The 236,912-nt window shown below is 40.9% G+C and overlaps 1 protein-coding gene and 3 long non-coding RNA genes across 14 annotated transcripts; 1 reads left to right on the top strand and 3 right to left on the bottom strand.

Annotated features, from left to right (window-relative positions):
• Window positions 1-31,913: 31,913 nt before the first annotated feature.
• Window positions 31,914-51,480, bottom strand: LOC135301039 (uncharacterized). The gene is made up of 4 exons (XR_010362795.1): window positions 51,390-51,480; window positions 40,276-40,368; window positions 37,169-37,292; window positions 31,914-36,457 (listed from the first exon to the last, which is right to left on the bottom strand). It is a non-coding gene; the product is annotated as an uncharacterized LOC135301039 (long non-coding RNA).
• Window positions 51,481-56,676: 5,196 nt separating this feature from the next.
• Window positions 56,677-209,207, bottom strand: PHF21B (PHD finger protein 21B). Of its 11 annotated transcripts, none has more exons than XM_064421175.1 (15): window positions 208,632-209,207; window positions 208,036-208,068; window positions 207,678-207,743; window positions 185,576-185,632; window positions 98,228-98,320; window positions 84,117-84,467; window positions 82,279-82,401; window positions 77,265-77,316; window positions 71,308-71,384; window positions 68,577-68,631; window positions 64,583-64,605; window positions 63,102-63,260; window positions 62,348-62,423; window positions 61,142-61,245; window positions 56,677-58,947 (listed from the first exon to the last, which is right to left on the bottom strand). In XM_064421175.1, exons 2-15 carry the CDS (start codon window positions 208,051-208,053, stop codon window positions 58,723-58,725), a joined length of 1,479 nt encoding a protein of 492 aa, XP_064277245.1. In that variant the 5' UTR covers window positions 208,054-208,068; window positions 208,632-209,207; the 3' UTR covers window positions 56,677-58,722. The 11 variants fall into 11 exon arrangements, with proteins under 11 accessions (XP_064277245.1, XP_064277251.1, XP_064277243.1 ...); XM_064421181.1 differs by lacking the exons at window positions 185,576-185,632; window positions 208,036-208,068 and adding exons at window positions 194,341-194,446; window positions 207,931-207,992; XM_064421173.1 differs by having other exon boundaries at window positions 208,678-209,207.
• LOC135301040 (uncharacterized) lies at window positions 71,844-73,915 on the top strand. Its single transcript, XR_010362796.1, has 3 exons — window positions 71,844-72,055; window positions 72,381-72,584; window positions 72,982-73,915. It is a non-coding gene; the product is annotated as an uncharacterized LOC135301040 (long non-coding RNA).
• Window positions 178,786-179,668, bottom strand: LOC135301041 (uncharacterized). Its single transcript, XR_010362797.1, has 2 exons — window positions 179,547-179,668; window positions 178,786-179,466 (listed from the first exon to the last, which is right to left on the bottom strand). It is a non-coding gene; the product is annotated as an uncharacterized LOC135301041 (long non-coding RNA).
• Window positions 209,208-236,912: the final 27,705 nt, after the last annotated feature.

The raw sequence follows: 236,912 nt of genomic DNA, 5'->3' as shown, positions 1-236,912 counted from the left end.
GATTTCCTTTACACTGCTAAGTGGCACAAACAGAGCTGAGTGAAATATAGGCTGTGTCTATCTATTGAAGGAAGTCCTTAGAAAGAAGACCTCAAAATTACAGGTTCTCCATTGTCCTGGGACCTGTTATCTTTCCCAATGCCAAAGGCAGGTCATGCATGGGAAGTGTGCAAGCCCTGGAACAGTCCTTAGCCGGTGGGATCCCTAACAGAGCATACACTCTCCCGGCTCATTCTCTTCTCCCTGGAAGGTGTCCAAAGCTGGCGGATCCCTGCCTGAGGCACCACGGCTTGTGCCCCAATCCAGCTGCCTGGACAATGACAGCTCCCAGGGCAATAGCAGCTCCACCAGCTCCAGCAGCGGGGGCACTTCCAGCAGCATTTGCTTGCTATGGCACGCGTTCGGGTGCCAGATTTGGCAGCCACGAGCAGATCGCTGGAGATTTCCCACTCGGATAGCTCCGGCCAGGCCTTGCACGGTGCCGCGTCCCTGGACCATCGTCCCGCCGCTCCCGCACAGCCCCGCCTCAGCTCTGCTCCCCCGGCTTGCCCGGCGGCGCTCCCAGCCCCTGAGCTCGCCCGAAGCCGCCCCGCTTTTGCTCCGGGGAAGCCGCGTCCCCGGGGACTCACCGGCAGCGGGGCCGAGGGGCGGCGGGGCCGCGGGGCGCTGCGCTCCTTCGCTCCGGTTCAGCCGCCTCCGCCCGAGCGTGCGCCGGGCGCGACCCCAGCAGCACCGCCGGTGGGGATGGGGATGGGGATGGGGATGGGGATGGAGATGGGGATGTGGGGATGGCGATGGGGTGGGGATGGGGATGGGGATGGGGATAGGGATGTGGGGATGGCGATGGGGATGTGAGGATGGCGATGGGGATGTGGGGATGGAGATGGGGATGTGGGATGGGGATGGAGATGGGGATGGGGATGGAGATGGCGATGGGGATGTGGGGATGGCGATGGGGTGGGGATGGGGATGGGCGCGGCGGCGGCGCTGCCCCGGGCGCTGTGCGGAGCCGCCCCGGGAGGGCGGGGCCGCTCGGCCGGGGGGCAGCGGGGATCCAGCCCCGGGTCGCTGCCACCCCGCTGGTCCGGCCAGGAGGCGGCTGTTTTGGGTACTGGCGCTCTCCAGAGATGGGAGCATCGTCAGTTCCCGAGTCGTAGCTCATACCTGCACAGACCACCCAGCTGGGCTTCCAGCGGTGCTTTCCGCCGATTCCCAGCCCTGCCTGGGTTTTACCGAGCCTGCGGGCACTGGCAGGGAGGGAAGCATCGCTGCTTAAGCCTATAGCAGTTTGTATTGAATCTAGTCCTTTTCTCATTGGTTGCACCCTACTTACACTTTAGGTTTGCCTTTCATTTTTTTTTTTTTTTAGCAGACCCATGAAGTCGCAGGGGCTTTTACTGTATCTCAAAAATATGGAAGCTGGATGCTTATTCTCCACAAATGGTTTGGATGCTCAGTGGACAAAAAGGAGCAGTTCAGAGCCCGGGTGTAACTTCAGTGGTGAATCCTGTATCTTATTTGTAACTGCACAGGGAATCTCACAAGCCGACCACGGTCTTGTGTTGTGCCTATTGCCCTTGTTACTTCATTGCAAAAAAAAATTATTTTGCATGAATGACATTGAAATGCCTTAAACTTTTGGCCTCATCTGTGTCCTGGGAAAATGCAGCTCTTGACAGAGCAGGATGCTGGCTGAGAGGAATGGGAGAAGATTACTGGTGTCCTACACTTAGGATCCAGTCATATCTTGTATCAGACCTTGTTGAAAATGAGCAACAGTGGTGACAGGGAAAGACAAGGGATGAACTTAACTGCAAACTTTTCATTAAATCTGTCTTACGTGGCATAAAAAGTGAAACTGCTAAGATAACATTCAGTAAACAAAGAGACATACAATTTAAAAAATAGTAGCTGTACACAGTCTCAATTTTGTAATATATGAGAAAAAAAGTCAAGAAGCAAAATAATTTAATTGGAGAGAACAGCTTGCCACAACAGTCAGATGGATTTAGTTCCTTCTTGACTGAGAGAGGAAGAAGGAAGGCCAAGCATTGGGATGGGGCTGCCCAGGGAAGTGGTGGACTCACTGACTCTTGAGGTGCTCAAGAAACAGCTCCACATGGCCCTCTGTGCTCTGGTCTATTTGGCAAAGTGGTGTGTGGTCAAACGTTGGATTCAATTACCTTGGAGGTCTTTTCCCACCTTAATGATTCATTGCTTCTAAGCCAGTGGGATGTCTTCAGTAGTTTGAATGCAGCCTTTCCCATCTAAAGAATGGAAGTGACAGAAGCTTCAGACTGCTTTCTGTGTGCCCTCATAGATGAATCAGTCAGTATTACATGTTTAGTATCTCCAAGCCTGATGGCTTCAGTAACCCTTTTTAACATTTTGGGTGCTGGTGTTTCCTCCACCCCCATTACTATCAAAATTCCTAGGGTTTCACTAGAAGCCTGCATGCTGGAAACATCCCCCGATGCTCAGAACAGAGAGCATTTCACATTTTCTCCATTTGAATTCCTATCCAGAGAAGAAGAATAGGGCAGCTATTACCCAAATTATAACTAGTTCAACATGGTACAAGGGATCTGTATTTCCTTCCTACTGACAGTAGCTGTTGACTGTCATTCTTCTGGTACAAATTACAGTCTTCTAGAACTGGATTGATGCAAAAGAGATTGTATTAAATCTGTTTTAATTATCCTGTTGATATTGCACTGTTCCCTTACATAGCCCATTAGTCAAAGCTCTTGGATGCTACAGCTGACTTGACTTCTAGAGGTGAGGCAGGTGACTTTTGCTTATGGAAATAAATTCATTTACCATTGTGTCCAACTGTGTTCAGAATTTTGGTGGGCAATCTGTGCCCTTAGTAATCTCTCTGTCTCATGAAAGGAAATGGGTAAACCCTGTAAATTGAAAGAGATGTGCTAAAATATCTGTGCTGAGTTTATGGGAAGCACAAAGATAAATACAAACTTTGCAATATATTTCACTGCAGTATTGGCACCTGACTGCAGACAGGAAAGCTAAAAATGCAACAGCAAAAAAATGTGAAGAAAACTGAGACAGAAGGACCCGGGGTCTCACATTTATGAATTAGATAGGTATTATTAGTTTAATTTAAATGGTTTCTTACCAGTTGAGAGAATTTCCTATATGTTCTTGTCTTGCAACTAAATGATGCTTTCTTCCCACTCTCACAAGTTTTCTTCCTCCTCCACAGCCACACTGACCTTGCATTGAGGAAATACCAGCTGAGCCTTTTTTAGCCCAGTGTATATAGCTGAATTCAGTGCTCTTAATTTTTTTTCACCTTTGTTTTACAAGGTTTACAGACATCAAAATGTTATGGCATATTTAAACACTGAGATCAGTTCAATTGCCCTTATCTTTTTGTTTAACACAGTGTGAATTCTGCTTTGTCAGGTTAGGGTATGTGAATGCACGTGCATGAGAGGAAATTCAATGAGCTTCAGTGCTGAGAGCAGCAGATTATTTTTTGCTCTTCTCAAAGCAAGCAGATATGATTACAGATCACCCACACATGAAAAAAAACCCAAAACAGTACAGGTCCTTAATATGTGTCAGCCTCTGGATTTCCAGATTGCTGCTTTGACATATCACATGGACAGAATTGTGTGGTGTTTTAAAGTTTGTATCTTGGTATCTTGGATTTTTGTGTGACATTTCCAGTCACAGAGGTGGTCTCTGTGTGGTATTGGTTGCCAGCAGAAAAAAAAAAACCAAAAAAACAAAAAAAAACCAAAAAAAAAACCACAAAAAAACAACTTTCTCAAAATGCTATAGCAAAATTTTGTGTATTGAAACCTTGAAACCATCCCAGACCAAATATAATTTGATACATATGAATTCACAAAAATAATCTTCAATTAATGTACCTGCTATCATGCAAAAAAATGCAGGAATGCATACAGGATAAGGAATATTAATGGCACACTGATGAGCCTTCCTTTAAGCCAAAAAGCTTTTTTTAATTTACTTGATCATAACTGTATTGAATTGGAGATTTTTGGTAGGATTACCTAGAAAATAGTATTTGACCTGTGCTCTTTGGAAGAGCCTTTAGTAAGAGAACCTAACTCATTGCTGCCCCTGCCATGCTGCTTTATTTCTGCATATTTCTTGGACTGTGCCTTCTTGGGCTTTATTTCTGCATTTTCTTATGCTTTATTTCTGCATATTTCTTGGACTGTGCTTTCTTGGGCTCCTGTTTTCCTCCTCTGCTACATTTGTGAAGATCCCAGCAGAGAAAATCTGAATGCTTGAGTTCCTCCAATGCATATAAAGAAATAAAAGGCTACAGCCCAGAGATTGAGTAATACCATCTAAAAAATATGTAGAATTTCCCTTGTAGTTTTGGGGCTTTCTGAATAACATTTCTGCATAAGTACAGAGATTTTCTAAGAATTTCTAAGCACTATGCACCTTTCTTTTAATTCTTCCAGCTTTATTTTCAGTGGCTTTTGGCTTTTTTATGTGCTATGATTGCTCATAGTAATAAGCCCTAAAAGAAAAGGCAGCATAAAGCTTCTGAAAGTGTAACAGATGCTTGTAATATCATTGCCCTCTCTTCAGGGACTTCTGTAAACTGATTCCTTGCTACATTCAGCATGTTAACATCCAGGAGCAGAACGCTGTTTGTGGAATTTATAATAGAACCAGGGACTCCAAAAATTGATCCACAGGGTCTTATAACTACAGGAGCTCCAAACTATATGTTATCCATCTGCCTTGAGTTTGCTGGTTTTCAAACACAACTCTGTTTGCATTTACAGTCTATTTGGAATAATTTTCACTTGGTACATCCTTACGAAGAGACTGTGGAGAAGAATGATTATCTGCCAAGCACTGATGTGCTTGGGAATATTCAGCACAAGCTTTTATGCCTTATTTAAATGAATGACTTATTTTGTCACCCTTGAAATATGCATCATCGCTTTGGCAACCTCTGTGTGGTGGAAGGTGTGTGGTGCATCGAGATGCACAAACGAACAAGAGGCAGGCAGCAGGGCATACATGATGAATGGGAAAAGTAAGTCGTTTAGGAAAGCCTGGAGTAAAATCAGGAGGGGCAAAAAAAAAAATCTCTCTTACATGGCTGAGGTGGGAAAATGGGATTGGTTTCATTTTCTTCTGTCTTGGCAGATGTCTGGGACTGCTTGCAAAGGCTTAGAGGGAAAATGTGCATGTAAAATGCAAAAGTTCGTGAAAAAACCTAAACTCATCATTTCCAGTGTTCAGTTCTTTTATGGCATTATTTCATCTTCTCTGACTCCCTGTTATTTTCCACTGATTTCTCAATCCTTTCTATGAATAAAATGTACCAACCCCATACTCACATCACCCCTCTGACACGCTCTGTAACTGCAATTATTTTGCTGCCCCAAAAGCTCCTTTTTCCCCATGAGCTCTTTGGTTATAAAAGATGATTTTCAGTCATAGAATCTCTATCCCTGTATTCCTGCCATCTCTGTTCCCCACCTGCAGACATCAATGATCCCTTGCTATCAGCAGACTTATTTCCAGAACATTGGCTCCACACTCAGCTCTGCTCTAAGCCCCAACATTTTCTTTGCCTATGAAAATGGACAGAACTTATTCCTATTTCTGCCAGCATCCCTTTTTATAAGTAGCTGTCCTGCAATCAGTATATAAATACAGGTAAAGCAGTTCAATTTTTTACTGTTATAAAGATGTTACTTGTCATTTTCTTGGAATAAATTACATATATATATATATATATATATATAAAGCATCCAACCCCAAAATCCTTTGAAGCTGGGACATGTACTGTGTATTTGCTCCTGTTAATATAAAGAGCAGTAGGGGTGCCACCATCTTCTATATTAATTTGTTAGTTGGCTGCTTATCTCATCCCCATGAGAAGTCCTAACTCATCATCATGAATTCTCTAACCACTCTGAACACATTAAATCAACCTGCAAATTCCTATACTGTACCTCCTCATCCTACAGAAGCACAGAAGCCAGCATAGCTTTTTTTTTGGTCCTTTTTTCCTTTCCTGATGGATTTTGGATATTCTTCATGCTAGTTTAGCTGCTTATCAGGCACACTCTAAGGTTCTCCACTACCTCAGTTGCACAGTTACAAGATCACTGGGCTGTCCCATATTGCTTTAGCCAACTCCTGTTATTTAGCTTTAAGCACATATATTCCACTATTCCACTGGTTTAGGAATGTTTCTTGCCTTCTGAATCCCATCTTTTTTTTTTAATAAAAAAATGAGTATGTTTTGGGCCACTATAGGTGAGATCCATATTTGAGAACCTGTATGACAGCATCACTAGTTTTGTGAATACTGCATTATTTTTCACACATACCAGAAAAACAGAATTGCTATGCTACCTCAATTATTCCCACATCCAAAATCTTCTCCAAATTATATTTGCAGAAAGATGTTCCAAGGCCCAAACATGTGAAAGGATAAGGGCACAATACACACGTAGCACAAGTGTATTAGGGAAGATAGATTACTATCCCTTTCAGGATCATAAAGTCTCTGTTTAGGGATTGGTCTTGTGCTCAGCATGCCAAGTGTTTGTCTGTGCTATTTGTCTTCCACAGTAATGGTCTGACTGTCCTCTTTGTGGGGTGCTGGAAATTCCTCTAGAACAGAGATGTGTTTGAAAGCCCATGTGTCTGAGCTTTGGCCTTTTCCATGATCTCTGCTACCAAGGCATGCTACTTAGAGATTTGGGCAATTGACCTTTTCGAAATGTCTGACAACCTGTTTACGTTTTCTCAACAGCAACCTCTCAAATCTCTTTCTAAATGATGGTTTTCCCCTCTGCAATTCACTATAGCACTAAAGTGTTTACCTTTCTGTGCTTCAAAGTGTTCCTTTTCCAGGTGAGACTGAGTAGGTAGGGAAAATAATACCACATGTGTAAGCATATTCAGCAAAAAATGCTAACAATCCCACATTGCTGGATGATGATTTGTCATTTTGGTTTGTGTTTGGTGAGGCCCTGAGGAATTTGCACAAATCCAGAGACAGGTTGGCATAAAACAGTGATGAATGGCTCCCTTGGCTTGACCACTAAGCAGTAGACCCAGTTTGAGTGATGAACCAAAGGTATTAAAATGATACTTACACAACAGGAAGAGATGTCTTCTCAGGGTGCTTCATCAACACTGACAATTACCTGTGTTAATTAAGCATTTGCAGAGGAGCTTGCTGGACTTGCTGGATCCACCTCAGGCCACCCCCAGCACCACCAGTATCAGCTGAACTCTTCCCACCTCAATGAAGGCAGAGTTTTTTGCACTGTGATTTATCAACACATGCTGCTTGAATTAAATGCAATTGTGTTTGTACACTGGTTTTTAAAAATATTTTCACTCTTGATAAAAGCCTGATTGACACAGAATATGAGCCATTGAATTATAACACATTTTGCTAAGAACATATAGATATGCAAATTTATAGGAGGGCAAGCAATATTCTTACTCCTGATTAGGATGGGTTGGATTGAAATGATTCTCTTGTTGTCACTTGTTATAGAGAAGAAGTAATAATTTTGCTTTGTCTTTAGAAAGGCAAAAGCCAGTCATTGTGTTACAAAGTAGATTGCATACATTGGTTCACTTTCAATGCCTCTTTCCCCAGAACATCTTAGGAGATAAGAACATTTCTAGTGTCACACCATGGTTTAATTGACTGAGACCACCTCTTAGGCAAGCTCCCTGACCATTCAATTACCATATGAATAAGAATGTATGTATCTTCCCTCATATCACTGTCTTGCTTTTTTGTTGTTAACAAAAATATGTTAATGGATAAGAGCAGCTTTTCATTTGGATAATGTCTTAATGCTTGTGTGAATTTCAGATGGTGGAATAAGCCCTTTCTTTAAAAGTTTGCAATTTCCCTGGAGCTCACCAACTACCTCTACTCAACAAAGAAAAAAAGGCAAATGGGAGACTTCAAACCTCAGCACCTGATGGGATACTGCTGTATTTGTATTAGAAATCTGTTTAGGGAGATGAAACATTCAAGTCCTCTGCTGTCTCTTGTTCAGAAGGCTGTGATTGATGGGAGAGAGGAAAAAGCCCAGTGGTGTTTGATTTAGTGTCCATCAGGCTTGTTTCCCTGCCTGATGATCCTTGGTGGAGATGATCCTTGGCAGCTACTCAATTCAGGTGTACAAGATCACTGAGGAAAGAAGCACCCCTACTTTATTTTGAAATGAAACAAGAGAGGCAACAGATGTGAGTGAAAATGAATTCTGTGAAGGGCACCGGTGTTAATTGTTCAAGTTGGAAATTATTTATGGAATTCGGTGCTAGCTGTCATGCCTCCTTCATTCTCTATTGCAGGCCATTCCTCCTACAACAGGTTTTGTTGTCTTCATTTTTCAGTGGTAGGAGGGTGTAAAACCCATTTGCTAGATAGTTAGTAAATCCCAAAATATCCTCCTGCCCTATTTTCTATTGCTTTCCCAAACTTTGCACACTGGACATCAAAATGGCTTTGATCCAGCTAAAAAATCAGTAACGCTCCAGTCAAAATGAGAAAAATAGTGGGCAACAGCATGAAACCAATCATGAGAGGTCTCAGGGTATGAATGTGTGGTTCAATGGCCAGCCCTTAGGCTCTTGTCATGCTCTTAAGGGAAGCTCCCACTTCAAACAGGCATTGTAGTTTGAATCACTTTCCTATTTTGCGATGAAATACAAAGGCAATACCATGCTCCCCACACCTAATTTCTGAAATAATTTAGACTTGAACACTGACTACTTAGCAGAAGTTTTAAGCATGTCAGGGGAGGTGAGAAAGTGGTTTGAGGCTGGAGCGTGTCTCAGGGCAGCATCCCAGTCTGTCCTTCTACACCGAGCTGCTCAGAAGGGCTCTGTCCGTGGTGCTTACGGGACAGAGCTTGCACTTGAAACTGCAGACTGAATCAGCTGTTAAAAAATCAATTTCCACTAGGTGGAAGGCTCTTTGTTCTGTTTGCTCCTCATCTCTTCCCCCACCTCACTGAGTCTGGGACCCGAAAGCCACTGTGCTTTGATTGCACCCCCATGTCACTGGGAAAAGCACTTGCATTGCATCAACCATCCCCTCTGCAAGGACCATTTGATTTTCTAAAGGTGTACCTAGACATCTGTCTGAAAAATCCAAACCATTAATTATTGGCTCCAAATGATATATATGTTGAAGCTGAAAGCAAGAAAAGTATCAGGCTTTTCTCAATAATGATTTGTTCCTCCCAAGTGAATTCCTCAAAGTATCTATGCCTTTCTATCCCTTTCACTGTAGAACAAGAATCTAATACCACTTGTCTTGCTAGAGAGGACAATAATATCTGTTGTATATACAACAGCCTTTGTGCAATAAAACATGCAATACTGCAATAGTTGTGCTGTAATGAAAGAGCTTCTTTCATTAGAGTGAAAGGGTTTTCCTGTCAATGGAAACTTTAAGTGGTTTAGCTTAACCATCTTTATAAAATTGAAAAAAATTTAGTCAAGTAAGCATGACACTGATATAAAAATAAAAAGCACATGATGAAAATCCAGTTTGACTTCTCTTTATATACCTTCTGGGACATTGGAGTAAACTTGGACTCCTAATTAAATACATCATTTTGGAAAGCAAAACACATTATTCCTTAATAGTGTACTGAGAAGTTTCAGTGTAATAGATAGAAGTCAACAGAAGCCATATGGAAAATGAATGAGATTGTTCTCAATTTGTTGCCCATTACCATCTTGTTCAAGTTCCATATGGTGACTGAGCTCTATTTACATAACTCTTGTGTGTAGGCAACTATGTTATTGGAGCTGTTAACCAATTAATAAAAATCTACAGCCATATGTGCTGATTCTGCTGTTCGCTGTTGTATTTGCATTGGCAATTGATCTGGAAAATTTTGTTCTCTGTTCTGTTCTGATACTAATAATGTCCTTTCTGTCTTGGGGTGATTTTATAATGATAATTTATTACCTGATCATCTGCTTTAGGCCCAGAAGCATTGCTGTAGCTTTAAGATGGACCCCAGGGATAAGGTGAGGAGCCTTGGGCTCCTGTACAGTTTGGTTAAAACTTCTCTCTCTGGGTGGACCAGGATGCTTTACAATGTTCCTTTTCTTGGATTAGTTTTTTGCTACTTTGAATCAAGGAGTTGGGGTTTTTTTTCCCTTTCCCTAATCTTGAGGTACCTGAAATCCTCTTGGCAGGCTATTCTGGTATTTTTTTTTTCTTTAACTTTTTTGGCTTTGTTTATTTTTCAGACTGACTGGGGACTCAGTGGGGGGCTGCCCCAAACCTGAGACCTCAGAGAAGCTAATCCAGCATGAGAATGGACACTAAAACCCTCCAGCTCCTCCCCTGCCTTAGACAAAGAGGGAAGCCATCATCATTGCCTCCTGGCCATGCACTCTGGTGAGGGTTAAGATTTTGAAATTTCAATATTTAACATTTATTCAATCCTTTTCTGTGCCTTGTGGGCACACTTCACTTTTCTTTTCTTTTCTTTTCTTTTCTTTTCTTTTCTTTTCTTTTCTTTTCTTTTCTTTTCTTTTCTTTTCTTTTCTTTTCTTTTCTTTTCTTTTCTTTTCTCATAAACAATCTGTTTTTTTTTTCACTTTAGAGCACTGGTATTAATTTCTGATTGGCAAAAGGGATTACTGGAGTCCACTTGACTGGAGCTACTGGAGTCCACATAAAGCCACCTTTAAACAAACTGTTTACTTGGATATACAAATAGGGGATGAGATGCAAAGGGGAGGGTTTCATGCTGCCTGAAGATTATAGAAGTACATTGGTCCAGCAAAAATCTGGGCTTGCTTCCCTACCTGCCTCCCATTTGTGCTATTGTTCTGAGCAATTAAATGTCACTCTCAGCAAGGATCTCACCATGGTCTTTTCCATCTGAAAGTATGCAGCCTGGAGTCTTGGATCATTTGGGAGCTAATTTAGGAAGTGGCAAAATCTGTGGAAAAAAAATCTCTTTAAAGACCAAACTAATGCTTGAGAAAAAATCAAACTCTAGGTTCTGTAGGATGAACTTTAACAATTTATTTAGCAATGAAATTCACATGTACATTTCATTTTGAGGTGGCAGTTGGCTGCAACTGAAGCTGAGCAAAATGGTTTTGTTTTAAATCAGTGAGATTTATTCTAAGTCCATTCACTGGACATATTCATGAGGAAGAAAGAAAAAGGAGCTTCTTCAGTTGCTCTTTTTAAGTTACAAAATGTTAATACAATAAAAATGAAAGCATAAAGAAATGCATTTAAAATGGAAAAGGTCTATGCAAAGCAATGCCAGAGCATTCAGGTTGCATACATAACATCTCAAAGGTGTGGTTGTAAGGGAATCTGGAAACCATGCAATGTGTGGTTTTGCAGAAGAAACCTGTGAGGTAGTCTTTGAAATAAAAAACCACACATTTGGCTTTTTGGGCCTGAGGGGTTGATCTAAAATAAACCCCAGGCATTCTGGGCTTTAATTTTAGGTCAGACCTAGTGGCCATAGTGGCCCAAGAAACTGAAAAATATAGAGATTTTGTGTGGGACTTGTGTAGCGAGAAAATGGACTGATCCAAACAGCTACAGGCTCTTTATCTGACCTCATTAGTACACAAAGCTTTGGAACAAACGCTGAAGGAAAACTAATTAAAGATGTGGAAATACATGAAAACCTAGTTAAAATGCAGCAGTACTTCCACAAAGATAGAATAGACCAGACTAAGCCAATATGATAAAGTCTGATAAAACACTCTCTTAGACAATGTAAATACAGTGGATGAAATCTATCTGGACTTCAATAAAACACTTGAGAGGTTGCCATGCGAGAAAATATTAATTAAGATGGAGAGATGTGGATGAATGTAAGAAATGAAAAGTGAGGACAACAGCATGTGCTGAAAGGAAGAGTCTTGGTGGAAGGAGGTTACTAATGTGGTTCCATAGGGACCAGTCTCAGAACTAATCTTGGTTAAAATTTTATTAGTGACCTTGGCAAAAAAAAGTGTGAGCTAATGAAATTTGCTGACGACGTAAACCTAAGACCTGCTGTTTCAACAGAAAAGGATTGGAATACCTCATGGAAAGAACTGGGTGAGTCTGCAGAAGGAGAAACTACATGCAATTTAATAGAAGAAATGCAAAGTAAGGTCTATAAATGCACGATTGTTATGGTGGGGGTTGTTTGTTGCAGACTTACAAATGACACAAACTCTCAGAGATCAATGTGACAGCAATGGTTTAGTGTGGAGGTCTTGCTTATACAGGGGGTTTGAAACACCTCAGTCTAAACTACTGGTTGATCTGGCTTTAACACCACCCAGCTCTTGGACCAGTGACATATCTGCAGTTCAGGATGGAACGTGATTGGGTGAAGTTCCTGTTTAGGTTTGAATGAATCCTATCATTGTTCACCCAGGGGCCTGTTTATGGAACCAGGCTGGGTTTCTTATTTATAGCCAAATTAACTGCCCAGCCACAGACCAGCTGTGACACAGGATAATGTGCATGCTGAGAATCCAGTGGATTGGATGCTCCATCTTGAAATGCTCTGTGTATCTTTTAACACATCACTTGGAAGATTGTACTTCTAACACATTGCTGAGAAGAACTAGAGAAGGTTCAGAATATAAATTTAATGAGTCTGTTCTTAATTTTAAGAAGGCATTGAATTATTATGAAAAAATGTATTACATGCTGTACGAGAAATAAGCAAGACTAAAGTGTTTTTGTTCACACTCTGCATGTCTTTCCTATTACTGTTCAGTGTTTAAATCTGTCAGAGGAAGCAGAAGAAAAGAACAAAATCATTATGTTTGCTATATCCATAATCTTTCATGTGTTTACACGTGCCAAATATATAGAATAATTAAAGCAATTAGAAATGTCAGGAGTTTAATGGGATTCTTTATCTTAATCTTGCTCTCTGTTTTGGTCAATGTTACTAATGAAAGTCTGTAATGTCAGGTGAACTTTCACTTTTAGAAACTGTCCCAAACTGTGAAAGCCACTTGCTTGTGAAGTCCCACCTGCAGAGTGGCCTCCAGGTCTGGGCTCCCAGCACAGGAAGGACATGAGACTGCTGTGTGAGTCCAGAGGAGGCACCAAGTTGATCCAAGGGGTGGAGCACCTCTCCCATGAGGAAAGACTGAGGGAATTAGGTTTGTTCAGCCTAGAGAAGTTTCAGGATGACCTAATTGTGGCCTTCCAGTACCTGAAGGAGGCAGTAAGAAAGAGAGAGACTAGAAGGGCTTGGAGAGACAGGACAAAGGGAGAATGTGTTCAACCTGACAGAGAGTAGGTTTAGATTGGACGTTAAGAAGTTCTTTCCTGTGAGGGTGGTGAGGCCCTGGCACAGGTTGCCAGAGAAGCTGTGTCTGTCCCACCACTGGAAGTGTTCAAGTGTTCAAGTGTTGGATAGGGTTTGGAGCAACCTGGTCCAGTGGAAGGGGGTAGGACGAGTTGAGCTTTGATGTCCTTCCCAACCCAAGCCATTCTGTATTTCTGTGAAATGAAAATTGGTTTTGAATTTTTCTTTGGTTATAATTTCAAAGCATCCATAAAATCTAGTGGGGGATGTGGTTTGAAATATCAAGATTCTGAGGATGGGATGTACTGATGTAAATAGAGGGGAAAATTGAGGTGGACTGCATTATGGAAGGATTTGCTTTCAGGGTTGCAGTTAATGCAGCTGCTGCATTATATGGCTCATATTGAAGACACAAACTTGTTTGGGCCCTCCTGAGCTCCTTGACACCAGCAGAACAATCATTGAGTTATCTGAAACACTCACTGACTGCCTTGTCAGCTTAATGGGCACTGTGCATTGAACTCTTGTAGTGAAACACTTCTGTGCTTTACAGCATGACATTTCCTGCACAGTAAGTTATCACAACATAACTAACTATAAATCTTGAAAATATTTAATCTTAATACTTGTGAGTTAATGGAGAAATAATTGGTTTGGTCAAATCCACAGCTAGCTGGGTCTTCAGTGCATTGGTTAAGAAACAGTCTAGTGCAAATGCAGAAACAGAGGGATAACAGGTGTTGTTATCATCATTGAAGTTGATTTTGAATTGAGATTTGTGGCTAAACATGGGCTATATAATCACCATATAAAATGGCTTTGGGACTCTGGTACATTACAAAACTGTTTTGTTTTGTGTAGCTCAGAGGTGAAAGGGATGATGGTAAGCCTGGGTGTTTTGGCAAGAACTAGAGAACTTGACCTGTGTTGCATAAATATAAAAAGAACAGGAATTTATTTAAAAAGCCCTAATTTATTCCACCCAGAGGAATCCCCAGTGAATAATTATGCAATTAAAATAACCCTTTTTATCACAATACACCAACCCTTTGTCCAGTAACTTGTCAGAGGAATTTAATTAAAACCCATAATCTTAAAAATATACTTGTCTGCAACTGAAAGTATGTAATCCCTTGAGATGGAAGCTGCTTAAACAGGAGTTCAGCCCAATGTAATTCTGCCACATTAGTGTGCACTACAGTGTATTAATTTGGAGAGCAAGTTCCATAGATGACGGATCATTAGTGTTTATTATGATTACATTATAGTAATTTTTGTTTAGTCAGTAACCAGCTATGCTGAATCCAAAAAATGGTGTAGTGCATTTATTGCAACCACTTATCCGTGTTCAGGTAATTTTGTCCTAATGATAGAGCAAGCTTACATAAAGCTTTCTGTCAACTGGTTATACATTAGGCACCTTTTTTTTACCCCATGTGCCAGATGAACAAGTGTATGTGATAAGAAAATATCTGTACTGTTTCAGACAACAAAAAAAGTATTTCTAAAACCTCTTTGCTAGCAATGGCTGGAAGAAATAGTTCCTTTACTTTTGTGCTTTCAGAACTGGCAATGGCTGATACATGCAGGTATTTATTTATATGGAGTAGGGAAACACACTTTATTTCACTGTGACATGCTTAATTTTTTCTCATGAATAGAATTTTGACTCCTTCCAGCAGAAAAGGCATGGCAGGGCATAAGGGGAAGAGATTATGCTCACATATCTTGTTGTCAGTGAAATGAAGTGTGTCACGGGTTTTCCAGTAGAGGAAAACTGGCGATGGGGAGTTGAGGTTTAGGGTTTCCTTACCTGCTCACAGTTCTGCAGCTGTGACCACAAGCCTTATAAAGGTGCAGTGTATTTTGAAGTTGGATGTATGGTACAACTGTAAAAATATTTCCTCAGGTAAGTGTCATCGTGGCAACCTGCAAACTGGCAGAAGGCAGATGTAGATGGGATATGAGGAAGAAATTAGGTGCAGTGCAGTGATGTAGATTTCAAGAATCAAAAATAGGATATTTATGGGAAAATATTGATGAATATGTGTTAGCATACAGTTGTGTTTGGATTCCTGTGCTTTTTTTACAGGAGGCAGGGTGAGAAACACCCCCCAGTCAGTTTTGCTTATGCTATATCCAAACCATTGCCAAATTTCTTTTTGTATCTGCTTGATTATTATTTTATATAAAATTGCTGCTCAGTTACAATTGCTGCTAAATTCAACTTTGTTGTTTATTGAATTAGACATATAGGACCTCATTCATATCAGTAGGGTGTTAATAAGGTCCCAGTAATTATTCTTTAATTTTAAACATTAACTTACCAAGCTGTGTGGCATCAGCATTCAAATTCTTTGGGGTTTTGTTGTTTGTTTTTTTTTTTTCAAGTTGTCATATTATTTCAGCAAAGAGAGGCCCAAAGAACCAGAACCCTGTGTGTGCTCTCACTGTCAGTCTCAGTATATATTTGCTGATTTTCACAAATTTATTGCCAGCAAAGAATGGCAGATCAGTAAGGAATATGAAAAGAAACTACTAAATAGCTGAAACCAACTCATAATGAGAAATTCAGACTTGGGGCTTGGTAGACATTGTGTAGGAAATACACTGAGGAAAAATACTATTTAAAGCAGACAACCTAGGGGAAGACAAGGAGAATATTTTCAAAACATTTTTCACAAGTACATTGTGCACTCAGCTCATGTATTGCTGTGTTTATAGATTCTGTGGCAAATTTCTTGCAGTATTATAAATAATAAAATAATCTCCTGAAAGCCATTTGCCTGGTTTTGTATCTGATACCCCTTAGCAGATACTGGCTTTACACAAAATTCTTGTCCTATCAAAATGTAAATTGCAGACTGATGTTACACTGGTGAGCTGTGTCAAGCCGTTTACAAGTAACAAAGAATATCAGTGAAAGGCGAGAACATCGGGGGGGAAAATGAAGAGAAACCACACTATTTACAGTTGATGAAGAGCATATCTGACAGCTGAGTGAACAAAAAGAATAGGCATTAACAACGCCTGTGCCTTGACAAATGCTGGGGGAATCTCTTGCCTTTGGAGTCTGTGTAGCTGGGAGTTCATTAGCAGGCAGATCTGTGTGCCTGCCTTCATTTCTGCTGAAGTAATAATCCTTTAGGGGTGTCTGTAAGTAAGAACCTTGCCTCAGGAGGAATACAGCCTGTGATACTTTGTAAAATACTTCCTAATTTCTATTATTAATAAAAGGCTTGCAGTTTGGGTCTTTTCTGGACTTTCCTTTTTTTTTTTTTCCTTCCCTTCAGTTACCTTTCTGGTAGGGTGGGGTTGGGGAAGGCACTAAATCACTTTACTAGAAACAGTGATATGTGGCATGGAATGCTTAGGAGATTATGTTTGTCTCAGGGACAGAGAATGCTGCAGTCAACAGGAAATCAGTTTCTGAGGGTGCTACACTAAGTTTGCCTCCTAACTGGAAAATTTCTAATTGTTGCTCCAAGGGAGCAATAAGCTGAAAACCAGGCAGATGGCTTCTTCCCCACTTGCCTTATTCTTTGATTCCATGTAAATAATTTCTAGCTTCATAGCTTCATAGTAACCTTTTGTGTTAAACATTTGTAAATGTTTTAACACTGTCGTAGTTGCTCTCTCTTGTACAGTAACTTGGCTGTTCAAAAGCCAGATGGTTTTCTGCAGGTTTCAAGGGAAACCTGATTTCAGATTTTTAAATCTAGTCTCTAGACTGAGACACTACTTCTAGCTAAGCATTAGCAATTATGAAGGATAAACTGTATTTTGTCCCATGCTGTGTGTTGAAGGGTTTTTTTTTCCTTCAAGTAGGGGCTGAAGGAGATGGCTTTTTTCCTTCTATTATAAATTTGTTGTGTATAGGTAAAGCCTTACAAAATAAGGGTCTTGTTACCAGAGTAAAATCATGGCTCAGGCCTGTCACTGTTTCTCTTAACTTTGATAAGCTTTCTTTTCTCTTGGTAAAGGTGCATACCAGAGGAATGACTACAACCATGTGTGAATGTTTTTTTCTTTATTTCCCAGAAATGGGAAGTGGCATGTTTTGTTCCTTTGGCCTGTCAGGGCCAAAAGATGTGTGTGTGTCCAGATTATTGGTTGACAGTCACGAGACAGTCACAAGATGAGTGCAGTTCTGTGCAGTTGGGTGCAGAGATGAGTGCTTGGCAGAATCAGTTTAGCTGTAATGTATATAGTATAGAATAATATAGTATAATAAAGTGATTTATTAGCCTTCTGATAAGATGGAGTCAGATGCATCATTCTCTCCCCTTCATTGGGGGTTGCCTTTGGTTCAATATTCCTTTTACTCTGCTTTCATCACTTCATGATTTCCAGGAGCAGCTAGCTGACATTTGTACTTCTAGGGACTGATACAGAATCCATGGAAAGCCATTTTCATCCTCAAACTTGCCAAGCTCTGGCTCAGGCTCCTCCATTGTCTCCTAGGCTGGATTAAACAGCACTGATGGTGTGAGTAGTAACAGAGAGTCCTCTGCTGCAATGAACTCCTCTGTCATTTGCAGGAGAAAAATAGAGCTGAGGTGTCCCTCACTCTGAAACACTGAATCTTCTTTCTTATTGATGTTTATTATGAATAATCTTTTGAGCTCCACTCCCATTGTTCAAACAGAAGAAAAAAAAAGAAAGAAAAATAATATGAAAAGAATTGTCTCACTGAGTTAGGGTTATCTAGCTTTTCAGCAGGTGTGGTTAATATTGGGATTTCTGTAAACCATGGAAATAAGTGGAGTACAAATACGTGTACATATTTATTTTGCTTCTCTGGGTCTGTGGAACATCTCAAAGTCAGATTGGTTATTTCTTTTGTATTTTTGAACATAAACTCCACTTTTAATAACACAGCTTCCCCTTCATACCCCCACAGAGGAGCAGCTACTATTTCTTTTTCTCTTTTCTCTTTGAAACTTTCTTGCCTTAGGTGGTTACAGTGTCCAGACATGAAGAGGGGAAAAAATAAAAAAGCAAACCTCCTAATAAACAAAATGGTGCTTTACTTATTCTAACCTTTAACAAGAGTTAAATATCTTTGTGAAGAAAAAATTGTGGAATTTATCTACTGCATTATGTTTGTATTATTATTCTACCCACCTCTTGGGAAAAAAAACATTCAGTAAAGTGAAAGAATACTTTCCCAGTTAGGGTTAGTGTAGCTTTTTAAAAATGATAAGCTTTTAAAAGGTAGAAAAATACACATTTTGGAGATAATAAAGGTTTAAACATTTTTGTGTATCTGAAGAGGACTGTAATGGTGTCTGTCTAAAGGCAATTCTTTTTTTTTTTCCTGCAGGACTGCTGATTTATTTTCTGAGAAGGCTTTTATGTGAATTCAGACATAAGGAAATTTAAAACTAGTACACGTGTTGCTGTCTCCTTTGTGTTTTGAGGAAGCCCAGCCCCTAGTGGCATTTATTATCCTTGTGAGATGCTTTATTGGTACAAATCATGTTTAAAATGAGACAATAAAGCCTTCATATGGCTGTTTTCAGGACAGAAAGATACTGAGAAATCGTGAGTGGAAAGCATTCCAAAAAATTTAATACCAGTTTTTCTCTAACACTTACTAGCTGCTGGCACATAAATCTGGCTGAAACAATTGTTTATTTTCTCTGCCCTAGTGTGCTTTGTGTGTTGGTCAAGGAACATGAAATATGCAGATGATGAGAAGACAAATGTTCTAGTAGTATTTAACGTGACACTAATGATGTTATTGATCACAGAATAATGGAATACCAGGTTGAAAGGGGATGTTAAGGATAAGGATGTGGTCCAACCCTTCTTAGCAAAGGCACAGTTCAGACAAAATGGCCCAGCACCATGCCCAGCTGGCTCTTCCAAGTGCTCAAAATGATAGATAAAAATGTTAATTCTACCTTATTAAAACCTGCAGGAGAAAAAGAGGATGACATACAGCACCATAAAACATTAGTTTTTCTCTTTACCTATGTCTTCTCTTAAGCCACTCAGACACTTGTGTATTAGCTATTATTAATTATCCCAGATTCTGTTGAAAATGTGTTATTTCCAAGACTACCAGGGAAAGCATGGCTGTTTTCTTCCACAGCTGAATGCTCCAGGAGGACCTGAGTGTTCCCTGTCTGGAGCTGAGCAGCACCACCACCATGTGCATATGACTTTCTGAGCTTTGCCTTATCATTTGCCCAGCAGGTAATGTGTGACTGGACAGTGATGTTTCACAGAGTGTTCTGGGTATTAATAGGAGGTAGAGACAGCCCCAAATATCAGAAGATCCACACCATTCTTTCAGATACCTGAGGTCCCATAATTAACTGAGTATTGTCTTTACTAATTGATTTGTTTACAGGTGATGACAATTCTGGAAGGAAGGTGATTACCTTCAGTTGCTGCCACATCCACCATGCCACCAGCTCAATCACACAAGGCTGCTTGAGTAAGTTGTTTTCAATCTCCTTCATGGACTACTTTACTTTATATAAGAACTTCTGTTATGTTGCTTTCAGGGAGGAGAATGAATAGGCAAGGAGTGAAATGAAAAAATAATGTAAGACCTACTAGTGTTAATATTAAGTGAATGAGATGTGTATTAAACTGCCAGTTAACTTGCCTGCAGTCTCTACAGGAAGAAGCAATTCATTGTCTACTTGCTGTCTTGATTTTGTTGACAAATGCTTTTTGTAATTTTAAAAAAATTCACTATGTGGACCAATGAAAGAGAAATTCTAGTAATTTAGTGCTGTGTACTGTGGAGTCCTTCCCTATCAGGGAAACTTTGAGGGTATTTCCCTGGAAGAATCAGGCTTTTCCAGAGGCTTGGAGAACATCTCACTCCTAAGGGTGAGTGGAAAGGGGCTTCTCCTCTGATGGCCTGAGGCATTATGTTCATCTGCCCTTTCTCATCAGTCTCTCCCCTTTGCCCTGCCCTTGTACCACTCCTGGCTCCTGGCCCCGTACTTAACCCAGGGCCCTGCACTGTTTGCTTGTCATATTGTCCCTGGAATCTTTGGTGTGACTCTACAAGAAACCCCTCTGGAGCCCTGTACAGACACCCTTTCTGTCTTTCTTCACTGATTCTTCTGTGGTGTGAGTGTGGATTGAGTGACTGTGCTTGTCTGAGTGGCTTTCTCAGAATTTGCTTTTGGGAAGGTAGCAGCTAACACCATCCATATTACCACGTGTTACAGTGTACATATGTTCTCATGAATAGCTATACTTTAATTTTCTATGCTTTACCTAAATCACTCAGGAAGAGTGTTGTTTAGTTATTTGCATCTTAGTGGGTTTTCTGTTTTATAAAATTACCTGCATTAGGTTCATACATTATGCTTAACATTTTTATGCATGTATATATACTTTTGGGGTTTTTGAGTTAAAAGGAGTTGTGAATATGTAAATTAACAACATTCTTCCTTATAAATCTGCTGCAGCAAGGTACCAGGACATGTGTCTGCCTTGTAGTTTGTCACTGCAAGGCGATCTGTTATATCCTGAGAGTCCTGTCCTTATTAAGCCTTATTTTAACCTATTTGGGGTTGTTGTACAGCCTCCATTGCTGAAATGTTTGAGTACCTTTCAAGCACCACCATTGGAAAGGACAAAAATTCTGTTGCTTCAACTTCTCAGAAATGGAGAGGAATTAAAAAACAGGTAACTTAAGAAATTATTTTGAGAGTGTGTTGCTTCATTTTTTATGCTCTTCACAGCACATTTTCCTGTATCTGAGCCCACATCAAGTTCACTTGAAAAATCTGTCCTAAGAGAGAACTACAGGCAAGAGTTGAATGTGAAGGTAGCAATATAGCTATCAAGTGATCTGGTTTTAGTTAATTAGATTCAGATATTGAATTCTGAGAAAAAGCTGTAGGAAAAGAGTAGGCCCTGATTGCTAGGTATTTTGTGATGAAGTCACTTAAAGAATTGATTTGGTAAAGCTTTTGTAGCTGCAATTCTGTTATAGTCTTGGAACAGGTAATTGACTGTAGAAAAATACTGGTTATTATATGACTCCAAAACACTCTGTTATTTTTAAAAATACATGTTTTCTGGATGCAGTGTAACAAGGAATTTACATGCTGTAAATAAACCACAAGGCACTCTGTTTGTAACAATATCTGTTTAGGTATATTTTAATTTCAAACTCTTAAAAAAGTCTTGATTGACTGTCACTACTACTTTTTTTCCATTAAAATGCCACTAATACTTAAATAAGGGATCAAAACAGTATTATATTAATTGCAGTGTCAATCCTTTTCACAAGATATTTGCAGTCTAAGATTTACAGTATGCTGAGGAAATAAGATAAATGAGACTGGAAATACAGGTGAGAATTGAAGGGCTTTTCTATGCAAAGGGAAATAGTCAAAGTGTTCTTCATGCTTGCAGATAGTCACAGCCCAGTAAATGGCACATGGAACTATCTGCTTTATTGAATGAAAATCACTTACATACAATTAAGAGCAATACTTGGGGCTGTTGCAGAATGAGAAGATAGCATTGAGAAAAACATGAGAAATTTGAAATCTGACACAGCAAGAAATGCAGCTGGATTGCACTGCTCCATCATTGCTTTATTTGAGTCATTGAGCTGTGTAATAGGCCATCCTGTGTTCTCAACTGTAGAAAAAAGGGAATGAAAATCATCCTAAACTATACTGTAAAAGAATGAACACACAGCAATCTGCTTATAAAACATGCAGTATTATTTCAAGATGGGATACATAGTGTAGTTCTTTAAATTAATTTTAAGGGATTTAAATTAAATTTAAGGCAAATGATTCACAAACTCACTTCCTCACAATGCAAACAAGGGAAAGACAAATATATTCAAGAAGAGCAGTTTAATTAGGTGTAATGGATTTTTCAAGGATTTAGAAACTTTTAAATTGAGAGGAAAGCCCAAAACATATTCTTTATTGTTTGAAAATGCAAAATGATATCATTTGCTTGTCTAAAAGGAAGGACTTTACAAAGACTGAGAAAAGCAGAAAAAAAATTGTTTTTAGTTAAAATGTATCTCTTAAAAATTTCTTGGCAAGCACAGTCCCATATTGTATTCATTTTTAAGTGATTCATGAGCACTGTAGTTTTTGTAACTAAATACTTTCTTTAAAGTTTCAGGTATTGCAACGATGTGGAATTATTTGCCACTAGAGCTAGATGAACTTAGTTAAATATTTTGAAGCAAACATAAATTTGCAGTCAGTAGCATTCCGTGCAAAAATAGCACATTTTCTTTCTCAGTTAGTGCTTCAAAAATCTCCAGTAAATTGTCTTAAAACCAAAATGTTATCTTTCTCCTCAGGTACTTAAAGTAGACTCTGGACCAGTATGTGGAGAGTGATTATATGGTTGTCTACTTTCACTATGGCTTGAAGACTCTGAGTGAACCATCTCTGAAGTGGTTACAAACAGCCTCCGAGGAATTTGACTAAATTTATAGTTGTGTTATGGGGAGAAGCAGTACAAGGTTGGTGGTTTTTTTGTTGGCTTTTTTGTTGCCATACAAGTGCATGATGAGACTCTCACTTATTCCAAAAATCTGTCTCTATTCCCCCACCCTGACCCAGAAATCTCACAACAAAGGGGACACAGAGGCTCAGGTCACCAGACAGAACCTCTCATTTTTATTAACAGTTGGAACTTCTTGGCATACTGTCATTGGCAACTCAAAGCAGAATTACCAGCTCAGCATATATGGGGTACTGTACTAGCCAGAGGGGAAAAAAATACAAAAATAGCCCTTTTTGGACTTCTGGGGTGAAAGGAAGGGGAGGACAGATGAGAGTACAAAGGATGAGAGTAATTAGCCCAGCATCATGAAAGCAAATGTTGAATAGGAGAAGTTTCAAAAGAATAGACCTTGCTTTGAAGGTTCACAGCAGAGGCTCAGTAAAATCTTTGGACACTGTAATTTATGAAACTGAAGAACATAAACTTGAAGGTGCCTCAAGGTGCAAAACAAACTTGAAAATAGAAACATTAGTAAAGCAACTCAGGTGTTTTGTTTGTTAGTTTTTGTTGTGGATTTTGGGCTCTTAGGCACAGTAGGGCCAGGGATGGTTTTTTGCTTGTGTGTGGCAGTGGCTTTATTTATACACACAGTGCCCGTTTCATTCACAAGTGTATGAGCACAATTAAAACCCAAAAGTAAAAACTCACGTAATTCCTGAGTTTCCTGATTCCCTTTTCCCCTTCTTAGCATAACCTGTTACAAGAAGATTTTTTTTAGAAGTTCACGGTCATGTTCTTCCCTGATCATTGTCCCTACTGGAAAGCAAACTTGGTAAAATAATAAGAAAAAAATCTATATATATAAGCAGGATATTCCAATATGCATATCTCAATTTCATTTTTCAATACTGTTGAATAAGATATGAGTCTTTTTGTGCCACCGGGTTGCCATTAGTTTCAGCCAACTAGAATCTATTGTTTAGGTACCATGAAATGACACTGCAGAATCAAGCAAAGCAATAATGAAGGAAAGTTTTGTTTCACACAAAAAGGACAATGCAATATCAAACAACTAGCAGTTGGCTTCATCTTTACTAATTATTAGGAAAGCAGGACAAAATTAGTGGTAAAATTAAAGAATTAGGTATAAATTCTGTATCTGAAAATTTTAAAATTCTTTCAAACATGGAAGTTCTGCAAGCAGAAAATAAAGGGATATAAAAAAAGTAATGTTTTTAATCAAAGATTTCTTTACAGATCCTTCATTCTCCTATTAGTATTTTTTTCAAATAGCCTAATTTCTGTTCTGTCTCCCTGATAGTAAATCTGTGAGTAAGCAGACACTGGTTAGGAGCATAACAGTAGATTTCACCTATTGTCAAAATTGACCACTTTTTAAAATGGGCTTTTTTTTTTTTGCTTTTTAAAAAATTTCATTTTACGTTCAATTTCTTCTGAATTAGGTATTTTTAATATATTTGAAAATAATACTGTGTAATGTGCCTGTAATAATAACTTTCCATTCAACTGTAGCTATTCAGTTCTACCATCTCTGGCATTTAACATTTTTCTAACAATTTTGTTTTCTTTTCCTAGGTATAAGAAAAACCTTAAAGCACTCTATGTTCTCCATTCAACCAATTTCATAAAAATTCTGTGGAATATCTTTAAACCTCTTATAAGGTACATGGTACTTCACTGAATACATTATTCCCATTCAGTTCAAGGATGGTTTATTCTCTAGTAAGTTGCTTTTAAAAAGGCTTGAAGTAAAATATGTCAGGTAACAACGCCCATTTAAACTGTCTTGAACTAACAAGTAAGGAGAGCTTAAGCTTGGAAATGAATAGGGTAGAGTTCTTTGTAAGAAAAGGGTAGTTTTTCTGTATGTTAATGTAAATATCACTTTTAAAACATGGTTGTCTGGGGACTGTGAATGACTTCTTTGTTGTGTTTGACAGCACTTAGGGAAAAGGAACTGTGTGCATGACTGGAGTTACTGGGTGGTGCAGTAAAGTGGATGATGAATGATCAGCCTTTGGGCTGGTCAGAAGTGTTGGCATGAATGGGACTGACACTACTTATTTCTCAAAGTTAATGGATAATCCCTGAAGTGCCCATAGGAACTTGAAAAGGAGGATATGATGGTAAAGATGGTGTATTTTACTGGGTGTTCTTTTCATTTACATGCTAAAAAATTGGTGCTACCTCCAAGGAACCACCAGCAATGGGCAGACACTGCTATGTGCAAGAATGGTGGGGCTTGCTCAACTTCTGCTTCTCAACTTTTGTCACTTTCAAAGAAATTCTGACATTTTTCAAATCATATTATGAATATTCTTGGGGCTGCAGGGTAGAAACAGCTAATCTTGAGAAACCATAATGAACCAGCCAAGTATTTCCACTACAGTAACTTGCAGTCGATTCCGTTTCTGAGGGCTAGAAAGCTAATTAAATAGAAAAGGGAAATTTAACTTCTACAGAGATAGGACAACTAAGGTGCGTGTGAAATTTTTTCAAAAAGTAATTATAGCTAAAATTCATTCCAGAATATGCTGTTCTTGAAAGAAGAAGACTAACTCTAGATCTTTATTTTAACTGGCAGTAAAATAAGAAAAATAAGTAAAATAAGTAAAAGAAGATTGAGAACACGCAGAACTGGTGGGAAAAGTGTGACAAAACAAGATGTCCAGTACCTGCTGATGTCTCAGGAATGGAGATGGATTTGCTTTTGTTGTTGGTTTGTTTATTCCTGATTTGCTTTATGATGGGTATGGAAACCTTCTAGGAAAAGAAACCCAAACAAAACAATTAACAAAACCCAACAATGAACCCAGAAAAATTTATGACGGATATTACAATACTTTGATGAAACCTTTTTTCTCAGAGTTAGCTGAGAGCTCCTCGGGAACAGCTCCAAGCAGATGCTTTTGGGACACCAGTGATTTTCAGCCTGTGCATATTAATTCCCTCAGTGGAACTACAGGTGGACAGCAGTGGTACTATTTGACAAACAGCAATAATTGCCTGCTAATTCTTAAAAAGTATGACTTTACAGGTACACATTGCAAATACTTATTTTCCCTAGATCTTACTATGTCTAAGTGGGGTTTTTTTGTCTTGGAAAGGAGGACACTCTGGCAGTTGAAAAGTGAATTATCTTGATGCACTTAAACATTCATATCTAGCATAAATAATTCAAACCAATGCCTGTCATCTTAGATGTATCCTCATCTTGACCCTCTGATCACCCTGTGTTCATCACAATTGGTTGTTTCTGTTTGGACTCAACTGCTACCACTGTGTACCTGGATACTGGTTCTGAGTGTAATTTAGTAACAGTTTACTCTGTTTTATAAATCTGTGACCAACAGCAGCAAAGCTGTTTGTACATTGGGACTGACAAAATAATTGAAGGTATGAGTAAACTGTGAAAAGATCCTCAAGCCAGAAAGCTGGAACAGCTGAAGCTAGGGAAAAACCCTCTTTACTACTTAAAATGGTTTAGTAGCCAACCATGCCTTTTCTTTTCAGGTTTACTGTAGTTTGGGTTTGTCAAAAAAGTTTGGGTTACTAAGTGTGAGATGGCCCATGTACAGTTTGGCTAAATTATACTTTTAATCGAAGACTACAACTTAATAATATTGTTAATTTACTAGAGTAGTACAATTTCAATTTTTTTCATAGTACCTTTTAATTCCAGTTTAGACTAATCTTATCTTGGCAAATCATGCTGTTAAGTGTCAATATTAATCCAGTTCACAAAAATAAGAGAGAAAAAGCCTCTAGACTTTTTCCCAGCTTTGCTGAATTATAGCCCAGACTCATTTGTAGATGCTGTTGCAAATAAAAATAGCAGATGTAACATAGATTTCATTATTAAGAGTCATGTATTTATTTTTCAGTAGTCTGTTAGTGCATTTGGTACCTGTTAGCACATGGCCTCAGTACTTTTACATGACAATGTATTTGCTAACAACTGGACAAATGACAGAGTTATTAGAACGAAGTATTTTGGCACACTTTCATTTGGTAGTATTAAGAAAATGTAAAAACTTGAAAATTTTCAAGTTCCTGAAGTTGACTGATCTCCTTTCCAGTCCCAAAAGAAACAAGCAAGGAAGTAATGTGTTAAGAGTATTTTCTCCAAGGTGCAAGATAACTGTAGGAAGACCATATTTCTATGAGCTAGCAGAATCTGTTATAAAAATAATATACATTTAGGTGACAGTAGTGATGTAGCATTTTTAAGGAGCAGCACTTAGGAATAAGTGCCCATGACTTTTTTTACACATTTTGGTTCTGTGACACACCCTCTATTGCCAGAGGTGATTAGTCACAGAGTTGTGTGCTCAACTGTGGCTTAGAAAAGATGTTGGAAGTTCGGGCTCTTTCGGATAAAAGACACTCTGGAGAGCTCTGAAATTGTGTATGCACATTCCTCATGTGTCCCAAAATTCCTGTTAGCTAAATTCAGGGAAGTGACTGTTTGTTCCATGCGCCGCTAGAGGGAGGATGTGCATGCGGATTGGACAATCCAGGGATAAACTCATCCTTGCCAGAGTTTTCCCCCAGTTTTACTATGAAGGTAAGTTGCAGCAAAGTACACTTTTTGCCATCAGCACCAACTATTTTTCTTGACACGCCATTACAGTCCAGATATTTTGTGCTGTGGAAAAATAAGACTTTATTTCAGATCATGTGTACAAACATGCACCCAACCCTTGTTTGAGCACCTCAGCTCATATAGTCTGGCTGACACTCAAGACCTAACCAATGATACATGCAGCTTCAAATCTGGAAGTCTGTTTTGTACAACTTGTAGAAAAAAATAGTATTCCTGGTGTTTCCTAGAAGTATCCAGCCCTTTTCAAAAGGGGTAAAGCTGATGGCCCAGTACTTCAAGGCTATACACTATCAATGCTTGGAAAATTTTACCTGTTGCTTAACTACTCTGTAGTTTATTCCTACATCCCCATTATTTTGTCTTTTTGCAGAATGGAATACCTACATAAAACAAACATGTGATTCTGTTGCCTGGATAACATTCTCTTGAAGGTTCTTTTAGTGAGCTTTCTAATGCTGTATGAAACCTAGTTTCCAGTGCCTTTTAAAGTGATGTTTTTCATAGCTGTGCAAATCACAAAACATTCAGATGGAAGTCAGTTATTTCTATTCAAATCAGACTCTCAGGCATGCACTGTATGTGTTTGATCATATGAAATGAAATATATCTCATGCCTCCTGCTGCTTCAATTACAGTCTAATTTTGAGTTGCATCAGCACTTGCATTTTTGTAGATTTAGAAGAGAAACCCTTTATAAATGTTCCTCCCATGCTATTTTTTATACTAGTTCATGATTTTTTTTAAAATTATTTTTAACCACAAATTTGGGAAAAAGATCACCTACATGAACTATTTGGATGAGCTGGGACAACATCTCAAATATGACCAGTTAAATATCCCTCAAGAAGCCATCCAGGATGGGTATATTGCCCCACTTTTTTCTCAGGTGGAGTTGCATCCTAATTACTGTATTCCAAGAAGAATCTATTTCTTGGAAATATCTAATTTACTTGTTTGTACTGGGTTGGATTAATTCTGAAAGCTGCATTGCCATCAGAGATATACTGAAATGCATCAGGTGTTTAGTTTTCGACAGATTTGGAAAAAATCCATCTCTGCCATGAAGCATTTTCTTAATTGCTGCTTCTGTGTGAGTGTTAGCAAAGCCAATCCAGATGTCATTGCTGCTTATGAGTATCATACAATTGTCTTGGGAAAAACTGTAATCCTGACCTCTTTCCTTGCATATTGTAACAGATTGGCAATGCTCTTCATAAAATGAAGTCAATCAGCAAAATGTTGATTAATTTTAAATGTTATGGATGTATCTATTATTAGTAGGTCCATTATGTTTATGTGGTGTTTATTTGTGTGTGTTAGGGGGAAGTGTTTGAGAGTGGATGGGAGGTGAAAAGAACTGCACAGGGCTAGGTTAGTCAAGCATCAGCATTAGTATCAGTAAGCCTTTCTAACATGATGCTTTACATGGAAATGCTTTGATGTACTGACAGAAAGTGATTTGATGTCACTGCTGAATGAAAGTAACTGGAAGCTTTGATTATGACTTTACAGATGCCTGGTGGCTTTTTACACACCTTTTATGGGATAACAGAAAATACCTTAGAGCTTTGAGGTTATAATTTGGATTGCATGGTGGCCAAAGAAAAGGGAGTTGTAATTTGAGGAGCAAAAATGTTTGAATTTTGCAGTTAAATTATAGTGTGATTCTATTTTTTGGACACATTTATTACTATGCTCCACTGGCTGAAGAAAAAAGGGTCTTCTATGTCTTGCTTAAGTATTCCACCACAAATTCTACTTAAAAATTCCTCCTGCTGAAATTCTGTAAGACAAGGTTCTGTAAGACTTGCAGCATATGCACAACTGTCAGGAGATCAACATCATGAGCAATACTTGTAGCTGTTCATATATATAGTCTGTCATCTGCAGTGCACTGAGCAGCACTGAAATCTTGATTTTTTTACAGACATGATGAAAATCTTTGGAGAAAACAGAAGGGAAAACTTCCTCCTGTGGTTAAGGTTCCTCCACCATGGCCAACTCTGCCTACCCAGCAATTTGGAGTCAGCCTGCAATAGTAAGCCATAAGATTCCTAAAATATGACATTTGAGTACCCTGCAGCTTTCTGTAATGTACATGTTCACCAGACAGACTGCCTGCAAATAATTTTTTGTTATATGATATTAATTTTTTATTCCTTCCCTTTAAAAGCCACTAAACTATGAGGCCAGACAATAGGTTTTATGAATTCAGGACAGGACTCACAGTCCCAGTGACCTGCCTGATTTTCATGTTACAGTATCTTTAGGATAGCCAATGCACAACTTCTACTGGTGGATAGCAGTTTGCCTGTGCCAGAGCTCCAAGGTGATATGTTGCTTGTGGATGCTGGCAGTCTGAAAGTGTTTTGGGGGTGTTTAAATTATGGGTAGCCTTACCAAAGCAGAGCTTCAGGCTCCACAGTGGCTGCAGAAAGCTACGATGGATGCTTGAGAATTTAGACTCTGTTGTTTTGTTGCTCACACATCATTCTGATGTTTCATGAAATGAATAAAATCATGCCCTTCCAGAAATGCCCTGATAGCAGTTTGCATAGATTGCAGCACTGTATGTAGTATAAAAAATTGCCTGCTTTACATGAGGAATGGGGTGGCAATAGGACTTGAAAGATTCAATTTAATAAAAAACAACATCAAAAAAGACCACAAAACCTAGTTTCCTACCCACAGTCATTTCTGTAATCTTTTTGTTCTTCTCAAAAACAGCTGAAGAATATTGTTCACATTCAGCAAAGGCAATTTAGGGTATCTGGTACATGCATTTTTTTCCAAACCTCCTTCTACCCCCAGTCTACTTTTCTGGTTCTAATGACTCAGCTGGAAATGAGATACAAAATATTTTTTTTCCCTCTAATTTAATGTTAAACATTAGTCCTTTCTAGAAGGCATGAAATTAGTACAATCAATACCTATTGGGTAAGAGCTACTATAAGATTAACTTTTATGTTTTTGAACTCTTTAGAGTTCAGTCTAATACTTGAAACATGGCTAACTAGTTCAGAGAATATCTTTCAGATGGGCTCTACTGGTCTGATAAGAAGGACAGTGTTTTATGCCAAGTTTTATTCACTCTTGCAGAAGAGATGGTGTGACATAGCCACTTAAAATTACAAATAAACAAATCCCCTGTAACTTCTAAACCAGAAACAAATAAATTAACACTATGTTTGTAAAGAAAGGTAGAAGTGGAGAAGAGGAAAAAATGTGTGTTGAAAGGAAGTTTCCATTTTCCAAGACAAGTACCTTGCCTTGGAGGAATCTTTTAATTCACAATGACATTTTTAACCTTGTAGAGTTGGATTTTCAAAATTATGTAAAGCAACTGGGCATTCAAAAATCATAGAGGGTCTGTGAGAACTGGGAGTATAATTCTTGGAAGTGTAATCTATACAGAATTTGGTTTAATTTATAAGTAAACAAAAGGGCTTATTATCAGATTAACTCAAAACTTTTCTTCCCTATGTTACCTCCATCCACTCTGGATGCAAAATCTAAATTTAAAAATGCTGCATTTGCTGTCTTTAAAACTTCATAGTCACCCCAAGCTCTTTGTGGAGAGGAAAAAACAAACATACACCAAACTGATTTAATCTTGTGTGTCTATCCAGCTTTACTTATATTTGTTTGTCTGGGATTTAAACACGTAGTTTGTATTAGGCACAGATGTGAACTGGAAAACCTTCCTCGTTGTAATCTTCTGTAAGGACTGAATAATTTGGTCTTTGCAGCTTAACTTGAATGGGGTAACAAATTGTCCTGAAGCTTCCACTGAAACGACACTAATTCCAACAATAATAAGTGAGCTTAGTAAAGGCATTTAAATAATCCAAACTTGCCTTATATGACACCTTCAAAATAAAGTGTGGGGGACCACAATAGCTTATCTGTTACCCTATTTTAATTCTTTATGGCTACAGGTATAGACCAGACTTGCCCAGTTTGCTGAATGATTCTCTTTCTATAGCATTTCTGAGTGGCTTGCCTGGTAGCCAGATTGTGCCTTGGAAGCTTTGATCTCATGTTAAAAACAGTGGGATTTCTTTAAAAATATAAAATAATACTACTGAGTGTTCATCTTCATGGGAGTATCAGACAAAACAATCCTTCTGAGGAAGGATTAAATGCCCACATTTAATTCTTTGGTTGTAGTGTAAGGGAATCCTTGCTCAGGTTTGATATGTGCTGATGATTGTGTCACACAGAGTGGGTGGGATGGCTTTGCACATTTGCTGTTTGTTGTGGCCTGCTCTAACTGGCTAATTCAACCTGCAGGTAGAGAGGAGAGCAACAACCACAGGGAGGTAGCTGAAAGATTAATCAAGCCTCTCCTCAAGTCTTCAGCACAGGGAAAGGGCAGGGAATAGCACTGAAGCAGGGCAGGCACAGAAGGATTCCTCCTTGGCACTAAGTCCCAGCTTGTAGTGCCCAGAGACTTTCAGACTATGGAAATGACTTTCTGTTACTCACCAGTAGCTCCTGCTTTCATAAACCCAGACATTTCAAACAATGTTCATCATTGTGTTGCTACAGCAAGACTAGTTCCCTGCTTTTTCTTCACACAAAAAATGTGGAGCAGGAGGAATTAGCTATTCAGAATCTATCTACTTTAGTTTGCTCTGCATGTCAGGGTGAAAAATAGGATTTTTCTTCAACAAGCCATTAGTAAAAATTTTATATTTAAAAAGGCAAGGAAAAGTTCAGGGAACCCTCTGCTTTTGTAGATCAGATAGGATAAGAACAATTAATAATTGACTCTATGGGCCAAGCAGCATCATTGTCCTGTGCTGTATGTTCAGCAAGCTCTGGTAAACCCTTATTGCTGCACCTGATTGCTTCTCTCATCAAGGAAGGTCACAGCTGAGTTAAATATCAAAAGCAGCACACAGAGGTGACCTTGACTAGCTATTGACATTGTTCTATTTGATTAGTTTTTAAATTTAAGATTAAATATCTTTTGTGAGAAGACAGGAAATGTTTTCTTTTTCTATCAAATGCCATGGATGGGGGAAAGGGGACAGAGAAAACATTCAAAATTGCCACAACTGGGCAGGTTTTGCTTGTTAAATTGTCATCATAAACATTTCAGAGTACTTTCCTTTTGCTCATAATCTTTCTGCTTGTCCATGCTGTGTATGGATGACCAGGGAGGAGGAATGCATTCTAAATCAAACCTCCATGTGCCTCAGCAGGGAGAAAATGAAAGGGAGAGGAAAAGCAAAGAGAAATATTATCAGCCAAGAATACCTAATGACATTTCAGTAGTATGTGTGAAGGCCTTGTGTGGGTGACTGTCTGCTGTCTAGAAATGAGTCACTGGCTGTGTGACGTGCTGCTGTAATTGATCATGTGTCCTGCAGGGAGAAGTTCTTCTCCCTGGCACTGTGTTTACCAGAACAGATCTCTCTGGAATCTGACATTGCTGCGATACAACTGAGATCCGTGCATCATTTCCAGACGCTGTACTGAGCATTGCAGAAATGCTCTGTTCTGTTCATCACTTGAGCAGAAAGAGTAAGAAAATATCATGTTTGAAATTTCCTGTAGCTCTGCCTAATCCCCAGTGACAGTTTGTGTTGTCCATCACAAGGCACAGCAGCTCATCCCACCATCCTGGACAGGGCAGGAGAATCATGGATTGCTTGGCAGGATCCAGAAAGAGAGGACAGAGGTGTCATTTCATTGATCTTTGAGCTGGTCTGATTTACATTAACTGAAGTCATGTCCCAAGCATTTTATCTCACTTCAGGTCCAGTAAAGTGAAAGTTGTGTTCCACAATGTGAAAGGCTCTGAAAATACACAGCTCAGCTCACACAAGTGCTGCACAAACAGAGCAATCCTTTACATGTGACTGTCAGGGAATAGCCTATTTTATTTTAAAATACTTTTTTTTCCTTCAAGGGAAACTAGAATCCTATAGAAAATGGTAGAAGTGCAGAAACTGTACAACTGTGCCTTTTTTTTTTCCCTAGAAAAAAGAAAGTGATGTGTAGGGTTTATTATTGCAAATTATAGCCTAGTTATTTGTTTTACCTCTCTGATAGATATACTAGTTCTCAACAGGAGCAAGTGCTGTAAATAATCAGTTTGCTATTTATACTCTGAAAGTGGAAACACATTTATGGCTAACAATAATAATTAGAGAACATTTTTAAAAAGCTGCTGGGTTGCTATTTGGTTCCTCTGGAGTGAGCAGCTGTAAGAAAGAAAATGCAATCAGTGCAACTTTAGAGAGGCTGAGAATGGGTTCCATGAGCTTAAATTGTCAATAATAAAGATGTAACAGCTTCCAAACGCATTAAAGTCTTGATGATGCTCCCATTTAAGTGAGTTAGGCTTTTGACTAATTTTAATAAAAGCTGCTCTGAGTGTTTAGGGTTTAAATACATTAAATAAAATCCTTTGACACACAAGGATATGTTAGAGCTCCCCTTTTAGAAAAGCTAAAATTAATGGGCATTTTTTCCCCCCTTACCTTGATTTGCTGCAGGCTTTTCCTCTCTGGCATCTGGAACATTGGCCTCAACACTGACCTCATCTCCCACCCCCTGTTCTTCTTCAGTGCCTTACTGGGAGATATCATTTCACTGGGCATTTCAACTTTGCTTGGTGTGCAAAGAGAACTAGAACTTCCTAGAACTCCCTTCCTGGTGTGGTTTATTAGCAAGACTAGTTTATTAATGGGGCTGCACTGTCACTGCATGGCTGTGCTGCTTCTCTGAGGGCTATGTCATGAGCTTGGCCCTGGTGGCAGAAGCTTTTCTCATGACTTTTTTTTTTTTGTGGAGTATTCACAGCCTTTAGTTTAGCTCTCAGAGGTCTGTGATAATGGGGAACATGGTGGTGGGACTTGGTCTTACAAGTCAGGTCATGAATATTTATTCTGGCCATTATCATGTCATTATGCTGATTAACCCCAAAATACCTGCAGCAGGAAAGGCCAAGTGGGGTCAGTTCTGCTGTCAAAGGTGAAGAGTTCTGCAGTGGCTGAAGAGTTCCTAATAGACCTTTTTGAATACCTCATGGTCCAAATTCAGGATTTCCACTCAGACCCATAAAGGCCTTTGGATGTGCTGCTTCCAGAGTGGTGCTGATTATGAAAACTTTGCAGAGGTGGCTTGTACCAAATATTATTATTGAATACAGGGGAATGTAAATAGTTCACTACCAAGAATGTTGAACACAAGTAAGTGGCATTCCTGTAATTATAATTGTAAGAGGATAATTAGAGCTTGTGTAGTGTATCAGTGCATGCCCCATCTGCAGATGAAAGCCAGATATATTTTTTTTGTGTTTTAAATTGTTATGAAACAATCACCCTTCCATATGCCTAATAATCCTTAATAAGCAAATATCTCTTCCTTACTAATCACAGGAGTCAAGAGAGCTATGATGAGAATGAGTGAGGCACTAGCATTACTACCTCTTACATCTGTTATTGCCTAGAAATTGGATGAGAATACAGCCACTGAAATGCTAATTAAGTTAAACTTTTGCCTGGTACTTTCTTGGGCCCATTTAAAGATTTTAAAGAAACAGAAGGTTTATGGCCATCATTATGTTGTGTTAGTGACCAATAACTAGTTATTCCTGCATTGATCTGACATAAAATCTCTATGTTTTGCTTTTGTTCTTTCTGGGTGTTTTGTCTCATCACTGCTCACCAATTTTGTACTCTTCTCCCACAACAGTTGCTGAGTCAGCTCAGACACTCACAGTTTTCTGAAGCAGCAACACCAAATATGCAGTAGAGAGAAAAAATAGTCATGATGGTTATGGTTAAAAAAACTCCAGGCTTGGCTCATCTTCATCAGTGCAGAATTTCTCCCAGATGAAATGTTTGCCATTCTGAAAGCAGTAACCATCCTTGAGTTTTCTCCAAACCTTGTCCACCTTTGGCTAAAATTTCATCTATTCAGTGCAGTATCAGTACAGCTTGGAAGGGATGGGCTCTGATGTGATGAGACTTCTTGTCCTACTTTCTGAATCTTCAGAAATCAGTGGCAGAGTAGTGCTGCCCACCCATACATAGCCCAGTTCAAGCTCTTCTCAGCTGAACTACCTAATTTTTTCCCCAGCTCTCAATCCTCCTGTGCCCTCAGGAAGGAGAGTCCAGGGCTCTGTTAATGTTATTATTTTCCAGCTAATCCCAGGTTTTCTCAGAGCTGTTATATTCCCTATCATAAAGAAATTTCCACATACCAGATTTCTAAAGAGACATTCCTTTGTCAGCATTTTTTGACATTCTCAGCCAGCTGATGCTTGAAAGCCAAGTACCTGTCATGCTGTTAAGTAGTAGGTGACAGACATGCATTTTTTTGTACTTGATTGCAGGTGTGTAGGTATCTGTTGTACCTGCTGTCTGCTGTGATTTTAACTCTTCCTCTAAATCTGGAATATCTCCATTTGCCATCTCCAGCAAATGCTGACCTTGTGGGTTGCTGACAGCCCTAGAGGGGTGACTGGCAGCATTTTTTTTCACTCCAGACGTGACCATAAGCACAGTGAAAGCTTCAGTTTATCTTCTAGAAGCGACAAAAATTTACTGTCATTGCCCTGTTTAATTAGATTTTGGCAGAGTTTTCAGCCTTGCAGCGTTAGCAGGAAGTGGGATTTGCTTTTCACCCAAGGTGCAGTAGTTCCACTCTTTCTTCCATTGCTACATTTTCACATCTGTGTACTTGAAATCAGTTTTGGAAACTCTGAGTTAGACCACGGAAGCTTCTGCAAAATCCTGCTTCATCAGCAGAGCGAGCATTTCTTGAAATATCAGCGGCCCTGTGGCATCCCTTGCATCCATTCTGCACTACTCAGACTCTCATTTCTTGAGCAGCTCTGGTGCAGGAGCTGTGCTGCTATTCAGACAAGGCACCTGCAGTAGTGTGTCCAGCTCAGGAAGCTCTCAGACCCTGAAGTTCTCTCAACCTTTTTCACCTTACTGATTCCAGTCCCTCTGACAGATTGCTTGGGGTCATGGTCTTCTTCTTTGGCATTTAGATTTTGTGCCTCAGTTTCAGATACCTGAAACAGCATTTCAGTATTTGCAGCAGCTCCTCCCAGTCTGTACAAAGGAGCCAAAGCTCCCCTTCTTGGACTCAGTTTACATTTATCTGACATTTACATTTATCTGTCTGTATAGCAGGATAGTTCTTTCTGACCAAGATTGCCAGGCAGGTCAAGTACACCACTGGCCATGCTGGTATGGTTGTGTTCAAGGGTCCCAGGACAAGGGAAGAGATGAGAATCTTGCCTCCATGTTTCAGTAGGCTTATTTATGATATTATGATATTATATTATATTAAAATGCTATACTAAAAGAATAGAGAGAAAAAGATCCTTCAGAAGCTAGAAAGGACAGGAGAGGAATGAGTAACAAAAGCTTGTGACTCTGAGTCCGACCCAGCTGCATCTTTGATTGGTTATTAAGTAGGAACAACTCACATGAACCAATCAAAGGTGCACCTGTTGATAAATAATGTCCAGACCACATTCCACAGCCATCAGATAGTTAATTGTTTACATTTCTTTTCTGAGGCTTCTCAGCTAGAATAGGAGAAAAATCCTAGCAAAGGATTTTTCATAAAATATCATGGTGACAGTGGCGGTGCCGCGTGGCCGTGGTGGCCGCTCGCGGTGCTGGGATGGCCCCGGCTGTGGGGCCTCCCCACCCCTCAGAAGAACCCACACACAGTTTCGATCTCCTTCTTAAATATTTAATCACAGAGGCCTTACCAACTTCTCTAATTGGCTTAGCAGTGGGTCTGTTCTCAGAGCCATCCAGGGATTGGCTTTGCCAGGCATGGAGGAAGCTTCTCACAGAAAAATCACGTCAGTGGCTGTTTTCTTCCCTCTCCACCTAAAACCAAGCCATGCAAAACCAACATCTTACATTATCCTCCTTGAGCCAGGTCTAATAAGCTCTCGGAGGCCCATAACACACCCAAGATAGCTCAGCTACCTTTGGAGGCAGAACAATAAGCAGGATGGTTTCTGCTGCAGTGTTGGAAACAAAAAAGTTTAATAAAAGGCAAAAGAACAAACAGAAAAACAGAGCCAGGTGCAAGAGGTCTTGCTCCTGGTAAAACACTTCACAAAAGTGATTAGTTTCTTTGTTCTCTTCTTTTTCTACTAAATTGTCTAGGTGGGACTTTTTGGCTTCTGTCCAATTAGCTATCTTTAAGTCTGAGGTGAAGTCTCTTGGTACTATGAGGTGGTTTTTCACCTAATCCATGAGAAAAACTTATGGGCTTCTTTCCTTTTTAGGGGGACAAAGGGTAGTTTTGTCACTCTGTGAACAGGGGGCACATTCCTACACCAACACATCAGGCCTTACAAATAAATTATTTGCAGAGATTCCAAGTGTAAACTGAGACTATTCATTCATACATATAGAGTGTGCAGTTCTACACTGCAAGGACACAAATACACTTTGGATTCTGCTGCTGCTCAGCTCTTCAATAGGGCTGGCTCTTCCTCTGCCCTCTGCTCTTGCTGTGCACTTTCTTGCAGTGCAAATCACCTTTATGGGCTGCAGCCATCCCTCTCATTGCTCTGTATTCACTGCACAGAATGCAAGGAAAAGGGAGGATATGCCTGTGTGCAGTCTGCTTGTTGAATAAACAGGTTTTTTCCACTTTCCACCAAGAAATTCCTGTAATAGTGGTGGGTGAAGGGCTTGCCAAATCCTACTTTTTCACAGGAGATGCCCCTTTCAGGATTTTTTCTGCTAACTTTCCTCTGTCTCAAACTGAGACACTTCCCATTGCTTGTTATGAGACCCTTGTTGGGGTCATATGCTAATGCTGTTCCTGTTGTGTGACAAGGGAAATGCCATCTCTTAAATAATGGATTTAGGCAGCTTTCACCTGACCAACTTAAACACAGAGAGCACTAAGGGCAATTAATAGATTTACAAACTTCTAAAGCAAAATATCCTTTTCAGTTCATGTTTAGCCCAGTTCATCAGTGTACCCTGGCTCATTGTTTTCCCCCATCAAGAGCATAATTGCTGTTGACTCATATTTCTGTTTAAGAGACTGAGTTTAGAGCCATAGATTGATTTAAGATTTGCTCTAATTTCTTATTTATGGTCTCAGCATCTTATACTCACAGAAAGGAAAAAAAAAAAGTGACTCTTGCTGTTACAGTTCATTTACTGTAGAAGAATATGGCTTTTTCTTTTTCCCTAAGAATTGTACTAACTACACTTAATTATGTGTCCTGTCATTTGGCTGGGTTGCCCACAAATGTAAAAAGCACTGGATATATTTACTTTGGCAGCTGGCTTGTTGCAGCTGTGATCAAACAAATTGCTGTGTATTGATTCAATTTCACCTGGCCTGATAAAAGAATTCTGGAAGAAGCACAGATATTGCTGTATCCCAGCTTTTTGCAGATGAAGATAAAAGTTGCTTTTCCCTCTCCAAAACCATAACCAACAAGAGCTTAATGTTATGTGCCATTACAGCAGCATTGATGGGATGCAGAGCCAGACAAGTACAGCTGTTATCTGTGCTACAAACAAATGTCTTTAATAAGACACTTGAAAGCTTAGCCAATAAATGTATAAACCTGTTAATAATTGATATTTATTACACTGCAGCCCTTACAGCGAGATTCGCATCAGATAAAAGCATTAATTATTAACCCAATTCCTGAAAAGCAAATTGGAAGTGTTTAGGGGTATCTGTTTTCTGAAAGAGTTGTGTAGAACACCTCTAGTCAGTGACAACCAGCATAAAATTCTGCAAATTCTTGGGAAACAATTGCTGAGGACAGTGCCTTGATGAGCTAGCAATTCCCAGCTGCTTCTTCCCAAACTGTTTTTAGACAGGCTGCACTATAAATCTAAAGGAACAGTTTTACTACAGTGATGCTATTTGCTATAAATTTATTTAATTGAAAGAAAACCTGATGGAGAATAAAGCCAGGGGTCAAATATATCATACTTTGTTCCTTTAGTGACCACACATGTTAAGAAGCTTAGATATGATAGTTTGAAATGTCATACTCCTTCCAGAACTGACTGCATGGGCTAAAATTTTAATATTCAATTCAAGAGGCAAGGGCATGTATTCTTAGGAAGGAACTGGGAGCTGTATTGAGCTGAACTCCAGCCAAACCTCTAAACCTGGTCAGTGGAGTGCTTTCAAGCAGAGCTTGGGGTCCTTGGCAAAAGTCCCTGAAACTTGTCCACGAAAATGTACTTCATTGGTATGTTATCAGTTCTTTTAGTATACTGACCTAAATTCATGTGACAAATACTAGGTGATGGGTTCATTAAGGAATTCTGTTATTATTTACTGATTTTTCATGTATGAAATACATCTGCAACCTGGGTGAATTTGCAAGAATGACTGAGTATCCTTCATTAATGTATGACTCATTTATTCTAGAACAAAGTAAAGATTCTTGATCATGCAAACAAACCCACATGTACTTTAGCTGAAATACTCAAATGTTTCAGTCTGGCTACTTACCTGCATTAAAAAGTCCATCTAGTCTTCCTCACTTATATATAGAAACATCCTGTGGTGCCTCCAAGGCTGTGGGTAGTCTGCCAACCTTCTCAAAACTGCAATGTTATGTTTTGTCAGACCAGCACAGGCTAATATTTTAGATTACTCTGCTTCTAGTAGGAATTTCCAATTCAGAAAACATGTGGGTGAAATGACATTATGGGCTGGGTGTGAGGAACAGCACAAACTGGAAAGAAGGAAAGGGAGAGGTGAATGAGAGTTTTACCAAACTCAAAAAGTGAGAAGTACCACAAGCCTCAAGAAAAGCAGCAGTTCTTGGCCCCATCCTATTTTGTGTAAACATTGAGATAAATAATTTACCTTGAAAACTGAGGTCCAACGAGATCCTTTTCCAACATTTTTCTTCTCTAAATGAAGTCAGATTTCAGTTAGTCCACAATGTGAGATAGACACCTTTCAGAAGATTAATGATAAATAATTCAGAACTGCCTCAGGAATAGAATCAGACATTCCAAAATACCATGGACAGGCAGTGTTGAGCCCCAAAGGCTTCCAGAGAGGTGGAAGGAGCAATGATCTGCACCAAAATACCTTAAAACAGTTTTCTTTTAAAATCTGTTTTATAGTTGTTTAATTTTTAAATTATTTTCCAGGACTACTAGTAGAGAGCCTCTTCAGGAGGTCAGCCAGCATCCAGACTATCAAAGATGTGCAGAAACTCTACAGGCAGGGTAAGCTGTCATCACACCACTGCCAGTGGCACTGTGAGTGCTTTCTTCATCCTGGTTTTGTTGGTGAAGCAGAAATGCAATTTCTTACAGTTAATTAATCAAGGCCATTTCTAACATAAAATAATAAGAGTACTAGTAGAGAAACCTGAGAGATAGCAATAGGCACTTAATGCTTACTGAGTAGCAAGGCATGTCTGGATGTCACACCAGAGTTGTAATAAAATCTGTAACAGCTAATGAGGTTTGAGTAAAAAAAGATATATTAAAAAAAAAAGGTAAAAAAGTATTGAGTCTATGCACTTTACTGTAGTTACAGAGTCCCTGTGTCATCTTGATAATGGTTATGGCAAAGAAATATAATTTTACCTAATAATTTATGAAACGTAGTGGAGTAATTTTGAATATCACTGACTTGCCTGTGAAGTAATTTCATGAATTGCCTTTATGGGGAGAACCTCTTTTAGGAAAATTTAAAAAACTCTATGCAAATGAAAAATGAAAAAATAAAATATCAGGAGTTACCAGCAGCACAGGCCAAGAGATTTTCTGTTCAAAATGTTGTGTGAAACAGTTTTCAAGGAGTAGTTTGAAGAAAAAGTAAAACATATCATTGAACACTCATTTTCCTTCTTCTCCTTTTAGGCAAGTCTGTTAATTTTGATGATTATCATGATATCCATTTCCTGATGTTATCCTGAAGACTTTCCTTAGGGAACTCCCTCAGCCATTGCTAACATCTGACTGTTGTGATCTATCCTTGAAATCACCAGTGAGTGTGTATATATATATATATGTATATATACATTTGTTTGGTTTTGTTTGGTTTTTGTTTGGGTTTTTTTAGTGTTTTTTTATTTGGTTTGTTTTTTTTCAGTGCAACTATCCCCATAAGATAGCATCCTGGGGAATCAAGGATCTAAAGCTATGAATTATAAAACTTTAATTATGTAGCCTCTGTCAGGGAGTTTATAATGCCCTTTAATGCATGGGGCTGGACCACCTGAGATACCAGAACATCTGGGAGTCAGTACCTGCTTACAGAATATGAGATTTTTCCATCCAGGCTATAGCCAAGCTATCAGGGAACCCAGAGGGCTCCCAAGCCTGCATTTCCCACATCAAGGATTCACGTGTTCACACAACATCTCAGGGCATTCTGAAGAATAGGTGTGTTCACAGGAAGGTGGTGGAAATTGAAGGATTAAGGATTGTCACTCAGAACTGGAAAGAATAGGGGAAATTTGGAAAATAAATGTATAAATTTAATTTTTACTGAATTAATCTTGTCCTGACTTTCTGTATGTGGTATTTTTACTTTGTGAGAGAGTAAAAAATGAGAACAAGTCTGAAAATAATCTGAGGGCTTAAATAAACTGGAAGGTTTTGCTTGGCAAAGTGCCTGTAAAACATTCATCCCATATAATTGTTGTTTACCTGTATTTTCAGTTTTGACAAAATATTTTGAAAAGTGGAGTTTGAAAGAATTACTCCTTGGACTTTCTTGTGTGCATGCAGTGTGATGTCTGCTGTATTTTACTGATGCTGTGGTGATATCCCAGGTTTAAAAGATCTGCAGCTTGAGAGCCAAGCTGGACCAGAGCAAAGGTACCTTCGTGGTGAGCACAGTGCACAGGGCAGCTCTGAAGGGGATGGTCACAGACAGCTGTCCTGGGAGGATCTGAAAATTCTCATTCTGTCTTCTGGAAGTGTGTGTGTATGTGTGTGTGATGTATCTTTTACATTTCTTAACCTGAAACCCCAGAAATGCAGTATTTCTGCTTTTCAGCAGTCTGAAGTGATAGTGAAACTTTTTACTGTCTCATTTGAATTTTTTTTAAGTGTTATTGATGGGAGCTGCAAAATAAATTAGCTGAGTGACAGACTTAAAAATTAATAAAACCTTGAACTTTATAAAAAGATTATAAGGTTAAGTATAAAAGTATCTATAAGCATATATATATAGTATGTATAAGTATATAAGCATAAAAGACTATAAGTTTACAAACTTATAAATATTGTAAATGTATAAATATAGTAAATACAATAAACGTATTAAAAGTTTATAAACTTATATTAAAAGTTTATAAATATAAAGAAGTTTATAAAAATTTCATGACCTTTGGTCATGCAAACTGCAAGCAAGATTTCTTTTACCCAAGATTGCTACACTTCCTGCATTGTTTAAGGTGCAGAAGGCTGACAAAAATACTTATTGGGACACAGACTAGTGTGTTTTATGGGAACTGATAGTTTAGCTGTAGGAAAAATGTCACCACAGTTTATCACAATAAAGCTTCATGCATTTAATTCTGTGTTTTAAGAACACCTAACATGCTGCAATTTTGTACATGTGCACATATCCCTGTGCAGAACTCTCAGGGAGAGAAAGAGAAATGCAACAGTTGCAGAAAAAGCATCAACAAAAATGGTTTCCTTTAGCTTAGACAGGATTGGCATCATCAGCTCTTTCTCCAAACCAAGACAAAAGAATTTTCTGCAGAGTGGCAAAAGTGTGGGGGTGGTTTTCAGTTAGTGGATTACCAAAATAGCATTTTGAGCAGGACTGTGTCTCAGCAAGAATAAAACCAAAGAATAAAACATGTCTCAATTCAGTGCATGGAGAGATAAGGAGATGCAAATCAAGACCTTTCCTGTGTAGAAAAAAGTCACCTGTTTTCCCTGAAGTATAAATCTTGGGCAACTAAAACACCAGATAAATTAGTGTTGTTTTAGAAAATTATATAATATTAATAAGTTTTAGAATAAAATTGTACAATATTAATAAGTTTTAGAACAAACATCAAAAAATATTTCATATTAAATCTTTAAAATAGCATTTTCCTGTTTAAAATAGCCATTCATTACTAGTGTTAAATGAGAAACTTAGAATGAAAGGATTCTGCAAGGATTTTTTTTATGTTTCAGGATAAATTACATCACATGTCTTCCGTCCTATTGCTATAATACCCACGTGTTCATTTGCTGTTGCCTAGCTGAACTCTAAAGCTATTAAGGAAATCCTCATGTCATTTACTATTATTTTAGCAACTGATATCTCTCCTCAATGCTGTGAATCATCCAAGTGACTTTGTTCCAGTAATAGATACATCATCTTAATGCACTTCTTAAGAGCTGAGCACTTGATGTGTTAATGAGGTGTGCAAAAGTACCACACAGTATTTTCTGTAATTGGGCAACAGAATGCAGCATTCTTTTTGAGTAGGCCTTATTATGTCAAGCACAGCATCAAGTGATGCTAGTGCTCACATCTGCAATTTTTGCTGATCCATAGGTTTTCTTCTTTAATGTCTCAGGGTATATTTGCATTTGGAAAGGTCGAGGGAACATGAAATTTCTCAGAGCTAGAAATTTCTATTAATTACATATTGGTGTGCTGCACAAGCTTCCACAATTTATACTTCAACACTAATCCTAGTTTTTACCTGCAGGCATCAACCTTCTGCCTTACATATAAAAGGCAATTTAATTCTTCCATGAATGAAGTCTTGAGTGGTGCAAGAGGTACTTGTAGCAATTTTATGAAGTGGGATGAATTGTAATCACTAGATACAGGTTTTGAACACTTCAAGTTTGATACAGGCTTGTGAAAGAAGGGAAAAAAAATCCCTATTTTCTCTGCAGTCTCAACCACCTTGCTTCCTTCTGGTCCAAGAGCGGTACAGCAAGACAGCACAACTTGTACAGAAGTAACAGAGTTGAATTCCAAAAATAGGTCCAAGTTCTTTAACTTTAGATTAGTAATGATTTTGCCAGTAATGAGCCCAGTGGTGAAAATCAGCCAGCCCATCTCTACTTCACAGTCCAGCCAGCTGCTAGAGAAGGATTTGTAGGGTCTTGAAGCTGGAGTGGACTGAGGGCCCATGGCAGAAATGAGCAACCAGGAGCAAGAGGGAAAACAAAGAGCTGTTTTCATGAGCTGGTCCCTGAATAATGCCTGTGGACATGTCTGTGCTTGCTCAGGATTGCAGGAGAGATGAGAGTGCACAAGTGCTCATGTTGGACATTCCCTGCAGTGGAGTGTATCTATCAATGCACAGGCAAACTTAAACAGCTCAAAGACATCTCCTTGCAAAGAAGATGACTTGGCAAAGCACTCTGAGGTCCACAGGTACCCAGTTCTGAAGCCAAAAATCGTTTAGTAGAAAATGATAATTGTATTTTTCCATGACAGTTTAAAGCTAAAGAAACTAGAGAATAGAAAATGTAGAGGCTTACATTTTCCCTACCTGCTGCTGAGTTCTGTCCCTGCAATCATGCCTGACGTGGGGGTAGGATGGACTTTCCTGGAAGAACCACTGCAAAACCTTGCTGAATTCAAATTGTCAAACCTGGACCAACTAGAAAATGGACTAGGTTTGGGGCCCATGGGCTGTGCTTCAGATCTGTAACCAAAGGAGCCAATTTAAAACCAAATGCAAGCTGTAATAAATTGCTCTGAATTATTGCTTTGTCTCAACCACTTGTTGAAAAGTCTCAACCACAACTGAAAAGTGGAATTACCTTCAGTAATGCCTGGAGGTGGCTGGAGATGATGGGGTTTGTTGGGAAGGATCAGATGACTCAGCCTCAGAGCAGACACAAGCAGTTGGCACATCTGCAAAGTAGCTGACAGTGGGTGGTGGAAACTTAAATTTCACTCAGTTTGTGGGGGTGTTTTAATATCTAGTAATTTGCTTTTGAAAGTGTTTTGCAGAGTTCCTTTCAGCATTTTAACTGAGAAACCAAAGAGATGGCGATGTTGCTATATTTTGAAAATGCAGTAGTAATTGGCTGTTTCTACCCTCTCTATTTTGCAGTTTAAGTTCATTAGGTTGTGTGGTGCCTGCTTCACTCCTGTGGTATTCATGAATCACAGAATTATCAAGGCTGGAAGAGACTTTCAGGATCAAGTCCCACCATCAGCCCAGCATCACCATAATCACCCCTAAACCATGTCTCAAGTGCCACATTCAGACACCTCTGGAACATTCCAGACATCTCTGGAATTCAGAGATGGTGACTCCACCATCTCCCTGGGCAACTTATTCAAGAGTCTGACCACTCTTTCAGTGAAAAATTCTTTTCAAACTGCCACAACTTGAGGCCATTACTTCTAATCCTTTTGCTTGAGACATGGCAGAAGAGCCTGACTTGCACCCCGGCTGCACCCTCCTGTCAGGGAGCTGTGGAGACTGAGAAGGGCCCCTCTGAGCCTCCTTTTCTCCAGACTCAGCCCTGTCACCGTGATATTTTCTTCTCCTGGGAAGCTGAGAAGCCCCAGAGAAAAATGTAAATAATAATTATCTGATTTACTTCTCCTGTTTTGCTGCTTTGGATTGTGGTAGGTGATTCTTTCATTGGTTCCATGTGAATTGTTTTAACTTAATGACCAATCAAAGCCAGCTGTGTTGAGGCTCTGAGAAGTCACAAGTTTTTATTATTCATTCTTTTCAAGCCTTTCTATATAGTTTAGTATAGTTCTAGTATATATTTTCTTTTAATATAATATAATAAGTCAGCCTTCTGAGAACATGGAGTCAGATTAATCCCTTCCCTCATCCTGACCCTTGCAAACACCACAGAGCCCCCCAAGCTCCCTCAACTGCTCCTGGTGCTCCAGACCCTGCCCCAGGACCATTCTCTTCCCTGGACATGCTCCAGCCACTCCACATCTTTCTTGCCATGAGGGCCAGGACTGCCCTTGGCACTCAGGTGTGGCCCCAGCAGTGCCAGCACAGGGGACAGTCACTGCCCTGCTGCTGGGAGAGCCCAGGTGCCACTGGTCTCTTGCCCACCTGGGCTCACATCCCGCTGCTGTCACCAGCCCACCCTTTTCCCAGTTTTCCAGCCCTTCTGCCCCAGCCTGCAGCTGCAGGGGGTTGGTCTGACCCAAGGGCAGGACCCAGCACTGGGTCTTGTAGAAGCTCAGACCAGTGGCCTCAGCCCATCTCTGTGCAGAGCCTTCCTGCCCTGCAACAGATCCACATTCCTGCCCCATTTAGTGCCTTCTCTGAACACAATGGGTGTGCACTTCATCTCCTCATCAACAATGACATTAATCTTTGTTGATTCCTCAATCCCAAGCCCAGGGGAAACCACTTGTGACCAGCCACCCAATGAATCCATGGGTGTGCTGGGATGAAAGCATGTGGTATCAAAAACCATCAAACACAAGCACTTTTTATCCCACAAGTTTTAGTGAGTTGAGGACTTGTGCTTCTTTCCTTCCTCAGCTGGAAATTGCCAGCCTGTGTGAGGAATGCAACAAAATCTTGTCACAGAGGATGAAGAGGATTTGTTCCTGTCTCAGGAAACAACCAAATATTCAGGAGCCTGTGGAATGCTGGGTGTGCCAGGCCTTCCTTTGCCCAGTAGGTGTCATCTATAGCATGAGGCAGTGATTAACATTTGAAAAATAGAGGCTTTAGAACAAGCTGGGTAAGGACCAACTTCTGATGGCACAGCTGCACGTTTTCTCCTGTTCCTCAAGTGTCATAAGGACAACATCTGGCTCTGGAATATCTGTAAGTTATAATAACCACCTATGGCTGCCATTTAAATATAAAACCTGGCCTATTACACAAGAATTCAGGACTTTTCCGCAAAATGACATTGCCAAGGACACAACTATCATAGTTTTGTATTGCAACTCATCAGCTTTACATCTGTGTGAGAACCTCCTGGCCCTCAGGAGGTTCTCACTTATTTATGCTGAGCATAGATATGTTTGAGTTGTATTGACACTCAAACATACTTATGCTCAGCATCTTTGTTCTGTACATCAGCACCCTGTTTTGGTAGGGGAGGAATTTGGCCTCTGAGAATTAACAAAACCACAGTATTTTACCACCGTTTGGTCAAAATATATACATGTTAGTTTCACTGTCTGTGAAAAAAAAAACAAAGGGGCAGCTGGCATTAGAAAAATTCTTTGGGATTAAATACTGGTAAGTCCCATAAAAGGGTTGTTTTCTATTTCCTCACATCCTTTTTTAAAAATCCAGCCAACACCAAAAGGCATTTGGTCTGCAGGCTGTGCTGCATAATGGGAATGGGAGTCCTGGACAGCTGTAGCACCATAACAAACCAGAGCCCTGTGGGTTGAAATCCTGAGTTCATGGAAATTAGCTGTACTCAAAACATCCCCGGGGTAGGGAGGGATAGATTTAGTTCTCCCACTCATCCTAGGGTGGGAGACAACAGGAATTTGCCAGCTGCAGTGTCAGAACACCATTGTCTCTGACCCCTTTACTTTTACAAGCTGCAAGTGTCCCCTCAGCTGATGTGCCTGTGCAGATGAGATGAGAGTTAAAGCCAGACTCCCTCTTTCAGGATTGCTCACATGATAAACACCAGCTCTTCCCCTTACTGCTCTGTAAACTACCATTTCCTAGCAATTAATGACTGAAGAACAAAATGGTGCTCTCATGTCCAGGTACCTTTTTCTTCAAAGAACAGATAACACCTGTTCTCTCAGCCACTTGATGCTGCTCAGGAAAACCAGAAGCTCAGGTTGTGATGGCCATGAGCTCTGCTGGGGACAGAGATGGGGGCTCCTGCTCCCTTTGCCTTCCTGCTCCCCAGCAGGCAGCCTGGGCACAAACAGGGACTCCCCTCTACCCCAGCCTTTCCCTAAAGGCTGCTGATCTCAGGGAACGGACTCTCCCAAACTAAAGACCCCAGGGTACAAATCCCCAGTGATGAGACCCCAGCTCTGTCCCCAGCCCTAGAGGAACTGGGGAAATCCTCCATCTGTGGCAGAACCCCCACCCCGATCCCTGTCCTCAGTGCCAGGCTTAACTATGGCATTAAATCAGCTCCCATGAATTATTCAGAAGGCTTTGGAGTGAAATTCATGTTAGAGAAATCTATGTTTCAAATTTCCTGACTCTAAGAGGAGTCCTGGAGGTGTCCCCTGCAGTTACTTTGATAACAGTTTCTCTTTACAAATGATAATTGCACCATTCAAGCTTTTGTACAGTGTGGCCTTGTGAACTCTTCTCTCGTATCAAAGAACAATTTTCAGATCATTTCCATAGCAAAAAGAAAGTGATTGTGGAGATAATCTGTTGAAAACACACATGCTGGATTTCAGCTGAAAACAATAAAATGCAGTCATAAATGAGAAATCAAGTGTTACCTAGTTGACGATATATAGAGAATAAATTGCCTGGGCATTTCAGTTTCCTGAGCTGCTAGGAATTGAAGATTGGGCCCAAGATTAGTCTGATTATCAGGACACCTCTAGCAACAAGCACCAAAAAGGAAAGGGAATACTTTTCTATCCTGAATCTATGAAGAAGCATAAGAAGATTGAAAAATGTCATTAACCAAGGGAGCCCTTTGCAGTTCTAACTAAAAATCTTCCATAAATGAATATCACTTACATGGGTTTAGATGATCTGTCTGGGTGTGCTGCAATTCTTGAGCAGCATTCATCACTGAGCCTTATAAACTTTAATGTATTCATCCACCCATGAGGAGACTAATAACAGAAAAGTTCTGATATTTTATTTGCATGATCAATGTATACTGAGGTAGCAAGTTGAACTTCTCATGGGAATGATGGTACAATCACACATCCCTCCTTTCATTTCCTGACTAGTTTACATTCCAAACTGTGGAAAATGCAGGTTTGCCAGCACTCTCACTTTTCTAGAGGCCAGGGGGGTGTTGGATCATGGGGGAAGAAGCTGAGGGAGAGTTACTGCCAGCTCCTGGAGTTTTTGATGTGAGAAACTCAGGTTCAGCCAAACCTCTACCGGTCTGTAGTGTTCCTGCACTTCCCCTGCTCATTTCTAAGAGGTTTTCAATTACAAAGAGAAGGCAGAAGCAAACATGCCCTGTTTTGAGCAGGAACTCCCCATCGAAGGCAAAGGTATGGCTGTGAAATGTGTGTGGATCCAATAGTCAGGACACATGGCTGGGGTGTGAAAGGTGTTGTGCCTTTCCTGGTGGAGTAAAACTCACCTGCACAATCTGAAGAGTTTCATCTTTGTCTTTATCCATGCACACCCTGGAAAGCCATTTCAGTGTATGGAATGTTGTAATTCCAGTGTCCTCCAGCATCATCTGAGAGCGGTGTAGGATTGCAGGGAGGTGCTACAAATGCTCTTTTCAGTCTAGCTTGAGAACAGGCTGCCCTGAGGGTTTGTGATTTGTACAGGGAGCTGGGCTGCAGACTAGTAAGGGAACTCAAATAGAACCAGGAAAAAATGCCCTTTTCCACAGTGGGTTAATCAGCATCTAAGAACTGTCACCCAGAATTGTCACTCTGAGGGAAAAGTCTTTTGATTTGGTACATGAGTTCTCATATTTCTTCCTAACTGGTGTCTTTACTGCTAAGGAAGCTGTGGAAATTGTACACAATAGGACCACAGACCTATTATTCTGGCTGTTCCTCTCTAGAATAGTTGGCAAATGAAAAAAACCTAAAAATTATCTGATTGAAAAATTATTTCTGCTAGAACATGACACCTCAACAAAAATTACAAGTCCTTTCTTAAAAAGCTAGATTTGTTGCAATTCTTCCAGAAATCATGGAGTTCTTCTAGAAAGCTGCCTGTGTCCCTCTGAGCCACAGAATTCTGGGCTCACCAAGGGCCCAGCTCTGGCTCTGGCAGCCTCTGCAGTGCTCCAGAGCCAGGGAAACAAGCATCACTGCTTCCCATCCAGGCACTTCTGACATGGCATCACCTTTCTGCACGTGGTATTGCAATTATTGCCAGGGAAAGGGAGGGAATTCTACATCTCCAAACATCAATCTTGAGTTTTCCAGAGCGTGGGAAAAGCAAGGAAACAGCAGAAGGAAAAAGCATGCAGGAGTGTTATGCTGTGGGAAGAACAGCAAACAAACCTGCCCAAAAAATGGTGCTGGCAGCATGACACAACCACCACTTGGGGCTGAGAGTGGGTCACCCTCTCACCAAGCCCAGGGGAAGGCAGCAGTGTGGGCAAGTGAAGAGGCACACCAAAAAACTGAAGAGCCCCAGCCGAGGCATTATCAACAAAAGCAGTGTTCCAATATCAACCAATTTCCTCCTCCACCTAGCTCAGCCAAGCCTCAGCCACCCTGCCTTCTGATGCTCTACCAAGGTTCTCACACTCTACACAATAAATTAATAACATGTGCTAAGAGTAAAACTGACTACTACAATGTAAATAAGTTAACCAAGTCTATCAGAGTTCTAATGAAGGTCTCACACAAGGGTTATAAATATACACCACTGTTTGCTAAATAATTCCTAGAATTCATAGAACAATATTTGTTATTATTGTTTACATTTGCTAAAACCAAAATTAATAAGTCTCTATGAGCCAATTCTGTTACAATTACTAAGAAGGTATTATGACTCTGCGTCAAGTATGGACTACTGATTATTAACTATATCCCAGAATGTAAGTTACAAAGTTTATTCATAGCTAATTCTATGCACAATGCAAGCAGCATACCAACCAGATCAACCTGAAAAACTCAAAGAATTTACTCGTTCTAACATTCTAGATCCATTAAAACAAACACAAAGCCACTAATTTAGTAATGTCATAAGCAAATTTCAGTTGCAAAATTTTCTAAACTAAAAATTTGCCACCAGTCCTCATTTTAAAAGCCAAGAGTCACCAACCCTTTTGGGCTGGCACCGTGTGGCTCTGTCAGCATTGCTGCAGAAAACAACTCCTCTGACCTCTGCTGGCAACCGAGGAATTATCCCTGAGACCCACAGGATCCCTGTGCAAGCTCACCTTCCAAAACGCAGGAGCAAAAACCTAGGCTGCATCCCTGGCTCCTTCCAGCTTTGATGGTTCCCCCTGTGGACCAGGCCCTGCTCCCAGCTGGCCCTTGCAATGCTATTTACAATTAACTAATTACATGTGTCACTCATTAAGTGACCTTTTGACTGAAAGCAGTTTGATGACCAGAGAGGTGATAAAGAAAACCACACAAGGAAGGGAGAGTCACACAGGCTGAGCTCCACAAGAGTTGTGCCCACCCCATGGCTTGGTGTGACTGGGAGCACAATTTATTTATAAACTTTGTAAACTCTCTCCTGACTAATACAGAGCCCAAAATGGAAGGTCTGTGCTAGTATTTTGCCTTGGAAATAAATTTGTGTTACCTAAAAGTAATTCATCTTACCAGTATGCAGAAGCTTGGTGGCATTTTTGCAGGGATTTATTTGCATTTACAATTGTGCAGTGCCTAAATGCAAAGCACTCAGCTCTGCAGTGCTATTACATTTCAGTGTGTGGTTTTGCCACAGCAAACCCTGCTGCTACTATTACCTCGCTGGTCTGTGGTGTGGAAGGCAAATTTGTGGAGTAAATTCAAATCAGGAAGCTCTGAGTTGAGACCCCTGGAGGCAGTGACATCTGCCTGTCTTTGACAGGAATTTCTGAGAGTGAGAGTAAAGTACTTGAAGTGAAATTAAAAGCTTTGATCTGTTTTTTGTTTCATCATTAGTTGGTGTTTGAGTCCTTTACATGTGTCTTTCAGTTCTTCATTAGGCTGTGATTTCTAGTTTACTATTCCAGCACAGGGAGACACCTGGCAAGCCAATGGCACTGCCAGGACTCAGAGCCTGGCTCCAGCCTGACCCAATTAAATGGAGTGGGTGATAGACACACCCAGAGCAACAATTCTGCAAAGCAAGTGCCCCCTGGCCCCAGCACACTGGGCAGCCCCGTGTGAGGCAGCACCAGGGCAGCCCCAAACATCCAGGGCACAGCAGAAGTGATGATAGAGTTCCAGGATCATTTAGATTGGAAAACACCTTTAAGGCTGAGTCCAATGACTGATGTGGACACGCCAAGTCCAAAGTGCCATGTCCTCAAGTGCCAGATTTACAAATCTTTTAAACAATTTCAGAGATGGTGTCACTTGTTTCCTGGGAGCAAAGCCTGGTCCCCACCTAGCTGCACTCTCCTGTCTGGGAATTGTAGAGAGCAAGAAGGTTCCCCCTGAGCCTCTTGTTTTTTTTCCAGGCTGAAACCCTCCAGATCCCTGAGCTGCTCCTGTGTTCCAGACCCTTCCCTTCCACTGATTCTTCCTGTGGACGTGCTCCAGCCCTTCAGTGTCACAACTGGGCCCTGCACTCAAGGCATGGCCCCAGCAGTGCCCAGCACAGGGGATGGTCACTGCTCTGGTCCTACTGGACACAATATTCCTGATCCAGCCCAGGTGTCCTTGGCTCCTTGCCCACCTGGGCTCACGTCCAGCTGTTGCCAACCAGCAGCTTTACAGCCACTCTCTGCCAAGCCTGGTTCACCCCGTGGCTGGTGTGAAATCAAATCTCAGCCCAGATGAATTTGCACAGCCTTCACTTGGCTGGCTGTGTCTCTCTCCTCCAGGCAACACTGGCTGGGTGAGGCTCCTGGAGCCCCTCAGCAGAGGGAGAGGGGAAGGGCAGCTGGGGCAAAAGGAACCAGCACAGTCTCCAGCTGCCAGGAGACCATGCGCCAAATGGGAGGATTAAAAAAAAAATTTAAAAAAATAAAAAGGAAAAATTTATTTTGTGAAAAGTCCTTGGGATCAGGCATTTCCATCAGCCTGAAACCTCCCAGAGCTCAGCAAGGTCAGATGCATGAGCCCCTAGATGAAGTAACACCTACCCATCTATGTGGGTGGAATTTGGGATCTGGTTTAATTTTTTTGTTTATTTTCTTCAGTTGTGATGTAATGGAGGAAGATAAGAAGAACGAAACACATAGTCAATGGTTCAGCACATAATTTTTTATGATGCAGTTTCAAACCACTAGAAACCTCTTTAGTTATGCAAGTGCACTTTAAACCATAACATAATATCCACACCAGAATTTAATTTTTCTCAATTCACTGCTTTGTGAATTTATTTCTAATGCCACCCCTTTTTAATTCTCCTTGGAGTTCTAGCTAAGACAACATTTCCTTGGCAAAGCAGAGGGGCCCAAGATGCAGATGAAGACAGCTGGGAAGGTCTCGTGTGAAGGGATGTGAAAGCCCATCAGGGTGAAGGATGCATCCTTTCTTTTGCAGCAATTACAACTTAAACCACAGCCCTGGATTTTCAACAGCATGGAGCACACTGGCAGCAGGACTCTCATGTTGGGGAGAGCTTGTGAAGATCTCCCAACTCCTTTGGTACCTGAAAGTTGCCATGCTTGGCTGCAGAAGGAGGAAGGCTTGTTGCAGGCACTTGTCACTCCAGTCCTGGAGCTTTTACTCACCTGTAGCAGGGACAGAAAGTCACTTCCTGAGCCTGTGTCTCTTGTTCTCCCTTCTGCCACTGCAGCAAAGCATCCCAGTTTGAAAAATGAGAGGGAAAAGAGAATGTACTATTTAAAGAGATATTGGAGTCATCCATTAAATTATTATTTCAGTCCTCCTCCAATGGAAAATAATGACTCTCATGTCACTCTGATTTTCAGGGCCTTGGCCATGGTTCTGGCTTGGGACCCTGTGCTTTGCTTAGATTTCCCTTCTGTCTCCCTGAGAGGGAGGCAAGCAAAGCCTGCAGAGTTCCAGAGAGCAAGGAGTGAGCCACAGCAGCCTCTGGCTGAGCTGCCATCACAGCAGCACTCGTGCCTGGCAGGGTAACCACAAACACAGCAGGGACAGGGCCACACCAGCAGGGAAATGGGGCTGTTCCCACATGGAACCAGCACAGCCCCAGCGCTGGGATGATCAAAGTTTCCACCTCAGCAACTGGAAGAGTGTCAACAGCAACTGGGCTGCCAGTCAGCTGTGCTTCCAGCAGGAATATTGAGGGGAAAGGGGATTTATTGCAGCCTTTAAAGCCCAAAGATGAAATGCAGAAGTGAATTAAAATGTCCGTGGTAATTGCTCAATCAAAGGTTGGAGTGCAGTATTTCTGCTGCATTTAAGCAGCAAAGAATCATCTGCAATTTGCCAGAGCAAATGCAAAGAACTTCAAAGGGCAGTGGTTTTTTTTTTCCTTCTCCCTGGCTAGAATGTATTTTATAGCAAGCTTGTGAACGCTTTGTAGTATTTTTTCCTGTATGACAATTTAGGTTTTGTTTACTTTTTTAAGGGAGGAAAAAAAAATCCCAATTCTTGCTTTAATGATCTTCACTATGGTGAACTTTAAAGTGGCTTACAGCAAGGGAATGTGGCATTTTCTGTTTGCATCATCAGTCGCTAGTGATTGATCTCAGAAGCCAGCTTTCATTTTCTAAGCAAAATAGGCTGCAGTTGGACAAACCTGATTAAGGTGAGTAAAAGTTTTATCTGATGTGCCTATTGCCACTCATTTCAGTGTAATGACTTTCTTTCCAGCTACAGATGACATGCAGAACACAGAACAAAAAGCATGTGTCAGTTTAAAATGCATTCTTCTTAAAGTTTAAGTGATCCTAATAGACCATCAAACTACTAGAAAACAGCTTGGCATGTGGAATGAACTCCTGATCAGGCTGCTGAAGTTTGTGTTGCCATCCTTACACAGAAGTCTGCCATGAGAGGAGCTGCTTGCTGGGCTGATGTCATTGTGAAATCAGCTTGCAACATCCTGCAAAATTGCTGCTCTGATTGTAAACTAAATACCAAAAAAAAAAAAAATTGAGTGGTCTTGACTTTGCTTCCTGACTTCTGAGTGTTTAAGTCCTGGTGGCTTCTTTTGCTAGAGAGTATGAAACCTCGAGACATCTGAGATCCTGACACAAAAAATGCAATTCTGGCATTGCTCTGTGTTACTTCCCAACAGAGAGAAGTGTTCCTTTTCCTCTCATTTCTGAGGGACAAGAGACAGTGAGGAGGAAGAACAGGTGAAATTACCTTTGAAGAGGTGCAAATAGAAAAGTGACAGCCTTGGAGAAAACACACTTCATTCAAATGGCTATTTGCAGAGCAGATCCTCTGCAAGATAACTCATGGCATGTGAAAAAGTCCTGTGCACAGAAAACAGTCTGTCACAGTAAAATAAAGGGCCCTGAAGCTGTGAAGTCTGGCATAGCTGTGAAAATAACTTTCACTTGGGAGGGGAGCCTGGGAACCCTGCAGCTCCTGATTCTTTTCAAAGACAATGCCCGTTCCACAGCAAGGCTACCGTAGCTCCTGCAGATCTGCACCAAAACCTCAATTTAAAATACTATCAAAGATTAAAGGCTGCACTCTCTTTCAACTGCATTAATTATCAAGGCAGCATGCAGAGCACTGTAAATGGCTCCTGTCTGTTAGCACAGCACTGAGTTTAAAGGTGAGGGTGGTGGCAGACTGGTGATGATGAGGACAACGTGATTTGCAGAGTTCTCTGGCATGGGGGAGAGGTGTCCTCTAATACTGGAAGCAATTCTAGGAAAAATCAGCCTGCCTTCCATGTAGCAGGGGCTGGGAGGGAGGAGAGGGCAGCTGAGCTGTAGGGGAAGCAGTGCTGAGTTCCCTTGCCTATTGCAGCCTGAAATGAAATGCTAATACTGCCAGGAGGTGAAGACAAGGCAACACACTCCCAGACAAAAAAAAAAAAAAAAAAAAAAAAATACCCTTTTCCCTACCCCTGACAAGAAAACCCCAACCCTGTTTCTGCTCTGCATAAGCTCTGGCCACTGTGGCAGGCTTTATGCAGCTGTGACATTCTTCTGCTTTAATTTGATTAATTTTATTGGGAAGAAGTTCCATCCCTTCCACCAGCCAGAAACCAGCCAGCCCCTGTTAGGGCCCTCTCTCCCTGTTTCTTTTTTATAAAGTGATTTATAATGACTTTACAAAATAGGGCCACCACACATTTGAAGAGCACCTGAGAGTGCAGGTGTGAAAGGAAAGCCCAGGGGTCTGGTGGACTGGCAATTATTCCAAGAGGTGGGAAGGTAAGCAAGGGACAGGACAGGATGCCTCTGCCTGGGAGACACAGTGGCCTCAGGAAGAGGCCACCTTCCTGATAGAAAGCAAGCAGAAAGTGTTGTGCTCATTCTTGCAGGGCTTAAGTTTGAAAATGGAATGCAGTGGTGGAGAAATTTCTTTCCTCCTTCCCACCCCAGGAGAGTCTGGCCAGGGAGGAGACCCCTAACAGGCCCTGGGCAGCAGAGACCACCACAACAATGCCAGGAAATTGTCAGTCAAGTTTAATGCATCATAAAGAAGTAAAACTACATTGGCATATTTAGGACAAACACTTCTTTTTTTTCTATGCACACTATCCACTGGACAGCCCCCTTTTCAAAATAACTACTTTTAACAGTTGAAGACAGTTTTTCAGAAATTCTTCACATATTCAACCTTCTACATTTTTCCTTTATTTTTCATTTGTCTGAGAAGGAAAAGAAAATTATGAAACCTGAAAACATCTACATTGCAAGCCACTCAGAATGCATAATTGCATACATTAACCAATGTATAAGAACTGTGTTTTACTTAGTTCACTCTATTCATCAATAAAAGAATATAAAAATCTTGTTCAATCGAGAGTTGTGTATTAAAATAGATTTGTATAGTACTGCACAGTTTCTCCCGGAGTTGTGAAAATGGTTGAAGGGACCACGTGCTTTCTGGGCAACAGCAAAAGCCAGTCCCTCACGTGTTCATTTTTTAAAATTAAAAACAAAAGAGGCTATTCGGCACCGTGTGATATGCTGATGTGAGAGACCAGCCTTGTGTCCTGCTCTGGTGGCTTTCCATAAGAACCTGTTGTGCTAATTGGTGGAGAACTCACGGGGACAGGGCCAATGGCACAGGGAGTGTGAGCTGGGAAGAGCAGGGTGTCCATCAGCCCCTTCCCAGCAGCCGCAGGACACGGGGCTCTGGGGCCAGGCAGCACTTGCAGAACCAGGAAGACAGCTAGAAACAGGCAGGTGCACTGGCATTTTCTCAGGCTAATGCTTAACGCTTCCCAAATGTGCTAAATCCAGTAAAATGTTAAAAAGGAATCAAGTTTCCAAAAACAAAATCCTCCCAAACATTTTTAATTTTCCATGCCCTGTCCTTCCCCCAGAAGTCTTGTGTTTGAGTCTCCAGTTTGAGAAACAACCCCTTGAGGCAGTTTTTTTTTTTCCCCTGTACCATTTCAGCAGATATTTCTACAAAAAACCCCAACCAACCAACCAACAAAAACCAAAGCAACCAAAAAAACCCACAACAACAAAAAAAAACCCCAAAAGCCCCAAACAAAACAAAACAACAAAAAAATCAAATTCATGTTGCATATCTTTAAAACTGCAGTACAAAAAGGTTATTTTTTGGCATATTATCTGTACTGACAAGAAACAAACCCCAGAATATTTATTTGCTTTTTTGTTTAAAAAATAATCAAAAATTAAAAAAAAAGACAAAAAACCACAAAATAATCACTTTAAAAAATGAAACCCAAACTCTCAAAGATATCCACTGTTATGGTTATGCTAAACCTTGCACAAAAACTCCATGAGAAAAATACACTGATAGCAAAATAAGTAAAAAGGACCTGCAAAAGGAGTCTTACAGTTGTATTTTTTAAATATTTTGGAACGCATATACAGATGCATCAGCATGAAAATACTTCAATATTTTACTAGAAATGCTAACTTCATACAGTTTCTTTATTTAAATATCTGCAATTCTCAAGTCTAATAATACGGAAAAAAAAAGATCTTTTGTTTCCAAGGCTCTGTGAGTGTCCGTGATGCTGTTCAGGTCACAAAGACCCCATATCCAGGTCACCTGAATCAATGGGGCCAAACTTGCTCCTCTGACACCCATGTCAAGTGCTCAGTAGCTCAGTTCCTGGTCACCTCACCGATTGCCCCCCACACACGTAGCTTTCAGCCCAACTACTTCTCTAATGCCTCACTAACTCCTCTCCCCGTGGGACAGAAAGCCTGTCTGCCACCACAAAAGGCTATCCTGCTTCCTCTATCAGCCATGCTTTTCCAGTTCATCCTCAGTCATTAGTACATTAAGGCCAACATAACAAAACAAAACGTCATAAGCACTGAAGGTCGTGGCAGATACAAAAGTGCAGCACAACCCTCTCTGTGGGAATGTGCTGCCACAGTGACCTACAAACTGGGCTGCAAGTATCAAAACTGAGATTGCTCCTCTGTCCTCTGCTCCAGTTTCCTCTCTGCTCTGCTCATGTGCATAAAGTTTCTGGTGGCCCGTTCCTCAGAGCTGTCAGTTGTTCCCCTGTGATGGCTGCAGAGCTTTGTGCACGGCAGCAGAGGCAGCCGAGGGTTTGATCCAGGGGATGGATAGCAGGGAGGTGGTGGTGGTGGTAGTCATGGTAACCTGAATCATCTGCTCATTTTGTATCAGTCTAATGAGGGTTTTGAGACGTTCCAGTGATGACTGAGTCCCTTTCTGCTGGGCCATCAGGCTGGTTTTTAGCTCTAAGCATTTCTGTCAAATAAAGAGAAGGGGAGAGAGAAGGAAAGACTGAGAACACATTCAAAGTGGTGTCAAAGATCTCTGCAAACATCCTTTGGTGCCTTGGGTGCACATTCTGCTCAAATGAAGTATGTTCTCCTTTGGGGAAAGCAAAAGCACAGCTTAACAAATGCAGCAATCAGCAGTGCTGCACACATTGCAGCAGCTGTGGGAGGGAACAAGATTCTTCCCAGGCAAAATGCATCTGGAGGATGTTTCCAGCCCCATCCTGCAGACAGCCTGGCAGGAACACCTTCTGGCACAGGAGTGCAAGAGCTGTGTTACTGAAAACACAGAAGGCACCACTCAGCTCCCTCACTCTTACCAAAAAACCCTGATAAATGCTTGGTGGGCGAACCTCGCCAGGATGCATTTCATGTGTGCCACACATTTCAGGGAATAGGCACTGTGAAGACACATTAATCTCACTGAACATGATATCAATATTTAAGCAGCAGAAAACTTTGCTCCAAGACACAACTGTTACAACAGAGCACTCACAAGAAAGCTTTCATCCCTCAGGCTGGCCAAGTTTCTCCCTGTGATCTCTTGAAATAAAAAAGCTCCATGCAAATGGGTACGAGAGCAGGAGCTAAACAAAGACATCCCAAATCTTCCATTTCTCCAAGAAGAGGTAGGAAGAATCAATAATTCTCCTTTCCCTCCCAGCCATGGCCTGCTGCATCCAGCACCTCATTCTTCACTGAAGGACAGACCCACACCCTGAGTCTGTCTGCAAGATGAAAGGGGCCTCTAATGCCTGAAACCTGTTTTCTTTCTCCCAGTGCACCCAGGATTCTGACCAGACTGATTACTTCTTTGCAGATTGCTTCTCTCTGGCTGTGGTCCAGACTGCCCAGGGGTGGGATTCTCCAGTCCTGGAGAATTGGGAAATGCTCACTTGAAGATCAGCTTGCTTGGAAAGCAACTGTGTGGAGCTGCTCAGACGTTGGTTTAGAGAGATGAAATTTCAAATGAAAGATAAATTATGTTCTGTTTTTACCTTGCAGCTGTGGGGTGTATGAGAGTGTTCTTTTTCATATACATCTCTGTTAAAATGTCAGAATGAAATTGCTCTGTGTGGGACACCTTTAATTTATTTTCTTTTTTCAAGTGGATACATTTCCAATAAATACAATCATTGGCTGATATTACCATTTAAATAAGACAGTGTTGCCCACTGGAAGAACCTGATTCTGCTTAGGTAGAAATCTACTGACTTTGACAGCCATGACACACCTGACAGCTTTTCTTTTTCCAAATTCCTCAGCCCACTGCACTCTCCTACCTATTACACACACGTGTGGTTCCATTAGTGCTATACACATGTACAGGGAATATAACAGTGATGTCTTTCAATAAGTTATTGCTTTTCCTTCCACTCTGTTTTACACGATAAATATTTTAACATGCCTCCTCTGGATAACTGCAATGGTAAAACAAGCAGTGATCAGTCACTCCTGCAGCTGCCACTTGGATTTTTCCAGGTAAGGAAGTGACAAATATTTATTCAGGCTGCCATGCAAACTAACAGCTGCTTCTCAGGACAGAGGTAGCCCCAGGTAGTTCCTTCAGCCATGAAGGGTAGGAATTGGGCTTTGAATTCAGCCCATTCAGCCAGAGACTGCTCCTCATAGCACAATATGTGTGGAAGACACCTCCAGACAACATTTAGCTTTGAAATGAGTTTGGAGAGACAAAATAGTCCATGTGCAGTCATGGAGAGATGCTACAACATTCAGCAAAGATGGTTATTTCTACTTAATATCAAGAGGTTTTAGCTAATGGAGAGGCAGCTACCACCAGAGGACACACTTGTGGCTAAGCTTTTCACCTAGAGGATGGAAGTACCTTGAAGTCATTGGGTACCTCAGAGCTATGGATGCAACTACAAAGAAGGCAGCCATGGCTATTTGTGGAGTTTTGTTTGTGTGTGTTTTGCCACAGAAATTCAAGTGATTTCTCCTCCTCTGCCTGCCAGAGTGGCTTACTTTCATGCATAAAGAAAAGGCACGTGTACTTTCTCAAAGAGAAACACATTCACACTTGAACATCTATTGCTTGGGAGTTTGAATCATTTTCTAGCCACAAAATACAAATTTTTTGGGGCTTAAATTCTTTATAAACATCTCTTCAGGAGCCTGTGTGTCCCCATCAGGTGTCCTACCTTCACTGCACTGTTGAGAAGTCGATCTTTTTCTTCTAACTGTCTATGCTCACTCCTCAGCTCACTGCTCCTCTTTAATAACTTTCGCTTCTCTTCTTCTTTGACTGTGGAACAATAAGATTAAGGATGCAGAGGTTAAGAAAAGGATGTGCTGTGCATTTGAGGACAGAAAGCAGAAGCAGGTATTTTGCATGGTGAGTTTAGGGTCTCATTAGCCTTTTGTCAGCAGGTACAGCCAAAGAAATCTGGAGTCTCTGCTTGCAGGCATTTCTTCACTAAAAGAGTGATTGGGCATTGGAAGGGGCTGCCCAGGGAGGTGGTGGAGTCCTCATCCCTGGAGGTGTCCATGGAACAACTGGACATGGCACTCAGGGCTCTGGGCTGGTTGACAAGGTGGGATCACTTACAGGTTGGACTCAATGAACTTGGAGGTCTTTTCCAGCCCAAATGGTTCTGGGATTCTGTGCATGTTAGCACACAGGAGGACAACCCAAAAGGTACAGTGCACCTTTAAGGTGAATTAAAACTAATCCTTAGACTACATGTGATGCTGGAGGTCTCCAAGAAAGCAGGATTTAGGAAGAGGCCAGCCCCTTGGAATGGCAAGTTAGTGACCCTGGCAGAAAAGCAAAATTATAAGTGTGCCAGACCCCCATAAAGGTCCTGACAAATATGATCTGATGCCCCAAACAGCCTATTGTAAGAGTGCAACAGGGAATTAAAAAAGAATAATGCTCAATGCAGAGCTGTCACACAGCATATGGCTCAAGTGGCTGCCACACCACATAACAGTGAAACAATGAGAAGCTGGTGCTGCTGTGTGTCAGGGATTTGTCAGTCTGGCATTGTGTACACACCCAACCACATGGCTCTGCTTAGCCTGACTCTGCCTCACAATGATTCTGCCTCAAAATCCTGTTTTCAGCACTGTTCCAGGGAAGGCACCATTTGATGACAGCTTCCTCCAGGAGGGTGAAGCTCCTGAGAGATCACTCTCAACTTCCTTACAGAGAGAAGATGGCAAAGGAGCTTCCCAAGGGGAAGGGGACAGAAAAACCCTGCTCTCCCCAGTCACTTATGGCTCCCTGACCTACACCATCAGACCTGGCAGCATTATAACACTACTTTGATATTTCAGCTAAGGACTCAAAGAGCATTGCTGTCATGAGCAGGGAACCCCTTGTCAGTGGCTGAGGTAATCCCTACCTGTTTTATGGGTAACATAGGAGTGAACAATAGCCAGAGTTCCAGTCCATGGCACACTGTCATCTTTCTTTAAAACCTATAAGCCCAGGAAACAATAAATGGTTAGGATTCCAAAAAAACACACATTAATGTTTGCTCCAGCCACACAGTTTGGCAGGACCAGACCCTGGGTCCTTGTTTCAGAACATAAAAGTGATCTCTAGGCTAAGCACAAGAACTCTGTGGCACAGAATCTACACTTTCGTGTTTTAATATTTTTTTCTTACTTGTGCAATCAGCATTATTCACAGCAACAGTTTAGCATATTTCACATAACTGTGATGAACAGTTGTGTGTAACAAATGTGATTTAAAGGAAAGGAGTTTTCTCCTCACACTTTTCAGGTCCACTGGTGAACAGTGAACTGGTGGACAGTGTCTTCTTCTGACACTGCCTCCCCATCTCTAAGATTTACTTTCTTTTGTCTGGCTACATGCTGGTGGTGTTACTGTAAGCAAAGGAGCTGAAGGGACATCTTAAGAGGACAATTCTTAGCACTTACAGGCAAGCTACAGCACTCCCTGTATGTTCTAACTCTAGGATGGTGAAAAATAGCAAAACTAAATACTGCAAACTGCACTAAAAGCCTCTCAGTACTTCTTTATCTAATGTGGTCCACTGAGCTATGACCATAGGTTAGATTTGTTTAGGGGTACACAAATCCAAGGTGTCTCCCATTTTCCCTTCTTGGTACACCATGCTCCATGTAGCTTACCTTCTGTTGGCACTTTGGGCAGACCCAGAGCCCTTTGGGGGCAGTTTTGAGGGGTGGGTCCAAGCAGTTGAGGTGATATGCTCTGGGACATGTGCCACAGGGCTGCAAGTTAGCTCCACGCTTGCAAGCAGTGCAGTGCTCATCGTGATGGATCTCGTTCTGCAAGAGAAGGGTGCCCTGGGTAAAGTCAATCCATTGAGAACTTCTCTCTACACAGCATTCAAAGCCTCTACTGCAGCAGACAGGCTCCTTCAAACACGAAATCTAATTGTCAAAAGGACCCTGACAGACACAGAAGACAGAAATAATAGATATATGATAGCAACAAATACAAACAACAAATGACCCAGAAGCAAGTTACATAAATTGAAACAGAAACATAAAACCCAACTAATCAAACACAGGAGAGAGTCGATTAATGTAGCCAGGTTGTGATATAGGAATTATTTCACTTTTTTCTTTGCCAGTGTGTTACTACAGCACAGGTATCCCCATGCATGGCTCTGTCCTGGATCAGAGTTAATGTGGGGATCACTTGTCTGTCATGCCCAAAGCAGAAGGAAGAAAACAAGAAAAGGGTTCTGGGGAAGAAGCACAGTTCCATGTTTCATTCCCACTGCCTCAAAGGGCAGCTGGGGAAAGAGGAGGCTGGAGCACAGCCTTGGGCTATAAACCTTCTTTTGAGAACTCCTCTGGCCTCTTTCTCCCTGGCACTAATTGTTCTCTGCTCAGACTTGCTCTGACAATCTTTCTCCAACAAGGCTGATTAGTGCTTTGTCCAAAGCAACACACAACATGAACTCAGACTCACCAACAAAGTTACAATGTCATGGAGTACATTGCTATGCTAATCTGGTGGCAACATTAATTACTCTTTTTAGTAAAGGAGACACTGATTCTGAGGCTCTCATGCCTTGTGAATCATTACAAAAATTTAAAAATTTCCTACTGCTTTTCTAGAAAGTAGAATAGTAATTTTATGTGTTTTAATTCCAAAAGCATGTTTTCATTTTTTTAAAATAGTAATTTAAAAGTTTCATGGCAGTTTTAGTCAGGCTTGTATCTTGAATTCTAAAGCAGTCCTGTCAAAACATCACTCTCCAAAATATTGCCCTTTATAAACTACCTGCTCAAAGAATCTTAATTTTAACCCCAGTGTAAGGAGATTTAATCTTTATGAACAGGAATGGTTACTCATTTTTCTTATAAAATTTAATTTTATAAAATTAAACTCATAAATCTGGACTATCAATTTCTCAATCAGTGGAGTCAACAAAGGGACTAAACTCGTGCCTTGCATGTGAAAGCCCAAGAGTTCACCTCTTTAAAATTCTAGCTTAGGCAGTCAAAGCTTTAGTTAAGTGGGAGAAGAGAACACTGCAATTAGGTACCTCGAGAGAGACTACAATAATCAGAAGCAAGCACTGGATACACAGTGATGAGAAAGATACCTGCTAGTACACCAACTTTGCCACACATACCTTCCAGAACGAATCCTCATTTGCTAGCATGTAAAAGAAGGGCAGAAAACAGATCAGTGGAAAATACATTGCTGCAGTGGTTGCTAGTGCTCAGCTGTGGGAGTAATTTTAATCAAGATGTGGCATAGGAGATCAGGACATGGCCAAAATTAATGCAGGCAGTAAAGAATGTAAGAGCAAGCAGTGGAATTAGCATTTGAGATTTAAAAATGCACATTGCAGGTATCCCATGACCAAAGGTCTGATGCTAAAAGGTCATAGCATTTGAAATTTTCAGAAATTTTCATGCAGAGCTCCTCTCCACACGCTAGTAGTCAAAAAGTCTTCCTGAAGGACCACAGGTGGGTGTTGAAAAGGCTGGCCCTGAACCAGCAATGCACTAAATGTGGAGTATGAAATGGGTGCCTCCAACTAATTGTTAAACAGATTTAAATGTTGAGCTGATTCCTGGACAAAATGGCCAGCTCCTGTAGGAATGAGCCTGAGGGTATCCCCAAGTCCTTCTCATCAGACTGCTCCCACCCAGAACACCTTTGGGTGGACTGAGTCTGTACTGATTGTATTCACAACCTGATATAAGCAGGAATCAATAGAAAGCAGGCCAAGCCTTCCAAAAAAAAAAAAAATTAAAAATTGTGAATTTTAACACACTTTGGTCCAAAAATAAAATGCCAGAAAAAGTTAAGAGCTTCATGGAAACTGCACAGTGTGCTGCCATTTCTGCTGCTGATTTCATAGAATCACAGAATATCCTAAGCTGGAAGGTACCATCAGGATCATCGAGTCCAACCTCTGGCCCTGCACAGACACCCCAACAATCCCACCCTCTGCCTGGGACCATTGTCCAAAGTCTCCTGGAGCTCTGGCAGCCTTGGGGCTGTGACCAGAGCCTGGGGAACCTGTTCAGTGCCTGACCATCCTCTGGGGGAAGAACTGCTGGCAGTTTATGGGCTTCCCTAACACTGAGCTTGCATCTTCATTTTTATATTTAACAGCCTTTGATAGATTTTTGTCTTCCATAAATTTCTCTACTTTTCCCAAGAGTTCTGGTATACTTTGGCAATGAGGTCTATAAATAATGACAGACTTATAAAATGTGTAGATGTTACTTCACATCCAAAAATACACACACAAAGGTCCATCACTGTATGACACCATGATTACTCAGGGGATATAAATGTTATTCAGATAAACAGAGGCTTGATAATTGATGAACCTTTTGTACAAATGACACATGTCAGGGGATGTGACCTCATTTCAGAAAAGACATTTTCATTTAAATCAATCCCGATCAATTAACATTTTGATCAAAATTTACAAGAATTGTCATCTTCTGCATGTCCAGAAATGACAGTTGCTTCCTGGGCATTATGGGGATTTTTTTCTGGTTTGTTTGTTTGCCTTTTCAGCTCACTTTTGCTACTTAGTTTTAAACTTCTTAAAACACATCCACGTCCCTCTTCTAGCTGCTGAAAAATTAATCTGAAGACAATACTTTTAAAGGAGCCCTTTATAAGAGAAGGGCAGCCATCTCTGCAGTGAAACTGGAGAACTGCATCACTGCAGAGCCAAGAAATCTGGGACAGCACCTGCCTTCTGCTCAGTGCTTGCACAGCACCCAGCAGAACAGTGCTGGTGCCAAAAATATCCTTGCAGAGGTGGGGAATTCTGCTATAAAGAAGTCCATCTCAACATTCTCAGAATATGCAGAACTCCAGCAGGTATTCTGGATTCTGGAAAAATCAAAGATACAGAACTCAAAGAGGAATTAATGATTAGGGAGGGAGGTTGCTGATTTCCAGGAAGCTCCAAGACAGCTGCAACAGCAGATGTCTGTCACTTGCCTACTTGCTTGCAAATAAAATGAGAAACATGTAATGAAAGGAAGGTCAGAGATATCACAACCTAACTTAAACCCACCAAGGGGCTGGAGGCACAACTTGCTAACAATGCCATGTTCTGTCCTGATTTCTCACATGTGTTTACATGGGGAAAACAAGTGCTATCATAAGACAAACAATCTATTACAATTTTAATTTTGAATATAAAACTAAGCCAGGAATAATATTCTTTCCAGTGGGGCTCACATGAGCCTGGCTTCCTGCTAAGAGGCATGTCATCATAGCTGCTTACTGTAATAACCTCTCCTGTCCTCTGAGACCCAGTGCATTAGAGGTAAGTAAAGTAATGCATATGGTAAGCAAGCCAAGTGTCTGTATCTGGCCTGTGAAATTTTGCCTTTCAGTTGGTGCTCCTGTGGTGCAGGAAGTCAAGGCAGAGGCAGAAAGGTGAATGTCAAGCACTGAACATGACACTTGACAGTGAGATCAAGCAAACACTGAAAAACTGTCAAAATCTCATGTCTCAATTATAATTACCCCTGCAAATGCTTCTAATACCAAAATAATATTTAACTTAGAAAAAGGTCTCTCTTCCCTTTACCTCTAATCATCTCAGTAGAGAAAAAGTTATAAAGGCAAAACAAGGGCAAGGACAGAATCAAATTTCTTTACTGGCTTTGTCTCCTCTTCTGAAACACAAATTTCTCACTTTCTGCCTTAAAATAGTACATGGGTCTTGACTGAATAATTAAACCATACTCAACATTCTCTGTGTTTCACCTCACAAGTCCCAACTGTTTGTCTTTTCTGTGTTGCACATTTTTTCCTTAAATGTGCTTCTTCCCATGAGCTAATAATCAGCATCCCCAAATGGCTCCTCCGAGTTGTTAATTCTCAAGGCATTTACTATTAAGTTCCAGATAAGAAGTTCTTATGAGCACAAGAGTGGAATCAGGTCCAGATTTATGACTCTGCCTCTTGGAATCAGAAAAACTGGCTTTCAACCCTTGTTATTGAAGCAGAAGTTGTGGGAAATTTCTGGTGCTTGAGGATGGAGAGCAGTTTCTTAAAGCTGGTGGAAAGATGCACATGAAAAGCCTAAAATAGTAATTATTTTTTAATATATATTTTTAAGTACTTGGGGTTGGCAACACTACTTTCTTCAATCAGTTCTCTCACTGCTTAAAGTGCCTGTCTTAGGTTGCAAGATGTGGCTGGGAGTGTGTATTCTATTGCCATCTGTTAGAGGTGGGACAATTATATTCTGTCAATTGAGGCGACAACTAAAAGCAGGTGGGGCAGTTTTCTTTATCTCTTCTACAAACCAATCTTCCCTCCAAGAAATATCATCTATTAATGGGCCACTGAGTTTCACTGCATAACTAATAAAAATTACATCAGCCCATTGGGAGATGCTTTGCCCAGGGGGAGGAGCCAAGCATTCCTACCTGGATATAATCTGAGATTTAGAACACCGCAATCAGCCTTTTCCACTGGATTCCCAGAGGAACAGCTTTCTTTTCCACTAGATTCCCAAAAGACCAGGCCCATCTACATCACCACAGGACCTTCAGAGGAAAACTCCACCCTTCTACAGGATCCCTGCTCCAACAGAACCACAGCTGGCAATGCAGGAGGGCTGCAGCCACCATTGAATGGGACTGCTGCCAACACTCTGACCCACAGGGGGTCAGGGCCTATTCTGACTCTGTCAGTATTGTTTTGTATTACTGCATTTCTATTTTTTTCCCCTAATAAAGAACTGTTATTCCTATTGCCATATCTTTGCCTGAGAGCTCCCTTAATTTCAATATTACAATAATTCAGAGAGGGGGTTTACATTTTCAATTTCAAGGGAGGCTCCTGCCTTCCTTAGCAGTCATCTGTCTTTTCAAACCAAAGCAGTGCCAGAGATTTGATTTTCCACTGATTGCAGAGGTTTGGATCCATCTCTACAAAATTGTGACCTTTAGCCTTATCCTTCCATTGTTTTTGCAGGAAAACAATCTATTTTCACTCCATATTAAAAAATACAGGGACATTACACAAAGTAATGACCTGTGGTATCCTAACAGTAACTCACATGAAAACCTACTAATAAATCTTTAACACGTCATTAGAAGAGTAGTATATTAATTTAAAAATACACTTACCTCTTGTTGAAAGGAACAAGGGGTTATTCAAATAATTCGATGCAAGGCGTTTCCGCTACAAGGGAAAAGAAACCAACCCCATGTCATTGCAGTGCTCTGGTTGTCCTTTACATTTCAGATTATCAATCTCCATGGGCTTACCTCATACCTAACCAGCTCTCCAAAAGCTACTTAGAGACCACTGACACAGTGAGACAAACAGTTGTATGATTTACCTTTCTAACAAGTTTTTCATACAGCAGTTTATTGTGTATTAGATTTTATTAAGAAGAAAGAAATACAAATTGTGAACGTTATTGATAGGGTTCCAGGATACATTGCATGGGCTGGTAAGAGCAAGACTACAGCAAAACTAATTCCAAGCCCAAAAATGTCCATAAGGGAAAATTGTTGCTGTGAAATTACATTTTTATTTGCATACATAGAAATGGTGCTGGATTTCTCACCTGCACGAAGAACACTACTACCCTTGTGACACCCGCCTACAGCTCAGAGGAACATTTGCATTTGCAAGAAACAACTGAGGGCCTTAGCCAAGTATTTCCCTTTCAGAAGTGACTGTGCAGGACCTTGAGGAGCTGGCAGGGATTTCAATCTGCTGTGATCACCAAACTTACAGAGAGCACTGCAAACCTGTCTGAGATGTTAAACTCATCTAACACAGCCCATGCCCAGCTTCGTCTGATGGCAAAAGCTGTGTCAGGCTTCATTAATAGTCTGAACAACCCCAAACTGTTCCTCTGAGCCATCCAATACTTGTGCAGCAGGACTGGAAACAGCACCATTTTCCTCCATTAGATGTTGTTAGATTCAGCTTGGAAGAAGATTAGAGGGGTTTTGCTACTAAATTTTTTATTCTGTGGTGAGCAAACTATTTTATAGACAGGTACCTGCCAGTCTGTTAATGAACTTTGAATAGATGTTTCATTCTTCAAAAAATAACCAGCCCAAAATGTAACACTTTCCTATGAAAAAAAGGCTACTGAGGGCATGAAAACAAAATGGTATCTCATTTTTTTAAAGAGCAAAGCTTTAAGAAGAAAAAGCATGCCATTCAAGTGAAGACATAAGACCATGATCATATTTTTGCAGTCAAAGTTAGTATCAGCACTGCAAATGTTGAACTCCTGCCATTTCGAGTGGTGTTGGCAAATAAAAGGTCTAATTTATATGCAATTTCAATTTAAACAATCATGAATTAAAGATCATTCAGTAGACTAAATTAAACTGCACCAAAATGCCTGAAATGCCACCAGTGCCTCAACTCCCTGATTAGCAAACCAGTCTGAGCAGGTAATTGATTAGAGGAAAAACATCTGCCTCCATTTAACGTGGATGACATTCCCCATGGTCAGTACTTAATGACAGCTCCTAATGAGGACACAGCTGATCAGCCACAGGAGTCTTCCACAGACATTTCTTTCTCCTTGCCATCCTTCATTCAAGCATAAGTTTTTGAGAAAAGATATGATGAGAAATATGAGCTAGGGGTGCAGTAGACCTAGGCCATCTTCTCTTCCACCTCTCCAAGGTAATAGAGTTTGTCACAAACACCAATCTGGCTACAGCCACAAAACTCTGCTGCAAGTATTTTAATAATCAGGACAAAAATGTCCAAAGAGCTACAGATTTAATGCTAGCAAGGCTAAAGTTCCTACTGTGTTAAATACTGCACATATGGACATCAGTATTTGCACTGAAAAAAAAAATAGTTGAGGAATTCTGAAGAACTCAAGTGCCCAGAGCTGCTCTGGAGAATAAAAATCTCCAGTGCTTTCAAAAAAAGAACATTCAAGCGACTCAGCAGTTTGACTGCAGCAGTTTCTTCTTAGCCTGATCTGTTTGCTATCTGCCAACAAAGACAGAAATCTGAAATACTGGCATACCAGAAATTCTGCATCACTTATGCCTAAATAAGTGACTTTCTTTAGTCTTAGAGAACTCAGAACACACTCAGAGAAGCCTTGCTTAAATGGAGAGCTAGCTGCAATTGAGTTCCATCCCAATAAAAAATTCAGACAGCAAACCCAAACTATGCTGAAATTTTAATTAGCTGAATAAATGCATATTTGTTAGTTTAGAAACAAAGAAAAAAAATCCAGTAAAAGTTAAGCCTTTTTTATATGCTGCTTTTACACCAAGTTTGCAATCCAATAATATGCAGGACCAGATTGTGATACTACTATAAATGCAACAGTGTAAGTGTAACAGAAAACAGAGATTATCCAGAGCATTTTATTTTAAATAATGCATAATTATATTTATTATGCAGATTTCTATACCCTCTGCAGACCACACGATTCTTAAACACACCCCTTTTATGAATGTCACAAATTTAGAAAAGCAAAGATTATTATTATTATTATTATTATTTATAATTTGGCACATAAGAAAGAGAACTAGCAATGCACATTTGAACATAATGCAGGACTTCTGTTCTCCAGTTATGATCTAAAGGGACTGCCTTTGTAGATAAAAGAGTAATTAGGTGCCCCATTATTTAGTTCTCTGGAATTAATTAAAACTAAGATGAATTCTAGTTTGGAGCAAGTGATGTTGTGTGGTGATAACCTGTTGCTTAGGCACTGAGATATTTTCTTTCTTTTCTACATTAGGATCTCTTTACAAGTAGCTGTGGTTCTGCATTCATATATATTTTTGCAGTAGGAAACACTTAGACCTTTTATTGATATGAAATAGAACTGTGGTAAAAAAGTGAATGATAAAGTACCTCTGTTTCCAAGAGTCCACTGTAGGCTGGATTTGCTGTGCTTCTTCTCTTTCTTTCCTGACGCTTGCTCTGGATTTCTGTAACCATGGAAAGGAACATGAACTGTGTATTTGTCATTCATCAGGGAAAAATGTAGATATAACTTGTTATGTAAGATGATCTTAACCTCAGCCCCTTGAGCTTTGTGTTCTGTTTCAGTTTCTAAAGTATAATTGGGTTGCATCAGCATTGATTTTTGCTACAGTTCAAGGTTTGACATTAATAAGCTTTTCCTTGTGAGATTCACAGGCATTTTTTTTTCTTCCTTCAAGGTAGACTTCTGCTGCCCTACAAGAATTTTATTATGATCTCCTCAGACACATTCAGCAAGCATCATCAGAGAGCCTTCAAAGTACTCTCCTCCATGGAGGCTAGAAAAAGCATCATTGAAATGGCACAGCTGGATTCACTTCTAACCAGGGTGTGATGAGTTATCCACCCAGAATACAACTTCACAATCCTGAGCTTGCAAAATATCATTATGAGTCATGTGTGGATGTATGTGTCACTGCAAACACTGGCACACAGATGGGCTCTTTGGACTGCAGCCCATTTCTCCCTTCCACTAAACTTCCACAACTCCCTTCCACTAAATGGTGGCACCTATTGAAGATGACACATGCTGAGGACTGAGTTTAGCAACCACCAGCCATGTGCACAACTCTGTAAACACAGAGAGATGGAGCAGATGACTTGGCCACAGAAATCTGTAGGTTTAATGCTACTTTGATCTGAGCCAGGGTTCCATTTATATCACACAGAATTTCTTTCTCCAGCTCTTGACGTCAGTTCAGAATGCTGAGATTATTACAAGCATGTCTTTTAGAGCCTGTTATTTTGCTTATAAACCCCAGACACACTTTAGCAAGGAGAGCCACAGCATCCATTCCATGACATGAAGTGCGTGCTCTATTCCAAAATATTTCCTGTGTGAATATTGTAAGGTGAAGTTTAGACTTTGTGCTGAGGTACCAGAGGGTAGTCTAAATGCCCCCATGGTGGTGATACCTCTGTTCTGTCTTGCTCTATCTCAGAAGGAGAGGAACTGGCAGGAGCATGTTCTTCAGCCCAGAGGCCCCAGAGCCCACCCAAGAGAAGCTCAGGACACCATCTGATAATGCAGGAGGTCTGGTGCCTTTCCTCAACATCTGAGCTGAAGAGGTCTATCTCAGAACACACTCAGCACGAGAAAATGGCCTTCGGGGTATTGAGCAAGATCTCCCACCTGTAATCCAACAGTAAGATACAGCTAAGCTTTCAGGGTGTTTATACACTGGATGCCCAGCACTCAGTTCTGTTTTCCAGCACCCTTTTCAAAAGCTGATCATTCCCATATACCACTTGAAGCATTGCTACAGTACAGGGTATCAGTATTTTTGGTCATGTCTTGGACACGGTGTCCCTGGAGACGAGGCCAACACTTTATATGGGTTTTGTACTGGCTTAACTTCTAAGATATGGATTTAAAACTTTCCCTTCATGAAAGAGTATCAGGTAAGCTGCTGTGCTTGGAGTGATGGATGCATCAGAAGGAAACTAGATGGACAAGAAAAACAGGGGAGCAACTACTAGCTGGTTTTTCTATGGCACAGGAACATGTCACCTCTCATGTTCAGAAGGTGTCTCTTCCCCTAGGGCACTTCAAATAGCACAGTCACATGCTGCCACGTGACTCAAGGGGCTGCACAGAATCTCACCACCAAGAAATGTGTGATCTGAAGCTGCACTAGGACGTGAGATAAGTGCTTTGGCTGTAACCACTGTAACATCACATTAACATCATTCACACTATGCAGACTCCAAAACACAGGATCTTGTTTGGGAAACGGTTTTGTCCTACTGTGAAAATATTTCCTATGAAATGCTCATGTGTCTGTGCTGAAATATCCATCCTGAACCTCCCAGGCTCTTTGAAAGCATCTAAAGGAAATTGTGCCTCAGCAGCAGGGTGAGTGCTCCATGCAGATCCAGTGGCCTCTCAAAGCCACAAAAGAGCAATGTTGTTCTTGATGTCAGCATCAGCTCTTCTAAGGGAAATGCTCTCAAGGTCCAAAGGTAACAGAGATGTCACAACTGAGGAACCTTGGTGCAGCAATAAAAGTGGCCCTCAGCTGACTCTTTTCTTTGGTCTCAGCAGTGTGAGCTGGAGCTGTGGCTCTTGCAGCCAGGCTCAGGACCCTTACCAGTGAATTCAGGGCTTGCAGCATCTCAGCACTGCCATGGCAATGCAGAGAAAAAAGTGGAGTTAGGACAGGCTTGGTCTTCCAGAAGTGGTCACAGGACTGGCACTTTCAATGGCCCAGAAAAAGAAACAATTCAATGCAGCAGAGTTTTCTTTGTATGTAACTGGGCCAAGCATCTCATAAAAGGACAGTGATGGATCTGTTGCTCTCTGTCCTTCTTGGTCCCAAGTTAAAGAGAAAATTTCTTTGGTACATGCTCTCACCAAGGCAACAGAAAATATCTGGTGGGGTCTGAATCACACATATGGCAGATACTTGGAATGCAGCTTTGGAACAGGCATTGCTATGGTACAGAGATAAGAGCTGGCTGGGATGAAAAGTAGTAGCAGTGGGAATAGATGGAAAAGCAGAGAGAGAGAGAGTAATGAATGGAAACATCTCGAGATGTACAATACCCTACGCAGCCATCAGGGAGGGAGAGCACTTTCTTGGAAACAAAATACCAGTTTTCACTTTCGTGGAAACAAAAATATCATGCATCTATGTGCATGTGGAATGGTTCTGTCAATAATTACACCTAGACAGAGCAAAGCATACACTGGTGTGCTATCTTTTGTTACTTGTTATTTCTGCTAAAAAAGTATAGTGTACTTTTCAGAACAGGATGCAATAAAGTTAAATTAAATTTGTTTCAATTGATGAAATCATGAATATTTCAGTAATCTAGATGCACCAAGATATGCATTCTTAGAATGACCTGAACTAAAGGTCCTTCCTTTAAAGTTTTTCTTTCTACCATTTATTTTTTTTTACAAAATTGTAATGCTAAAAGGTGTTTCTAATAGCCTAGAGAGAGAGAGTGAATATGTTACAACCATGCACTGCATCGTGGAATTGAGCTATCTTATTCCTTAGCTTATCTAAAAAAATAGAAACATAATAGGAAAAATTAAACTGTAATACATTTGACAAAGATGAATGAATTTAAAGATAGCTTTATGTTGGAGGCCAAACTCCAGTGAGCTGCTGCCTTCATCAATAAACACTCTGCATGGTCATTCTATGCAGCCTGTGATGGCATTTTTTCTTTATTTAAAAGTATTTTATTTATTTAGAAAATTTTTTCTATATTTATAATTTACATGGAAAGCTGTACCTTGCAGACTGTCAGTTAGTGGAAGCAGCTGTGTTCATTTACTGCTAAAGATGCCTCACTCAGGCTCTGCAGAACAGAGCTCTTTCCCCAGGCAGGGAAGGCTTGTGTGGAGGTCAGGTGAAAAGGCTTCTAGGTGGATAGAGAAACACACATAGAAGTGGATCACAGCCCTTCACCAGAAAATTAATGAATAAAATTAAGGAAAACTGTAATACTGTGAATTAGAGATACTAAATGAATAAGCTTTTAATGATCCAATCTTGATAGAGTTAAATTCCAAAAATGTGAAATGGAGAAATATTTAGAAGTTTTAAAATAAACTGAACTGTGTAATGACAGTATGTCCTGATAAATAGCAATGACTGATATCTGTAAAAATGATACAGTAAAATAATAACCTTTAGCATGTGAAAGCTATAAGGAAATCTCTGACAGTTGTAATCACCAATTCTGGTGAAGAAATACCCTTTCCATAGTAAATAGCTCTTGGTTGGAACCATTTATTTAATGCTAGTAGAAATATAAGAAGTGAATTTGTCTTCAGGAATTGATTCTGCACGGCGAGTGTTGTAGCAATTTGGTTCAAAATGAGCATCTCCACACTTGGTGTAGAACAGAGAAGAGCACTGCTTGGCATTTTGAACATAAGTAATAAATCCACATAAACAATGTATTAGTTCCAATAAAATCAAAGGCTATAGAATTATTCAAAATTAAGTCCTCTCTGTTGTAAGCATAATTTGTACTTCTGACTAATTTCAGATGTTGTCCTGTTTTCCTTAGACAAAGAAAACAACAACCAATCATCATTTGCACTTTTTGGATTATAAATCTTCTCCCCAAATTGTTGTAGCTTTTTGATTTCCATTTCAATCCATGACCATTAAGGGATTAAAAATTATGAAGGCTTAAAATTTCTTTAAACCGCTTTCAAATTCTCAGTCACTGGGACATTAAACTATTTTTTAAAATGCAGATTTAAAGAGGAAAAACACTGAAAAATGAAACAAGACCCACAGGAAACCTGCTGCATATACTGAGGAGACATTACAACATCTTACTGATTCACAACTTGTCTTAAAACCAAAGAACTGGAAATCTTAGAAAAAAGACAAAGAACTGGAAATCTTAGAAAAAAGAAATCAAGCTAAAAATGGTAGATGCCTTAAGACAGCAAGGTAGCTAAGCATGCTCCTAAATCTAAAGCACATAAAACTTAAACTCAGTGCACTGGAAATTCCTAAGTATTTTGTTTACTATGGTCCATGGGATGGGTGGTAAATATCAATTGCCATTAACACTTTTTGTGATCAAGAATCACTGTCAGCTGACACAGATACCAGTTTTCTCTCCTTTTACTGGTGGAATCCCAGTAGCTGAGCTTCTAACTAAAACCATCAGGGTGCAGATCTTTACTTCAAAACACCTGCATCATCTCTGTCCATGAGAACTATTCTGGCACCCCAACTTGTCTCACGCCACTGGTAAATTTGCTAAACAAACTCTTTTTTCCCCCTCTCATCTCTAATTTCAGAACAACAAAGCTGAGGCAAAGAAAGATACAAATCTGCTAACTTTTGCAAGTTATTTTTGGAAGGTTGGAGAAGGAAACTGAAAATAATGTGATGCTTATTTTAGCTTATGTGCAATATTTGTTTGAAGTCACATTCAGGAGCCTGAGGAGACATGCTAGATGCTCTCAGGCAAACACAGGATTTGATGGGAAGTTAGTTAAGTTTTTGCCTAAGTGGGGAAAAGGGAGGGAAGGAATTCTTTGTGAGAAGTAATCTTAAGTAAGTAAAATCTTAAGAAACAAATGCTAGATTTTCATCACTATTTTACATATTATTCTGTGGAACTCTAGAGGTGACAGACAATCAAGTCAAAAAGTGAAAGTCACATGGGAGAGAGCAGAGGGCACTTGCTGCATAGCTGGGCAAACATCTTTGAACCTCACAGATCCATCAACAGATCAGTGGCAGTCAGAGTCTTTGCAGGATTTTTGTTTCACTGTTTCTTCCAGGTCTTAACACCTTTTAGAGGACCATGATGACTGAGTGAGCCCAAATACCTGCCTGTGCCAAGCAGGGCCAGTCCTCATGCCCTTTGAGTGCTGCCATGGGGTGGGAGGCAGAGCTAAGTAAGGTCACCCCCTCTTGTGAGACTGAAAGGCACAACTGTGCAAATCTGATTTTTAAATTTTCATTTTTTCAGTTTTCATGCCCTTCAGAGAAGGAGAGAAGGAAAAACTGAGAAGGAATCTTGTTGATGTATATAAATATCTGCAGGCAGGGATCAGAGCATGGACTGGGCTGTGCTCCATGGTGCCCAGCAACAGGACAAAGGCAATGTGCAGAAACTGATGCCCAGGAAGTTCATCCTGAACATGAGGAAGAACTTCTTTTCCAGAAGGGTAACAGAACACTGAACAGATTGCCCAGAGAGGCTGTGCAATCTCCTTCTCTGGAGGGATTCAAAAGCCATCTGAACACAATGCTCAGCAATGTGCTCTGACAGAGAAGCCAACAGCAAAGATTTCACTCAAAAACCGAACTGTAAATCAACATATGCCACCTTACCTTCCAAATGTTCTGTTGTAACCAGTCCTAGTGCTACCATGAAGGCAATTTTCTAAGGAAAAAATAAATGGGTTAGATTTTCTACTATAATGATCATGATAAGAAAATAAATAAAATTAGCATTGACAGAATAAACCTAATAAAAGTCTTTTAGAAATGTATCTTATTTGAATGCATAGTTATGTAAAGAACTTTAACTAAAGGTTTGCTTGAGATATGCCTGAGTATATAAACTCAAGCAATTCAAAGATGCCTGAAGTCAAGGCTAAATGACTACTGATCTTACACAGCACATGACCAATATTCAGTCAATTCAATCAGTTCAATTTCACATTACAAGCTGGATTGTTGCTCAATTCTTTAGTGAAGTAATTTTGTATTATTTTTTACAATCTGGACACGATCCACTGCTTTTATTGGATATGAGCAAGGTGTATGAAGTGAAACAAGTATGAACTGTACAACACTAAACAAGACATCAGAAGCATATTGAAAGTCCCCTCCCATTAAAAACAACAACAATAACAAAAAAAAGAAAACCCCACGAAACCAAAAAAAACCAAACAAACAAAAAAAAAAACCAAAAAAAAAAAACAACCCCAACCAGACCAAAAATTTCCAATCCCAGAAATTTCTCTTTCCAAGTTTTAAAAATAACACAGTGTGCATGGATTGTGAAGACATCTACTTTTCCTCAATGGGGAGTGAACAGACATCTCCCACTGACACTGGTGAACTCATTTTGCAGCATGAAATCTGATCTAAAATATTACTCACAACCCTTCTAAACTATATATGCACAAAACAAAACTTCATACCAAAAAAAAATCTTCAGGACATGCTGATGCAGTGATAGGACAAGTATTAGAGCAGATTCTAAATTCTCTGTCAGCGATTTCTCACTGGAACATGTTTCCTTGCAGAAAGGTTTTGCTGAAGTTTTTATCGCATGTTTTTGATGAAAACTGAAATTACACTTTGTTGTTCCAAGCCCAAACTGAACTGAACTCCTTGTTTTTGGTCACATTTGTGGGGCTTTGGGGTCGTCCTCTTTCTGCTGTGCTGAATGATCTTGTTGGATTTTATGAGGTTCAGTTCCACAGCAGAGGCAATCTGACAATGCAACTCAAGCTCTTGGGAAATCCAAGCAAGCAAAGCCCACAATCCAAGTCTGAGGAAGTGTACAAAGACCACAGGAAGATGCAATTATCACACCTCAAATAAAATGTTTAGACTTAGGCCCAGCTAAACCACAGTGTTTAAGCAGTAGAAGGTCAAAAACATTGTTTCATTCAAAGAGTGTCAGAAGAACATGTTTCAACACTTCCCAGGCAAAATTAGTCTGACCTTCTTGTTTTGTGAAAAGCCTGATGATTTAACATTTCAATTCAGTTCAGGATAAAGTCAACTAGTAAATCACCAGAACTACAATTTTCTTTTCAGTTCTGACTTTCACTTAGTGAAATTGTGAAAGCAGAAACATCCTCATTTTGTAGATCTAACTATTGGGTGGTTCATCAAAATTAAAAGGTTAGGATTGGACATCTCTACCACTCCTGCATCTGTGAAAATACCTTTGTCAAACAGTTGAACTAATACCCATGTAAGCAGGAATAGTTCCTTTCCACAATCTCAAGACATTCCTACTCTCCAGGTAGATTAAAAAATGGTGGTGTAATGGCACTGGCAATTTAGATATATTCATGCTGTATTTCTGCCTTTTATGTCTGGTAATTACATGCACGTGTTCATTTGCAAGTCAGACCTCAATTTCAGTAATATTCACTCCTTACATGCCTGAAACACCAGCCAGGCACAGTGGGGGCCCCACACCTGAAGGAAAAGATGAATATTTGATCCACTGTGCAGATCTGAGAAGAAAATTATTCAACTGAGTAGGATTACAAGCTTCACCTCAGCCCCCTCAAAAAGTAACAGTGGCAGGATACTTCTCAGCACTGTGAGCAAAAGTAATAACAATTTTAGGGATAGAATCAGGAAGATGGAATGGTTAATGTGTGTTTTCTCAATGGTACAGAATTCTTGCATTACCCCAACATTAAACTGTAGGGAAAGAACACGTTTTCTGATGCCTCAACTGAAATTTGTGTACTGGAATGTTTGCTAAACAACTTCCTCCCTTCATGCTGAAATTGCTTGAATATGTATCTAACTAAAAGCAACATACTTGCTTAAAATATGAAAAGCCGTCACAAGTGGACTTGAAAATTATCTTATGATTAAACACAGGAAGTGTTAGCTTTTATAGGGACTTGAAAGATGGTTCCTTTTAAAAAAACCCAGTACAAGCAGTATTCTTTTGAACAAGCATATTATTTTAACAGCCTATTTGTTTTTATGGGTTTTGCTGTTTCACACCTCTGCAGCTGATTAGATTAAATTCAAAATCTGACTTCCACTGCAAAACTTTAATTTCAAATATCACAGGGTCTATTGTTTGTCCTCTGTACGGGAAGTTGCAAAGCTAAGACTTCATTTTCTCCAGATTTTCAATCCAGGCTTAATACTAGCATTTAGTTCTCAATTGCCATTTGTCTCTCTTGTGCTCAGGAAGAATTAGAACACCAGTAACTAAATAACCAGCATTTGTGGCAGTAATTTTTCTTTTCAATAAAAACATTTTAGAATGACAATGTTGCCAGATATTTTACTAACATGAATTTTTAAATTATCAAAAGGGTTTTGGCAGAATTCTGTTTCTCTCTGTGTTGAACTCAGGTCTCTTCAAGAAAAAAAAAAAAAAAAGAAAATATTAACCCTGCACTCACCCCAAAGAAATGAAGAAAAAACCACAAAAAACAACATCCAGGGTATTTTCTCCCTAGAGGAGCAGCTCCCTTTTGTAATTATTCCATTTTTTTTCAGAAGTCATCCTGGTGGGTGAAGGCCCATCACTGGATCCATCATCACTGTTCTCCATCCCCAGCTGTGCCCTGCTGATGGGAGGAGGGTTGGCCTCCTCCTCCTCAGTCCATGATCAGCTTCAGGGCTTTCCAGCAGGATGACCAAGCCAGGAGCTACAGACAGTAATTATCCTTGCTTTTCTCTGTTTATTCAGGTATACTCAGTAACTGCATTGGGAATCCTGGGTACTGCCAAGTCTGGTTAATTCTAGTTAGCTCGTTTCAAATTGTCAGTGCAATTTGTTAAATCCCAACTAAGTTCTGTACAGAGCCATATTGGAGTTCCTGCCTCAGTTTTCTGCTTTGAAGATAAATAAAAGTGAGAAGTGCCTTGAGTGCCTATTTTCTCTTTAAAAATACCATGCTGTTTTTGCTTTAAATTTAATCATCTGCTTATAAGCCATGAGTGCTTTTAGAAATACACAGTATGTCTTTTCATGAAGCAAAACAAAGATTTTCATAAAAGCATTTCATTTTGTAATTACATGTTCTATTTATGTCATTACATGTATTTACACTAATTATGATGTTAGTTCTAATTACACTAATTGCATAAATACATGATAATCAACTAAAGTTTACTTTCAAAGAACAAAAGAAATTAACTCTAGACCTACCTATTTATGGCTGTGCAACAAATCTATGAAAAGAACTGTCATAGTTTAGGGCACAGTGTCAGCACCCTACCCAGGAAATTAAGGTTTTTGAGACCTCCAGTAAACAGGGTAGGAACAGTGTCTGTGGTTAGAAAAAGGTCATTGAGATATTTTAGTTAGCTATGTAATGAAAATCTTACATTTTTGAATCCCATACCATAAGTGTGCCCAGTCCAATTGCCTCCTCCTGCCTCTCTCTGGAAGGCTTTTATTCATCATTTTTCCATGGGGAAAAGTTACAGGCAAAGAAAAATTGATGATTTTTTTCCTAGCATTCTGTTCCTAAGCAGGTCTACTTGTCTTTCTGCCCAGAAGGTGCGACAAAATAAAGAAGTTTTTGGAAACACCTGCCTAAACAAAACAGGATTCTACAGTCCCATCATTCCATGGTAATGAAGATTCATATAAAGGTCAGATTTTAAACTTGGGAGGTTTCCCAAGCGTAGTTTTGCAGAGCTTCTTCATAGAGCTGTGATATTTTGGACTAAAATATTTATCCTTAATACTTTTTTAACCATATGAACTTCCTAAAATAGTGAAAAAATTGACCACACGCATGCTTCAAGCAACATATTTTATATTGTAATAATCCCCTTAAACCTACAGCTCCAAGGATGCTTTTGTGCTACACATTTATCAGACTGGTGAGGTTTAAGATTTCACAGGAGCTGAGCATTTCTACAAAAGAAATAGTTTCAGCCCACATAATTTCTCAAACTGCCCTAAAATTACACCTAATATAATGTGAATATATCCAGTCAAAACCCAAAATGTCTGTTAGAGAGACTCCATTTCTACAAAGAGCTGCAGTTCATATTTCTAGTTTAAATCAAAATTATAATTCCTAAAAGTGATTTAGTCTCACTACCTGCTTTCTACTCTCTTACCCAATTTAAAGGATTTTAATGTATTTCAGACTAGAATCTGTGTACATATGGGAAGACATGTACACAGCAAGTGCAGGAAACTATTAATACAATCTAAAAATTGCAAGATTCATTACAAAGAAGATGTTAAAAGCTCAGCTTACAAAAGAAATGTTAATTCCACCTCACACACAGCTTCTAAATCTGATGCTATATGTTTGACAACATAAAAGAAAATATCTTAAGCTTGTATACACCTTTCACAAGAAACCCAGCTATAGCCATGGGATGCCTAGATTATTATGAGACCTTTAGGTATGATGTGACCTCCAAGTCTTACATTTTGTGACAGTGGAAGGTTTGAATGGTGCAAACCAAATTTGTCAGGGCACTCGCTGGCTGGGGAATTACCCTGATGGCAGAGTTTGAGAGAAGAGATGAACAGCTGGCAGAACCATAAGCACAAATAAAATAATTGCATATGCACAGAGAAGGATGTTTAGATTTGGCCTCCATAACTTAACCATATTGTAGCTCATCTATTAAAAAATAAAAAAAATAAAATCACCTCTGGATTTTCTTCCTTTTTCTTTTTGGTAGCAGGCAGTCCCTGAGCTGACTCTTCAGGAGATTTCTTTGTCTCCAGTTTACTTTCTGTCTGGGTTTGGACTTGAGGTTGAATAATGATAACCTGAAAGACAATGTACAAATAAGACAATTCACTATATGAAACTGGATTTTTCTGCCTGAAACCTTTGAGTCCTCTTTGAAGGTTTACTTGATACCCTACAAATAAGAAATGTGAGTCACAAGTCAAAAGCATAAAACAACAGGATATCTAGGTTAAGGTCCTAAATCCATACTTAAGTTTCTAAAAATTAATTCTTATTGGTGCATTATAAACCTGCTGCAGCCTGAGTCACTTGATCAGTGCCTCTGAAAATTAGGAGACCTTCTATTTAGAGGACTTGTGAAGGTGGCTGAGAAGTCATGCTTTAGCACTTGTGTTAGTGATTTTAAGGTCTTTCCTTTGATTTTATTTTGTGTATGAGTAGAAGAGATGGGATTGATAAGCTTTCAAACCCAGTTTGATCTCAGTTGTGTCAGTGTTTTTTCAGAATAAGTACATGGGGACACGAAAGAAGATACTCCTCACTTCAGTCCTCAGCCTTTACATGATATAAGCAGTGGATGTCCAGTTTTCTGTAAACTAAATAAACAATATGTTTTTTTAATTAATTTTAGGTCTTGATAGGAATTACGACACAGATCTCATTCTCATTCAGACATTTATGGTAGTATATGCAGCTGCTTATATTTGAATTATCACATGAAGATTTACATGATGTAGGTCACATTATCTATTAAATTAAAAGGAATGAATTTCTGCACACAGAACTACACATATGACTTCACACCTATAATCAAAAGGACTGTGGAAGCTTCAAAAGGACTTCCCAAGGACCATCACCTTCTAGATAAAGATTATTAGATTTGAACACTAGGCCTTTTCCATCTACTTCCTTGCTAATTTTCAATCAATGTCATTTAAGTGTTAGATACATTATCTCAACTTAGTCACTCTAGATGATTCAAGAACATAAAAAGCAATGGTTTTCTGAGCCAGGAGCCATTTTAAGTAAGAGAAAAATAATTTATGTCAAAGAAATGGGGAAGATATGTCTGCTTTTATTTACCTCAAAAGCCATCCTACATCCTATATATTTTTTTAGCACTGTATGAGAATTTGTGCTGCCAACAAGACCAAAAGTAGCAGGATCCCAGTAGTAAATTACAGTGAATGTCTGCTTGGTACATTAGCAGCCTGTATGGAATCTGTCTCTGGTAGAAGAGTGGTAAAGTTCTTGCACTCCAATGCTGAAAAGCAGTACAAAGATGAAAGAAGTAATTCATAGCTTGATTTTTTTTCTTTTTACTGATTCATCTCCTGGTCAGTTCTGAAACCCTGAGCTCTCATTTCATTTGAAAGAGCAGAAGGGAATCTCTGATAATTTTATGTACTCCCTGGGGTCAAGTGAACAAATTGAGAATCACTGTGTCATTGAAGAGGGAGTCCATAGGAAATGTGAGCCTGTACAGAATTCAGGATTTGATTAGTGAGGATTGGCTTAAGGAAAGAGAAGTTCATATTAACAGAGGGTCCTGTTAATATCTACAATATCTAAGTCTACATCATGATGTGTTTTGCTCCCAGTAAAAAACAGGCTAGTACCCAGATAAAAGTCTGCTAGCTTCTATGTGTCCGTGCAAGACTTCCCCCATTGCTTTCTGATTATTTTCCTTGAGAAGAACCACCGACAGCGCTGCACAGGCCGGGCACTCCCAGGGCACCACTCTGCTGATGCCTGCAGCACAGCTGCTGCGTTTGCTGCCCGGGGCGCTCACCTTGCTGTCGGTGCTGATGAGAAGTGGCTGCACCTTGATGCCGTCGTTGACCACCGAGACAGCGGCGCTGCTGCTGATGGGAGCTGCATTGCTGGGCGAGGTGGAGATGATGGCATAGGCCACGCCGGCACCGCTCAGAGGGGACGAGAGGGCTGCGGGCTCGGTGACGCCTTGTGACGGGCTGCTGTGGGTCTGTCCATGGCTGACGGTGTTGTTGGCAGTGGGGAGGGCGGGGCTGGGGTTTTTGATGCTCACTATGGTTGCCTTCTGGAAGGTGGGAGGCTGCTTGGAAGGTTGGTCTCTGCACGGGGAGATTGGGAGGCTGTCTGGAATCAGGGTCTTTGGCCTAACCTGCAAACAGAGAGTCAGGTGTTATTGGGCATGTGAACAAACACTGCACACGTGTTCTCCCAGTGGAATCTCTGATTGCATTCACCATGGACCAGGAGCATCTAGAAAAACAGAATGGAGCAACTGCAAGTAGACAACCATTCATTTACTTGTAGATATATTCCCAGCTCTTCTCAATTGGGTCATTTTGAAGTTCTTAAATCAATGCAATGCTGAACAATAAGTGAGAAGAATGTAAAATTCTTATTTTGATTAGCACACATCCATACAAATGCTAGTCAAGTTACAACCAGTTCTCAGTAGGGATATGTAAGCCAAAGCCGTGGCAAAGAATGGAAAACCTAGATGCAAAGATTTCCTGTTTTGAAGGACACAACATTTTTTCTATGAATTAAGAAGAGGGAGCTGAATCTTTAAGGGAGTTGTGGGAAAGCATTTACAGGGACAGTAGAGTATATGCCTTTATACTGGTGGATTGGTCAATGAACAACCTCACATGTTTAAGACATGCCATGTCAAATGGAGAGGAGATCAGTCACACAGTCACTTAACTCACAAAAAATAAATAAAATAAAGGGAGGGATACAAGAAACCCACAACCACCAAACATCATATTTTGTTGCAGTAATTAAAGAGCTAACTTGCAGCTGTGGGTGGATGCAGGAGGAACTTCCATGAATAGAAGAGGACACTTTGCCCTGCTTTGCAACAGCTGGGGCTGTACCCAGAGCCATGCATGATAGCAGCAATCAATTGTTTTCAGCTAATGTGATGTGTTTCCAGTGGCGTAATTAACGTCACCCAGTCAACATGGCTCTGCCTTAACAACATGTTAAGTACAGTTCCAGGATTGAAAATAAATAATTTAAAATGCTTCACATGGAGTTAACTTCACTCCCAGCTTATTCGTTAACACAGCCTGATAAAACAGTCAGTTCCCTCTGTGCTTATTCAGTCCTGTCACTCCTCGCACCTCCCATACTGTGAAACAAAATGACAAGTTCTAACAGACAAACACGGGAACAGCTGCCTGTGTCACCACGCTGGAGTCTACAGGAGCCCTTCAGATGGGGCCAACTTCAATCTTCAGCCTAAGTAAGCAATTTTAAAAAAATGCAGGGATTTACTGGTGTGCAGAAAACCATCTCTCAAGGCTGGCCATCATCCCCTATTGTGTCAAGAAGGAACCATACCCTTCTGTCCCCACAGCAAATATTAAGGGCAGCAACACATACATTGCCAGCTCTCTGTGTCTCAGTAATTTGTCCCTTAAATATCAATAGGACCCCTGTGGACATCCACAAGCCTACTGGGGAAAGGCATCACAACAATTATGCCCTGGAGAGATGCATCTTAGGCTCCAGGCATTCCTCACAGCTCAGGAAAGAAGCCTCCCCCATGGTGCTCTGCAGCACTATGTAAACTTGTCCCAGTTCTGTCCTCCCCATTGGCCCCTCTTCCTTCCCTACCCCTTTTACCCTTTTATGTTCATGTTCTGGTAACTTCTCCCTTCCCTGCTTTCCCATGGGTTTGTGTAACCCTGCCTATCCACCCTGGCATTCCCTATCCCTGTGCACTACTGCTGAGCCCTCACTCGGTTCATTAGATGATCCCTGATACTCTTTTCTGTCCTCTTTTTCCCAGTATTTATACCCTGGACCCTCCTTTGCCTTTGTCTTTGGCCCCTGGACCTCTTCAGTATTGCCTGAAGTAAAGCACGTTGGAACTCCATGCCTGGACCCTCCTGTGTCTTCACTGCTGAGCTGCTCTGTATGTCTGTGTATGTGTCTGCGTGTGTGTCTGTCTGTCCGTGTGTCTGTCTGTGTGTGTGTGCTGGTGCTCTGGTGGCTCCTACCCCTTGGATGCTCTTGGGGAAGGTTGTGTCCAGCATCACTGTGGACCACAACAGACCCCTACACCCACGAGCAGTGCAAAACCAGAATCAGAGGCACAGTCCTGCTCAGGACATTCACATTTCCAGCAATCATGGTAAAGAGGAGATTGCCCAAGGTCCTGCAGACTTGTGCAGAGCCTGGGAGACACTGTGCTCAGCTTAGAACTTCGGGGTGGCACTGGAAAGCTGCAGAGACCTGCTGTGAAATGATGCAAAACTACTCCAAGGAACCACAGTCAACATACCCTGACAGTAACTGAAGGGTTCTTTGCTCATTTTCTTTATGCAATCACTTTGTGTAATGATTATCTGACTGGCTTAGTTAAGATACCAGACAAATACCTTGGTCAAGCAGTTTTAGGGAGAACTCTGTAATTAGCTTCATATCCATGATTAGTTAATGGTTTTATTTTCAACAGTAGTGCACAAAGCATTGGTTTAAACCCATCAATTCAGGAGTTTCTCTAGCCAAAAACTGTCATGTAGTCTACCAAGATCCACTGTATCAGTCACTCTTAATTGCACTTTTATATTCAATCAAAAGTCTAATTAAAACTAAATGCCTACATATATTCCAGCTATATAATTATCTTTTCTACTGCATGATATAATACCTAAGTGAATCCTACACACATGCATGATACACATCCCGCAAGTTATGGATGAACACATCTTACTTCACTGTAAAATAAGCTCTTCCTGCACAGATAATTAAACAAACTTAATTTTCCAAAATACTAAATTCTTTATAAAGTGCTGCATACTGAAATTATCTGACAGGATGCACCAAACTGGTACATTACAGAGCATATGCTGGGCACTTTCTGCCACCATGTGATACAGAAGAGGGATAGCTGTTTTCATGGACTAAGCCTCTGAAAACTCCCTGCCAGGTTTACCTAACCTTGGGAGACCATATTTGCAATTACAGAACAATAAAAAGGGTTGACTACAGAAACAAAAGTTTCAGGTACTCCTGGCTTAAAGTTAGAATAATTTAAAGTGAAAATAACATTTATTTCAAGGACCTGCAAGTGTGAATCCAAAACAGAAAGCAAACATAGAAGCCCTTTGTGCTCCAACACCTATGAATGTTCCCTCAGAATATAAACACTAAGTGCAAACATTTAATAAACAGCTACATTAAATACCTTTGGCAGATGTCACCTAAAATCCCAAACTGCTACAGTTATTTGTGGAGATAAATGGTATCAGCTAGGAAGAGAAAAAATAAGAAGGAAAAAGGTAGCATAAATTCCTTTCCCTCATGGCAATACTGTAGCTTAAATTTGGGAGATGAAAGGAAGACAGTGGCACTAGCAAAAGTTTAGAAGTTGGCAATCACTGAAGAAGAGGTAGAATAAAACTAGGGCAGGACAGGGACTGCAGTGCACACACAGTACCAAAAAGTAATTTTCTACTGAAAGTAGCACAGGGTGGATGATACCAGTCCCTGTCACGGGAGTTACAGAAATGAAAGTCACCAAAGTTGAGCAAAAGAGAAAAGAAAGAAAAAGACAGCATGTACGTCACCAAAAGAACACTTCGACTCTTGGCAAGTGTTGCAAGTAACAATTCTCCTGTAGCTCAACCCTTCTTTCCCCAAGTATCTTTCATTTAACTTCTGACAGCTGTCAAAACAGAATGTGATACTACCAGGGCTCAAAATGCAGAAGAGACAGCTGCTTCTTGAATATAATGATTTCCCTAACCCGCGTTGTTCTTGAGTTTCCTCAATACCCACAATAACAGAAACATTTCATTTCCTGTGGCGATGCTCAGACTGGTACTTCTCAGATAGCTGCAGGTGAGCACATTTTTCAAGGAGATATTCTCAAATCTGAGCATTCACTAGGTGGCGGCTGTCTGCTTTTCAGACATGGAAATGAGAGAGCACCCAGTCCTGTGAGATGTACAGAATGCTCTTTTGTTCAACAACTTCTAATTAATTATATTTTAAAGACTTTCAGATCAGGAAAGAATTAGCTTCTGTGACTAACATGACTTCTTGTATATCCCATATTATTAAGCTCCATCCAGATGTCCCCATATGAAGCTCAAAGGCTTCCACTTCACCAAAACGTCATTCAAGCTCTCAAGAGCACAAGCTGCTGAATACTGCAGAGGTGAACAAATTGCTGAGTGGTGGAGGTGGGAGAGCCTGATGTGTGTCACCACTGACACAGGAAAATGTGATCACAGGCAATCTATTCCCTGGGGAATTTCCTCCTATTGAGCTGCTGATGAGAGCTGGGGACTAAAGGAGAACTCTGTTTTTTTGGGAGTTTTCCCTCGGGTAGGCTGGGTGGAGATGCCAGGGGGAGTCGGGCTGGGGGAAGGGGCTGGGTGCAGTTGCTGGTCCTCTCTCAGGTGTTTTTGGAGGATGATTGGAGCTGCTGCTCCTGGGGAAAGGAATTTCACTGCTTCTGCAGTGGGGTGAGCCTCTGCTGGGGAGAACAGCCACTGAACCGGGACCTTATTAACACTGGGTTTGGGTTCTCTTTGTTGTTAATGCCATAGTTGATGTTGCTGGTTTGTTTTATTAAAGAATTTTAAAGAATTGTTATTCCTATTCCCATATCTTTGCCTGAGAGCCCCTTGACTTCACAATTCTAATAATGCAAAAGTAGGGGGTTTACATTCTCCATTCCAAGGGAGGCTTTTCTGCCTTCCCTAGCAGACACCTATCTTGTAAACCAAGACAATCTCAACAGGTGAGTCATTCAGCTGCTGTAGTAAAGAAAAATCAGGTAAGAAAGAAAACCTTTTACAAAAGAAGTCCTCATGATCCAACTTATACAGGTATGGGCAAAAAGGAGAAGGGAGGAAAGTCACACAGTTCCTCCAATCTCTGTGGGCAATCCTATGTATTCCTAAAGGACAGGATTTAATTAGAACAGTTACATCTGTGAAGATCTTCAGGTGATATGAGAATTGTTAAGGGCATTTCTGGTAAATGTGCTCTCCCTCAGGCCTAGGAAAGAAGGGAAGTTAACACAGCATACTTCAATTACAAACCCAAAAGGGATCACTGTGATACTCCAGTTCACAGGCTGGCCATATAATTTCTCCCAGAAACTGAAGACTGATTTTAAAAGAAAATACTAAAGACTTCTGAATTATGAGCTCGAGTAAATTGTTAAAATGTGGATTTTTTTATTTATGCTTGTGACTTGCATTATATAGCAAGGTTGAATTTGCCTAACTTCAGTTTCCAGTCCCTGGATCTTGTTAGAGCTTTGTCAGCAACACTGAAGAGCCCTCCCCTTCCCCTGTATCAGATATCAGCTGGATCATGCTCAGCATCCATCAGCCCTTCATACTAGCAGGGCCCATCTGTATGAAAGTAAGTTTTTCAGCTCAACACAATATCACATTGCCTTTGAGAGAAAGAGCATTATTCACACTTTATTTTCACTTCACCCTTGTACTCGGAGCTTGAAAACAAAAACTCAAAATGGATTTGGCACAATTCATATGTCACAGAGGCAAAGTGCTGGGAGCAGCAGCCAGAGATTTCATTCTTGAAAACTTTAGAGGATTGCATAGAAAACATTAGCAATGGTTGATAAAATGAGTGCAATATGGGGTAATCATATCCTTCACCAGAATGAACAGATGCACACTGACTTCAATAAAGCTGTGTCTATTTATGCCAGCTGAGGACCGACTCCCTCCCTCTTCTTTTTTGATCAGTAAAAATTAGGCAAAAAACCATTTTCTCCTTAAATTTACAGCAATGACACTCCCTAAAATCCAGGTTGCCCCACTCACTCAAATACAAGTATTTGCAGCTTGGTTTGTTTTTAGTTCCTTCCCCAATAAGCTCCTATTATCTTCAGCCTGGTCTAGGACCCCTGTCAAAATAAACATAGTTTATTTTCATCCCGCAGGGAAGATTTCTTTCTTTTCTTCCTTCCCCTTGATGGGTCTACATAAAAAAGAAATTACTCTTCACTGTAGAAAGCCCAGGCAAGATGACCCAGAATAAGTGAATTCCATGTTCACATACAACTTAAACCTCTCTTTAGCATATCCCTGGAATATTATCCTGTGAACCTACAGAAGGATTTTGTGAAATGCAGGGCAAAACCTAAGCAACAGCTCCAGCCAACATTTTCAATCCTGCTGTTCTGGATGGAGCAGACCAGGGAAGAAACCTTAATTTGATCAAAACCAAAGCAAAATTGAGCAGACTTCAGCAAGGCCAGAATTGCAACAAGCCCCTCAAAAAAAACCCCCTGGTCTCTCAGTTTACAAGCAACACAACCCAGGAGCCACACAGCAGTGTTTTCACATGTGTTCAAATTGCACACACTCCAGCAGGCTGTGTACCTGCCATGATTTGGTGTTTCAGTTGTTAGTCATGGACAGCTAACTTAAGTGTAAAGGTGACATGCAGCTAATAGAACTCCTGGGCAGTTTTTAAGAAGGCAAAACAATCTAATTTTGTTTTTCTTCTCCTTCATCCTTGCTTGATACTACAGAAATGGATGTTTTGATGAGAAGGATGTTTGAGTGGGAATCTGCCAGCTCTGCTTTTTGTGCATTACAAGGATTTCTGGGTTTTTTTACCTTCTGCACAATTCTGTCCTTGATCATGCAGTTATCTTTGTGCCTCCGATCAAGAAATTAATCCTTATTGTTTAGCATTACAATGGAAATATAAAAGATAGACTGTGATTATACACACCAGGCAATAACTTACTTCCATTTCCACTCTTTTCAGCATTAGAAGTTAGCTTGCTTCTCTCACAGATATTCATCTATGATTAACTTCCTTCAATTTGAAGTGCCCATGAAGCCTTTAGGCACAAATGGGAGAAGACCTGTCTGCTTTCCTCCTGTCCATATACTTCCTTAGGCAAGTTCTGAACTAATCCACACAGTTGGCATTCACTGGACCCAAAATCTGGTGTCACATTAAAGACCATGGATATCACTGCTCTGTACTGTCCATCACTTTAAGAGCTTTTCCTGCTTCTAGACAACGACATCACATTATGATGATCTGACCAGCCCCAACTAGCCAAAATCAAAAAAGAAAAACAAAAATAATAATAAAAGTAAGGACAAAAATCATTTCTGTCTCCTGACAGCCTAAGCAAGATGGAAGCACACAAAATGCTGAGACACCAGGAGATGAAAATGATGGGTCAGACAGCAGCATAGCCAGTTTCTCCAAGCCTTTACTGAAGTCATGCAAACAAGGAAAGCTTTCTTGTCCACCTGTTATTCACCCAGACTTCTAATGTAAGCTTCTACAACTGGCCTTGTGGGTCAGAGACACAGCATAGTCCAGATCCAGGCCAGACATAGTAGAATTCACACCTTTCACATGGATAGAAATGGCATCAGTGGAGAGAGGGGAAATTTCTTACCCTCTCATTTGCTGCTACTCTGCAAGGCAGCGTTTGACATGGAATAATGCAAGAGTTTTTAACTGGGAAAAAGGTACCATGCCAGGTGTAAAAATGGCTTGAATGTTTCCTGAGGTTTTCATGGATACTTTAGAATTCTATTTGCAGGCTGTCTTGGAGAGCTGACTTCTATGGAGGTCGTTTTCAAAGTGCTTACAACACTGATCAGATCTGAAGGTCTCAAGCAGCAGTAGTAGGCTGGGGTTAGGGTTGCTTCTCCTTCCCCACCACTCTAGATCAATTCTCTTAAGAACTGAAAGCTGACACAAATAGAAAAGCAGAGGAAACAGAGCGAGGCAGCTGTCTCAAACTTCTTCTCTAAGAATTAGAAGCACACTCGTCAATTTCTACACTAAATTTTTTCTGTATTGGCATGCAATTAATAGTAGCATGACCATTCAAAATAAGCAAATTGATAAAAAGAAACCCTAAGCAGAACTCTCAGCTGTATGTGCTTCTTCCCAAAGGAAAAAAGGAGAAATAGCTTACATCAGATGTTCATCTTGTTGCCTAACACATTACCAGAAGGTGTTTCAAGTACAGTGACAAGCACAGTAGAAGAGTTTATATGCAATAAAACAGATTAATAACTACATTTATTAAGGGCTACATGTTCAGCCAGGCCTCTGCAAACCTTTTGTAAAAAGTAATTTTGCTTGTTTTCTACATGCATACAATGAATATTGAATACTGTTTCTTGGTTGCTTACCACACTGATTAAGTTGCCTTCAATTAGATTCTCTCTCTTCTCCTCCAGTAGCATTCCAACACATTTCCCTGGAAGTGCTGTGTTATATAGCAGAAAGCTTCACAACATCCCTTAGGTTATTATAGTCCTTTCCCCCTGATATTGTAAAAACAACTTTACCCAACACCATTATTCCATTCTCAATCAAACAATAAAGAATTCTTGTCTCTCTTCTGCACAATTCTGTATAATTTTTATAAAAATATGTATGCCTGTGAGCTTTTTTCTTTTTTCTTGAAAGACTGACTTGTGTTTAGTAATGCTTTCCAATAGCTATGTACAGTTTTACACCTAAAAATCATGGGGTTTTTTTAACTCATGATGCAAACAGACAGACTTTGCCACAGACCAACCTATTTCTTCTATACTACACAGCGGCATCCCAAAACTTATTTCTGCCTCTAGGAGCTGTTTTCCTTTTAAGAAATCCTCCAGAAGCCCTACTACTGAGAAGGCCAGGAGCAGTACCTGAGCTTGGTACACATGTGAAGAGAAGCAGCAACTACCAGCAGAAATGTGCTCATGAGAACTATGACATGAAATTTTAAAATGGGACTGTGTTTTTAACATTTGGGAACATGTGGAGACTTTGGCTGGGCTCACCTGGTAGCCAGTGAAGAATAAAGGCACACCAAGATAACAGAACCTGTCCCAGGGCAGCCCAGTGACCACATTCAGACCCTACTGAATTATACACGTTAAAGTGCCTAGGTTTGAAAAGACAGGTGTCTGCTAAGGAAGGCAGGAGCCTCCCCTGGAATGGAAAATGTAAACTCTCCCTCTGAATTGTTATAATTTTGAAATTAAGGGGGTTCTCAGGCAAAGACATGGGAGCAGGAATAACAGGGTTTTTTTGGGGTTTTTTTTGTTTGTTTTTTTTTTTTATTATTAGGGAAGAAAATAAAATAAAAATAAAATAAACAGTGCAGTAATAAAAACCAACACTGACAGAGTCAGAATACGACCTGACACCCTGTTAGCAGCAGCCCTCCTGCAGTGCCAGCTGTGGTTCTGTTGGAGCAGGGATCCTGTAGAAGGGTGGAGTTTTCCTCTGAAGGTCCTGTGGTGTACATGGGCCTGGTCTTCCTTGGAATCCAGTGGGAAAGGGCTCCTCTGGGAATCCAGTGGAAAAGGCTGCTGTGGTCTTCCAAATCTCAGATTATATCCAGGTAGGAATGCTTGGTTCCTCCCTCTGGGCGGAGCTTCTCCCAATGGTTATGATGTAATTCTATCAGTCATGCAGTGACACTCACTGGCCCATTACCAGAAGACATTTCCCCAGAGGGAGGATGGGTTGTGGAAGATATAAAGAAAACTGCCCAATTAACAGAAGATAACTGCCCCATCAGATAGGAATAGAATACACACACCCATTTCCAACCTAAGACATAGTCACTGCAGAAGATAAAAACGCAGCAATATCTGACAGCAGAACTTGGCAGAGTTGATTGAAACACACATATTTCACCTAAAGCCCTGTGAGTACCTGCTTGTTTTCACCACTAACCCATGTGATCCCTCCAATGCAGACATTGCTCTGCTCTAAGCAGCAGTGTCATGAGCAAAGCCATCCCAAACTGTGCCTTCAACCAGCACTGGAAAGACAGGGCAGGGAAACAGCATTGTAATCTGATTTAACTGCTATTCAAAATGTCACAGTCTCTCCATTCATTTGAATGAGAATTGGACTAGACCCAAATTACTGACAATAAAACAGGGGATTTGTTTTAATATTTTTTACCTTTTCATTTAAAATCTTCCTGTTGAAGAACAGAAAATCACATTTCACATGTACCTCCAGGTGGCCACAGTGCAACTTATATTTGTCTGTAGACCAGTTCAAAATAAACAGAATATTTGCTCTGCAGCTGGATATTAGAACTCAACCTGACAGAATGCCATGCCCTCCTTAGGGAAGACTGTGCCATAAAGAGGAGGAATTGCTCTGGAGTGCCACAGTGTTTAAGTAGAAGACCTTTAGGATTTTCTTAGAGTGCAGTGGAGAGTCTGCAGTTTCAAAGCACCTTATTCAGCTGGAGACCTCAAAGACCAAAGTAAGAAGAGAAAAGCTATCTGGAAATAGCTTCTCAAACATCACAGCTCACTTATTTGATGAAAGCAAAAATACCTTCATATTTAGGAAAAAAAACCCAACCAAACAAACAAACAAAAAAACCCCCAAATAAATTTAAAAAAAAACCCCAAACAACAAAAACCCCACAAATTTCTGCCAAAGAAGTTTGTTTTGGCAAATAATGAATGCCTAAAATACTGTTTGTATTGTGCAAAGAGCTTGTAAGTAATGTTTGTTTGCTTGCCATTTAATTAGTGGTTTTAAGTGATGGGATTTTGCTGCCATTTGTGAATGTGCAAATTTGGAAACATCATTTCCCAGATGGAAAAGCTTCCAGGGGGTCATATCATAAACCAATTCAAATGAACAAAACAAATGACAAGTATCTGTACTAATGTGGAAAATGTGGGAGCTGTATGCATTATTTTATGTTAAATACTTTGTTTTACGTGTGTGGTAAGTTTTTTCTTGACTGCATAGGGGTAAATCAAAAGAGGCTGTCAAGATGAGAAGCACAAAAGTGTCAAATATATTAAATTCCTTTAGACATGATGAGGCCTCAAAATGGATGAATCCCCTCTTTCTGTCCAGCCTGCACTGTAATATTTATGCCTACCTGTAACTCTAAAGGGAATCTGAATCCCAAAGAAATAATGAGACTGGCCAAAAGGAGAAATGCCAGGGAGCAGTTGGTGTGCTGCCAGGAATGCAGATACTGACTTGGATTTTTCCCAGGTATCTACATGCACCTGAGACAGAATCTGTCCTCCTCAGAGGAAAGGCACTCCCAGACAACGATTCACAAGTAAGTAGGCTCCTAAAATGGCAGGAATCCCAAAAAGGCTCCACCCAGGCCTTCCACTCCTCCACATACCTGCAGAGAAGCACCATATGCAGCCCAAAAGATGAGGTGAGTGCAACTTTACCTGCCACTGCACCTCCAGCTACACCTGGACTCACCTGCTTGAATAAACAGAAACAGCTGCTGGAGCACAGAAGCCTTTGCTGCTCTGGTGGCATCACTGCAGGGCTCTACACACTTCACTGTCACAACTAGACTTTGTAGAGATGGAGCTTGAGGAAGGTTCCATCCCTTGCAGAACAAGACTGAGCCATAGATGACATCTGAGTCTGGACACTGCTTCCATTCCCTATGAAATACTCCAAATTCTTGGTAGAGGAGTGATGAATATGGTTCTGCTGTCCCAGTAATTTGCTGTTACATGGGCAAACAAAGTAAAGGTTTTAGCAGGTGCCGAAACCCAGCTGGACCCAACTTGTTGGCATGCTTAGGAGATGGGATTTTGCATCTCTGAAAGTCAGTCCTAGAATGGCAGGGTTGTGCCAGTGACTCAGAGCAAGGTATGGGGCCTTGCTGTCACCCACGGGGACAAAAGCAGGTTAGTGGCCAGCCTGGTCTGTGACCAAGTTTGAGGAATAAAAGCTGAGGACATGGACTGTGACCAGACTTAATTCTGCATGATTACCAGCTCCTACTGGAAGATAATAGACACCTCTTAATTTCCAAACTAATTTTTTATTGGGTGCTTGTTTTCACAACACTACAAGGAAGAAGAAGGAGATGTTTTTCACCGTAACACCTGTGTGGTATCACATGGCCTTGCTTCCTGGAATTTTTATATTTCCATCTGAAGTTCCCAGTTTTCCTGGACCAGAGCAGTGACTATGCACACACCCTACAGCTCTTACAAAGGACAGCCTTCACAGTGACACAGTGCTGCAGACTTACAGTGGCTTCCCAGGTCACCTGCATCCAGCTTTCCCTGGGAATGACAGCTTTGCACCATTCTGGTCCATGGCCATATTAAGTCTATGTTCAAGACATCTGTCTGTTTAATTAGAAGCCAAACGTTCCACTTGTAGATGAAAACTTGGTATTTCTGAAGACACTGAGAATAAAGGAGGGATGTTTGAAGGATGGAGGGAATTCCCCACTAGGAATCCATATGGAAATTTTAAACTTCTCTGTGAGCTTGGAGTGGGAGAGGAACATATGGACCATGAAGCAGCATAAAGGAGGACTGCCATGTAAATAGGACAGGCTGTTGCTGAAGAAGCTGGCCCATTGCAGGCCTGTGAAAAAGCCAGAAAAAACTCAGGGCATAAGACATACCCCTAACATGGTCTTACATACAGCTGCCTACTTCATTTCGAGTTTTTTTCAGAAATGAGATTGCTAGGTAGTTATTGCCCATTCTATCTACATGAAATATTCACTAAATAGAAAAGTTAGTGAGCTATGGCTCAGGGCAGCCAAGAAAGCACTGATAGTTGATTAGTATTAAGTATGATTGCATAAACAGCTCTGAAATGAAAGCTGTACCACAAAGGGAGGGAAACAAAGGGAAATACAAACAAAAATATTACTATGACCTAAACAGCAAGACAGAAAGGATGTGTTCTTTTCAAAAAGCTGAGGAAATCAGCTTCCTCCAGTTTTTTCAATTCTTCAAAATGGAATCTAGCACTGCATGAAATTTTTCTATTTAACTAAAGCATAAGGCATTGGTACTTCTCTAAGTGCAGCACTTGCAATGCCATCACTATTGCTGAAACACAACCTAAATTACAATTTAGGTCCTGTTACAGGTCTTTCAGCTGCTCTTGAACCTCATCTATTTCCAGGAGCAACCTGCTCATCTTTGACACCCCAAAACGGCAGAAATCAAAATGTTATTATGTTGTAAGAACAACTGAAAAGCAAAGTCTTGAGCTTGATAAGAAAACTCACTTTTATGTTCACAACGCTGCCTTCCACAAAATGTAATTTAAAGAGACAATTTAAGAACTTTGTATTGGAAATACTTCTTCCTTCAAGTAAATTTAGCTCACAGATCTTATACTAGATTCTGCCACTTAAAAAAAAAAAGAAAAAAAAAAAGGAACAAGAGGAAGATTATATATCACCAACTTCAGCACTTTTCTAGTTTTCATATATGAGAAATAGAGCTCTAAGGGGCACAGTGGGAGAAATACATTTATACTTCATAATCATTAATGTGAAGAGCAAACCATAGAATTGCAGCAAAACACCTGTTGAAAATGACATCCAAAAATGTTGTGAAAGAGGATTGAAATAGGGAATAAAGTGAATAGTTATAGAAACAGTGATTGGTGTTCAGAAAAGAAGACAGTTTTAAACATTTTAAAAAACAGTGAGTGCAACTCTTACTCAGAGAATCTTTCCTCAGTCTGGCCCCTGGGTTAGCTGGGCCAAAACTTTGCATTGAGATAGACAAGGCAAATAAGTCAGTGAAACAGAGCATGGGGTTAAATCTTGAACAGAAAGGGTAACACTTCCATCAGTTCTTTTAATTACAGAATTGCAGGTTTTCACTCCTTTGATTTGTGATTCAACTTTAAAGCATAAATTTACATTCCACCATATGTATTTTGCTCTTCCACAATGAATCTACATTGCATTTTATAGCTTTTCATTGTGCTATCAGTACACTCCCAGAAGAATTTTTTTTTTTTCATGGACTGAAAAAAACCACAACTCTGCAAAATCAGTGTGCTGATGCACCCAGGCCTGGGCACTAGACAGAAGCAGAGAATCTGTACAAAATGACACAATGCCCCCTTTGAAAGTGTATTTTTTACCTGAGGTAGCACTGCTGGTCCTTGTCCTGCCAACCTCTGCAAGGAGCTGACCTGAGGAACCTTAATGGGCACTGCAGTGATAGTTCCCAAAGTCTGTTGGAAGAAAAACATTTGAACACAGCTTAAAACAATTCAAAAGCTTCCCCAGACAGAATCTCTCTGAGCCAGCAGTTCCCTTCCAGCTCTTTTTCTCTTCCCAGCTGCCCTGGCTGAAGGCTCTCTAGGCACCAGACTGTTTTCAAAAAAGACCTGAAATGCACCATGGTGATGTGTATTGGTACAATGATGCACTTCATGGTAGCCAGGGTCACAAAGAGGTATTTGCTGTGCCTCAGGAAATAGTAAATACTGAATTATTTAAATGGAAAGCTGCCTGTAAATCTACTACAGCACACTGCCACACAACATTCAGCTGACACCCATTTGGGCCAACACAGCATTTATTACTATCCACGCTTATTTTTGTTACTCACCCTTTTCTTAGTTGTATACCAAATTTATTCAAAGCTTATTTAAGATAGGATGGAATAAGTAGATAGCTTATAAATTTATGATTGGGCCATATATGTAAAGAAGACAGGTAACTTTTGCCATTCAATGTATTTCAACCCTGATTTCAAGTCACAGAATCATGGAAAGGCTTGGGTTGGAAGGGACTTTAAAGATCACCCAATTTCACCCCCCAGCATGGGCAGGGGCACTTTCCACCAGACCAGGTTGCTCCAAGCCCCATCCAATATGGCCCTGGACATTCCCAGGGATGGGGAAGCCACAGCTTCTAACCAAAAGTTCATACTTTGGTTAACTGGCCAATATTGTTAAGGCAAGGTTTTGTAACTTTTTTCTAGCATTTGGTTATCGCTGTTGGGACGACACAGCAATATAAGCAAGCATATGACTGTCATTGTAACAGCAAGAGACACTTAGTCACCCAACAGAAAATCTCACCAGGCTGTTAGAAATAGCTGATACGGAGAAAAATATAGATTCAGCTGAATTTCGCTAAATTTAACTCTGCTCTAAACCAAGAGTTTGGAACACAGCCAGCAAGATAAAATATGCTATTATTACCCCAATCTGGTAATGAAATTTGTCAGTAGAAAAGAAACTATAACATAATCAGCTCAAGGAAAGTGAAACTGTGTCATATCCATGCTGATATGTTCTCCTCAGACCTCACCCACAGAGTGGCAAACCAGTCTATTTCATTCTGTCTCCAGTGTTTGATAAGAAATAACAAGTGTATTCAGGCAGAATATTCTTAATAAACTTCTCCTACAACATTTCTATTTTTACCTCTGCTACTCCTGTCAGAGACATTTGGGGGTGTGATGTTGCATATTCAGCAAAGATTAACATTTGAAGAAGATTTGCCTGATTAAAACAACAAGGAGAGCTGAAGAGTTATAAACATGCACGACAATTTTTCTTGAGTACTCATGGATTACCAGTACCCTGGATTATCCATGGAAACACATACTCCATTAAAATTTTGTCTCAAGCCAAGAGAAGAGGGAAAGGGGGTAGAGACAGCAGTATTTCCACCCATGGATGATAAAAGGAAGTTACACTTTCCTTTAGAAATTAAGGATCTGGCAGCAGGGTGAGGAACAGAAGGGGGTATTTCTGCCACAGTTTCCTTATAGGGTGATACATGGACTAAAAACAAGGGGAAGGATCTGACTGAACAGCTTTATTGCTCTCTCTACCCTATCCCAGCCTCACACATCAGCAAGAATAACATGATGAACTACTGCAGTCTGGGAGAAGGAGAAACTGAGCTGCCACCTGCTGCTATGGGCATTATTTAGACTTGTCACAGATTCCTGCTTAATATTAGCACAAAATGTAATCAATTCAGCCCTGATCCACATTTTTTAGGGTAAATACCAAAGTGAACTTTCCAACTCATGCTACAGAAAGCTTATCACAAGTAGGATGTATATTTCCCTACTATCCCAAAGGAGATTTCTTTCACCACAAGTGAAGTCCAAGTCTACTTGGAAATACCAGGAGCACCACTACTTCTCCTGGGCTGCACAGATACCTTCTACAGAAAGTTAAAAAGTTCTGCCTTCTGGGAAGTTGTGCTTTAAAGGCTGCTGCCTCTGACTTTGCAAACACACATTCTAATATTCCTATTCCTACAGATACACAAGGATTTGCAAAGATTTCCAAACTGGACAACAAAATACATGGTGGTTGGCATGGTGGTGTTTGGTCCAAGGTTGGACTTGATGATCTTGGATGTCTTTTCCAACCTTAATGATTCTGTGGTGGCATTAAAATACAAAGTGCTGATACTGAATGAAATTGAGAACTGATTATAAAGGTAAGAGCCAAATTACTGAGATGTTAAGTAAGATAGAGTTATCAATTGTTAAGATGCACAAAAAACTCCATGTCTCTGCAAAAAATCTCTTCTCTTGTATTACTTCAAATATCTCCAGGGAATAAAAAACCAGCCAAGCATCTAGAACAGAATGACTCTGTCCTGTGAGGAAGGAGGTCATGTCAGCCCCTGGGTGCACTGCTGGGCCAATTATGGTTAAGTTTCAAAACAGTGAATGACTGAGACAAAAGAAATGAGAGAACAAACAACAAACACCACAAAACTACTGTGAACTGTTTCCTCAGCTTCACTTGAAGGCAAAGTCAGGAGGAATCATCTGTGGGTAATGAAGAAATGAACTACTGTCAGACCTGTCACCTGCACTTTCAAAAAATTCATCAGATTTATTTTCCTGAAGTAGTTCTGCAGCAAACACAAAAGTACAAAACCAAATAATGGCATTATTAAGTTGTGAAATTTTCAGTGACAAAGATGCAGCCTTCTGTTTACAAAGGGTTTTATAGTAAGGATCTGTTAGTGAATATTCAAGGAAACAATCTCAGTATAGAAATCATATGGCCAAGGAAAAAATCAGAACTTCAATCTCATGTTAATATTAGCACTACAATATGTTCAGACAGAGAGATATGTAAGAATCTGTTTTATTTTTCACTATTTACATTGTTTTGTTACTATTTCCCAGCTTGGGCAATAAATAGCTCAAGCTATTCAAGAATTCACTGACCTCCATACTTTTACTGTAACACATTTCATCTCTTACATCTGGGTGCTTCACCTAGGTCAGTATTATTGTCTCCCTTTTAGTGATTAAAAAAGTCTAAATTTAGAGGTAAAATGATAATGGTCAGGGCTAAACTGTTGTGCAGGTGGAAATTCCAGTTTCTAATCCATGTGACTGATTAACTTCATCTCATCCATGCATGGAGACCTCCATCCAAATGGCCTAATTTTTGGGCAGACCAGGATGACTCCATGATGATGGGTGAAGGAAGTGAAGTATGAAACAGGGAATCCCAGTCGTGCTCTCTGCAATGAAGGAGGTGCAGGTGCCAGAATGGGTGGTTGGGCAGTTTGTCTCTGGGTACAATTTACACTGCTTTGTTCTTGTTCAAGCTGTACATAAACGAGAAAATAAAACCACTTGCCTGGGAAATAAAAACATGAGTGTCTTTATCTAATGCCCTTGGCCATACAATGAGAACTGGACAAATTTCCCATGGCTCAAGCTATGACATGTCAAATCCTGCTCACACTCCCCTTCATACACGAGCTCAAGCTGGGCCCTCAGCTCAGGCCTGTGGGCTTCAGGAGGTGACCAATCAAGGTACCTCCCCAACAAACAGAAAAATAAACTTTTGTTCCTGCTGTTAGCAGAGCCACCTGTTTTCATGCCCCAGCTGCCAGGCCATGGTGAGCCTGATGGAACAAAGACTTCCACACTATGTTTTTATCCATGGGGACCTTTTTCTTTTCCCCTTCTTTTTTTCCGGTTTATTTAAAGAGCAAGCCTGCGCACATTCTTATAAACTCCTAATTAACAAGCTGAAAAGACATTTTTCTGGCAATGCTTGACCTTTAAGCATTTTGTATGGATTTATTGATACAAGCAGAAACAATAATTTAAAAGACTATTTTATGAGTGCGGAATAGCAGCACTTTTGTAAAGATAAATGAATTTCTTATTTCTACATTTACAGCTCTAAGCATTTTAATGAAAAGGTCCATAAAAGTCAAAGATATTTCTGAATCTCTCTTTTGTCTAAAGCTACTTGGGCTTTTCTGGTGACCCCCTGAAACATCTACAATGTGAAGGGATGAGAGAAAGTGAAGAGCCAAATTTCAGTTCACCTCAGGTTTGATTGTATGCATTTAAACCAGACTTACTACTTTATACAGTTGTGTTTTTTTCAAATAAGAACAAGTACATCCAGTGTATTTCCTACTAATTCACTAAACTTTACATCCAGAAGCATTTTGGGAGCTCATGATTTTGCTAACTCTTACCTCAACCTCCAGCCCTGGGACAGAAAGCTCAACCACTCCATCCCTCAGTGCAGGAGTTACTGGATAATGAACACATGTGACACAAGAAATGTCCCAACTCCTGTCTCCAGCCACCTCCACAGGCAGACAGGGACCTGGCATGTCAGGGACATGGTTTTGACTCAGCAAAATCCACAGATGCTCTCAACAGGAATGCAGCAGGCCCACTGTGGAGGGGACCTGCAATCCCTGTTGGGTAAATGTCATCCAGCAGCACGTTCCAAAGGGTCACATTCAAATTGCAAAAAGAGGTGAAGGGATCCAAATGAAATCATCCTTTTCACTGGTCAGTTTATTCACTAAGATAATAGTAATAACTTAAAATAGGAAAACCAGGTCACGTTCCCAAACAAGAGGACACAGTTACATTAAAAGACAAAAAAAGCAGTTCCTCCCATTCAACCAAAAGAAAATGAAAAATTTAAGAGATATTGCAAAGTGCAGTTATAAAAGAAGAGCACTTATCACTGTCATTTCTATTAATGCCTTGCATTGTAACTACAGGAGTAACCAACAGGAATTGAATTCAATGATCCTTGTGGGTCTCTTTCAACTCAGAATATTCTGTGAACCTCCTACAATTCTCCTGCAATAAATCAACCCCATCCCAGGATAAAGGCTCTCAAAGACAACAGAGGTATGGAAGTGTGGGGAGAGTAGCAAGTGCAAGACATAAAAAGTGAAACAAAGAAGTATGGCATGGGCAGAGAATAAGAATTCAAAGGATGAAGTCTAGAGATGGTCAGAGGATAAAAAGATGCTGCTGCAGAAACAAAGATGAGACCTACATTATCAGTGATCAGACTAAGGGCCATACATTCAGTTTTCAGCTGTTATGTTATGACTTATTTAGTCAATGCCTGAGTTTTCAAACCTGGGACTATTGTGATTTAAGCTTCTGCTTTCAGTCCTGAATGAATACACACACACACACACATATATATATGTATGTATCTAGATATTGTATCTCTATTGAAAAATATTTGCATTTTACTCAGTTTGGGTACCTACATTTGTCAAACCATTGCTATGTTCACTTTGAATTATAAATTGTCTTCCCCCCTCCTTTAGATGTAGTAGCAAATGCTTAAAGAAAAATAAAAAACTTATTGCTACCATTCATTTTCTGTACAAACTCATTGCAGAGCTTGTGTCCATGAGCAGTTTAAGATTACATCACAGATGTAAAGCTGTTAGGGGACATAACTGTTCTCCAACTCCAGAATTACACCAGGGTAAGTAAAATCACTCCAGTCAATCACTGAAGAGAATCAGACTCAGGCAGTAACAGAAGGTTAAAGACACATTCAGTTCTACAGCACGTTACCAAAATAAGAGTTTAACTCAGGAACATATGGGTTTGTTGTATCTCAGCTGAACAGTTCCATTATTTGAGCTCAACTGACACTACATTGCTGGATTATTTGCAAATTATTTTATACTGACATCAATACTGCAGCACAAATACTGTGTTCCTGCAATGAATTATGGAAATACTAATCTTCTTTTTAAAGAACATGTGCATCTTTTTAAGATCTAGGTCTTCTTCGTGTTGAACCTAAGCGATTAAAAAAATCTTTTTGTCTGTTACATGTTCAATATTGGCAACAACAGTTTTACAGAATGGATTTTTAATGTGGTAGTGACAGGGGAACAGATTGCTATGGCAACAGCAAAGACGAAAATTCTTAACCTGAATGGATCCTCACTGAAGTAATTGCAGGGGTTTTTTTCCCCATTCTACATCCATTTTACAACTTGAATGCCACATTCAGCCTTAAGCTTGCTTTATATAAATGCCAAGCACTAAAACTTGCTGTCCCTTTCCTCAGGAATCCTGGATAACCTCTGTCCTCTAGTTCACCTAAACATCTGAATACTGTCATGTTTCCAGAGAGTCCATCAATAAAAGCAACAGGCCTTTGGACATAACTTTGAGGCTTCCATAAGACATGTTCAGATACATATTTTTTCTTTCCTTCTAGACTCAATTGGCACAAAAAACGGTGGAAATCATTTTTCATTTCCAAAATCTGGTGAAATCACTGTGCATGGTATTTCCAATAAACTGATGGAATAAGGTATCAGTTTCATATTTCATTGTATTGTAAAGAGGCTGTTATTTCAGACACATACTTTGTATAAACAGTAATTTAATTGGAATGTCATATAAATGTAAAGGTTTACAGGTTTTAAAAGTGTTTGTTCTCCCTAGTTCCTCTCCTTTTACTCAGAATTCATTAATCATGCTTTCATATGCAATTTATGATTGTTATGAAGTAGACAATTGGAAATACATGTCCTGTTGCTTTTTCAAAATATCAATATCTTTGAAACTTTCCTTTTTGGACACCAAAAATACTATTTAAAACAACTCTCCTTGTAGCAAATTAACAATGACTTGTACTTTTGTCCTGGAACAGCTCTCTGCATGGGGGTAGCCACAGGCAGTAGGAGGCAAAGTACCACCTTAAATTCCACACCTGCTTTGAAAACCAAATTCTTAGTTGCTGCTGAGGTTTTTGTACTCATCCCTTTCATCACCACTCATTTGCAAGGAAGCCCAAGGTGGTATCACATCTCATGCAGGTATCAGAAGAGAATATGCAGAGATGAAGCAAGCAATGCTCTGCTTTTCCTGTGTCTCTCAGGCTTTTCAGAGCACCACCCAATTTATCTCTGCTTTAACCACAGGATTTTCAAACCACTGTCTCTGCTTCTTGCCACTTGCACACTGCCATCTGGGTGCACTGAAAAATACAAACTCTGAACACACTGTAGGTGTGTATTCTGGCAAAGGGAAAACACAATTAAATCAGCCCACATTTTTCCCTGTTTCAGAAATCCCACTGATTACTTTCACAAGGAGACATCTGTGCCAAATGCCTATTCCTAAACACAATTTGCATCATAGTATTCACTGGTCAGTAGCTTTTTGTAATGCACCATTTTTTAAATCAAAATAATTATAAATTATTTCTACATATGTTATAAAAATAATTTTTATATATAGGTATTATTTATTACAAATTATTTTTATTAGGATTCTTTTCCACAGGCATTAGATCACACTCCAAATTTCTGAATCGAAATAAAATAAAAAAGAAAAAAAGAAAGTTTGGGTGTGCTAAATGCATTAGCATGCACATACCTGTTCTGGGATTTGTAGCCTTATTCAGAAACCATATTTAACTAATTAAATCTCCACCTCCTGCACAAATGAGCATAATGCCAATGAGTTGAAACAAGACTCAGCAGCTGTGATCACACCTATAGTCTCTTGCTCAGATGATTCATAAAAGGTTTGCTGTTTAACTACTCAACTGTTCCAGGTTCATCTGGTTTTTAATGACTAATGTTTTCAAATTACTTAGTCGGCGTTCACAGTTTGCAGAAATATTCCTGAGTAAAGGGAAAATGTATGAACAGTGTCACACAAAGCAGTTTCACACCTCTCCCTCAAGTGAGCTCAGGCAGGAGTGAAAATCTTCGACAGACCCAGCAGCTACTAAAGCACCACTGCCCTACCACAGCTGCAGGATATGAGGATGAAAAGGGAGAGCAAGGGGATGAAAAAGAAAGGAGGAAATGACCAACATCCCTTAGTGATTTAGGAATCCTCACCTGTGAGAATGGTCCATGCAGCCTACAAGCAGCTACTGAAAAATTAGAACTCCATATGATTTCACCTTAGCACCCACTGGAGTCAGAGCTGCTTTTGTACTCTGCTCTGAGTGTTAGGTGTTCTTCTGTCACTCAGAAGGACTGGAAAACATGAAGGAAGTGACAACCTGAGGCAACAACATTGCTTGCTTCCAGACAGTACCTTTGTCAGGCCTGAGCTAAGCTAATCCAAATTGCTAGGCAGAAGAAAGTTGGATTTGCTTTGGAAAGTTTCCAACAAGCAACAGAATAAAGACAAGGAGAAAAACAATGTTTCTTAGCTAAGGTGGCAGAGAAAAGCAGGGGAGGGGTGGGGGAAGGCAGAACCCACAAAGAAAATGGAATGACAAAAGAAGCTATTCTATCAGTTCAGCCATAATAACTGGATGTTGGTACAAAAGTTACTTCCTTGAGAATAGAATTTGGGGAAAGTACAATAAAATTTTGCCTGAATTCTATATAGAGTGTGTATAAATGTGACTGATTTTAAAACCATGCAGTTAATGTCATTTGTTAGGATAAAAAACGGAAGCAGTAACTTTTTCAGCAAATGTTAACTTGGATGTGCAGTACATCCCATAAGAATGCATTTTATACTTTTTAGGAAGACTGCTCAGCAATATTAAGTTACTTATCCCTCAGAAAACCCCATTGGAAAATATTGCTTTAGCACAATATTGTAGAATTACCATTGCTATTGAATTCCTAACTTTGGTATTCCATAGTTCTAGGACTGCAGCTGTGAAAAATCACTGCAGACACTGCTGTGTAGGTGCTGTCTTCTAGTAAAAGAAAATAGCCATATTTAGTTTTGGAGGGTGGTAAACTCCATAGTATTCACTTACAAATGTAATTGGTTCTTTGATGATCCAAAAAAAAAGGTTGTTCTTTTATTTTCAGATAGCAAAAGAATTTGGTAAATTTATGCTTATATAAATAAATTCATAAATATATACAGATATATATATGTGTGTGTGTATGTATGTGACTACATAAGCATACCTTTCAGAACACAATATATCACCCATAATACCTTTCCAGAGTAAAATATACCAAAGTGAGCACCCTTCCATGAGAGAGCCAGGAAATTTTAGAACTAGTAAGCAGAAAATCTCCTTTCCTTCCTGAGATGCTGCATTGATGTGTTTTGCTGCACTGTTGATTCCATGTGTTTGTACTTTGCTCTGAAAGGAGACCTGCTTCACTCCCATAGAGTTTCCCCTCCCTGAGCCCTGTTCTGGAGACCAATCTGTGGCTAACCAGTTTCATTCAAAACAAACTCCATGAGAGTTGTGCTTTCCTTTTCTTCTCTATCCCATCTCTTCCTTCAACCAGTTTCTTGGGAGCCCAACCACCTACTGCAGAGTAGGAAGATTCCAGGTCCTACACTCACACATGGCACTGTGAATCATTTAATTGTCAGAACACACTTAAGAAAAAGACTCTTCTTCCAAGCTTTTCTGCTAAATTAGCCAGTGACAGAAGAAAGGATGTGGTTTTGTGGCCCAGTGGCTTAGAGAACACCTGGGGGAAAAGAGAACCAACAATTGCAATCAATGCTCTGGTCACCTTGTTGTTCAAGGTTTTCAAAGCTGGTGGGTTTTTCTTTTTATTAAGCATCCCTTTTAAAAGAAAATATAACAGTAATAATAACAAAACCAAAAATCACTGATAGCTTGCCAAGCCTATTGTACTGTTATTAGGAAAACAGTGAAAGACATGCTAGTGATGTATCTTGTAGAGGAATTCTTCTGGTACAAATAAAGCTTCTCTAGACCTGATTTCAGTGGAGATGTTCCAAACTTACACATTTGACAATGCTCACAGAATTTGCTGAGAAATACTTATAAACTTAAACTTACTGAAGTGTAAACACATCATGATATACCAAGATATGAATTAACTCTGGTTCTATGTAATAACTTCTAAATTCAAAACCAATTTCTGGATTCGGGCTAGAAGAATGAGAGCTAGAGCTCATATTCCTCAAGACTTGACAATTCTGAGCCATCACAATGATGGTTCAGAGCCACTTACTCTGGCTTTGAAACCCACTTAAAACCACAAATATAGCAGAAACCTGAAGCTTTTGATCTCCTCATACTTATTAGGGAGGTTGGGCTGTCCTTTTCTAGCAATAACAACAAATGCAATATCTAATTTCCCACATTACAGGCAAGGTTAAAAATTACATGTCAACAGAATCTAGAGAATTGGCTTGCATTTTGAAAAGTCAAGTGTGAGGGAAAATGAATATAGTAATGCTTCACCCTAAAAAAACCAGCAAATTGGGTTGTGGGGTTTCATTACAGCAAATGCTAATCAATTACCATATACAGTCTTCTAAAATCATAGTATCCCTCTGTAGCATCTCTGTCAAATTTCTACAGTATTCTTATTATTACTAGGCTACAATATCCTTCTTTAAAAATATCTTTGTGTACTAAGATATTATTCAAAGAAAAATTAATGTTATATTAAATTAAACAATGCTGATTTGTGGGTTTACTTCACACATAAAAGGATAGTAAATATTTAAGGTAAAACCCTTAAATCATCATTAGCAGTTCAGCAAACTACAGGAAGCACACTGTTGCTTTAATCCTATCAAAGCTGTCATTCACATTCTGGTATTACCTATTCAGTCATTTCTATTGCAGTGATCCTACAAATAAAAGTGAACACATCTCCAACCCAGCCACTATCATTGTTTGATTCACTGAGGAATGCAAAAATCAAATTGTTTGTAATATCCTATAGGTGCAAATTTAATGACACAAGTCACTGAACTGGGGTTGTAATAAAATGAAACAAGAAAAAGAGGCTAAACAAAGGTCTGTAATAAAGATCTCATGGAGAAAACCCCCCAGACAAACTGTCATACACATTAACAAAATGCCTTGCACAAAAGCAGTGGGGATGGTCTTGCCTTAACTGGTCAAATCTCCAAGGACAATATTTGGCCAAAGAATTAGAACAGTCAAAAAGACCCCAGCACAGAAAAGCAGGTAAATGGGAACTGATACATGGATATGATTAATCCTGTTGAAGCCATGTGAACTAAATACATGTTAACTCATAGTTATGTTCAAATAAAGGATAACTTGAAATAGTTTTCTGAAATTACTGATATTGAAGCCTGATTGTAAGATCAACAAAAAGAATTTTGGTTTGTCTTACCTTGCCTGGTGCCTGCCTTATTTTAAAAGGGTGTATATGTCAGTTTTCATAATGATAAAAATCCATTTCCAATGCAAGTCTTTCTACTCAAGAGGGCAAAAACATGACTCAAGACCATAGCGTACCATCTGCACAAGAACTATCTGCACAGAAGAAACATCAAGCCCAAGAGTGATTTAAAAGCAGTCAAAGAAGAAACAGGCTCATGCTAAGTAAAAGTAACTAGTCTTTCCCCACCCATACACACATGTATGAGTATCAAAAGCAAGCTATGGATTTTAACAGGCATCCGCCAACACTCTGTCCTTGTCACTGATGCAAACTGAAATATATCTGTCTTGCCATTCAGCTATTCTCTAAATTTAGAGATGAACAAATTTGGTTAAATTTGGATCAGGCACTTTCTGACTCACATTATCCTCCACACTGGCAATCCTTCACATGTCACACAAAAAGGCCATTTAACATAGTGCACAATCTCATTCCTGAATGTCGCTATAGGACACGAAATAAAACAATGTGGACACTGAACTTCCAAGGTAAAAAGAAGGAAAGTTTAATTTCTGACTCTAACATTTATAGATTTTCAAAAGTGACAGTGGATTGGAGGGTGACAGTGCCACCTCTCCAATGACACTGGACAAACCAACAGTCCATCACATTTCTCCTCCTCCAGAAAAGAATGTAAAGCAATAATTATTTACATAAAGTCCCTAAGAAAGTTCATTACAAGAGCATAAACATCAGAAGGCTTGGAAGAACTCAAAAGAACAGGGCGACACCTGAAGAGGCACTGCCCACAGCCAAAGCAAGGATATACACACACCCCATTAAAAGGCAGGAAACCCATGCAAGCCACTCCTATATGAACAGCAAACAGTGCCCGTGGGTTGAAATATGCATTCAAAGAACCACATATTTTAATTAGTGCAAACACAGCTCCATCACTTGGAGCACAACTCTCTATATTCCTAGTCAGGGAGGGTCTGTCCTTCTCTATAGGAATATCTCCACACACAGATTACTTCTCTCTCACACACACAAACACTTTTAATTGCTTATTATGTAGCAATTTAACTTGAATTTTTATGGAATGGCTGTGATGTGAGGAAAAGAGAACAACTAAACCCTAGCATCAATAAGTACTAATAAATATTAATATAACATAAACACCACTTCTATTGCAATGTCAAACAATTTTATTATCCACAGATGAAATAAAATTACTGACTTTATTACTGCCAGCAATTACTTCTAAGATACTTCTATTTACTACTTGAGTATCCATCAGCACTCTGTTTACAGTATCTACTCTCTCACCCATCTCTTTCACCAAGCCCTTCACATTTATACATAAAATAGTTGAAGATCAGTATTTCCTGACACATTTTTCCAATCAATTTCCATATAGACACAAATGCATATTGTGAGATTAGTAGCAGACCAATTGCCAAATGCTGATACAGTTAGAACACCAACAGGAGATCTTATCATGCCTGTGTTTGCAATATGAACATTGAAAGAGGATAAATACAGAGTTTGCAGTCTGGTATCAAACAGATTCCTGCAAATTATTCAACTATGCCACAAACTCTGAAGATAATGAGAAAACCTCACCTTTAAACAATAGATGGAAATAAGACATTTAGAAATATTCCAAAGCCTTTCATTTCCTAAAGTGGTGCCTTTTATTAAAGTAACAGCACATGTAGAATAAGTAGACCTGTTTATGCATCCCATAATTTAGAAAAATACCTAGAAGATGATCTCTCCAGCTCCAAAGCTGATCATCTTTCACTATTACAAACTGCACTTCAAGTTTGAATCACACAGCCCTCAAATTTTCTATCCATCCCCTCATATCCTTGTTCCCTCATTTTAAATAGAACTAACTTGAAAATTCTGACATTTTCAGGAATGCTTGACTGATAATTTCTATGAAGCACAGACAGCCTCAATTACAATGAAATAGCTGCAGTGTATCATCATTTTTAGAGTGTTCTTTGCATTTCTGAAGTGAATCAAAGCTCTCCATGGGAGCTATTCTGATTAACGTCAAAACAACCATGTGCCAAAAACTCTCAGCATTAGAATAAGGGATTCAGAATTTTGTTTGTATGGATAATATATTTAATGATGTATAAAATATCACAGAAACTTCCATAAGGGGACTGCCTATATATTCACAGAATTCCAGAAAGGCTTGGGTTGGAAAAGACCTTTAAAGCTCATCCCATCCTCCTCTCTGCCATGGGCAGGGACATCTTCCACCAGACCACGCTGCTCCCAGCCCCATCCAACCTGGCCATGGACATTTCCAGGGATACTGCAGCCAGAGCTCCTCTGGGCAGCCTGAGCCAGTGCCTCACCCACCCTTACGGGGAAAAATTTCTTCCCAATATCTCATCTAGTTTGAAGCCATTCTCCCTTGTCCTGTCACTCCAGACCCCTGTCCAAACTCTGTCTTCACCTTCCTTGTTGGGTCCTTCAGACAATTAAGTCCCTGCAAAGCTTCTCTTCTCCAGGCTGAGCAATCTGAATTCTCCCTGGGTTTCATCACAGCAGAGCTGCTCCATCCCTCAGATCATCTTGGTGCCTCCTCTGGACTTTCTCCAGCAGCTCCATGTCCTTCCTGTGCTGGGACCCCGGGGCTGGAGGCAGCTCTGCAGGTGAGATCTCACCTGAGCAGGGCAGAGGGGCAGAAAACCCCCCTTATCTGATGCCCATGCTTCTACATTTTTAGCTTCCTAAGTTTTAATACTTTATTTTCTAGGCAGTTAAAATTGCTCCCAAGAAAAGGCATGAAATTGGAGCAATTTCATTTCCCTCCTTTAACCTGGTCTCTTGTGTTTGGTTCTCTATAGACAGGACAATGATGTACTTCTGGTTATAAGGACATACAAATGTGCTGACAGCTCCATCATTCTTCTGCAGGACCAGGAGCCACTGACAAAACTAAAGTAGTTTTCAGTTAATCTCCTTCTGCTTGTGTCGCTCAGTAGAGACACTTTGACATTCAAAGGAAGAAAAACCATTCCATAAATACTTAGGCAGCATGTCCATTCCTCCAACCCACTGTCACATGGACCTGCAGTTGGGATGTTCAGTGACACAAATGCTGCAGACAACAACCATGGTCTGGTCTCCAGAAACTAAACCTTACAATTACTCCCTTGTGGAGGAAGTAAAGTAAAGTAAAATCACCCCTCAACCTTGGAGAGGTTACAATAAGTGATAGGGTGAGAAAAGCCTCTTTGCCACAAGCCTCTGCATTCACATCCTTAATTCCCTGTAAGTTTTGATGCCCCATTGGCCCTTTGGCTGTGCCCCTGTTCAGCCCCTATTTCCATTTTTGTATGTCTCCTGGACTGTTCTCCTTTCCCCAAATCCCCATTGGCCCTGATTTGTCACACTGCCTGCCCAGTCAGTCCCCAAAGGCTCTCCCTGTTTTTAACCACACCTTGCACCATTTTGCCCTACTGCCATTGCACCCTGATCCTCTGAACCACCCCCTCTTATCCCATATATAATCCTGGACCCTCAGCCCGTCTGGGTTCTTGTCCCTGGACTGGGTTCAAAGTTGTACCCTGTTTTTCAGTAAATCATCATTCAGATCCCCAGACAAGAACCTGTCCCAAAATCATTCCTCATGGACCTGACTGCAGTGCAATGCTACATTCCCTGGACATTCATTTTCTTCCAGCAGGGTGTTTGTTTGCAGTTCCAACAGAAACAAATGTGGAAAAGTTGCTCTTAGATTTTTACAACAAAGTATCTGACAGTCAGTGTGAGTCCACTTTTACTTACCCTTTCCTGCTGAATATTCTGCTGCCTTCACTGCAAATTTTTGGCTTTGTAAGGAATACTATATGGGGCCTGATGAGGTTTTATTCAGTTCCTGAATTTAGTCTTTTCAGTCTTTATTCAGTCTTTGGGTGTCTGAACCCTAATGTAGACTAAATGGGAATGCAGATTGAACAGAGAAGAAATCCACATGCTTCAGATGCATTGACACATACGGGATATTTAAAAGGAAACCATTTATCATCAGGAAGCATAAGTGCTTATTGTGAATCTGACATTTAAATATACCATCAACAGCAACCAGCACTGAGAAATGGTTTAATTAACCTGAAAGGACGTAATTTTATGCTATTTAGCAAGAAATACAAATTTTAAAGTGCTTTTATGCTGTATATATCAGAGTAGTGAGGCCAAATCCTGCTGTTAGATACCCACATTTAAATATGGAGTAAATTAATGAACCTCCCTTAATAAACCTACAACTAAGAGAGTGCAGATACAAGCAGAATCTGTCACACACACTCTATAACCCACTTCCTAAAATTACCATGTTCTTTACAACATTCTAATGGTAGAGTTAAAACTTAAGCTCCATTGGCAAGAACTGATCACTGGATGGTGAGTGAAGTGGTAAATCCTTGGAGTTCCTCATCTCTGAGTGTTTTTCTTTATTATTATTCTGCCCTGGGGTGACTTTATGATGCTTATATCCCCACTTATCTGTTTAGCCCAGGAATAAGTTTTGCACCTTTCAGACAGGTTCTGAGAGCAAAGGGGGAGAGAAGAAGCAGAGTTTGTTTTCAGGGGCTGCACTCACTGCTCCACATCCTGCTGCTGGACTGTGCTGTCTGCAGATGGACAGACAGCAGGACAGGGCTCTCCTTGGCTTTTAGTTAGTTTTTAGCCAGCTGAGGCAGAGAAGTTCCCTGGACTGTGGTTTTTCTTTTCCTTGGACCTGTTCAAAGCTGCTCTGCCCTGAGCACCAGCAGAGCAGCAGCAGCTCCACCTGTGGCCACCGGGCCGGGCTGGGCCGTGGCATTTCCAGCCCTGAGGGGCTGATCAGAGCCTGAGAGAGCTGAGCCACAGCCCACCCAGGGACTGGCTGGGTTTGGCATCTCTCTGGAGCAGCAAGAGCTTTTATTGTTTAATATTGTTCTTTTTTCTTTTCTTTTTTTTTTTTTTTGTGCTGGTGAATGCTTTGTCTGTCAAATAAACATTTTTTTCCACTTTTCTACAAAGAAATATTTTTGCAAACCATTTGGGGGAAGAGCCACTTGAATCTGCTTTTTCGAGGAATCCCTTTAGAAGTTTTTCTTCCAAATTTGCCCTAAACCAGCACATATTCTTAATTTAATTTGGCTAGGTCACCTCTCCTCTTCTACATTTTCACATATCTCCTGAAGGTACACTCTAATAGGGTCATTCTTCAGAATTTCTCTGTTTACAACAACTCTGGTGTATGAAACCGTGCCCATGATGGCATGGTCAGTGCTTACCTGTTCAAAATCCCCACATCACTGGCTTTCTGTGGAGTTTTCTCCTCTGTGTTATTTTGAACAGAACACTGTTACCACATCAGGCTGCTCTCATAGACCAGCAAAAGCAGAAAGCTCAGAGCCCTGATAAGGCCCCAGCAGGAAAGCCAGCCTTTGTTTCACATTTGAGGAAACCATAAAAACCAGAACAATTTATGGAGGTCAATAGGCACTGTTACCCACATAGAGCAATCATTGCTCTGCTCCTCCAGGACAGACATCCAGAAACCAACACAGTGACCGATAAAACAAAGCCCAAGAAAGCCCTCAATAAATCTCTTCAATACCTTGAAATTCATCAGCCACCACTGACCAACAGGGATCTGAAGGAAAATACAACTGAACACATAGTAAGAGCAGGAGCCATGGACTCCAGAAACTCAATTTTGTCAATCACAGACAAACTGGCACGTCTCTGATGCCAGCAAGATGCCAGTGCTCTGGCGATGGCCAACATGACCGAGGCTCTCATAATCCATAGAAAAATGTCTGGATTTTTCCCCTCCCTTAGATCTGTGTGGAGCCTCTGGATCTTTGTTTTATCCTTACTTGCGCTCACTAGTTATCATTTCCACCTGCATTTCAGCACGTGGATGAGGAAGAAGTACGGGGTAGATGTGCAAAGGGCTACAGCAAAGGCTAAAGGGGGCCATGGCATGATCCAAGGATTTGTTGGACAGTTCTCATTCCCATGGATGCCATGTGCAGCATGGACATGTCTGAGGCATTCTCAAAATTACCAAAAAGGCCCAAAGTGTGGCTGTCAATACAGAAATCCTGCCTAAGGCAGTCCTTGTGACCTTCCTAAAGAGAAGCACAAAGGGATCAGCAAAGATGGACCCTTTATTTCTCAGTTTTCCCACAGTAAAACATGGAATAATAATACCTTAGTCATACTAACTCCATATTGTGAGGATAAATTAACTCTTGCCAGGTTTTCAGGCACTGTAGTAACATGGATTCTAGAAAAAAAAAGAAGCTATATATAGCCACATAACCAATACAGGTAAATACCTCTATAAATAAAACCTGTAAGTACTGCTGCAATACAAATAATAAATAAAAAACCAAAGGAGACTTAGTCATATGCACAGGCAGATTTACAGTTATGGAGGAAGTACTTTTACAAAGAGCACAGTGAAGCATATAAAGTAGGATGGTGGAGAGAAAGGTAATAAATCATTCTACAAATACACTATTCTGAAAAATGGCCATTGTAGGTAAAAGTATGTTCCTAAAGTTCTGGGATGCATTCTTTTCTGGTAAATTGAACATACAGATAACTAGCAGGTATGAATGAGCACCCTCCTACATGTATAAAAGCCACATTTCCTAAAAAATTAATGGATACCTGTGTTGTGTGCTCATCCTAAACAGGGACACAAGTAGTTCTGTGAGCTGTGGAGTTAATGAAGTATTTGTGGACAACAGTTTACTATCTTGCCAAGAATTTATAGCACTATAAATCCTCAGAGTGCATTTTGCTTTGAAAGAAGCCCTCTGTATAGAAAACCCCAGGACACAAGAGTACACGTGCATGGGGAAACTGCCAAATTTCATATGTGGGAAGGGAAGTACAGAGAGGGGCAGGAGGCAGGTGTGATGCTGTTTGTGAGGGACAGGGAGCCAGGGCCTTGCTAAGGTGTAAGAGCTGCACAGAGAAACAGGAGACAGATGCCAGGGAGTTCCAGACACACTGTCTGTGTGTCCTGGTGCTGGCATGGCCCCCCAGCACTTCTGCCTTTCACCACAGATCTTGAAAGGCAGACAAGGGCTCTGACAGTGTTGTTCCCCCTCTCTGCTTGTGCTCCCAATTCTGCCTGATCCAACTGTCTTTCCAACAGCTTCCTGATTTCCCCAAACCAGACCCTGGGATGACTGCTGGGCCACAGTTTTGCTAGTTAGAAGAGAATGAGGAGGCAGCAGTACCTTTCTTTACAGGTGCCTTGTTCCAACACAGCAGATGGGACTTTGTCCTTCAGCAAAGCAATTTCAGATCTTGCTTTCAGTCAGGAAATGGTGGTGAGAATAGGAAAGGGTAAATAGCACATAAACATCATTACAATAAAAGTAAAAATTGAGAGGCTTATATCAAAATCTCTTTATACCAAAGTATGTTGTAGGTACAGGCATACCATTGACTACCCAGTAGCTCTAGGGCATTCTCTCTACACAACAGCACTAGCAATTCTCTGAAGGCAAAGCACACCTATCATGTAGACATAATATGCCAAATGCAAAATTCAGCAAAATTCAGCTTATGACAGCAAAATTCTGCTTTAGCCAACATCATTTGCTCCAGATCATCCAAATGAAGCTCTAAGCTTCATTTCTTGAAGTGGGAGCAAGAGCTGCACTCATGATATCCCTGTTGCACACCTTCATCAGCGTAGCTCTGTCAGTCATGTCCTCACAGATGGGATTGGCACTGAAAGGCTGCAGGGAGTAGTGTAGACCCACCACTGATTCCTGCAGCTCACCCTTGCCAGTGCTTACACATTTCAATCCTTTTTAATCTCACAATATATCCTGTTTCTAATAAACCACATGATAGGTATCTAAACAACCCTTTAGCATTTGTTATGTGTTTATTTACTTATATACTTTTTTCCATGCAGATATGGCTTCCATTAAGTCAAAAACATTTCAAAATCACTTTAAAATTCTGCTGCATAAACAACAGCCCAAAATGAAAGCAATGACTTGCTGCTGCCCAATGAAATTTTTGTAACAACCTTACATTTATTCCTATCTGCCTTTGAAAGTTCTGCATTTAGACAGTGTTTGATGCCCTATTTTTTTCTGCTGAGTTTCATTTAGCGTTTCATTCTTCTTGCTGGATACCACATGACATGACCATATACACATCCTGATCCTCTAAATGCTTTCAAGCACTGTTCAGGCACTTGTAGCGTTGCATTTCATGCCCTTGCCCTGTCCCTCACTTTGCAGGTGCAGAGGAGGAGGCTACACTACACCAATAATCTCAGCTACAGCTGTCAGCTTGCCAGTTTGCAGAGATCTGTTGTCCTCCATCTTACAGACTACACACATTCCTGTTGAAAAAAAACCCCAAACAACTTTACTGAGAGTAACAACACTACAAAAGAACCCAAAAGAGAAGACACAGTAAATGCTTATTAATAAATGTCAGCAGTGAAATTTCCATCCAACACTACAGTGCTTGTAGCTAAGGTGTTACTACATTGATTCATTATAATTCTCCAGGAACAATCAAGAATACTGAGTATGAAGCAAGAATAGATTTTTTTTTTCCCCAGAAAAATAAATTTTGCAAAACAAGTTTAATTTGGGTAGAGGAATGATAATTAACATGCAATCTGGCACTAAGCTTGATGACAGTTTAGGACCAATGGTCAGCTTGAATTTTTTATTTTTGTAATTCAATATTTCTTATTGTTTGTATCCACACTTGATGACTATTCTCAAAAAGATAAAGCTATGACAGTCCTCTTGTTTAGAAACTTGCCATTCCTCAGCTTCTCCCTTCATAAATTACAAACATAATCAGAGATAACTAAATCACAAAATTACAGTTGTTGAAAACTTACTATGTGAAGACATCTCTAAGTAAAAACACTAGACTTTTTCTCTAGGAAACCCCACGTGCTGGTCAACATTGCCATGCTATTCCAACAACAGCAAGCCTCTGCTTGAAATGAAGCTGCTCCTTGCAAGGAAAAGTTGCAATGCCAGGACAAAGTTTGAGAGCATCAGTGCTTGGCTCCAGCAGGCTGCAATCCACCACTGAGCCCAGCATGCTTGGGAGGTGGGACTGGGACCCATCTGCCCTTTTGAAAGGATAAATGGGAATAAATGAATAAATGGAATATTCAACACCACAGCAGGTTAGAAAGTCTTCCTCCAACAACACCCTGAAGAAGTGAAAAGTTTTCAGCCAAATATTCTAACTCACAATGCTCTCCAGCACCTGGGACTGTTGCTTCACTATTTGGTCTAAACACATTAAATTATATTTCAAGCTTCTTCCCTCACTGCTTTGATTATTTTCTTCCAATGGCTTCTGACAGTGATAGTAAAAGATAGTCCTTCACAAAATGATAGACTGTTGTAATATTGAAACTTTCATCTTTCATGTTATTATCATTTATATAGTTATTTTCCAGGATTCTGAGAAATATCTACTAGGATACCATCAAGTATATTTTCAGTAAAGCATAAATAATACCTTCTAAGAAGGAAATTACCCAGCATGAGATACAAAATAGATATTCAAAGTCCAATTCCCCAGACACATACTTCAGTGCAACAGCTAAACAGAACACTGTTTCTCCAGAAAACCTGACAGGATAATTTGGTTTCCAAAGTGGTTGGATGTGCTTTCCATTAGTTAGTGGATGCAGTAGGTGATGGTCATGCCTCATATGTTTAGGAAGGGGCTTCCTGGGTACTAAAAAGCCTCATGCATTCCAACATAACCTTGACTTACAAAAATCTTCACATATAGTTTGCCTGTTCCCTTTATTCATATCAGGTTCTCCTTTCCTGATTATTAGAGATTCATATTCTGAGCCTGTGAAGGGGAATTAAAAAAACAACCCCCAGACTAACACAGCCCCTAAGTGCAGAAAGCAGAAAATAAATCCACATCTACCATGTGATCAATTACACATTACACCCTCTTCTACAAAGTTTTAGAAAGGCTTCGTCATTTCCTTCACCTTTCAACTTCATCAGCATCACCTCCCTCTCCCGACACACAGCATGACTAGAGTAAAACCTTTTGTAAATGCACTGCACAAAACGGTGTGCAGCACACAAACAGCACCCCTTCCCCTTCTGACCTGCTTTTACTAAGTCCAGTTATGTATTATTTTCACTACCAGGAACATAAACATTAAACACGTGTATGCATCTGTTCCTATGCAGCCTGCAGCTCCCTGTGCTGAGCGAGGGCCGGCTCCAGCCCCGCGCTGCGGGGACCCGAAACGCCAGCACAGCCGGAGCTCCTCCGCCCCGCAAACACGTCTCTCCGTAACTTTGGGAGGTTTAAGGGCTGCTTCTGAACCACAGACGCGGTGACAGAAGGTGGGGCAACTGAGGACGAGCCACACGAGCTTCCCAAGTGCCCGGGGCGCACGAAGCCCTTCCCCGGCCGGCCGGCGGGGCGAGCGCCGCGCCCCGATGGATCCGGGATGGATCCGGGATGGAGGGACGAATCTCTCCCGGCCCCTTCACCCCGAGCGCACTGGGATGGAGGGACGGATCTCTCCCGGCTCCCGCACCCCGGGCGCACTGGGATGGAGGGTCAGGTCTCCCTCGCTCCCGCCGGCAGCTCCCCCGGCCCGGAGCCCCTCACACCCCCGCCCAGCCGCCACTCACTCGCGGCAGAGCCCGCAGCGCCTCCCCGCTGCCGCCCGGCCCCCATCCCTCCCTGCCTCCTCCCCTTTAGACCTCCACCCTTCCCTCCATCCCTGCCCGGCCGTACCTGGGTGCTGGAGCCGAGCTCCGGCGGCCGGCGAGCCCTCACAGCCTTGGCCGTGGTCCGCAGGCTGAGGGGCGCGCCCTGAGGGGGCTCCGCGCCCATCGCGCCGGGCAGGGCCGCCGAGACCATCGCGATGGGCGCCGGGCCGGCAGCGAGGGGACGGGCAGGCTGTGCCCGGGGACGGGCAGGGTGTGATCGGGGACGGGCAGGGTGTGCCCGGGGATGGGCAGGGTGTGCCCGGGGCTTGAGGAGCGCCGGGACAGCGCCGGGCTTGGCGCTGCCCACCAGCACCGCCGGCTTCTGCCGGGAGAGGGGGAGAGAGAAGCGGCATCGTCACCGCAAGGGCTGCAGAAGCACTCGGCCTCCCGGCAGCACGGATTTGGGGTTATTTCCTTTTTCTTTTGGTAGGGTTTACAGTTTTCCTCCTGGCAGGGGAAGGGCTGGGTTCCCCCGCGTTGCTCGGGAAATCGCGGGATGCGCTCCGCGCTTCCAAAGTTGGGGGTTTGGGTTGGATGTTTTTCCCCGTGGGTTTTGCCTCGAGCTGATATCCTAGTATAAATGATCGTGGTATAAGTCTAGGTAATACTGCAGCTTCAATTAATAATAAATGGCTTAAAGAACGGTATTTTCAACTTTCTCTTCCTTTGGTCTGAATATTCATTTCACATGCCCACCGCACCCCAGTGCTTGGTGACCTCCTGAGTTCTTCCACCGTGACCGACTTTGGAGTCAGTTTGCTGCTTTCCCTTTAAAGTTTGCTTTTCCTCACAAAATTCCACTATTTTCCCAGTGGTGGGAATGATCATTATGATATTAATGATAATTATGGTTATTATTATCATCATCATCCAAGCTAACTTTTCTCCATTTTAACCTACAGTTCTCTGTTTTTCTTAAGAGTAGTTCTTTTATATTGCTACAGAGTGGCTATTCCATCATCTGTAATAGAAATATTTATTTTGATTATGAGCTTGCTATAGGATCTCTGACAAGATTTGTATTTGAGATTTCTGTAGGTACTATGAAGGTGCATATGTTAAATAATAGTGTGTGCATAAAATGCTCACTTTTGACAAGGAAAAAAAAAACTTTATAAGTTGTTGCACTTTGAGTAATCTTGGGGGCTTTTATTAGTAATGCCATTTAGGCAAGCTAGGTAAATGTGCAAAAAATATGTCAGTTCTAGCCTCTTTTGATACCTTTAATTATTAAACATCTTGTCAACTAGAGTTGACATCAAGGGCACTTAATCCTGCAAACAGTTCTGCCCATGTTTAGCTTCATACACTGACCATGACTTTGGACTCCAATGCAATTACATGTTATGTACAGCCTTTGGGAAAGTGCTGCTCTGCTGTTAAAGCCCATAAGAGTTTTGTTGTCAACTTTGTTTGTTTAAAATAGAATGTGTGTATAGAAGTGTGTGTGTGTGTATAAAGTTATAGACCAGCTTAGTTCGTTCCAGAATTGAGGCTGAAAACCTTACTACTGGGCATAAAGTAGAAGCCTTGTAGCACAAAACTTAAGTGATTTCTAGGAAAATATTTCCCATCTTACCTTTAAACCCATCGTGCACTGTAAGACTGGGAAGGCTTACTGGAAATTTATGTTTGCTCTGGGAACTATAGTTTTTGTGTTTATATGAAATCACAAGCATATGCTTTACCAGAGATATTTGCTTCAGATTTTAATACACAGAAATTACTTTTTTTTGGTCAAAGGTTGGTCTCAGTGATCTTTGAGGTTTTTTTCCAACCTTACTGAATCTGTGGTTCTGTGATTCTGATGGCAGCATTACTCTAGTAATTGAGACATTGTAGAAATTGTTTTGAGCTTTCTTCATTTTTGTCTTTACCTTTCATTCTCCATTATCCTGACAATCATCCCAAGGAAGCATAGGCAATATTCTCCTTGTTCTCTATGCTGTTGTGTGTCATAGAAGTTTTGAAGAGAAAAGAGCTTTTTCTTCAAAACAGAAATATACCTGTCTGACAGTTTAAGAGTGCTCAAGTGAAAGACAAGAAGGTCAGGAATGTGTTTTATGTAGGAGGGAAAAGCTGTTTATGAGAAAATCCTGTAAAACCCTATTTTTGTGGTTTGTTATAGCACAGTTTTCCACTGGTGTTCCTTGCACTGAGTCCATGCCCCATGGTGTGCTGCTGCAGATGCCAAAGAGAATTGGGACAGCCTGTGGGAGAGCTCCCTGACCATCTCCTCTCCTGCTCTACAGAATATTTCCTTGCAAAGCACCTTACCCCTACAATGACATAAAGCTCTCAGACTAAGAGCTCAGCCCTGTGGTTGTATTTTTGCTTCATGCCCTATGAAAAATGCAGGCTCACAGACTGTCTGAAAATGCTGCACTTGGTTACAGTGCTAGAAATCCATTGCATAACTGGAGTTATTCCAGGAGGGAAATCCTAGCTCTGCTGCAGACAACCAGAGGTTTGCTGCTGTCATCAGTAGCACTGGGTGGGGATTCTCTTTTGTGACCCGAGGAACATTTGCTATTCCTGACAGATCACTGTACTGATGAAATGCCTTTTAATGTTTGTCCTCAGACATGAACGTGTGGGTAACTGAATGAAAAACTTCTTACAGAAACACTCAGTATTACTCTGATTTCATATTTTCACTTACATTTCTATAAGTACAATTCTAGTGGTATTAGTACAGCTTTACTTTGTTCTCAGACAGTTCAGCAATAGAAAGCAAATAAAACTTCTTGACTCCAAAAGACAGAGGACCCTTGGTAGGTCAGTGGAAAGAACAAGCAAATTAAGTAGAAGTAGATTATTACTTTCTTGACTAACTTCGATAGCACCTAATTGCTTTTTGTTTTGTTTCAAAGGAGCAAATTAGCAGAGAAATACAAAAGCAAAAATTCTGTAAACAAACAAAAAAAATTCACTACTCAAACTACCATCCATCCCTTACTCACTTGCCCTCCCTACAAGCAGTAACAGTGAGTCAGTTTTGGGTCTTTGCATGTGATGCACATTAACACTTTTCCTAGCAACCTCACAGTTCTGTCTATTCACGTGTATGCAACCAAAAGAGTGAAGGAAATAAAGATTACTGCTTGTTTCAGTCTAAGTTGTGATAAATATGAAATGCTTGTAAAACTGGAAAAAAAATAATTTGAATATAGGTTTTGTAGCTTTTCTAAGTAAATACAGGGGAAACATGTCCTTGGGATAGGCTTGCAAAGACCAATTGGCACACGCCTGTTACTTCCTGAGGGTACAATGTTATACTCAGTTTATTTAAATAACTGAAAATTTTAGAAACTAAATATGGAAGTATATATAGAGGATCAGGTGCTCAAGATTAGCTTCCAAAATAGAGGTACAGAAAACTGTCCATTTAAGGAAAAGCAGCAACAGCATCTCTTCTGTGTCTCTTTTATTAATTTTCTAAAATGTACCTATCAAAACTTTAAAAATAGCCCCTTTAATCAAACTGTGTTAATTAAGAGATGAGCTATTTTTATCTCTTCATGTTTTTTTCTTTGTAACAGCCATTTTTACATTATAACCCTGAGAAGACATTGGTAAAGGAGTGTTGACAAGAAACAAAGATTATGATATGAGAGATTAAAATAATCCTCAACAAAACCTACATCTGCTGTATTCTATTCTGACAGATTAATTAAAAGAATAATATTTGTTTTTAAAGAGAAATAAAATTCTCATTTTGAGAATCAGTCAGCATAACATATTATCAGATACTTTTGGAATAATGAACAATAAGATACTAAGCAAGGTTTGGCCACTGCAGCAGAAAACATGTGCTGGTACAATGGAAGAGCCGAAAGAGAGGAAAAGAAAAGAAAAATAATTTTTGCTTTAAATGCTGGAAAGCAGGTCTCTGCTTCTCACCCACAGCATAATAGCACACACAATACACCAATTTTGAAACAGCGCCTTTTCAATAGCAACATGACTTTCATTTTCACTGCAGGATGCCACAGGCAGTCCAGAGTTTGTAATATGTATGCTGGTCACATGCAAACATGCCACAATGTGCTGGAAATCTGCCACTTGTTTATGATTTCCCATCTTGTACGTGGCACGATCTCAACTATTTAAAGCAGAGTTAATGTTTTTTTCCATATGTATCAAAATAACTCTGGCCTTCCTATTTATTAGTGCATGTAAGCCTTCTCCCTGTCCCCTCCTTTCCAGCTAGGTCTGTGTTGTAAAGGTTTGCAAGTAAGAATGTAGCCTTCCAACAGTTTTAGCCTCAAATTTGATTACTCAAATGCTACTTCTGCTATCACAAACCACAAATCATTCTGTTTAGTGAATAAAGCAATGGAGAGGGCAAAGGGAGAAACTGTTTGCAGGTTGTTCTGTTGTGACCCACACGCTGAGCAGTGGGGCACAGGTATGGGCACACACAGGCTCCAGCCAGGCTCCAGGTGCACAGCACTGCTTCTGGTGCACGGCTTTGTCTCCTTCATTGTCACTCTGCTGCAGTTTACATCACGTCTTCAAACCCTTACTGAGCTGATGTCAACATTACTTCACACATGCATCTCAAATAAGAGCATGGGCATGCTCTGCAAGGGAGGAATTCTCAGCTCCTGGCTGCTGTCTGCCCCAGCAGTGATTTAAAACAGACACACACCTTTCAGCAAACCTTCATGTTTTCCTAGTAAAATATGAGATCTGTTTAAAAAGGACCTAAAATTCACTGTCCATCACGTTTATATTTTAACACCTACACACTGTAGATAGAACCCTCAGTCCATTAATCCTTCCAGAATGATGCTCTGACAAAGCAGTTTGGTTGTGAAAAACTGGAACTGTTTACAGAGCAATATCAGGTTTTTTTTCCTTAGTGGCCCCATGGCTACGAGAAAACATTTGGCATAACCCTGAGAGTTTATTTAGCTTGCAGAACACTGGAGATCCCCTTTCAAACCAAAATGATGTCTTTGTCAATTAATAATATATCATTCCATACTAATCTAATGCCATGCATGCAAACCAGCTGAACAGACCTCTCCAACAATGAGAGCCATGGCCTCTCTTCATTTACCCAATAGTCACAATAAAATTCTCTTAAACAACAGAATATTTAATATTCAGAGAGTGACAACACACAAGCTCACTGTAAACATAGTCACAAGCTATGTCACTTTAGTACATTGTCTAAGGATTTTGGTTCAATCCTATGAATTTCCATGTATTTCTCCTATATTTCCAAATTGCCAGTTATATATGTGGCTGATCCTGCCTGATCTGAGCCTTAAGTCATGAGCTCACCATCCTCATAACTTCACACGCTGAAACAAAGAAATGAGCAGGGCTTCAGCCAAGCACGTGTGTACACACAGGCACCCAGAGGAGTTTGGTCGAGGCTTGTGGAGGCAAAAGGCTCTGTAGCCTGTATTTTATCCCTGGAATCCCATAAAAATGCTTCCTTTTGCATATATGCCTTGGGCACCAGGTTATCAGTGCCCAAAGACATCGAAACAGGTTCTCATACAAACAAAAAATGAAGACTGTGGCATGGGAAGATTTTATGCGCTCTTTCCAAAAATGCCGTACCTTCATGTAAAGGTGTTCAAGACGTGCAACCGAGGAGGAGGAGGAGGAAGAAAAAGAGGGGGAAGAGGAGTAAAAGGAGGAAGAGGAGATGGAGGAGAAGGGTTTTAAAGAAGGTTGGGGCAGCTCCTCCTGCCAGCTGCTCGGTAAAGGACCTGTCAGTTTGATGCAAACGCTCCCCCAGCTTGGGCGGGGGCAGGGGTGGGGAGAAAGGAAGGGAGGGGGAAGAAATTTCTCGACAGAGATATTTTTAATGACCCCCAGGGAGAGGTCACCGCGGCGCAGGCTGACGGGAGGTAGCCGGGGGCAGGCAGCCTTCCTCCTCCTCCTCCTCCTCCCTTCTTCCTCTCTGGCATCTCCTCCCGTCCCCCTGCCCTTTCCTAAAGGAAGCTCCCAAAAGCACGATTAATAAACAAGGAGGCAGCGACTGTGCGACTAGGTACGACTCGAGTGTTAGTTTTTGCAATAAGAAGTAAAGAATTTTAAAAATAGCTGAAGAAAATCTGTGACTCAATGGAAACATCCATTCCATGGCCAGACTGGCAGCCAAAGGAAGATGAGTGTTAAACACGGGCAGGAAGGTTTATGTGTGCTGAAGTACAATCTCAGCATTAATTGCTTGGGGGTTTTTTACGGCTTCTTTTGTCTGTTCGTTTCTTCTTCTTTCTTTTTTCTTTTCCTTTTTTTTTTCTTTTCCCTTTTTCTTTGACAACTTCCTGCCTGCCTGTCATTAGAAGTAAGAATTTATTTCTTTGTCTCTGTCAGATCTTAGTTAATTAGCCATCACTGCAGCAGGCTCAAGGATTTAAATACAAAGTGAAACTCATTCTAATCAAAACTGCAGCAAACTGAGGGTTTTGTTTGACTTCAGCCCGAGTCAGTTATTGTATCACTGATGTACATATTGCATTACCAGCTGAGTGCTTTCAGCATCCCTCTATCAGTGTGAAATATTTAATCGGCACAAGGATCCAATCAGCACAGCAGAGGGGAAGCTAGTGTGTGCATTAATTTACTTCAGCTGAAAAGCAGTAAAGCAGGTCAGGAACATATAACCTCCTCCCTTTCCCCCTCCTCCTTCCCCTCCCAAACAAACATGCAGCACATCAGAAGAGTTTTGTCAGGGCGAGGGGGGAGAGATTGAAAGCCACCCTTTATGAATCCAGATAGGACAGTCAGACAATAAATTAGTCACTCCTGCCAAAGAATGACAAACACTGCCTGAAACAGAAGAGAAGAGCAATGCACAACACTACCACCACCCCCAGACTTGCCCCCCAAAATCCCTTCTCCAATTAATTACATTGTGTAAATGTTTGGTTTTTAATCTTTGACTCTTTTAAAGCTGAATGATTACCCCTTCTGTGTATGACATTGATCAGAAGGAAAGCACATGCCAGGAAACATTGAAACCGTCTTTCTATTAAGGTGCAAGACAGCTTTTGATTTTCTAACCTGCCACATTCTCCAGGAAAGGCTGCCATTAATATTATTGGTATTAAAAATCGGGTTTAGAAGCATTCACAAGCTCTTCTGCACATCAGCAATTTTATACATGGCAGCGCACAACAGCTAAACTTTTCCCACTTCTAATTCTACCCTTGTATTTCTCTTCAAAGACAGTCAAGTTCCTTGTCTCCTTGGTATCATAATGAGAATACCAACATGCCATTTTCTTTCACAAGGGATCATATACAACCTGAATGTTACATGAACAAATTTGTTCAATCCTCCAAGCAAAACCATCGTGCAGAAACGTGACGACAGACGATGATTAAAGTTGCATCAAAAGCACCCCACCCCAGCTTGTCAGTGTGAGTGACCAAGCTCTCATTGTGGCTGCTCTCCAGGACAGGGCAGCAATAAAGAATTCATTAACAGATTTACGTAAAGAGAGAATTTTCCAAGCTGGTAAATACTGAAACAATGGTAACCATGGGCTTAGAAATACATATATTCAGTCAAGTGCAATTAGCCTTTAATTTCTGAACCCATTAAACATCTTGCTGAGTGCAAAAACCAATGCATTTTAAATGGTATTGCTAACTGGCAATCCACTCGTCAAAGCTTGGAATTAGCTGCTTAGTGACGTGCAAACAGCACTTTTTAACTAACACAGAGTAGGGAGGAAGAGGATGCTATTAAATGAGAAAAGTCAGACTGATATCATGGAACATTCTGGTAGTGCCTGTGCATCTTGGAGGAGGAGGGGTAACAAGGGTTGGGGTTTTTTTAATAACCTCACAAATAATCCCTCATCCTTTCTCTCTCTCAAACCATGCCAATGATCAAGGAAATGAGAACAAGGCGCTTGATTCGCAGCTGACTCTTTCTTCTTGTTACATCAGATCAAGAAGGAGCAGTGTAACAGGGAGGGGGGAGCTGATTTCTGCCTAGGAAACAAATCTACAAGCTGGCATTTTGTCTCCTACTCCTAGTAATTAGACCAGTTTTCTGTCAGAAACAGAGCTTTAAAAACTTGCAACTGAGTTACATGTGTGCCCACTCACACACATGCTGCATATGTGCATCCAGAAAATTAAATATTATGTGTGTGGGATAAATTCCTCCCAAAAAAATGGATCCCTATTTTTTTTTTTTTCCTTAATCCCAAGTTAAAAATGTACAATAAACTGCTAATTGTAAGACAGAGCCTGTGCTGAAGCCCCCAGTAATGTCAGCCTTTAGACAGGGGCACTGTGTTCTGCAGCAGGTCTGCAAGGCTCTGATGTGCTTCTTTTAAACCCAACTCACCACAGAGGAAAACTTTGGCTTGATCTCACTACAAATAAAGCAGAAAGCACACAGGCATCCTCTCGGCAGGCCAGAGGAGGGCTCCCTGCTATGTAACACAGCTATGTTCTCCCATAGCCCCAAAGCCAGAGTCCCCCTTTCCATTAGCAGCTCAAAATTTACACTTTTGCTGTTGCCAGCTTCAGTTTCTCATTATTTGCCTCATCCCATGCATTCAGGAGGACTGCATTCATATGGCTTATTTGTTGTAAAAAACAAAACCACCTCTCTACACACAAAAACACCCTGGGTGAAAACCATATAAACACCAATGTACTTCTAATTTAAGTTTTAAGGAAACAAAGGCAGAGTGATTAAAGGCCAGGAATATACAGCCAGCATAGGGAGACTAAGTGCTCTAGAACAAGCTGAATGTTTCCATTGTGTGAAACTCATTCATTATAGCTATAAGATGCAGGGCAGACATTTGCATTTCTAGAGTGGCATCTTGTCATTTTTAGATAAATCATGAGATCCAGATCCTTTCTAAATGGCATCAAGCTCACATTTCTTGATAATTTGCCTCCCTTTGTTTCAGTACTCTACCTCTTTTCTTCTGCTCCCCATGGATGTCATTAAAGTTTGTATTCTATGTGTCTAGAATTCAGGGGCTTCCTATTTTTGCTTAAAAAGGCACTGCTTCCTATGACCAAGCACTGCAAAAAGAGATGCAACTGAATGCAATCAGAAAAATGAACAATAAATTAATTTATTGTATCCAGTTCCAAAGCTGCTGCCTCTTAATTCACATTCCCTGTGCCCCATTCCTCCCACCAGTCCCAATCCAACCCTCACCCCAACCTGATAATTATTTCTTTGATTTCTCCCTCCTTCACCCCAGCTTAAAATCAAATTTGGAAATGCGCATCTTCTTTGGAGTGGCAGGAAGAACCAGCAGTACAATAAACCAAGCCAAATCCTTCTTCTCCCCCTTTTTTCCTAGATAACACAAAATCCTCCTGAAATGAACAAATGTAACTGTGAACAGATACAGACTTCCCAGGGGATCAAACCATCAGCTCCTCAGTACACACAGAAAGAAGATAGAAGTTAAATGGTTGATTTCCCCCAAGGGAAGGCAGGCCTTCAGTGGTGAAGTATTCCCATCAGAAATTCTGGATAAGTTGCAAAGAAAAGAAAAAAGTCCCTGCCTTCTCTCCAGAGCTGGTGTGGACATTTCTGCAGCAATTCTACATACACACGTTTCATCCCAACAGCATGAGCTTTTAGGATGACTCTGATTTTTTTAGTGCAGGCATGTTTGCATGGTGCACATGAAACTGCTCACAGCAACCTTCCAATTTCCCATCACTCCCAAGTACAGTTTTGGTGAAAAAAAACCAAAGCAGGAGGGCAAATAGAGAGCCCAAGTGAGTGTTTACATCCAGGCACCTCCTCATTCCAAATGCAGGCTCTTGTGTCCACCTGGACTGACAAGAGACACAAGGGCAGAAGCAGCCAGAGGAACAGTCACCCCGTGCTCCTGCTCCTGAGCCCAGGGGATCCCACCCTTTTTGGCAAGGGAATGTCAGTATATGAAGGAAGCTGATTTTTCATGGAACCTGAAGTTCAGAGGACAAAGATGAAGGCAACTTTGTGGACAGGTTTGTTGCAAAAGCCATCAGCTGTTAGCACACTTTACTACTGAAAACTCTGTGGCTTGGTGGCACAAAGAGCAGGGTCCTTCTACCCCAGCCTCTGAGTCTGCTCCTGGCTAAGCACACCAGGACTGGGGCTTTCATGATCTACATAAATCTCCTTCCCTCATTCTCCCTGCTTTTCCTCTTTGAGGTATTGTGAAAATGAGCTTGTTAGCATCCATTAAATACTGCTTATTTCTATTTTGAGGACAAGTTAAATCAATTATTTTATCTTAACCCCACAGGATTATGACTGTCAATCAAAGGTAGTGAACTATCACCCTGTCTATCTCAAATATTTTCTCATGTCCTGCAAAGGAAACCTGGTGGAGATGAAGATGAGATTGCACAAGTCCAAGCATTTTCCTGTGTGTGTGTGGGCTTGGCCATGAAAAGAACTATGCAGATGGCAGAAACTTAATTTCATGTATTTTCCTTTCCACATGTTACATAAAAAGCAATCTACAGACCAAAAAATGTATAAAGCCCATGACCAGAGATGGGAGAAACACAACAAGTAAAAAAAGGTGCTACAGGTCTGAAGAAGAAACATCTTCAAAGAAGCTAGAAAGGATGGTAAAACAGACATACAGAGACAAATTTCTCTCAACAGCATTCTTGACATTCTGCTGTCAATGGAGTGAAAATAGTTGAAGTAGAAAACCTCTGAAAGATTCTCGTCCTGCATCATAAAATAACTGTTTATTACAAATTATGGAATGACAGTCATGATGAGTTTTGCAGGTGTTTGCAGAAGTAAAGGATGCAGAAGAATGAGTTGACAATGGACTTCCATCTCAAGACTTCCTACTTTCTCATACAATATATAGAGGATGACAATCTCAATAATTCTTTTTCTTCCTTCCTAGGATATCTGAGCATCTGTACACCATTCAAAGAAATCCCTATGATCCAGTGAAACTCCTCCAGAGGTAGGAACTCTGAGTATACATGTGGAAGGAAGCTGCAGGAGCTAAAACTGAACTCACAGAAACACTCACATGATGTACCAAGTCAAAGCTGGAAACTGAACCTCCACATCACAAGCACAAAACTTTATTTATTGAGAGAGCACCTTCACTCCTCATTTAATTTTTCCCTCAGTTGCACCACTTCATTTGTCACGTGGAGTATCAAAAAACATAACTGTGAGTGATCACATTGCTCTCTTTATCCAGCCTGAGGGCTGACTGTGCAGGCAGGCTGGCTGCCACAGCACTCAGGCAGCAACAGCACTGCTGGGGTTTTCTGCCTTTCAAGCAGGAGTGTTCAAAGAGGTAGGTTATCAAATAATGTCTTACCAAAAATATAAGGTAATGTTCAAAACCTGGCTGAATGAATACAGCCTGATCAAGCATCACCTCCTACAGAAGAGGGAAAAACTGAAAATTGGGAAGCCCAAGCCCTCTGTCTTTGCTCAGACCACTATTCAGTACATTACTTTTTTTTTACTGAGGGCATATTATGGCCTAGCTCTTCTAGGGACATGGGTGGTTTAGAAAGATTTTTAAAAATTAACTTCTTCTCCCTAGTCCTTCCCCCCATGACAAAGAATTCTGTGTAAGAACACACATGTGAAAAATCAAAAGCCAACTTCGACAGTTTGAGAATCCCAAGGAATATCACTTGACTGGATACAGATAATTGATCAGTGGAGGATAATTGATAAGAGGAGGATATAGCATGTAATTGATAAGGATAATAAGATAATAATAATTGATAACAATAATAATTGGCAATAATAAGATAATAATAATTGATGAGATAATTGATAAGAGGAGGATTACAGCTTGTAATATTTTTCTGTTAATGAGACTTCAGAGAATGCATGAAGAAACTATTTAGAATGACTGAACTGTGCAAATACATTAGCAGATGTAGAAAATACTGTGTAAATTTAAGAAACAAGGGAATTATATGCTTTCACACTAACTTAATGGAAATGCAAATGATAAGACAATGCTTAAAGAGAAAGAAAGGTATACAGCAGTGTTGGGAAAGAATATTAAAGAGACAAAAGAGCTGCTAATGAAGGACTGTGTAGATCCTTGAAACTAACACAGTACACAGCCATTATTGTAGAGGCCAAAGAGAGAGTAACAAGGAATAAATAACACAGATCGTGCCAATGACAGCAAATAAAATGGAATGTAGAAGAGAAAATGAGATGGAACAGACTGGGCTCACTGCAAAACAACAACAGGAGAGGAGCACAATGGCTGAGGAGAAGGCAACGACACACTACATTGCCATTGCCATCACACATCATGATGGAGATGCTTATTTAAAGCATATGTAAAATTGAAATTATCTGCAAAATTTAGTCCCTAGTCTTCAGTTGTGTCTGAGCTAATTTCTAAACTACTCCCATGAAGAGTAATAGGAGAAAGAAAGACATTTGTTTGTTGAGTTTTTTGCTATTGTAGTGGCAAGCACTTGGATACTTTAGCCATGAGAACTCTACAGGGAGCTGCAGAGCGGCACTGATCTGTGTGTATTCTCAGAAAGGATTCAAGGACACAAAAAAGGGTGAAAAGCCGTCAGGAGAAGCTTCAGCAAACTTTTCCCCTAACTTTACATTTCACAATCAGAAGAAACATTTCCATTGAGTGCAAAACAGCACAAGCACTTAAAATACCAACCTCCATCAGTCAACCAGATCCTTTGCCTGGAACATTTATCCCAGACAGGAGCTTTCCTTCTGATAAAAGTCATTTTGCAAAGATGCTGAGTACAAAAAATGACAAAGTGGTCAGAAAGAACTGATGTCCTAACTTTCCAGTTCTGTAGTGCACCCATTTTTTTTTTTTTTACATTCCCATTTGAGTTAACCTTTTCTTCTGCAAGAGTGGAACACCCTTCAGAGCACGAGGCAAGGATTAAGTGGCAGGTTTGTGCAGCAGCCCCCAAGGATTTGAGCTCAAATACAGGACAAGTCAGGAGTAGGAATGAAAAAGAAAGCCCTTGTTCAAGTTCCAAAATCATCTGTTGTGTAACTCCCAATTTGGAATAAGATTGGGCTGCAATTGTGTGAACGGTAATGACACAATTTAAAAAAAGAATGGGACAAATAAGGGGCAACACCAAGTTTGCTCATTCCAGTGGATTTTCCAGCTGAGCAGGAGGTGTTAACAACACCCAATGTGGAAACAGTAGCTCCCTGCACACCTTCTCTGTAGACACTGTGACTACAGCCAACCCTATAGCATTTCACTCCTGCATTTCCCCACTTTTATTTTTTTTTTTCATAAGGGATTGAAGCCTTTAAAAGTAATTGTGAAAAAAAAAAATAATAATGATGGCCTCCTCCAGGAGGTGAGGGAAACAGGTCATGTTTTACAGAACATAGTATGCCAATATGAATTCCCAGTTCTTCCAAGGAAAACCATCTCCTAGTCCCTTAATCCTCCTCCTGTGGTACACCAAGTAACATGACTGCACCAGCATTCAGATAGCTGCGCCATAAACAGCAGCTCTACTAATTAAAGCTAACCTGTTAAAGGAAAAAAACCCTAGCTTTTAATACAGATGGATTTCCCACTTCAGATCCCACCCTTGCTGCAAAAACAAGTGGGCCTAAGTGGTAGAAGGGAGCACTGGGGAGGAAGAGGGAAAGAGCAGGGGAAAACATTACAGGAGAGTTCTGGTGTGGTGTTGGGGTAGCAATGGGCACAGGCTTGGTGATTGCACAACAAACTGTGAGGAAAGTGGGAAACAGAAAAGGGATTAAAGAATAAAGGAAAGAACATGTGCAGGAGCCTATGAGGACTAAGGAAACAAGCATAGAGCCTCTGTGCCTTTCACTGCTAGGCCAGGAAGTTTGGTGACAGTATTTCCAGTAGTAATCAACACTCACTTTTTCCAGTTGTGTGTGGAGCAGCCTGTGTGGAAACGTGTCCATTCCCAGCAGACTGCTGCCAATGAGAATATGCAGACTCAGCAGAGAGGCTAAAGGCTGCATGGACACAATGAATAAATCACCCTCTCAACCCTCAGAAGATTATAGGTCTCTGTCAAGTCATTTAGATCTAAAATCTGACCTGCCTTAAAGCATTTATAGCTTGTCAGGGAATATGTTCTGTATATTCAACAGTCATTTCAAGGAAAATAAATCCCTTTATTACAAAGATTATTATATTTTTATACTTAATAATTATAATAAAAATTTCTTCCTACAAAAATCCTTCATCAAAAGAGCTAATGTGCTAAAACTACATATCTCAGCTAAATAGACATCCCCACATAGGCACATCCACCTAGCAGACACTACTCCCAGACTTTTGCTGACATGATGAATAAGAAATAAATCACAGGAATAGGAGTCATCAAAAAAGCAACTCAATGGAAATTATTAAAAAATAAATCAGTCAAATGCAGAAGGATAGATGAGGCAAGGGAGAAACAGGCCATTGAGAGAAAGGCATTTGAAATGTCATGTTTCTTGACAGCATTCTTTCCAAAACCCAAAAGCAGGCTGGGCTGGAATGCAGTGCTGTGGTATAGGCAGATGCATTCAGTTTTCTTAACGAAAAGATTCAGGAAGAAACAACTACAGCATCAGAGATGCTTTCTTAATGTGAAGGTGGACAAAAAGGCAAGAGACAACGACTGCTGAATTCAGCAGCAGCTGAGTCTATAAATGGGCTAAGCAATCTGTAAATGGAAACTTTTCCAAGCTGGAATGAAAGTAAAGCTCCTAAGTATTTCAGCAGTGAGCATGACTGAACCTCCTGCTCCTCATGTATCATCCATTAACATCTGTCAATGCCATCAGTACCATCCATTAACATCATTGCATTCCGGGGCTGATTAGCATCTCCACTCTACAACATGATAGAAGTTTATTAGTTGATTGGTTATCTGGGGATGGTGCATATGTTCAAACAGGGCACAAATGTTCTCAGCTGAGAGATTTGATTTATTGGTTTTTGATGTGCTCTAAGGCATGTGATCAATTTCCTAAGAGAGTTTGGTGGTTACCATATAGTCTGGGAGCATAACAGGACTTGCAGTGCCACTGTGCATAAGCTGCAGAAAACAGGGCAAGTCCAGTCTGGAGTGACTGGGAGGGGGAGGAAACACAGGCTTTTGGTGCTGACATGTGAGGCTACAGAGCAGGCAGTGCAGTCCTTATGCTGTTCCAAGAGCAACTCTGTGTCTGAGGAGAACAAAACTCAACCCAACTGTTTCAGACTGGCACATGCACATGTCCAGATGAGATGAGCCTTGCTGCTGGCATAAAGGGGAGATGAGGTGCCCACTCTCAGAGCAATATGGATGTTGGGCCAAGGAGATGAAAATAGGCCTTCAGATTTCGAGATTCCATCTTCCAAGGTTTATGCCTCTCTAGTTCCCCATTTGCTGAACTATCACTGGCACACCTCCAGCACAGGGCACTTCTGGGCTACAGAGTCAGGAGCAACTTCTTGTCTTGGGTTGAAATACAACTGTCTGCCAAGGAAGGTGGGAATCTCACTTGGAATGGAGAATAATGACATCCTTCCCTCCAAATTATTATAATTTTGAAATTAAGGGGTTTTCAGGAAAAGATATGGGAAAAGGAGTAACAGTTCTGGAACAGCAGGTGTGGGAAATGCAAGCACAGAGAACTCCCAAGGCCTCAAACACACAAGCTCAAAGATTGAGATGGATACAGTGTGTAACCTAAGGCCTTGGATAAGACTTTAAGGTTTAGAATAGAAAAGTGAAACAGAAACAGACACAAAGTAAGAATAAAGATTTGTAGATTAAGCAGAAATATGTTTTAAGCAAGTAGAAATATGCCTTGTGTAAGTGAAAAATATGTTAAACAAGATAGTCGAAGATTTTCAAGTCTAGCAATAGAACTTGCTATAGAACTGGTAAAAAGTAGAAGATACACCAATAAGTTTCTGTAGAATTATATGATTGGGTAAAAAGAGACACATTGCAGTAGAATCGTGTAAAACGTAGCAATTAACAATTGCTTTATGAAGATGCTAGTGAGCTTTATTAAATTAAATATCCCTACTGAGTGATCAAATTTTGATAATTCTAGCCCAGAAATTAAACAGTGAAATGTTTAGTCATGTAAGTGCACTGTTCTTTACCTTGAAGCATCTGTTTGTTTAAAATTGCAGTCTCGGTGGGGAATTGTCCCAGTTTTAGAACAGCTGGATAAGAGTGGTGAGTAAGCTGCAGGAATTATATTCCTAAATCACAAAATAGGCTCACCTTGCCTTAGCCCAGGCCTTTATGCCTTAGACCTTGAACATCTCCTGATGTTAAGTTAAGACAGAATTCCTGAACAGCTGCTGTTAACATTCCATTTGGCTTCAAACATGTTAAGGATGTTAAGTCTGGATGACACAAGCAGGAAAATTTGTGTATTGATCTCAGGAATAGTCCATTTAAGTAGAGACATCACCCTCCAGTTGTTCAGGAGCCAGACAGACACAGTCAGGATGCTCATAACTTGTCATTTGACAAAATATCCTGCCATCCCTAAAGAGGATGTGCTGTCACCATGCACCTACAGCAACCATCTTCCCCCTACTTACAGGCTGCTGACTAGCCAGCATTCCCCAAAGCAGGCACACATTGCCTCACCTTCCCCCTTGCCAAGACTGCCAGTTAGTTGCTCCTGCTTTTAATTTAAAAACAGCTCCTAATATACGCTCTCCTTGGTACACTGGCAACATGCACAGTCTTTTTGGCACAGCCTTGCACAGAAATCCTCCTGCCTTGGAAAGTTCTGGCTTTCCTTGAGAGACTGCAATGAAATGCAAGAGCAGTTTTGGCTGGGAAGGAGGCTGATACTGTTAGGATTGCCCATGCTGAGCAATGAAGCTTGGATGTGACATTATCCACAAGGACGTTTGCAATCTGTGCAGGAGACAAAGCAAAGTGAGCTGGACAAACTCATTGTCCTGGCAAAGAGCACAAGAACAAGCAAAAGTTGACTCATGGCAGTAGAAATCGGCCCTCATATCATCGTTACTAAACTATAATTAATCATCTCCATTTTTTAAAATCACTCGTGATTCTTTTTAAGGGCTGGCAAAAGGAATGAAAATTTCCTACCATTTCATACAGAAATACTTTTTAATTGTTTCTTAAACCATTTTCATGTTGAAGTAAAAAAGAAAAAAGTTCTCACAATGCCTGGCTTTTTTCAACTGGCCAATAATTGAAAGGACAGGAGCTGATAATATCACTAGTTTATAGGACAGTACAGGAAAAAAAGGTGATTTTTAGGACAATCAGTCTATATTGTGTTATATTAAAATATCAAGAGGCATGTGTCAGCTCAGCCAAAAGCAACCATGAAAAATACATTGTTTATGAAAAAGACAAGCCCTTCAAGGGCATTTACAAACTTTCTATGGCATCAGCAGGAAAAGGGATGTATTTAACCACTGACTGCCACCATGCCTGACTTCCAACAACAGAATGCTACAAGAGTATTTGTATCTTCCTTGGTCTTTTGCTATGTTTCTTCACACATGGGCAAGAACAAATGAGGGCTGCACATCTTCACCAGCACCTTGAGGAATTGCTGTCCCTGAAAAGCAGTTACATTTACCTCGGAGGCTGGCCCAAGCATTCCAAACCTGGTTCCATTTTTCTGTGGACAGGCTCCTCTGAAAAAGCATTTGCAATGACTGCTAGAGGAAGCCTGTGACATCTGCAGGGCAGTTCCACCAGTGCCTCAAGATGTGAATGAATTAAGTTCCAGCCCAAAGCTGCTTAGCCAGGCATGCACAGTAATTCAGGTCTAGCAGAAAATCTGTGCAGGGATACACCAGAATTCCATTGAGCAACCTCTGGTTTCCATCCCACGGGCTGTCATATCCTGCTGGCTGTCACACAATGGTTAGAACATGACTGTCTGCAGAGCTAAATGTTTTAAGGCAACTTTAGGATTATGTGACTACCAGATCACATTGCACCATTCAGAAAACCTAATTCAGGAATACTTGAAGTGTTGAGCATGAAGTTTATAATTTTTTCGTGGAAGCTCTCTAAAACCAAAGTGAAACCTCAATTTAAGTATCTCAAGTAATAGCACCTATTATTTTACTAAGTTCATGGCTTTCAGTCTTGAAAATCCTCATCTTATTTCCAGCTTTAGCTTCCAGCCACTTTTCTCCCAGCTACACAGAATAGCTGCTGGCTAGCTCAGATGTTCCTGTGCTGAAAGACAGAGACAATGATTCTGGTTTTCTCAATACCCACAGCAGGCACTAAGTTTGGGGTAGAATATAAGCCTGGTTTTTGACCTGAATTGCTCAGAAGTTTCACCTGTAGCTGTAACCAGGCTTGCAAGAGCCTCTGACATGGCCAGAATTTTTGATGGGTACCTCGCTGTTCTAGGATTTTGTATTTTAATCAGATTTAGGGAGCCAAAGTGGGCTGAGTGTGCAGGAGCATGTGTCATTCACATGGAGTGCAGTGTGCAATCCAGTCTTTTTGCTTTCCCAGCTCCCAGACATTTGCATTCTGGCAACATCTCACTTTAAGTCCCCAAATACCCCCAGCCCAACAAAGAACAAACACCAGCTTCTCTGAAGCTACAGCAGAGAGAAAATGGCAGCTAAAAAAATGCATAAGGCCAACTTCAAAGTTGCTGAATTTGGTGCTTGGGCTTTGAAAAACCTGTCATTTGGGAGGAAGGGTGGGAGGCTGCTTTTTCCCCCTCCTTTTCATTAAATAGCTTTTCAGAACTTGGGAGAGCTACAGCTCTCATTATGGATTCCTCCTTCTGGAAATAAATACTTGTGTGAGTTGTCACATTAGTCAGTGGATAGATGACAAAAACAAATTACAGCCTGGCACGGAACCATGCATTGTGTGTGTTACAGCAGAGTTTCTGCTGTTACAAAGGTGGTTGAGTCTGCATGTCAGAGGGTGGAGTCTTTTCCAGGAGCAGAAGTCCTATAATGAGAGACTTCCCAAAGAAGAAGCAGAGAATCATGATTGTGTTTCATTCCTTTCCCCTCAAGGAGATATTACACCAACTCCCCATATGGCTCAGTGCTGCAGAGGGAAATCCTACTCCTGCAATGCTTCTTCCAGCTCTCTGAAGTCAAAAACAAGCTAAACAGTCCCACAGCTCACTTCAGCCTTTAAAGAAGCTGGGGATGGGAACCAAAAATTTATTTGCCTTTTCAAGGTCCACAGAATTTGTCCCCACTTTCTCTCTCATTGTACATATTTCAATCAGTTTTGGTGTCAGTTATGATGCCAAAATCAAATTATTTTTCAAAATTAAGAAGATACAAAAAAACATGCCCATAGTCCAACCCTCACTGTGAACAATTAGTTTTTTTACATCTGAGAGATCAACATCCTGGATTATTACCTGACTGGTCCTCTGCAGAAAAGATGAGCCCAACTGCATTCCATGCATGTGTGAAAATATGAGCCAGGGAAGTTATTCAACAAATAAACAAAATTCTGCCGTAACCTGGATAAACAAATATTGTTTTTGAGAACCCAAAGCAGAGGAGACTAAGCTGCACAATCAGATTTTCTGGTGAGGACATTTCAATGAGTAAATGGAGTTACTTCAATTGTTTCTGGAGCAGCTGGAAGATCTGCTGTTCCTGTGACATGCCTTCCCACTGCTGTGCTACCATAACTCTGGAAGTGGAAACTACAGTGTGGGACCTACAACTGTATCATTCCTCACCAGAAGGGATGAGAAAGAAACTCCTAACCTGCCTTCCATGCATTTCTCTAACCTTAGGATACCTTTGCATTGGCCTTGTCTCCAACTTAAGGCTACTTTTACACACCACAGTGTAACTGCTACACACCACCTTCAGTAGGACAGGACCAGTGATGCCATTGTTCAAATATTTCTGAACAGGTCGCAGAATGCAAATGAACAAAATTTAACAAACAATCAAACCCAAAAAATTTTTGCCATTCACATTCAAAATATTAACAAAAGTAATTGTATTGAAATGTTGTATCCCCAGCTAATCACAGAAACAACTTACAAATATGGGACTTTATAAAAGTAATAAATTGTGGGGGTTTGTCTCCTTTAATAGTTGTGTAGGAGTGGTGTGGTCAAACTTCCAGAAATAATCACTAGAAATTCAATTATTTGTACAAATTAAAGTGGAGAATTTATGCAATCACATGATTCCTACAGCTAGGGCTTTAAAAATAAAGCCAAGCTTTGTATGACACACAATATCCCTGGCTAGGGCTGGCCTCCATTTATATGCTATAAATTCAAACTGGGCAATGAAAATAAATTTTCCAGCACCATTTTACCTTATGCTGCTGTTCAAAGCTCACATTTCAATCCTTACTCATTCTTGGGGAGTCAGAAGCTTTTCAAGCTTTTAACATTTGTGTATCCAACCAGGCCAGAACTTCAATCACTGTAAGCAGTGACAAAGCACCAACGTTTCTCTGAGCCATCATCACCACTCCCATGTCTGAAGAACTCTGCACAAGGGCTAAGGACTGGGCATAAATGTGAATATTCAGGTGAACTAAGCACACTGAAGCCAATTCTGCATTTCCTAAGGATCAATACTTAGGATTTTAGAGACTATCTTGGCAATGTTTGTCAGCCTGTGCCAAGGACACCATGGTCTGGATTCACACTGTTGGCATCTGAAATGCCAAAGCCCTGAGTGCTTCTGTGCCTGGGCCCAAGTTTTCTTAATACAAGCAATTAGGTGTTAGTGCTGTTATAAAATATTTATATTATGTGATTAAAAAGACCCATCAGTTTAAGCCACCTCTTTGCCATGAGCTCAGAGTAACACAGAGGTACAGTTATTTACTTGAGGGGGTTTTGCTTGTTTGTTTGAACAAAACTCCAACAATACAAGAAAGTATAGGCAGCAATGACCTTTTGTTTACAGAGATATAATATTGCCAGATTTTATGCTTTACAGGATTTTGCTAACTGCAGCAGAGCTCAAAAATAATACCCAACAGTTTTTAAAATTCCTCTCCAAGAAAACAGTAACATCCACATCTAACATCCATAACAGTGAACTTGGAGACACCAGGTAGGAAAGTATCTGGTTTGTTCCTGTTATTTTATTATTTTATTTTATTTTATTTATAGCCCATTGCTAACAGAAGCACACCCAAACACACGTTTAATAATTGCCCTTAATGGCAGCCATGTAGCTCTTTCTGTCTTAATGATTAGTCTGTAATGAAATATTTGAAAGCACTGAGCTGCCTCACAATACACTTTGCACATAAATGCAAATCAATAAGAAATATGAGCACTGTCATTCAGACAGCTTCAGGTCACCATACAGTCTCCTGCATTTTGTTTTGTTTCATTTTTTTAATAGCAGTTAATGATGACTGCTTACAGCAGACTGGTAATGATTTTCAGGCTCTCTCTTTTCTCCTCACTATATCCATTTCCAAGGCTCTAGACTAAATTAATTGATATTCTTAAGTTATATGAGTATACTGGTGAATTTTAGCACTCAGTGTTGTCCTTTCAGAGGACAGAACGGAAGGAATATTTTTCTGTGTGTCTTTCAGCCACCAGGCACAATTGCTGGGACCGAAGTGCCCCTATGCCACAGAATCATAGAATCACTGGGGTTGGAAAAGACCTTTGGGGGCCCTGAGTCCAACTGTTAAGTTCTGAACATCAAATCAGATGTGGGGGTCCCAAACACAGTGAATCAGACCAGATCTCTCACAACACCATGTCTGAAAAGGTCTTTGGATGCTGGAATCAGGGTGGAGGAGTGAAAGTCTCACTATGTCTGGTTTAATAATTTGGGTTCTAGATTTTCCTTCTCAGCTTTGCACTTATCAAAACCAGCATGAGCTCCTAACTATAAAATCAGGGGAAGCGGCTGCACTGCTTCTGTTGGGAACCCTCCAAGCACTGTTCTAAAGAAAACAGCTTCAGGGCTGAATGGTCAGTGCCAGTGCACAAGCCCAGGCTTTATGAGAAGTGCTGGACCAGTTAATAAATAACACAGGGAGGTTTTGTTTTGAATGACAGCTCCCAACACTCTCCAGAAAAAAAAACAAGTATAAAATAAATTAAAGCAGAGTGGATAATTTAGATAATCCAGTCTCTGCTCTGAATAGGATCTGTGGATCTCCTGAGATTATTTCTATGACTTCTAACTGTGTCCTAATTCTGGAAACTTCACAGGAAAGGTCAGACATCAGGAGGAACATCTCACATTACTGAAAATGTCTAATGAGGACAGAGAATGGAATTGAAAAATCACAAGTTCATCAAGACCAAACTAGAAGTGTGGCTTTATCTTTGAGGATTTATCCATTTAGTGGGAGATTTGACTACATGGTTTCCTTTTACAGCACAGAGCCACAGCTTTGCTCCAGGAAGCTGTGATTCTTTGGAGAATCCTTCTCTCACTGAGTAACAGGTTCCTTGGAGAACCCTGACATGCCCAGGTTTCATGCTTGTGCACAGCTGAAACACTTTTTCATTAGCCTCCTTGTGTCACTGAGTCCATCTTGGTATCTATTAACAGTTTGAGTATGATAAAGAGTTTTTTCAGATTTCTTCCTTTTTTCAACAAAGCATTCAGATTCTAAATTTCTAAATTTCATATTACCTAATGGGCATTTAATCTGCTTTTTAAAGATGCATACTGGGAGAAAAACTACAGATTCCAGTTTCTGAACATCTAAAAGAAAAGGCTTCTCATGTTAAGAAAAAGATCAAGGTTTGAAAGATAGATTTAAAAGAACTTCAAGAAAAACAGTTTCTAAAGACTGTTTCTATGCCAAATGTAAGTGTTGCAAGGAGGAAAGACAAGAGAAACAATTTATTGTGACACAGTAATAGTAATGCAACAGTAAATCATCTGCAGTCTCTGCTTGCCCTTTTCTCAGCCCTTCTACCATGCCTTTCTCCTCCCTCTTCTTCCTAGGGAGGCTTGAATCCATCTTCCTTCTTCTAAATCCCACAATTTTAATCCTAAAGTTTACCATATTTTCTAACTGGTGTGGTTTTATCTTTTTTTTTCAGTAGAAAAACAACTAAAGGGAAGGTTCTGTTGTAATCAGTGCCATTCTTTCTCTGATGGCCAAACACAAATGATGGGGAATTTATATTGGAGAAGCCAGTCCTGACATTCTGCACTCTGAGCACTGTGTGACTCCACCATTGGAAAAGGTTACTGTTAGACCAGGAAAAGCTCCAGAGGGCCATAAGGTACTAAACATAGCTTCATATGATGGCCAAAGATAAAGAAAACCTTAAACAAAAGGAATTATTAGAATTATGTTGCTTCATATTTGCATGGAAGTGAGAGAGGTTTGCTAAATCCTTACTGGCTTGGACAAAGTGGGTGGAGATTCACTGTTTGTGTTTCATCCAGCATGAGCAAAGGCAATCCAATTAAACCACTGGAAGCCAAGCTGAAAAGGGAAAAGTCTTTCAGAAGGACACTGTGGGTGCTGAAAGCTCTATGGGATCACGGGAGGACAAGGGATCCTCATGGAACAGAATGCACCAAGGGTGTCTCAATCCATGGGGACTGTGTTTGGATCAGGACTGTGTTTATTCTTCTAGAAGTACAATGTTTGGATCTGTGGAATAAACCAGTGAGATTCATGGAGCAAAAGTTCATATTTCTATGTATGTCTCCACTAGAAGATCACATAGAGGATAAACAAACTCTTGACTTTCCTCTTTGCCAAGCTGCCACTTCTTTAAAGGGCCCAATGTATGTGTTATTTCTGATTCAGATCTATACAGTGTTTTGAAACCAGGCTGCACATTTGAATCATAAGAATATTCCAATTCAGGAAACCAACTGGCACAAAAATAGGAAATGCAGTGTGTCATTATACTTCCCAGTCTTCCTTTGGATACTACTGCCAGTGTATCTAACTACAGGGATTGGTCTTAAAGAGTGACAGAGGGTCCCTCTGCTCTTTTAAATCTCTCCTTGGCCAAACATTCATGTAAATGTAGCAAGAAAGGGGAGGGGAAAGGGAGAAAGTAGCCTCCAAATGTCATGCCAAGAAAAATACCAAGTTCACGAGCAACAGTTTTGGAAAAGCAGCTGCAGTGTCAGGGCAGTCACACACAAGCCCTCGGCCTTCCTCCTTCAGCATTCATCCATTATTTTAAGCTTTACCCCATGAAAAGGCACAAGTTCATTTAAAAGTCCACACTGAGCTTTTGCTGAGCCGTGAATTCAACTTTATAGCCAGTTTCAAACAGCTTTGACAGAAGTTACTTTAGTAGCAGGAGGTGTGCATGAAGCCAACTCCTGGCCAAGTGGGAGCAAATATCCTGTTTTCCTCCTGGTCTGTATTTTTAGAAAGAGCAACAGGTTTTACTGAAAATGGATAGTAAGCTGAAAATCAGCTTCATAGTCATAGCTAACCAAGAAAAAAAAAGAAATCTTACAATATGAAACATAGTTAAAGATTACTTTTACAGTTTCAGTTCTCCTGAAAGTAACACCTTGGTTTTACTTCTGCCAGAATGAATTCATTGGGCATTTTCTCCAGGGAGACATAGAGCTGCAAGGGGTGAGTCTTCCACTCTTTTAAAATATTACATAGAAATGCCATTGAGGAACTTTCCTAAAGCTTTATGAGAAAAAGAAAATAAAAAATCACACCACTGTGGTACAGGTACAAACAGATTGCAGCAATTGATACACTGATTAAAAGATTCCTTGAGGATTTTTTTTTTAAGCTCTAGGCTTGAATCTGTTTCTTCCACTCTAGAGACCAAGATTTCCTGTGTGCATTACACACAGGAACAATAAACACACAGCATTTATTGTTTGAGAAACATACATCTAGAGAGACAGTGTGTTTTGCAAATGATGCAATAAAAAGACCTCACTTTTCAGCCTTATTTAGACAAAAATTAATGTAACTTCTAATTTTCTCATCTCATGCAGAACGTCACTCTGCTTCTGTGCTCCAGGGCCCAGATTATACTCACTCTTAAATCTCACTATCTGATCTCCCACAGGAGAAACCTGCACTAGGGCTGGAAATTGTTCCACAATTTAAGTGTGCTGTGTTCCTCTAATGAGACTATCAGAGACTATCTTAACACACTCATTTTATGCCTTTTAGCATCACTTTGACACTGAGTAATCACAAAAGCACATGAGATGGGGACAATACTAAATTAGTGGCAACTGATCCAAACCAAAGAATGAAAAAAAAACCCCTGCTGACTCTGGATCACAACTCACTCATGTATGCAAGGTAAGAACAGATTGATTACTTTTTGGCCTCCTGGCACATTTACAGTTAAATTGCTTCCTTTGTAACAGAACCAATATTTCTAATTATGTAAATTATAGTATTAAAAATGTAATGATCTACAGTGGAAGTTAAACAAGAATACAACCCAGTATTCTGGATTTAGTCCAGTAGAGTTTTCAGCTCAAAATACATTCTTTATGCAAATAAAGAAATAGAAGCCCAACAATGTTGGGTCCCAGGGACCTTGGGCAGTCATCTCACTCCAGCTCAGTGAAAAGCTCAAATCTATTCTTGTACATCCAGAGATTTCCAACACGTGTACAGACACTTTTTAATGCTCATTAAAGTAAATCCACCACCTTTTTCACCTCTGCTTCTGAACTGGAATCCCTAATTTCCCATGTTCCAGAAAGGCTGTTTTTTGAGATGATCTTGTGCAGTAGTCTTTTTTAATTGCTATAACTTAAGAAGTCCTTGATTTTGAAATGCAAAAATGTACAGAATCATTTGCTGTGCATGATGATGCAGGAGATGGCTGCGGAGGACTCAGCTCTGTCATGGGATTGCTGTGTCACAGAGCACCTTGGTGCATACAGAACCTGACAGCACTTTTTATGCATCTTCCACCCTGCAGGCAAGAAATACATCTTGATGGATCCAAACCACCCAAAGTGGTTTGACTGTAGGTGATGTACGGCCAAGGACTGAGAAAATCAGCTCAGCTGCACAGTATCTGCAGAGGACTGACTGAAGGAGTTGGTTCACTCTGCCCAGAAAGAAAGCAAGCCAGTGTAAAAGCTGGAGTTCAGAAAATTAGCCTGAGAAGCACATGGAGCATGAGCATATTGTGGAGCAAGGCCATGCTGCCAGAACCAGAGAAATTGCAGATACAGGTGAAGAAAAAAAGCCATCAGAGAGCAAATCCACACTGAGGTACAGGGATCCCTTACTTGCTAAATAACATCCAAGAGCAGAAGGAGAACTGAACCAGGGGAGAAAAAATTGTAAGTATTCATAACTTTGCCAAAACCTGTATATTTCTAAAGCTTGTTAAAAGAGAAATGTTTTTGTGATCCTTGCAAAATTGATGTTTACTGCTTTTTACAATGACAAATTCCCTAAGAGAGAAATAGTACACAAGGTGTTCAATGCCCACAAGTCTCCTGGAGACTGGGATAGGAAATATATGCACTCACCACTGAAGAAAATTAAACATACTTATGTAATGGTAATTGAATTTACCAGTCTGCTGGGAGAAAATGGGTTCTCATTTGTAAAACTTTCCTCTGCCCAGCCCAGTGCTTGTTCAAGGATGGGCTGATTGTGGAAATGCACCCCCATAAACCCAAAGTTGGTGAGTTCTGTGTCCCCTACAACTGTGGAGGAGGGCAGTTACACCCTGGATTTAGTGTCACACCTACCCCTGGCTCACTGATGCCTCACACTCTGTGTCTGTATTGCTAGAACTCAAAATGAAGATCCATCCAAGGGATTGATCCCAGAGAGCCTGATGGGGAAACACTTGGCTTAGCATAATTATTTTCACAACCTATAGATTAATCTGAGTACATAAATTCTGCTTGCGAGCTCCTAACTAACATTACTCACTGCAGAATTTCTAATTACAAGTATTACCATTTCTAATCTCCTGAAGCTCTGCCTGCTGTGTCTGCATCTGAGCCATCACATTAAAAGCCCTCTGTTTTTTCACTGCATTCTTCTCAGATCTTCAAATGTTAATAAACTAGAATAACAAAACTGGAAGATAACAGTAGGTCTGAGTAGGGTGATAATACATTTCAAGTTAAATTTAAGGCTTTCTAGTAGTAGGGGACACCTGAGAACTAATTTGGGGTTTACATAGGCAGCTCTGTGAAAATACTGACATTTTCTGATCACACAACAAAGAACCTGAGCTGAAGGACAGAAAGAATGAAAGAACAAAAGACAGAAAAGTGGAGATCACCAATAAATCTGGATTAAACATAGAGACTAGAGTGCCACTACAGTAAATAAGACACACTCCCTATCCTGGAGCTCCCTGCCAGCCTTTGGAGTGCTCTGCATACCTCTCAAGAGACACTCACACCAGCTTTTAGGTGCTCCCAAAGCCAACAGGCAATGAAGTCATATGGAACAGAAAGCACAAAGTACTTTTGGAATTTGTGACAGTAAAGCCTTATGGTACGAAAATGCACTAAGAGAAATGCAATGTAATTCTGGCTCAAATCAATAGAGTCTCACTGCAGGGAGAATTTGAATGTTATTACACAATTAATCCATGGCTATATTTGTCTTAGTGAATTGTTAATGTCCTTTCTAAAACAAACAGGCCAGGTAATTTTACTCCTTTTTTACCTTGGCAAGCTCCTTTCATTACATCTCCACATCTCTCTGTAAAAAGACACATCATTACTAGTTTTTAAATCTATAAAGCTACAGTAGGGAAGAGGAACAGCAGAAAATTATACTTCGCATGAGTAAAATACAGCCTGCCAAGAGGAAAAATATTTTAATTTGTCAGTGCTGGTCTGTGGATTTGGAGTGCCAAAATTATTAAGGTCAGAAGGCTGCAGTGAGTGGCAGGTGTAACATGTACTCAGTGCACACTCCTGCATCTCGCTGTACACAGCACTGATCAAAGGCAGCCTTGAGAGGGCACATGACAAGGAGATCATCCTTCAAAGAGGGGAGAAGAGAACCTGTGAAAAGGAACTGGCCAGGTGCTCCACTATCAACAGGAGAGAAATGCCTGATCCTTCCTGAACTGGGAGGGAGCTGAGAGCTCCTGCAGTGCCTCCGTGTTGCAGAAACCTTAGGAACAACCCTGCCACTTCCACCCCCCACCTGTAGGACTCAGGATGACCCAGCCACCTCTGGGGACAGGGAACACTGGATAAAACCATATCTACTCACCTGTCCTGACCCTGCCTCAGTCCTTGCTGAAGGATTTCCAGCACTGGAACTGGAACATTCAGTCCCTAAAGCAGCTTTACAGTCATGCCTGGAGCCTCATCCTGGACTAAGCACGAGTGCTGCCTTCAGGAACCACCTGTCTGGCAGCTGACAAACCAAGAAAGGAACCTCACTCCAGATAACTAAAACACTGACCTCTGGTGAAGCACGAAAAACTAGGGGAAAAGATCAGTCTGGGAAATTTCATTTGTCCTCATATACCCTGTTAATATAAAACTACTGAATGGGAGGGTAAGGCTGTTCTGACATGCTTTAATCGGACAGCTCTGTAGCTAAATAAAACTTTAGCTATTATTTGAGTTAACCTTGGATTTCTTGGTTTTATTTGACTTGTTTTCTAAAAGCAAGGTTGTGAGTTCAAGATTACTTGCACATGCTTTCAAGATTTAAACCAGTTTACTATTCCCACCTGTAGAGAAGTAACAGAGGGAGGACATTCACACTTCAAAATTCTTGATAAAAACAATTAATATATCCAATGAATAATAATAATAATGTCTACTGGTGTCCTTCCTGTCCCTAATCACATCTATTTCCTCTGCCTGTAAGATCTAACATTGTCACAGGTGTATGTTATAACACATTCCAGCTCATGCAAACAAAAGCACAAAGAACACAAAAAATACACAGAAGTTTGAATCATTATTCACAAATAACACTAAAAAATAATCTTCCAAATGAGCTTGATTTTCACAGGCACTTTGCTTACCTATTATGCCAGGTGGATTTTTGGTTTTTGGTCCTCCAGTTGTTACTAGGGAGTCACATAGACACTGCTGTTCAACATTTACACTGCACTGTCTTCCCCTGACACATTTCTCTTCCTTTTCTCTTTTCCCAGTTCATTTAGGTTGGAAAATATACTTCAGGCAGGAACTGAGTCAAAACTACTGAGAAGTTAGTTTATATGAAATATACTATAGAAAAAGGATCTGGAAAACCCATATCCAGTGGAAAACATTAATGAATTAAGGATACTTTTGCAAGACTGTGGTTCTATAATTTTAATAAATCTCAGGTGGGATAAATTCTGCCAATGTATCTTAACTGAAATTCACTCCAACTTCTTTTCTAGAAACTTTACAGTTATTTACATATTGTCCTGAAAGCATCTTTAAGTATCTGTGCTTTCCTTGCCTAAAGTCAGGAAGGCTAATGAGTGAAAGCTGATTTTTCAACTGTTATGCCAAATCAGGAATTATTTTGGACTCTAGCTGGGGATACAAGTGTGTGAATTACAACAGTCATGTTCTCATTCACATGCATAACAACACAGCACCTACTAACATCACTGGAAAGACAAATGGGCTTGGAAAAGGAGTGTTTTCTTCAGCCAGAATAAGATCCTGTAAATCTGCTGCCCATAATAGCTGTAAGCAAAGCAATACCAGTGGAGGATTTTTTACTTTAGATGTTCAAAATTACAACTGAAATAACACCTGCACAGCCATTCAGAAAAGTAAGACATTTTACATTATTTTAAAGGTTTTTAAAAAGGTTTTAAATAATGTAAAGATATTTTACATTATTTTAAATAGGTTTTTCCTATTTGCTCCTTGCAGCCTAAAAAGTGTAGCTACATTGCCCTGTCTTTGAGAGGCTCTATGGCTACACTCACTCCTTCATGTTTGATTCCCACTGACAGACTTTCAAAACTTAGCCATATTAATTTCTGCTAATTCAATTGGAATATTTACTAAAACCTGAGCTAGCAGCTCTAAAGCCTGTGTGCTGAGGAGGGGGAGGAGAGGCTTGTTGGCAGCTGGAATTTTATTATGAGGCATTCCAAAAGCCTGAGAGATCATGCACTTTCCTAAGACACTGTGAACCACAAGCCTTCAGAAGAAATTGTAATAACTAGTGAGGTTTGGGTTTGCTTGTACATTGTATTCTCTGCTTTCCAGGGAGATGGATGCAGCATTTGATAGATCCTCTCTGTGCCATATGAATTCAGATGGTGGCTGACAGGGTAGTTTTAGAAGGAAGATTTATCTCAAAGTATGTTTCCATGTTTACACACTCAGCATCATTATTCACATCCACCTTTAACCATTATTCCTCCTTGGCAGTAGAAGTCGGGTTCTTAATTATATGAAATTTTTCATTGTAATGAAAGGAAACATAAAGATCCTTGTGAACACACTCACATTTATAACTTATTTACAATGTGTTTTCAGAGTTCCAATAATTCATGGTGCTAACAGTGGAAGACTCCACACACTAGCTGTAGTATTAATCCTTTGAAAAATTATTAGCCAAACTAGGAATTTTATTAGTTAGCTTTTTATGTTAGATGTGCTCTGATGGGATTTCACTATATCAATGCTTACTTCATGTTCTGACAATTTTTCTAAATAGCCTAAGATATTATTGTATTAGATGATGATTTACTCATTCTATTAAGCCTTGACATGAAATGCATTTAATGCTAAATTAGTTCTTTCTTGAAAAGACTTTCCTCCTGACAGAGGAAAAAAACCCCTGTTCCAATTAAGAGACAAAAGATCTGAAGGATAATATATTAATTACTGTATAATAATAATATGTATTATAATGATGTGTCCATATTATAATTAATTGTCCACCCTTTTCATGAAAAAGACACTTTACTTTTTTAATATGATGACAAGCTGCTTTTGAGGAAAAACTCAGAACAGAGCCTATGGATCTGTAAGTTTTCCTGCCAAAGAGCATAATGTTGCAGGAATGTCTAAGTGCCTCTTTTGGGTTTTGTTTCTATGTGAAAATGATCAGTTGTGCTGTTAGCAAGGCCATAAGAATTTAGAAGTCAAATTCTTCACGTCCTGGGCAAGCCCATCAGGTCCATGTTTGCACTGGACTCAAGACTTGTTCAGGTATCACAATAAACCAAGGCCCTAACGTGCAGAAAGTGGGGCAGAGCTCAGCTGTGGTATCAGTGATGGATATCAGTGTGCTATCAAAGGCAGGATTCTGTACACATTCTCACAGACATGGATTGAATTAAACATCATTTCCAATCACTCTGCTCTTTTTTAAATGAAAAACTCCTGACTGTCATTGAGAACTTGCCTAGGTCTGAATGACTGGATTCATATATGTTGGTCATACTACTACAGCCAGGTCCACTTGTGCTATGACTAAAAACATAATGAAAATGAATTTCTGTATTGAAATCAGTAAAAATCACAGTTACTTGTAAACTGTTTTCCTAAGTGACACAAATAAGTGGCTACTTCAATTGCATTAATTGCATCTCTTTCATGAGGAAAGTATTACTGTCTTCTTGTTTCAGACTGTTGGCATGTAGATTCACATTTCTTCTTATCAAATAAAATATGGGTCAGTAACTTTTTTAATCTTAAAAAAACCAGAGAATGCTATGAAGTGTCTGGCAAGGTATCCACCTTCCTATGAAATTAAGGTTTGGAAAGGAGACTTTCATATCCTGCTGTATAACTTGTACTTTTGAGTGATGGCTACCCAGCAATAGATATCTGACCCTGCTCTTCATTGGTTGATTATGTAAAACATTGCTGCCAGACTGCTTGAATAGTGAGATTTTGTTTGAACACTGAATTTCTGAAGACTTAAGGATTCACTTCCCTTTCTGCATATTTTGGCATGAGCACCTCAAAATCAAGCACAAGAAACACAGATCCTTGTACTTGCCCTTTGCATCCTCAGATGGGATAGACACACCTGTAGCCATGACAAAGTAAGGGTATAAGATCTGATTTGTACAAAGTCAGACATACTGTCAGAGAACAGAATCACATTATCAGCATTTAAGGATAATTAGAGCAGCCCCTTGCTACTGAATAAACAGTACAACTCCACTGATACACTAATTTACGGCTGTCAGCACCCTGTTTATTCTCTTTTGATCAATTATGTCACAGAAACTTCTCACCTATAATTCTTGCCTCTGGTCCTGGTTTACCCTCACAACCATGAGCATTTGATAATGCATGCAGACCAGATCAACAGATACTTCCAGTAATTTATGATGGATGTTAATCTGGTCTACACACAGAAATGACACCTATTTAACTAAATCGGTTTCCAATTCAATTTAGTTCAATTGGAGCAGCAAGAAGACATAGACTGGTCTAAGAATAGCTAATATCATGTTAGCTTCACTCAGTTTAAAGAATGTCTGCACAACAGGATTGCAGTGAGTTGATTAAATTGATTTAGAAGCCAATTTATTTCAACCAGAACTATTTGTGTGTAGGCCAGGCTACAGAGACAAGTGCAAACTGCAAAATGCAACATTAATTGTCATAATTACTGCTCCCAGAAAGTAAAGAAGTAATTAGTTTGAGTAAAGTTTTCATTTGTCAATGAACAGCACACATGCAACTATAAAGCTAACAAACAGTGTTTTGTTTACATTGTAGTTTTCCCCAGGCAGCTGTTATGCCATTAATGATGAAATGTCATTGTTGCATTACAGTCTTAGTGTGAAAATGTTAAAATGTAAATATATTTAAACATCTTGGGAATATTGTGATAATTGCTGATTTTTACTTATATTGCAACATGGATGGAAACACCTTCACTTCCCATTTGCAACCTTTTTTCCCCCCTTGCTTTCATTTTAGGTTTTTAGGTGCCTGAAGAATTTAATGCTTACTAATGTCAATAGGCATGCTAAGAAATGAGTCCTTTATTTTCAATATAAAACCTACAGATTGGTAAATTCTGTGGTGATAAAAGTTTGAGATGACCCCCTTTCCATCCTAATCATCCACAACCAGCTAAAGGCATCTGAGTAGTGGCTGAAGATATGTGCAAACTGAATGATATTCAAAAGTTTCCAGTGCTAATTCCCAGGAAAAAGTCAGGACTCAAGTTTCCTGACATGAATGCAGCCCCCTTAGTAAGAGTGACCTGAATTTGAAGAGAGGGAAAATGCTTTTTGATCTGGAGGATATCAGAAAATGGCCAGATTAGAAAGCCCTTTTCTTCTCTTTTCTTTTGGTCACTGAGATGTAATCATGATGTCATCTGTGAGTAAGAAGACATTTCTGTGAAACACTGCTCCACACTCCCCAGGCCTTCAAATCATTTCTTACCAGGAAATTGGAAGAGATTGCTGAAAAACTAATTTTGTGCCTCTTTCTCCATAATATACAGGAAGGCACTGAACAGTGATGATCAGAGGCCACTGCAGTGTAAATGTCACCAGAACAGCCTGGACAGATGGGTCTGCTCATGGGGAGATCAGACCATGGCTCTGTGTCCTGGGGAGGGAGGCAGACAGGAGCTGTGAGCACACACAGAGTCTCTGGGTTCAGAGGGAGAAGTGGGTCTTGTTCCCTGCTCAAGGTTCTCACCTCTCCTGTGGGAGCATTTTTTGACTGCCATATTCAGAAAATGCAAGGCTTTCTCAACAAGCTCTAGGAAAGTCTTAGAGATGAACAGCTCTTCCCATCAGCCACAACGTTCCCTCTTTGCTTTCCTTCTTCCTCCTCTCAGGAACTGCATCTTTCCCAAGATTCCTTCCAGGTCCCAAGGCTGTTCCCTCCATCCCCCACACCTCCCAGCTCTAATCCCAGGAGCTGCAGAGTTTGTGCCTGCCGTGTGTCTTGAATGCTTAACATGCTCTTCAGTCTTGCTGCTTTTCAAGAATCTGATTAATCACTTAAAGTTTACAAAGCATGTTGAGGATGAAAGGAACTCTAAGATCAATGGTAAGTACCAGGGTTATTTCCTTCTCTGGCTTCCCTCTCTTGTCCTGATAGACAGAAATTGGTGGCCACATGAATTTTGATCTATGAACAAAAAACTGCATTTGGCCTGTGGAAATCAGCAGAATGGGACACACACACTCTGTGTACTGTCACACTGAGGAGGCTCACATTTAATTTCTGTATTCATATCCTCATGTGGTGGCCAAGACTATGTCCAGATAGGCATAACATTTCAGTGACATGAATTTAACAACAAAACACTGCTGCTGATTTTACTAGTATTGTTTTCACACCTGACTGAGGACAAGAATTAATTCCATGCTTTCAGGAGCTGGTCAAGGAGGACACATAGGTTCCCACCAGCACACAAAAGCAAGTCGTGGTCCAAACAGCCTTTAAAGCAACTGAAAGAATCTGAAAGATTTAGGGATGAGTCAGGGAGGTACAACACAGATATACTATCACCAAGAACAAGGAAGCCACAAAATTATGTGCAAAAAAAGGAAGAACTTTTAAGAGAATTTAGTGAAACTCTCACTTCTCAGTGAACAACTTGTCCTAGGAAAGGCAGCTGAAGGGATTAAAATGATTCCTACCCAAAAATGCAGCATCCTCATCAGAAAAAGACAACGTAGTGTATTTATACTGTTTAATTCTAGCTCTCTTGAAGAACAGCCTGCAATCCATATGTGAAACACAAAAGAGACAGAAACTTCTCCATGATTGCTATGACGACTTTAGCTCACTTGGAAATTACACTAAGTTTACATTTCTTTTCACAGCATTTAGTACACAGAATATATAATTCACTTTGACTAAGAAATACCCTTTCTCTAAACTTCAGTCTTACTCCAAGACTTTCCAAACATAGGATTAAAGAGAGATATTGCTCCTTGCAAAATAAACACTTGCTGTGAGGCTCTAAATGAGAATTTACTTAAACCAACCCGGCTCTGAGCTTCCCTCAAGACTTCAGACTTCCCTCAGATAGTCTGGCACAGTTTCCTGATAGCTACTGAATAAGTGGGAAAATGTCAACTTTCAAAAAAAAAAGAAAAGAAAACAATAGCAAGTAGATCCTAAATACACAGCAGGCTGCAACACAGGTGCCAACATTAGCAGTAAGTGAATGAAGCACTGTTTTCACATGTCAAGGTACTGCCTGCTTGCAGTTTTACTGCAAGCTTAAGATGTGATTAGCAGGTAGGGCTGCTCTTGCTGAGCTCAGTTATAAGAAGACCCTGGTGGATACACAAATAATTTTGGTATTGCTGCACATGCAGTGCACACTCAGCTTGCTCAGAGCCCAAAGCCTTACCTGTTTGAGCCATAAATCACTCCCCTGGCACTATACTTAGACCCAGGACTGCTAAAATATACACAGACAATCCCTGACTACCTCTAAGATGTTTCACAATTTAAGTTCAGCAAGAGTTTCAGTCTGTACTATTCCAGATAAGCTCTTCTGAATCAGATGGAAAACCATGTTCCAAATGTATCTTTAAAGAACCCAGCTAAAACTCCTGCTGCAGGAGAGTTGACATTTTGCACCATTAAACACATTAGTCTTTTAAGAAGTTCCAGGCAACACAGATGAAATTCAGAGTTCTATCTGCATGGGGGCAAGGAGGATGCAGGCATTTAGGGCACTTTTCTGTTTGATTATGAGCACAGTGCAGTTCCTAAATGACAAGTGCTTGTGGATTTGTTGTGTAGAGTTGCATCTGTCCTTGGTAATTGGGAGCAGAAGTCCATCTGCCAGAATGTGTTTGGTGAATCTCTTTGCAGGCTGCCATTTGTGAGCAAGGACATACACAGCCCCCTGGGTGACCCCTCCCCAAAACCATCTGTAGAACCTTCCAGCTGTTCCTTTCTCTGACTCACCCTCCAGTTATCCTGAAGGAGAGAGTGGAACAAAGGAGAGAACCCCTGCACATATCTACACGTATATGTATGCACGTGCAGCCATGAGGAAGATGAGGGGGTCAAGAAGGCATCCCCTTAACAAAGCAGCCTGGCCCTTTTCTGCTGAAGAAATGCCCAGGCAGCAAACCCCCACCTGCCACAGGGGCTCTGCTGCAGCAGCAGCACAACCAGCAATCTGCCTTTTCCCCCTTCTGCTTCCCCTTCCTCTTCACTTCATCCCTTCTAGAGCTGTCCAGCTTGAGAATTCATCCTCTGGGTTGAAGAAAGATAAAATGCATGAAGGGAAGTAAAAGATAAAAAAATCTGAGCGAACAACTTTCCAAGAATGTATTGGTGCAAAATTCCGCTCTTAATTATATTATTATTACAGACACACTGGAAGATACTAGAAGAACAATTATTTCTGAACACTTTATAAATAAATGAGCAGGGCTTTCCTTTTCCCACTTCAGCGTGGTCTTTATTAACTTGTTAAACATTTTAATTGTTTCTAATGTTTCATCTAAGAGGAACCTTATAGTGAAGAAAAACTGTTGGGCTGGAACTTCCTTGAGTAATTCTCAATGGAAATTCTCATTAGTGATCTGACCTTACATTTAAAGAACTGCAAGGGAAAAAAAGTAGAATTAATTAGTCACATTATTTTTCCTCCAGCATATTTTAAAAATTAGCAACTGGAGCATGAAGGAGAAGGGGGCTCATCCTGCAGCCCTTTCACACAGTAGCTGCTGCAGTAATGACTCTGGGAATGCAGACAGGGAGAGCAGCATCAGACCCTGAAGCACAAGACAGGATAAGCCAGGCCTGTGGAGGCACAGCTCAAGCCTCTTGCTGTTGTATCCTGAGCACTCCTTAGCCACTGGAGTCAATGGGAACACTTGAGGCATGTTATGGGTACCAGATTGAAAATTGTCAGTGTTCTGTGGCATGTGGACTCACCTCAGCAGCCCTCCCAAGGGCACATGGCCCTGGCTCCCACCCTGACACACCAGCTCCATGCCTGCACAATGCTGGTGATTTCCATTGTGTCCTGTCATCCTAATCCACAGTAACAGAGCTGAGAAGCCAGTCTTGACTATCTAATCCATAAGCAACTGTACTCCAAGTATCTCTTTATTTGCATACCTATCCTGAGGCATCATTTATCAAGAGAACTATTCAGTACACATGATTTTAGTGTTTTATGCTCCTGACATTTCACCATTCCAGTAACTACCTCTCAAACCATGACTAAGATTTTGATCTGAGCCTCACGACTCAGTTGTTCTGTCTGCTCACTCCTAGCTCACATGTATGGAAACACCTTCCATCCTTCAAAAATCATCAGTTTTGAGATCTCTAGCTGTCATTTCACTGCTATTAGACAGATGGAATACAACTTCATGGCAAAAAAGAAAATCCCAAACAAACGACAAACCAAACACAAAAAAGTTTGCAACAGCCATCCACATCCAACAAAATACCCTGTGTGAAGATCATAAAAGAAAGATTAATCTAAAGTCATCATTTCAGAATGTCTGATTCCAGCTATTTACTGTCAAGGAAAGAAGATGACAAAAAACAACTGCAATCAAATATTCTAATTACCTATTTTTCCCTCCTCTCTCTGGTGAACCTGTTTTATATTTTCTATCTTGACACTAGCAGTTTTATTCACAATTTTGAAGAAACACATATTTGTTGTCTGAGATCATATCTGGCCAATAATCAAAATGCAAAGAATAGTTACAGAATTAAGAAAAAAATCCATTCCCTCTGAGGAACAGGAAGACAAGACAGATGTTATTAATCAGTCTAATTCCACTCACTCAAAAAGAATTGCATAATTTACACCAAATCAGAATGTGGTTCATGATTTTAAATTAGGATCCTGGTTACTTAATAACTTATTGCAGAGCTCCAAGATTACAAAGAGACTCTATCCTTATTTTTTTTGTTCTATTTACTATTTACATGTTTCCTTAAAACAACTGTTACAGTTAAAATCTTAAAACCTGCTTAGGTCTAAAGTTATTACTTCCTGCCAGGAATGTCTGAAAGGAGTCAGAATATTCATCTTCTTGAATAGGTCTCCTGGGAATATATCAGTGTTTTTCCTGAATAGCGTGCTTGCTCTGGAATTTGATAATCTTTGGCATTTTCAGCATTTCACACAAAGCACCATTTTTAAGGAGTGTCTTGTTGTGCCCCAGCTTTAAAATATTTGGAAAGGACCAAGACCCAGTTCTACCTTTACCCCAAAAACAAATGGTTTTCTCTTCATTCTCTGTCATTAATAAAGGTAGGATTTGTAAAAGAACTGTTTAAAGCAAGATCATTGATATGAAGTCTTCCATTTGTTGGCTGTGTATCAACTTTTTTGAAAGCTGGCTATAGGTTCTGCTTCTCTTCCCACAGATTGTTTTGTGTATTTAGTCCTGTGCTGTCTGGTCTTGGCTGCCACTCAGAATCATAGAATTGATTGTTTTGGAAAAGACCTCTAAGGTCATGGAGTCCAACTGTTCACCAAACACAGCCATGGCCACCACTGAACCATGTCCCCAAGTGCCACATCCACACTTACATGTACCTACTGTCCTGGCCAGCCTGTTCAATGCTTGACAAGCCCTTCCCTGAAGAAATTTCTCTTCATATCCAATCTAAGCCCTCTCTGGCACAGCTTGAGGCAGTTTCCTCTTGTCCTGTCCCTGTTCCCTGGGAGCAGAGCCTGACCCCACCTGGCTGCCCCTCCTGTCAGGGAGCTGTGGAGAGCCACAAGATCCCCCCTGAGCCTCCTTTTCTCCAGGCTGAGCCCCCTCAGCTGTTCCCCACAAGATTTGCTCTCTAGGCCCTTCCCCACTGCCTTTCTCTGGACATGCTACAGCCCCTCAGTGTCCTTCTTGTAATGAGAGGCCCAAACTGGACACAGGATTCGGATGTGGCCTCAGCAGTGCCAGCACAGGGGACAGTCACTGCCCTGGCCCTATGGCCACACCATGGCTGGGGCAGCCCAGGTGCCACTGGCCTCTTGCCCACCTGGGCTCACCTCCAGCTGCTGTCACCAGTACCTCCAGGGCCCTTCCTGGGCTTTCCAGCTGCTCATCCTCCAGCCCGGAGCTGCAGGGGGTTGGTCTGACCTAAGGGCAGGACCCAACTCTTGGCCTTGTTGAAGCTCAGACCACTGGCCTCAGCCTGCCCAGATCCCTCTGCAGAGCCCTCCAGCAGATCAACATTTGTACTTTCCAGAGTTCCTCTCAAGCATGCAGCTGTCCATCCTACTGAAACAAAAACATCTCGTCTTCTACAAAGTCATACTTCTAAGAAGTCACAAGACAGAAAAGGGTCTGAAGTTCAAAGATTTCATGGTCAGCAGGGATTGTTTATTCTCACCTTCTACCACCTGAGCAAACATCAGTGCCGCTAAAGAATTCCTCTATCTGCTAAATAACTTCCCATTGGGTTCTAGCTCTAATTTCTAAGCAACTGGCCCAAATTCATGGTTCCCAGATTGCACCAGTAACCCACAGCTGCTCTGGAAATCATACTTCTGAAATGTGTTTTCAGCTTGAAAACAACAACAAGTTTTTATCTGCTGAAGCCCCCAAATGCTTAGATCTCCTCATGGTAGGTGGGACAATAAGGTATGGGGAGGACCATCAATGATTTTTAGGAAGATGTTCAGTCTCTAAGGCAATGTTCAGAGGCAAACACTTTATCCTGCAGTAAGAGCTGAAAGACTTTGCTCACTGAAAAGCAGGACCCAGAGTTTTGGCTTATTTGGCTGTTGATGCACTCTGAACTGAAGCTCTCTCGTGTTGTCAGAAATTCTCCTGCTTCTCAAATGCACCCAAGGATTGAACTGTTTGTCATCACCTTCCACATATTTCACCACAATCCATGTATTTCAGACTAATGACAAAACTCAGCAGTCTTGCTTTATTCAAATTAAGACAGTAAATGTATTTCATTGCATTCTAATTGTTTTATAAGTTCGTGGTTTTAGTGGGGTTTTTTCCCATATTCACCTTTATTGCCTTTTAGCTGATCCAATTTATTAATTTATCAGCTGTCTTGAAACATAATGCAGCCACAGTGAATTTCATTTAATGCAATTAAAACCCCTGAATGTTTTCAGGAGGGAATGTTTCTCAAATGTTTCTCAGATCTTCCCTCTGAGAATTGCTGAACAATTTGGAGCAATGTAATCCAGAAAGACCAGTCTTACTGATGGGTAAATTTGTTTGTCAATAGTTTTTTTTCTGGGCAACACAAAATTCTAAAATCTTTACTCAGTCATTGGGTAAATCTTTCACTGAACTTGTTCCCCAAAGCTTCAGTCTGTTGATTTTTTTCTCAATTTGTACTCAAATTCTCAAGGATTTCAAAGGCATTTCAGATAAATAAGGAAAGAGTGAAATTCAGCACATGCAGGAGGGCAGTGCTCATCCTGCTTCACTATGTCAGTCCACTTCCAGCCCTCAAATTCTATCTTAAATTAAAACTGAGTGGTGGATTTGAGGCCTGTGTTAAAGACATGAAACAAATATCATTACACTAACTCAGCTGTGGGACCATGATCAAATGAAACTTGAAAAAGATCATGAGCATTTATCCAGACAAAGCCACTGACAGCCACTGACTTTTGAGACACTCATCAGTACAGCAGAACACTGTAATATCACATCTACTAACAGAGTTCAGATTATGCCACAAATAGTAGGTTTGGGCCTCAGTTGTAAAATAATAAATATCAGGATTAAGTTGTGAAATACAGAAAGGAAAGAAGATAAGACAAAAGATAAAGATGCACTAGTCATGCACCAGGTACATTTGTTTTGTCTCTGGCTTCACTGTCATGAGTCACCAGGTAGTAAATGAGCTACAGATGCAATTGTCAGAGCACAGCTCTTCAGCTGACCTGTGGCTGCCAGCACACTCACAGACTGCAGCAACCAGAAGGCCCAACCCTGCTTTCATTAAGATGGGGACATTTTTTTAAACCAAGATCACAAATGGATCAATAAAAATAAACCTCTTGTACCAATGTGCAGAAATCTGGGGGAAAAAAAAAGCACTTTCAAAGCTTTTCAATTTGCTGCTCCAAATCAGGGCTGCATAGTCCTTACTTACACTGCAACCAGTTTTGACAGTCACACTTTGTTTCGTGTCAGCCAGTAGCTGAATTACTTTAACAGCAGATCTTTCCATTCCCAGGCACCACTAAGTCTCAAAATGTCTGCTTTTGAACTTGCTTTACATTGTTTCGTAGGTATTACCTGTTCTAGACAAGGAAGGCATGTTCTAGATTACCACAAGTATGATTAGCATATTATTTTTGTAGCCACTCTATTTTCAAGCCATTTTCTCTACAGAAGCTGAATTATCATGTTGAAAAAAAATCTAAGTTGTGGCATTGTGGTCAAACTCAAAAGTCCAACATGCAGAAAATTCACTTAGAGCTGCTAAATACAGGGTAGGGGGACAGTCTGATCCATCTTTTCATAGACACATTAATTAATTATTTACCTGTTACACTTGTAAACCTTCTGTCTTTCTATTTTATTCCTGCAGTTGTCACTAATTTCCATTAAAATTGGAACTGTCATTTCTAATGCCTACCTTTGCAAACATAATTAATTTACTTAGCAAACTATCTACTGGGGCTTTTCAAACATTTTTTCTCTCCAGGCTTATTAAACATTTGCCAGGAGCAACTTCACAGAAAGCACATCACATGGATGACAGTTATTTGAAGATCTCATATTCACATTCCTTATTTCATAATCCCCCTGGGTGAGCAAAGCCAAGGAAAGCAGAAGCACAGACTTAATTTGGCACCTTTGCTCATGCATTGGGATGGATTCCCACACCGGACACTTCAGTGCACTCAATGGAACATGCAAAACTTTATAGCATGGTACCTCCATGATGAACAAATTAAATTGACCAGAAGAGATAATGTTAAATATTTCACAGTTTTAACTAGCAGCATGCCACAGAATCATATAAACACAAAACTGTATGTGTTGGAAAAGACCTCCAAGATCACAGAGTCCAGCTGGGGACCGACCCCCACCTTGTCACCCAGACCAGAGCACCGAGTGCCATGTCCAGGCATTCCTGGGACACCTCCAGGGATGGGGACTCCACCACCTCCCTGGGCAACCCCTGCCAGTGCCTGACAAGCCTTTTCATTAAGAAATTCCTCCTGATGTCCAACCTGAACCTCCCCTGGCACAGCTTGAGGCCATTTCTTCTCATCCTGTCCCTTGTTTGCTGTGAGCAGAGCCTGACCCCCACCTGGCTGTCCCCCCACTGTCAGGGAGTTGTGAAGAGCCAAAGGTCTCCCCTGAGCCTCCTTTACTCCAGGCTGAGACCCACCCAGCTCCCTCAGCTGCTCCTGGTGCTCCAGACCCTTCCCAGCTCCATTTCCTTCTCTGGACACTCTCCAGCTCCTGAACACACAATTTGCAGTGTGGCTTCACCAGTGCCCAGTACAGCTGAATAAACACTGCTTGCCACTTTCTCCACCACCTAAAAATGTAAATTTCCATCTAAAGAGGATGTGGAGGGCCTGAATTTGAGGATCTTACCATTGTCTAAACCAGGCACAATTCTGCTGAAGGGTGGTACATGAAGGCCTTTCCCTAGAGTAGGGGGCCACAGTTATAAAATACATCCCAGAGCCATCCTGAAGGCCAGACTTGGAGCCACTGGGAAGAGCAAAATTGGCAGCTCAGTTGCAGACACGACCTCTGGAGAAATGTGCCAACACAGCAGCAGAACCTGCCTGGCCTGAGCCTTGTGAGGAACAGCTTTGGGTCTCTGCAAGGCAGAGCTGCCTCTTTGGGGGATACCATGCACAGGACACCACGAGCACAAGGTCAAGATAGCTGCTTTGATTGCAGCAACCTGCCTGTGCTCAGTCCAGCAGGTCCAGCCACCTGAGGACATGCTGGTGCCAGTGGGCACCTTGCTGTCTGCCACCAGCAAACTGCACAAATCAGCCTTCTGTGCTGCAGTGGGGCTGGAGGAACGTCCTTGTCTCACAGAGTGTGGGATGGCAGGTGGGAGCAGCTACAGTCAGACTGCAAACCTCAACAGGGAATTTGTTTTTACTCTCTCACCCACAGGTGATCCTACCCTCAAAAGAGCAAAGTAGAGAACTATTCATATCAGATCGCTTTGTTAGATATAGGAATAGAAGATGAAAGATCAGTCTGCAGCTATTCCTTTGCAAAAAACAAACCAGAGCTAAAGGTAGGAACTGGGGCTAGTGGCAGCCAAGTTTAACTCATTGCTGACTCCAATGCTTATCAGTGTCACTGTCCACTCAAGAGCCAGCTGCCTTTCACTTTCACTGTCATTTCTCATGGTTTGAGAGCACATAGCAAAAATACCACAGATCTAATGGCTTAGCCTGAAAACCCTCTGGATGGTGTATAGCAATGCAGACTGCCAGTAATTACATCATAGGTTGTTTAGCACAGGGACCTCACGTATTGTATTAAATTAATCCCAATCTTCTCTTTGTAGCTGAAGACTGGACTGCTACAGAAGCATACAAAGAGACATCAGGAGTTGACCACCTAGAACTGAAAATCTTACTTGCAGGAGAAAACAAATAAATACTGCAGCCAAGTTCAAAACCCAGAAGGCATAAAATGGTTCTGTTTGCCTTTAAACAGTTCTTTCTGTGCTTGCCTGTAGATGCTTTTTCAATTTAACCATCTTTCAGCAGACTTCGTCAGACAAAGTAATGATGGCATTCACCTACAGAGAGCTGCTAGTTTGAATGCAGTGCTGAGAGACAATCTATCTCATGAAGAAATGTGAATGCAAGGGAGAAGAATGTCAGCACTGTGCAAACAAGAACTTTTGTTCCATACTCCAGAAGTATCCATTCAAAGAGAAGGATGATAAGATTAAAAAAATAAGCTCAATTAAAAAAATTTTTAAAAATTTTATCTGATCTCTGAACTTTAAACATGGCATAAGACCAAGAGCCTATTCATTGTAAAGAATGTCCTTTGCTGTCCCTTAGAAATCCAACAATTCTGAAAGAGCAAAAGCTGGGAAACGATTGTGAGCATTACTTGTTTGGATGCTAAATAGTGCTGAGGTCCTAAAATGCCACTGGAAGGTGAAAGGCTCAGAACTCCATGAGAACTAGGCATTTTCCTTTTTAAACGAGAGACCACTTCCTGAGAAACAACAAAGATTTCTGCTGAGGAGGTGAAGGCTTTAATGGGGTTGGCAAAGTAGGAAGCCAAAAGGAAGAAGAGAGGACACTGTGTGTATATCTGAGCTGCCAAACATGCTATCCCAGGGAATCCAACAGGACCTATTGCTTTCTAAGCTAAGCTAAGCTTGACAAGAGAATATGCTTAATGGAAACTCCACCTGGCCTCGGGGCACAGCTGTCCTGTGGCAGCGCACAGGCTCCTGGAAAAGCACTGATTCCCTTGGCTAGCTCATACAAGTATTTCTGCTGGAAAGAGTTGGGTTGGATGTCATGTAGACGGACTACTGAGGAACCCAAATCCTGCCATTTTACCAGGAAGGCAAGCCTGCAACAGCTGTTCCCAACAGCTTTGTTATAAATTTATGAAGTAGAAGTCCTGACGCAGAAACTCAAGATGAAGTCAACTCCCTTATTCTGTCAAGTGGATATTTTTCTCATTATTCAACACTTAACAGGGATGACAAGATTAAATAGTCACTCATCTTCTGTGCCATTATACCTCCTGCATGATTGCTTCAAATTAAGTCTAACAGTCAATGAAATAGTCAATATTTAATTTACTCATTGCAGGTGGTGATTTAGCTCCAGCTACGATATCATTTAGTAACAGAAATATTGGTATTCATCAGTTTTTGTGACTCTTCAGAAGATAAGGGGTTCCTTCATTAGGCAAAAATGTCCAAGCAGCTTTAAGTCATATGTGGCTCTCAGAGGATGGATTTTGAAGACCAGGGGCCTCTTCCTTTTCCCTGTTTTCCTGAGTGTTCACTATCAGTGATGATGCACAAGATGACTGTGAGTTTCCAGAGAATCAGTAATAACCAATAATTGAGACACCTCTGTTCTTCTAGGATCACCCACTGCCTGGATAGTGGTGCAGAACATTTGGACTGGGGAGAACCTGATATACCAGTGACAGTCCAGGGCAATGAGGGCTAATTCCCACTCCTTTGACCTCCCTGGCTTACTAACATAAAAGGCATGACACAGGTAGAGGCAGGAGCCACCAATAAACATTTTAGTGACATCCATTTCTGCCTTTTTTACCACACAAGAGTTCATCAACTGAAGACAGACAATTTTTGTCATGTTTCCAGAGGAGAAAACAAGCAGCAATGCTATTGCTCCCTCCTAACAATCACACTACAATATTTTGCTTTTTGTTATCACTCTTTGAGGTGAACAAAAATATGCACTTACACTCCCTGATGAGAGAGACTTTACATTGAAAGCCCTTCCTCCTGAAAAACAGGGCTTCTCCATATACCAGCAGTCACTGAAATATAGGAGACCTCATTACTGTCCTGCCATGGACAGCTCAGCTTTCACTTAAAGGTCAGAAATTAGAAAGAAAAGGCACCACTAGGCTGAGAATTCAACTATCTCTCATCCCCTCTCATGCTGAGATGGAACTGGGTGCCAAGTCTGCCTTAATCACCACACAGCTCAAAGGAATAGTTGTTTGTATATAGACTGGCATTGAAGTGACTCCCTGGGAGGTGAGTGAGGAAATATTTGCAGGAGACAGGGAGGCAAGTGAGCACCAATTGAAAGCTGGAACAGGGCATCAGCAGGTGAGCACAAAGATTTCAGCCCTTCTACCCATGAAAAGCTAGAGAAGATCATCTGTGGTTTGGGACCAAGGCAGCTTTGTAGGGGCATGCCTCTGGATGGCTTCTTCCTCTCCTTAGTTTGCTGGGAATTTCTGCCTGCAGGAAAATGCAGCAGTGTCGCCCTGTTCTTTTGAGTTCTTCTAAGTTCTTCTGATGTTTACATTCTTGTAATGAACTTTCTCATGGACTTTATGTAAATAATTAATTGTTTTGCATTCTTTTCTGGAGGAGGGGAAATGTGATGGACTGTTGGTTTGTCTGGTGTCATTGGAGAGGTGGCACTATCACACTCCAGTCCATCCACTGTCACTTTTGGAAATCTATAAATGCTGGAGTCAGAAATTAAATGCTCTCTTTTTTACCTTGGAAAACCTAGTGTCCACATCTTTCTGTTTCGTGTCCTAGAGTGACACAGCAGAGTTGTTCCTCCATTGCCCTGCTGAGGGTTCCTCCTGTGCCCTGCACATCCCTCCCTCCCTCCTCGCTCCCCACTGACTGCAGCCACAGCTTCCAAACACAGATGTGAGCACACAAAAAAGTGTCCCCTCTACCCACTTGCACAGCCCCAAAGCAACAGTACAACATGTGAAATTGCACAGTGGATACAGAAAGTTTTATGAAATGCACTTTTGTTTCCCATAAGTAGTTTAGTGAAAAATCTGCTTTCGGATTAATTTGGGTAACAATCTGCTTTGTTAATCATGTGTTTGCATATGCTTGTTTGGAAATCCATGTGTTGTGTATGTCATTGCAGAGCACACAGTTATCATACTTTGCTATCTGTTAGTGTGTAAAGATCTGGTTGAAAAACAGGCACACTTAGCAAAAATATCTCTGAAATTTTGTCTCCATTTTCCATCACAATCCCTTCACCCTTCAATCCATAGGTCCTGTCACAGGCACTTATGCCAAACAAAAACTTTTCTGGTCTTCATTTAGAAATTTCTCTCTTCAAATTTTTGAAGCAGACTAAAAGTATTTCTAATCTTTATTAAATTGACATAGTGGAATAACAAGTTTGATGCTAAAAAGATTTTAAGCTTCACAACACCAGAGAATTCTAATAGTTTTTATGGTGCATTGAATTTCCAAGGTCTAAACAAAAAGGGGGGAGGGGGGAGGCAGTACTGCAAAATAAGGGAGAAAGAGATTTCATAGCCATATGCTTATCCTCATAAAGCTGAACAGTCAATTAATGAGTTGAGTAATTTTGTATTTGTAGCTATTTGAAAATAAGATTGTGCCCATAGCTGAAGAGCCTTCTTTCTGCTAAGAGATCAATTTTTATTTACCTGCACTTTGAATGGGAGTCCCTATAAATCCTGGGATTGCTGTTTACATTTACGTGTGTGTTAATGATCCCATGTGGAAACCCCAGCTCTAACAATGGAGAGCCAGATTGGATCTTTGCCCCAAGCACTGTGGATACTTCCCTGTTGGAAGAGAATCAAATCTCAGCCTCCCCTTTGCTGCCAGTAATTTGCTGCTGATCTGTGGCAGCAGTAAATCACAATGCAGCAGCCCTGCTCCCCAAGCACCTCGGGTGACCAGGAAAACCCCACTCCTCCATCCATCCATGCATCATGGCCATGGGAAGAGGCAGGAGGAGGTGCACCACACCTGCATGGCTGCATAGAAGTGCTACTCCAGGGATCTGTAGGTCAAGTGATGATTTAACAAGGGTTTGCTCTACATTTCTCATGTGTGCATTTCCAACCTGACCTGATGCTGGCCCATGGGTTGTCTGTATGTTGACATTCACTGTACCTCTGGCTGTTCTGTCACCTCAAACTGCTCCAAGATGCACCCATGCTTTGCAAATAGCTGGAAAATCCCTCAGCACGTCCATGAACATTTCCTACAGAAGTGCAGGAGATTTGAAAAGTCCATGAACATTGCACACAGAAGTGTAGGAGATTTGAAAGGAGTTGGGCAAAAGTGTGCTTTGAGCATGGTGATCTGTAATGTGTCAGCCAGCTCTTCCAAGCTTCTAGCAACATATAACAAGAGAAGTCCCACTGTCTCCAAGGAAGGAGAAAAGCCTTTGGTTGGGAAAAGCAAGAGGGAAAGCAGCAGCAGTAACCCCCTCACTGGGGAGAGGCCCCATGCCCTGTTGGGTCAATCCCACACAGCTTTACTTCTTCTGCCTTCAGCTCCCTTCCCCTGCTCTGCCCCACTCTGCCACCCACCCTCATCACCACCAGCACATGGAGCTCATGGGAAGAGGCCAAAGAGCACAAGGAATGACTCCTGAGCATCTGCCAGGGCTCCTCAGCCTGCAAACCTACAGGCTAAGCATTCAGAAACCCCTCACTAAGGGTCTATGGCAGATTTTTAAAAAGGCTTCACAAGTGGGCACTGAGCTGCTCAGAAAATCCAGCTGTTCAGCAGTGTGAGCTCTGAGTATTGAGTGCTTTGGAAAATCTGGCTGTAAATCCACAGTCTGCTCCTTTTGTTTCATTAATTGGCTGTGGGGTTTAATTTCTTCATCTCACTTTCTCCCCTCAAGTGTAATACGATAATGAAGGCAGCTGATACAGGTTGGTGTTTCTGAGCACTGATATGCTACCTGTGGTGATTCACTCTTAGAAATATATTCTGAGTTATCCCTGGCCTCCAATACAAATATGCCTCCAAAATTATTTCAAGTCCAAGCAGGCAAACGATTAGTTGAATTTTAAAAAAAGGCATTGCTCAGGACTAGTACAGAGATGTTAAAGAAAGAGCACCTCTAGCTCAGGAAATCCCTGAGCCACAAATTGTGGGAGGTTGAGTGGAGTTTCAACTCACTCCTCCAGTGCCTTTTCCCTGTACCTGTTATGAGCCACTCCACTCTCAAATTCTTATGAATAGTTTTGTGTTTAAGCAGTCAGCACCAGTAGGAAGTGAGGACTGAAAATTTTCATCCTTAATACTGTTGTATGTTACCATGGCCAGAATAAAAACTACCAGCTTGGCAGGGACATGATGAACTCTGACAGTCAAAGTTCCCACCTGACTGGCACCAGAAAGAATGCCTAACCTCGACTTTCCAATATTTCCTAGCATTTCCAGAGCCAGAACCACTGCAGACACTACAAAGAGTACTCAGGAAATTACATCTTAAAAGGAGTTTATTTCTCCAAACATCACAGGCAAAAACAGCAAGCTGGATGTAATAAATTGCTATGGCTGTAACTGCAATTTGAAAATAAAAAGCTTCCCTTCATGTCTTCTCACTAACTTACTTCCACTTCAGAGAAGCCTTCAGAATAGACAACATAGATGATTCTAAATTTTTTCACGGATTTTATCAACTTTTCTTTCCCTTCAAAAGAATCTTACTCCTTACACTGCTTTCAAAGGAATCATCACGTGGGCTGTGAAGGCACAAGCTGGTATGAAGATAGAGATCAAATTTTGAAAGGTGCTTGTCCTCTCTTTGATTTCTTTGAGAGTTAAAAGCCTAAAAACTTCAGATTTCAATCTTGCAGTGGTATATAAAAAGCAACACTGGCAGCTCCAAACATTCAGAAATGCAAGACCAAGACCCTTCCCACACACACACATGAACAGAAATGAGCTTGAAAACTTTAAGATGTGAGCAAAATACTTACAGGATGGCTACTGTAAAGAAATTGAACTTTTGAGCTTCTCTCTACCACCAGATGAGATAAAAACTTTTCTTTGTTTAAAATGAAAGTTTAATGTTTGCTGACAAAAGCTGAGCCTGCATCTGAAAAGTATTCACCACTGTAAGATCTGTGATGAAACCATGACGGCTACCAGCAATAAAATCCTCAGAGATTTAAAATCCCAGCATTTTAAATAAGGGCTTTGGTCTGGCTATGACACTTGGGTTAAATCACAAGCAGTAAAATATTTGTTTCATCTCATTCTAATCCCTGTTTGTAAACAGAAAATCACAGAATCATCAAGGTTGGAAGGGGCCTTTAAGACTTTCCAGTCCCCAGTGATCAACCCATCACTGCCACTGTAACCCATAAATCATTAAACTATTTCAACCAAAACATAATGGGACAACTTGGAGTATCTCCCCAAGCAGCTCCTGGAATTGCAATAACAGGATATCTGAGTCCACACCAACCAGGACAGAACACTTGCTGGAAATACAGCCATGTCCAAAGTAAATGTGATTTTTCCACTAATTTCACCTCAATAACCAAGAATTGCAATGAAAAAAAAAAATTAAAATGTAAAATAAAAAAACCCAGAAGGTCTCGCTGATGTCTGTAAACTACAGTAGGGAAACCATGTGGCAAATGTCTGAAAATGAAAGGCAGTGCTTTGGGTGTGCACAACAAGAACCCCACTGCCCAGTCACTCCAGAGCTGATTTTGAGGTCATGCTGCCCCTTTGCAGAAGGGCAGCTCCGCCACAGAAAGGGGGGAGGGTGTGGAGGGTGTGAGGGGAGTCATGGAAGCACTACTCCCATGACAAACACAAGCCAAAATTTCTCCAAATGAATTTAGGGTGATCAGTGAACCATGGAAGAAATTGTTCTGTTCCTAGTCCTGCCAAAAACTCAGATTAGAGATGCTTCCTTCTGGAACTGACCCTGAAAGTCCAGAGAGAAGTAAAAGCTGATTCTATTCTCACCAACCTCTCACTCATGCCCTTACATCTCATCAGAATTCCCAGCAATTCTGCAACTTGTGCCAGTAGGGGACAGGATGATAATTCCACAGGAGTGTCTCTAAAAGCAAACCAATAAATTCAGTAGAAAGAATAACTAAACTCACTATGATTAACCAACACATTAAATTCTAATGATCAAATAGCTTGGACCAATATTTACTAGCACCTGCTGTTGAGTTTATCAGAATACAGAACTCTTTGTGCATGGAGGAGATAGTCTGTTATCACACTGCAGCTTGTCTTTCACACCACATGCACCACTTGCTACACAACTGAAGCACAGCTTCGCAATTTTATTCAGCTGGTCTGCCACAAAAAATCAATTTAAAAACTGCATTATTGTAACTTGTGGATATGGATCCCTTGTCACTTCATACAAGTACTATTTCTTCACATTTAAGGTACAATTTTAGTAGGTGCTTTCCTTTTCTTCCCCCCACCCACCCCCCCAGCCTTCTCTCTCCTGTATTATTTCAATCTACTAAAGTTTTCCTATCTGCTTCTCAACACTTTTTGTCATCCTTCTTGCATTCTAAGACAGGTTGTACATTTTCAGACCCTGTTCAGTTGCTGGAGAGGCACAGCCTTGCTTTATGTGAAGGGAAGAATCGCTTCAGGTACCATGGAAGGGGTTTAAAGACATTTTGTTGCCTTCCCTGATTCTCCATTACTCAACAACATAGCATGAATGCTAAATAGAAACTTCAAAAACTGGCTTTCTAAGGTACTCAGTTCCAGACAGATAGTTTCATACCGTCAGCAGGTGAGACATGAGCCTCCTTGAGCACCGAGCATCCTCTGCAGTGAGGAGGTGTTTATACCTTGCTGGTTCCCTTGATGGTTATACCATCTTGTATTGCCTCTGCTCCCCTATCACCTACTCATCTACCTGGCCCTGTTTTGTAAGAGCTACAGCTCAACTCCATGCTAAGGCCATTGTCAAGACTCTGCCAGCCTTTCCCTTCCAAACTCTTTTTCCAAATCTGAAAGTTCTATTTCAGACTTCTCAGAGCTGAAAACATGGGAAGCTTTATTGATCCTGTGATACTTCCACCAAATATTAACTTTATCTGTATTTTGAAAAATGCACTTCAGCACAGTTCTGGCTTTCACACACACTCAGCAAGGCAGAGTCTGTGCCTTTTTCAGTTTCCAGCCAGGACAGTCACCTGAAGGCTGCTTGAACTTGCACCACAGCCTGAAAGTCAGGGAGAAGCAGAGTATCAAAGTGACATATTATGATGACATTTTTGTCATAATTCCTTAGCTTGATAGAAAGTCAGCCAATCTTGAGGCAACATCTCAGAATCCTCTGACTTCATTCTGTGCTCTCAGAGAACCACAGTGCTGAGTGCAGAATAATAAATAAGCAAGATGCTCTGATAAGGGATGTCCTAGTAGGCAGGTTGCACAGGCTGGAGAGTTTGTGTGAGGGGCAAGACCTGATGCCAGATGGGAATGGGACTTAGTCCCTGTTATGATGCTGTTGACATATTTACAGGAACTAAAAGTAACAGAGTAACACAGGTATTTCTTTGTAATATAAGATTACATTTGCAAAACAAATACTGTTAACTGAAAGCTGTGTGGTGATGGGGAATTCCTCATTCATCCTAATACACTGTCTAAGATAACAAGGCTAATAAGAAATCAATTTTAAGTCAATAATATCCACTCTTCCTACCATTTGCTTCTATTTCACCCAGCTCAAGCACTGACAAATCAATTTCCAGTCACTGATATGCTGTTATAAAGCTGCTGGACACTGGAATAGAGCACTAAAGCCATGCAAAGATATGTTTGTGTTCGAGGGTCCCAGGATGAAGGAAGAGATGAGAATTTTGACTCCGTGTTTCAGAAGGCTGATTCATTATATCATTATATTATATTAAATTAAAATGCTATACTAAAACTATACTTAAAAATAGAGAAAAAATCCATCAGAAGCCTGGAAAGAAATAGAAAAGAATAGAATAACAAAAGCTCGTGACTCTCAGAGTCCACACAACTGAACCATGATTGGTCATTAAGAAGAAACATCTCACATGGACCAATCAAAGACACTCTTGTTAGTAAACAATGTCCAGGCAACATTCCACAGCCATCAGATAGTTATTGTTTACATTTCTTTTCTGAAGCTTCTCAACTAAAATAAGAAAAAAATCTTAGAAAAAGATTTTCATAAAAATGTCATAGTGACACAAAGACATGCCAATTCTGGCAGTTAGTGACATTTCAGTTCCAAAAGATCATGATATAAGAAAAAAGGCAAACAAAGTCTTGATTCTAAACACACAATCACTTTGAAATAATTTGAGTAATACCTACCCATGTCTCACTCATGCCCATTTTTGAGGACTAATACAGCTCAAGAAGGAATTCTGAGATTGCTGACCCAAATTTTCTCCCCTAGCATTTGGCTTGCATGGGTAAAATTACTGTTGTCAACAGGGCCATTCCTAATTTAATAAAATCAAAACCAGAACCATGCATTCTGTTATGGTGCTAAGAAAACTGTGCTTAAGCAGTGAAGAGGTCACATATGGTGTGTGGCAAACTGTAAAAAAAGACAAAGCCAACTCCTAATTTTTAAAGGTCGTGAAATCATGGCAATATGTATTTATAATTGCTGGTGCCACTGAAGGGCTCCTGAAGATCTGCACTGACATTTGACAGGTGACTTTGAAGCCTTGAAAGTCCAGAAGTTATTCAGCTATTACAGTCATTCACAAGAGTGCAGCTGGACTTTTATTTGCCCAAGCATTACAACCAACACACCAACAGCTTTATCACTTTTGTAACAGGGACAAGTCACAACTTCCAAGTTGCCAGTGTGACTACCTGAGTGCCTTAACCAAAGCATCTACTGAGTGGAGCAGCACACCTCAGTTTTGAGAGGCAGAAAATGCAGAAAACACTAACTACTGTGACACACTGTTCAAGGGAATCCCTTCCTTATCTTTGATCTCTCAGAAATATGAGTTTGATTTCAGTACTTGGGATCCTTCTTTAAAAAATGCCAATAAACAGAATGAAGCAGTCAAAGCCATGTGTGACTCCTTGCTGAAGATGAAGAGAATGCCTTCCCCAAGAGTCAGATAATGACCACAGTGCACACAAGGCTGCAGGAAGAATCCAAGAATCCTGGTTCCCACCCCACACTCTACTGCTTAAACAGCATTTTCCATAAGCAATTGAGAACAGAAGATTTAAAGCATTCCAGCTGCAGCTCTACAAGCACAAGTCCTGGTTAGAGTGGAAAGTAAAATCAGCAAAACATTGCACAATTGAAACTCACAGCAAAGCCCTCATCTCTCAACCTCGTGGTTGTATTTCCTTGACATCTGAGAGGTTACTTTCATAGGGGATGACTCAGGGAAAATAATATTCTATGGAACAGAATTTGTAAAGTCAAGGTTATTGATCCCAAAACAGTCTCAAGAAAATCAAATGGGCTTCTAAGTGATCATCAGCTCCTGGAATACTACACCTCACAATGCCTGCAAGATTCCTTAGAGTTACAAAACCTCCTGCAGCAGCTGAGCATCATGGTGAAGTATCAAGGTCTCCAGTGTATCTGCTCAAGTCCTTCTACCACCAGTCTGCTTGGAATAAGCTGCACAACCAGCAGTGGTAATTATCAGTGATACATGTATATAGTCTTACTCCACACAAATTACCAAGTGTCTTTTGTTGAAAAAAAAAAAAAACAACAACCTCTCTCTCTTGACGTTCATTTGCTCATTTGCATTTAATTTTTACATTTAATTATCACCAGTAGGTGAAATTAAGTGTTTTCTTAAAATACAAGAGAAAAAGACATTGTAGTACTTTTAAAAAGAAACTACCAGCTCTAAAAGACACTATTTGAGCATAAATATTTGTTTTTGCTGAGTAAGAACTGCTTTGATCTCTTTGCTGCAGTTAATGGATACATGTCTGAGCAGGAAGGGGTGGGGGAGAGGGAGGAATCAAAACCAAAAGACAAACAGCCTGAAATTCTAACAAACGTCTCAGAAAAACATTTTTCCTATACTTACTCTTTCCACACTGGTCCTGAAAACAAAACTCCAGTTTTCAAGGCCAAGAACACCTGGGGGGGACTTCAGAGGCAAACTGTCTATCTTCTTGAAGTTCCATTTCACAGCATTAAACCAATGTGTAATATTAAGTAAGCCATACAAAACCCCCTCCAAATCTATTCCCCTCATTAAACCACTACAGAAACCAACCACTGGTACATTCCACTAATCTTTATGAATGTACACAAAAAGGCTGAGTCTTGATACAAAGTTTGCTGAGATTTTCCCCCTGTAAAAATTGCAGGGCTGGAGCCTCAGTTATCAGTGAAAATGCAGTTTGTAAGTTAAGAACATGCAGGTTTGGGCTCCTGGAGGGAACATGGCCCAGTAATCAGACTAAAGAACTGCCAGATTGCTCTGCCAGTGAATCCATTTAGCAGTTCTAGCCTAGCCTGTCTCTCCAGTGAGACAGTGCAGAAAAGGAAAGCTCTGTTTTAATAATCCTAATGCTCTGGGCAGTTAAGAGGATGCAGAAAAACATTGCTCTTTAACAAAGAGTTAGAGATTCTTTCAGTTTGGCTATTAATTAAACGAAGGAAAGTATTAGATGGGAATGGAGCTGTGGGGATGTGATTGGGAAGTTGGTATCTTCCAGACACCAAGTCAGTGGATGGACCATGACCACTGGGATGCTGCTGCACTGGCCTGATTTACTCTGGCTTCTGCTTCAAGTGGTCGTCAAAGCAAGTTCAGGCATGGTACATCATTATTATTTCATCAATTAAATGCACTATGCTCAGCTGGCAGCCAGTGGAGTCAGCTGTCACAGATGCATCCAAATCCAGGTCAGAGGGGGGCTTTGTTCTTTCAAAAAAAAAAAAAAGCCACTGTGGAATGAGATGTTCCATACTAATCAAAACAGAAATGGTGGAAAACCCAAAACTTTAATATCTAGCAGAAGTTGACCCAGGGGGGAAAATACCTTGCTTTTGACTCTTGTTATTTACTAGAAACACTTTATCTTTTTGGATTCAAGGAAACTTCCATTAGGAAAAATTCAATACTCAGCACCACTTCAGCAAAATGCTCTTGTTGCAACAGGCTCTGAAAAAATTCCAGGCATTTGAGGAATTTTTTTCTTCTCCAGATATCTTGTTTTGTTTTGAATGCAGGAGACAAAGGAACAATACTGCCCAGTCTCTGGAATGGCCTCTAAACCTCCAAAGCCACTGCTCCCAGCAGCTTTGCTCTCCCAGGGTGCTGATGCAGGTGCAGTGACCTCAGCAAACACAAATCACACGGGTTTTCTCCTCTGAAACAGCCACCCACAAAACTCCTTTACAAGCCATGTCACCACAACTGAAGAGTGACTCGGACTTTGCTGCTGTTTTTAAAGCACACCTTTCCTTGGCTCCCTAATCTGTTTGCAAACAACCTTGATCTTGCAGATGTGTTGAGTGATCAGTACTGCCAGCTGTTGAAATCACAGAGACTTTTTAAAGGAGTTTTGTGTATTTTGTGTTTCAGTTCTGTTAGCTCATACCAAGATACCCTCATTTGTTCCAAGCCATTATATGCATGGCTTTATACAACATTGATTGCAGGGGTGAGTGACAAATATGTTTTCTTTTCAGTGGGTATCAGCTGACAAATAACAACCAGTAATCTTGGCTGTCCATCTAAGACATAAGGATTTAGTCCCACTTTTTTCAGAAATTTATATTGGGAAGCAGTTAAAAAAGAAGAGGATATATCCTTTCTGGAATGACAGTCAATGAACTCAGACACCTTGCAGGAGGTGGAGAGCACAGACAGCAACACTGAACTAAGAGCCCAACCCACACAGCTGACAGGGCTCCATTTCATCATGAGAAGCAGCTCAATCTTCCCTGCAGAAGCAAAAGACACACCAGAGGCTCTGCTCAGCATTCTTGAGGAGTTCTGGACTGTTTTTTTCCCAAGCAGTAAGATAATTGATACTGAAAATGACAACAATCAATAATGGTTGCAAAGCTACTTACAAGCCATTCTCCATTCATACTGACCTGTCAGGATTATTAATAAAAGCATAAGTGCTCTGGCCCAGATCCCCTTTCAATCAATAGATTCCCAGCCATAACATGTTCTTTATCCTTTATTTCTCTTCTTTTGTATAAGAGATGGAATTGACTTCCTACAGAAAATGTGTGTCTACAAAAGCTTGTGATATGCTGGGCATCTCCCATGTTTAGAGGGAAAGTGGAGCATGCTGTAACAACTTGGGTGGAAGCCTTTCCTATGCAAGCATCTCAAAGCCTTTGCACATTAAAGCAGAGCTCCACTGTCCTCAGCAGCAGATGGGGACACAGAGGCCAGAGACCTGTAATGATTTACCCACAGTTATTGATGAGAAAATGTTTGGCTGTACATGTTTTGCTTGTGGCATTCTTCCAACCACAAGAACCACTGGAGAGCCCCACCTTTCCCATACATACAATGCACATTTGTCTTTGTGCTTAAGCAAAAGATTAACATGAGCTCTGCTCACAAAATTTGAGCATGTAATGATGTATGTGAAATCAGCATCTTCTACACTGCATTCCACAGAATAAGGGGTTATTCAACATGAATAGAATAGAATAGAATGTCATTCTTTTGGTTGAAAGGAACCTTTCACAGTCATCAAGTTCAACTACCCGACCAACACTTAAAGCATGCTATGAATGATGCTGTCCTAATGAGCATCCCTGTGCCACCTTGGTCCTGCCAGCACCAGGAGGGCCTGGGGAGCTGTGTCTGAGCCTGGAGGTGGCCCCACACACTGCATCTAGGAGACCTCACCTGAGACCAAGCCCCACGTCAGAGACACTGCACAAACTCACACCAGGCAGTCCATTGTTCCAAGGCCCTCCTTAGAAAGAAAATCCTGGCTGTTCATAGGAGATGATGCACAGGCAGGACAACAGACTGGAGGGCACACTGACTGAAGAGGCACTGAGATGACAGCATCCTGACTGTTTTTTCCTTCCACAGGAATTTTAGCCACTGACTGATTCCTCATCTGCCCACAAACACCCAGCATCCAATGGCTCTAAGCCTAACCTGCTGCTACAATTTACATCTCTTCTCCCTGCCTTCCCCTCAAAGCAGCAAGTACATCAAAAGCTGTGCTTCCTTTTGCACTTACACAATAACACACCACTGAAAACCTCCTGTGGCTATTGCAGCTGAGAAGGGTGCTGTAATAATCACAGACTACTGTCATTGGGCTGGCCATGCACAGATGTCAGAAATTAGCAAAAGCTAGATACAAAAGGCAGCAGTAAACAAAGAGATAAATCTTCAAGGGAAGTTGGGAGTTGTGGTCTCTGGAAAACAGCAATATTTCTACATAAAGTTTCCTAGCTGATCCAAACTTTTCTTGACCTCCCAAGGTAAGTTATAGCTCTTGGCATCTCTAGTGATGCCCCTGCTTTCCTCTCCTGGCAATCCATTTCAGCTCCTGACACCTATGGGAAGAGAGAAATACTGAGAAATATTTTCAAAACCTAACTGAAACTCAGTCCTCGGATTTCAGCAGCAGTCTGAATCACAAACCAGATGAAGGAAGCCTTGAGGAGAAGCATCCTTTTTAGGCAGTGTGTTTTCAAACAGCACTGCTGTCTTGAGCTGCCCCAGCTCTGCAAACCTTTCTCAGCCAGCTGGGCAACAAAGCATGATCTGACTAACATGCTGCTTCTGGCACAGATAATCCTGGACTGGAACACAGAATCATACAACATAGAATGTCCTGAGCTGGAAGGGACTCCCAAGGATCATTGTGTCCAGCTCCTGGCCCTGCTCAGGACACCCCAACCCTCCCATCATGTGTCTGAGAGTGTTGCCCAAACACTCCTTGAGCTCTGGCAGTCTTGGGGCTGTCACCAAACCCTGGGGAGCCTGTTCAGTGCCTGACCAGCCTCTGGCAGAAAAACATTTTCCTGATATCCAACCTAAACCTCCCCTGACCCAGCTGCAGCCATTCCCTCAGGTCCTGTCCCTGGCTACAGAGAGCAGAGCTGCAAAGTTACTACCCCTTAAAAAAAGACTCCAGAATGCTCAGATGTATTGGATTGACTGTTGGCCAAACACCAGTGCACTCAAAAAAATCATCTACTCATCCTCTTCTGCTCTAATTGAGCAGAGAAGGCATAAATATTGATTAAAAATTGAGCTCATGGGGTGAGATAAGGATATTTTAAGGGCAACAACAGGCCCAAAACTTAAAAAAAAAAGAACATTTTATTAAAATAATTAAAAGAAGAATGATAAGAACTAAAATAAACCTTACAACACCTTTCCTCCCCCCAGCCCCTCTTTCTTTCCCACCAACAATGTAAAGAGACAACACCTGGGAATTGAGTCATTCTACCACTTCTAAAAATAAGTCTTTCTTCAGTTCACTTAGGGAGAGGAGTCTCTTCTGCCATGCCCCAGGGAACAGTTTCTCATTGCTTTAATTTCATGGCTAAACAGCCCACCTGGCACCTGCTTGCATGTGGGATTCCTCCCATGCTCTGGAAGTCTTTCCACAACTACCATTCATGGCCATTTTGGATTAAGGGGTACAATTCTTAAGGATGAGCTGTTCTAACATAGAAGCAGAGTCCTGTTCTACCTCTGAAAGCAGAGGTTCTAAGTCAGATCACAGTTTTTTTAGCATCTACATTTTCCAGTTCTCACGGGCTGTGGGTGAACGCTGAATTCTCCTACAAACTTTATGAATTACAGAGAAACAGTCTGGTGTACTACAGCCTTCACCACAGTTTGCAAAAGAATTTCAGCTCTGAGGCCTGGAGTATCTCCTCTTCCTCCTCCCTCTCCAGTGACCTTGGTGTTTCCATGTTGTTCTCCTCACATGTCTTCACCTTTTTATTTTATCTGATTTGGGAGAGAATTGGGGTCTGTAGGTTCATCAGTTTTCAAGCTCTATTATCTGAAAAGACTTTACAGAGTTCTACAGCACTGAAAAGGTAAATCTCACCTGAGCTCTGCATGGGGGAACCGCCTCTTGCTGTTGGTGCTGTGATCCCTGCTGGGCCCTGGGATTGCTCCTGGTGCTGATCCCAGCCGTGTATCCCAGCTCACTGGGATCCAGCCTGGGGCAGTGCCTCCAAGGCAGGAAAAAAGGAACTTCCCACAGCTTTTCTTTCTTAAATATGATTCACAGAGGTGTGTCCAGCCTTTCTAATTGGCTTAGCTATTGGTTTCTCTGGGTCTGGATTGAAGGCACTTGGGATGGTAGTTTCATGTTCAGACTCAGGTGTTTATTATTTCTTATCAGTAAAACAGTCTCACTACTGTGAGCTCGGCAGCTTTTATTAGGAGGCACAAAATGGCCAACAATCTCTTGTCACAAGGTCTTTTAAGACTAAAATATCCAATTAAGAACTGACACCTGGATTATTTTCCCTTTTAACCCAATAACTGATCCCAAAGAGTCCACAATGCCGGCTTTTCTGCCCAATTACAGAGTGCCACCCAAACCCATGAAGAAGGAGGAGAAAGAAGCATGAAGAAGAAACTCAGGACAGCACCCTGTGCCCTCCATCTAGCTTCCATCCACAACATACTAAAAATCCCAAAACCTAAATTTCTCACCTAAGTGCTACATCTACACTGCTCTCTATAATCTATTTCACACCTTTGTGGATTCTAGTCTATGTTGAAGTCTAGGAAACTTTCTCTGTGAATGAGGATCAAAGTCAGAGCTCCCCTGGGGGTCAGGACACCCCAGAGCAGACAGAGAAATATTCCTGGTGCCCTGGGTTTCCACAATAACAGTGTGCCCATCCTCAGAGCCAACCTGCTGCTGGTCTTGCCAGGCACAGAGGAAGTTGCTAATACTCCTTACAGAAAAATCACTCCTGTGGCTGACATTTTCCCTCTTCACCAAAAAACAATTATTGCAAAACCAGTATATCAAGGCTTTACTGGAGATTCAGTACTGGCATTTCAAAACTGCAAATAACACAGTTCACTTTTCTTATTTTAAAATTAATTTTATTATTCATACAAAAATGTATTATTACACTTGTCTAGAAGTCAGTTCCTTCTAAAAGTACCTCACTGTATTATTTCAGACCATAATAACCCTGCGTGCTGATTTTTAATATAAATTAAGGTAACACTTAGACTGTAAGATCTTGGGACTAGACACAACCTTTTTTGATCTGTATTTCTGTAAAAATCAGGAGAAAGAATCTTGAGCTGTGACTGACATCCATAAGAATTGTCACAATTCCTAGGAAGTTACAAAAAGGAAGTAGTGACTTTGTGTTCCCATTTTCCTAAAGTGCCACTGCCAATGCTACTGCAGCTGTTGCAGGTGGTACAACCTTTCTTGTGCATTCTGGCATGGTGTGTGACGGAAAATCAGGTCACCTTTATTCCATCCTGAACTGATTGCACAAACACAAATATAAAAACAAGAAAGGACAAAAGCCCTCCTGTGTTTCGAAACAAACCAGGTCAACCAAAACTAGTGCTGCAAACAGGAAACTAGAAATCCCAACTGGATGGCTAAGGCCAGGCACAGCTTGAATACAGAGTTAAATATGGCTAAATGTTGCAATTCCATATTAACACATGCTTGATACACTTCCAAACTTTAATATTTTAACTCTATTTCTGTATATGCATAATAGCTATTGCTGGGATAATTACAATCACCCAGTAATGCTTTAGTGATTTTGAAATAAGCACAATATTATAACATAAATGAACTTGAAGTGGAAAGCACTAACATAATTAACCTGCATGAACACACTGAATTTTGTGTCATTCAATAGACACCCTCAACCTCTAGCATTAGTTAAGTAGCCCTACACATGCACCCAAGATGGTAAAGGATAAAACAAATATCCTGTCAGTGCCTCATTTGATTTGTGTCTAGAAAAAGAAAACATCTACTGGCTCAGAGTTTAACTGCTCCATTTTTTTTTGAATTTCACTTCAAACTATGCAAATGATAGTCTCAAATCAGAATATTCTGTCTTTTGTCAAATTATTCAACTCCTCACATATTCTTTTTAACATAAATGAATTGCCTAGTGCCCATTATTTTTTTCAAAAGTAAAACAAAATTGAAACTCAATTTTAAAAAGAGCTGTTCCAAACTTTTAAAAGAAGCACACATACAATATATATGAAAATTGAAATATTGAATATTAAACACAGAACTGAACTAAAAATGCACACTAAATGTTCAATAAAATGGCTTCAAGGAAGCAACTTTTTCTCCTGGGTGAGGATACTCTGGTGACTACATTTAGTTAAGGACTTCTGTGGGTTTCCTGGGAAAATAATGGACTCCAATCCCAGTTATTCCTGATGAAAAGACAAAGTCAGAAGATAGCATTAAAGGCACATTATCTGCCTGCTCCAGCTGTGATTATTACTTGTAGAACATCAGCTTTAACAAGAAATCCATTTGAAATCACTAGATTTGTTTCATTAGTGTTTGTTCTGGGCTAAGTCCTATGATTCCTGCATCCCTCTTGCTCCTAATTGCATCAGAAAGGCGGCTGTGGAAGAGGAGACACGGGTGTTACAATCCCTGACAAACAGCTTGGGTGATCCATGGGGTTCCATTAATGCATGGAAACAGCTTTCCTGAAGATGGGTCAAATTAAAGACTCATTCAAAAGTGCCTGTTTCTTACCAGAGAAGTCTCTTGGATATAAAAGGCACTTTAAAAACAAAAAATTCAATAGCATTCATTTATCAGTCTTCCATATACTTATATAAATACATATTTTTAGTATTTTTGTAGTTATTTACATGTTTTCAGGCATATATTTAATTTTGTTTGCCAAGGAGCTCTCTCCACACATTCTGTTGTCCAGCACTGCAGTCAGCCTCCCTTATGCACACCAGACAGGAATGGGGCATGACTGCAGTGCTGGGGCCACTAAAACCCAAAGCTTCTGCAGATCATCCTCACACCACGCTGCTGGCAGAACCTGAAGACAAGAACACAGCTATTACAATATTTCAGCCACTGAAACATATTTAGTTTCATCTCTTTCCAGAATCCAAAGGGCCAGCAGAAACCATCATGGGCTGAATGTTTCCCAAGTAAAGCCAGGGCAAGGTTTTGCACCTGTGCACACAAAGGAAGACCTGAGAAGAGGAGCATAAAGACATTAACAAGGCATTCAGAGCTCTGACAAAGAACCCAGAGCACCAGGAGAACTCTGACTAGACCCTGCCACTTTGGGAAGTGGAGGATAGTTGGCTGGGGTGTACTGAATGGCACCCATGGGTGCAATGGCACCCAAGCACTAACCTTGCCAGCAAATTCGAGGAGCTGGCCTCTGCTCACTTGACAGCAGAAATATCCTGGGTCTTACTGACACAACTGAATTCCTAAAATAAAAGCCAGCCTGCATGGCTACATTTTGGAAAAAGACACAGGGTTTGTGATGGTTGGTGGTACTCCTCTGCTAAATTTTTACTTTAGCCAAAACAAAAAGACAAAACACAAAATGCTGCCATGACATGGCGTGACTCTTACTTGCTCCCCTCTGCAGCTGGTACCAAAGAAACAGAACAGGAGCTGAGATCCTCTTTGCTGTCAGTAAATAAAAGCACTATCTTTTGAGATGATTGTCCTACATCAGGACTGGATTATTTTAATGAAACAAGACTCAGATAGAAAAAGGTACCTAACAACTACCCTCCTTATGTCTCAGGGCTGCCTTAGAGCAGATGAAACTCTGATAGAAGTTTAGAGGGTTTCACACAGGATCCTCAAGCACTTTCTACACCTTGCATACAGCAAAGGGAGAGATGCAGTCTGTGGGAAAGCTGTAGGAAGGCACGTGCCAGTGCACCACTCCACACTGACACCAGGGTTACTGTCACTTTAACAAGCTTCTACTGTAGTGCTATTATCATTCAAAGCTCCTTATCATGCCAAGTGCAAATATTATGACTAGCTGAACATCTAGAGTAATCATTGCTGTAACTGTGTTCCTGTACTTGTGTTTAACATTGAGGGCTGCTGCTGTCACCAGGCTATGAAAACCAAACTGGCATTAACATCAGCGCTGGGGATTTGCATACAGCTGACAGGAGCAGAGCCTGGCACGCTGCTGGCTGTGCAGAACGCAGGCTCTGCCAAGGGAATGTCTGCCCACAGTGGCCAGGACAGAGGGATCCTCAGCAGCTGCCACTGAGACAGCCCATGGAGCAAAGAGGGGCACAGCAAACAGGCACTGTGCAAAACCCTGCAAAGACAGAAATTGTCTTGTGGTTGCTCCACCCCACAGAATCCAAGCTGAAACACCAACATGTCTGGGGCTCTTTCAGGTGGGAAGCAAGGAAGCTTTGAGGATGGGCCCCTATCAGATGGCACCTACAACTAATGCTGCCTGGGAAGATCTGACAATACACAACCAGCAGCCAGATGCTCAAAGGTGAAGTGCAGGTTCAAATTTTCTTGGGAATATCTACCAATTGGGCTTTGGTAGATTTTCATAGCATGAAAGCTTCCAAGTTGTATTTAGTCACAGCAGACTGACACTGGCTCACCCTTGTGAGGTGACTCTGGACTCAAGGTAAGGGGTGCTGTGCTTGCTCCTGACACGAAGCTTCATCTTCCAGAGTGGCCAAGGGTTCCCTCTGATATGAGCAGGGGAAAGTGCTGGGCGTTCCTGAAAAACTCTCCATTGATTTCTCAGTGCCTCAATGTGTAAAATATTAACATCCTACTGCCTACTGCAAAGTTAGACAAGCTGGGAAAGGAAAAGAAAGTACAGTAACTGCAGGGGGCCCCAACTATTTCTGTAACAAAAGCAGTGCAAAACAGTCCTAAACATGCAGAGGTCTCATTATTACTGTTCAAATGGTGAAGCATTGCAGAGGCTTGTGCAAAATTGATGGCAGAGTTAAATGCACCAGTTTACATCAGAGGCAAACCCACTGTCATTAACTGGGCTCTGCTCCCAAATGTGGATTGCTGCAGTTCCATTTTTTTACAGAACAAAGGAAGCAGAATGTTCTATTAACTAATATTTAGTAGGATCACGAAAATCTATATAATGGGCACATGATCACTTGGGGAACACCTTCCATTGCTGACAGCAGTGTGTTACTACAGCTACGTGGATTTTCAGGAACTTGCTCTTTAGGAGGAAAAGGGCACACAGAGAAAGAGCTGGACTGGAACTGGGAGGAAGGAGCATGTGCATCCTGGATATCTGTAACAGAATATGGGCTCTGCCACACAAACACTTGTTTTTGCTGGATTGTTTCAATCTTGCTTTTCACTGGCACTAAATTCATCAATATGAATGGACAAAGTCAAGAGCCCTCAGCAGCAGCACTAATTAATTTTTTTTTCAGAGATATTAAATCCTAAATCAGATTTTTCAAATTGCTACTTGGATCACTTGTGCTGGCACCAAACAATCTGAATTATTCATAACAATGGTGCTAATCAAATTCTGAAAACCCTGGTGACCCCCTGCTCTTGCCTGATAACTGGGAAGCAGTACTAGAGAGGGCAGGAGGTTGCAAGATTAAAGTTAAAGAGGTTCAGGAGGAAATAGAAGCCAGTGATGCTTTATGTGGCTACATTGTGCTAAGAAAGTAAGGCAGCAGATAGGCTCTCCTACAAAAGGAGAGGGAATTTGCAGAAGTTTTGAGTGCACAACATCCAGAAAGGAATTGCCAAGGTACAATACATAAAACACAGTTATATTTTGTTAACATTTTTATATAGACAAATCTTTGGGGTATGTAGTTGGATATTTACAGTGCTAAAACACAACTGCATAATTTCCAATGACTTTGGGCACATAATTCTGAGTACAGCAGTAACAAGTTCTAAAAAACAGTTACCATTACTGTATTTGCTATCCATGAAGAATAGCACATGTCTACTCCAAGAGGAAAGGTCAGGCACTTCTAGGGAATTTTTCATTTGCATATGAATAGACAAAGCTGCCCTGACTACAAGCTCCTTTCCATTTCCTAATACAGCTGCACACAGGCACCATAACATACCTGGCTGCACCCCTTTATGTCCATGGTCATTTGGTCTGTCATATCACACAGGGTGACCTAGCAAAGGACACTGGGTGTCAAACAATACTAGAAAGTGCAAGGGAAAGAAAACTGTCTCTTTTAAATACAGGCAACATTCCATTCCATCTAGAAGGGCACTCTAAATCAGAATTTCCTAACTATGATAGTAATTGAAATTCAACAGGACAAGCATTGTATAATGAACATCATTATGTATGTTTTATATAAACATATATATATATAAACATATATATATAATCTTTGTATATAAAAATTAGATCTAACAAGACACTTGTCATACATTGCACAACCACCACATGATTTTTCAAAACAGACTTATTGAGGGTGACCAGCTGTATAAGAGACAGTGTGACCTGTAATACTGTAGTTACACAAACATTACCAGCTTCAAAAACCAGTGAAATTATCTATTACAAGGACAAATGGTGACTAACTGTGATAAACTAAACTACAGCAGCAAAGGGAAAACTGTTCTTTTTTTAAGTGAGCCATGCTCTATATTTGACAGCAGCTTTTGTCTAGATGGGCTGAGAGTTTTGCTTTTGATTAGCTGTCACAGGCAACAGCTATCTGGGGTAGTTATGCTCATATCCATTTACTTCCTCTTGGCAAAAGAGTTAGAAGCATCAGTGGGGATGTAGAATAAAGGTTTTATATTTTAAAATTACATACTTTAAAATAACTCAGTTGGAGGTCTCTATTTTAAGGATGTTCTGTAAATCAGTTTCAAAGACAAAAATTTGCAGGGCTGCTAAAGCTCTGTTGTGCTCAGGATGAAATCCCATACATATATACATAGAGATTACATACCAACAACACATGTCTGTACACAGAGTTAATAATCAAACAAAACAGTGCAAATTTAAATTCAGACTTCGGTTGTTAAGATTCCATCCTGAGTGCTAGAGGTAGTGCTGTCATTTGGCCAAGTAACCAATAAAAGATGTAGCTGTGAAGTTGGGCTCTGAGCTGATTTGGTTTCCCCAGGCTTTCTGATAGCTTCCTGCAACAAATGCAGCAGGTCAGGACAGGCCCTTAATGCAACATTCTCATCAGTGCAAGAAACCAAGTAATGGTTTCTAAAAACACAGTTTTTAAAAGCTTGCTATAAAGCTGTCCTAATTTAATTTTTAGGCATGTCACTATTTTTTTTCATTAATGAAAACTCATGGTCTTAGGTTTCATAGCTTTCAAAGAAACAGTTGCCAGCGTTGATTGCTATAAATGTACACTGTCAGCATGACACCATTATCACCTTTTTTTAAATTACTATTAGGGAGTTCACTCCATCTCTAGCATATATCCCAAGACAATCAGTTTAATGGCCTATGCAGGTGACCTGCCAAAAATCAAGATAAATAGAGCATGACAGCTAGAAGGTTACTTTATGTCTCTTCTAGAGCCTTTTTTAAAGTTACATTTAATTCTGAAATTCCAATTTTTTCATATTCAAAGCTCTGATTAATTTCACTTATTCTTTTTCTCTTTCACTTAAATTTCCTGTTTCAGGTGACCAATGAATTTGCCACCTTCTATAATCCCAGGCTTTCTGTGGACTGTTGTCATGACATTGTAGTTTACATACAAAAGCTCCAAGGAAGCCATGGATTCACAGATGGCTTTCCACTCATTATGACAACCAGCTCACTTTGTAAGTATTAAGCTGTAAGTAAAAAGTGTAAGCTATAGAAAAGTATTCCATTTTTACTGGGAACATGCAGACCTCATATACTATTTAAAGAGATATTGTGCAGTTCCTTTTTGCTACAGCTGCAAAACCACATGGGCATAATTATTTCAGTGAAATGTCTTCTGCTGACTAGGTAGATAATACAAAGTCAGTGCAACTGTTCAGAATAAGGTCCAGATCCATAAACATGTCTATAAGCTTTTGATTTCAAGGGGCTATTAGGTGCAAAACGTGTCTGTGAGTCTGCATACCAGTCAGAAGATCTCTTCCCACTCCTGCCACAAACACTTCTCGTGACTTTTGTCACACCACTTAAGCCCCATACTTTTCCCCACCCATGTGTGAACAGAAGAAAAGGGGACAAGCCTTATCTACAATAAGGGCTTGGGGAGTTTGGTATTAATTTATGCTTATTAATTGCTTAGAGAGCAGAGGAAGAGAGAAATGCAAAAGCAAAGTCTTTTTATTAAAGGTAGTTGGATGACAAGAAGTGGGACACCTTCTGTAATCCTGAAGGAGGACTCCCAGCTGGGAAAGGGTGGCAGCACCCATGGGAGGCAGAGCCATGGTGGAGTTGCCACCAGGCTTATAAGTACTCAGCCTCCTCCATTCCTGCCTTCTGCACAGTCCCCCACTCTCTCTTTCTTATGTATTCCATAAATTTATTTCATTTGACATTCTTGCCCCAGCCTCTGTGATGGTTCTGCTGACTTCTGCTCACTGCAGGCTCTGGGCTCTGTCCTGGCACGTGCTGAGTTCCCCTGAGAAATGCCAGAAAAGTCAGTAAGCACCAGCTCAGGTTGCCCAGAGTTTTTACAGGAGGGCAGAATCCCACCATCAGAGAAAAAAAACTCAGCAAACAAATATCTCCTAACATTTCTTCACGAGTTAGGTTAGAGCTGATCCTTCCCTACTTGCCATACAGTTTACCCTGATTGTGCACTGCAGACTAACTGCAAGCCCTAAGAACTGTACAAGATACAAGTAACACAGTGATCCCCAGGACATCACAATACAGGAAAATCCTTCAGTGCTCAGTGTTATCATAGCAGTGACTGAGGATCTGCCAAGAGAAACATCCAGAAATACAGCCTTATTGGCAAAGGACATAATCATCTCATCTCTAGAATGATAAGACAGACTCTACATTTTACCTTTTCTATTTAAAGTTTGCCTAATAAGTTCATCCAGCTGGAAATACACACATATTTCTGGAAGATTTGATGGCTATGAATCATCCACTCATGTAGTATTAGCATCCAAGACCTTTCTTCCAGAGCTGGCTGTCTGGCAATCTTCAAATGTTTTCCATGGGCAATCCCAAATGTTTAACCTCTGGCATTTTCTGCCATACTAGCAAGTAACTGTGTCACAAATTTAAATGATTCCGTTTTCTTTGACCTATCATGTGTGCCTAGTGATAGAAGCACTTCATAGCCTGTGAATCACTATTTTAAAGCAACAAGCAAAACACATGCACAGTAACATAAGATGTATGTTTTGGAGAAAGATGGAAAACATTTGGCTTGCACAAATTCATATTTCTAGCTTATCTGTCCCAAACAGCTCAAATACAGTGCACAGGTCTGTATTAATACATACTATAATGCACTTTATTCCGGGTGACTGATAATGGGATTATTGCTCAAAATTGTATCTGTTTACTCCTAAGGAACAGAATGGTTGTCAGAGCCTAATGTGTTTATCAACATAAGACTGAGCCAGTGAGGTTAGCTTGATATAGTTCATATAGTTTATTTATATATCATATAGTTTGATATATGATTGTGTCAAATGATCCACAGCCAGCGTTCTAGAGAGTGACTGTCTGCAAAAGGGACACCCAATTTGAGAAGAGATTCTCTTTGAAGGAGCACCTGCAATTCATAGGGATGTTTCAGGACCTTGTGGTCAACAGAGCAGAGAATCTGAGGTGGGTTATAGCATGGACTGTAGCTCCAGAATGCTTCTTCTCGTGCCTGTCTGCTCCTCAGTCAGACTACAGCAACTAGGTTTCCATGTTCCCTGCCACAGGTGGCCTTGAGCCAGTGGAAGAGGTTGTTCCTGCCCTGTGGGATACAGTCCACCCAAAGGGTTTTATTCTCCCTAATCCGATCCCAAAGAGCCTCTTTGCTACAAATCCTGACACTAGCATTCCCACTGTGTGTTACACAGACTGAGGGCTAAGCAGGCAGGGATGCCACATTGTTCTGCCCAGTGAAGGCACCTGATCCAAAGGCTTCTCCAGCCACAGAAGCAGCTCTTATGGCATTCCATGAAGGTTTGGATCAGACTGGAAGGACAGGGCAGTAGCAGGAATGATGGGCTGGCTGTGACCATTTCCATGGAGAAGAAGAGGCCTTCTCTAGGACTGTCAAGCATCAGTATGAGCACGTGCATCACTATTTCCCAATTTAAACTTTACTTTTAAGAGAGTATTTGTATTTGCCAAGTGCCACAGTGGAGGCTTCATCAGCAAACAATGACAAGACAAAGATATCATGAACCACCACAAGGGTAAAACATGCTACTCTTTCAGGAGTGCACCACAGAAACACATCTGTCAAACAGCACTGCAGACTGAAGTAATCAGTGCAACTAATTATCACTAATCGTCATATAGTTTCTGTCTTGCTGCTAATACATTTAGACTTGCTAATCAAATCAATCTATTCCAACTTGCTGTGCTGCTTCCAAATAAATATTTCATCAAGGATAAAAAATGAAGCTTTGTTCTTGGTTTTGGGATTTTTTTTTGGTTGAGTTTTTGTTTTTGTGGGGGTTTTTTTTTGTTTGTTTGTTTTGTGGAGTTTTTGTTTGTTTGTGTTTTTTTTTCTTGCTGTTGTTATGGCTGTTTGGAGAGGCCAGTGGCCTTTTCTTCATTTATTTCACAAAACTAGTAGAAAACGCCATCATGAACACTACTCAGCACTCTGAATGTTTTCATTTAGGAGCCAGAGCATGCTCACATCCCTCCCAGAAGTGCAGAAGAGCAGCACCTTTACAGGATGCCCACGCGGGTAAACTGATAAACTAGACATAGAAGCCCTGGATTCAATTTCCAGCTCTGTTGCAAACTTCACAGCACAAACTCCATTGCCCTACTAAATACTTCTGAGCCTCTCTGCCACTCTGAGGAACTATAATCTATCATTTTCTAAACTGAAAGCTCTTCAGACAGAGGTTCTCCCCTGCATTTCTGTACCTGGGTTAACACCAAGAGACTCCTAAAAGGTTTCTGGAAGCTCCTTTAATAGAAAAAAAATGACATGTGGTTTCCAAAACTGTAATTACATTTGCAAATATATGATTTTCCTTCACATAGAAAAAAGAGTAAATAATGAAACTTCCTCCTTTCAAAATCGCACCATTCTATAAATTTTTATTAAGTTCCCTTCTACTGGAGACTTTCACATGTGCCAGCAATCTGGGTGTTCTGGCAAGGAGTTTCACACAGGTGAACAGGCAGTTCCAGAGTACTGACGCTGTTTTACTGAAGTGAACTTGACTATTCCACCCAGAGTCCTGCACAACAGAGGAAAATTTGCTATAGGCACACACTGAACACTGACATAAAGTTGGAATTTATTCCCCAAATTACCAATATAGCCCTTGGAAATCTCTAAGATTCCTGAAAGATCAGACTCTAAGATCCTTCCTTGTTTTTGTTTTTCTCCCATCCTGAACCCAACCACTTCCACGTAGGCAGCCAGGGAAAACCAGCAGCCAGTACTTTGTTTTGTGTCACAACAGAAATAAGTCCTCAAAATGCTGTGAATCAGCCCTCCTCCAAAATCTTAGCCACTATTTTTACAAATTCAAATCCATAAAAGACCATACTTAATGTAACAATGAACAGGATTTCAATATTTAGCAGTACCTAAAAAACAATAACCAAATTAACTTGCAGCTACCTTTAGCTGCCAACTGAGCACAAACATCTGACATTCTTTACATTTTCAGAAGGCTGAGGAAATATTAACCACTTAGTCCAAAATCTCAAACTACTGCTCTGAGGCACACTTTCATTAAACTGATAAAAACCTTCACCAGTTTCACCTGCATGAAAGAAAACTTTGGATCCAGCAACAGATGGGAAGCTAGGCAGAGCCTGCTGGTCCTGCAAATCCCCAAAACACAGCTTTTAAAATACACTCCTACTTCTTCCAACATCAGGAATGTTAAGATGAAACATCTTTAAATCCTGAATCCCCAAAGCTAGCAGACTCTGGCACTGCAGAGGGTAAAACAGTACCCTGATACACTGTGCTCATCACATTTTTTCTAGGAACTGAGAGGGGAGAATGGGAAAGAAGAGGGATAAGTCTGGGATCTCAGGCTTGAACTGACAGACACAGAGGAGACAAAGTTTTTCATCAAAATTATTGAGGGAAGGTGCCATCTTTTTCAGTTACCATCAAGACCCATTTTTGCCAGGCTGACCTTTCAGTGTATGCTGCACCAAGATTACACCACAATTGCTTTCTTTTCACTTTCCCCCTCCTACTTCCTGCACCATCCAAACTCAGAGAAGGATAGAAAGACAGACAGACTGACTGACAGATATATAGAGATTCATAAACAGAAAAATTGGACTTTACTGCTGTCCCTTACTGGCAGAAAGAAAAAATAAGAATAAAAATACTGCATGCTGCTGCTTTTCTTTATGACAGTGTTAAACACTCTACCCAAGATTATTAATAGCAGTTTCACAAGCTTGCTCATTCACTTTCCAGCACGCATCTGTACAAACCATGCCATCTTCTGGTGCTTCCTGGCAGCTAAAAAAGAAATAACAGTGTCAGAACTTAAGCTGTCACATCTATATCCATCTAGGAAGTCCTCTCATGATTCTGTATCTGAGTGGAGCACTGTATTCTGAGAAAATGTTTTGTGGCTTTTCAGGTATTTCATGGCTCTTTCACGTACCACAATCTCAATGAAAAATGAAGTGCCAGAAATAGTATGATTTACTGTGAAATAACAATTCTCTCCTACAAACTGAGCAATCTGTGCCTTGAAAGTCTCTATATTCAACTTATTATAGAAACACTCCTATGACTGATACCGTAAGAACTAGAACAGAAAATAATTTTAAAGTCAGTTTTTTAATATAACAAAAGCATCTGTCCATCAAGAAGTTTATGACAGCTGGAACCAACTCCCCATATGACATAAAATACAGACTGACTAATTTGTTGAGCTATTCTTTCAGTCCTTTACCTTTTTTTTCCTATATCCTGCAGAAATAGTTCCAAACATTATGGACCACAAACAAGTAGCTGGTATGTGTTTTCTTCTCCTGCCAAGGCTTCTCAACATGTTTGCATGTCATAGATTCACCTGGATAATAAAAGACTGGTTGTTTGCTTCCACTTTCCTTATTGGAAAGTTGCTCCAGAACCTCATTCTTCTTGTCGCTTTGAGACAAACACAATGTCCAGTTTTTATTTCTGCTGTGGTGGCAGTAAGAAAACCACTGTACAATGTACCTTTACACACCTTATACCTCACAAGTTTTAAAGAAATGTTTGTTACTCCACAAGAACCCCACTGCACACTAACCCCTCAGCATCCACAGTTCTCCATCAATTCTGTGAGGTAGCCATGTGTTTCTATGCAGACTTTTTACTGTGGAGAAAGTGTCATGCCACTGAGAAACATGCTGACAGCAGGAAATCATGACTGTGTGTCAGGCAAGAATTGTATAAGACAGCTATACCTGCATTTGGTATAGGAGGAATTGCTGGGTAAAAACCAATAACTTATCATAGAATCACATAATGGGTTTGGGCTGGAAGGGACCTCAAAGATCATCTTGTCCCATCTTCTCCCATGGGCAGGGACTCCTTCCACTATCCCAGGTTGCTCCAAGCCAAATCAAACCTGGCCCGTGGCACTTCCAGGGATGGGGCAACCACAGCTTCTCTGGGCAACTGTGCCAGGGCCTGGCCACCCTCACAGGGAAGATTTTCTTCCTAACATCTAATCTAAACCTACTTTTCCTCAGTATTAAGTAACTTTTCCTTTTCCTGTTACACCAGGCCCTTGCAGTCTCTCTCAATCTTTGCAGGTTCCCTTCAGGTGGAAGGCCACAATTGGGTAACCCCACAGCTTCTGTTCTCCAGGCTGAGCAATCCCAATTCTCTCAGCCTTTCCTCACAGCAGAGCTGCTCTATCCCTCTGATCATCTTGGCACCTCCTTTGGACTTGCTCCAGCAGCTCCATGTCCTTCCTGTGCTGGGTCCCAGTGCTGGAGGCAGCTCTGCAGGTGGGGTCTCACCTGAGCAGGGCAGAGGGGCAGATCCCCTCCCCTGCTGCTCACAGCACAGACCCTGCACCATCAGGTCACAACCCAACCATCAGGTCACAACCCAACCCAGCCTGGTGAGTGGAAGCCCCATTGCCATTTTTGAACCCCTATCCAGCTGCCACTCAGCTCCTTGTAGCACTGAAGGTCAGCAGTGGTAAAGTTCTGGATGAAAGAATGCTACTGGATGTTGGAAGACCACTCATCTGTTTCCTTAACATTAAAAAATGGTACAACTATGCTCTCTTTCAATTGCATTTCCTGACTTTTCTATAGTGAGTAAAACATTCAGAGTAAACTAAGTCAGGTAAGTTTCAATTGTGTTTATGAACCTCATTTGAGTTTTTTGGGTCTTGTGTAATGGATTACACCACAAACATTAGGAATTTGAAAGGAGAGGCAGTAATTCCTGCTGAAAAAGGGAAGTGGTGGCATTTTCTTAAGAAATATAAGGAGTTCCAAAGTGCCCCTCTAATGTTCTGCTCAAGCAAGATGTCAAAATTAATGGACACAAAGTTCTGTTAATACAGACAAATTAAGTGCAGACTGCAACCCAAAATACTATAATGCCATGGAAGAGGCTCCAGCCTTGAGGGACCTTGTTCCCAGCCATAATGGGATATAAGTAACACATCTTGGGGAAATCCACATTAAACACTGCTTCCAGTTCAGTTTTCACTGTACAACTACTTGTCCTACTCAGAGAGCATTATAAACACGCACATTAGAAACTGATCTTTTTGGTCCTGAGGAAGTGACAGCATTAGATGCCTCCATCTCTCAGCACTTTGTATTTTCCTCCTTCCTCAGCTAAGGTGGATCTACCTACCTAAACAAACAGAAAGAGAGGTATTTTAATAGATCAGCTTTATCTCACACCTCCTGGAACACAAGTGAGGGAAGCAAAGTGACACATCCATTCTGGAATTAAAAGTTATTTCAACATTGAGATTATTGAGCTTGAAATTACCACTCTGAGGTGGGACATCATCACTCTAAACAGAGGGTTATTCAAACATTTTAACATGGACAACTGAATACAGAAATGTTAGAAATGACACTCCAGTAGAGGAAAATCAATCACACCTCCAGTTACAGCTGGTAATTAAAAATAGATGTAGTATATTAGCCTTGAGAAATAAAAATGCACAGCATTTTGACAACTACTGATTTGATATTACTGATTGACATTTTGACATTACTGATTTGAATCCCATTAAAACTCAGCTTCCTGAACATTTCCTGGGTACACATTCAGCAAAAGCTTCTTCTATGAAAGACTGTATCAACTTCAAGCAAATAAACAAGAAGTGAAAAGTGTGCACAGGAGTATCAATCCTCATCTTAATAACCCTTCTAGCATCAAACTTGCAGAAGAGAATTACTCCCTCTCATCATTAGCTAATTAATTTTAAAATGTTCTCTTCCATTTCTCCTGGGAAACAAGGAAATGTGGGAAAAGGAGACTGCTCAGACCTCTTCCAGTTGTGGGTAGCCAAAAATTCAGTGTGCCTGCCAGCAGTTCCTCCACAGAAGCTCCACAGCCTCTGCTTTGCTGGGAATTGGGGAAAAAAATAATCTTCCCATCTCAAACTTTGACCTACACCTCTCTATTTCTCATCAGAATACTGGGACCTCCCTGCTGTGTTCACAAAGAACCTGCAAGTTCAATTTTAATCCCTTTGCTCTAGATATCACCTCAAATTCATTTTCCCAAGCCCTTTGTGTGTTTTGATCTCTGTACATATTGTACACCTCTTCTGCCAGGAGGAGGGGATTTTTCTCTTTAAAATATGAAGGTTTGTGCCAACACCCTTGAGTTTGGCAGAATCTGGCCTTTGAAACATAAATCCCCATGTCTACTTTGTCTTCCAAGCCATTTCCACTAAAAACATTTGGGATGCTCTCAGACAACAGTCAGTTCCCTCAGAACAACATTGGACAGCATGTAAAGCAACCAAGTTATTTTTGTTTAAGGCTGATTCATTGCACATTCAGCACAACAAATCAAATTCCCACAGAAGTCCATCATCCACTAATTCAAATTTCAAGATTTTTAAAGTTGAAAATGGTGTAATTACTTGGGAGGAATTGTACCTACCTAGTAGAGCCTTCACCAGAGAAGGTAAAATTCCTTCAGTGGATAATAACTCAACAGAACACAGGAGTGCTGAGTTCAGTCATGTCAAGAAACTGCATTTTAATAAATGCCAGCTTCTGTACATGTCTAGTCTGCTGAGAACTGTGCATTTTGAAAACTTAATGTATTTATATGATAGGTTGGAACAGGCCAGCTGATGAACATATAACTATCTGATGATCAAAAGATCTTTTTCAAGGAACAGTGAATCATTAAGTAAACATGTAGCAATTTTCAGCATTATTATTCAGATTTTGATCTGGAATAACATTTTTAAAGCTACTTTTTGACACCAAAATCTATAGGTTTAGCCACAGCCTTTAGAGAAAGTCTATCAGCAACCAGTGGCTGATGCTGACCTAAACTGAAGCCAGCTTAATGAAAGAGCAAGAACCTGAGAGATCAAGACAAATGTAACAGTGATTGGCCAATTTTGTAGTTTTGGGATGGCAAGGGAACTTAAGTCCATCTGGCCCAGATTTTTGAGAAGTATAAACAGGCACAGCTCAACTGAACCAAAGGAAACTGCAAAATCTTAACATGAAGATCTCAGACATTTTTTTTCTTTCAAACAGTGAAGCAAAATAGAAGACTACCAGAAATTGTAATTACAGACAGAGCTGATGCACACCACTTTGCCCAGCTAACACTAGTAGAACTGATAGGGGCCACACAGTAGGAAGATCTTTAGGAAATACATTAGTCCAGTTTTCAGGACATTGGATCATCTTACAAAATCTATCATTATCATTTGACAGCACTCAGTTTAATAGGAGGCAATTTCAAACAGCAGCCAAGGAATGAACTGCAAAATAACTCAAAAACTCAACTTTGGGAGAACAGTAGAAGCACAGAATGGCTTAGGTTGGAAAGAACATCTTGCTCATACCTACGTGCTATTTTCTATAAAATAGGACAGCAAGTTCATAACAGTGGGTGAAATGGACCACCTCAGGCAGGAAAATGCCTTGCTCTGTATTTACTTGCTCTGTATTTGTAACAGTAGGCAAAGTCACTCAAAGATGAGTTTTGGGGGAAGTTGATTCTTCCACTGTGTATGGAAAACTGTCAGCTACTACTGCCTTCACTGTTTGCATTACCTTATGGTCTGAATCCTGGAAGAGAATCTCATTAAGCCAAACCCTAAATACACACAGGATAAAGACAGAACTTCAGCCTATTTAGGAGAATTACTTTATTAAGAAAGCGCAAGAGGAAAAAAAGATAAAATAATCAACTGTGGCCAAAGTTTTTCAACCAAAAGGCCTGAAATCCAGAGTCTAAATCCAGATATAGTCTCATAAATAAAAATTATCTAAAGATGTCAGAAATAGAAATTCATACTGAAGGCCTCATAATCTCTCTGACTTAAAAATACACAATTGCAAACAGCCTCCCAGCAAAGGCTACGGAGAGAAGCTCAGACTCTATTCTTAAAACAGGTCTTTCACCTTTGCTCCACCTACCTCAGGCTCAGTGCTGGCCTAGATCTCAACCCAATTTCCACCAGTTTTATGAATTTACACCTGAGTCTCCACACCATTGCAAGGAGCTGCTGACTCCCCTCTTTAATCATCAGCCTCTCTGTGTGTATGTTTGCACACACACACGGCAGGGAGAAGGGATGACTCTCCAATGTCAAAAAATCAACTGAATGTCACACTCCCAACCTGAGTTTGGCATAAAAAATCACAGGCTTCTCACAATCCTCAGTTATATTATTCATGCAGAATGCACTCAGCATTCTATTGTTCCTGCTCTCATTGTTTATAAATGAGTCTTTGCTTCATCTGGGCATGGAAGTTCCTTTAAGATTCCTTTACTAAAAGCACTTCTGTAATGAGATACACTGCTAGCACTCAGAGGGTTAAAGAAGTTTCTGGAAATGTTTGTGCTTCTGGAGAAAAAATGTATTTTTGTCTTTACTGAAGGAGAAATGAAACGCTGGATCTTGCTGATTTATTTTAGGCAATCTGACACACAGGTTCCTATTCCTTCCTAAATGTTTCAGAAAATAATGATGTTCTTCATTTTGTTCTCTCTTACTGCAATATTTCTGAAGGAAATTTCTTCATATGTTAAGACTCTTGTTTTTATACCTCACCTAAATATTCCCAGCTCTATCACATTAAAATATTAACCTAAGACATGGTTCTCAAATGCTTTGCCTAGCATAAATACTATTTCTCATGTCAGGACATGAATTGTTCCAGGTCCCTTTTGTTAGGGATCTACAGCTACAAAAAAAAGATACAAGCCTTTGCCCAGCAATATTGCAAATTTCATGATTTAGCTTGTTTGACAGTCCGAGCTATCATCATTAATCCTGGAGATTGTGCAAGATTCTAGTGCATTCCCCCAGATTAGAGTTTTTTCAATCCAAATTAAGTTAATTAACAGTGGGCTGAATTGTGAAAGAAAAAGTAAGTTAGTCAGATGGCAACTGAATCACTTTTGGCTGAGGACACCCTTTTGTTTTAAAACCAGTGTTGCCATGGTTTAAAGGGGAGTGGGACTGCATTTAGCTCTCCATTCTTTACCTCTCTCACTGCTTTTAAAGTTCAAAAGTCTTCTTTTTGCTGCTACTAAGGCTGAGATATTGCAGATCCAAAAGGGACAAGAGGCAAGCTGTCACCTGACATACTGAAACCAGAAAACTGGAGAGATCCATCCATCCATATTTTGGAGTGAAAGGAAACTGGGTTTTTTGAACTAAGGACTCAAGAAATATAACAGCTTGCCAGTTAATGGAAATGCATTTATATTTCACTAATGTTAAGCAGAGAAACAACCCCAACTCTTTCAAAAGCTTTCCCCTGTCTACTTGCAAATACCAATGGACTTTATGAAATGGATAGGTTTTGTCTTTTTAATATCAACCCCTAATATATTAGCTCTTAACTGAAGTTTAATGAAGCCATCCCCAAGAGCAGTATCTTTAACCAACAATCTCCATTTTCTGTGGGTTCTCCTGACACTCTGGACTGCCTTCATCTGCCCTCTCCCTCCTCACCTGCTTTTCTCTCTCTGGTAATATTCTGGTTTTTATCACACCACTGCAAACTTTGGGTAACTCTAGTGAACTCCAGGGAAATATATTTCTGGACTTACACCTGCCTAGCCAGCAGAAAATGTAAATTGAGCTGAATAGTATTTAGTTTGCTTGTTAAATGCATTTTTCCCCTTTAATTTATATGAAAAAAATAATGAAGTCTGGATTGTATTGCTCATACTCATCTTCACACCCTATTGAAAAAAGCTACTCACTTTTTCACTCAAAACATATGCAATTAGTAGAGGAGAGAACAAAAAAAGTATTTCTTTCAACAAAGATCAGCCCTGTAGGTCATTTGAAGGAGGGACAGTAGTGCAGAATTTCAATTGGGTTTTTGAAACAGCAGCTTTTAAAAAACATATTTGTAGTTTAAGTGCCAGGTTTTGTCTAAGAAGACAAAAATATTGCAAATACTTCTGTCACTCCTATATTCCAATTAGTTTTGGAGGGGTGAAAGATGAGAAATTAAAACAATTCCACATGGAATTGTTTTAACATGGGGAGTAAACAACCTCCAAATCTGGAAACTCATTGGTGTGTGCAACCAAGGACGAATGCCGAACCCAACACATCCATGGAAAAAAAAAAAGTGCACTGAAAAAAGCTGGGCTTGTTTTCCATTTAAATCCATGCCTATTCAAAACAGTCATATCTGAATTTCTAAGAGCATGCAAAATCAGTATGCGTTTACCATAATAAATGCCTTTTTCATCAACTAACAAAACAGACCAGATACAAATGAACCAATCAGGGATTTCCAGTGAGCTATCAGTGTTAGAAAAGCTACTCTGCAGATTCCAGTTGAGTCACCACAGAGGAGAAAAAAAAAGGGGGGAAAAGGGGGAAATAAATTACTGTGTGCAACTCCATCTGCAAACTGCTTCTCCCGCACTGGTATGTAATAAAACGTGTTGCTAAGATACAAGCTGCTAAAGAAGTTCATTAAAGGACACTTTAAACAAAGCTGCCAGACTCTTTTCCCTTTAAAGACTGCTTATTTGGTTCTGTCCCTTGTGTTTATAATTAGATCCTCTATATGAGAGATTGTATTCCATTCAAGCCCACTCAGCAAAGAATGTTAATAAAATAATGTAAATAAGGCACTGGTTTAGGTTGTACATATTTATGGGCTGCAGAGCTGCTGATAGAAATGCATCTGGACTCCACCTGTATTTTTAAATGCAAAATAAATGCTTTTCCAAGTAGTTTCTCCCCAAGCAGGAGAGCAGGAGCATTAGCTTCTGCACACAGCACGCTGACCTAACTTTCAGAAAATACTTTCAGGCAAAGAAAACTGGCTTTTTGCCTAAAGTTTGGAGTTTCTGAGGTGCCTCTCATATAGGCTTTTATATGCAAGCCTTTGTTATCTACACTGAAATAAAGGACAAAATTGTTTATGTCTTTCCCTTGGCAATCTTTCTCTTTTTCCATCTGTATACAAATTCCTAGATGTGCTTTAATGGTTTACAGAATTTCCTTGATCTAATATATTCACAAGTAAGTCTGTTTTGTAATATTTTATTGCCAGAAAAGATATGCTATCAAATAGGTCTTTATCTGACCTTATGTAAAATACTTTTAGTCCTCATAGTACCACTTGGAGGATAGGTGTACTTAGGCTTTTGTTTTGGTTGAAGGGAACAGAACGGGCAAGATGTATTTTGCTTTCAGTCAACGTGGTGAAATGATACTAAAGAAATAATTTCCACATTTATCTGTTTGGCACTTAATAACACACAAGATGCATAAATCACAGATGAGAGTTAGTATCAGTGATTCCATAGGAAATGTCAGTTGGCACTTTATACCCTGCATCTCACACTAAATTCTCTACTGCAGCCCCCAGTACATATATATATTTTTTTAATTACGTTTTCAGGCTCATTTACATGCGCATATTGGCTTGCTGCCTGAATGATATCAAAGAGAAAGACCTTATGCTCACACCCAACCACACACACACAGAGACACAGAAGCAAATTTATACCCAGAGACACTCAAGTCTGTACATTTCTGAGAATGGAAGCTTCTCTCTTCGTCATTCTTAGAAAAGACTCGCCAATAAATCTTTAGGCAATCTCAGCTGATCTGAAGCACTTTAGAAAAACAGATCATTAGAGAAAATGTAGGTTAATCTCTGCTGCATGTCAAAAGTATCAGTGATTCTCACTTGACTCAATTATTTGAAACGTAATATACAATTTCACTTTCTGTAACCTTATAAGATTTGTCATCAATAGCTGAGTTGCACAGAAAGGCAATTCCACTCCTTCTCCCCAGATAATACATAAGCTACATCACAAAGTAACAACAGGATCAAGCTAAATTAATGTGGAAATGAAAATAACTTGTACACAATATAGACTTAACTTCTGTTTCAAGGCCAATTATATGCTTCTCTCAATTAAACACAAGCAATCAGACCAACCTTCAGGTGAACACGCTGCTGTGGCCAGAGCCTCAATACCCAGGCTCTTTAAACAGAATTACAGCTCTGAAAATAAGATTGCCTCTCAAAAGCCTAAATTAACACCACCCATCATATCTATAGAGTTCTCAAGTACTTATTGCTTTGATTTTACTGCAGCTGCACTTATTGTCAATACTCTGGTTTACTTTAATTCAGCCAAAGGATTGTTTTATAGTTTCAACTTGGACATATATTTAAATTCTCCACGGGTTAAAAACGGAAGATACATGCTCCTATTTCTTAGTTCTCTGTCTATTCACCAGAAGGGTCTGCCTGTACATGTGCAGAAAGCCCTGTGGTACATATTAGATTTCAATAGATGCTTACTATTGGCAGTTGCAGGTTGGAGTGAGAACTAAGCCACATCAGCAATTTCATATGACACTCTGGAAATTGCTACTGCATAACAATAAGCAGCTGATTCAGAAAAGAGAGTGGGGGAGAAAACATTTTTCATGAAGTACATTTTAACTCAAGAAGAACAACTCCAAATGAAAAACTAGTACCACCTTAGGCTTAAAAAAATAAAATAAAAAATTATATAAAATGTATGCATATACAGACATATAAGAAGTGTGTGATGAGGATTGGATAGACCAAATATGAGTCTATTACACTGAAATAACTGTCTACTTTAATGGAAGAATGACAAATTTGCATTTCAATTAGTCCAGTTCTGTTCTTTTTGGTTCTTCTTTGTCCTTACAGCCTATTTTCACATTTCCCTTACCTTCAACTCCTCTGCATGTACCAGTTGCCCTCCTTGACATTATGGCCACACATATACCATGTACCATGGCCTTGTCTTACTGATTTGCAAATTTCCATCCTTTAACTCCATTGCTTAAAAATGTTGTTGTTCAAAATCAGATTTTGTTTTGGGGCAGAGGGAGGCATCATTTTATAATCAAGTACAAAAATACTGCACATAATATCCTTGATCACAAAGAGAAATGCATAGAAGGAAAAGTGAAAAGTTAAAAGTTAAAAGTAACTCCAAGACTCAGAGTTCCTACACAGAACTAAAGTTACTTTGAAAGAGCCTCCCTACTAAAGTATTGTGCACATCTGAACAAATACCTGTTTGCTGCAAGTATAAATTAGATATTTTACTGTGTAACAGGTAGCATGTGTCGTTAGTGTAAAACCAGAAATGAAACAAGAAGGTATTGTTGGCATCATTCCTTTTTCTAAATAGACAAAGGCATTGTAGGGAAAAAATTGCTAAATCACAGGGATAATCATCATAGCCAGCTCCTCTAATGAGGCATCATGGGATTACTGGAGTTATTATAAGAGTCATCTTATTGAAGAAATTCAAAGTTAATTGAAATCAATTGTACTGTTCTGACAGCAGGTGTTTTAAGTGGGTAAAATATCAAAGTGAACTCTTTTAAATGGTTAGAATGAATGTAACATTCTCTTTTCAACAGTTAGCCCTGCCAAGTGATACACTGTACAAGCAGAGAAAAGTGTACAGTCAAAGAAAAAAGCTGGAATGAAATAGCATTTCCCATGCCAGTCCAGCAGCTACCAAACAAAATGGGGTTCTAACCCCTCTAGTAGAAATTTTTGTTACAGATGTGTGAATTCCATGAATCTTTTTAAGGGCAACCTAATGGCAGGCTGAGAGCCATATTTCCATTCCTCCATGAAAATGTCCTTTACTACCCTTTTCCTCCAAAATGACATGGGGATCTCAGTATGCTGTTACTGAAAGCATCAACAGAATGCTAGCATTGTTATTATGCAAACTATATTCCTAAGTTTCTCCTCCAAGAAGCTGAAGGTAAATCCTTCCCTAGTTTTTTTCCTTCTTTCTATAGGTGGCAAAACAAGCAACACATTGCCACCTGATTTTGCCAAAAAAAAACCCCCAAAACTGGAGCCTTCTGGGAACTGGAGCTCTCTGAATTACAATCCAGAATCTTTACTCTGATCCAGTAAATTCATTTTATTCTGCAATTGCTCAGGATTCCCAGCAAAGTCAGCAGGACCTCCTTATACAGAAGAATGGCCAAGTCAAGCTCATATTTAATACCTGTTGTTTTTGTGCTTACAGACTCAGTGCAGGGATAGAAAAGTTGAATACTTTTGGAGTATTTAATACTGATGGGAGCCCATCACCCTGCCTGCCCTGACATCCAGAGCCAGACATGGATGCAGTTCTTGTCACAGGAGTAGGGAGGGATGTGCAGACCTTGGGTCAGAGTTTGACATCAGGCTCAACTCAACCTGGAAAGGCCTTTCAGATTTTACCTGAGTTTTCATTGAAGCTTATAACCCTTATTTTACCTTAATCATTTTGAAAGAACCCAGCCATGTGAAATATTGAGCTCTGGCAGTATCAGTAATTTACTCTTTACCTCATGTAAACAATGCTGCCATTTACAGGCACAGCCCAGCATGAACTTCAACAAACCCAAAATCCACCTCCTCCTCTTCCCCAAAACAGAGACAATATCAGCACAATGAGACATCTTGAGCTAAACCATCTCCAACAACTTGCACAAGAACTGTACTTCAATTTTAAGCAGTCTAACACTTTCCACAAACAGGTTTTGCTAGTGATCACCACAGGCAAAATACAGTCAATGATTTCATTTCAGGTATACTACCCAAAAAACCCAAACCAGCAATAACACAGACTGGGAAAGTCTGCCTGAAACTGATGTTGATTTTCTGCATAGATAGTAAATTATGGTAAAGAAATGAAGCAACACACAAGTGAATGGCATCACGTCTTTCAGGAAGGCATATTTTTATTACTGTGCTACAGGACAGGCTGTCTGAATTCAGAGTTCATCATGGTCAAAAATATAGTGGCCCACACATGTTCCTTGTTAAACACCTGACTTGCCACCTAACACTTATGTCAGCAAGGAGGAACAAGCAAAAGGGAACTTCCAATGAAGGTTAAAGATTTTTTGTTTGTATTTTTTTAATCCTGAGTTATTAATTAATAAGAGACAACTTTCTAGAATTAAAAGACCTTTAACAACTCTTTAAGGACATAAAGGCAAGAAACACATGCAGCAGAGCACCTCTGGTGTGCTGTTAAGGCCAATGCTGGCTCTTATGATGGCTCTTTTATTTACATAGAAATGCTTGTTGCTTAACAATTTAGACAAAAATGTTACTGCTGCTCTGCATGTGCTGTAGACTGAAGGTGTAAAACCACTGGACTAACTAATGGAGTTAGTCATATCACACATCACAACTTGTTAAAGAAGAGGTAACCCATTCTCAAATGTGATGACAATTCACCAAAACCACAGCATCTGAGGGATGTACTTGTGACAGAAGTCTAAGCTGTCTTTCTGAGTTGGATGCCAAATTAAGAACTGACTGAAGCTATCGCCTTCCTGTAATAAAAATGGTGGAACTAGAGTACTTGTTTGAAGACACTGAAAAATATTAAAACAATGCTAAATTGTTTTAGCATTGTTGCCAACATAAAGGAAACATCAGTGACTAACCAGGGAGCCTTAATTAGGATGCAACTTTAAATCCAGCTGCACATAAAAGTCCACTTCATAGACTTTCCTCAAAAGTTGAGTTTGTCATTCAGTTCTTTCTTGTCTTCATTTGTAACTTTTAAGAAAAGTACACATTGCCACAAATGCCACTGTAGCCATCTACAATAAAAAGTGATGAGTAGGGGCACTGGGAGATAACATTCACTCCTGCTATGTTCCTAACAGGTGTAGATGGGGGTTTTTTGTTTGTTTGTTTTGCTGTTTCATCATTAACACGTGCAGTTAAATTGAAATGCAATTTTAGGGTCTTTTGTATTCAGCGTACACAAAATCAAAGGTATACATTATTGAATTATGAATTAGTTGTGCCTAAACAAATCTTTGGGGGGGGATAAAGGAGGAAGGAATGTAAATACATATGTAAAAATAACCTCCCTACTTGAACTGCCTATTTAAATTTACACTGATGTTTCCATGAAAATGGGGGCATGAAACCACCAAAGAGCTCCACCATCAGCCCATCTGTGGTCTCAGGGGTCCTCACTGCTCCTGCTCTGCACCCTCGAGGATGCAGAGTTCATTTACAAGGCACTACCCAAGGAGCAACTACTAATTATAGCAAGTTTGCAAAGTTACTCGATGGGTTTGTGACCTGGTCACAAGCTGAGACCTCCAAACTCATTTCACTTGTGACCTGAGAAAGATTTCAGTGTAGACCTCTGGAGGTGGCAGCCTGGAGCACGAGGACACCACACCACCAGCCAGGCTCTTAATTATGAGCTCTTGTTGCACAGGATGCTGAAAAGAGTAAAAGAAATCTAGAGTTTTGCCTAAAAATAGGATGTTTCCTGCTAGGCCAAATTTGCTGCTCACAGAATTCGGGTACTTTATGCTTAATTACTTCATGGTCTATAGATTTATTTACAAGATTATGAGAATGGCAAGCCATAAATATACAAGAATTTTTTACTAGTTAGTTTGGATTAAACATAAATATGCTGTGGAAGCTTAGCAAAAACCATTTTCCCCAAGCTGAATCAGAATGTTCAAACTGAATTTTCAAATGTGTCTCTCTGCCTTATCTAAATTCCAACATGACATATAATAAATAGCTTCTCATTTACTACGATCATAAAAATTTAAACAGCCTTGAAATAGTTGCTACAATATAGGGGGAAACGATCAAATCTATGTTCCAAATATCCACTTAGAACAGTAAAACTATTTTGATATTTAAGAAACAGCACATAAAGATACATTGTTGCAGGAAAGGCTTTTACCTTATTAAACAAAAAAAAAAAAAAAAACCAAACAAGGTTCTACCCAATATAGTAGTATTAGAGTCAACAATTTGCTGTTTTACACTGCAAAACAAGGACTAACAGCCCTTACACATCATGTAGTGTCAGATTTGCTTTTAGAAAGAAACTATCTGATTTGATTCTACACAGTGATTAAACATCTTTGTGCTCTGCTGAGTAGGGTATTCTCTCCCCTCCCCCCTCCAAAAACGGCATCAAAGCAATCAAAATGGTAATGTTCAGCATGAATGGGGCCCCATCCCCCACCGGCAAACTCCGCAGACTTTTCTCCATGTTAGGAGGAACCAACACCCCTTCCTCACAAAATGGAAGCTTCCACTACCAAAGTGAGAGTGCTGACCAATTCTCATTACAATGAGCTGGGAGAAAAAGGGTGGCGGTGCAACCACCGCCCGCAGGCACGCGGGCGCTCCGCAACTTTCAGCAGCAACTCCGGCAAAACAAAACAAAACATACACACACACACAAAAAAAAAAAAAAAAAAAAAAAAAAAAGGCGAACGAACAAACGAAAAAGAGGGACGGGGAAAAAGATGTGTCCCCTCGCAGGGAGGGAGGGAAGGGCGGCTCGGGCCCGGCGCTGTCCCCAGGGCGGTGCTGAACGCCGAGGCCGCGCTCGGGCCGGGCGGCGGCGAGCCCGGCACCGCCCGGCGTGACCCGGGGGCCGGCAGGAAACTTCGGCTCCGGGATGCGGAGGAAGGGGGGCTCGGGCCGGCAGATCCCCCGCTGGCTTCTCCAGCCGCCTTTCCCGCGCTGGAAGTGCCGGAGAGGGGCCGGGGGAGCGGCGAGGCGAGCGGCGCTGTCCGCGGTGCTGAGCCCCGCTGAGGGCCCGCCGCCCCCGCCGCAACTTTCTCCTCCCGGCACAAAAACAGCCTCGAGAAACTTTGGGAAGGGCGGGGGGAGAGGAAGGGAGCAAGGTTCCTGGTTTGTTTTGTTTCTCTCCTCCGTTTTTGGTGGGTTTTTTCCTCCCCCCCCCCCCCCCACCCTCGGCCGCTGAAACGGGTTAATCTGGTTTTATTCGTATTTTTGGAAGGGGGTAGAAAAAAGTGAAAGTGCCTAAGTGAACTCGAATCAAAAGGCAACACGTCAGATCAGACCAAGGGAAGAGAAAGGCAAGTGGGGAGGGGAAGGGAAAAAAAAAAAAGGAAGAAAAGAAATAAAGTGATCAATAAAAATCAGTTTTGTAATTAAACCCATAAATGGCTCCAAACGGGGCTCCAGCCTCCTCCTCCCCAACTCTTGCTCTGCACATTACACAGAAGTGCACAAAGTAGCCCAAGACAGGAGAATTTTCCATATTCCTAAAACATGTCGACCAACTCAAAATGGACGCCTCTTTTTTTTTTCTTACGTTTTAACTACTGCTTATCTTTTTACTACTAGTACTGAAATAATTCTTTCCCCCAGCAACACATCAGAGAATCCGACCTCATTATCAAAACATGCATTTTCTGACTCCATGCAAAAGAAAATGGATGTTATATCCCCTGCCGCCAGTATTTTTCAGCTAACGCAGACACTTTTCGGATGTTTAGATAGTGCACCATAAAAACAAGAAGAAAAACCAAACACAACTGAATCGATCTGTTCCTTACTTGTTTCTCATTAAGAGCTGCTATTCTTGATTGCCTTTCATGGATTTGTTTCTTAAGATCCCCGTTCTGCAAAAACGGCAACAAGACGCATATTAAAGGCAAAGTGCAAACTAACCCCGTGATGAATAAACTTGCGAGCTAGAAATTGTTCAAAGGCAAAACCATTCCACCGAAGCCGTACAGAAGCATGCACACACAAAACACCCTCCTTAGCAAGAAAGCTCAGTGCAGACTACAAAATGAGATCTCTTACTGATAAAGTTTCTCATCCTGCTGTCCCAGCACAACTGCGCTTATTACGGCAGGGATAAAATACTGAAGAAGAGAGAGAAAAAAAAAAAAAAGGATCTGCATTTACCTGTGGATCTTGCTTCATCTGTGCAACTAGTTTCTATTAAAAGAAAAAAAAATCGCCCCACAAAAAAGGAGGAATTAGAAACTGTTTCAAGTTTAATGGATTTTTTTAAATGTATGTATGTGTGTGGACGGGGGAGGGAGGGGGGTAAGGAACAAAGAGGCAAGTAAACACTGCGAGTCAGTTTCAAGCAAAGCTCATAAATATTCAAGTCTCGTCCTAATCTCTCCAACACACACACACACACACACACACACACACACACATACACGCACTCTCTCTCACACTCACACTCACACCAGCACGGACTGCAGCGCTGACTCTGCACCTCCCCAGCACACACACACACACACAAAAAAAAAAAAAAAACAAAACAAAAAAAAAAAAAAAAAAAACACCAAACTCAGCCAAACAAGCCGCAAAAGTACTTTGGGGTCAGCGCTCGCCATGGCGGCGGGGAGCCGGGGTCTCCCCCGCGCCCCCTCCCCGGGCGGCTGCGGCACCGCGGCTCCCGCCGAGCCCCTCACGGAGCCCCTCACGGAGCCCCTCACGGAGCCCCTCACGGAGCCCCTCTCCGAGCCCCTCTCCGCGGCTCTCACCGAGCATGCATCGCCGCTGCTGCCAGCCCGCTTTCCGTTCTGTTACCTGCTGACACTGGATTTCCACTTTTAACGCCTCCTGCAAGCTGTGTAGCTCCATCCCTGCAACTTGCCAGGCACTTTCCTGCCACTTTCAGATGCGAGTGAAGTTTGGTTTTTTCTTTTTTTCTTTTTTTTTTTTTTTGTTTGTTTGGTTTGGCTTTTGGTTTGGTTTTGTTTGGCCTTTTTTTTTCCCTGCCTTTCTTTTCTTTTTCTTTTTCTTTTTTTTTTTTTCCGGTTTTGTTTTTTCTCTCTTGCTTTTTTGCGACAGACCCGCCAGCCAGCCACCCCTCCCTCCGCGGAAAAAATGGAAGAAAACGATCTCTTAAAGAAACTCAAATAAATAAATAAATAAATAGGAAAACCAAAGTGAAATGAAGAATTGAAAAGCAAAGGAGTGGCGGCAGCGGGAACGACAGCACGGGAGGCAGAGCGGCAGGACAGCGGGCGGGCACACAAGTACTCGGCGTGCTCGGCAAGTTCTTCGCCCCTTTGCTGGGGACACGGACTCATTCCTCACTTTCCGCCGAGCTGGGGGGGCCCCTCCCCGCGCACCCCCCCCCCCCCCAGGCTCGCCCCCCGCCGCCGCCGCCCCGCCCCGCGCTCGCCCCGCCGCCCCCGGCCGGTCCCCGCGGGCCGCTCCGGCGGGGCCGGGCCCGGAGCCACGGCCGGCCAGGGACTATATTTCCTGGCAGAGCAAGCGCGCCGGGATCCGCCGCGCGGGGGGGGCAGAAAGTTGTGAAACGGCCTTGGCGCGCGCGCGGGTGCCCGGATGGAGCGGGGGGCGGCGGGGGGGGGGGGGGTGGGTCCTCGCGGCCCCGCGCGCGTGCGCGGAACGGCTCCTGCGGCCACCGGGGCCGGCACAACAAAGTGGGGAGGGAGGGGCGGGGCCAGGGAGAGAGAGAGGGGTTGGGTTCGTGGGCACGGGTACGAGATAGGGATAGGGATAGGGATAGGGATAGGGATAGGGATAGGGATAGGGATAGGGATAGGGATAGGGATAGGGATAGGGATGGGGATGGGGATAGGGATAGGGATAGGGATAGGGATAGGGATAGGGATAGGGATAGGGATAGGGATAGGGATAGGGATGGGGATGGGGATAGGGATAGGGATAGGGATAGGGATAGGGATAGGGATAGGGATAGGGATGGGGATGGGGATGGGGATGGGGATGGGGATGGGGATGGGGATGGGGATGGGGATGGGAACAGAAGACAGGGATAGGGGTAGAGATGGGGAGAGGAACAGGGAGAAGGAGAGAAAGGGGGTAGAGGATAGAGACGAGGGTAGGGATGGGGATAGTTGAGAGGGAGAGGAATAGGAGACAGGGCCAGAGATAGGGATAGAGACAAGGGTAGGGACAGGGGATTCAAGGAGGGATAGGGATACGGACAAATACAGGGATCGGGTTAGGGGATAGGGATAAAGATACGTTCAGGGGTAGGGACAGGAACAAATACAGGGATCGCGATGGGGATAGGGACAGGCACAGAAATAAGCACAGCGATAGGGACAGGCAGGGGCTGGTAGAGGGATAATGATAGGAATAGGGGAAGGGAAAGGGACAGGGGAAGATGAAAGGACGGGGGCACGGACAAGGGATTCGGCTTCTTTCCCTTTCCCTTTCCTGCCCACCCCGAGCGTGTCCACTGGGCACTGCCCTGGGGTGAGGGCGGGACGCCCCTCCCAGCATGGCGAGAGATCTCGCTCCCTGTTCCTCCAACATCCCGGCCTTGTGCTCCAAGCCGAGCGCTCCCACTCCACTTGACCCACGTTCCCCTTCTCCGTCCCTGGATCTCCTCTGCCCTTCCCCGTCCCTGTCCTCACGGGGCCGGCCGGGGCAGCCGCCCTCGCCCCGGCCCGCCAGTGTCTCCCTCACGCCGTGAGGGGCCGTGCTCGCCCCAGGGACCCTCCAGCCGCCCGGGCTCGGCCGTGCCCGGGATCCCGGCTGGTGTCACCTGCTTCAGGCAGGGATCCAGGCACAGGGAGGGTCACGGTTCTGGGAGAGTCACAGGGCAGCGCATCCATTTCACGCGGTTCCTCACCCGCCCCATCCACCTGCTCCTCGCCGGGACAAGCTGCTGTACCTCACTGCTGGTGTCCTCGCACCCCGAAGTGGGGTGTCAAACCTGAGGCACATTAAAAAGCGAAATCTATCTAGGGGAGGGAAAGTCTTCTGGCAGATGAGCTACTTTCAAATCTGCAGCTAAAGGAGAGCACAAAGGGGGTTGAAGTAGCTCAAGGGGGAAGGGATGGGAGTGTGGGACCCGCTCAAATGAACCTGCTTCTGAGGGATGGCGACGCGAATCCTCTGAGTCTATTTAGTTAAACAATCACAGCAGTGATATTTTAAACTGGTTGACTCAAGAAGGGTTGACTCGAGCGGATGCTCCAGTTCAGCCAAGTCATGGTTGCATGCATTAGGAAGGGATCCGAGTGCCACCAGGTCACCCTGCAGCACAGATGTGCCCCACATCAGGTGTGGACACAAACACATCACCTTGATGTCACTTCTCTTCCATGAATATGTGACAAGGCTCCAGCTCCTATAGACAGACCGCACCTGATGCAGCATCAAGCCAGCTGCCAACTTTTTTAAAATAGAATCAAACCAGCAGCATCAATGTACATTGATGTTTTACCATGGTTTTTCCCAGTGTTTTACCGTGCAGCTGCAGTATTTTCCATGCAGTAATGGGAGCTGTGCAGCTAGATTTACTGTTGTCTTGATGCATGGCTGGAGTAGGATTGGAAGCCAAAAACAACGCTCAGAATAATTTTATTGATGACAGTCAAATTTATGGCACCTTTTAGCAAGCACCTTTTAGCCAATGGAGTGCTTGGGACCAGAATTTGGGGGTATACATACTCCACTCCTGCACTGATTGAACACTGGTATTTTATTCAATGTGCACTGAAACACAAAGCTGAAACTCATCCTAAATCATTAGTCAGTCTTTAAAACACCACTGTGCTGCTGTTGTGCTTGGATGACAATTTTAATAACTAAGTTCATCTCAAAACTATTTAAAGACACCAATATATATCAAAACCAACTCACACCAACTATACTCTAATTAAAACTAGTTTGAGATACAATGTGTTGAGTCCAAAACAATGTACCCAATTCCCATTAAACTTTTCAAACATATTCTGTTCAAGCATAGCACAACTTCTTACACTAAAATAATTTGAAGATTCATGGTGAAATATTCTTAGCCTGCCAAAATTAGGAGTAGTCTAAACAGAAATTTTCTATTGACCTTACAATGAAATAAATTATTTTGGAAGAGCCTTATTTTAAAATCTAAATTCTACTCACATTTGTAAAGACAAATCAGTCAATCCAAACTGACAAATCAGTCAATCCTGCAGATACTGATAAGAATGAAAATCTTTCAATATCGAAGCAATGTTACTTCTCATGTGTTCTGTACAAAGGTATTTTTTTTGTGTTATACACAACAAAAGCAGGGCTTTGTCAAGTAATTTTGTAAATCATGAAGGTTCCCTTTGTAGCCTCTGGTTATAGCAGAGCAAAGCTGCTGTGAGTTCAGCCATCAACTAAAGCTGATTAAACTAGTAAAGTATGCTTCCTTTACATGTTAGTGGCTAATTCATTGACATGATGCTGGTTGATTTATTTTAATGCACATTCCATGGGTAGAGCAAAGAGCCTTTTTCTTCCCATTATAAAATAGTCACTTGCTGACCACAACAAAACTAGTGATTCCTGTAAGCCTGACTTCCTGCAAAGATGTCTATGGGTTCATGAAGTAGACAATTTCACTTTAAATGTAAGGGGTGAGGATTATCATGTCATCCTCCCCAAAGCACTGTGATGCCAACAGGAAAAGTTTAGAAATTTGTTTAAGCTGCCTACCATTCAAAAATCAGTTTATACATCTTCAATGCTACTATGCTGGGCCACAAATTTTAATATAAATATAAATTATCAGTTATAAATTATAACCAATAATGAAGTGCATTGCTTTTCAGTTATTGATGCTGTGAATATTGCTTTCTAGTGAAGTTGTGCAAAATACATTAATCTGACAAACACATTTATGCGATAACATTATGCAATCACCTAGGAAAATGTTAAGAGCTTTATGCAATTTACTTGAGGATTATGATGGCAAAAATCATCCTGCTTGCAAGAGCTCAGGGGACTTCCATTTATTCCTCTGCATGAGGAACAGCTACAGTTTAGCTGGGAAATGCAAAGTGAATTGGGGAGTGAGTAGGATGGCTGGCAGTGTTGCAGGTGAGTTTGCTTAAGCACAGAAATTTATGGTCAGTGCTAGACACAAAAAGATAATTTTGAATGAAATGTCACATGTCATGTGATTAAACACATTTTTCATCATCTCCTGAAAAGATTCTTCTTGCTCTTAGAGCTTGTGGGACTCCAGAGGTCCTCCAGAAGAAACTGCATCTGTTCTTTCTCCTAGAGTGGTGGAGAGACACCATTCAGAGACACCACTCCTCTAAAGGGAGTTTTACAAGCAAAACTACTCTGCAGTGCTGGAGGAAAGATGTGTGCTCTACAGCAAAATATAAACATTGTTTTTTTGTTGCCAGAAGGTATTTTAGTTTCTGTATGACATTGTTTGGATGAGAACAAAGCAACAAAATTTACAAGCACTCATGAAATGTTTAATGCATGTGTGTCACTTTCACAGTCCTTGGTAATAAAGTTACTTATGTGTGCAAACATTTCTAAATCAGAACCTTTATCTGCTAAAAGTTATTGTAGAAATGTATTGACAGATTGACCTGTCTGATAAGATTACCTAAAAAATACAGAATCTATAGAAGACCAATAAATAACATATGTAACAATATTTCCTGCATACAGAGACTCAGGACCAATTGTTGTATCAAGAACACAAGATGCCCAAAACTTTTTCCTTCCCATGCCTGTAATTACAGATAGCCAGGAATCCAACATCTGGGAGTAGAATCTCACATTTCAAGTGCCCACAGGAGCTGATGATGTTCCTCCCTTATGAGATATTATAAGTGATTCAGAACAAGACTTGCAAATTTACAGAGGAGAGCAAGGCACTAAATTATTTTTGGTAATACTATCTTTCATTATATTTAACTTGGAAATTCACATTCCCACACACCATTGTGCAATATTCTCACTTTCCTACAGAAAATGCTACAAAGACATGGAGGAATTAAGTACTGAAAGGCAACTAATGAATTAATGACATTGCAAATTCCATGGACTGCAAACCCTATTCCCAAACTGGCAAGGAAAAGTGTCTGAAAATGGTGAGATCATGAGGAGCTGAGAAAGAAGGAAATATCTGCTGGATAGAGGTTGGCCTGGGAAAGTCCTTGAAGTGACTAGCAATGTACCACAGAACTTTGTCTTCCTACAAGCCACTGTCAACCTCTCTGCAAGAGCAGGGGCTCTTTCTAAAAAGTGGAAGCCAGTGGTAATAAAACTTCAGAACCAGCAAGGCAAGAAGAAATCTAGGGCAGAGCTTGAAGCCCCACTGAGGGGCTTAAGGCTATCCAATCTGTCCAGGATGTGTAGTTTGCCCTGCATTTTCTGGATACATCCATCCTGCAATATATTTCTTCCCCTTTTAGGATCATCTCTCCATCTTAACTGAGAAGATGCTTTAGAGAGCAGGAATTATTTTATGGAAATAACGTTTGCCTCTTCTCAAAAGATTTATCTGTAGACTAGAGACAATTGTTTGTCATCTTGGTGAAACTGAGAGATGTAGCCAGCTCTTGTCTCTGGTGGAAAAACCTTTGGGAGAGACAAAATGAGTCAGGAAATTAATTAATTCCCCAAGATTATCAGAGGGAAGGGATATGAAGAACAATAAAATGCTGAAGGCTAAGGCATGCAGGAGGCTGAAACATTTATCTAAAGATCTGATCCTCTGGATTATTTTCTAAGTCTTTGACATCTTCACTGTCTCATTACCATGAGTATCCACATTCCTGAAATTCCTTCTCCAGAACTGTGAATCAATTTTTCTTCACAGTTTTATAAAGTAGGTCTTGCAAGAGGCATTGTGTTCTTTCCCCTCCTTTACTGGAGTAAAATCAGGGTCACAGAAGCAGAATTTCTTCTCCTTGGATCATTTCCACATTGTGCACTTGAAAGCTGATAGTATCCCAGCTATTAAAGACACATTGCTAGGCAAAGATAAGAACAGACTGCAATTCTTTTGGAAATTCAGCATGGGAAAAAAACAGCTTATCCTTTCAACCATGAAAAAATCTCTGCTGAATTTGGGCAATCCCCTCTAAACAGGAATTCTTTAAACTATTATTCCTTAAGTGCAACCATCTTCCAAATGTAAACCAACTCAAAAGAAGTTTAAGATATTGCTAGGCTTTAAAGAAGCATCAAGGTTTTTCTGAACATGTTTATCTTCTTGCTTTACTTCTTCCACATCTACCAAAATGATTCACACATACTGACTTGGCAGAAATATTCTTAGTATCAGTCAAGAGAAACACAAAATCCTTCCTAACTTGAAGACTCTAGAGAGAAGTAAACACACCATCCTGGCCTTCTTTGTGGGAAAAGGATTGCACTGAAAACTGTAGAAGCTGCAGTACCAACCTAACAGGAGCCAGGGTGCTGTTGTAGGATATTGCCACAATGTAAAAGCAGGTACAGATTTTAGAGTGCAGTCAAAAGGCTCCCTTCAGCCTGCCTCAAAAACTTACTTCTGCAAAACTGGCATTTACAACAGAACATCTTGAGGCTTTTCTGCAGTCTTCATCCTATAATTATTAAAGGCAAATTTCCTTCTCTGTGTTCTAGCAAGGCATTCAGGATTTGACTCAACAGACTTTTCTGCCATTCTACATTCACTTACATTAGCTGCAGCCCAGTTCTGGAACACAGATTTCCTCAACACTGAAGGTTTGAGAGCCTTAGGACTAAATTTGTAAGGATATTTATCCCTCTGACTGGATTCCAAACAACTTTAGAGATCTGACTTGTCCTCCAAAGCATCAATCTTTTGATTTCAGGAGAAGTTAGGTGCCTATATAGGCTTACATTCTGGCTTTTCTCTTGAGGTAGGAGCTCTTCTTGTGGTCTCAAGTCCACTGTTTGCTATTAAATAGTTTCTTTTCCATTGTCAGCTCTGAGCATTTCTCTAATTATAACTATCTCCCTTGTTCTCTCATTGTGTTATAAGAACTTTCCTGTTCTGCCTTTCATCCTGTCCTTTCATCTCTCTATCTCCCCTGATTTTTCCCAGCTATCTCATTTTAGCCTTCTGTCTTAATCACAGAATCAGACCCCCCCAAGCAGACTCTGAATCTCAAGATGGACAAAATTCTATTCTATGTATTAACAACTCTTACTGACTTCAGGGGAGAATGCCTGATTCCATCTGCTGAAAATATCTGGCCCTTTAAATGCAAAATGCTACCAGCATTTTTGTGCATTTGACAAACTTCCAGTGGGTTATGTGCCAGTGTAAACTGTCAGCTGGGCTTTTGCTTTCATTTCAGAACCTTGAAAAATGCCTCCCTGTGTTGTCATACCCACAGGTAAAAGAACTTCTGAAAAATGCAGACATGCCAATGCAAGGAAAAAAATCTTTTCATATCAAACTTTTTGTCACATTTGCAAGCCAAGCAGCACTGCCCCCATGCTGTTTTTTTGAAAAATAGCTGCATCAGTAAGTATAATGTAGAACTTCAGGTAAAATAGCAATACATTCCACTCTAGTCAAGAGTGAACATGAAGGATTGACTGAAGTCCTTCTACTCATCCCTCCATACCCAAACTCTAGGTACACACCCCTTATTTGGGGGCAAAGAAGTAAAGTCACCTCCATTCCCTACACAGTTTATTTTTATTCCAAATACCAAACTTAGTTTTTGCGTGCTGCTGCTCACATATCATCTACTCCACGGTGTCTGGTAAAGTGAAGGAGCTGCTCTTTGGAAGCACAATACACTACAGGAGATTTTTGTGTTCATTTTCCCTGGGAAGAGTTGAAACAAAAGAATTTTCTTCTGAGTCAATTATTTTAATTTTGAAAGAACATTTTGAATCTCTCTAAACACACTTTTAAATCCAAGTAAATGACATAAAAAGTGTAGTCCTATTGAAAACTCAAATTCTGGTATGGTCCCCATATGATAGAGCAGTTTGTATGGGAAGGGAGCTAAACTCCACATAGTCTTGGATATTTGGGAAAAGCTGCTCAAAAAAATGGTTCTTTCTGGAAAAATATCCTACTGTTTCTGCACAGTCAGTGCAGAAAGAACTCCAGCAGCTTACTCCAAGCAGGAGCTGTGCCTGGGTTGAAGCAAGTCCTGAGAGTGTGACCCAGCCCTGATTCACATTCATGATGTCACTACAGGGCAATCACCACCCGTGAGATCTAAATCAATGCAGTGTGATTTCCTAAAGCTCTCATGCTGGGCTAACATCACTAATTTTGAAGTGAGGAGTAAATTCAAATGAGATATAATAATGCTGAACACTTCTGAAAATCCCTCTGATGACCTTGACACTTAAGGAATATTGCTAAATTAGATCAGTCAATTCTGGATGTTTCTCTTTTCAAATTGGAAAGAGTGCTAACATTTTTTTTCTGGAGAATCAAGTCAATTTGAGATGTACTAAGTTACACACATAGAAACAAAGAGTAGACAAATTCACTGTCCTTCCTTCCTTCCTTTTCTTCCTTTTTTAAATTTAGGGTAGAAGTATAAGTACAAGGGTAAATAGGTAATACAGCATAACATTATGTCAAAGTGTAAAAGGTTCAGAAAAGAAATGTGTAACCTCCAAGTGAACACTCACTAGGACTTGCAATGTTTCAACCCTTCCATGATGTGGGCACTCATACTTGAGCCCCACTGACATCTTGAAACTGGGCTGCTCATCTCCTTTAAGAAAAGAATCCTATCTCAATGCCTTCACCTCTTTTTCAGGCAGGAGGTAACGAGCCAACTGTCTCCACAGAATGCTTTCTGAACAGTTTCATCTCCCTATGGCACCTGGGAAAGCATGGGCAGATTGATAGATAAACCTGCTTGAAAGTCACAGTAATAGAAAAAATGTCTCATGCTAGGCCTAAGGTTTCCCAAGCTGCCAAGGAGATTTAGAAGCTAGCTCAAACGAGAGTTATGAATTTGAATCTCTTTAGCAGTTTGGAAAATACTTTCTTTAAGCTTTTTAGTAGGGAAAGGTAGGAAAGAATAAGCAGCTATTAGCCCAAGGCTGATTCATAATTGAAGCACACTCTTATGGAAGAGGTATCTTTGTCACTAATGTCTTCACTCTGATCTGTCATGGAGGAAATCTGTGTTTGTCCTACTACGCTAAAAACCAGGCCTGGCTCTGGCAGAGACCACAGAGACCTCCTTGTGGTCAAGTGAAGGAGAAGTCAAAGTTTAACATGGGTGACACTTATAGAAGTGATGCAAAGCTTTTAGCCAACAGAACACTCTACACGCCTCTGTGTATGAAAGATGAAAGAAAGATGAAAGAAACCAGGGTCCTGTTTCTCTTCTTTCTGGCAAAGAGCTAACACACCCCAGCCCCCTGTCTCAGCCAGGCCAGGCTGGTGCCATGCTGCAGGCCTGGTCCCCTTGCCCTGGGGCCAGTCCCCTCCTGGCAGGGGAGGGAGTGCCATGGGCCGGGCCATGGCTGCGATTTCCAACATCTGGCCTGAAAGCCACAGGGTTCAATTTGATATCAAGCAAAGGCCTCCGTGCCAAAGTAAGCAGATGTTCAAGTAGTTGTGATCCTATGAGAAGTTTGAACAGAGAAGGAGAGAAGAGTGGTCCTGTGCCCCCAGAAGAAGATCTCTGTTCCCAGAGATGAAGATGATTTTAGAGACAGATAATGAGAAATTTGCCTTTGAACAGCTCATCTTTAAAACAGTACCCCATAAGCTGACATGGCCCATAAACACAGCTGTGGGAAAAGCTTGTGGAAAATGAGAGGGACTTCACAATTGCAGATTTCCCTGGGCGGCTGCAATTCGTGAGAGAGCCACGAGAGAATTGTTTTTTCTTGTGAAGTCTCCATAACATTAACAAGAGGGACTTTTCTCCCTAAGTGAACTGAAGAAAGACTATCCTAGAGGTGGTAAACTGACTGAAATTTTAGGGTTTGTTTCTTTACATTGTCAGTGGGGAAGAAAAGGTTGGGGGGGGGGGTTTAGAAGTGTTCTGAAGGTTTTGTTCTCATTCTTATTACTCTTTCTTTTAGTTACTGCAAATAAATTTTTCTTTATAACCTTTCAAGTTTTGAGCCTGCTTTGCCTTTCTCCTAATCCTGTCTCACAGCAGGGAGTGCACTGGTGATTAGCCACCAAGCTCTTTGGTGCATTGGCTGAGAAATGTAGAAGTTGGTGAAATCTCTAATTGGCAAATCAAAACCACTACAGGAAATTGGTGTTTCTGCCTGGTTTTGAACTGAAACTGCCACAGACACCGATCACTTTGGCTTCATCACAATTGACTCAGCTGCCTGATGCCACATTTTGCTCTTACACAAAGTTCACGCACATCCGTTCGCAAGGTTCCCATGTGGAATTTTACCCAAACCCATTTTTGCTCCAAAGGAAAATATCAAATTAATTCCTGTGGCAGAAAGCAACAGGGCTTTGTAGTGCAATGAACAGACAGTGACCCAGCAGGGAGCAAGAGGAACATTACAATGAAGCCTTCACCTCTCTTTGGCTCTATGCAAAAGTTCCCAGCAGTACTGAGACATATTTTCATAGGACAGTTAAATTTCTGCTGAATGGGATGAGAAGATGAAGCAGCCCATTCCACTGTATTCAGCAGGCTCCTGCACACAGACGTCCTGCTTAACATTTCTGCTGAACAAAGCCCTAGGGTAGAAAATATATTGAACTCCCATAGTGGAGTCCCAGTAATGGCTTTTTGAAACTATATCAATTTGCAGAGCACAGATATTTTATATGGTTTTAATTACTGAAGCCTCCTAGATATTGTATTTCTTTTCTCTCTTCATCCCCATCCTCTTGTTCAATTTTGTTGTTGCTGTTGTCCTTCACTTCCAGCCTCACTGTCTTGCAAAGCTGATCCAGTCCCCAGAATCCTTTTATCACTCTGCTTTGAAGAGGAGAATTGAATTTCTTTTGTACGTTGAGGTGAATTTGTACATAACACTCGTTCGACAAATTTTGCTCCAAGGATCACTCTGGGAATATTTCAGATCAATACCATTCCTGTTGATATCACTGGAAAGCAACATTGCAGAGCATCACAGAGTGAGGCTGTGGGAATATCATCTTCAAAATAGGGGATCTGAGAAAGTCAGATGAGAAGTGTTGAGCAACAGGATTTTGTTCATGCAGTCCATGCACTCATTCTCTGGAGCAGGGCAGGGTACACTAATTATCTCCTGCTATTGCAGCAGCATACACACAGGCTCCCCAGTATGACAACTGTGCTAGGAGCTGTACAAGCTGAGGTTAAAAAAATGAAATGAAATGAAATGAAATGAAATGAAATGAAATGAAATGAAATGAAATGAAATGAAATGAAATGAAATAGGATAGAAAGTCTCCATGTTCAATGCAATTAATGTAATCATGGGGAACAGCTCCAAAGAATATTAGAAAGTACATTCTGCATTCTCAGAGGTTTTTTCTCTTCTTTAAATAAACACAGTGAGTTTCCTTAAACGGTCCTTTCTGCCCCAAGCATAAGTGCAATGAAAGATGTGCATAGACAAAACACAACAGGCCATCAGAAAACAATGTATGAAACCCTTGCATGAGTGAGACTTTCTCTCCTGACCGCCAACATTCTAGCAATGCATTAAAGTGTTCTCATTTGCTTGTGAACTCTCATTCAAAAGATGGTAAAACAAAAGGCTTCTGAGTGCTTTCCAAAAGTTGACAGGGCTGTCAAAATAAAGGACGAAGATGGATACTGGGTATACTAACACTGTGCTCATGCCCCTTCCCCAGGTGAACACAAACTTTTCAGGTGTAGTGGTGTCTCATGGCTGTGGCCCAGTCGTGGCCACACTGCCTGGGTCAGAACAAGCAGATTGAGTGACACTCAGCCCAAAAATGGTTGCTAATCTCCAATCTGCAGCTCATGCAAGTTAGCAAAAAAGGTTGCTGATGTCCTGATACTTCCTGTTTTCCACACTAAATTCCCAGCCTAAATGCTTTCCCTGTTTTTTTCTGGGTTAAACATCAGCTTCCCTGTCCTTGCCCCAGTTAAATACTAGGTGAGTTGTGTAAGGATGCCAAGCAATTCATCCTGCTATGTTCTGTGATGCCTGTTTTACTCTCTTTATGTCTCTGTAGAAGCCTTTTTTACACATTGGCCCATTCTTGCCAGACTTGCTTTTCAAATGCCCTTTGCTTGGGACTTAAATGAAAAACTTGCAAACACATCCCAGGCATGGAACAAAACCAGAATCCAAGGGCAAGCAAGAAGAAGCCCAAATTTGCTTTGAGAACAGCCCATGATTTTTTAATTCAGTCTCATGACTAGCCAGGAACAGGCTGACTCATGATGTTTGAGTGCCCTGGCTCAGCAATCCTGAGTTTGCTGTTGGAACGTCTGTGTCCTCTAGTCCTCACACTTCTTCATCTCACCCTTGGCTGATCTGTGTTGCTGGAGAAATACAGGATTACAAAAGTTAAAGGTGAAAAATAATTTAAAATAACTTGGACCTAAATAAAGTGACTTGGAAAGGTGTCTCCTGTACTGCCTGGCTTCTATTCCTGCAGGTTTTCCCTCCTAATTCCCAGTTGTAAATATATACTGTAAAATGTATCACAAAAATAAATGTGATTTTATTAAAAGGGCTGGTCCAGCAACTTTCTGTCCTCACTTTCAGTGATGAGTCCCTTTAGGATCACTTTGCAGCAACCAAGTTAAACAAGCTAACAAATTTTACTGAGATCCAAGTTTTCCCTTCCTTGATTCTACAGGACTGGAAGTGAGCCCATGCATCTCTTCCTTCTATTTCTTAATTGTTGTCAATCTGTTATGATGTCAGTGATACAATGCTTTGGGTTAATCTTTTTTTCTTTACTTTTTTTATGTTAGGCTCTGAAAGACACTGACTTTGCTGAAAGCATTCCACACTCCTTTGCTCAAATGCCATAGGAAATTACAAAATGTATTTGACAGTAAAATATTTTTGTATCTACCTGATGTAAAACATCTTCAGTTATTGGTTCAAATGTTGTACCTAAAACACTAACATGAATCCAGCAGTAATCATCAGCAGAATAGCAACCAGAAATCTCACTTCAGGTCTGGGCATCTCTTTCACAGTATGAAACACCATCAGTTCTGAAACAGCACTCTGCAGCCAACAAGAAGGGTGGAGAGACACCATGTACAAGGGCCTGGAGTGACAGGACATGTAAAAATGGCTTAATACTGAAACAGAATAGGGTTAGTTTCCTGTGAGGCCAATGAGTCCCTGGCACAGGTAGCCAGAGAAGCTGTGGCTGTCCCATCCCTGGAAGCATCCAAGGCCAGGTTGGATAAGGTTTGGAGCAACCTGGGATAGTAGAAGGTGTCTCTGCCCACGGCAGGGGATGGGATGAGAAGAACTTTAAGGTTCCTTCTGACCCAGACCATTCCAGGATTCTGTGATGATTCTATATAATGACAAAAAATATTAATAAAATGCTTGCAGAACTAGAGAGAAATTCAATAAGGACAGGGTAAGAAGAGCACTTTTTTCATGAGCCACGTGTTTTAAGGAAAAAAAAATATATTTGAGCCCAGCCTTCATCATTGTAGAAATATCATATTGTCACTGATCTTAGGAGGAGCTCAGTGAGCACAAACACAGAACACTTGTCTTGGCAGGCTGCAGATATATAGAAGAACTGCAGAAAAATCCTATGTGGCAAAGGTGTTACAAGAGGCCACAAAAGAAACTGTTTAAACCAAGTTCATTAATTCTTGCAATATAGAAGCTTGCAGTGGAGAAACTCAACTTCTACTTGGTTCTGCACTCAGCTTTGGGAAATCCAAGTATTACAAATTTGAATCCATTCAGATGAACAAATGGTGTAGTAAATGGGTCCTTTTTCCTGCTTATAGATAATCTGAAGGCAACTAAATATCTGCCTATCTATAGAATCATAGAATGGTTTGGGTTGAAAGGGACCTTTCAAGGTCATCTAGTCCAATCTCCCTGCGTGGGCAGGAAGATCTTCAACATCTAGCAAATGTTGAAAAAAATATCCTTTATCTGGGTCTAATCCATAGTTCTCATCCCAGAGCTGAAGAAGCCCATGTGCCTGTCTAAAAGCAAGGGTGTGTTTAATGCCAGCATCCAGATGGATTAAAAAATGGAGTCCAAAGGGCCACTGTCCCAGCAAACATCCTGAGAGAGCTTTGTTTAGATGACCAGACTCTGACTGATGGGACAGCTCAGCCACAGAGATCTGAGCAAACTCATGGCACACGCACAAAACACACCAGAGCTTGGAATTCAAAAAGAAAACAGGAAGATCAGAAATTTCTTCACTGAAACGAGCAGAAAGGTGAGGACTGAACCCTCCACCACTCAGTGGAAGGTTCCAGGAAGTGTTTAGAAAAGGAAGGAGGTAGCAAAATGTTGTTGGGAGTAAATGGGCCCTTGTTCTTAGGACAAAATGGATCTGGGAAGAAAATGTGACACCAAGAGGCCCACCTGAGTCTTACTGCCTCCTTACCACCTCTTTCTTATGACTGGGGCTTGAAGTCACAAATTTGGCTCAAAACTCTGTTATACAAAGCGCAATAAAAATATAACAATCATCTAAGCCCTAATTAGTTGATACAAAACTATCACCTTGATACAATTTTTAATTTCAGTGAAAACAACACTGATTGTTAACAGATTTTAGCAATTCTCAGAAAGACTGCAGCCCAGGCTTCAGAGATTAAAGTGATGATATAATGGAGTAGAAGAGCTTGGACTCTTTTAACAATTCAGACAGGAACAGAAAACAATTAATGCAAAACTTACAGATTTAAAACTACTCTCTCCAGAATGGTTATACTACCAACTGCACAGGTGAAATTTTTTTTTACTGTAAACATGTAAAGGTCTTTAAAATAAAATAATCATGGCAACGTGATGATCACCAAGGACAAATATTGTGATTAAATCTGCAGTGGAACAATAATAATTCCCTCTGCCAAGTCAGCCAGAGAAGTTAATGCAATTTACAGTTTAAAATAAAATCCAATCCTATATATTGACATTATATTTGTCTCTTATCACAGAGACAATTGTGTATATTGACATGATATTGATGCCTCAGGTTTTAGCTTTTATATTTTTCAGATTTTGTACTGCTTTAGTGTGTAGCTCTGAGCTTTATATTAGGGGATGGTGAGCTCTCTTCACAGAGTAGGGAGACAAAGCAATTCCTTCTGTAGCTGAGGATCAAGGACAAATGATCAAATCTCAGGCCCAAGAGCATAAACAACGACAGAATGAAGAGAGAAAACCAAGACAGATGGGACTTCATAATATAAAGCTATAATTGGACAATTAACTCCAGTATGCAAGTGGACCAGGACTTATAAAAGTGAGAGACCTGGTGTCCAGTCATGCATTTTGTGACCATTTTGGTTCATTTTGGGTGTAGCCCTGGCTGGGCTCTTGTGCTGCCCAAGGTGTATCCACTGAGGCCTTTTAATAAAGCCCTACTTTATTCTTTAACTCTGTCCAGGCTCTGTTCTAGGTCAGCCCTCACAAGGCATCAGTATCACACAGAAAACTGTTACACAGTGGATATGCAGTATTTATAAAGCTATTTGTGTCCACATGCATACAGAAATACCTAGACACTCACATATATACCCAAATTGACATGTTTGAGTGTAAGCTCTGCTCCTCAGCTTTCTTTAGTCATTCAAATGTGGTTTCCAAACACATGCACACAGGGCTGCACTCAATGTGAGCAGAACTCTGCTCGGAGGAGCACAGACTTGGCACACTGCTCCCAGAGTTCATTATAATCATCACTTCCAAGCTCTTCTTGAAAAGAAACTCTCTTGCCAGGATTCTTTAGAAAGAACTCTTAATTTACACAAGCATTGCTCTCCTGAAATCAAAAGAATAACTAAGAGAACAGTGTTTATATGGAAACCACTTACAACCAGCAACTCTAATTCTAGAAGCCCTGATAAGGTTTCAGTTTCCACTGTTAGCATTAATCACTTTACACCAATGATATCAAACACACTTCTTCATCCCTAGCATAAAAACATAGGGACTAAAAATAAACGTGTTACAGAATATGCATTTTGTTTATACATATTTACACAGACCTCAGATCTGCATATATGCAGTACCAGAAGGATAAAGCCATCTGATGCAGAAGATCAGCAAAGCAATCTGTAGCCCCTACAGCGGCCAGAAAAGAAATATTTGTATGGTGGCAAACAACATTATGCAAGGCATGCATGTGCTTTGGTTTGTGATGGAGAAACAATTGCCTAAATTGTGTATCCAGAGAGACTGGCAGCCATTGGTCCTGCACACAAAAAATCTCACCTCTGTTAACATTTCAAAGCTCAGGGCTACATCCTTCCTACTTCAGGATTTAACTGACTTCTTACAACCTTGCACCCCTTGTCTTCTCAAAGCACACGATGTATCAGCAAAGTGAGCACGGTTTTTTCATCTCACTGAGGAGAGATGTAATGGGGGAGGAAAAAGGGTAGAAAAGCCCTTCTCCCGTGCTTTCCCAGCGTATCCTGCTGGGAGATGCAGTCAAGCCACAACTGCCATGGAGTAGAGGAGCTACAGGAAGGGGCCACAGTAGCGAGACCCTCCCTGGGTAACCTGTGCAGGGCAGCTGGCCAAGGGCAGCTTCCAAGGGCACCGTGGCAAAGGGTCTGTGTGGCAGTATCAGTTATCAGTTTCTCTGGGTCTGGATTGAAGGCACATAGTTCATGTTCAGACTCAGATGTTTATTATTTCTTATCAGTAAAACAGTCTCACTACTGTGAGTTCAGCAGCTTTTCATTAGAAGGCACAAAAGGCACAAAATGGCCAACAATCTCTTGTTACAAGGTCCTTTAAGACTAAACTGTCCAATTAAGAACTGACACCTAGATTATTTTCCCTTTTAACCCAATAACTGATCCCAAAGAGCCCACAATGCAGGCTTTTCTGCCCAGTTACAGAGTGCCACCCAAACCCATGAAGAAGAAGGAGGAAGAAGCATGAAGAAGAAACCCAAGACGACACCTTGTGCTCTCCATCTTGCTTCCATCCACACCATACTAAAAATCCCAAAATCTGAATGTCTCACCTAAGTGATACACCTACACTGCTCTCTATAATCTATTTCACACTTTTGTCCATTCTAGTCTATGTTGAAGTGTAGGAAACTTTCTCCGTGAATGCGGGTCAAAGTCAGAGCTCCCCTGGGGGTCAGGACACACCAGAGCAGGCAGAGAAATATTCCTGGTGCCCTGGGTTTCCACAGGTGCAGCTGGGGAGGAAATGAGGATCCCAAAGGAGAGCTTGCTCCTGCAAATCCCCTTGGCTTCACTGTTCCCGGGCATTGACCAGCTTAGTGGAAAAGCCTTGTGTGCATGTGCTGTGGGATGAACTGGGACAGGGAGCAGACATGTCACCCCTCTCTGTGCATTAGGGCTTGGGCAATGGGAATTGTGGCTCCTGGGCCTTGCGTTGTCAAGCTGGAAAACTTCTGCTCTGCTTTGTGTCTGTATATAAGGCTGTGAAACGGGAGCAGGAAAAATCATTCCTTGGATTTGATATTGTTCAACTCAACATTCTTCTCAACATCTACCACATTCATTTTAATATTTCTAAATGAAAAATTAAGGGGTGTTCTTTCTCCAGTGGTGTTGGCGTTTTCAACCTACACCCTGATACACAATTACCCCCTACACCTCTACTGCCACTCCTTAGTTCTTTATTTCTGTATTTATATTCTAACTAGGGGGAGGGAAAAAAGTGAAATGGTTTCTTCCTTTCAGCCTCCCAGCAAGCAACTGTGGGAATAGAAAATGCCAATTCTTGCAAGTCCTCTTGGAAGAGCTTTTTTGTTCTTCTTGTGGGTTTTTTTGTTGTTGTTGTTTTGGTTTGGTTTGGTTTTTCGGTTTTGTTTTTTTTTTTGTTTGTTGTTGTTGTTTTCTTTTTAAGTAAATCAGGTGCTCAGCCTCGTGCTTCTAAGAGGAGAGGGGAAGTGGCTCTCGATCACGCAAAGGCTTTTGCTAGTGTTTGTCAGTGATTTTCCTAGTGATTCTTTCCAAGCTATTGCAGCACAAGGCAATAGCCTGAATCTCCTTAGTTTGTTTTCTCCTTTGCCTGGGTAATTACTTTAAGTTCCAGCTCTCTCCCGCAACCGCTAACCTTGGATCCACAGCTCCACATGATGACACTCCTTCCCTCCAGTACATCAGCTGTTACTTCTCATTTGATGGCTCACTTGTGGAACGCTTGAGCTCTTCTTCTCTTTACATGTTCAACCTGTTTCCTTCCCCAAAGTTAGAAGTCAGTTCTTCTGACTTTCCTCAAGACCTCCTCTTTTATCACATTAAAGCCGCTGGGCGTGTGTATTTTAGCGGGGTGAGAGTAGGAGCAAGAGGAGGAAGGCCAGCAGAGGGGGATGCCAGGGAAGCATCGGGAGGAAGGGGAAGGATGCTCCAGCTTCTCTCTTTGCCGTGTTGTGAGACAGGGGAGCAGGACGGGGCTTTGTCCTGCACCCGAGGCCAGCAAATCGCGCCCAAGTTCAGCTCCCTCTACACGCCGGCGGCTCAGCCCTGGGGTTGCTCAGGAATAATAAGGCTGAAAGAAAATGGAGAAAAGCAAGCTCCACTTCCTTGCAGGCCCGCAAGAACCTGGTACACCGCTGGCTCCTCCATCTCGGCCGGGGTCAGCACACCCGGTGTGGCCGCGGTCAGCCTGGGGTCCGCGCCTGGGTTTGAGGGCCTTGGTGGGGCTTATTTTGTTTGCTTGTTTGGTTTTGGGCTTGGTGGGGTTTTTTTTTGGCTTGGGGTTTTGTTTGTTTGTTTGTTTTTTGGTTTTTTGGGGTTTTTTGGGGGTTTTTTTGTAATATTTGAAGCCGAAGCAGCGGCCGGCAGGGCCTAGGTGAAGGCCTGATCAGCCGGCACTCCTCGCCACCGCAGGAGCTGGGGGAAGGGAGCCACATCGGCCTGGTTTAATGACCGGCTGGGGAAAAACCGGCTTTGACTGGAGAAAGAATTATTTCGGAGGGCAGAGAGAAAGGGGAAGGGGTTAAGGAAGGAGCATGTGCCGAGCTGGACGGGAGAGGCGGCTGTGCCCTGTGCCCCCTCAAGGAGCGAAGGAGCCTCTCCCGCCGCTCCTCGGTCACGGCCGGCCCGCAGCCCAGGGCCCCGGGGCCGCTCCGGTGTCTGCGGCTCGCCCTGAGCGCTCCCACCCTGAGCAGTCTGGGGGCCCCAGAGCCCCCCTCAGAGCTCCGCCATGCAGCAAGCTGCCCTGTGTGTGCGGGACCGCCCCCTGCCCCTGTTCCAGGGCTGCCCGGTTTTTACAGGAATGACAAACGCAATGAAAGTGAGATTAGGGTTAGGACTGGCTCAATGTCACACACGCTGTAGAAAACACTGCTGGCGCTTGAAATGCGTTCTTAGACATTTTTCCTGCTGTTAACCTGCCTGCAGGGCAACAGAGCTGGAGGAGAGTTTAGAGATTGAAGGCATGAGGAGCGGCTGGGGGAGCTGAGGGGGCTCAGCCTGGAAAAAAGGAGGCTCAGGGGGAACCTTTTCTCTCTCCCCACAGCTCCCTGACAGGAGGGTGCAGCCCGGTGGGAAAAAAGAAATGTTTTCCCAGGGAGAGCCCCCTCCACCGCAGAGATGATGCTGGAACTGCCATGCTCTGCTTTTTCTCCTGCCTCCCTTCACAGCCCCTGCTCGCCGCCACCACCTTCTCTGCAGCGGTGGCACTCACAGCTGTGTGTCTGGCCAAGTCAGAAACTGATCCAGCCCACCAGAATCCAGAAAAATGCTTTTTAAAGCAGATTTTTTCCTCTCCCACATTGCCATGCCTTGAAGTGCTTAACATTAACACCAGCCATGGAAAGGTGGTCATCTGGGGAGTCACCAGCTACAGTAGGAAATTACCTGTTTCATTGAGGATGATTATTTCCCATTAATATTAAAATAATTTTGATCTCTTTTTTGTTAGTTCCTGTTATCCAGATGTGTGAAGTTGCACATTTCCACATGCCAAGGTGCTACTGAGTGCAATGTGTATTAGTAACCTACAGTACCTCATTATACCTTATTCTAATTCTGCAGCACCTTCAAGATACAGCTGTACTTTCATGATAAAAAATAAAAAAAACTCTGAACAGTGCTCAGTACAAACACCTACAGCATTCCAAATGGTGACAGCAAGTGCAACCTCTTAGCTGAAATAAGTGATAAGAAAAACAGACTTCTCATGATTATAACTTAGAGTTGAGAGATAATGAATAATACTGAATCCACTTGTCAAATGAGTCCAAAAAAGAGTCTCTCATATTTTTTAAAGGGGCAAACCCCATCTTCTACCTAGCAGACCAGCTTCCTGCATGCTCTGGAAATAAGTGTATATGATAGATCCAGAAATAGATAACTGCCATGGTAATGGATGCCCAGAACAACCAGTTACCCCCTCTGCCTCTCTGCCTTCCTCTTCATCCCCTACTTCCTCACCCCATCCAGGATTTCCCTTCGTGCCCAGCTGGATCCTAAAGGGTGACACACTGGCAGGGAGCCTCCACTGCCGAAATTACCTGGGTCTGAGCTGTCTGTGCAGACACAAATCACTGGCTCAGCAGCCGAGGCACTCAGAGCTGCTCTGCTGTGAGCACTTGGTGGCAGCAGAATTGCTGGAGCCCGGGTCAGCCTCTCACTGCTCACAGGGCAGGACAAGGAACAGGGGTGAGGAAACAACGGAACCGAGCATTCCATTTCCTCCAGCAGTCCTAAAAAACCATCTTCCCTACGCCAAGACAAACTCCAAAGTGTAATCTTTGCATTTTCTTTTAAAAAATCATCCAACTCCTACTTCTCTCTCTCTCTTTTAAGGACATCAGGATTTTTCAGTCATAAAAGAGTCTTTGTAATGTATTCATTTTGTGAGTCCTTTTGTTACCTCCATATAATTCTCCCAGACAATTATTACCACAGCCATTGTTACACAATCCAGTTAAAGTAGTTATTCTGTGCCTCTGTCTCTTTCTCCTGCTACGAAATGAAACGTTTGAATGAAGAGCTACATTCCTCAAGAAAATGAGCTCTCCAAAAGGAAGGTAATGGAAAGTACAAATTAATTAACAATGCTAAATTGTGGGCTGGTATTTATATCACATTAACAGACCAGGAATGAAGAAAAAGAAAGAGTTTATTTTCTCTGGCACAGGCTATCTTATTGGCATAGAAAATAGAAAAAAAAAATTCAAACTAGGAATATACAACCCCTTTCTCTTACTTGTTTTCTCTGCAGAAGTGAATGAATGAACATTTCCTGTCAGTTGATTACTCCCCAGAAAATGCTGCATCACTGACCCCCAACAAGTGAGAAATTCTCAAATCCTCTCCTCAGAATATCATAATCTCCTACCAAGGACATTTTACTTTGGTTTCTGCATCACAGGAGAATTATAAAAGTTTTCCTGTATGTCACTTTGAGACAACGCTGCCCACTGTGGTTAGACTGGCATGGAAAATACACATCTGAAGGCCAGAGTAGAATTGCAACTTTGTGTCATCTTCATCTCAAAAATCGATTTGCCCCTCAAATAAAAGGAGAATGGGATCATGTGCACTCATGTGGATCAGCTGGCAGCTAGTGCCACTTAAAAGAGGAGATGTCTCTCTCCTGTGGGACAATGCAGCACAGGGACAGTGGAGACCACGGACCACAGAATTAGGGCAAAAGTGAAACTAGGGGTAGAAGATTTCCATTTTCGCCATTATTCTCTCCAAGATAAATTGCAGCATATTTACTTGAAATAAAAATAAGCCTGATTGTGAATGAGCAAGTATCTTGAATACCAAAGAAAAGTAATTCCAATGCAATATGGTAGAATAGTCCAGGGATTTTTAATCTATATGCCTTTTAACCTGAATTCCTCCAAACAAGGTGTCATTCTAGAGACAGTAAGTGAAACAGATACAAAGACAAACAGTAAAAACTTGTTATTGATCATCTTGATTTTGTTTTCTTCCTTACTAAGAAATAATGCCCTGAAACAAATGCCCTCCGTGAAAGACATCCAATCTGCAGATCAGTTTAAAAAACAGACTCCCTGATTTGCTGCAGAGAGACAAAGTTTGCGGTGCCTTATATTTTGTTCAAAGACATTAATCTCAGAGGGGCACTAATCTGGCAGAATTTCCTGGTGTGATGGCAGACTTGGCAAGAGAGGATGGGATGAGAAACCCTGTATCTCTGTGTTTCTGTGGTGGGTTTTTCATTTCATACAAACCCTTTCATACAAACCCTTTTGTAACCAAAAGGGTTTAAACAAGGATGTGCCATTTCCCTGAACAGTGTTGGAAAGAAAGCAGATTGCTGGTTGCTCTCCAGAGCAGTAAAACAAAAAGTGTGATGGCATTATGGAACTTATTTTAGGTTTATATGCATCAGGAATTTGATCAGGATCTGTGCCATTGTTTCAGGTAACCTAATGAGCTACAGACAATGCTGACATTTGTGTTGCTTACTTTTTATGATTATTTTTTAGGTTACAACGTAATAAAACAGTTTCTCTATTGAAGAAATTGCCTAATTATTTTTTGCTCTGAATACATCTTTTAAACTTATTTTTTAGCACTGATATAAAGGCACTATTTTCATCTGGATAAAGTATTTTTACTACTTGTGGAATGTTATAACTTGAACTGCTTTCCTTGTGTTCCAAAGCATCATTCCTGAGCCTTGCTCCATTGCCTGAATGCCAAAGCAAGAAGTGCTTCTCTGTGTTCTTGACTCAGCTTATTTCAGAACTCAGCTGTTTCCTCTGACATAGCCTAGAACTGCAAACTGTAACAGGGAAACAGCTTGGACTTTCTTTTTTGTCATACTTTAAATGTTAATGTATGCTAGCAGAATATACTTTCTTTTTTTCTCAAATGAACTTTTGCCTTTTGGGGCTCTTTCTCTAAGTTCAGGAGTTATCTCACTAGTGTGAAACCACACTCCCAGATCTACTGCTTACCTAAACATGGAAATGCAATCACAAATAACTATCTGCAAATATTTTAGGATGTTACCAAACAGTAAATTCGATAAGTTTACTTTGAATTTAAAACAGGAAAATACATTTATTCAATTAGTATTATTCAATTATCACATCTTAGCTGAGGGAGGTAAATTTCTAAGACATTTAAATTGAAATGCTGAGGGCCACTTGACCATATCAAACTGATTTTATATACACACCTTTTTTTAGCATGATAAATTAAAAAAAAAATCTGGCAAAAACTTGCTTTGTGTTCCCACAAATAGACAATTTCTATTAATCAAACTGTGTTTCAAGAAAGAAAAACACAAACTGCACAGAAGTGAAAGTTATATTTTAGGTGTCACACTAAATCTTTAGCTCAGTCTAAAATATTCTGTTTCTGTGCTTAATAACATTTTTAAAATTAAGCACAAGGTAGTAACCTAAGTAACTAGAGATCCAGATTTTCCTATTTTTTCAGCCAAAACCTCACTTTTCCATCAGTAAATTCTGTGTTTGAAAATTTTACTAGTCATACTGCTGAGAGACCTTCTATAAAACACAATTTTCCTATGAAACCACTTTTCCTAATTTATAACCAAAGGAACAGGGGCCAGAACTGTCAGTCAAACTTAAAAGGACCATTTGTAGTAGCACTAGAGACCACATGGGAAGATTTTGTCATTCTGCTAACAAATTCCTTGAAGCCCAACTTTACCTCCAGAATTCATACTTTTAGGGTAGAATTTTGGATATGCAGTCTGTCAGATGCATTTATCAGAAATTAATTTTTAAGTAAAATAATGCTGGTTTCCAGTTCTGTAGCAAAGCAAGAATTTTATAGAAATATAAACTATTTTTGCTGTTTCCTTTTCTACTTTCTTAAAGGTGTTTATATAGGGCTTTCAAGAGAGAAAAGCCAAGGATTTAAAAGCTTCAGCTGTGACCACACCAGCCATTGCTCCTGAATTTCTTACGCAGTTATTTAAGTTCTAAATACCAGCTCCCTGACGTGTGGGGTCATGGGTTGGAGACAGACACACAGTGCAACCCTGAGAGTCATCAGCAAACAGCAGTGAGTTTAATTAGGGGCTCTGAATTTCCTGGGCTCAGATAATTGATTGGATGAGACCTCTCTCTGCCCGTATATCTGCATCTAAGCTAGAACAGGGTTGGCTGAGATCCTTGTTTGGGTTTGAATCCAACCTATCCCTGCCTTATCCAGGGACTTGTTTTCTTCTAGGTTGGTTGAGTTTATGGGGCAGCTTCAGATCAGCTGCAATGGGACAATAGCTGCCCACTGAAAATTGCCTAAACAATCTCACAATAGCTTCCCTCCTTCATGTTCACAAACTCAGTTGCTCCATAACCTCCATGCCCATCTTTTGCTGGGATGAAAGTGGCAGGAAGATATTGTGTTTGCGGGGTTCCCAGATGGAGGAAGGAATGATAAATCTGACTCCATGTTCTCAGAAGGCTAATTTATTATTTTGTGATACTATATTATATTAAAGAATACTAAACTAAGCTATACTAAAGAATACAGAAAGGATACTTACAGAAGGCTATAAAGATAATAATGAAACTCATGACTCTCTCTCCAGAGTCTGACACAGATTATCCCTGATTGGCCAGTAAGTCAAAACAATTCACGTGAAAGCAATGAAACATGCTCCTGTTGGTAAACGATGTCCAAACACATTCCAAAGCAGCAAAACACAGGAGAAGCAAATCAGATAATTATTGTTTTCCTTTTTCTCTGAGGCTTCTCTGCTTCCCAGGAGAAGAATCCTGGGCAAAGGGATTTTTTCCAGAAAATATGGCTGTGACAGGATGAAAGGAAAAGTTGGAAGGGAGATTAGGTAAATTGCAAGTATCTGTTATCTAGACATGTGTTTTATAGGCTGCTCCTCCTCCAGTGCTAGAAAACACAAACATAAGAAGGCCACAGTGGGGAGAGAAGAACATTTCCCACAGCCTGGAAAAGACAAGTCCCTTCCAGGAATACAGAGGTCTGGAATGGGCATCCCTGAAGCACTTACCAGGAACAGCGGGGATCCTGTTCCTCTGGGTGACATCCCTGAGGGAAAAATGGGGATCAGTCTTGCACCATGTCAGAGGGATGTGCAGCACTCCTCACAGAAGTGAAGGAGAAAACTGGGGAGTCTCCAGAGGGCAGGGAGTTTGGAGAGCATCGGCAGGAGTGCAGGGAGGGGCCTGATCTGCTGCCAACACTTCCATGGATGCCAACAGGAGAAACACTGGACCCAAAGGAGAGGAGTGACTCAGAGCCTTGCTGCTTTCTGAAAACATTTTCCCTCTCAGCATTTTCACAGCTCATTTTATTTGCAGTTTGGGGTATTTTTTTCCCCATCTTCTTCTCCTTCATGTAATTTTTGGAGTTTTTCCTACTTCAGCTGAATGGTACAAAGAGCTGAGGTGGCTTTTTTTTGTTGTTGCTTGCAAAACAGTTTAAATATTGCAGGGCAGGAGCCAATTGGAGCTGAGAGGTAACCACAGCCAGTCCAATGAGAAGGATTAATATATTTTCTATCTCATTAAAGGAACAGCAAATCCCTGTGCTCTGTTTATTAAAGGTGCCAGAGCACAAGGCTCTCACTGCGAGCTTCAAAAATTAAATACAGAATTGCCTGTAAGGGAAAACAACCAACCTCCATCATTTTGGTAGCATTACAGTCCCAGGAATAGCCACAGCAATTTGCCTTTGGTGCAATCCTAGTTTTTCTTGCCTCCCTGCATTCTCCTTCTTCATCTTGTATGGGAAACTGCGCTCAGACTGATTTCACATCTGATGTACTCCTGCTCCAAGGAAGTTTATGCAGTGGTGACAGCACTGCCACATTTCCATCTCCTTATGGAGCTTGGGAATGACACATCCTTGGGGATGCTCTGTCCTTCCAGATGGCCCTCGTGCTGCTGTCACATAGTTAGATTACAGGCAACTGGCAATTAACCTATTCTTTGATTTTATAAATACAGAATTAATTCTTCACCTCACCATGCTCCTGAAAAACAGGCAGTGAAGTTGCATGCGAATCCTCAAGACAACTTTTGGTCATAAAATGTCGGCATCAAAATTCAAACTTTTCTCAGCCAAGTGTGAATTGCAATGAAGGGAAAGAATTCCCTGTCCACAAGGAAATCCTGGGAGGTCTCAAAGTCATCAGATGTTGTGATGCGTGTTTTTGACTGTAATTTGGTCCTAGTAGTCAGATTTATACCCCTACCCCCTCCCCCACCTTTTTGTATTGTTAAAGACTCAACTGAGTTTTGGCAAGGCTGCAGGGGAACATCAGGGGAAGTTCAGGTGTTCCCACATTGCTGTTTTTCTCTGTGGGACAGACTCCATGTCCCACCATGGAACGTGGCTATTCTGCCTAAAAGTGAGTAGGCCAATAAGAAAAACATCCTTTTCCCCCTGCTGTAAAGTTTCTTCTGCCAAGTACATTATATCATGCTAAACTGAACTCTAAACTCAACCTCCTGCAGAAAATTGCTGGATGGTCAGTTTAATTTAAAATTTTTAGCCAATCCAGAGCAAGAAGAGAATTTTGCCCCTAATGACTCAATTTTCTGGGGCAAGCTCATTGAAAACCAGGAATGGTTAAACATTGCATGTGTTGTATGCAGTGTATTATCAAGTGCTCAGATATCACGAGCAGTAAAATACATGTGAAGTGTTTCCATGGCCTGACAGGGGCCTGGACTAAAGAAAAGGAAAGAAATGAAGTTTTCCTATTACTTTATCCCTGGCTTTCACAATACCCAGTTGTCTTCCCTAGGGCCTGTCCCAAACTTTGCAGCCAGTTTTGAATTTTGACCTTGAGCCTTTAATGTATTTACCATGTGCTAAAGAAATCCAGTCCTTCCCAGTCAAAGGCTGCAAGAATCAGTAACTGACCCTTTTTGGAAGCAGTCACATTTTGATTTTTGCTGGTGCATTCCCCCTTGACTCCATTCTAAGCTGCAGTGTGATCTGAGGAAATGCTTGTTAGGCCTTGTCCTTGACATCCCCCCCTGGGCTCAGTTCTCTCTGAGCTTAGCAAGAAACACTGTCTGCTCTCAGGAGCTCTGAACGAGCTTCTGCTTTTCTCATGACCAGCCTTGGAAAATGTTTCTCTGGCCTGAATGGCATAACATTCCTATTCTCACACTTTTTTTTTGAGTGATCTCAAGCACACTCATTCAGGACAATAGCATACCAACTTTCAGATATTCCTGGTTTCCCTTAGGTCATCAGTCCATAAACCTACACATCAATATGCTTTTTAATCCCAAATCTTTGCATGTAACTCTGCTAGCAGTTTCCCTTTGTCTTAGGTCTCACTTCCACTTCATTAAGATTTTTGTCTTTGTAAAAGCCTTAGGCATAAATGAGCTTTTTATATTTGTATATTCTATAAAACTGATATTACTTGCAAGGAGATAAAGATTTGAAGACTGATGCAGCACTTAATGTTAGGTTTGGATATTTTGGGCACACAGACAAACAGATGCAATCAAACTTAACACTCACTAAATATATCTATCTTGCCTTGAGTACTTGTTATTAAAGTCTAAAATTAAATTAAAACATGCAGATTTAAAATTAAATTGAATTCTGCAGATTTAAAACTGGAAGCTGTAGTTTTGATTATCATACAGTACTGAAGGGGTTAAGCATTTTTTCTGAAGAACTTTAGAGGCACAATGGAGAAGCACAGAAGCATAAATCTGAAGGTTAAATTTGTATTGGCTTTGCTCCTCCTTCCCATAGGAGCACAGATGGTAAAAACCTTTAAGCTACCCCTGCTATTACTATGGAATAAATGAATTGCCAGGTTTCTCCCTCACAATGCTAACTATGGAAGGCAACTTCCTACTCACATCTTGATCAAGATAATTTAAATGAAAAACTGTTGTTTATTTGATATGAAAAAAGACAATAAAGGAAGAGAAAAAGAAAGAAAGAAAAAGACATCTTTAGAAGTTTTGGATCACCCTCTGGACTTGGAGCAATCACTCCTCAGCTTCT

This window comes from Passer domesticus, chromosome 5, assembly GCF_036417665.1.
Source record: "Passer domesticus isolate bPasDom1 chromosome 5, bPasDom1.hap1, whole genome shotgun sequence".
Classification (NCBI taxonomy): domain Eukaryota; kingdom Metazoa; phylum Chordata; class Aves; order Passeriformes; family Passeridae; genus Passer; species Passer domesticus.
Note: the sequence above shows the minus strand (reverse complement) of the source record. Positions and strands in the feature narration are given on the sequence as shown.

Excerpts from the sequence above, each read along its gene's own strand:
- PHF21B (XM_064421173.1), bottom strand. The coding sequence starts at position 208,731 with ATGGAGCTACACAGCTTGCAGGAGGCGTTAAAAGTGGAAATCCAGTGT. Across the intron at positions 84,468-98,227 it reads GACCAGCAGTGCTACCTCAG|GTTAGGCCAAAGACCCTGAT; the intron begins GTAAAAAATACA and ends CTCTGTTTGCAG. Across the intron at positions 82,402-84,116 it reads TCATCAGCACCGACAGCAAG|GTTATCATTATTCAACCTCA; the intron begins GTGAGCGCCCCG and ends ATTGTCTTTCAG.